General features: G+C 35.4%; 3 protein-coding genes across 7 annotated transcripts; 1 reads left to right on the top strand and 2 right to left on the bottom strand.

Moving 5' to 3' along the window:
• Nucleotides 1-20859: 20859 nt before the first annotated feature.
• LOC121727020 (transmembrane protease serine 11A-like) lies at nt 20860-26132 on the bottom strand. Its single transcript, XM_042114690.1, has 6 exons — nt 25989-26132; nt 25565-25745; nt 23729-23841; nt 22765-22932; nt 21904-22051; nt 20860-21159 (listed from the first exon to the last, which is right to left on the bottom strand). Exons 1-6 carry the CDS (start codon nt 26067-26069, stop codon nt 20954-20956), a joined length of 897 nt encoding a protein of 298 aa, XP_041970624.1. The 5' UTR covers nt 26070-26132; the 3' UTR covers nt 20860-20953.
• Nucleotides 26133-30041: 3909 nt separating this feature from the next.
• On the bottom strand, nt 30042-37095 carry LOC121727135 (phenoloxidase-activating factor 3-like). The gene is made up of 7 exons (XM_042114814.1): nt 36919-37095; nt 36215-36400; nt 35565-35775; nt 34172-34284; nt 32942-33103; nt 30716-30875; nt 30042-30247 (listed from the first exon to the last, which is right to left on the bottom strand). Exons 1-7 carry the CDS (start codon nt 37090-37092, stop codon nt 30042-30044), a joined length of 1212 nt encoding a protein of 403 aa, XP_041970748.1. The 5' UTR covers nt 37093-37095.
• Nucleotides 37096-65138: 28043 nt separating this feature from the next.
• Nucleotides 65139-198871, top strand: LOC121726947. 5 transcript variants are annotated; one of them, XM_042114596.1, is made up of 13 exons: nt 65139-65643; nt 171459-171710; nt 172960-173120; nt 183294-183340; nt 183940-184082; nt 190702-190860; nt 192070-192126; nt 193639-193705; nt 194556-195079; nt 195189-195381; nt 195703-195824; nt 195899-196268; nt 196568-198871. In XM_042114596.1, exons 1-13 carry the CDS (start codon nt 65200-65202, stop codon nt 197020-197022), a joined length of 2994 nt encoding a protein of 997 aa, XP_041970530.1. In that variant the 5' UTR covers nt 65139-65199; the 3' UTR covers nt 197023-198871. The 5 variants fall into 5 exon arrangements, with proteins under 5 accessions (XP_041970530.1, XP_041970528.1, XP_041970531.1 ...); XM_042114594.1 differs by having other exon boundaries at nt 195652-195824; XM_042114597.1 differs by lacking the exon at nt 190702-190860 and having other exon boundaries at nt 195652-195824.
• The last annotated feature ends 89487 nt before the right edge of the window (nt 198872-288358 follow it).

Below are 288358 nucleotides of genomic sequence, written 5' to 3'. Positions count from 1 at the left end.
TATACTGTGATGTTTAACAAAGGGGTTTCGTTCCGATCGACTTGACATTATCAAAGGCATTAGCGCTGCAAGGGGAATCAAGAAATGTATTTGCAATGCAATTTCAACGAAGAAAATGGAAGAATTCATTTTGTGGGAAAGATGAGTAAGTTTATATTGGAGACAATCATGATGCGATTGCGTTGATAAGGTGGCCAATGGCCATACAAGTCACAGAAATAAGTGTAAAATATCATTTAAGGCTGAAAATATAAAAATTGTTGTAAGAATGAATTTATAATAAAAAAAAATATTTATGTTCCTTCTCAAAGAATGTTCCTATGTTTAAAAAAAATCTATATATTTATATAAATATATATATATATATATATATATATATATATATATATATATATATATATATATATATATATATATATATATATATATATATATATATATATATATATATATATATATATATATATATATATATATATATATATATATATATATATATATATATATATATATATATATATATATATATATATATATATATAGTACCTCTTCTATCTTTGTAAAACAAAAAAGAACCAGATTAATGCGCTAGATTTTTCACAAAAAGCCATTAATTAAAAAATACAGATTTTTTTTTTCTTAATTTTTGGTTTTTCTATGTTTAATTCCACGACATTTATAACATATTGCATGTGTAAGCGTAGTCCACCGGTGTCGGGACACATTGTATAATATAAAACTCAAAGGTGACTGACTGACGTGGTGATCTATCAACGCACAGCCCAAACCACTGGACCGATCGGGCTGAAATTTGGCATGCAGGTAGATGATATGACGTAGGCATTCGCTAAGAAAGAATTTTGATCAATTCCACCTCCAAGGGGTTAAAATACGGGATGAAAGTTTGTATATTATAATACTTCTTAACGCGAGCGAAGCCGAGGGCAAAAGCTCGTATATCATAAGAAAGACATATAAAAACTTGTAAATCTTAGACGCAAAAGCTTATATTGGTCGCTCGTGTAAAATCTTGTAAAAGCTTCCGATTTTTAAATCAACAATCTCTTATTTGTTATATTTAACCCTGGGATCGACTTTGCGATTGAGCCGAGTTCAAAGGGCAAAGGGAAGAATCAACGCGAAGGGTGTGCAGTGAAGGAGCCCTACAAAGCGATTTCCCTCCGCATTGGGAACTTAAATTAACAATTTGCCGAGGGATGTAAGGGCAACTATTACATGTGGCAACATTATCTAACTTAATAATTAATATCCGGTAGACTAAGATTTGCTTTGAAGGATATTTAATGATGCTTGGTACCATCAAATAAATTGATTCATAGTCAGATGGCGAACGTTATTTGGTTGGGTTATCTCAATACAATTTTTGTCACCATTGTCAATCAATGAAAATGAAATGAAAAAAAATGTCCGTAAATTATCCATCTTTTGAAAGTACGGATTAATATCAGAATGTTAAACATAAGTAGATAAATACCTTCCCATCAGTAGAGCTGAATATAGCCACTGCTAATATTCGTAATAATAGTATTTTTTAACGAATCCGTGGTATTGTGGTATAGAGCGCGGCTCTTGACTCGGAGGTCGTGGGTTCAAACATGTTATTTCCGAATTTGGTTAGGGCAATGCAGGCTGATCACCTGATTGTCTGACAAGTAAGATGATCCATTCGGCTCCTGATATCTCGCCAGTCGTGTCGGTATTCCGTCCCACTGGGTTATGAGAGTAAAGGAATAGAGAGTGCTCTTGTGTATTGCGCACACACTTGGACACTATAAAATAATTACTCCTGCGTAGCTGGCCAGGTTTCAATGAAAGCGGCCACCGTCACCGAAACCGGTGTGGGAGCTATTATTATAATAGTATTTTAAAAAGATAAAACCGACTTCAAAATTGTACGTAATGGAGAATTAAAATTCCCTATCTCAAAAACTACTGAACCGATTTCTATGAAATTTGCAGTATTCCCTTAATTGAAAAATACCTAGTACAACAAAAAAAAAAGAATCACTTAAATCGGACTTGTAGTTCCGGAGGTATACGAACACAAACATAAAACATATTTGTGTTCGTATATCTCCGGAATTATATATAATTATATTCATACATACACTTTTGAAATTGGGCACATTTGTTCAGACGCTGACATAGACTAACATACACGAAAACTGGACATATTACATGTATACGGGTCGAATTGATAACCTCCTTTTTTGAAGTCGGTTAATTAAAACTTAAAAGGTTCATGTCATCGTATAATTTAACAGTAAGTAAAGTCTAAATTTGAAAAGTCAAAGTATTATGATACCATAGTCATAAAACAATACAAAAAATCATCACTACAATTATAATAGTTCAAAAGACACAAAGGCATTAAGACAATGAAATAAGCTATAATTTTTCCATTTAATATCTATTGTCTCCAAAAATTCACGATAGATTTATGATACTATCCGTACTATCCTTAGACTATGCTGATGTATGTATTTCATTTACATTTTAATATCAAATGTATTACTTAAGGGGGCGACCCACCCAAAAAATCAAACATCGTCCTTCTTCTTCACACTCACGCCCGTCTTTCATAATATGCCAGGTGAAAAAGGACGACGCGGAATCATCGCCAAGTTAGCGGGCAGTTATAGGTATTCTTTTTTTTTAAAGGATATCTATTAAGTTATTAAAAAATATGTAACATAATCCCTGCCTTATCTATAATGTAATTATACTAAAAAGTTTCAAGCTTTATTTTAATGTATTACTCGAATACTAGTAGTTTAACATGTTAATTATAGGTAATCACTGGAAGCGACTTCGCAATTTTTTTATCGAGGAAAATTGTATGCTGTCGTGTTTTTGAGTAACATAGTCACTAGTGTTAGTCCTAAAGTTTGCTGCATATTAATTTAACATTCAGTTTTTCAATAATATTGATATCACAGACGATCATGTAAAGCAATTTGACCTAATACGCGTCCTTAAAATATCGAATTAAAATACGAATTCATATACGTCCTTAAAATCCTATTTTAATACGATATAAATATAAATTTTAATGGCACTGTTCTCGTGCTCACTGATGCTGCTATAAGATATCATATTTTAAGCTCATCCAACGTAAAATTGGATTTTAAAGTACGAGCGGAACAAAATCTAGTGCCTCTATACTCTATACCTTGTGGTATCAAGATTGATAACAATATGAGACCTGAGACGGGTTCTAAGATAGTCTCACAGATAATATACTTCCATTAAATCTTTATTTTATATAATTTTTAGAAGTACTAGATGACACCAGCAAATCCGTTGAAATTCTTTTATCGCGCGAGGACCGTACATTTATCACAATATGTCCTTTTCCGGGACTCAAAGTATATCCATACAAAATTTCAGCAAAATCGGTTCAGCGGCTTAGTCGTGAAGAGGTAACGGACAGACAGACGCACTTATACACTGATACCTCAGTGGCTCAACCAATTGAGCCACAGAGGTATCAGTATTTATTCAGATCGCACGGCGCGGTAGTGAAGTGGCTGTCTCTACGGTTGTCTGCATTGTGATTCACTCAATTAGTACGAGAGTCATGGCGCAGACAAGCGACAGACACGAAGAAACTGTTACATTTCTGCATGCATTTAATTACTATTTATATAAAGGAAAAGGCGACCCTGTGTGAGCCTTTTATCTTGTCTTTGAATGAATTGTCTCCATGCTCATCTGAAGACATTTTTCTAAAAATAATTTATTTTTCACTTGCGGAGTCCCTTTTCAGCCCTAAGGCTCCGCGGAGCGAACTTAAAGAATAGCTAACGTAGTGGAATCGCGGTACTATGTAACGTGGGAGAGCCGTGCTTCGGCACGAATGGGCTGGCTCGACTGGAGAAATACGACGGGCTCACAGAAAACCGGTGTGAAACAGCGCTTGCGCTGTGTTTCGCCGAGTGAATGAGTTTACCGGAGGTCCAATCCCCTACCCTTTTCCCTTCCCTACCCTCCCCTATTACCCTATTCCCTCTTAAAAGGCCGGCAACGCACCTGCAGCTCTTCTGATGCTGCGAGTATCCATGGGCGACGGAAGTTGCTTTCCATCAGATGACCCGCTTGCTCGTTTGCCCCCTTATTACATAAAAAAAAGCTATGCAGCTAGTCGCTCGTCTGCACTCCCTGAGTGTGAAGAGATCAGTAATTGGCGATCCGACACCGTCATAGCACTCTTTCCAATTAAATGTCATATTTATGTTCTTTCTTAGAGCCATACCATACTGGGGTGCCATGGTGACGTGGCCAGTGACGTTAGCATGGCAACGTCTGACGTCTCTACGTGGCGTCTACGCAAAGCGGTGTTTTTCTTAAATTCTATGCAGATTTAAGAAAATACCTTGACAAAATGTTGTTATCTGAGAATATCACTAAAATCAGCGACTAATTGAGTGACAGAGCATCAGAAAAAGGCACAGTGTGGACAAAGCTAAAGACGTGTAGACAACTGGCCACGTCAACAGTCACCGCATGCGGAGCGGTCGACTCTAGCTACGCTGGCTACTTGGAACGTCGCCAGCCGGTCGCCAGGTAAGTTACCCTTTATACATCTCAGACTCTCAGTAGACCTAGTTGGCGACGTCGCTGGCTACGTCGCTATGGCGTCGCGGTGAGGTATGGCCCTTAGAAGATGTTCGGTCCAAGCGTTGTCATGGAAAACTGAAACCACGTTGATTTTCTATAGTACTCTTCCCAATTAAATGTCAACGGCAACGCACCTGCAGCTCTTCTGATGTTGCGAGTGTCCATGGGCGACGGCTGTAGTTGCTTTCCATCAGGTGACACGTTTGCTCGTTTGCCCCCTTATTTTATTGAAAAAAACCCTACGAATTTTATTTTTCCGTCTAACGTAATTATGCAGAATGTTTTTAGCTTTTCCAAAATTATTATGAGCGAAAGATTGAAAAATGGTATCATTTTATTTACTGAAACCGAATGTCGGTACAAAATATTTGATATTTCACGATTTTAATCAGAAGATTACAGGAAAGTCCATATATATTTTAAAATCTGAAAATTCACTTACCTCAAATTTTTACTCGGATACCCTCAAGCCTCCCCTCAAAGTGAACAGCAAAATTAAAGCTATTGAAAGTCTCGAAATCTTTCCATCGATTGAAATAATTCGTACGAATCTATATTATATAATACTAGTTGTCCCGGCAAACTTTGTTTTGCCATATCAAGTATTTCGCCCATATTATTTTATTGAATTAGTGACTATATAAGTATGTCACCATGGCAACGTCCATCGCTATCCCGTCGCACAAACAATGGTCGCCGTCAGTCTCGAGTTGTAATCATTTACTATTATTAACAAATGCACTTATCTATATAAAAATTAGCCAGTAGCCGATTCTCACTGAATATGCATTTAAAATTTGGTAAAAATCAGTAAAGCCGTTTCGGAGGAGTAGGTACGGTAACTAACATTGTGACACGAGAATTTTATATATAAGATATAAAAATTAAATTAATTTTGTTTTATCATACTGATATTATTACAAATGCGAAACAGACAGACAAACTTTCGCATTTGTAATATCACTATGGATATTATGTATACATACATGTTTTCGAAAACAGCGTGAATCAACAAAAATAATTAATATCGCTGAAAGAATCCGTCGCGTCGCATTCTTGTTATCCACAGGATCCCAAAACTCCGAAAATAAAAAGATTTCGGCATTCGCACACGTTCGCCTCGTAATCTCTGCCGCCATTGAACGCCAAAAAACAAGGATCAACGCATTAACGAAATTAAAAATTTCGTACCGTGTAATAAAAACCACATAAGGAAATTATTTAGCTGAATAGTGTTCCCTTTACGTTATATACCTTCTTTTTATTACTGTGAAAAGCATCTATAAAATACACTTTTTTTTAACATAATATCATATTTTGGTATAATAAAAAAAATAAAACCAACTTCAAAATTGTACTTACTTAAAAAACCTTATGACCTATCTCAAAAACTACTAAACCGATTTTGATGAAACTTGCACTAACTCCCTAAGTTTAACAATAATTAGTATAAAAAAAAAAACAATTACTCAAATCGTACTTGTAGTACCGGAGATATGCGAACACAAACGTAAAATTATTACAAACTTTCTATAATTAATAGGTTTTCGACAAATTGAATAAAAATTATATAGCATAAAATAACAACAATAAAATAGCGAGTTACGGCGATTGGTGCTCAATGGTAAGACAATTTCCATAAATCGCTTGCAAGTCTTAACATTGTAGATTTCTTAGCTGCATTTATAGTTCACTACATTGCATTTTTACATGAGGAAAGCAAAAATGCCTTTTATATGAATTTTAAGTCGCTATTATAGGTTTTGTTATTATTTTTTGTTATCCAGGTAAGAAAGTTTGTTGAATAAATAGTCTAGTATAATATATTGTTATTTTAAGAAAAAAAAATCTCCTTAAAACAACTATATATACAGGTAAATGATAATAATGTAATTATTAAAAAGTAACAAAAAAAATCTTAATCAAAAAGACCACCCCGCAGCGTACCATGCTCAAATGTCCCCATCACGCTGGCCGCAATGCCGCGCTGAATGGCCAGTAAGTAAGTAAGTAAATACTTTAAATATCATGTCCCGACTACATATTATTTGAAATATACCATCAAAGCTCTTCCATTGGGTACCCCACACGACACAGATATTTTTTTCACTTTTTTACTTAATGTCCTCTAGAGCACTGTAAAATTGTATCGTGACGTCATGTACCTTTCCAACGATGCCTCAGATGAACATCCATAATACCTAATCGAATATTTGAATTAAATTCATCCAATGATAAGTTGTAAGGAATTCACGGCGTGTTTTTATATTGAAGCCGTAAGACGTAAGTGAATGAAGTGGCTAACCTACATTTTTTAAATATGTACAATTATGCTAAGTACTCACATGCGGTTTTGCTCGATAGTTTCACTCCAAATCGAGTAATAATTACTGTGTGGCTTGCATCAAGCCTACGAGCGGCTCGTTGCCTGCTGAATGTGTGGACGAAATCCCGAGCCGCAGGCTTTGCTCGACGTTATTGCTCGATCGAGCAAAATCCAAAAGTACTTAGCATTACTTATTTTTTCCCTTATGATTTGAACGAACCTTGTTACTTATAATCTGGCTAGCTTTGTATGTGTACATAAAATACACATTAATTGTATTGAAAATTTTCCCGGTCCATTAAGCCTAGTCTATTTATGCAAAAACGAAAAATATCCAAAATGTTACTCAGTCATTTGACACTTCATCCATTTACGTCTTAAATTAAGTTTAGATATTATCAATTATTATTAATTAACTTTACTACAATAATATTAAAGTGATATTAAAATAATTTAAATAAAAAATAAATGGTTCGAGTATATTACTGTATTCAATGTACGTATTTTTGTGCACACAAAATAATATGTAGTCCTACATTATTTTATAAATGAATACAATCTTTAATGAAAGTTCAAGTTAATTATACATATTATTAGCAGGTGTAGGCGCGGGCTATAGCTAGTAGACAAAGGGTATTCTGTAATTCAGTGTACGGCCGAATAAGTAATAGGCCCGAACATTACATATTTATAGAGCGTTGATACGGAAATTGCAGTTTTGTAAAATTCAACAACGACGCGAATGTACTTAGGGGCATGATTCACAGGCGTTAGCGATTCCGTCGTGGTAAACATGATTTTAGGATTCCGTACCCAAGGGTTAGAACGGGAACCCATTACTGCACATCGCCGTCTGACTGCCACCAGGAACTCAAGAATCACGACATTCAAATAGTTGAATTTTCACAATTTATTAAATTGTATTACGGTTACTGTAACTCCCATTTTGCTCGATCAATTTTAAACTGTGATAATGAATATGTTTCGATAAATAAGATCGTAATAATAGCTCGTAGAAGAGCTCGTAATAATAAAATAACAATACGTATCGTATTGTTATTATATTTATATTTAAACATATTGTAATATCTTAATGTACACACCATATTATTGCAAATAAAGATTATGATTATGATTAATGCTTAACTTAACTTAACTTTTGATCTAAACATAAACACTGGCACTTTGCTTGCTTTCGATTATACGAAGTGACGGATTTATCTTCATAAGCCTATGTCTTGGACCAAAACCAAGAAGAGTGCATAAAACTCCAGGGAGAGTGTTAGTAAGTTCGTTTGAATGATTCGACACCTCCCTTGAGGTTTGAACCCTTTCCACCCTCGCGAAGGGGCGTAGTATGAAATCATTTTTAGTTGAAAACTCTTCAAAAGTGGTATTGATTTTATATTGATGGTAGAAACAAAATGGCAGACGGCAGTGATACACATAAATTATTATTTATAATATACTATGTATCACTTCCTTCCACACCGGTTGTGGCGCTGGCCTGTTTCATGAAGCAAGTCCATAATATACGCAGGAGTAATTTAACATTGCTTAAATATCTCTACAGTACACAAGAGCACTCTCTCGTCCTTTTTACCGACTTCCAAAAAGGAGGAGGTAATACGTTCGGCTGTATGTATCTTTTTTTTTTCTCTTTGTATGTTCAACGATAACTCAGCCGTTTGTGATTCGATTTTCAATATTATTTTTGTGTTGTATAGGTTTTAACTCGAATTTGGTACCATGTTCACAAAAGTGGTGATCTGATGATGGGGTCCTGGAGGAATCGAGGGGACTCCTTGAAATTTGTATGGAAACATATAGTGATTTCAATTTTATCTGAAGCATTCGAGGTAAATGCTACCAAAAAGTAAGATTTTGCACCAGGTTATACCCTGGATCCGAAGGTACCCAACAGAACTTTTGAATCCTTATAGATACAGGTTCGGATATTTCGGCGTTACTTAAACAACTGAAAGCATAAGCCAACACATCAATTTAATTGATCATCATCATCACAATTATAATAATTATGCCATGGGTCATCACATTATGACCCAATTATTGATGCTTTTTGTGATATTTTGCATCGAAGCAGATGTTTTTGATGATTATTTCGCTGTTTGTGGACCGATTTTTAAAATTCTTGTGTTGTTGTATAGGATATAATCTTGATTTTGTATAATAATTACGAAAGTGGTGAGCTGATGATGGAATCTATGAGCAATCGAGGGAAATCCTTGAAATTTATCAAAAGACTCATAGTGGTTAAAATGCTGTTTCTAGTAACTTAAACATATTATGTTACGAATAAGAGAAAGTTCATACGAAGGTGTCTCTTGGTCCAAAGGCACTGAACAGAACTCCTGAACCTTTAAAGATATAAGTTTTTAAATTGCAGCATCGCTTAGCTAACTGCAAGCATTTACCACAATTTCGTTTACAGTAACATAATCTGAATAGTTAACATTCGTAGTGGTTATTTACGCATAAAGCCTTATATCTTGTAGATAACTAAAAAGAGTGAAATTATTATTTTTAACAAAAAATTAAAACCGACTTACCAGTCCCAAAAGCTTCAGATATTCTGACATTAATTACTGAACTCACGATAAAGTTAGCTAGTACCGACTTCAAAAAAATGAAGACTGTAGTATGTACAGAAATAGAGGAGATTATTCTGAAAAAGGCACTATCATAGAGTAAGAGTTATTTAATACTTTTTAGTTCATATTATTATTGTTTTTACCTTGGAAGTCGGTTTTAATTTTTTGTTAAAAATAATAATACTTTCGTGAAGTTATATCCTTGTGGGTCAGATGACCGACACGACGTTAGAAATTCATATTTTTTAATTTTCTTACATGATGCCTACCGATTCGGTTGCTAGCCGGGCGAGAAAAACCGTAGTATCACCTTCAGAGGAAAGAGAAGACGTGATGCAGAACTCAAAAGTTTATATTTTATTTTATTTAATAAAAAAAATCTAAATTCAATGAGCTCCAACGAATAAGTTCAAAAATATATATTAAAACATATTTTCGATTAATTCTAATTAATTCTATTCTAATTAATCTTCGGTACCAGATAATTATAATTAAATATTCTCTTTTTTGATAAATTGTCCCTTTTTACAGTAATTAATATTTTTTAATAATAAATCATTACACACAATGAAGATGGCGTGATAAGCTGAAGGCATACCAACCAGGCTGGCCAGCGGTGCGCAGGAGAGAGAAAGATGGGTAGAAGTCTTTGGAGGACTTTTTCCCAGCAGTGGGACAGGCTTATAAATAATAATAATAATAATTATTATTATTATTATAATAATAATATTTATTATTATTATAATAATAATTACTATTATTAGCTAAGGCTGCATGTATGTAACGGAATCTTTGAGCACGATTTTCACCCATCTCCAATATAGGTACGTATTAAGAGCCCAATGATAATGCAATAATTTCTTAAAACTTTTGAATATAAAAAAATAGGCCAAGTGCGAGTTGCACGAAGGGTTCCATACCATTAAAAAGCAAAATTAGGTAAAAATGTGTTTTTTTTTTGGATGGAAGCCCACTTAATTATTTATTTTATTTAAATTTTATTATTAATTATTAAAGTATAAAAATAAAGTATTTTGTGAACATTTCAAGTACCTACCTATTGCCATTATTGATATCGAGCATAAAATAGCAAAAAAATTACGTTTTTTTGTATGGGATAAATATTTAATTTATTTTGTTTTTAGTATTTTTTACTAAAGCGGTAACAGATAATACACAATCTGTGAACATATCATAAATCTAGCTATAGCGGTTCTTGAGATACAGCCTGCTGACAGACAGACGGACAGACAGACATCGAAGTCTTAGTAATAGGGTCCCGTTTTTACCCTTCGGGTACGGAACCCTAAAAAGCGTGTTCTTATAGTCTTTTTAAACTTAAGTATATTTATTTTATCAAGAGCACAGTTTGTGATTGAAGGACTGTGTGTGGAAGTTTGCACGCCCTTATTGGATCCGTTACAATCGCATCGGCTCGTAATTGCCGTGTTCAGGCGACTGGAATAATGACTTTTTGAACCTATTTATAGCCGTATAGTTTACTTTACCTGGTGACTGATTCTCATACCTCGAACCTCGAGGAGATTGAGGTATATTTTCTTTTCTGTAGCTTTATACGTAGGCTGGATTACGCGAGAGAGACAGTGATTAAATATATAAGGTGTGAGGACCGGACTGGACAGAAATTTCCGAAAGATCCGAGTACCAAAATTAGGCCCCAGGACTTGATGATGAATGGTAGGCGAATAAAATCCATATAAATAAATCTTTAATTATTTCGCAAATGTCGTTAAAGTTTCCGGGAAAAGGGTAATGTGGCTGGCCGCTGACGAATGTGATTTTATTTTGCGGTATTTGTGATTTTATTTTAATATCGAGCACACCATTCACCGCCATTCACTCTTCGACTTCTAAAAGCGACTTTTCGATTCCACAAGCGACTGCGAGCGACGAAAATTAAAATAAAATGTCACTTTATGACATAGCTGCTATAGGTTTCATTTTCTACCAACAGTAACTAGGGCACTCGCCCATACAAATAAAAAAAAACCCGGGCAAGTGCGTGTCGGACTCGCGCATGAAGGGTTCCGTACCGATACAGAGCAAAAATAGCCTAAAAATTGTGTTTTTTGTATGGGAATTTTAATATTTAATTTTAAATTTTTATTTTAATATTATTATTCAATATTAAAGAACACATATAACAAAAGAATGTGTGAAAAATTCAACTCTTGCCATTATTGATATAGAGCGAAAAAGGCCGAAAAAATCAGGTTTGTTGTATGGGAGCCCCCGTTAAATACTAATTTTATTTTGTTTTCAGTGTTTGTTGTTATAGCGGCAACAGATATACACAATCTGTGAAAGTTTCAGAAGTCTAGTTGTAGCGGTGTAGATACAGCCTGGAGACAGACAGACGGACAGGCAGAAGGACAGACAGACGGAAAGACAGACGGATAGACAGACGGACAGACAGACGGACAGGCAGACGGACAGACAGACGGAAAGACAGACGGATAGACAGACGGACCGACAGACAGACGGACAGACAGACGGACAGACAGACGGACAGACAGACGGACAGACAGACGGACAGACAGTCGGACAGACAGACGGACAGACAACAAAGTCTTAGTAATAGGGTCCCGGTAAATTTTTACCCTTTGGGTACGGAACCCTAAAAAATGCATTTTTAGCACTGCTACTTTCAGTCTCTACAACAGCTCTATACAAGGGACACAATATACACAACTTAAAGATTTATCAATTTTCATATGTATAAAGGCTTTGGTTGAGAATGCGATCTTTTCATTTTCCATCTCGAGCGCTTAGCCGTAAGCTGCAACACCTCCGAGCAGCTCCAATCAAAGCTTCAGCATCAAGTATTAAAAGCTCGTTCCGCTAATGAATCCTATCAGATCTCGCCTCGTCTCAAGACGAGCTTTCAAAGCTTTTGATAACATGTCAACGCCTTTCCTTTTTAAGTATCGGCCCGTTTTTCAAACGCTACTTAAGGTTAGGAGACTCTCAAATCATAAGTTTTCACTTTCTTGACGTGTCTTGAGTGCCTATTTAATCTATACATCTAAACATATAAATAAAATTGGAGTGTCTGTTTGTAATATTAAAATAACCGCTTTTTACTACATGCATATGAATATTTATACGGTACCAACACCAAAATAATTTTTTTTAGAAATGTCTGTATGTCTGTATGTCTGTCTGTTTGTTCCGGCTAATCTCCGAAATGGCTGGACCGATCTTGACGGGACTTTTATTGGCAGATAGCTGATGTAATAAGGAGTAACTTAGGCTACTTTTTAACCGACTTCCAAAAAGGAAGAGGACATTTTTTTACTTTTTTATTTTTTACCTATGTATTTAACATTTTGTTGACGCGGACGAAGTCGCGGGTAACAGCTAGTATTTAATAAAATGGTTTTTGGTCCTCATCATTAAAAATTGTAAAGTCATCAGCTGAGTGTTTGTTCAATGTGATGATAGGGAAGATGCAATATTTATATATTTGTGTTTATTTTAAAGAACGCTATGTAGAGTAGACCATAAGTATATTAAAAAATTAAAATACTGGAATTTACTGCAAAAATGCGGTTTAAAATTGTCAATTTAAATTTTGGCGCCAAAACGGATCTATAGTCTGTATGACGTCACTACTGTCCTGCCCCGCGTTCCATTTAGCGTTAAAAACGACCAAAACGCTCAAAATAGGAGGCATTTTGAGCATTTTGATCGTTTTTAACGCTAAATGGAACGCGGGGATAGCAGGTGTGACGTCACTGAACGCTGACTGGTGTTTGGAAATCCATTCCGTTTCAAGTTACTTTTAATTCATATTTTTTGTAAAAAAAAAACAATATTTTATAAAATATTAAGCATGCAGTTGTTCTTCTTTTATATTTTTTTTACATTTTAATAGCAAACTTTTCATAAATAATATTATATATTTTGCATGTTCCCAATTACAAGTGATACTTAACGCATACGTAATACAACACTGTGTTAAGTCAAAATAGCAAGTTTTTCAGAATCGGCGAAAACCATTATCCATACTAATATTATAAATGTGAAAGTGTGTCTGTCTACCTGTCTGTCTGTCTGTCTGTGCTACCTCCTCACGCCCAAATAGCTGAACCGATTTTGTAGAAATTTGGTAAGTAGATACTTTGAGTCCCGGGAAAGAGCAGCAATCTTATTTAGTTTATTTAAATTTTACTATCAAGTCTAGCTATAGCGGTTCTTGAGACACAGCCTGGAGACAGACAGACATACAGATAGACATCGAAGTCTTAGTAATAGGGTCCCATTTTTACCCTTTGGGTACGGAACTGTCTGTCTATCTGTCCGTCTGTCTGTCTGTCTAATAAAAAACAGTGATAACTAGAGAGTTAAAATTTTCACAAATTATGTTTTTCTGTTGCCGCCATGCAACAAATACTAAAAATAAAATAAATTAAATAGTTAAGGGGGGCTTCCTCTTAAGGTGCTACCTCACCGGGAGCGTTCGCTTGTAATGTAATGTTACAGAGTCGAGCATAACATCAGTGAGGAAGGAGAGCCGAACATTACAATGCGCACCTCGTAAATGATACAGTGTGTAACATCTTGATACAACTTGTCTGTCATTATGAATCAACTATAGCTATAGAATGCTCAAAGTCGAATCTGTAATGTTACATTACACGTGAATGCTCGTCGGTATTGTAATGTAATGCTCAAATCGAATCTAAAAATGTTTTTTTTTATGAAATAAGGGGGCAAACGAGCAAACGGGTCACCTGACACTCGCAGCATCAGAAGAGCTGTAGGTGCGTTGCCGGCCTTTTAAGAGGGAATAGGGTAATAGGGGAGGGTAGGGATGGGAAGGGAAGGGAAGAGAATAGGGGAGGGTAGGGAAGGGAATAGGGGAGGGTAAGGAAGGGAATAGGGTGGGGGATTGGGCCTCCGGTAAACTCACTCACTCGGCGAAACACAGCGCAAGCGCTGTTTCACGCCGGTTTTCTGTGAGAACATGGTAATTCTTCGGTCGAGCCGGTCCATTCGTGCCGAAGCATGGCTCTCCCACGTATAAATGTTACATGTTACATTACAAGTGAATGGTTGCGGTGAGGGAGCACCATTAGGAGTTAGGTACCTCTCAACTGTAAACTTGTTTTCATTACTCGCAAATTATTGGACCTCTTCCAATATTTTTCGTCTGGCCGCGCCCGGGTGCATGGCCGAGTGTTTTTATCGCCGTCGAAGAGAATATTTTCCGGTTCAATTTCTTATAATGTATCGTAGAGCTATTATTTCAGTTGAAAAGAAGTATTCGAGAGTATAACATTCGTAATAAATAGTTTTAAGTGTTCAGACTTTCCAATACGAAATGTTGCTGAGTGATATTTTCTAGTACGACAATATTCTTTTAAAGTTCTTCAGCATTACTTAAAATTTTTATTGGAGCTACAATATTAAAGGATATTGATTCATATTTCTTTATTTGCTTCATCAAAAGTGGCACATTTTAGTGTTACAGTTATGATACTCTTTCTTGTATCACACTTTTCACTAATAAGTAATAATATAGCATGCAATTAATTCTTATGCACTAATTCTAATTGCTCATAATAGTATGTTTTTTTTTTCTTAACATCGAATACTAACAGTTTAATTTACTTATTTAATAGACCAGACCTCAAAACAGGAAAATAAGAAAACAATCGAACCCTCCCAAAAGGAATAACAGTATAGTAATAGATTAGAGTAACAAATCAACCTGAAAATGGGCCCTAGACATCTACGCAGATGGACGATTTCCGCCAATCTCAATATTTCCGGTGGGGACTTTTTATTGAGGGAAATTCGTTAAAGGTACGACGTCCAGTGCAAAACAGAACTCTATGAATGATGGTGTAATGTGCTGATGGTAATTAGTTATAAAGATAATATTAGCCTATATTCGTCCACTACTGGACATAGGCTTCTCCAAATATTGAATTCTTATAAAATTATTCCAATTAAACTAACTAACGATTAATAATTTACAATTCAAATAAATATACAATGTCAAAATTAAAAACAATAAAAATACAGCACAACATTTAACTACCCTAATATCACAGCTTAAGAATCACAATAACATACTCGAATTTCTCTTATTAGTAGCACACACTATTCTCTTACAAAAAGAGAGAAACAAATCCCTCTTTTTCCCCCCCAGGATGGCAGGCAGATTCTCACCCGTCACCGATGTGCCCAATCTTTGCTCAATATCATATCTATTGCTAGCAAAAATTGGACACTCGAGTAACAGGTGAGGAACCGTCTCCTCAACTCCTGGCTGACACAGGCACGACGGATCCTCCTTCAACTTCCACCGTGTCCAGTCAGAATTTGTGTGGTGTGATGTGTATCTTTTTGACTATCTTGTATTCAGCAGCAGTGCTTGGGAAAAAGAGCTTCGTGACTCCGGCCGTCCCTCCTACTTCATATCTCCTGTCCCATTCCTCAATCGTATCCTCTCTCAAGATACGCTTGACGAATGAAAGTGGACACAGATCGTAGTCAGGTTTCCTTCTCAATCTCAGCGCGGCCACCTTGGCTAGTTCGTCAACCCTCTCATTCCCCCTTAACCCTGCGTGCGCCTTCATCCAAAACAGGGATACCTCCCGCCTCTGCAAGGCAGCTTTTCGGAGGGCCGCCCTTGTTTGCACTGCCAGGGGATGAGGGGAACTAAGGGTGACAGCCTGGAGAGCCGATCTGGAATCGCTAAGGATACCGACCTTCGCCATTCCACTCTTGCAGGCTATACTTATTGCTTTTTGGAGCGCTAGAAGTTCGGCTTGGTAGACGGTGCAATACGGCGACAAAGCAAGCTTGACGGCCTTACTCTCGGCTTCACCCTCCCATACGGAGAGTGCGGCTCCGACTCGACCCTCAATCTTGCTGCCATCCGTATAGATCCTATGGATGTGGCTGCTAACCATATCAGCATACGAGTCCTCATCTACCATCCCGAACCTCAGCTCTACCTGCTCTGCCGGATGTGGGTCCTCAATCGCAGAAGCCATTCGTTCCACCTCCCTGTCCCTCACTGCCGGGTATGACACTCCCTTCTTGATCTCATAAAGTCTCGATGCTTCGAGTATTCTGAGATCAAGACGGAGTATCCCAGCCAACAGCAGCGCAGAGTTCACTGAGACGGTCCGATATGCTTTGCAGATCTTCAGGGCAAAACCCCGTTGAACGGAGTTGAGCCTTTTTTGGACCTGCATCTTTTCCACGCTGGCCGCCGTATAAATAATTTTAACTACTTGGGGGTTAAGCTCCCAACCTACTCTAGCGGCCTTGGCAAGCTGCTTGTAGCGCGTGATTGCCTTTTGGCAAACGCTGCTAACTTGGGCGTTAAACGTCAAGCTTTTGTCAATGATAAGGCCCAGTATCTTTATCTCATTGTAGAACTTGATTTCCACACTCCCCATTCTCAAGCGCGGTGTGTCGTATTTGAGTCGTCTAGTAGACAATAATGAAAAAATAAAAATTAAAAAAAATTAAAAAATGTTTTATTTCTGAGTAAATTTTAATCAAATTTTTTCAGAATGTCTACCCGATGCCTACCACCGGTTCGGGAATTACCCCGGCGAGAAGAACCGGCGTAAGAAACTCGCAACCAAGATATTATATATCATACTAAGATATTGCTACCAGCCTACTACAAATAGGCTTCTTAAAACAATTATCTTATTCCGTTCAGTCCCGTCCGGGCGGTTTCATTTAACAATATACAGAGAATAAGAGTATAAAAAATATTAAAATAAAAAAATATATAGTGATAATTCTGTAGTGTGTGTATAATCCCCTGTATTAACTGTGAAAGTGCAGCGCTGAAAGAGCAACTTTTGTACGTTTGTATGGTAAAATTCATGACGCTCTTGCCCATATGATAAAAAATGTTGCTCTTTCAGGACTGCCACTTTCACAGTGAACTGTACGTAGACATTTCTAACTGCACGATGTATTGCGTATAAAATGCGCTTAGTAGATATAAAAGCGGTATAAGAAGCATTACTTTTATGATAGGCAAGCACAATGAACCGGCACAATGCCGGCCGGGCCACATCCGTCACTAACGGTATACAATGAGAGTCCTAGTCGTTAGTCCTTAGTCGTTAATAATTAATTTGATGACTTCGCTAATGTCGTTGCGGACATCCTTATATTATGGGTGATTTTTAGGATAAAATAAGAACTGAAGAACAATATAAAATATAGAATTTAATCCGCATTTGAGTGCAAAAACATGATTTAATATTATAATTGTATGATCGGATGTAATAATAAATAAAGATGTGAGTGAAAGGGGATTTAAAACATCAGGACGGGATGACGACAAGGTCAAAGCTTAGCTGGTTTTTTAAATAAAATAAAGACACAGCGATAAAATATAAGTATTTCCAAAATTTCAGCTTCATAACTTATGTATTTTTTTTGTTATGAGCCTTCAAAGTTGGATAGTCAAGTTGATTTTTTTATAAAATGCCTTATTTTTTGTATACCATTCGATAAGTTATACAATTTATTAAAAAAAACTTATGAAATTTTCATAAACGCAATATTTAACATAGCTATCGAACAAACTACCTAAGCGTGACGTCACAGTTAGGTAACATTTAACATATATCTTGGAGAGTTTTTAAGCTATCAAGGTCATTTTTCCACCGATATTCCAATTTTTAATGGTCCTTCACTTACCAACAAGAAAAAAAATTTCGTCATGCCCATTATTATTATTCTTTTTTTCCCCTTATAATTTGACCAAACCTTGTAACTTACCTACTTTATCATCTAGCTAATATATCTGGCTACACATAAAATCCATAGTTTTTTGATTTCAAATTATAAGTCCATTTATGCAAGAAAGCGGCAATTTTTACTTACCTTCTTCTTCCACTTACTCAATTTATTATGATTATAGTACAAGGTTTAACAAAATTAAGTTATAACACTTACGGGTGTGTACGTGTTCCTCTTAGAGGGTTCACTGTGAAAGTAGCAGCGCTGAAAGTCCAATTTTTTTATAAATTTTCTATTGGAAAACTCGTGACGCTAGGGTGCTTGCCCATCCCACAATGACGACTTGCCCTTCCTGGACGGAGCCCTTACGGCCGTCATTGGAATGGACCTCTCGCTGCCAGCGATAATTCGGGCAATGCTGAGCAGTGAGATCGCATGGCAGGCAGTAAATGACTTTGCCCAGGATGTCATCACCGCAAAAGAGGAGGCCGAGCGCAGGAGAGAACGGGAGGCGCTCGACCCTTTGAGAAGACGCACGCGACGGAGTGGCCGCGGCGACTTACATTAGCCGGGTACTCGGGGCGGTGGTGTGGGGACACCGCCGCCCATTGCACCGAGTCCTAGAGAGAGAGCCGTGTTGCGCAAGGTGTTCCTGCGCATCGCGGCCCCCGAGTAGCGGGGTGGTGTCGGGTCTGTAGATGATCGCTGGTACAGTTGCGATAGGTTCTATCGTACCTGCAACTCTGCCTTAAGAGATGAGTGGAACAATTCTCCCCAATGGGCATTGTCCAAAAAAAATCACATGTACTTTTTATATTTTTTTTCGTTAAAATAGGGTATTTTAAGAATATAAATTAAATAATTTTGAAATTCATTGGCTAGTTTTTTCTCAATAAATTTTTAAAGTTTCGCTCTGACGTCATCATCGGCCGCCAATTGACCTCTGCATATGTTTTAAATTTCCTTTCAATCTTATTTATAATGGCTGGTTCGTCAAATGCAAGTTCTCATTATGTGAAAGCTGATACGAGAAGCTTACCAAAAGTTCGAAACGTAATGTTGGTCGAATTTATTGCTAATTTAACGCCATTGAAGGTCAAACAAAGGTTAAACGTATTTGTTCAAAAATATAACTAACTAATGGGTATTTTTTTCGTTTATATACAGAAAAACGATCACTGACCTTATTCCTCGAAATGTTTTTGTAATGAGCAAAATTAAAAAAAAATGGACAATCCCCATTTGCTGGAGATGCGTAAACCATTTCCCCATGTAAAGGCTATCACTTAGTTTTAGTACACAGTGCTTTTTGTTACGCCTTACGTCTTTCTCTATAAATCTAATGGTCGAATCTGGCACATATCGGCCGCGGCGCGCCGGTCCGAAATACCAGAGCTGATTTATTGGTCCAGAGCCGGGAAGGTACCGTCACCCACCTGTCTCAGCCTTGCCAACATTACTCACGGGATAGACATAAATCGGGTATTAACATTCCTAGATAAGTTATCGAGTTAAATAAAGTGCTAATACCTTACATTGAACAGATCTCAATTGCGTGAGATGTAATGCAAATCTGTCAAATCCATACACATTTAGAAACAATGAGTTTCTAAAATACTTAGTAACATAGAATATCATTGTTTAGAAATGCTTCTGCGCGTCGTGTTGCGGTCTGAATTAACCCTAAACAGTGTTTAATTTTATACTGTCGCGTTTTAAACAAAAAGTTTTTAATTTATATGTATTTTTTTCAAAAAATGTTGACAATTATTGTTAAATTGAAGTCTTTTTGAACCGACTTCGATTATTTTCAATAGAAACCACAACAATTTATACAAATTCCTGCGAACCTTATGGCTGCCATACACGCTACCTACGGTCTACCGGAGAGATCACATGTGCAGGTATGCCTGTGCAGATGTCAGTCGAAAGAATTGATTTTCGATTTTACGCCTTTTGCGATTTTGCGACCGGCACAAAATCGAAAATCAATTCTTTCGACTGACATCTGCACAGGCATACCTGCACAGGTGATCTCTCCGGTAGCGGTCTACCGGAGATATCACCTGTGCAGCGTGTTTGGCTTACATTAGGGTCAATTCAGACGGCAACGCGACGCGTAGACGCACTAACTAAATTAGTATTGAATTGACAGACTTGCATGACGTCTCTCGCAATTGAAGTCTGTCAAATTTAATTAAGAAAAAAGAGAAAGACAATTAACTTTTACTGAAAAACTATGTTATGGAAATTTTTCTTGACTGTAATAAGTATAAGTGATGACAAAATATTATAACAAGAGATCCCACAATAAGTAGCCAGAAACATTGAAATCACTTCCTCGGCTACAAATTTTAAGAGCATAATGTGACGCTACTGCAGGTCACGTTAACTTGAGCACCATAATCTTTCAATACCTTCAGTTAATGAGTAAGAATTTTAACATATTTTTAACGTCCACATAAAAGATGATATAAATACTAGATAGTGTCCGGTAACTAAAAGTGCAATAATATTAATCGATAATTTACATTTACAAAGCGATTTTATTGATCCTAATTATTCATAACTTTACATTTACAATTTACAAATGTGTAATGACACTAGTCACCTTACGAGATCAATTATTAAAAACGTTGTGGTATATCCAGGGGTAGTGAGGCGCGACGTTTGTGTAAAGTTTCAAGGATTTTAGATCACACTCGCCCTTGCTGTCTCCGCCGCAGTGGGAGAAAATCCCGTGCAGGAACCAAGTGACAGGGTTGTCGTCTTGGGTTACGGGCAAAGCCAGGCCGGTGCCGCCACGAGCGCTGTCGGGACTTGTGCCTGGAAATCAGGTTTAGTTACCTAAGGTGACTGTAAATATACCTACAAAAAAGAGCATTTTGCATTTGTACACAATATGTCAGAAGTGAAATTATTATCCAATGTTGTGACGGCATCATGACGCTAATTTGGTATTATTTCGACCCTTATTTTCCAAACGCGATTGAGATTTCACTTTTAGGGTCAGTTCAGACCGCAACGCGACGGGTAGATGCCATTCTGAATTTGTTACATGAATTTAAAAGATTTGCAAGACATCTCACGCAATTAAATTTTAATTCTTCAATTTTAAAATCTATCAATTTAGAAATGCGTTGCGGAATTTTCCACACGGTGCGTTGCGGCAGCGTTGCGTCGACGCAGCGCTGCCGTTTTACGCATAGCGCTGCGTCATCGGAGCGTTATTACGAAGCAGTCAACGTCAACGTCAACACCCCCTCCCGCTTCGTCTCGGGGGCTGCTGTCCGTCATGTGTGCGTAGCGACGACGCGACTCAGCGCGCCGTATGAACACCTTGGTTATTTGTATGTAAAACAACGCAACGACAACGCTGCGTCGACGCAATGCGCCGTGTGGACTGGCTTCTCCTTCCAGAATCCTTCCAGTCATAACATCTACCTGCATGCCAAATTTCAGCCCGATCTGTCTAGTGGTTTGGGCTGTGCGTTGATAGATCACTATGTCAATCAGTCAGTCAGTCACCCTTGAGTTTTATATAATTATAAAGAAAGATATAACGTTTACCCGAAACATCTCCAGCGCAGAAGTTGAATTCATTCAACCATGATGAGTGACCTGGAACATAGGCGACGCAAGTTTCGTCGCTTTGTACTACACTATACAACGGCTGTAGCCTGTCCGTGGAGGTGCCACTTGAGGCAAAACTCGCGACCTGAAATGTACACAGCATGATGATAGACGCGAATGTTATTTTTTGCTGAACGTCACGTCACGCCTTTTTACACTTTCTCTGACAGGAATTTAATAACATGATTAGTTGATAACATGTAGGTACAAATAAATTATAGTTTAAAAGAAACTAAAAAAAAAAAAACAAATCACTGCATTGTCATTGGTTCTTAATACATATTATATGAAAAGTTTCGAATTAATTAGACTACTGGAGATAGGTAAATATCGTGCTCAAAGGTGCCGTTAAATTATACAGCCCAAGCTAATAAATGTGTCAGATTCATGAGAGATCAGCTATGTCCACACTATGCACTTTCATCTTAAATTTTCATCATCTTCTTTCATTCAACTTTCGTTTTGGCGCATTCAATAATTGTATGCGTCAACGAAAGCAACGCCAACATTGTCATTTTTGTTTAGTTGCAGTGTCTTCTGGGTGGAATATGTGCGACTTATTTGGTCTTAAGAATTTCCAGAAAAAAAAGAACCAGGCGAAAGTTTTGGATACGGTCAGTGTGCATGCGTCACGGGCATGCCTCACGTGCGCTGTTTACGGGACTTTAACGTATGTCCTTCATGAACAACAAATGGCACAGTGTGGACATAGCTAAATATGGTCTCCGCGCGCTACGACGCTACGAACGCGCTACGCACGCTTTTCTTACCTAAGAAAAGCGTGTTTAAAAAACCTACCACAGCTTGCTGTCCATATAAATCTGTTTTATCGTACAATGGTCCCCAAACACAGATTGGCTGGACGTGTTCTGTAAACACTAGCTTGTTGACGAAAAGTAAGGCGAGGTTTGATGTGGCCCTAGACTTCTCAATGTCAAAACCGGGGTGAGTTAGCACTTTCACTACCTGAAAATGAAAAAACAGGGCTGGAATTTCTAAAAGTAAATTAATTGCGAAGCAGTAGATGACGCCCGTAACTCGTGCGAAAATTAGTATATCGCGCGTGAATTGTACATTTTTACAGGACAAAAAGTATTATATGCCCTTTCCCGGGTCACAAAGTATCTCAATACCAAATTTCAGCAAAATCGGCTCAAGGGTTTGGACGTGAAGAGGTAACAAACAGACAGACAGACACTCTTTTGTATTTATAATATTAGTATGAATAATAGAGTAAGAGTCAAAGATATTGACATACTTTTATAAAAGCTGAAAGTTTACGTGTGGCACAGTAGGATGATAACGATCAGATACTATGCAATTTCGGTCGCGGTTACTTTATTTAGGAGGTACCTATCCACTATCCAGCAGGGCTAAGACGGTCACATAGCAATTCCTCTCAATCAATTCACAAAATGAATTGTCAAAACTGTCAAAGTCACGAATGTCAAATTAGTACGAATATAAACCAATTGAATTGGTCAAACTCACGAATGTCAAATTAGTACGAATTAAGATCAATTGAATTGGTCTAAATTTGACATTCGTGAGTTTGACAGTTTTGAGAATTCATTTTGTGAATTGATTGAGAGGAATTGCTTTGCGACCATTTTAGCCCCGCGGTACTACACCATAGCCCACTTACTCGTAGAAATACACAATACACATATAATATAGAATATACTACACCATACATAGTCCAGTTCCTGGTAGAAATACACTTAATATAGAATATGTTACTGCACCATATAAGTCCACTTACTGGTAGAAATTTCCTTCCAATCTCATTGACAGCGTTATAGTTGCTTGTTCCAACTTGTACTGACAATCTGGTGAGGGGAATCCTTGTTTTATTTCTAAAAACACAGTAACCACCTGAAAACATTATAAAAATATGATAAAAAAAACACACACACATAGACTGGTCAAACTTACAACTCCTCTTCTTTCGCCGGAGGTTAATAATAGTAAGAATATTCTATCAGTCCGAAATACTGTTTTTTATCAAAGTTTCAAAAAAGGAGGAGCTAATAATAAATATAATGTGTGTAAAAAAAAAAAACATAATGCATTTTTTTAAGCCGCTAGAGTACTTTACTTGCTGTATGTACTTAAAGTAGAGTTAGGTAATAGAACTGTAGTTTTTCATAATTAAATTCTAACTACATATATAACTACAACTGATAAATGCTTAAGAACAGGAAAATTATTATTTTTAACTACTTAGAAAGCTTAATCATTTTATCTCATTTTCTTCAGAACAGTCTTCCACTTTCCACTGCCGAAAATTTTTAATAGCTCCTTCCCACCAGACCCTTAAAGCGACTTTGAGTGGTCTGGCGACTGATAGTAGGAAACAACCTGTTATCCCGATAAAATTAGACAAAAAAATTAAGCTTCATATTTTATCGAAGGTAAGGTTCAGAACTGGATACATCCTAGACTTAGAGTAACTGCAACCGAAACTCCATTGTCCTTGGTTTGTCCTTACCTCTATGGGAGTCGTAATAGAAAAAACTTTCATAGATAGATTAAAAAAAATAGTCCATGGCGTGATGGACTACAATTATTACAATTAATAATATTATTTCAATTATCCTTGGTGCGAAAAACAATATAAAGAAAGCAAAAAAAGGATATGGGCGCAGAGCCCATAGACGGCCCCAAATTAAATAAATAATAATAAAAAAAATAGGAAAACTTTCAGCTTTTATAGAATGACGAAAGTCTGGCTGTCGCTGGCTCTTGGGTTATAAGATGACCCAGTTTGTTCTAAGGAACCAATTATTATTATAATCTTATATCTTTAAACGAGCAATTCTTGTAAGTACTCTGCTAACATTGCCAGAAGATGCAAAATTAACTTATTAAAACCAAGATCTGATGAGACAGGAAAATATCAAGCTAGTAGTTGCATATTATATAAATAAATGTCTACGCGGGAATTCCAAAAAACTAGTACTTCCTTTATGATAATGACGGCGAATGTTTTACTTGAAAAGTATTACTAGCTGATCCGGCAACATTGTTTTTTTTTTTATTTCTAGTATCAATATAAAAAGTAGATAAAAACCTATTCTCAGGCCTAACGAATGTTTGTATCTACATACAAAATTTAATTAAAATGGTTCAGACTTCTTCGAGGAGTTCGCGCACAAACACTGTGACACGAGAATTTTATAGGTTACATATTAGTTTTTTTTATGAAATAAGGGGACAAACAAGCAAACGGGTCGCCTGATGGAAGGCAATTACCGTCGCCCATGGAGACTCACAACACCAGAAGAGCTGCAGGTGCGTTGCCGGCCTTTTACCCCATTCAGAGACCTTCTCCAATGAATTCTCCACCTTAGACACAAGTTCGTTTTGACTCTCAATGACATGTAGCCGAGAAATATTGGGGGAGCCGGTATATACAGCATCACCTGTACTATCATCCGCATAGCAATGAATGCCGTTGGTCTGTAACATGTCATTGATATGCAGTACGAATAGGGTAGGCGATAGCACACAGCCCTGAGGGACACCAGATAGATTAAGCTAAATAACAAAATTTTCAAAGGAAATAAACTTTTTGGGGATTAACTGTCACACTTACATGTCAGCAAAGCATTAGAGGATATAATTATCGCGTCATATATGTATATGTTTTTATTATTGTTCTGCGAATCTTTCTCCACAACCATCGCAAACCACGGCCAGTCACTGGCTTTGGTGCCAGCCCCACTTGTGATGAGGTCGGAATACAAATTGTTAGGCCGTCGACCACATTGAAAAGTCTGAAATATAAGAAAATGAGTTTTATAGGAAAGCTCCAATGGGTTAATAATATGCATGCAAAGTGTCAGCCCGACCGGATTAAAATTGACAAAGTTTATATACAAACTTTCATTCTTTATTTTAACCCCTTGGGGGTATTAATCAATCAAAATCCTTTCTAAGCGGATGCCTACTGTGGTCAGTCAGTCAGTTAGTCAGTCACCTTTGAGTTTTATATATTTAATAGATTGTATTCTACTCACCTCCTCTTTCTCGCATGAATCGGAATGCGCTGCCACAATGATTAAAATTGAAAAAAATATTTTGATGTATTTTAAACACATTTTTGTTACTATAATTATTAATTATTTATAACAGATAAATAAAAGTGGCGTCGGTCACTCAGGCTGACGATAAGTGACTGCTATGCTTCATACACACTTTAAACTGCTGTTATGTTTTTCTTATCTTCAGCACTGTTTATATTATTATAACCATTAATTTGTACGTATTATTCAGGTTCAGTAGGAATAAAAATATTTACACACCGTTATACATTAAAAGGACTAAGAGAAGTACAAGTTATAGTCTCATTTCGTGACGATACAAAATAAAATGATGCGGATCACCACCAACATCGCTATCAAGTGATGATTGATGTAATTTACATAATGGCATTTGCTTGCAGTTCTTTAAATAACGCCGAAATCCCTAAACTCTATAAGGACTCCGCAGTTCTGGTAAGCACTTTCGGAGCCAGGGTATATCTTGGTGCAAAATCTAACTTTCTAGTAATATTTCGTAAAAATATATTATGTTACCGTTAGAATGCAGAATACGTTAACGTGCACATTATCTAGGTAATCTGCAGATTCCCTGATACCATCAATTGAAATTTTTAAATAAAAAAGTATATAATATAATATTTGTATTTTACCTAGTTAGTTTGCATTCTCTTTCTTCTTAAAAGTCCTAAAAACGTTGACTTAATCTTGTCAAACTAGGACTGTTATTGTTTCGATTGTTTTTTTTTTCTAGTTGATACGATCTGTTAAATTATTTTATTAGAGGAGTAAGTAACATTTTACTTCAAATTTAATAATTAATTCCTTTGTTTATGTCCATGTGGTACTTATTTCTGACAGTTTTTTTATTGATTATTATTGACATATTGTGACATTTAGTAATGGTAATACTTCTACTTCTTTTATCCACCTTTTAGATTAATTAAATGATATTTGCATACTATTAATTTAGTTGAGTGATATGATACTGTATTTTATTATGAAGACCATTTTGTACATTTCACTCTGGCAAATAAATTATTATTATAAAAAATTTGATTAAATAATTCTCTACAGCTAAAGAACATGTTGTATTCAAACTATAACCTGTTTTCTGTAATTTAATAAGAACAGAATAACTTTTTGCACTTTAACTGACTCATCCAGATAATCTGCAGAATACCTTGTTAATCTGCAGTCTAAGTTCTAACTGGTATTCGAAAATTAACGGTAACATACACACAACCAAATATAGAACGTCCTCCTTTTTGGGAGTGAGTTAAAATTATCAAGGGACATCAGATGAATGGATAGACAGACACAAATTGTAAAAGTTTCTTGTTGCTACTACGGAACCCTGAAACATTGAAAGTTATTAAAAATAATAAATCTAGTATCCTCATATTAGTGTTGTTATGTTGGCGTCTTTCATTCAATGCCATATTTTTCTTTCTTATTTAGCAATAAGTATAAAATTTACTTTTTTTGTCACGATGGTTTCTTTTGCCGAGATTGTCAATTAATTGCTAATTTTTTACTGTTTGTTCTTATTTGTTGGTTTATATATTATGCATATGAGTACAATATAATAATCGGTGCTTTTTAGTTTTACCTTAATTTATGTCTTCTTGTCTGTTGTTACTTTTGTTGCTTTTTTGCCTAAGATATGAATTATTAGGTACTTCACTTCAGAACGCAAAATGACACAATATGTTTTCCGTGCAAAAAGGGCTTTAAAGTTCGCGTCTTTATAATATTATGATTAATGATAGATGTTTGACACGACAACTGACAGGAAAGACCTTACGTCCACATAACGCTACCTGGTGGCATGTGGTAAGGAATTGTTATTAACGGTTTTCTGATTTTTTCAAGTTAACCCACGTCATTTTTTTAATAAAAGTAACATGTTATTTTATTAGCATTTAGCATTTTTGTCGATGTGTCCAATATCTATTACTAGTTATATTGCAAATTTCTTATTAAGAAAAAATGCTGTATTTTCCCATTTTGTTTCAATTTGCATCATTAACTTAACATCTCAGTTAGTTGTTATTAAAATTACTTCGGGTTATCACTGTAATTTGTGGATTTCCTTAATAATAATAAATAACTTTCTTATCATGTTGGAATTCCCAAGTAACTGTTTTAATTTAAAATTGAGTCTATTTTTTCCTTATAAGAACAGTAAAAAATATTTTTTTAATATCTCCAGATTGATCGATATTTTGACATATTTTTTATGTGTAATTAAACTACCACCTGCATGATTAACATTAAATTGATGTTTATCATTCAGGTGGTAGTTTAATTACACATAAAACAATTATTATGTAATTTCCAGTAAGTATTTTCTACTCTGTGCTTTTAGTGCCTTATCACACTGGCGATTAGCGAGCGGTTTGAAAGCGACGCGACTGCGCAGCGCACACGCCGCGATTGCGCGGCGTACACGTCGCGACAGCGCATCGTCGTCGCGGCGTGGCGTGGACGCCATTTTGTACACCTACACTCGTCTACACAGATTATTATTATATATATTATTATTATATATTATTATTATTATTATTATTACTATCTCAACTCTTTCATTTTTATTTTTGTATTGTAAATAATTAATACATAAAACTGATTAGCATCTAAACAATAATTGTAAGCCACGTCACAAACGCTAAAACAATCCATGTGTTTTTTTTTTTTTTTTTATCCATAGATTATAGAGTATAGACCCCTGCAGCTGTCAAACATTTTTCTTTTTTTTGTTTAAAGGTACATAGGCAACAACCTTTACTATAAATTATAATATTACACCTATTCGTTTTAGAGATATATAGTATTAGTTTTTTTTTTTTTTTTCTCTTTTTTTTTTCTTTTTGCATATTGTTATATTATTGGTATACTTAGTCATAAGTGTTGTTTACCCTGTCTATTATGTGGTGAAGTCACTCTTTGGCCCTTGCAGAATACCAGTGCAGCGGGCTTGCTTGCTGCGTATAGCTGAGCTGGGGCCAATTTTTGACATCACATAATATATACAAATGTAGCTTAGGGCTTTTCTCTTTATTATTATTTTTTCTTCTGTTTTGTGTATGTTGTGTGTTGACAAAATAAATGTATTCTTATTCTTATTCTTATAATAAGTAGACTGGTCTAGGGAGTGACGTCAGAATCCGTTTTGCTGCTGAGTGTCCAGCTGAGTGCGAGTGCGTGCACGCCGCGCAATCGCAGCGTGTGCGCTGCGCAGTCGCGTCGCTTTTAAATCGAGATGCCATAGCGACGTAGCCAGCGATATCTTGCTCTCAATACTACGTGCGTGAGTCAACGCAGCGACTTGTTGGCGACCGAATGAATGACGGAGCATACAAATAAGTGTAAACAACTGGCAACGTTGCTCGGTAACACAATCAAATCAAATCATTTATTTACAATATGCGGAGCGGTTGACTCTGGCTACGCTGGCCACTTGGCAACGTCGCCAGTCAGTCGCCTGGTGAGCTACCCCTCATACATCTCAATAAGAACTAGTTGGCGACGCCGCTGGCCACGTTGCCGTGGTGATGGCGTCTCGGTGAGGTATGCGCCTAATGGCCCAAGAGCCAGCAACATCGAGACTTTGGACCAGCAACTATGGAGTCCCGTTTGGAAACTCCATAGTTGCTGGTCGTTCTTTAACTTATATAGGGGTCATATACAGAGGAACTTTCAGCTTTTATAAAATGACGAAAATCTGACTGTCACTGGTTCTTACTCAATAATATAAATCACGTGATAATGATTACTGTAAACCTATTTAAATGTATTAAGTATAACAATCAATAAAAATGATCAAGAGACACATGAAATAACAATTATTTTTACACGCGTAAAAAATAGTACAGTGGGAATCGTTCCCTCAAAAAGGTAACCTTTATCCTTCCTCGCGGTCGTCTCTATAGCTGTGTCAAGTCACATAAAATAGATCCAGTGGTTCTTGAGATAGAGTGTTAAAACAAACGAACAAACTCTTCAGGTTTATATTTCTAGGTTAAGATTTTATCCTGCGATATGATGGTGTATCCAGCCATAGTGCGGGGCTACGTCTGTGTATACCACGAAGTATTTGGGATCGCAGAGCTTCTTGCCCTGAGGTATGACGCATTTGGAGAGGATCCCGCGAAGGAACCAGCTGATTCTGTCGTCGATGTGAGTCACTGCCACCGCCAGGCCCCCGCCGCTGTCGCCATTCAGAGGACTCGTGCCTGGGGAATAAAAACCAGCGGGTTATTGGTAGTATACTAAGACGGAAAGAAGGACATCTAAAACTAGAATTTCTAATGAAAGAAGATCTGAGATGAAAACTATCATATTATATTCATTCCCAGAACACAAAAAGAAGGTTCATTGTAAATTGTAATGCCATTCTTCTGGCATGCCTCACGTTCGCTGTTGATTAGCTATGTCCACACTGTGCACTTTCATCTTCAATTTTCGTCATCAACTTTCACATTGGCGCATTCAATAATTGAATACGTTAACGAACGCAACGCCAACATTGTCATTTTTGTTTTTTGGATACGGTCAAAGAGCATGCGTCACGTTCGCTGTAGATTGCGCTATAACGCATGCCCTTGACGAAATTAGAAAAAGGCACAGTGGGGACAAAGCTATTCTCAGTCTTTTGCACTGGCAGTTTAGCCCAATGGCCGACTATTTCATATTACGCTTACCAGAATTACCGTCTCCAGCACAGAAAGTGAACTCATTTAGCAGACTAGAGTAGAGAGTCGGTGCGGTCGCGACGCACACTTTATCGGGCTGCACGATGGTGTACGATGACCTTAATCTGTCCGACATGACATTCTGCTCCGTCAAACCGAAGCCTGCGACCTGAAATAAATATGGTATACTTAAGGTGTAACAAAACTAACTGATTTACTTCAGGGTATCTGAGTACCCTGTATTGGGTTCACATGTCAACCCACCCATCCCCAAGCGGCAGCCGGCTACCGCATAACAATTGAAAATATATTGTGCCTGCGATACCCACGATGGAGGTGCTAAAATTAACGATATTCAATCTTTTTTTTTTTAAGTTTTAGCTTGTATCGCTTTCATCTCTCTCTGGAAAAAAGTATTGACGCTTCGTGTCTACCACCGTGTGAATCAGAACTGAACAAGCAATTTTTAAGGGCGTGCTACATTGCGTAAATTTGGTCTCACGCTAACTTTAAAATTCCAACAACTGAAGAGCCCACAGACTATGGTTGGGTAGAAATAGACAATCGATTTGAATTTGATTGGTTTTCTGGGGCTCAGCTACCAACGTCGATTGAGGAGATAACCATTCAGCTTGAAAAAGGTATCAATTCTTTTTTATATATTTTTTTCATATTATGATCATGTTTTACTATACATGCGGCCTAATAACTTTTCTTTTCATTTCACACTCACAGATGATGATCATGAAGACGGCGACACTGACAGTGAATCAGAGAGAATTTTATTATTTCTTTAATAAATTAATTGAAATAAAAGTTTATTAATTAAAAAAATATGTTACAATAAATTATTCAATACTTAATTAATTTACTCATACCAACATTTTCTCCAATATTAAACTTTATATTTGTTATCAAAACTCTCAAATTAAACATACCGCCAAATAACATAAGAAATGTTATTTCCTCCCGGATGAAAATTTATCAGCGAATTGTTAAAATACTCTAGTAAACAATAAAAAAAATCAGCCAGCTGTAATGTTCGGGCCACACTAACGAGAAACGCCGTTAATTATCGCGTTAATTCTAAAACATGTTATAGCATTATCGCCTTTAATTAATGGCCTGTAAAGGCGAGAGTTTCCAGGGTAGGAAAGGAAATAGGATAGGGGATTGGGCCTCCGGTAAACTCACTCACTCGGTGAAACAGCGCTTGCGCTGTGTTTCGCCGAGTGAGTGAGTTTACCGGAGGCCCCATCTCCTACCCTATTCCCTTTCCTACCCTCCCCTATTCCCTTCCCTTCCCATCCCTACCATCCCCTATTACCCTATTCCCTCTTCAAAGGCCCGCAACGCACCTGCAGCTCTTCTGATGCTGCGAGTGTCCATGGGCGACGGAAGTTGCTTTCCATCAGGTGACCCGTTTGCTCGTTTGCCCCCTTATTTCATAAAAAAAAGCATGGCTCTCCCACGTATAAATATCGCATATAAACGATCACCAGGTAATTTTTTAGCTGAGCGAAAATTATTAAAAATATATATTTTTTTTTCATGTTCAAGGAGCCAGCTGACGTATAATCCACCGTGTTATGGTCAGCTGACTATGTCAGTCAATTTTCAAATGAGAGGAAATGACTGAAAAAATGTTTTTTTCTTCATCTTTGGGACGCTGCCACTGCCCACCCCACCCACGGAGTCGGAGCTAACGGTCGCTTGAGCTTGATCGCTGTAAAGTCGACTCTCGTAGCATACATTTAGTATGCTACGAGTATGCTACGAGGGTCGACTTTACAGCGGTCAAGCTATAGTATTCAAAATATAAATCCCTTATGCATTTTACAAAGTTTCGCTGGGGAAGAAATGATTGGCCAAAAATTTACCTGGCTCTCGGGCCATTAGGACTGTCGTGAATTAATAAGTAAGCGCTGGCTCATTTGCCATGATCACACCTATCTAGGCCGGTATAAATAGTCAGTACCTACTAAAGATGCATCTCGGTCTCAAGACGCGGTTCCGCTCTAAGATTGGTCCAAATTTTGACAGCTAACCAATCACAGAGCCTGAACCGTGTCTTGAGACCGAGATGCATCTTGAGTACTGACTATTTATACCGGCCCTAGAGAAGCTAAACAGTGCTTTCGGATAGTGGCCGTGAGAGCACTATCTCGGCACTGTAATCAATTCAAAACTACATCTAAGTTGAATAAAACACTCAATAAAAAATAAAAAACATACCACTGCCTGCTGCCCGTACAAAATTCTTTTATCGTACAAAGGTCCCCAAACACAGATTGGCTGGACGTATTCTGTAAACACCAGCGTGTTGACGAACAGGATAGCGAGGTCGGATGTAGCTTGTTCTAAAACGTAGCTTGGGTGAATTACTACTCTTTCTACCTGGAAATGGAAAACAAGTTTTACTAGATGACCCGGTGAACTTTTTCATTTCCTTCCTAGTATAAACCGTCCCTGGGCATCCACGAATATTTCAAGACTAAAATTAACCAAATCGTTTTTGACGTTCGCGAGTTTTTGCGAGACTAACAAAATTGAACATTCATTTTCATTTATTTAGGCCAATCAGATTCGAAGATCTATGATGAGATTGTGTTAAGAGTTAAGACATCATGCCTCTTCTTTGAAGAATAAGAGGAGATAGAGATAGAACATGATATTTAAGCTAACTATAATTCTCATACAAGTGCAGGGTCTATGACAAGTTTTTCTGAACTAATTTTTACTGCTGCGTCCTCTGATAATAACTTATAACATTAAGGGACAGGCCCTTCCTGATAAAGTGCCGGATAGGCTATCCACAACTTAACTTGATCTATCTATCAAGTTAAGTTGTGGATAGCCTGTCCGGCTATCCACAACTTAACTTGATTTTTTTCACTTTTGTATGGACAAGGGCCCGAGCGTCACGAGTTTCATTTTTCAGAGCTGCTACTTTCACAGTGAACTGAACTCTCTACAAGGAACACGTACACGTATATATATATATATATGTATATATTTTTTTTATATATATATTCCAATTATTTATTTATATATATATATATATATATATATATATATATATATATATATATATATATATATATATATATATATATATATATATATATATATATGAAGTCAATGAGTGTTTGCTATACCGAGCAAAACTCGGTCTTCCAGGTACTTATACCTAATTAGAAATAACGCCGGAATTTTCACAATAATATTTAAATAATAATACAGTGTGTTTGTGTAAACACCGTTATCCTTGAAACCATCAAATGAGACATGCCGTTTTCATACCCATACGGATGCCCGGATTGGCTATTTGTATGGGTATGAAGACGGATTTTTTTGAGTTCCCAGTATTGTTCTCATAGAAAAAGTTGGTTTCAAGGATAACGGTGTTTACACAAACACACTGTATTATTATCACTTGCTGTTTTTGGTATAATGTCAACTTACTGTTAGAATTTGTCTGCCAATTTCCTTTAAATCCCACAAATTACTTGTCCCAGCTTGAATTATTAATCTGTTGGTAGGGACCGTTTTGTTGCCAGTAAACAAGCAGTGACCAGCTGAAAATCATAAAACCATTAATTTCTATATTCACTCAACTTATAAAATATTATAAGTTGAGTGAATATAGAAATTGATAGGCATCTGCCTAACCTGCCGTTAACCATCTGGAAAACCTAGGTACGTAGTTTGGTTTCTTTATATCGTGTCCAAACCAGCCACAGCCAGGACAGCAGACCACGATAGCCATCGGCTTCACATAACCCGAAGGAACATTGTTTCTAAGTGCGCCATCTGCATATAATTCGTTTTCTCAGATAATACTTTGACTTTGTGGCTTATAGCAATAGTTCGTCATCATCGACCCGCTCTACGCTGGTGTTTGGGTTTATCAGCTTCATGTTGTATCATCAAAGAAATTTATTCATAGGCAGTTGACGGACCTGCGTCATTTGGTTGGATTATGTAAATTCAATGTACAGTTCGACAAGGCTTTAAATGAATATGTCAATGATGTCAATGGGCGCTGCTGGTAAAGGAGAACTGTCAAAAATGATGTTTTTGTATGATAGAAGCCACGCTTTTCTCGCCACGTTCATAAACAGCCTTGTCGAACTGTAAGTCGTGATCTGTAGACTGGGATTGACATAACTCGACTAAACTATGTAGGTCCGTCTCTGAATCATAAAGTTAATATACCTAGCGGAATAGAGCAACAATCTCGAGCTGTCAAACGTAACCGAAATTGGTTTTCATCTGTGTGAAAAATGTGTACGTATACATTTACACAAAGATGATTGAACATGAATTCTATGAGATTTAAATTGTCAACGTGCGGCACGTGCCGACTGGACGTCAAAAAAAGAGTGTTGCTGTCATGTATCACACGTCTCTTTTTACCACGCAGTGATACTGATAGTGACATCTCTCTTGATCAGGCCTTTGTTTCTCTATTCCGCTAGGTATATTAACTTTATGCTCTGAATCAACTTCCGTGCGTATATCTTCAGTTTATTTTGATCCGTTCACTATTTTGCATTCTGATTCCTGTCAAATGAAACTTATGACAACGGTTTTTGAATTTCGTAAATGAACATCAGCCCGTCTAGCATGCGTACAACGAGATCGAGTGTAGTTATATTTTTAATATCGACATAATAATATTATTTATGTATCTCTTTTTCCCTAACATGCGTAAAAACAAACTCTTCAGGTTTATAATATTAGTATAGATTTGTCGAGAGATAGATTTCTCGTTCGTAGACTAGCTTACTCGATAAGATATTATGTCGATGAAGACATTAGAGACACATTCATAATACACTTGGGCCATGCGTACCGGTCAACACCGCGGTGCGGGATACGATGTTGCCGCCGCACTGGTACATCGCGATGCTACTGTTCTGCAGATCACGTATCAGGACCGCCACGTGCCAGGGCCAGTCCCCGGCCTTGGCGTCCGCCCGGACTGTCACGAGCTCGGAATGGTTGAGAGACCGCCTGCCGCATTGAAAGTTACCGGGCTGTCGACTATCCGTCGGAGTGCTGTTCTGTAAATATTTTCAGATATATATTTTCACATTTTTTTAAATTTAGGACATAAGAGGCGTCGCGTCTATGCAGTGCCATCCATTTTTGTCTCATTGGTTTTTACTTTTTAATTACTTAGCTATGTACTAATGATTGCTTTGTAATTTTGTAAATTGTATTGTAATGCAATCGATTTAATAACCCGCGAGCACTCGCGCTATGAGCATTTTGCTCACAGTAAATTTAAAACACGCGCCATTTTGTCAAAATTATGTTTTTTTTATTATTTATTTATTTAAATCAGGCTACGTAGGCTCATACAAATATACCTTAATGTCTAACATACATACATATTAAATTTCGCTCAATAACGGTACGGAACCCTTCATGCGCGAGTCCTACTCGCACTTGGCCGATTTTTTTTAATACGTTCATCATGACGTATTCTTATTTACTAACCTTTTTAATATGTTCACCACATAGTAGAACATTGTTCAACGTAAATTTTGTGACCGTTGGTTTTTCTACAGCGACTGTCGAATTTATTGAAAAATAGAAATGATAACGAGTAGGTAATTTTCCTTTTGGCACCAAAATGTATTCACGCCATCTATTGTTGACAATCATTTTGCTTTGCTGTGAAAACTGAAAATATCCAAGTGTGTGATTACAACGAATTTTAGTTTCAAGAATAACATCTGTCAATGCTATAATAATAAATAATAATATTATGAATGCGAAAATATTTTCACACTCATAATATTCTTATTATTATATAACATAGTATATATAATTATGTATATTATAATATAATACATAGGGAATATTTTGCAAAGGTCGGAGGGCGCTACTAGCACGGATGTCGGATTTTTAATTTTTATCGAATGATTTACTGTATGTAAATCATTTGATCCAAATCCGACATGCTGCACATACAGAATATTGACAGAGATGTTGTCAAACGTAGAACATGACATTTCTGATTTCAACAACAATTAAAATATGTAACAGTTATAAAATATTATCATAATCATTTTGATTACATACTTACTTACTCGTAAACTGTAAAGTAATACTCTAAAACTACAATAAACTCTTCTAGATAATTTTATACCATGTGTGATGTGGCGTATTGAATGTTTAACTCACAAGTAACAACTTACGCCGTAAAATATCAGGGGATCCTTAAAGTTAATTTCGATTTGTGCGTCATTGAGATAAGGATACAGTCCTAAATTAACAGTCCCTTTCCACAGGATGTCCGTAACTTTGTCAAAATAAAGCACACCCAGGTCGCACGGATCGTACCGCAGCTGAGCCTGGCCTTGTAGATACATCGCCTGCACTCTCACGACGAAAAAAAGAAAATATATTCCAAAGTATAACATTGTCGCGTGATTCTCAAACTATAGATATAATACAACTGTAGTATATGCTAACTTTTAACGTGTAATTTTTCATATCTTACTTGTATACGGCGTGTTCAAGTTTCGACTGTTTCGTAAATCGCACTTGGTCAGTTTATAAGTGAAAGTTTTCTGTACTAATTGGTGTCAGTGGGTTTAGTCTTAATCACAAAATAATCAAATGCTAAATTAGTCATGAGAACAAAGAGAATAATGACACACGTTGCGCCGATTACCCAATAAAACAGCTGAATAAATATTTGGTCACATAATATATGTGCATTCATAACAGTAACAATTTAATATTTTGTGAACAAAAATATTGTCATGCCTCTGTTATTCGCTGACCACGAACACATTTTAGATAATAATTGAAGACAATCTGAGTGGATGAACCACTACCTAACATTTAAAAAAAATCCGTTTTTAACGTTGCCGTTAGAAACGGAAAAAATATTACCGCAAGTCTTTGAAATAAAAAAATTGGATTCTATTTATAGCTAGATAATATATTATTATTATGAGCTAGACGCTGAAGTGGGTAGAAAAAATGAGTACTTATTTATGTTAGTAATTTTTACCAAATTGTGTGTTAGCTTGTTTTTTATCTTTTTTGAACAATTCGTTAACGATTTAAATGTAAATACTGCCATTTTTAGCCATAAAACAATGTCGATTTCTTACGGGAATAATAATAACCATAACATTTAAAACGCTTGGGTACTTTTTCGAGCAGCACCTTTTTCCAACGTTTTGGCTACACGGGTGGACTGCAGAGGTGACAGACGTTCAACTCGCTGAAGTTTTTTAAAACTACCACAGAACATTTTTAAGTATTATTTTAATAGTTACAAAATAAATTATAAATTACTAAATGACGCCCGCAACTCCATTGCGTAAAAATTCATTTATCGCGTGGGAACCGTACATTTTTCCGGGATAAAATGTATCCTATGTCCTTTCCCGGGACTCAAAGTATCTCTATGCCCAGGAAAATTTCTTTAGCGGTTTGAGCGTGAAGAAGTAACAGACTGACTGACAGACAGACAGATTTATAATATACTTAAGTATGGATTTATTCTAATTTTGAACCAAAAAAACAATGAGTTCACCCCGTATATTTGACCTTTTAGCTCTTAACACTGATTCTTAAAAGAACTTGACGTGTTATCTTTGTGATCGTTTACAACAAATACTCGTATACAGTATTATCAGAGTAGACAGAATGATAGAGTATTCCGACGTAGAACTGATGTTGAAATTTTTAAATTTGACGTATTATGACGAAAATCGTCGCTTGGGTTGTTAACTTGTTACCTACGAATTTAAAACTATGACATATTCGATGGACGTGTTCCTCTTTGGTCGTATTGTTGTTTGTGTTTTGGCACATGCGATTAAAATTGTCAGAATCCAATTTTGAAATCTTTATTTTAAATATTTAAAAATAAATTATATCAGCCAGCGCGAGGCACATTCCGTTCATAATCCTAGTGAAACCCGACGAATTTGACAGATATTGAAACCTGTCCGTTTCTTTGCAGTCGAACTACTAGTCGTTATGTCTATTGTGGTATTATGTCATCAATAACATAAAAGTTAAATAAATAGCAAATAATTGTATTCATTCTAAAGCAACAAAATAATTATCATTGCAATGTTTGCTTTTAATAAACGACCAGTTTTTAAATCGTTAATCCCTTTGTATCAAACAAAGGAATTTACGATTTAAAACTTTGAAATAAAAAAAAAAAAATAGCTGAAGCGCCACAATATTACAATATCCAAGCAACTCCTACCGCGGAGACCGCTAATGTGTTGGTAAAAATATGGTTCGGTTTCGTATTTAAATAAAATAATACAAGTTTATAGGCCGGTTATGAACGTAGATACTAATTTTGTGGCGCGTGAGGTTATTCCAAGCGCGCGCTGAAAACATTCCTCAGTTACACCGTGGTGTAATGAAGCAATAACGACTTCAAAATTGTTCGTAATTGAAAATTAAAATTCCTCAAATCTCACGTTTAGTTCCGGAGATAATATGCCATCGCAAACATAAAAACATACATACATAATATCATATAATTATGTTACCGTTAGAATGCAGAATACATTATACGATAACGTGCACATTACCTAGGTAATCTGCAGATTTCCTGATACCATCCGTAATCCGTTAAAGTGTGAAACTTTTAAGTAAAAAAAGCTTATATTTGCACTTTATCTAGTTAGTTTGCATTCTCTTCCTTCGTAAAAAATTTGACTTAAGCTTGTCAACCTAAAACTGTTGTTGTTTTTTCGAGTTCATAATATGAAATCATAATATTATGATTTGTTATTTTTTATTAGAGGACTAACATTTTACTTAAAATTTAATAATTTATTCCTGTTTGTGTCCAAAAAATTATATTAAATAATTCTATACAATTAAAAAACGTGTATTATTTAAACAAGAACGTGTTTTATTTAATTTCATGAGAAGTGCAAGTGCAAAAAGTTTATTCTACAACTTTTTGCACTTGCACTTTTGTTAATCTGCAGTCTAACTGGTTTACGCACATTAGAAATTTGGCACATTTCTTCAGACGATAGTATAACATAATATTATATTGTACGAAATCTAGGCCGTTATGGAAATATTGCACAGCACAGTGATGATGATGAACGAATTTGCTAAGAACACTCTAATTGATCACGTCAGTTTTCAAACAAAATATAATTACTTAATCGAAATCGGTCCATCCGTTCGGATGCCACCGCTGCCACAGACACAGTCCACTCCCTCTTTTTGTTGGGAGGTTAGGAATATTAATTTAGTAAGTAATTACAGTCGATGATAATAATAATTATATTAGCACTCTCAGACAAAATAAATTTTAACTAACGCGTATGTCAAAACAATGTTGGCTGGGTCAGCTCGTCTTTAATTGTCACGTAATTAGTAGACGGTGTGATAGAGGCGCCGATAATAAGTTTATTACCCCGCCACTAACGAACGGGCGCGGACGGGACGCAAATTGACAATAAATAACAAATGGCCACACAAAGCTACCCCTTGTCTATAAATCTACCCGCGCCTTTATAATTACAATGTTTCTGATTTATATTGTTGCTTCTCAGTTACGCCAGGCGCTGATTATTTAATCCGTCGCACTTGAGACTGAGCTTGAAAACGGCTAAAAATATCCAATTCAAAATAGCTATAACAAAATCTACTGATCCACTTCAACTTTAAACTTTTTTTGTGTCGAATTACCACTTTGATAACAACTGCATTATATAAATTAAAATTCAATTAATGGTATAATGCGGCTGAAAGTAGCACACTGAATATAAATTTATTCTTCTAATAACACTACAAAACGGTACTTATAATTTTTAAAGATGAATTTGCAATTAATCAAGGCGAGAACTAGTATATCCCATAACCCCATTTACGGAAAAACTATCACGCCTATTGATTTGTGCTTTAACATAGTAATTTTTATTTGCATTATCTAGATGTGTTATCATCAGTGAGTCAAGGTGTGTCGACGCGAGCCCTCACAAAGCTTTAAAACCGTGCGAGTTTTTACGCATAATATTATTGTTCTTCAGGAATTGAAACAATTATGTTCTATCATGAATTGTCAACAACACCAATTAATAGTTGTTAACTTGTAACAGCCGTCTGTTAAAGTGTCTTAAACGATATATTGGGGGCATTACAACGCATCAAGTGAATTGGTCTAAACACTAATCCCCTTGCTAATAAAACATTTACTCAACGGATACACTATACAATGTTTTCTCCTTTTTTTCTACGTTGTAAAATTTGCTCAAAAGAAAAAGATGAATTATTTTACCTATAGCTTATTCATTGTGTATTTTTTTTTTGTTAGTAAATGTTTTGTCGCAGAAGCTAGAAAAGCATAATGGACGGACAACGATAAAGAAGATATTATTAAATTTAACACATTTAAAGAATCTCAACCCTGAAAACAATATTATAATTATGTAAATTATCAAAAGACAACACACAACACCATGTCCGATCCTTTAATGATATGACGATGGCAAATTTAATTGACAAGCTCAATATGTCAATATTTTTTGAGGTTTAAAACAGAGCATTCCAGATTTTGTTTCAAACAAAATATCTGCGTCATCATCATAATATCTTCATAATAAACTAAAATGACAAAAAAAAATCGTAGGCTTCACTACCAGCACAAAATATTATAGTATCAGTCGTTATGCGTCTGTCGCTCCCGCATAATTTCTTTAGTATACAAAGCGAGCCCAGTGGCCCATAAAGTTCTCTGTGCCAAAGAATTGTTTACCTGTTTATTATAATATTCAGGATAACGAGTACGAAATTAAATTGAAGAAAATGTGGAAACTAGAGCGAGTTGCAACTATAAATGAGGTGTTGTGGGTTTCAACGGTAGAGTCGCTAGAGGTAGCGCGAATGGTAAATTAAGGATGGGACAAGTGCAGTGTGACAATAAAGCTCTAAATATTATGTTCTTTTAAAGATATGATTCAATTGATAAGGGCTCCTAATTAAACGTCAACGAGTATATTAAGAGCCCATATGACCCTAACTTGACTACATACTTTCACCTAGATCTCAAAATCTGTAAGGTCTAGAAAACTAATTTTTTGACACAAGTAACTTCAGTTCATAAAGATTAAATGCTCAAGACGAAAACACGATTACTCAAAAAATGCTCAATAGTTTCTTTTTTACAAAAAACCTTGTTTTAGACACATTTTTGCTTGGATCTTCGAAGTTTGCTGTCTTTTCTTTAATATTTTTTAATATCTAAAAAGGTATTGATAAAACCTAAATTTGCTCAAAACACTGTTTTCATAATCATTATAGTTCGTCTTTTATTCAAGTAAAACTAACTCGGCGATGATTCCGCGCCGTCCTTTTTCACCTGGCATATGAAAGACGTGAGTGTGAAGAGAGAAGGACGATGTTTGATTTTTAGAGTCAGGTGAGCTCTTAATTGCGCAAATAATTACATTGACAAAATTTGGTCGATTTAAACTTTTCGTTTACTTAGCAATATTTTGTTTTCATAAAATTAACGTAGGTAATTGATTTTGGTAACATTAATAATTGTGATGGTGATAGTTGTACTGTATCTCATCAATATTTCAACGAAACTTTTTTATCATTTGATTCAGGTTTTTTTTGGCGGTAATTAAAAATCAGCAATGCTTTCAGGAAACATAATAATATTATGCTGAGTGAGAACCAATTTGGTGATATACTTAATTTGGTCGCTTATTTTAAGCAGTATTATTTTTTACCAAATGAATATTTTTCTTTTCTATTCTCAACTCTTTCCAAATTGTTTTACTATATTGCATAGTTGTATACTCATTTATTACTCACGTGATTAAACTTCAGAGGAATATTATGAATACCAGCGATTGATAAAAGTATAACGTCACCCCCAACGTTTCGCGAATGGCATGCTTTGATGTGGTGTGTCTGACTCGGCTTAGTGAGACAAAAATATTTAATTACGATAAAAAAAATAGAAAAAGAAACTAAGATATTAAAAATGTTTTATTCAATTGATCTTATTTAGTATTCATCGACACATAAGTCACATTAAATAATCTACTGGGTTAATAATAATAAATGCATAGTTATTTATATAATATGCTAGCTGTCCCGACAAACGTTTCTTTGCCATATATAAAGTACTTCGCCCGTATTATTTTATTGAAGTGACTAAATAAGTATGTCACCATGGCAACGTCCATCGCTATGCCGTCGCGCAAACAATGGTCGCAGTCAGTCTCGAGTTGTAATAATTTACTATTATTTATTTAACAAATGCACTTATCAACATAAAAAGTACCCAGTAGCAGATTCTCAGATCCACTGAATATGCATATAAAATTTGTTTAAAATCAGTAAAGCCGTTTCGGAGGAGTACGCGGCCTAACATTGTGACACGAGAATTTTATATATAATATATAAGATAAGATTAGTTACCGGTTCATTCATAGTGGATGAACCGGTAACTAACTTTTTTTATTTTTATTTTATTTTATTTGGGACAACAAACAATTGCGTACATGCTTAATACTAACACGACATAAGTAAACAATGAAATTAAGGTAATTACGCAACCAACACCTAACCTAACATTTGACAACATAAGAACAATTACTTATTTTTTCCCTTATAATTTGAACAAACCTTGTAACTTACATGAAGCTAACATATCTATAAAGCTATACATAGGATCCACATTTTTTTATTTCAAATCATCTTCTCGGCCCTTTTTTCCGTTAGGAAATGCTTGATGCATTCCCGACAGCCTGGGGGGCTGCCTGGATATGTGGGACTCCTCGGGTGCTACGGTAAGGAGAATCAACACCCTTGGTTATCCACTAAAACCCCACGGTGCCTCCTCTCTGCGTATCGTTGGGCCGCTGGACCCGCGGCCTGAGGCGAAAACTGCAGCAGCCCAGACAGCGGCATCTGCTCTACCAGCAGAACCATCCGCGCGGCTTCTGCCGCTTTCTCCGGGAGAGCGGTCCGAGGCACCGGACGCTCTTCTACCAGCCCCCGTAGACAAGTGGCAAAGCGCTTACGCTAGCGCTAACGCTAACGCTACAAAATGTATAGATTTGACATTAGTGTTCGCTAGCGAAGCGATGACTTATGTCAAATCGCATACATTTTGTAGCGCTAGAGTTAGCGTTAGCGCTTTGCCACTTGTCTACAGGCTCAGAAGAGTTCGCCCCTAAAGCCTCAACTTATGCAAACACAGCAGTTTTTGAATTGTTACTCGTAACAATTGGAGACGTCATGAGTGGATGAACCATGTGTAAACGTGTAAATTCATTTGTACTCACTTTAATAATATCTTAAGACGATTTATAAATTAACTTTTGTACAAAAGATTTCTGATCTTTTCTTCTCATAAAATCCTAACGAAACTTGCTAATTAAAATGTTAATAGAATCGATGTTATTAATAAAACTGATTATAAAATCCCGCCAAGAAAAGTTGAAAGAGGTAGAAGATAATAGACAATTTCACGAAAGGACAGCTTTTTATACAGTGACACTTTTTAATAAGGTTTTAATAAATTATGCAAATTAAACCTCCCATCGACCGAGATGGTAACCGAGGAGGTAATGTTGCTAATGCTTTTCTTTTTTGCTTTCTGTTTAGAAAAATTCGACTTTATTCATATTTTAAGACTTAAGTGGATAAACCGGGTAACTAACATTTTATAACATATTTTGTTTATTTATCTTGTAACTTACCTACTTCATCATCTGGCTAATATAATATCTTAGCTACACATAATATCCACATTATTTTTGATTTTATATTATTTGCTCGCCTCTATTTATGCAAAAAACTACACTTTTTAAAATGTTACTTACCCTCTTCATCCACTCATGTCTTCAGTTATGTATGATTATTATTAAAATGTTTATTATTCGTAGTTAAAATGTCTTAAAAATGTAAGGCACAAACTAAAAGTCTCAGAAACTTCGATTAGGCCGTACCGTAATAATTATTGTTTGTTATTCGTGTCCATCATTGTAATATAGCACTAATCCATATAATATTTAGCAGACGATTATTATTAAACCGCTTAAAGGCCGTGAACGCACCTGCAGCTCTTCTGATGTTGCGGGTGTCCATGGGCGCGGTAGTTGCTTTCCATCAGGTGACCCGTTTGCTCTTTTACCCCGTACGTACGTTTTAGTCGAACGTTGATGCTTTCATGCGCGAGTCCGACTCGCACTTGGCCGATTTTTTAATAAAATTACATTACATTTCAATTCAAAAATATAATATTTATTATATTTAGGCTGATATGGCCCGCTTGTCTGAAGCTTAGTTCATACCGAGATTTGAAAAAAACGAGTCGTGGGTGACCTAATACAAAACTGAAATTTAAACCGCCGCGGTTCTATTGTAAACCTACCACAGAAATAAATCAAGATCTTGATTTATATCTGTGGAACCTACCTTTACAATATTTTACAAGTACTCAATAAGTCTGGTACAGCTCAGACTCAGAGTCGGCGGTAGGCGATGGCCATGATGATCAACCATCTCCAAATAGTTTAACAATAATTGGATTCATTTGTTCAAATCAAATAGGATATAACCACAATGTTGGCGCAGCGATAGCTCTGACGTATGTTCCGCTAATTTTATGCGCAGTCATGCACCAGTGACAGAGGTTCTGTGGTTTATGCTTTCTCAGTTTAATATGAACTAGACGTTCCCTGCGGCTCTGCCCGCGGAAATAAGGAATTCCGCAGTGCAAAAACACTTTTCCCCAAGTTTCCTATGTCATAATATTATATCCTTCCGTCTTATCTACTTTGTACCGATTACATAATTAGATTTAATCCAATCCGGTGAGTTTTTTTACTATCAAACTTTTCAAAATAATTAATGTAAGCGAGGACTTACATCTTACACTGAGTTTGTACAAAACAATAAGAGTTCCCTGTAAATTTACTTTGTAATCGTATTTATGTGCGAGAAAATAATTTTACTGTCCCCTAAACGTGATACTGGCATGAAAAAGCGGTCTCTATGGCATACAAAATAAGGACCTTTTTGCGTTGCAATGAACCAATTTGAAGATACCCGTGCCGTGCTAAAATTGCGATTGATTTGAAAATAATGACTATCAGTTTAAGAAATGGTGTAATTTAGCGTGGAAGGGCGTCGAAGCGTCTTATTCCTTTTCCTTTGCCATAATGTCATTCAAAAGGGAATCTCAAATATTTTTGGAGGTTATAAAAAATAATGATATTGCCATTTATACTAAAATTTACTGGCACCTTCAAAGTTATTTAACAATTTCATATTGTGAAATTGGTTGTCTTAGAATATATTAAGTATAAAGTATAAATTTATTCTGAGAAACCCAAAATATTTTAAATCCAAAACCTAAAATAATCCTTTTTAAAATACCTTTAAAATTTGAATACAATTTGTAGTGACTAATCTTTACAGCTAGTATTCTTAACTCTGATGCTACACTCGTACGCTAGTCACTACACTGCAAACATTAACCACACCGGTTTCGGTGACGGTCGCCGGTTTCATTGAAACCAGGCCAGTTACGCAGGAGTAATTTTATAGTGCCTAAGTGTGTGCGCAGTACACAAGAGCACTCTCTATTCCTTTACTCTCACAACCCAGTGGGGCGGAAGACCGACACGACTGGCGAGAGATCAGGCGCAGGACCGATTTTTACATGCCCATCCGACGCAGACAATCAGATGATCAGCCTGCATTGTCCTAACCAAACTTGGAAATAACATGTTTCCAACGCGGGAATCGAACCCACGACCTCCGAGTCAAGATAGATAAGAGCACTCTATACCACTAGACCACGGAGGCGTTACTGGAGAGGAGGAGGAGGTGTTACTGCAAACATTGGGAAGCAAGTAAATCATAGATATTTTATCGCGTTGTGAATTTACATAATATTATAATAAAAAAGTTTGTAGTCAGTTGCTAGTCGAGTTGCTAGTCAGCGTCTGCGGGTGACATAAGAAAGTGATAAGAAGGTGAAGGTGAACGACTTGAATAAGGGCGTAAAGTAGAGTCTACCGACTAGAGTGGCGGGACAGCTCCCTCGGCCAAGCCCTCGGTACGTACCTGAGGTATGTACTATATAAACACAATAGTGCACGTTGGGACTTGGACCAATGCACTGGCTTAATGCGTGTGCTTGTATGCCTTGCATGAAGGCGACATAAGCCCTACGGCATTAAAATGCGACCAATGCTTGTCAAGCATTTAACGACGCCGTAAGCTACAGTCACGTCATGACATTACAAAATGCTAACATCACGCGTCACTGCCTCACACCTGGCGCCTAACATGTAAACTTCTCGTGAACTTTCCACGTTTCGCCCCAATTAATACGCCTGATTGAACAATTTAGCCGGTGTGTGAATCATGATTGTTGATGTAAATAATGGCCCACACCGGTTTCGGTAGAGGTGGCTGCTAGTTTTAAAGATTTTTTTAGTAAAAAAATTAGGGAGCAAACGGGTCACCTATGGAAAGCAACCACCGTCACCCATGGATACTCGCAACATCGGAAGAGTTGCAGCCTGCAGGTGCATTGCCGTCCTTTTTAGGGCGCTCTTTTCTTGAAGGTTTGCAGGTTTGGCAAAGGTTTGTAGTGTATCCAGCCCAGTACACAAGAGCACTATCATGACTCACTCTTTACTTATAACTCTTTCTTTACTTATAATTAAGTGGGATTATAGATGACTGACACGACTGGAGAGAGATCAGAACCGACTTTTCACATGACTAGCTAACACTTGACCATTGACCAACCCTGTTAAAGTAGTCATTATATTTTTGACTAATAATAATAATTCATTATTTATGGGAAGAACGATACGGTATCGTAAAAATCTGTACTGGATTAAGTTATTTACAAGTTCCTAATTGGTCTCACGTCATATGCGTGTGTAGCGACCATTTGCAGTAGCAAGCCATATTTATTGCTTCTATTGTAATTCGTAGGTGGTAACTGGTAAATAGTGTCGCTTATTATACTTAAATCTCGTGATCGGCCGAAGATTGATTTAAGCCAAAGAAGTCCTATATTATCACTACAATCTTTAGCCGAAACTAAATGTTTATAATTTAAACTAGCTAATCCGGCACACGTTGTTTTGCCATTATTTTTAGTATCAATATAAAAAAGTATATAAAATATACCTATTCTCAGGCGGTCAGGCCTAAAGAATGATGATACGAACTTCTATTAAAATCAGTTGAGCCGCTTTGGAAGAGTTCACACATTAAACACTGTGACACGAGAATTTTAAATGTTAGTTATATAGATAAATGTACCTTCCTGTATTTTCAATAACAACGTTAGTTGTCGAAGCCGAAGCCAAAGCTCGAATACTACTTATATTCTAACGTGGTGTTAGTGTCTACACACTAGGCCGAAGTTACGCGGCGTAAATTCCGCCTGATTCCGCCTGCAATGTATTTTAAATTATTACCGATGACACTATTCCGTCGCGTTCCGTCCGTATTTTGTATGCGTTTGACATTGCGGACGTAATCATGCGGAATTTACGCCGCGTAACTTCGGCCTAGTGTGTTTAGACACTAACGCTTGTATTGAGTGTGAGTTGTGACAACCGTGTGACATGATACGAGTACGAGGTCAGAAATAATATAGTAGATACAAAATTAACAGTGATATCTGTGATCTGTTTTTAAACTCAACAGCAAAATATTATGTTTTATAAATTAAAGTGTGTCGTCTCTTGTTTTGCCTATTGCGAAATCCTGTCAATGATTAACATTATCAAAATGTGGAGGATATTGGCGATATTGTATGTTGCATAAGCGATGTGAACTGATTTTGAAGTATTAGCAATTCGAACTCATTAAAATAGTTCGGGATTTTCATACTACGTACACATAATACGTGGGAGAGCCATGCTTCGGCACGAATGGGCCGGCTCGACCGGAGAAATACCACGTTCTCACAGTAAACCGGCGTGAAACAGCGCTAGCGCTGTGTTTCGCCGAGTGAGTGAGTTTACCGGAGGCCCAATCCCCTACTTTATTCCCTTCCCTACCCTCCTCTAATTCCTTCCCATCCCTACCCTCCCCTATTACCCTATTTCCTCTTAAAAGGCCGGCAACGCACTTGCAGCTCTTCTGATGCTGTGAGTGTCCATCGACGGAAGTTGCTTACCATCAGGTGACCCGTTTGCTCGTTTGTCCCCTTATTTCATAAAAAAAAACTAAGAGTTACCAAGAGGTTAACCGATGACTCTATATTCTATAATAATTAGTCTGTGTCTTTATAAGAGTTCAATTTTTTTAAGTTCACAAAATACAGTGCGAGCATTTTTCACATGTCTCCTGGACTAGAAAGGTCTATGACCGCTGGTGCCACCGTCAATTATTTTGACTATAGTATTGTAATAGCTAAAGGGAAATCCCACATCCGACTTAATATTGCCTCATTTCTTATCGGTTATTTCAGTGGGACCACACAAGTACTTACCTACTGGGGAGCTCTCAATGAACACTATGCCTTATAAGCACGCATTTGCGTGTCACCAAATTAAGTTTGTCAGTTTCTTGTTCCAGTAACCTTATTGGGCTTATATTCTTAAAGTACTCACGCGATATTAGCCTCTAAGTGGCAGTAATAAGGCTGGAATCGGCCGCCACAATTGTTTTCTTAAGTCGAAAACCCTAATCGCCGACTGTCACGAAACAATTCCAGGTGCGGAATGCTTTTACCAAAACATGGCACCCCTTGATGTCGAGAGTTTACGCATACGTAATATTTACACTCGTAACTCCGAGCCGTTTGATTTTTCAAAGGCAAAGGGCTCACATTTTAAGCTTCATTTTGCAATTCAAATCTGGTTACAAAAAAAAAAAAAGAAAATGCATCTCCGGAAACGCGAGTGTGTTTCAGTAACAATCGAAAGGAAATCTATCTCTATGCAATTTTTTGTACTAGCTAGTTTTATATTATTATTATATCAAAACCACATGAATGCATTGTGTCGATGGCCTATGAATTATGATGGACCAATAAAATCGATGAAGAACTTGCAGAGGACGGATATATTCGGCCATGACAGATTCGCATTCATAGTACCAATTATGGTTATTCTTCATGAAAAAGTCCAAAATGAGCTTTAAAACTCCCAAAACCAATGTTGACTTCGCTAGAGCGAGAAAAACACGCTCGATAGTAACAGTCAAAATTATACTAACGACGCCGTCATAATCTCGAAAATATTCTCCCCCGTTTAAAGGAAAGAACAGTAAAGTTTGATAAAATTCAGGAAAAACGGGTGTATACGTTAGCGATAACAAGCACACTTTTTATCAGTGTCAAAGCGTCGCTTGAATTCCTTTGAAGTGGCGCAATTCTCTCGTACGGCTCTCGTACGGGATACGCATACTTATCATCAAAATATTTCAATGTTTTATAAAATGTTTTCCCCCGGGGCGAAATAAAATCGTGAAAAATTAATATTAAAAAAAACGGGAGATACTTTGTGTTAGATTTTAGAAAATGTTGAATATTTAATATTGTAAGAGCGAATGTATGTTTTTCTGTTTGTATATCTCTGGCAGATTAGATGTGTCATGTGGTATGCAAATTAACCCTTAACCACCTACCAGCGGTCTCTGAGACCGCAACGTATTTTTAAATTCAAATATTTCGATCTGTACGAGTATGCGTCGTACGATAGTGCGCTTCTATATACCTTTTCTACACACACATAAGTACCGCGCTAGCGCTCGGCGAGTGTAGACTTGCGCGCGTTATTTTTAAACGTTTCAATTCAGGTTCACATTTGCTTTGGTTGTGGTTCACTTACGGTTAGGTTCCGCTGCGTCTGAACAAATTTCAGTATCGTGCTAACGTTCCAACCGTAACTCAAACTTAGATGGAACTCGAACGAAGCACAACGTTTGACCTTTAGACAGACATTGCAGCGGACCAATCAGCGCCCTTCTGATTTAATTTTGATTGGCTTAAATATGATAAAATTTTTTCCGATGCGTTAATTGGGCAATTGACAAATTGTTTATTTACATTATGGAGGGTAGATGGCTCCATAATTTACATAAGGATGAATATGACACGAGTGAAGTTGTTATGAAATATGAATGTTACTTGGAGTTTTTAATTTACGTAGGTGAATTCTTAATGTTGTTTTACATACTTAGATATTTTACAAACGCCATCTTAAGTGTTGAATAGTGACTTGTGAGTTGTGACTTGTGACAAAAGTTTTCTGTGGAGCGGAAAACATTTAGGTACCTACGTAAAGAAGTAATGTCAAAATTCAATTAAGTTTTTAACAAAGTCAAATAGTCCGTAGTGTTATTTTCCAATCATTTTTGTCAATTTAACACACCAAAATAATGAAACGTTCCAGAAACGTGCGAGTAGAAGTAGCATTGTATCAACTTTCTGTTTTGCCAGCGTTTGCGCTTGGGCTGAGGTTCGGTAACGTCTCAACTAGCTGTCAAAACGTTAGCGCGATACCGAATCGTACCAAAAGTCTATCAACGTCCGAGTTTCATTTGCGCTTCAGTTGAAAAAAATTAGTGCGATTGCCCTGCAGGGTAAGTAAAAATATTTCGTCAGCGGTCTCTGTGACCGCTTGTAGGTGGTTATGTGATTTTTTTTTTCACCCAAAAGATTTTGTTTGCTTTAGTGAAAAAGGGATAAAACCGATGAAAATATAGAAAGATGGTTGCAACAGGAGATGTCAGACGACGAGGTCATGTCAGATGAAGATTGTAGTGACGTGGAACCTAATTGAGTGGAGATGGATGGATGGATGGAGGAATGTACCAAGCACATCTGATGCGGAAAAACTTAAAATTCCCAAAAACGTTTCACGTGTGATCCAAAAAAGAAACGCAAGATTGCTTACTTATGTATTATGTGCAAAGTGCCAATTTTTTTTGGAGTGTGCGAAAAAAATATGCTGCGACTGCCGCGAAAAATAATGAATATTTGGGAGTTGCAATTTTGTTGAATTTGAAGATTAATGTTTCGTTTTTTTATTTAATTTTATAGTTGGACTCCTTAGCTTATAGAAATAAGTCGAAAGAAGTTGATTTTTTAAGTTCCTCTATCTATCAGATCTCTTAATTTAAGACGAGTAAATTTTTTTGCTAAAACTACTAGTCTCCAAAGATTATAATATATCTCAACATTTTATTATAGTTTATGTTACTTGAAAGTCTGAAATAAAAGTCTAATGCATAAACAATTATTATGCTCGTTTCAATAATATATTGATTCCATAGAACCCGAATTTAAGGTGATTGTTCATGAGCGGTCTCCAGGACCGCACGTAGGTGGTTATGTTACAGAAATAGGTGGTAGGTAGTTAAGGGTTAAAGGCCCTGAAGAAAACATTGGATATTTTATATTATGGGAAGCTCTTGCGTGATTTTGCTGTTTGATAAGAACTAGAAAAGAAGTTTTGGTATAAAATCGAGGATTTGTTTAAATTGTTAATATTGGAGGTAAAAATAATTAACTAAAGTTAAAAAATAGTGTCAGTATTAATAATCACTGCCAATATGTAGTTTACTGTGCAGTGCAGAGTGCTATATTATAATATAAGTCCTACTTTACATTGCACCAACTAAGTTGATTTTATTCTTTTTCTTTTGTTTTGACTCGTCCTCTCCGTGACAGTTGTAGTCAGGAAACCTAACAACTGGCTGAAATTCCTGAGTCCTGACAAATCCTGACATTTAGTAATTCTAAGCTTTTCAAGTCATTATTCATAACTCGTAAGTATTCACTCAAGATTTTACGCTAGAGATAAAATACTAGCCAATAACAACAATACCTAATTGTTTATAATACTAGCTGTCCCGGCTAACGTTTCTTTGCCATATAAAGTATTTCACCCGTATTATATTATTGAAGTGACTAAATAAGTATGTCACCATAGCAACGTCCATCGCTATCTCGTCGCACAAACAATGGTCGCCGTCTGTCTCGAGTTGTAATAATTTACTATTATTTATTCAACAAATGCACTTATCAATATAAAAAGTATCCAGTAGCCGATTCTCAGACCCACTGAATATGCATACGAGTATAAAATTTGGTTTAAATCAGTTAAGGCGTTTCGGAGGAGTACGCGGCCTAACATTGTGACACGAGAATTTTATTTACCTATAAGATTTTGTATTAGTTAAGGACATAATTAAATATTGTGTTACGGGAAAATAATGTGTAACAAAACATGGTGAATAGTGATAATACTTAAGGGTGTGTGTGTATCTTATATTATAGAGTTCACTGTGAAAGTAGCAGCCCTGAAAGAGCGTTTTTGTAATTTGTATAAGCACCAGCGTCATGCATATTTTGCCCATATAAAATTAAAAAAAAAACGTAATGGTAAGCTCTATACAGGGTATATACCCTATATATACTTTACGAACTCTATACAGTGTCACAGTATAGCAATATTGTCATATTGCTATACTGTGACAGTGTATAGAGTTCGTAAAGTATTATCACTTTGTTTTGTTACACCTTGTATATACATTATACAACTCATTCGATTTTCAAGAATGGAGTGTCGAGACAATACTTTGATCATGTTTAAAGGTCTGTCAAGTTCTAGTTTTAGCTATTCATTGTGTATGAAAATGAAACTTTTACTCCGAGACAATTTGCCAGCAAACAAGTTTTCTCAAATGAGAATTAAACATTAAGGCTGGCCGCAAACGTACTTTTTCCTTATTCGATTTCAGAATTCATTTTCCGTACTCGGAATTTCAAGAGATTAGGGCAAACGTGCATTTTTTTCACGCGCATACACGCCGCGCGCCGGCTTGCACTTGAAACGTACGTGCGGTTTTCGTTCCGTACGGAGGAAAACGCACGTGTGCGGCAGTTAATGTATATTCTACTGACTACTAATTCCATGCATTCGGATTTCCGAATACGGAAAACGAATTCGGAAACATGGTTATGCGGCCGGCCTTAAAGTTTGCGTCAAATTAAACAGAGATGGCAAAAAGGCGACCTAATTGTGACCATTACCGTGGAAATTTAAAGGACAGAGGTCAAAACATTATTATTGTGTAGCGTATTTTAATCTCCTTTGAAGTTTTCTACAGAGAAAACTGCTGGAATATAACTCCCTGGCCTATAGATTAGGCCTTAAGAATGCCTACAAGTAATAACTTCAGTTCTTGCGAATTTGTTTTAAATCACGTCATTATTTTCTATTCGATTCGGTAGAAAGCCTTAGGCTTTACTGTTCACGGATGCTGGCAGTCTTTCTTTTTTTTTGCTGAAGGCAGGTCAAGTAGCCCTGATGTCACTGCGACCCTTAAGGATCTATTGTGACTCCTTCGCTTTAGAGTACCATCTCCAACCCAATGCTGCTCATAAATTGAACGATGTGGTGGGGTTGGTGCCACAGTAGCAACCAAGGTGCCTGTTCCTGCTCTGTAGTAGAGCAGGACATTGAAGGATAAGGTGTATATAATAGGTGCCTCATGAGTCATCCTCCTCCTCGCAGAATCTGCAAGTCGTTAAGCTACTAACACCTATTCTGGAGCTTGCAGTGCCCCGTTAGGCTTCTGGTAAGGATTCTTACTTGATTCCTACCCATGGTGAGCACTATTTCTGACAGTTTCTTCTTGAAGCCAGGAATTAGTGCCTTGAAGTGGTCAAGGCCAGGGGTCTCATACTTTCTGCTTAGTTCGCGAACCCATTCCTCGAGCAGCGTGCTGGCAGTCAACGAAACAGCTGATTAAATTGGTGATCTGCAGGACAGGCTCAGCCTAGTGCAGGCGCCAAAGATACACAAATTGTGTAAAGTCAAATAATATCTGTTACATAATATAATATGAGTACAATACAGTTATATACGTACAACTGTATTTGTATAATGTTATGTAACAGATATTATGTTTAAATAAAATATGTCTTTTAAATAAAGACGTTTTCGCCGAGCGGTACAATATTTCTTTCCCTTTTCCGAATTTTTGATCATCTCACTTTTTAACTAAAGTTTATGTGGATAAACTTTATTTAATAGTCACTTAATTAGCCCCTTTGATTGCCCAACATCAAAATTTTATTAACTCTTGGCTAGATATCCTGTCAAAAAGCCTAGAAACTGGGCATAAGTACGAGCAATGTTCAATGCGATACAACAAATCTTCGGAAAAGGAACTATTCCTACAATATTTCGTTTTACGTCCAATTTCCATACGCGGTGAGCGTGAAGAGCTTAATGGAGCACAAGATTGCGCAGTTTCGGAGGCCGGAGAGGTTTTTTAAATTTTCCCTCAGTAGTTCCTTCTTAGGCCAGAAAGTTCAATTTGAATCGCCCCGCTCGCCCCATAAAGTATTTCGGAATCGAATGTTCGATAAAATTTAAAGGAACGTTTCTTTTTTCAGATAGGCTTTACGGAAACTCTCAGGATGTGAATTTGAACAATGCTTTCCGAAATTAATGGAAAAATTCATTTTACCTCCTTTAACTTTTCAAAGTGGCAAAATGTGGTTATTAAATACCTCGATCGTGGGAATCGTAGACACAATAGATTTTCAATTGTTATGCGACAGCCGGGTGCCGCTTGGGGATTGATGGGTACAATGTCCGCAACCCCGCGCGCTAAAATTCGTTTATCACGCGAGAACCGTACATTTTTGCGGGATAAAAAGTATCCTTTGTGCTTTTCCGGGACTCAAAGTATCTCCATACCAAATTTCATCAAAATCGGTTCAGCGGTAAGCGTTGCTTAAAAGCGTGAAGAGGTAACAGCCAGAAAGAGACACTTTCGCATTTATAATATTAGTATTATAAAATATAATACAAGATTCTACAGCCACTCGCTAATTTCCATGAGTTACGCCGTCGTTCGCAGCAAAAACTTCATCACTAACTCGCACTGAAACAATTTATCTCGCTGATTCCCCGAGACGGACAATCGCCTTACATCCGCCGAAATCTGTGCTCAAAGAATGTAGATAAATTCCCGTCGTCTTCCCTCGTGACACTTTCCCGGGTCGCACCCGGAATGACCCGGTGAGGCTTTACAGTAAAAATTCGTCAAAAATTCGCCAATGGTGCGTCAGGTTAATGTGACCGTGTTGTACTGTATTATATGTTTTAAATTGTAATTTTCCATCTTTTTACTAAAAGATGGCCCCGTGCGAGTTTCTTACGCCGGTTCTTCTCGCCGGGTTAGTTCCCGAACCGGTGGCAGGCACCGTAGTATCGACGTTCGGTAAAGTTTTTGTAAAAAAAATATTCCGAATAAAAATATTATTGATTTTGATTTTTTTTATTGATTCACAGCTTTCCATTTTAGGGTTCCGTACCCAAAGGGTAAAAACGGGACCCTATTACTGAGACTTCGATGTCTGTCCGTCTGTCTGTCTGTCTCCAGGCTGTAACTCAATAACCGAAATAGCTAGACTTTTGAAATTTTCACAGATTGTGTATTTTTGTTGCCGCTATAACAACAAATACAAAAAACAAAATAAAATTGATATTTAAGAGGGGCTCCCATACAACTGACGTTATTTTTTGGCCTTTTTTGCTCGTAATCAATAATGGCAACTGCTAGGCCCTTGAAATTTATATAAAGGACTCAGTTATATGTCTACTTTAATAATTAATAATAATATTAAAATAAAATTAAAAATTAAGTTAATTAATATAATTAATCTCATACAAAAAAAAACTAATTTCGGCCTATTTTTCCTCTATAACGGTACGGAACCCTTCGTGCGCGAGTCCGGCTCGCACTTGGTCGATTATTTTATTAAAATAAGGGGGCAAACGAGCAAACGGGTCACCGCAAGCAACTACCGTCGCTTATGGACACTCGCAACATTAGGAGAGCTGCAGCGGTCAACAAGCAAACAGGTCTCCTGATGGAACTACCGTCGCGGTCGCCCATGGACACTCGCAAAATTAGAAGAGCTGTAGGTGCGTGGCCGGCCTTTTAAGAGGGAACACGCTCTTCTTCTTTCATGCTATATTTTTCTGCTCTAACTTAGCTGACAGTTGACACTGTAGTACGCTCTACTAGTGTATTTAGTACTGTTTATATTTATACTGTGCTTTCAGCTTTGCCCATTTAGGTCGATTGGACCTTTAGGTTTTATGCATGTTACCCCGCGCTTAAAAGCTTTTTTCTAGTATGCTCGTTGTCATTCCTATTGTGTGTCGCGATACGCATTGTTTCCCCTAATGAGGCTGCCTGAGTAATTAGAAATCAATGTTTACTACATGTAGGCCGCAACTCCGTCGCGCCAAAATTCGTCTATCGGGTGGAAACCGTATTTCGGGAAACTATTATACAAGGTATATAGTTTATTATTCTATTACACAAAAAGTGAATATACTTTAGGGTGTGTATGTGCGCCTTTACAGGGTTCAGTGTGAAAGTTGCAGCAATGAAATAGCATTTTTTTGTGATTCATATGACCAAGCGCAACAGCGTCATTAATTTTTCCATACAAAATTAAAAAAATAATTTAGCGCACACTTTCACAACGATCTCTATAATATACAGGACCTATACAGTATACACGCTGTAATTTTTGACAGACTATCTTACGCTATACCCCTTAAATGATTTTGCTGAAATTCTTAGTGGAGATACTTTGAATTCCAAGTCCCAGTAAAGGATACTAACTATACAGGGTGTAACAAAACTTAGTAATAATACTTCAGACTTTATACTCTATCTCCACTAAGAATTTCAGCAAAATTATTTAAGCGGTATAGCGTATTAGATAGTCTGTCAAAAAAGTGAGGAAATTAAAAAGTGGCAATGTCGTAGTGTAATCCCTTTCAAATCAGTCTAAGAAAAAAGGGATGACACTACGATGTTGCCACTTTTTAATTTCTTCACTTTTTTGACAGACTCACTAGCACAGTATAGCAATATTAGTCCCTATATTGTGCCAGTAGTGTCGCGATGATATAGTTTAACGTCGTCTGCGGTTACTTCATGTCGTCCGCTGCTAAGTACCAACCGTCACCCTTATTCATTATGCAAAGTGAGTATAGGCTAAAGGTGCCGGCTGACAGGCGACAGCGGACGACGAGCAGCAGACGACATGTCGCGACAACACGTCGTCCGCTGCAACTTCATGTAGCCGGCTTCCAACTTGTACCTCGAGTCCCAATTTCACCAACGTTTGTTAGTGTTATCAGCTTGTTAAAATGTCATGTCTTCTCTTTCATTCATAAGAAAAACAAAAGAGGTAGCGTGATATTAATTCGAGCGTTAATGGTAAAATTGGGGCTTAGGCTTTAAGTTTTTAAACTTTAGGTTAGAAGTAGATGTAGGTAATAATATAACGATTTGTTTGAAATAAATACTTAGGAACAGCTTAGGAGGCACTTTTGTCTGTTCTCTCTCTCTCTTGGGCTGACCGCATTTTCCGTATTCGGTTTCCTAATGTGGAACTTCGATTTGGAATTCCTGAGACTAGGGCAAACGTTCGTTTTCTTGACTCGTGAACGCGCAGGCTTGTATTCAAAACGTACGTGTGCTATTCGTTCCATTAAAAAAAAAAGCGAACGTGTATACCTCAGTTAATGCGTACTCTACAGTCTAGTGATTCTATGCATTTGGACGTCCGAATACGAAAAACGAATGCGTAAATCGAATACGGAAAGCGTGTGTATCCAGCCAGCCTTATGTTTAGCTCTTATGTTTTAATAAAGCCGTCAAAGGACGGTAATAAGATTAATCCTCCTTCACTAGTGACTAGTCTTATCCTTACTTCCTTCCTTACCTTTGACTAAGACCTCACTCACATATTTATACATCGTTCATCCCGAGCCCCGCGCTTAATTTAATGGTTATCTGCGAGAATAATAACACATAATACTCTTCCTAAAATTTACGGAAAATGTTATTTCGAGGAGGTTTCATTACAAAATAAAATAGGACGAGAAAATCACCTGTGCCTGCTGTGATATTTGACTGTTATTTTGAAAATTATGAAAACAGCACCTTAATAGTAAATTCTAATGGTCGACTTTCGACGTTGATGATGATTACTATAAATAAAGATTGAGGGCATTGGTGTCTGCTAAGAGCGACCGCAGACTTACAATTTCAAGTTGGGCAACTAAATCGCATAGTATACAAATAGCTATAGCGACTTATGAGAGCTTGCACATTGCATTGAACTAAATTGTACAAGTAAATAATTGGACACAGATCGTATAAGAACCGCGATTCCTCTCCGATTACCTACAAATTAAAAAGTTGTCCAATTAAATTGTGAAACTACGCAATTTAGTTGTACGATAGTCGACCAACTTGAAATTGTATATCTGCGGTGACTTTAATAGCCTAATATACCATAGTCCATAATATTATAAATGTTATACTTCAAATGTCAAAATATGAGAAAAATACACCGAATCGGGGCCATTCATTTGGCCAAATTTTTGGCCTCAAGGTGCCCTGTTTGTTTATATTAGATGTATGACAACATCATGCTTTTCTTCTATATTATCATCTAGTAAACATTAACCGCGGTACGAATATTTGCATGGTGGTATAGAGCGCATATTGTGTCAGAGCAACATTTATTTTTATGTTAAGGGCGAAGGGCGGCAAAATTTCCGGTGAAAAAATATTGTATACATTTTACAGCTTGTATTGATTAAACATATCAGAGCGTGCGCGGATTTGAAGAACCCTAATATTGCTCCCGACGATCTTCGGGGACCCTAAACAACATTATGTTGTTGTAGGTTCGTAATAAAAATAAAATAAAGCTTGCTATTTCCCGCAAATTCTATAAAGGTATTTATGATGTTAGAAAAAACTTACAGTGAAGCGGTGTAAACGTAAAGAGGCTAGCAGACGCGCTATCGCACAGTATGGAGAGCAAAATTTAAAAATAATACCTATAGGCGGTTTTACACCACGTGAAAAAAACCGAATTATTAAAAACCAGCAAACATGTTTCGCAGCATACACGCAAACTCGGTCAAATTCATAGCAACCCTCCTTAACGAACCTCGACGAAAAAAAACTTTAGCAATAAAACGTATCTCGCAAAAACGTGCGTACAAAATATCGCTTCATTTCCCCTACGCGTCGAGAGAGAGATAACAAGAGGTTTTTCGATAAGAGAGCCTCGAAAGCTTCAAAAGTGTATTAGCCGGCCCTTTCTTCCGGGGGATCCTAAACTTATTTAATCCACCTAACCTTTTCAATGCAAAAATTATTTGGCACCTTCTACATCTGCGGATGAACATTGAATGGGGTTTTAGATTCTTTACCCAGACTTGTTCCAATTTAAAGTAAAAAGATAATGATAATGTAATCAAAGTAATAATTATTACTTTGATTACATTATTACTTTGATTACATGGCGTTATTATTCCAAGTTTTTGTTAGCAGTTTTTCAGTCAATCATTTAAAACGATGAATTGATAACTGATCACATGTATAATATTTTACTTTCAGATAACATTACAATAATTTACTACGAACATAATTCCGTAATTTTATATTCATTAGCGATTGAATACCTTTTTGAGGCTAATAATATATCACACACAATTTGATTTTATAACAATGTGGGTCATATTATTGACCGCACGTCTAATAATTATTAATATAATAAAATGAATATGTGAAAACAATTGGTGCGGAAAATCATAAATTCGCTAATAGATTAAATGTGTGACTAGTTTAACTGTTTAAAATGCATTCCGAGTACGTTTTAATAAATCTATGTGAAATTGTTGATTGAAATGGCATTTATGTTTTTGAATGTAAAATTATTGTATTGATTGGATCATCATCATGATCATGGACCATAATGGAATAGGTAGCAGTAATGTTCCAATTTTAATGATTTTGAAATAATGATAATTGCTTAACTTTGTACAACTAGCGGGCCCGGTGTACCATCGAGGAAATTGATTCCTAGGCAGTTGATGGACCTACGTCATGTTGTCGGCTTATGTCAATTCAAAGTTAGCTGTGAGCGGTCGGATGTACGACCAAATTACTTAGGTCCGCCATCTTCCTAGGAATCAACTTCTCTGATAGTACCTACGTTGTCCCGTAATAGCTATGAAGTTTTAATTGCCGGAGGTAAGGTTACGTTATTTGAAATATTTTTTTCTAAAAATTATGTCTAATTTTCCACGTAATTTTTTAAAGCTTTTATTTTATAAGAACCATGCTCCATCATCAAAACAACTGAAAAGAAAATTAGCGTACATGTATGAAACGGGAAGGACCCATACTTACACACTTAGCGATCAATATTATAGAAATAGAAATCATTTATTATATTATTGAGGGTCAATTTATACGGGATATTATTAAATGCACATCAGAATTATTTTTCAGCACACTACCTTAACTCCGCTAATTAACTGAATGCATACCAGAAAAACTAATGCTGATCAAAAAAAACAATTGATTAACTGAACATGTCCTTCAAAAAACTAAAATACATATTCGTACAACTAAAATATTTTTAACCTAACTTTATTTTCTTTTTGTTTTTCTGTTTTACTGAAAAACATGTTGCGGCCTCCTCATCTATCGCCGCACTCACTCCTTTGCGCTCGCTCTTTAATCTTTAGCGACCACAGATATATCTTGATCTATTTCTGTTTTAGCGACAAAGATTTTTGGTAATTATGATGAGATTTTATCATTCCAAAACTAAATAATTCAAGGTTTCTTGATAAAAATTAAGAAAAATTATCAAAATTTACTACTGTATTATAATTGTATGGGTTAATAAATTTATTAATGATTTTTAAATAATTAATTACAATGTTGGCCCAATACGACTTGATTGGGTTAGGTTAGATGGCTAAGGCGGGAGCGTAGCGCAGCGTAGCTCCCGCCTTAGCCATCGTGGTTATTTTTTGTGAACCACCCAGAAGAAGAAGCCAGTTGTTTTTTCATTTTTTTCTTTAGTAGCTTGTCAACCCCTAGAGTGCAATTCCTAAGCCGGAGGCTTAATTATTTTGCAATATATCGATTAGGAACCCTTTGTGCGCGAATCCGACTCGCTCTTTGCCGATTGTTTATTATTATTGTTTCACTGTGCCAAAGTTTAGTCCATGTTAAGTTAGCACTTGATGATTTTTATGTGTTCTTAATTATATGAACATAACAGATTAAATTGGGTTTAATTTAGAATAAATGATGTTCCTAAAAGTAATTTAGGTGATGTTTTTCCTTTAAAAAGTTGTAGTATGTTTGTTGAACTAAGGAATTGTTAGATATACTATTTTAATAATAGTTATTCGTTCGGTAAAACAGTTTCACAAATAATTTTAAATAGTATGCTGAATTCGCATTATTTAGGGTGCATAATTAGTGTGCAGGTCAGTATTTTTGGTGAAACTTTCAAATATTTTGATCGAGAAAAGGGAATATACAGATATTGATTTAAATACTGGCCAATTTATACTAGCGCAGAGTCGAAGCGCATCAAAGCGAATTATTAAAACTGATTAATTCAACCTTGACTTCAAAGCGTTAACGCACTTTATTACTTCTGAGAATTTAAAAAGGCGCGCGCATCTGCGCGAATTCGCGTGGATGCGCGCAACCAACGCTGATTGGCCTCGCAGAAGTAATGTATGCGTTATGCTCTCGAGTTAAGGTTGAATTTTCTGTGTTCAGTTTTTGGAAATTCGCTTCGCTTCGCTTCGACTCTGCTCTATTACAAATTGACTCTAAAGCTACCGATAGCTAGGTATTATTTTGTAGAATTAATCTATAATATACAGCATATTTATACATTTCCGCGATCCTGCGATCAGTCCGAAGCCGAACTCCAATTGTAACAAAATAACATAAGAATGTAAATTTTACATAAGTAATTTTATTTTACATAAGTAAAACCAACAAATGCAAAAAGTTGAATCGAAAATTAAATGCAAAATATTGAGCAAACTGAAATAGGTTTGAAATGTAGATCTAGGCCGCAACTACATCTAAATAGCGAGTTGGGTTTGGCTTGTTTGCCATTTCTATAACAAGAAATGGAAAATGTATATCGATATCGTTAATCAAACAGGGTACTTAGCCAATATGTGCTCGTTAATTTCGCTTTTTAAATTAAAAATATACGGGAACGAACATAAAGTATCGCTAATGTGACACGTTATTGCGAAGACTTAAACTTAAATCCAATAAATACAATATCATTGATTTTAAATTCTGACAGTTAAATTATCATAGGCATATTGGCTAAAGGCCATTAAATGACAATTAATCTGTAAGTAAACATTTATACTCAAATCTCAAATTGATATGACTGTGAAGATTGACTCAAAAAACATAACATAATATTTTTTTCTTCAGAACTACAAGTAATCATATTCACAAACTTAACTTATTGTTTCAAAGTTAGCGCTAAACCAAATTAATAACAGTTCACAGCTGCCAACAAAACGTGAAAGTTTATATTTAAGCCTACGCTTAAATAAACCTCCCTCAGTTTGAAATGTGATAAAACAGGTTCAAGAAGTTTAATAAGTAACAGTTTCGGAGTTTGCACTACTCCCATCCACAGTTTGTGGGCAATAATTAACTTCGGTGCTAAATATAATTAGTTATACACTACGCTTTGACATTTTAGTGTCTAAACACACTAGGCCGAAGTTCCGCGGTGGATTGCGTCACAAACGTCGTTAAACGCATACAATATATTACGGACGGAACGCGACGGAATAGTGTGTCATCGGTAATTTAAAATACATTGCAGGCGGAATCATGCGGAAATTCCGCCGCGGAACTTCAGCATAGTGTGTTTAGAGTGTTTAGACACTAACGGTGGGTTGCACCATAGGCGTGGTTAAAGTTAAAGTTATGGTCAAAGTTATGGTTATAGTTAAGGCTAACTTTAACTTTAACCTTAACTTTGACCACAGAATTTGACAGATGACAGCTAGTCCGACAAGGTTTTAAATGAACGTGGGCGGGGGCGCTGCTGTCAAAAATTGCGTTTTTGTATGATGACAGATTTAGTTCCTTTTTTCGCCACGTGCATTTAAAGACTTTTTTGTGAAATAAGGTAGCAAACGAGCAAACGGGTTACCTGTTGGAAAGCAACTTCCGTCGGCCATAGACACACGCAACATCAGAAGAGCTGCAGGTGCGTTGCCGGCATTTTAAAAGGGAATAGGATTACAGGGTAGGGGAGGTAAGGAAGGGAAGGGTTCCCTACCCTTCCCTTCCCTTCCTTACCTCCGGCCCTCCGGTAAGTCTTGTCAAGCTCTATGATTATGGTTAAATATGGCGTCCATTTTTGACTTTAACCAAAGTTTTGACATTTTGCATTGTAGTTAAAGTTATAGTTAAAGTAAGTTGGTGCAACCCAGCGTTAAGACATCGACTTTTATGAGCATCCCCGGGTACTTAGGCGCCTTGCATTCGATGATTTCGATAGCAAAGTTAGAAAGCGAAAATTGGTTTTTAAATAATATTATTATGACGGTAAGACCGCCAGTTTGCGCTCTTTGTATTTTTTTTCTTGCATTGCATATAATGTGTGCTGAACTTTATTTACTGCAACAAGAAGATACACATTCAATGAATATTTGACAGGCGATGTTGGGCAGCCTATTCCAATTCTGAATTCGGAATGACTCTTTCAAAAATTAACTAAGTAAGTAAATCGCCTTGTCTTGTTGCAATGTGAACTGATCCTGACTGGATGATAATCAGAAGTTCTCAAATGTTACGTTTCCAACACAAACACCCAGCAGCTATTCGGTGGTTTGCGCTAGTCTTGTCGGTGTTTATGTCAAAGCAATTTAGTCGTTATCTCGGCATGTATACGAAGTTCTGGTGCTTTCATTAATGATGATGTAGTCCGGTGAGTCTAAGCTTAATGGCAAAACTTTAGAAGGGAGCTGGGAAAGTAGCACGAGGCAAATTATGTTTAGTCATCGCAGATTGATGGACGGACTCATCTTGAGCAACGTTTCTGAGCGATAAGGTTAATAAAAATAATAAACTCCTTCGGTTTGTGTTACTAAATTACGGAGGTTCGAGTTCCAATTCCATGATAAGAAAATAATCTTTTTATTTTTTTAATTATTTTTTTAACGTATCCTTTAAAGGTCTTCTTTACAATTCAATGAAAGGTCAATTATTGTAAGGTGACTTCTTACTTCTTAGGGACATCACAACATTAGCTCAAAAAGATAAACAAAATAATATTATCGGACCAAACTTTTAGAGGTGACTTTTAAAGTTGATGCTCCGTTGTCAAAGCATCTATCACGTGACTAGCATTGCGCACCTCTTTGAAATGGAACGATTATGCTACAAAATGTCAAAAAGCAAAAGCACGTAGCCGTAGGGGCGGCGACCGCAGCTTGTTACGGGGCGCGGGGGCGCAGGGGAGCGTGGCCGCCAGTTTCTCGCCGACCGCCGCGCCGCGAGGACGCCTTGTGATGAGCAGCTCGTTTTGACGCGATATGGCCTCGTCCACGAACGGCAACATCGTCGTCGAGTGGTTGCGTTCGCTCCACCTGGCCCAATATTCGGAGAGCTTCATAGACAACGGCTACGATGACTTAGAAATATGTAAACAGGTCGGAGAGCCCGACTTGGACGCTATCGGCGTCTTGAACCCCGCACACCGTCAGAGGCTGCTGCACTCCGTGCGATCGCTGAGAGAGGAGGGTGCAGCGGCCGTGTACTTCACGTTGGAGGAAGCGGCCGCCGCTTCCTGTCGGTGCGAGGAGGAAGTGCGGAAGGAGCAGGCGACTGCGACAGTCGAACCGGCGAAATATGCCGACGAGTACGAGGAGGGGAAGGCCGAGCTGGTGAAGATTCCACGGATACAGTTGAAGAGGTTGCTACGGGAACGCCTAGCACAGGATGGCATCCGTCTCAGTCTCCAGCCCTACTCGACAACGGTCAGTGTTTACTCGTAAATGTGGCAGTGCTTCTTGCGAAACTCGTGATTTGTGTGTGCGAAATTCACAGAGGAATGTGCAGAGTGCGATCACATAAAAATTTACGACGCTGATCCGAGGCATCGCGTAGAGGCACTGCCCGCGCCTTGATTCTTTCGAACGAGTCTGTATGTGGTTCCTTGGCCGCTCCAGGCGGATTTCTCGGACGTGTTGCTATAAAGTTTGTTGCGTGCGTGATTTCCCTGGAGATGAGAAGTTTTGCCCGCCTTTCCTGTCGTGAGAAGATTATAATCGCGTGCCTCCCGGCTTCGAATGGGGTTTTACGATAAATTGCGAAGCTTGTGTTAATTTTGACAGTTACTGTATTTTTAATAACAACAGCAAGAAGGAAAGTACAACATTAAAATGCACCCGTAAATAATAATAAATCTTAAGATATATTAAGTCTTTAAATTAAATTTTACACAATATAAATATTGACTAAGTAAATATTTCTACCGATATTTATAATACTTAATTATAACTTTGATTTCAATTATAAAAGAGGTTTATAATGAAGAGTTTTACCCTAATAACATTAAACTTGATCCACCATTTATAATCTTAGCAATCTCCGAACGTTTACTATCAGATATCTTATCATGTTCTGATAAATAGTGACAAAGTTGAAATGACTCAGTGATTTTGTAACTTATGTATATTTACTAAAATTTTTCTTCACATCTACTATGACAAGAAGAAAAAATATAGACAATCATTATAATGTAAACATATAACAATCATAATCACAGGAAGAACTTGTACAGAAAACAACTAAAAGGAGCATCATCATGATATTACTAATTACACGTGAGAATCACTCGTTGAAGAGCAAGCTTCATGATAATTTTCACATATTTGTATGTTGGAACAATTATAATTCCTATTTGATCAATCTAACACAAAAACTAGCCACTATCAGTGTAGAAGAATCTTTACATTAAAAATAGAAAAGTGCAAACGAGGATTAAAAAAAAAAACCTTTCTTATGTATCTGCCTTCCAAAATGTTTTTATATAACTACAAAACATGTACGTTACGACTTGCGCGTCGCTTCATGCAAAAAGATTCAGATCAAATATGTATGATTAAATAGCGGTCTCCTTGAAATGGTCAATGGGTGTCAGCCTGTCAGGTTTCTCTTGATATCTCAAATTCAAAGTGCCTCTCTGCCTAATTAGGTAATTGGTACAAAGCTGAATTTGATCTTTGTCCATCATCAATCATCATGCATATTAGAATTTAACCTAAACATTACTCCTCTATACACCTTATATTTTCACATTTCATAGTGTCCAAAAACGTATGTTTTCAGTGACCTCACTTATATTCCCCAGATCATTTTTTGACGTTGTATCCGTTTTTTCATTAAGGTGTCAATTATTATTTTTATTATGATTCATTTTATCATCGCGTTATTAAGATGCAGATTTATTTAATGATCTGCAGACTGCACGGGATTCCTTTCAATTATAATAATCAGTTTCTCATTATATTTTCATATCTGTTATAAAGAAAATTATCGGATTTTCGCGGCTTTTTATCGGTTTAAGAGTTACCCTGTTTAAAACATAATAAAGAAATATATTATGTTTTAAATAGGGTAACTCACAAGGGTATAATCACAAGTTTTACATTCTAAAATCCGTTTGTATTTAAATCTTCTATACCTAAGTAACCTAATCATGACCATCAGGCATACATTAAAATAGGGAATATTTTTATATCAGAGATAAAATGAATTAAGTATTAAGAATTTGTAATAAAAAATAAATGAGTTGTACAGTCTGTTGATGGTAGATTTTTGATGAACTGCATCTTTAAGTGGCTGCAAAGTTTGAGAACGAAAGCCAGGTACAGTTTAAGCTCGGGAGAAATCTTAATCTGCAATTCCTTTAGAAGTTTTATTCTGCACTACCTTCCATCAAGACTTAAGTTTAAGCAAACTTAGGATAGTGAAACCCCAACTTTATTTGAAATAGCAATGTTAAACTTGAACCGTAGGTATCAAAAGTTAAAAAATGCCGTAAACTTGAAACAAAAGTTAAATGTTTGGAGAAATCTACGTATTCATATACATAATATAAAAGTTTTGTACATACTCGTATGTGACAATTGATGGAAGCACGGAACCGGTGACAAAACGCAAACAAAACTCGTAAGTAAATCCATATTCAATTCAGGGAAATAAAACAATTATGAAACACTATAAACATCGAGGTATTAATCAAGCGGCTTCGATATCTACCTGGCCACAGTTCCGTAAATCAATAGCTTTATTTTTTTCCAGTAGATCATACGTGAAGCGATTACTGGCGGAATTGTACACAATAGCACTCACAAATTTCATCGGCGGTATCAATATCGCAGTTCCGACTATTAGACCAATATTTATTTCGTGTTGACGTCCATTGTGCGCAGCATCCGCTCAGTGCAATAATTTTTATTAAATGCAGCTTTTTGGGCACAATCGAGCGTAAAAGCTCCGACAAATTGAAATCGGTACATCACAGCTATAAACCATACAAAATTGATATCGGATCTACCTAATTTGTATAATTTGAAGACGCTACTGAAATCATAATATTGGAATACTGAATTGGATTGTGCGCTTAATTTAGAAGGCAGAATATTGAAGCGGACCCCATTTCTCAATTTGCTCTCCGAGAAGTAATTATGGCCAGATCTTTTAAGATAACATCATTAAAATGTAAGGCATGTTTGAAGAAACATCTAATCATGTCATGATCGAAAATATTATGTATAGCAGTATTTGATTATATATTAAGGGTACGTTTTGGGTTACCCTTCATTATCTCCTATTTCCCACTTGTAATAGATCAATGAATTGTTAGGAAATTGTGACCCGATAATGTGTGCGAAAAAACATGTTTTCGGGCCGTTACATCGCTTTGTACTTGGATCGGTACCCCATTATGATGTATCACTTCCTTTAGGTTGCTAATTCTCTATTAGAGGGGTTTGGGTCGGATGTTTCGGATTACGTATATTGACATTAACCCATTCCGATCGTGTTTCAATCTAATTTCTTTTTACATGGACATTAATTTTGTAATTATGTAAATGACGGTGCAAGCAAATTTTTATGAGTAGCTTCATTTTGATAAGATGAACAACATTTTTATTTGCGAAAAATCTCGAAAGTGGTAGCTAACAGAGATAGAAAGGATTACATACTTTGAATTGATGGTCCTAAAATATGGACTGTTTTATTTGTAGGACAATGTTACTCTTAAATTATATAAATATTGTTGTTTTAGGGTTCAGTAGTCAACCAAGTTTTGTTGATTAGATATATTGATTGGTCATTGTTATATAATTTAAGAGTAACATTATCCTACAAATAAAACAGTTCATATTTTAGGACTATCAATTCAAAGTATGAAATCCTTTCTATCTCTGTTAGCTACCACTTTCGAGATTTTTCGCAAATAAAAATGTTGTTCATCTTATCAAAATGAAGCTACTCATAAAAATTTGCTTGCACCGTCATTTACATAATTACAAAATTAATGTGGTAGACTAATTAAAAGTGGTAGACTTTCGAGATTTTTCGCAGATAAAAATGTTGTTCGTCTTATCAAAACGAAGCTACTCACAAAAAATTAGCTTGATAGTAATTAAAAAAATGTTCTAGGTCTCCCGTACTATCTATCTTATCCAAAACATCTGCTAGTAATTAAATTTTATCAGCTGCGATAAAATTTACATTCTGGTTATCATTAATTCTCCTAAACAAATAAACAAGATGTATAAAAAAATAAGACAAATCTCCTTTGCATATTTAATTTAATACTATTAGATATCTAGATAACTCTTTCAAAATATTTAAGCTATCATTAATACAAATAATTTCCTTCTTTACTCATTTAGTAAGTACTAACTACTACCACAGATTACTAAAATATTGTACTATCATATTATGATAGGGTTAATTTTGGTTCTTATAACAAACTAGATGACGCCCGCAACTCAGTTGCGCCAAAATTCGTTTATCGCGGCAGAACCGTACATTTTTTCGGGATAAAAAGTATCCCATGTCCTCCCCCGGGACTCAAAGTATCTCCATACCAAATTTCAGCAATCGCAAGCAAAATCGGTTGAGCGGTATAAGCGTGAAGAGGTAATAGACAGACAGACAGACACACTTTCGCGTTTATAATATTAGTATGGATTACGCGACGGTGCAAATAGAATCAACAAAAGAATGATAATAATATCACTAAATAAATAAACATTGGAACAAAACAATATGAGATAATATCAGAAGAGCTTACGTTTGTATCAAATGAAATAATAATTCTGTTGACTCACTTTTTACAAAATTAAAAGCTTTAACTCATACATCCATCAAGTTTTGTGCTTACACTATTATTTATTTAATTTGAATTAAAGTCATATTTAAAATTCCTTTTATTTGATCCTCATCAGCATCCTCACCATGTTGTCGTATTTTCTAGAATACTATTGTATTACGTTGCTGATATAAAACATGAGTATGTAATAGTTATTGCTTCACCGTGCCAATATAAAACAGGACAGGAGGAAAGTAATCGGAAAAGTAATAAAAAGAACAGCGCGTCTATTGAAAAAACTTTAAACACTTAACAGTATGAAAATTAATTCACCATTGAATAGACAATTTCTAAGTAAAAACCACTTAGAATTGATAGGATAGGAGCCTTATGCAAATAAGATAAACTACTCAAAGGTCAGGTGATGTTTAGCATCCAATTGAATCAGACAAGAGGCTGGTCACGTTGGTACAATTCGTGAGCTACTTTTGTATCTGCTTTTTGTTCAACACGCGAACATGACAAGATAATTGCTATGAATTTCTATCATTACGATACCCATGCATGCAAATTACCCAGATTTGTTTAATGTAATTAGCATTTATCTGTCTGTATCTATCACACAATTGTTACTTCATAATAACGAAACTTTGAAGTCCTTAATGATAGTCAAGAAATAAATCGCTTTAATATTCTGCACCAATTTAAGTATCGATATATACTCAATAGTTATATTTTAAGTAATTCAGAATAACTAAATGGATTTCATTAATTTAATAAAATCCATTTAGCAATACACTGGTAGCTGTAAAATTACAACGAAATTCGCAATACATATTTTTGTATGCGAGCTTTTATGTAACGTTTTGTGAATTTCAATGAACGTTCCATTTATGTTTCTGTTTTAACAGTCGGTTATAGATTAGTTCGACTCCTGTCTACGAGGTCTAATATTAGCCGGGTCGGGTTTTTCTACCTGTTTTATCGCTTTGTTGTTTATGTATGTGTGCGAAGTCACGCAGTGCGGTGCTCTTTGCCGTTCGAATGCTGTTTCGTGTTTTATGTGAGACTCGCAATTTATATTATGAGTGTAGGAAACTATGCATTGAATGTTTTTTTCTAGAGGTCGTACTTTGTTTTTAATATTAACGAGTTGTGTTTGTGCCTTTCCTTTGAATAAAAAGTACAATATCTTTCAAAGACTAATATCTGGGGGCACGGGAGTGCCCCCCGCCAAGATGAGCCAAGCGAACCTACCTTTTCTCGAAATTATGTATATTGTATAAATTATGCTTACGGTTTGTCTAAGTACTATAATCCTCTAATAAAATTCATTACAATAGTGTAGCCATTCATTTAGTTTCTTTTGTTAGAAACTAAACTTTGAAACACAAATATCCTGTATCGAAGTTCGTAATAACTAATAATATTTCCCCAAGTTCAACATCATTGGCAACTAGCGAATTTAAATATTGGATGAGATTCCCGAAGGTTGTAACAACATTGTTTGAATTGGAAGTTTGGCAGGTGCGGGAGTTTGCGCCGAATGTTTGTCTGTTTGTTCGAGCTATACAGACAGGTCTTAAGTCAGCAAACTGTAGTATGCGGCCTCTCCGGAAGATTAGTATCAAATAACTACGAAAACTGTCACTGATTTGTACTATTATTAATAAAATTCTGATAAATTATACTAACTAGAGATCGCCCAATGGTCGAAATTCGACCTTAGTTTCAAGGATATTAGGACTACTACCTATATGTATTTTGTAAAAAATATTGAAACTTTTTTTTTTCAACTCTTGTCTCTGGGACTTAGCTGATCTCAGACTGGCCGTGGAAGCATTGTCTAATAGTATCTTAGATTCAATAAAAAACTATAATCCATTTTCAATTTGTCAACTTGTTGTCAACAGACTTCAACCATAAATAAAAGAGTATAATTCGTATGTATAGGCTTGTCACTCAAAAATCTGTCATTTCTCATGTGTGTGTGTTGTAGTGTGTGTAATATTTTATTTGTTAAAAAAATGTATGATAAAAGCATAATTTCAAAATAATATTAGTTCGATGCACTCCTTCATCATATACGTGGGAGAGCCATGCTTCGGCACGAATGGGCCGGCTAGACCGGATAAATACCACGTTCTCACAGAAAACCGGCGTGAAACAGCGCTTGCGCTGTGTTTCGCCGAGTGAGTGAATTTACCGGAGGCCCAATCCCCTAACCCCTACCCTATTCCCTTCCCTACCCTTAACTATTCCCTTCCCTTCCCTTCCCTACCCTCCTCTATTACCCTATTCCCTCTTAAAAGGCCGGCAACGCACTTGCAGCTCTTCTGATGCTGCGAGTGTCCATGGGCGACGGAAGTTGCTTTCCATCAGGTGACCCGTTTGCTCGTTTGCCCCCTTATTTCATAAAAAAAAAAAAACTATAACTGTGCAAAATTTTTCATTTCATGCATATACCCATTTTTTTCCCATTTCAGTTTTTCCATTTTTCGTAAAAAGGGTTACAAAGTTTTTCGTTCGCGTATTAATATTATGATAATACAATACTAAATACTTTGTTTCTTTGTTTGTTTGGTTAAAGTCGCCAATCTTAGGAACTACTGGCCCAAAAAAATCTTTTAGTGCCGTGCTTTGACTAACGCTGACAAAGGGCCCATTAATTTAAGAAGGCAAAAATCAAACACCAATAAAAATGATATAGCTTTTTTTCTAAATAAATATAATAACATAATAAAAATAAAAATATGTAAGTAATTACATCAAAGTCCGAACTGTTATTATGAACCAAAGTCCGAATTGTTATTACTTAAGAAAACATTTTCGAGTAACTATGACAATAAACATGACTACAATAAAACGGCTAATGGCTACTGTAATAGTAATAATTAGTGAACATTGGAGAAGGTAATTTTGCTAAATTGGGAACAAAACCCTAATTTTAATAGTGCAATCAGCGTTTCAGGCACAAATGGGAACCGACACTTGCAATTCTAAGTAAAAGACAATCAAAACATGTCCATGGAATTCTATTTGAGCGTAATTGTCGACAAAATGTAGATTTCAAGGTACTTAACGGTCATTGTTTCTCCTAATCTGTTATTTGTATTGCTTAACTAAACATTAAATAAACAATATTTATACTAGCTCAGCTGTGGTTCAGATCGTAGTCGCGGGTTTGAGTTATACCGATAGAATATTAAGTTTTGTGTATTATATTTTTTTTTATGAAATAAGGGGGCAAACGAGCAAACGGGTAACCTGATGGAAAGCAACTTCCGTCGCCCATGGACATTCGCAGCATCAGAAGAGGGGCAGGTGCGTTGCCGACCTTTTAAGAGGGAATAGGGTAATAGGGGAGGGTAGGGATGGGAAGGGAAGGGAATAGGGGAGGGTAGGGAAGGGAATAGGGTAGGGGATTGGGCCTCCGGTAAACTCACTCACTCGGCGAAACACAGCGCAAGCGCTGTTTCACGCCGGTTTTCTGAGAGAGCGTGGTATTTCTCCGGTCGAGCCGGCCCATTCGTCCCGAAGCATGGCTCTCCCACGTGTTATTATATATCTAAGCATACCAATTATTACTTTATATCGACTACCTATACACAAGTTATTTTTCTCCGCTTCTCGACAACATTATCTCGTCTAAAATAAGTAAGATATTAATAATTGTCATATTGTGTTTTTGGCGTTTAAATTTTTTTAAGTGTGGTTGTTAAGAAATTAGTAAATAGTATCTAATGTTCTGCGTAGGTTGCAATGTGTACTTATTAATCCGTTTGTTATTTTTATGAGGTCTCTTCGTAGGAAGCACCTTCGGATTCTCAATCGTCTTTGATGTGTATGTATACGCTTACTGAGAAACAAGAGTTTATAACAACAAACCCTAGGGTTGCCACTCGATTACTATTAATTTTATAAAGAGTTTGTTTATCTGCCTGGTAGTTGGTTTAATAAATAATTGCCACGTTGATATTGATAACATCACATAGCAAAAATTTGCTACATTTATATTTAAGCACATTTGTCATTATTATACTTATAAATCAAATGTCGAAGCCCGTATCAGTACGATTTTATTATAATTTCTCTTTTGGGGATATTGACAACAAACAAGTTGTCATAATAGCAGTCAATAATTCAAAAATTTAAATTTCAATATTTTGTTACTTATCACCTCTTATCACTAAAAAATATAGTCTAGGTGTAGGTAACCCTGCGTCGCCTACCGACAAGTAAATTGTTTACTTTGACAGTTATGATTATTATTACCTTCACTTATCTTCCAGGATGCGGTCAACTTTCTCTTGGGATTTTATTTCTTGTTCTCTTCATTGACGCTCATTGCCCATGTACCGTCGAAGAAATTTATTCATATGCAGTTGACGAATCTACTTCATTTTATCGATTTAGTTCAATAACATGTTAGTCGTGATCTGACAGCTGGATTAGATAAAACGCGACTAAATTGCGTAGGTCATCTATCTACTTATGTATTATTATTAACTTTTCTCATAGTACAAACCGATCGGCTTGGAATAATATGTGGTCAACAAAATAATATGCTTACTGGTTTTAATGTGTACTGATAATGTTAATATGTTTACTTAATGATGGAAGGGCCAAATGTTATCACTTTTTTTTTAATAATAAAAACCAGACAATAAACTCACATTAAATTAAAATAGATGCCACTATTACTGCACAACAAAGGTAGGAATACATGAATCGTTAATAATATTAAAACGCTGAATAATTTATAGTTTCTGAAAAACTTCGGAATTCAAAGATCCTGTTTAACTTACATAAATCATGCATAAGAAACTCTGCAAGAGCGATACGATTATGTTATGCTATTAAACATTAACCACACATTAACTATTATATTTTTAACCCATCAATCCCCAAGCGGTCGTCGTATAACAATTGAAAATCTACTGTGTCTGCGATTCCCACGATCTAGGTATTAAACTAAAATATGATCCGGTAAACTGTGTATCACTTTTCTCCTAAAACAAACTTTCCCTGGACTTCCACAAATATTTCAAGACTAAAATTGGCCAAATCGGCTTAAGGCCGTTCCCAATATTTGATCTATCTCTGGTTTTGCCCTACTAGAGATAGGAATAACTCACATTAGACATTAGAGACATATATTTTATGTCAATTGTGAGCTATTCCTATCTCTAGTAGGGCAAAACCAGAGATAGATCAAATATTGGGAACGGCCGTTAGCCTTCTCCAGTTTTAGCGAGACTCACAAAATTTGAATTTCATTTTTATTTATATAATTAATGATATTACTAAAATCAGACACTTTGGTTAGGTTATGCTTTGAACCTTAAAGTCGTCCCAAAATTTGTGGCCTTCATGTTTTATTCATGTGGAATTTACTAGCGAGTCCCGTGACTCCGAAGATTTATTTATAAGAGTTCTCAATCAAACACACAAGGGTCTTCCGAGAAAGTGGGCCTTAAAATAAACTGTGGGGGCCTTTGTTTTGGCTTCCTAGGTGGCGACCGGCAGCTATCCGGTGTTTTGTTAATTAAACAACAAACGCCTTTGATATTGGAAAAATACATTGTTTTTTAAAACTGATTTAAAATGTGATTGTATGCTACTATTCTTGAGCAAATTCTGGAGGTCTTTCGGGATTTGTAAGTTTCGTTTTAGAGTTTATAATATCAAATGAAGAAATCAATATTAATGTGTACTTATACTGTATATATAAACTAAAAAAGACTTAAGTATGCAAAAAAATTAATAAAAAGGTGAAAAAAATATAGATATTATCTTCTAAACAGATGCAACCTTGATCGAACAAAATTGCACTCAAGAGACAGAAAAAGCATAAGGGCCCATAAACGCCTCATAATATTGTAATTTAAAAAAAACATAATAATATGTAAGTATAAAGTGGGGTGAAATGAAAGTTGAAACATTAGATAATATATATACCGGTCCGTATTCACTTTGATCAAACACGCGAAAAATTTTTAAATACCCGAAAACTTTTTATTTTGCCAGCACAGGGGCCGTTGCAAATTGGCAACAATAACGAAATTAATAAACGCTGAAAATTTTTCATTTTCAGCGTTCACACTCCGTGTTAGCTCGTAGTCCAAACATTCAAAGTTTGCTAGATTTGTTGGTTTAATTGATGGTGCAAATTGTGGGCTAATTACGAACGGTTTGACGACAGCAGTTGACGGGAATGTAGGTAAAAATTATATTATATTCTTTCCCTCCGCTTTTTTTCTAAAAAACAAGTCGGTAATAAAAAGACAAAATTAACAAAAAATTCTCACTTGATAATTCAAATTTTTGTTCACAGACTGATGTGAACACAATTACAAAAAACTAGCTATCAGCAAAATCGTGTGAAACTCGTCCATTGTATTTTACGTAATCTACATTGATTAGACTAGTGGAATTCGAAGCTACTTGGAGGTTAACAAAAACGTTTCCTGTGAAGACAAAGAAATGTGTGCCTTAGCCGTGGCTTTAGCTTATCATCATAAAACACGCCTTTTATTATTTTGAATATGAGACAGCTAGGAAAAATAAAAATTATATGCCTCTTAGGGTGGGTTGCACCAACTTACATTTAACTTTAACTACAATGCAAAATGTCAAATCTTTGGTTAAAATAAAAAATGGACGCCATATTTAACCATAACCTTGAGCTCGACAAGGCTTTAAATGCACGTGGCGAAAAAAGGAATCATCATACAAAAACGCCATTTTTGACAGTTCTCCTTTACCAGCAGCGCTTCGCACGTTCATTTAAAGCCTTGTCTGACCAGCTGTCATCTGTCAAATTCTGGGGTCAAAGTTAAGATTAAAGTTTAAGTTAGCCTTAACTATAACCACAACTTTGACCATAACTTTAACTTTAACCACGCCTCTGGTACAACCCACCCTTAATCGGCACAGCTTAATTCAAGCCTGTCTATTTAAAAAAGTTGTAAAGAATAAATGCCATTTCAAATTTTTACACCAGCATTTTTTTAAATAAAGGCCTTTTTTAAATTGAAACAAACCCTTTCTGCGTTACTTTAGCTTAAAGTCGACGTAACACTTAAGTAGAAGGTGAAGATTTTGCTCAAGTTTGCATGAAAACCTCAAGTAGTTCTTACGCCCAAGTGCAAGTATTACGGGATATAAGAGATGCTAAGGTGTCTCATTTTACTCACAAATATTTTAACTACATTATTATTATTCAATTTACAATACTTATTTACATAATATCTCTTTCTTTCACTCCCTAACGCCTCCGTCGTCTAGTGGTATAGAGCGCGGCTCTTGACTCGGAGGTTGTGGGTTCGATTCCCGCGTTGGAAACATGTTATTTCCAAGCTTAGTTAGGACAATGCAGGCTAATCTGATTGTCTGACAAGTAAGATGATCCATGCGTCGGGCATGTAAGAAGTCGGTCCTGCGCCTGATCTCTCGCCGGTCGTGTCGGTCTTCCGTCCCACTGGGTTATTAGAGTAAAGGAATAGAGAGTGCTCTTGTGTACTGCGCACACACTTCGGCACTGTAAAATTACTCCTGCGTAGATGGCCTGGTTTCAATGAAACCGGCCACCGTCACCGAAACCGGTGTGGGAGCTATTATCTTTCTTTCACTGCTACCATAAACGTTTTAACCGTTATGTATTTGTAAAATAAGTTTGCGGCTACGTCTTATAAAAAGACAATGCACTTTAAATACCAATTTTGCAGTAGTTACCTACACCGAAGTCAAATTCAATTGTTATAGCATTTCGCACAAAAAGTCTATTAAAGCCGTAAACAAATATGCGACTAAAACAGCATTGTTTAAACAAAAAACAGATTTCTACGCGACGACCCGTCCGAAAAGTCACGAATTTTTAGCATTTTAACGTTTACGTCACGCCGGGGAATACGGTTAGCAGGCGATTAATCCTGCCCCGCTCCAATTTAGCATTTAAGCGAGCTCACATTTCGTCTCGTAATAAGCGTAAAGCGCATATTATATTCATATTAACTGAATTGGTCCAGGCCACTGTAAAAAATAATGAAGGCCCAATCGATAAATAATGATAGCTTTCCGGTCACAGTCTTCGTACCCTACCTGTTTTAAATTGCCCTCGAATTCCATAAAACTGAGGTTGGCTGCAACGCAGTAATCAGAAGAGGATGATTTTAATGCATTTATAAAAGTATAAGGAACCGTTGGACTGTACGATTTTAATTGAAATTTCAAGAAATTAATTTAATACACGTCAAAAAGATGAAGCGATATTACTTTTAACTATGTCGATATTATGTTATATTAAAGATTTACGGTTTTACTACAAAAGATTTAAACACCTGTTGAACAGTTGATTAAAACAAAATTCAGTACATAATGGTTTCAAAACAACTGTTCAATAGACGTTTAAATCTTTTATGGTACGACCGTTAACGTCTTTATCAATGTAAGTTCAATTGAAATAAGTCGATACATGCTAAGCATTTTTGACTTTATCACTGTTTAAGTTTTTAGTTTCTTGATCAGTGATAAAAGTTAATGGTTAATGGTAGGTTGTGAGTAGTTTTTGTGTGACTACAGGCGCTTCCCGGCGGCCTCACAGCGGGTGCCGGGGTATATACTTGATCCACTAATTTATTACTTACAGTAATGTGTTGCCTCGATTCCAATTTGTTTCCCACTTTTTTTAGGCGCTCCTCAATTAGTTGATGCATCCTTTATATGTTTTTTATGTAAATACTTCCAACACTTGGTGTAACAATTTAAGACGGTGTAATTTAAATAATTAGCACTACAACTTATCGCATTCAGTACTAAATTATTACAAGTACCTACTGAATTTAAGGAAGTAGGAGTATTACAACTTACAATTAGTACCTTAGCTTAAGTCACTTTCAAAAACGTTAATGGTAATTGAATTATTAAAATTAATATTTAAAATAATTAGAATATTAAAACGATATGAAAATAAAATATTCTTTACACCAATTATGTTTAAAAATAAGCACTTAGGTCTTAATTTGTCCGACTCCGATGTTCGTTCCGCCGGCTATCAAAATGAAACTTTCTTCAATTTCCTTTGAATTTGATTAAAGCGAAATTGGAAGAATCTTGATTGGGAAGTTTTGTTGGTTATTGAATTTATAAAATTAAATTGGACCGTTATAATTACAATTAGGTCGTCCGCCAACGAACCACGATTAAGGCGATTGTGCTCGAATTGATGTCCGTACACAAATTACTGGGAAATAAAAGGTTTCGGAGATCTTTGAAGCTGAGTTGTCAAGTATTATTTCGATGTTTTTCAAATGTGTTTATTTAAATTAAAAATCTTATAGTAAACAGTGACATAAAAATCAAATAGATCTTGTAATTAAAAGTTGCTGAAAACAAGCTGCACCAAAATTATACTACAAGAAAGCCGATGGAATTAGGTGAAACTTAAGCAACATTTTATTGGCTAATTTTATGTGCGATCTAACCCATGACATGCCATAAAATCGCTAATAAACCCGGTGAGTCAGAGGATAAAATATAATCTCGTACAGTCGGGAACAAAATAACAGGGACAATGCATTCCGTTACGTTTCGGTCAACAAAAAGGCTTAACACAGCGTAGGTTTTTGTCCACGACCCCCGCTAAATTAAACAGGGTAGATTTCGTCTTTTTATTTTGCGCTCCGTGTAAGCATGGTGAAATGAAAATAGCAGATGCTTTTAGGAAAGTGGCTAACTATGCAGTTTTAAACAAGACGCCGGGTTTTTAACGCTTTAAACGACGTACGTGGGCGGAATTTCTGCGTTTTGAGTTAATATTTTATCGCTTTTTATACGAAATTGCTCTCCACTTGTGTAATACATGATTTTTTAAGTCTCAGTTATGAAGGTAATGTTATATTTTGAATTTGACGTTCAGAGCGAGCTTAATTTAGGTATTCTCAATTATTGAAAGAATAAGAGCCTGTTTTACCACTTCCTGATAAAGTGCCGGATAGGCTATCCACAACTTTTTTGACATATTCTCCAAACTCTATCTGTCAAGTTAAGTGGTGGCCAGCCTATCCATCACTTATCGGGAAGTGGTGAAACAGGCCCTAAGGGTGGTAGTTTATTTGAATAACATGAACATTGTGTCTCGATTTCATATTAACAATTTCGACACCTCTTTTTCCTATTCTCACGATGGTGAGTTTTTAAAATATGAATCATCCCTTTACCTGGATTTTAGAGACGTGTTTCTTGTTGTTTTGTCATTCCTAACACATCTGGGTCTTCATTAGCTACCTCTTTGTCAATTATACATAGTATATTGGTCAATTTCTTCAGTAATTTCCAGTGACCAACAAAGCTTGTTTAGTTTTAAATGTTTGCTTAGTACCTAATAGTTTACATAGAGATTTCGAGATGTATTGTTGTAATGTGTTATTATTTGATCAAGTAATTGCTGATACAAACTTCTGTGTGACTTCAAATATTTGTATGACCACCTATGTATTAACAATTTTATTTTATTTATTTATTTTATTTATTTTATGTACAATTTTCTAAAACTACCTTAAAATATACCAAACATTAATAGAGTACATAGGTGTGCTTATCTCTAGAAGAGATCTCTGCCAGCAGACCTACAAGACATTGTGAAAAATAGAGCATTTGTAGATAGTACACAAAAGAATAATGAAAACTTAATAAAACTAAACATGCACTAAAATCTAATAAGTATACAAGATGAAAGGATGACTAACATAAAGAGAATAATAATTATTGACATTAAATATTATATTAAAGTACATTATACTTACATACATTAAATGTTCACTAAAATATTATATTAATACATACTAATAGAAAAACATACTTACTAATAATAAAATATAATAATATACTATAATATATAATATAGATATAACATTAATAAAAAAACCTACATATACTAATAATAATACAATTAGATGTTCAAAGTTAACATAAAGTGACTCTTCAATCTTGTTTTGAAGGTGCCCACTGTTGGGCTCTGCTGAATGTCTTCAGGCAGAGCATTCCACAACTGGGCAGCTCTAACTGTAAATGAGTTTTCATAAAAAGTTGTGTTGTACCACGGAGTGTCTAATACCTTCCTATGATGGCATGAGCGAGCAGGTCTTTCACTTGGAGCTGTATAAGGGAAGCGCTCAAATAGATACGAGGGACAAGATGAGAGTTTGAGTATTTTAAATAGTAGTATTAAAACATGCATATCTCTCCACAGACGAATAGGAAGCCATTGCAACTTGCTACGAAACTCGGATATATGGTCGAATTTGCGCAATCTATATTTAAATCGAATGCACGAGTTTTGTAGCCGTTCAAGTTTGCTGAGAAGCTCTTCAGTTACATCTAAATAACATACGTCAGCGTAATCTAAAAGAGGAAGAAGTAAAGATTGTGCCAAAAGCACTTTTGCAGGGATGGGAAGAAAATTTTGCAGCCTCTTCAGCGCATGCAATGAGTGGTGAAGTTTCTTGCTTACTTCGTTAATATGTAGTGACCAGGAAAAGTGACAGTCAAAAATTACTCCTAGGTTTTTGGCTTTGTCACTATACTCCAACATGCTGCCACTATATTTTTATCGCTGTACTGTATATACTTATATTTCTATACTGTACTGTATCATAATATTACGTTAAGATATTATTGTCTCCAAAATTCTACGTGTTTCTCGCATATCTATACTTGCACATACTAATCTTATATCTTTAAACGAGCAATTCTTGTATATATATATGATTGGAATCTCGGAATCGGCTCCAACGATTTTCATGAAATTTAGTATATAGGGGTTTCGGGGACGATAAATCGATCTAGCTAGGAATCATTTTTAGAAAATGTCATTTTATTCGTGTTTTATCGAATACCGAGCAAAGCTTGGTCAAATAGGTAGTAGTTATTATTATAGGAGTGTAATAAAAAATAAAGTATAAACAACAGTCAACTAACTTTATGCGTTTCCTCACCTGTGAGTGATGCAGACAAATAAATTATTATTGTACAAGATCTTTTATAAAGTTACGATAGGTATGATGCCATTTATAGCAGAAATCCCTTATTTTAAATATAGATAAAAAATATGCTATTGAGTAAAACCACGGAGCTAATACTAAGCTCCGTGAGTAAAACACACACAGCCAAAAATTCCTTAAAACCTTAGGCTCATATTTGAGTACCACTTATCTATAACCTCAAGGTTAAGGAAACCTCAAGACAATACCCGATAAAGGACTGCGACCTCAAGTGTAATCGTGATCCGGTGAATTCTGGTCGGAGTGACCACCACCTTAAGTGTAATCGGGTAAGGGTTTAATCAACATTCCGCCCAGCATCGCCTGGGGACCGATCTGTCGGCTTTCTTAATTGTTTGCGAACATGATTCTACTGGAAAATTACTAACCCGAGAACTCCGTTGACCCCAATCATCAAAATGATTATCCAGGCATTGTGAAAATACCGTTATCTATCTTATCTTATATCTTTAAACAAGAAATTCTTGTATATAATTGGAATCTCGGAATCGGCTCCAACGATTTTCAAGATATTTAGTACATAGGGGGTTTCGGGGGCGATAAATCGATCTAGCCAGGAATCATGACATTTTATTCGTGTTTTATCGAATACCGAGCAAAGCTCGGTCAAATAGCTAGTACTTATAAATAAAAATCTATTGCCTAGCATTTTAGCAACTTATGCAATTATAATTAGCATACGTCTAGTTGCACGCACACAAACACCATGCCGAAGTCTGCTGAACTGAAACGACGTGACGATGCCCGGCAACGCTGTCCTGATCGGAGTGGGGGATATTAGGTTTTTTTCGTTACGGAATTTCTTGACTCGACCGCCGTGCTGATGTCCCGCTCTAAAAACTATGCTTGTAAATGGATTATAAATATTGCTAGTCTCGTTGTAACTTGTAACTCGAGAACCGACCTACCGATTTGGCTAATTTTAGTTTTTAAATTAATATGTGACGAAGTGCAAAACGCTATTGAAAATAAGGTAGGTACTGCTACTACATCCGTAAAATTCTGAAATAGATGAAAAAATGTGAGTGCGAGTCGAACTCGCGCACGACTATACCGATATACTAGAGCCAAAATTTTTGTTTTGTATGGATATTGGTTGCCCCCCCCCCCCCTAAATTTTAATTTTATTTTATTATTAATTGTGATAGTAGGTACACATATTATTATTATTAAGGTTCGTGGAATTTTCAAGTGCCTGTCTGTTGCCATTATCGATATAGAGCAAAAAAGGGAATAAAATAAATCACGTTTGTTGTATGGGATCCCCCCCTAAATATTAATTTTATTTTGTTTTTATAGTTTGTTGTTATAGCGGCAACATAATATATACACAATCTGTGAAAATTTCAGAGGTCTAGCTATAGCGGTTCTTGAGATAGAGCCTGGAGACAGACAGACAGACGGACAGAAAGGACAAACAACGAAGTCTCAATAATAGGGTCCCGTTTTCCCCTTTCGGTACGGAACCCTAAAAATCAGCTCGAGCAATTAATAAATTATAAATAGACGTTAGGGTCATTTTTGGGTACGGAACACTAAAAATCAGCTCGAGCATTTAATAAATAGATCATAACGATACCGTAAGGAGACAATAACATTACATTGCTTTCAAAATTTTTACTTACCGAAATGTGATTAAAGCCAGCTACAGAGTCCAGACGGTATGTCCTTTAATACAGTAACTGTTGGAGAACAAAACTCATTAGTCCCCGCTTTGTGGGCTCTACCTGCTAGTTGCAGGAGAAGTACCGGCATTACGTCCACAGCTCTACAACAAATAATACTCAGCTCTAAAAGCTATTTTATTACCATTACTAGCGACCCGCCCCGGCTTCGCATTGGGTATAAAATATATAGCCACTGAAAAAGTGATTAAAATCGATAACCTATGATCCTTCCCGTGGTCTACTTCTAATCTGTGCCAAATAACATAAAAATTGCTTCAGTAGTTCGCGAGATAAGCCCTTTCAAATAATTTCCCCCGTTTTTTTCTTCTATTAGTCTTAGCGTGATAAAATATAGCCTAGAGCCTTCCTCAATAAATGGACTATCTGACACTGAAATAATTTTTCAAATCGGACCAGTAGTTCCTGAGATTAGCACGTTCAAGTTAGCCCTTTCAAATAATTTTCCCCGTTTTTTTCACATTTTCCTCTATTTCTTTGCTCCTATTAATCTTAGCGTGATAAAATATAGCCTATAGCCTTCCTCGATAAATGGGCTATCTAACACTGAAAGAATAATCAAAATCCGTTGCGCAGTTTTAAAGAATAAAGGGAACAAATAGGACATGAGGGAAAAAAGCGACTTTGTTTAAACGTCATAACTTTGTAGTCTGTACCTATTGTTTTCATTGATCCTCTGTAACATTCGAATTTAGAACCACCAAAATATTACTTCGTATCTACATCGTAGTAGCGTCTTGGGTATTCCCAACTCGGGAGCCAAAGAAAATCAATAAATTGTCGACGAGCTTCTAACTTTGGGTCCACTTGCCCACTTATTGTCCTTTCGAATATCTAAGTGTTGCTTACAGTGAAGACACATGGGCAATTATATTATAACGTCTTAGTGTAAGTACTCACATACGGTTTTGCTCGATCGAGCAATAACGTATAGTAAAAACCACGGCTCGGGCTTTCGTCCACACATTCAGCATTGCTCGATAGTTTTACTCCAGTTCGCGAGAAGGAAATTAGCTACGAATAATAAAAACTAGTGTCAAAAAATTTGTCAAGCCGGCTCGATTCGAGCCTTCAAACTGGTGCCTTACTCCCGAAACTGATATCGATTTCGATTTTCGATTTCAACGGTTTTTTGTCATTTCTTAGACATATTTTAGATGGCTTAAGTGTCAAAAAACCATTGAAATCGCAAATCGAAATCGATATCAGTTTCGGGAGTAAGGCACCTGGCTCGATGCGAGCCTTCGAGCTGTGAGTTTTGCGGTCCACACGGTGGTTTTTGCTCGATTTCGAGTAAAACTATCGAGCAAAACCGTATGTGAGTCTGAGTACTTAGCATTACACTTGGCTATTAGCCCTCGGTTGGTCGCGTGGGGTCTTTAAAAGCCCGGAGTTTGCAAAAACGCGAAAAAACTTTTATTTTAAATAAGAGGGCAAACGAGCAAACGGGTCACCTGATGGAAAGCAACTTCCGTCGCCCATGTACACTCGCAGCATCAGAAGAGCTGCAGGTGCGTTGCCGGCCTTTTAAGAGGGAATAGGGCAATAAGGGGAGGGTAGGGATGGGAAGGGAAGGGAATAGGGGAGGGTAGGGGATTGGGCCTCCGGTAAACTCACTCACTCGGCGAAACACAGCGCAAGCGCTGTTTCACGCCGGTTTTCTGTGAGAACGTGGTATTTCTCCGGTCGAGCCGGCCCATTCGTGCCGAAGCATGGCTCTCTCACGTATAAATTAATCGTAGCAACTCCTCTCTTTAGGAAGCTTCCTAAAAGGAATTATATTTCAATATAATCGCCACTCGTCTGAGCTCACGTGCATGTGTTGTGTGTTACAGATGCGTTTATTCACGCTGGGGTCTTTAAAGACCCCAGGTGACCAACCGCGTCACCATATTTGATTTGATATTTCCATACAGTTTTCACACCGAAATGGATTTCTTTCGTGATTTTCATTGTATTTTATTAATAAATCAATAAAAATCATCGTGTGTTGGTTCTTATAGTTCTATGTCACTTAGAGGAAGCGTTAGACGCACTTTTCCAAAAATGCATATTTTGCTACCTAGACCGAAATGACGATTATTATTTTTTGGTAATGATGAGAAAGTAATTATTGGCATATTTACCATACGTCTTAAGTGTTAGAACAGGAAAATATATAAAATATAGTAGGTTTTGATGCTGAAAATTTGTCAATTTTTTATTATTCAATAGTTTATATGTTATTTGGACTTAGCTTTTTAAATTGCAGGTTAAGTTATAGGAATTTAAATGTTATTTCAGTTATCTTAATGTTTTACTACAATTTTTAAATAATTTTCATTTTTTTTTCAATTTTCCGACCTTACGGTCTCCAGCTGAAATTTTTTGACTTGTATTTTTAAATTGTGTGTTTAAGTTAATAATCTTCAAAATATTAATAATTTTTTGATTGAATCCGATTATTACTGAATTAAATAATAATAATATAGATAAAAAGGTAAAGAAATATAAAAATTTATGTCATTTTTATGTCATTTAATTTTCGGGCTTTCAAAGACCCCAGGTGACCAACGGCGTTATTTTAAAAGCGCGACCAACCGAGGGTTAGTAACTTTACTATTAGGCAATTTTAAACGTGTTTTCTTTCCTACTTTTAAAAACCCCGAATCAAAATGTGTTTTAAATTGGCACGATAGGTCCCGTTCACCGCAATAATTCTCTCCAAACACTTCATAGCTCAGTAATAATTTATAATTATGAAGTTCGGGATTATTTGTAGTGTCATAAACCGGTGGACTTACAAGTATCACTATAAAGGCGTATCCCGCGGCTCCGAAAACTTCCCCTCTAGGCCTAGGGGATTTTTAATTATACCATTAACTGGCCGGGCTATGGCGTGGCTGACTGATTAACAAGTTTATCGCGAGGTATTTGCCGGTATTAAGGTTGTGTGTACAAACTTGTATAATACGGGGTAGCCTTTTCCACGCCCGCATACGGCGAGCTAAGATAAAATAAATGACTAAAGTTGGGAATATATTTCTTTATAAAAGTAGCTAGTTCATATCTAAACAAGTTTTAAGCCTTTCGAGAGCTTTTTATCATTCGTGATAAGAGTTCCTCCTGGTATCGTTTTAAAAAGGATTTTATTTTTCCATGCTTATGTGGAAGTTCGTTCACCTTACTTATTATAATGAGTTCAGTAAATGCAAAGATATGAGTGACTGATTAATCGAGCACGATTCACGAACAGTTAAACTGGTTTCGAGTGATATGTTTGACTCATATTTATTCTGGATTAAAAAAAAAACTATTTAAAGTAGTCTTAAAAATATTTAAATATTGAACACCAGTTAATAGGCTGTTAATAATAATAAAAAAATTACATAATAATTTCATACTACATAAACTCACATATTGTCTTTCCTCATTTACACGGTTCTTACTTCATAAGATTCCATAACTTTTCATTGCATTCACCAACCATTGCCTCCACAACGCTGCTAGCTCGAGTTGACGATGATGAATTCATTTTCCTTATTAACTCGTGCATAAAAATAACTTTAAAACAATTACTTGAGCACATGCTGACCAGGTGTAACAACACCTGCGCGAAATTTAATACAACTTTATAGGTAAAAAATTGCAACTTTACAAGCAGCAGAGAGATGACTTACGCAAATAATATTAGTTGCATATGGAGATGCATTAAAAACACTTCAAACAAAATAGCGTTCATATAATAATTTTATTATTGGTAGTTTTCATGGTAATGTACCTACAATCTACATCATAATATATTTTTTTATTATTATCAATCTCTTGCTTTGGAAATATTAGAGAGGGGGAAATACACACATTGCCACTTTAAACGTCCAAATTTTCCTCACTTCAATCATCATGATACCCCCTTTATTATTACACTAACTGTCCCGGTGAACTTCGTGTCACTTTAAAACCTTCCCTGGACTTCTACGAATATTTTAAGACTAAAATCAACCCAATCCGTTCAGCCGTTTTCGAGTTTTAGCGCGACTAACACATTTGAAAATCCATTTTTATATATAAGATAAGATAGATAATATTAAACACAAGGTGCATTTTTATTACAAACGTGAAACGACGTAAACATTTAATTCTAAAGAACATTTCATAGCATTCCATAAAACAAACATTTAAAAGAGACTTTTTAATGGCCCTTGATTGCTAAGCTGTCGCGGTAAATTGCCAATCTAACCCAGCACATTTAGTTCTGACTAAATCGAATTAAATGCCATACTAATCCTGCTTCTATTTATTGAGTTCAACCTCAAACGAAGACTTTTTAAGCAAATGCACAGAAACTATTCATTTTATTGTAATTTGTATAATTCGTCTTTAACTTAGAGTCTACTATTAGACGACGCCATTTATGGCGCAAGGACCGTGCATTTTACTGGGATACAAAACTATCCTGTTCTTTCCCGGGACTCAAATCTGTATATATACAAAATTTCATCAAAATCGGTTCAGCGGTTTTAGTGTGAAGAGGTAACAGACAGATACACAGACTTTCGCATTTATTATGGATTTCAGCCTTTTTTCATGACCTTTTTGCTCTCAAGTCTCAACGCGCCTAAAAAATGTTCACTTCATTAGTTTATTTATAACAAAAATACGACAAACTGTAAGTTTGTCGTATACCGGGACCGGGAAGTAATGTAATTCAAAGTTATCTACGAATGTTCCGGACTCGAACTAACAAGCTTTAGATTGTGCTGTCACTGATCACGTCTATCTTAGATTCAGGTTAAGATATAACCTCATTAAATTGTCCATTTTCTACAAATATCGGATTTGGATTTTGTCTGTAAATAACTAGCTAGTTAAAACGCTTTTTTCAGTAAGTACCTTTAATGACTATCGTAAACGTCCTGTGTAGACAGGATCAACAGTAGTAATAATAAAAAACCCTTTTTAATATCTTGCTGTTCATTTAGGAGTATCTAATAGGACCTAATTAGTTTTTTTTGTCTTTCTGTGTGCATTTTTGACCATACTACTATTATAAGTGCATTTGCGTTTGTATCTGTCCTTCAGTAGCGAAATTAAACGGGTAAACACGTTTGGATAGGTATGGAGAATGTGCAAACACCAGGCAAATAAAAATTTTTAGGGTAACGAAATTTACAACATTTTGTTTTTCGATTAAGACGTAAGGATCGTAATAATCGTATGCATTTAGAAAACAAAAATCCAACACTTCTATATCAGAAGCAACAAAAGAGAAAATTCGATGTATCTATCTATAGATAATATAAGTACATTGTACAGATCACAAATTCATTTTGCCATTTTTGGACTTTATTGCAATAATAATAGGATCGAGGTGCAACGTACAAGGAAAAGAAAACTTTCGTTTTCACGCAGTCTAACAGATTCAATATCCCCCGAATGAGGGGTGGGGAATCGTTAATCATCCCTTTGTTGGATTTTTGTTACGGCCTAACTCGTTGCTCGTTTGACCGACATTTTTTTCCTTTGAACTAAAGTGCCGCTCGCTCTTGACGAATTGTTTTTATAGGATAACGACTTCTATTTGACGTTACGATTTACGTTTTGATTTTCGAACGGAATTCAATTTTCGATTTTCTTTTTATTACGATGTTTTAACGTGATTTATTCATCTATACATAATATAAATATCTTAAAATATAATATTACTTCCAGTTGCATGATTATTGTGTCAATTAAATTTAAATTGTAATAAATAATAACCAACGATATTAGCAAACAAGTACTTATGTACTTGTTTGCTAATATCTCATTGAAATTTCAGAACAAGTAACAATAAACAAAAAAAAAACAATAACTCTATAAAAGCAAAAGGATAATAACCGCTTTGAAGTATGAAAACAGAACTAATCAGAATTAGCCGACTATCCCAGTTCGTAGGTTATCTGGCCCAGTCGGTTTACACAGCATTGTCGAGCCGAAATCAACGTCGAACAAATACTACCGCCCCAATACGCCCCCGCACTAAATCTGCCCGAAATACCGCTTCGAGTGACAGGCGACAGCGATTTGTGTGTCCCTATTCTACCAGTTTAATGCATTAAAGGTACGCGCACATTATGATGGCCGGGGCGGGACGCATTTTTCATACAAGTTTTATCATTCAAGGTCATGAAACTTGTATAAAAAATGCGGGCCGCCCTGCTGAGCGTTAATATGCGCGTACCTTAATGCTGGTGCATTTTCACGTTCAATTAAATCCTATCAAATTACAATATTATGGTATTCTTGTTAATTAATGTCAAATCGAAGTTGGTTTGTTCTTTTATTCAAATGTATCTCTATACATTTCATAAAATTTATATAGCTGTAACAAGAATAGACATAATATTATAATATAATATTATACACAATATCACACAATTTATAATATTAGTATGGACGTAGAAATCGCCAGCTCCTCTAACCAAGATCACGCGAAGTCAACATAACTGTGTCAACAGAGTAGAGATAATTCGGATGCTGGATGAGGAATGCTCTCTTATCGGCAGGTTGAAGATCGGTCCCTTTGATGAGCGTATACCGGGTGTTCTATTGACTCACAAAAACACTGTCCAAATTCAATGGATAGTAAATGTTGATTTGTAACAACTCGCTTTCTTCTTACCGAATACGGCGAAGCGTAAGGGCGAATGCTCACATAATATAACAGCTTTAAGTCGGACTATACCTCCACTTAAGACAATCTTAAGAGGCCGGGTACCATTGAAATTCTCATACATACGTGAGTAGTAGTACTTATATACTTAATATAGTAAATTTACTACAAAATATTTAAACATACAAAAATATAATTTACTGTTTATTTATTTTGTAGTAAATTTTTATGCAGGAACCTAGGTAATTACTATTTTAAGCTGAAAAATAACTCAAACATGTTAAATATTTTCGTATGAGAAAATGATTTTGGTATTACGTATGTATGATAATTTCGATGGCATCCGGCCCCTTAAGTTAGAATATTATATAGCTACAGTCTATCTTAAGACAGTAATGTCTCATAATATGGGCTTTAGCCCTAAGGATAATGAATTTACACAAAAAGTTTTTTACATCGTAGCGCCTAATGCCGGCTCTTGATATAGGCGAACGCGTTGGCCAACGCGTCTGCAGACGCGTTGGCCCAATGTGTAGAACGGGCGTTCGCGCGTTGGCCGTAGGTATTTAGACGTTGGCCGACGCGTCTGCGAGCTTGCCGCGCGGGTCGGAAATGTCGGCAAAAGATCAAAGACATTTGTCGCAAGCTTTGCGCTCCATCCACACATAGGCCGCGCGATCAGTTCGCCCGGAGTTATAATTATGATAATTATAATAATATGTAATAATTTTTATATGTAATAATTTAATAAATAATAAGTAGGTAATAAAATAATTACTTATATTATTTTAATAATATAAAATATTATGTAAAAGTGAGTTTATTTCTTTGTTTGTTATGTTTTCTCGCCTTTTATTTATTTATTTCGAGAAATTCTTTAAAAACTTTTTCTTGTCCACATTTACAAAGTAATTATAAGCTGTGAATAAATAAACAGCTGCAGCTGTTAGCGACTAAACATCCATTTTGAATCCGTCCGCACATTGGCGCGATCCAAAGCATACTGAACGACCTTCCTATGTGTGGATTACTCACAAACGCCGTTGCAAGCGCACTGCCAACGCGTCTGCAGACGCGTTGGCCAACGCGTTCGCCTATATCAAGAGCCGGCATAAGCTTTTGTTCGGATTTTAATAAATGAGGAGCCATATCCGTAATTATGGCCAGGGTTACATTGGCTTATTAAACTAGTATTTATGAAGAATAAAGGAATACGATGTGTGATGTGCGTAGTTCGATTTTTTAATTTAAAATAATGGTTATGAGACGGTAGTTATCAGAAAAAAATGGACCTTGTTTTCAGATTTTTCTTCCATATTAGTTTTAATTTTTTGTGTCATCCTACCTCCTGTTAGAGCATATTATGCTTGAATAGCAAATTATAATGCTTAAAAAGCCAATAACCAGGTAGGCTGTTTACATAATATCCGGTTACCCTCCGGTTAAAAAATCTATTCATGATGTTCGGCAAAGCACAAAAGCTTGTTTTGATACGCCTAGAAAAAACTAGAATGTTTTTTAATCTTCTGATATGCTAGAATCAATAGAGACTTTTGTAGTTCTCAACCCTCTGATTTTTTTGGAAGTTGTTTTACAGTATACCACTATAACCCGGGTACTATAACTACGACAGAATATTTTAAATGAAGTAGGAATTGATTTGGGTGCAGTTATTATAATAATAATGAAAGAAGCACATATTTTTAATTAAAATGGGAAAGAAGAAATGTTTTGGAATGCTAATGTCAGTTAAAAAAGTTTCAACGTAGATTTTCTTTAATCTCAGAACAGACAACAAACCAGCAAATGCTTACACTTATTTCCTTTTCTGCTCGAGTTCTGTAGAGAACTTAAAAGTGAATTCAATACGATTTTCTAGCTTAAACTAAACCCATACAAATGTCTAGCTTTACAGGATTTGGGTCAGTATATTTTGGTTGTACATTTATTCCCGAACCGGTGGTAGGCACCATAGTTTCCAGGTTCTTTCGACTTTTAAAAAGCGTATTCATGATACCTACTTTGAATAAAAAGATATTTTATTTATTTATTTATACACACCATCCTGTTGGAGGATTGGGGATGCTCGAAAAGTTTCAGGTAGGCGAAATAGAAAATCACTCTAACAACAGGACGATTTTGTTTGAGTGTTATTCAAATACAGAGCTTGGGCAATAAATGTTGGATGTTTTGTGTAGTGCTTTTATAACGTTTGAACTTTGAACATAATATAGAGATCCTGAATTTAAAAATTCGTCCATAAATAATTTTAAAATCTTTAATTTTAATGTTCATATTGTTTTTTTATGAAAAAACTAAAATATTAAATTCTGATACAACTATTTATAAATTGATTGAATAAACTGCACGGTAATGTGAATATATATTATTATTGCTTTGTTATTATTTTTATTACCTTTATGTATTTCTAAGCATTGTTTCCTAGAATAATATTTTTCTAGTCCTTCCCACGATCAACTTTGTTTGTGCTAGATTTCACATTTAGAATATTATGCACAATATGCACAGTGTAAAATTTTTCTCAAACTATATTATCATCTTAAAATCTTTTTGTTTCCACCAGCTAGGCATAGACGTACCTTATTTTTGCCTTTTACGAAACCCGCTAAAGTTGAACGCCGACACAAAACAAAAGTGTGCGGCGGCAAAGTGTTCCCAATTATGAAATCGGTTTTGCCGGGCATATTGTAAAATGGGTGTTACGAATATTCCGCAGCAGTTTTAAAAAAGTAAATTGATAGGTAAAATCCGAGTCCCGACGTTATTAAAGGTTTTCATCAACATTTTTCCCGAATCGAACGTTACCGTGGGCGATACGAGGATCGGTTTAAAATGTGAGGTAACAAAATTGATACATACAATATTTTAATTTCTTTATGTTGGATGTTTAATTTAATTACTAGCTAGAAAACACGAATAAAATGTCATTTTCTAAAAATCATTCCTAGTTAGATCGATTTATCGCCCCCGAAACCCCCTATAAACTAAATCTCATGAAAATTTTTTTTTTTTTTTATTAACTTCATTTACTTCTCCATTAACTTCTCTCTCTCTTCTCTTCTAAAGGAATGAACTTCTCTGATAGTACATAATCAACAAGCAGCTAGAAATCTAGAATCCTAGCGATGCGTTATGTCAAATTCCATAATTAATTGTAACTAGATGACGCCCGCAACTCCGTTACACCAAAATTCGTTTATCGCGCGGGTTCTGTACATTTTTCCGGGAAATAAGTATTCTATTTCTTATCTATTTCTCGGGACTCCTAGAATCTCCATACTGATTTTCAGCAAAATCGGTTTAGCGGTTTGGGCGTGAAGAGGTAACAGATATACAGACAGAGAGACAGGCACACTACCGCATTACATTACATACTAGACCTATTTGGCTGAGCTTCGCTCGGTATTCGATAAATGGTTCCTCAATCTAAAAATGATTCCTAGCTAGATCGATCGCCCCCGAAACCCCCTATATGTATACTAAATTTCATGAAAATCGTTGGAGCCGATTCCGAGATTCCAATTATATACAGGATGTAACAAAAATAAGTGATAATACTTTAGGGTGTGTATGTGTTCCTTGTAGAGAGTTCACTGTGAAAGTGGCAGCGCTGAAAGACCAAAAATTTTTTTCACTTTTGTATGGGGAAACTCGTGACGCTCGGGCCTTTGCCCATACAAAAGTGAAAAAATTTTTTCGTCTTTCAGCGCTGCTACTTTCACAGTGAACTCTCTACGAGGAACACGTATACACCCTAAAGTATTATCACTTATTTTTGTTACACACTGTATACAAGAATTGCTCGTTTAAAGATATACGACGCAATTGTTTAGTACTGCGAATTATAGCACGGGAACCGTACATTTATCGCTACAAAAGTTATTCTATAGTACTTTCTCAATTCTCAAAGTATTCATACCTTTCAACTAAATCAGTTTGGCACTTACGCATTTATAACACATATTTGATAATAGTATTAGTAGAAAAAACAAGTATCGCTAGATCAATGCCCGATTTTTTATGTCATTCACGTCGAAGGCTCTCACCTAGTCACGACTCACGACTGTAGAAATTGAAAAAGTTATTATCCTATTTTGACAGTTTTTATCACTGTGATTTACACGTTATTACTATCGGTTTTTGATTGTCTACAAATAAAAATAATGCCACAAACAAAACATATTTCAAATCTACGTCGAGTTATGCTTAACAAAATGTAACGTTACTTTGTACCGTTTTGTGTCTTATTGTTTGGGGACGAGGGCACATTTTCCGTTGCGTCACCAAAGGGTGTAAACGCAGGTAGGAAAGATCCTACTCACGCGATACGAATATAAACATGCCATAGAATAGTTGTGCCGCAAACTCCATATTTTCTAATAGACGAACCTCCTTACTAACGCGCTAAAGTTTATGAAATACTGACTAAAGTAAGGACTATAGTTTTATTAGACATATAGAGCCAAGCTGCTTAACTTTGCGACTTAGGGAAATCGCAGACAGCACACTTTTTGTGTGATCGAGAAGTGTGCCGTCTGCGATCTCCCTTATTATGACACTGACTGTATACAGGGTATAATAAAACAAAGTAATAATAATTTAGGGTGTGTACTGTGTATCAGTTCCAACTCCCATCACCCATGTTACAAATTAGAATTCACTGTGAAAGTAGCAGCGCTGATATAGTAACTTTTTTAACTTTTTTAATTTTCATGAGTAAGATAAAATAAACGGTAGTAATGTACCTATAAAAATATACGTGGGTTTTTGAAGCTATTACTATATTAGAAAAATAATTATTGTAAAAAATACCCTCAAAAGTCCTTTACTTTTGAGTAGAAATAAAGTAAACATGTTGTATTTTATATAAAACTAGATATAAAATAAAATTAAATATACGTCTTCTTATAAGCACTTATATATATATATAGGTCTATATAAAATACTCTTTATTTTATATAGACCTATCCACCTACACAGTACACATACTTTAATAGTGTTGAAACTTATGAACGAGTTGCGACTTTACAATTCAATTTTCCAACTTCTTTATTTTAGTTCCAAGCCAAAAGTTTCATTTTGTAACCGAAGTACGTTTATTTGTTCAGTTTGGAGCTTCGATAACTTTTACTGAGAATCGATTGTACAGCCCGTTTATAGTTATTTTACCCCTTGTCTCTACAAGAACGATCCTTATGTGGTGGGAATAAAGGTCTATAAAAAGTAAAATATTTTTAAACGTTCGGTTACTTGAAAACGCACGAAAACAATTGCCATTTGGCACGTACATTGATTGGTTTAGTTGCGATGTAATCGCATTTTAAATGTTTCAACATAATCGGTGCAGGCGAAATTGTTTACAAATCGTACGGAAACAATTGCTCCGTAAGGCTTTCAGGAGTATTTTAATTACCATTTGCTACGTTTTCAGCGTACTTTGAATTTATCATGCTAATGATAGAGTAGAAATACCAAACGGTTTTTAAATGTTTCCTCGTCGTATCATTTGTGGTATACTGTTTAGTGTGAACATTACACCAATTTTTAGGTTGTAATCTAAAAAGTATAATTATATTACCTAAAATATTTATAAACATAATAATAATATTATTATTAAGCCGAGACAAGTAGGTACATAACTAATATTTCAATGTTTGAGTTTTGACACAAATGTGTTTATAATATTGTAGAAAATCCTATGGCTAATATTTTTTCTTTTGTTGCAGGTAAACAATAAGTTCTTTAGCTGAATAAAATTGGCCTACTTACTGCCGAACAAAAAGGCTTTCGAGGAGCAGACGCGTGATAAGTATTTTTTTATTTAGTCAATTACTGCGTTGTTTTTAAATTGCCCCGGTTACTTCGTTTTTTGTTCTTCCCAGATATTGAAGTGGAACGAAGTGGCTCTCGATGTTTCTGAAATAAACCTACTAATACCTTTTATTGTTTGCCTGAAACGTGTTCAAGGACAACCCTTGTTATCTGGCGTTCTCAATTTTTTCTCAAAATTTCCATCAGGATATTTTACATGTTAAATAGTTATACTATTGAATTTTATGATTACAAAATAAATGGATGTCCGTCTTAAAAACATGCTGGTAAGTGCAGGTAACTAGTATTATTATTAAGTACTTATAATAATAGTAGATATATAAAATTTCGATTAGGATCCATACGATATAGCCTGAATTCACTTTGATTAGTGATAAATGCACTGTGCAGGTGATAATTGCAGGTGATTAGTAATCAGGAGAAAGTAAGTGTGGATAGCGACTGATTAGTGCAAGTCCTTTATTTTCTGCTAATCACTTATCACCTGAACTACGCACTAATCAAAGTGAATACAGGCCTTCAGGCACCAGCTATAGTTTCTGAAAGCTTCGCGTGTCACCCAGCTGGAGGGGTGTCGAACATTTGATATGACGTGTGCTCTATATCTCTAACCTTTATTTTTGTATCTATTTACGTATCTTTATTTTTAGTGTCCCTGTTTGTAACGTATCGTTTCGTAGTAGGGGCAGGGGGAGAGCAGGGGTCACGTAAAAGGGTGAAGGCTCGTCACATTGTTTATTCAGCCTCTGCGGGCCTAATGCAGATCGATCGACGGCTAAATGCTAACTCCGACTTTTGTGAATGTATTCCGATTGCCTTTATATCCTCCACTTCGACAGAGTCAATGTTTTCTTACGTCAATGTAAAGGCTGCGCGGCTGGTTACATTTGATTCCGTTATTCGTTTGATGTGAACACGCATTTTAATTTGATGTTCAATTTCAAACATGAAACGATTAAAAAAGATCATAACGTTCGATATTTCGTACAAAAAGTGTTGAAAATTTTTAAAATTCTCCTAGAAAAAACGGTGGGATTACGTTGCGGCGCGGAGCGACGGAATATCAAAATTTTTTTTTTTTTTTTCGACCGCTGTAGAGTTATGTTCGATTCTAAACTATTCGTGGAAAAACTAGAGCCAAATCTGGCGCCATCCGGGCTCGAACAAACAAAAACAAAGTTTGCTTTCAATTTAATTTCCAGCGACAATAAACAACCAATTACAGCCTACCGCAGCACGAGACGTCCCGCGAACTCCGCAGTCTGCTCACTCACAACTTCTGCCTCGGTCAAATAAACGGTCAAACCGCTCTTGAGTTCCACCTATTACGGTTTGAAACTAGGTATTTTACTATAGTACTTAGTAGGTAGACTAGGTAGAGAAAGATGATATTATTGTTAATACATATTTAACCAAATATTAGTCTCTTTACTCTGTCCTATTTAAATTTTGAAACAATATAAAATAGATTACGTCACTCTTACCTCCAAAAGTCGTGAAAAGATGATAGAACATATTTATTGGTTTCAAAACCTTAAAAATCATATTTTTTAAGAACCTTTAAAATTTTTGACTTTTAAATTTTTGCCAAATATTATTTAAAACAAAAATTAATTAAATTTTATATTAATTTGTGTAAAACGAAAAGTAATGTGCGGACGAATGCTTCTGACTGATATTGTGTACAGATTTTAAAGTAATCAGGGATGTAATTTAAAGTTGTTGATTATGTTTTGCTCCGACCTACCTACGGATCATACATATAACAACGGTAGTAACCTTCCGCCCTCATTAATTTAAATTTTCTCAGTCAAATTTCAATAGATTTACTCATTACTGCGCTTAGAGTAAAAATTGTAGATACATATTAATTCCTCGTAGAAAAAAATATTAAATAAACAAACAAACCGTAAGAGGTAAAACTTGCAAATTATGAAAACAAGAAGCTAAAATGTAATTTCACGAAATGTTACCCTATGTTTGTTCAATGAAATATTTGCTATTACGTATGTAAAAATATGAACGTATTCGCGGCGTGTTTGCTTCAGGGTAGCTGCCCTGTGCATAGAATTCCGTGAATACGAACGTTTACATTTCAAATATAGGTTACTTTTGCCTTCGTCGCGCTCTGTGTTTCACTTTTATATCTTGTCTTCTGCTTTATGACCACTGAATAGGAAATGTGCAACCTAATTGTTGTATCCCATGCGAAATGTGTGTTTTTCGACGAAGACGCCTCATTTTTCCCGTATTATATTTTTCTATTTATAGTTCTTCAGAAAGTAGTATGTCAAAGTAAGCGTTAGGAATATCCATACTTCCATACTAATATTATTATAAATGCGAAAGTGTGCCTGTCTGTCTGTCAGTCTGTTACCTCTTCACGCTCAAACCGCTGAACTGATTCTGCTGAAATTTGGCATGAAGATATTTTGAGTCCCGAAAAAAAATATAGGATAGTTAGTTTTTATCCCAGAAAAATGTACGGTTCCCGCGCGATAAACGAATTTTGGCGCAACGAAGTTGCAGGCGTCATTTAGTAATACAGAGTTAATACATAAAAGCGTTAATTATGGCGAGGAATCGAAAGGAGATGAGAGCTTAGTATCTCACCACTGGAGGAAGATAGAAGAGAAACTAATAATAATGTTCCGTATAAATAATAGCCGCGGACAAAAATGATTGATGATTCTTGGTAAATATATCCAATCAGTTTTTCCTTTTCTAGGCATCTCATCTCTATCGGTGAGGTAAGCCAAGAGCTTTTCGTTATAGCTTCTTTATAGAATCGCCGATCAAAATGTATGGAATTGACATAAGATGAGTCGAACGTCAACGTCATAATTATTAACGAACGCTTATGTCAATTTCATACATTTTGATTTTTGGTTAATGGTTAGCGATTCTATAGCGAAGCGATAACAAAAAAGTTCTGGCTAAATGCCAGGTCTTTTAGCCAAGACCTTTTCTTTACTGCTTCTTTATAGTCGTCGATCAAAATGTATGGAATTCACATAAGCGATCGTTAACATGACGTTGGCGTTCGACTAGTATAATGTCAATTCCATACATTTTAATCTGCGATTCTTTAAAGAAGCGACAAAGAAAACGTCTTGGCTACAGGCTCTGTGTTGCTGTAATTTTACTATCATTACTCTGCTCCTCGATAGGGCAATTTATTTATGTCGCAACAATGCAGGCTCAGGCGAAACCGGCCACGTTAAAATTGCAAACAGAAGATAAATAAATCAGATAAGTAAAGAATGTGGATACTACCGTGGAATTCATTCATTTGCATAAAATAATCGTTTATGTTATCATTATCTAATATCTATCACTGTCAAAAGTATCATTGTGCTCGGTGATGAAGATAAGTTTTAATAACCTTTATCGCTGCGATTGAGGTAGCGTAGCGGTAGTAATTTATATAGTAGTCCTTTGTTTGTTAGAATGTCGATTACAATTTCATAGTTTACCTACAACGTATTTGATTACCAATTTTCATTGTTTCCGTTAACGAAACATTTCACTGAATCATATTCAACTCGGCATCATACTTAACATTTCTTCGTGAGGTAGTTTTTGGCTGCAATTATCAAATTAGCAACATTCTGTAGCGGTAACATTTAAGAAAGTTTACTTTGAAATTACTTTTGCATATCATAAAACTCGAGAGGCACTAAAGCGCTCATCAACATAACCTCATGTAAAGTTCCCTTAGATGTGGCGAGGTAATGCAGACAAACTTCACAAACTTGTGTAAGGGGTCTTTAAAAGGTATTCCTAACGTTGAAATATGCCGTTAACCCTTATAATTTCAAACAGCTCGCGTCTTCTAACATTAATAAAACCACCCCTCGGCAACTTTTAATCCCTTTGATCTTATATTGTTCTCTTGACCGTTTTACTCAAATTTGTTTGCAGCTACGGTACCCATGGGTAAAGTATTTTATTCTGATCCGTCAGCGGCGAATATTTCGCTGTTATGATTAAACGTACAGCAATTTGTATTAATATTTAATTGTTTTATGATTATTTAGTATGGACAAGGATTTGGAACAATTTTGTTTCAATTTTATTTTGTCTTTAATCTTTTGAAACACTTTTTTCTCTACCTTACAATGTAGAGGCAAAGTTGAAATGTCACACCATAAACTGATTTAAGAGGCAAACATGAACTTTCTCGTGACTCGTATAAATTGCTTTTGATATTCATTAAATAATAAATAGGGTTCCTTTAATGAAAAAATGAAAAGAAAAGACCATAAATCTGCAACTTTCTTTTCTCATTTAAATCTTCCTGTCTGCATCCGTCTCGGGCTACCTTCGTCAGCACTCCTTTTGAGATTAAGACGTCTAATATATACGTATTCTTTGCGTCCCTCCGCGATAAAGGGGACTTGCGGCACGATAAAGTGCCTTCTCAAAAGACTCCTTCAAAACTCATTCCCCTAACTATTCGTAAGGTGCATATTTTACATTTTCTGATTGAGGCTTTGTCCGAAATGTGTTGACAGAGTTTCATTTACATAAACATTGGGGCTCCAAATATTTTGCGAACTCGTTTCGGCCGTGATTTATTAAGTCTTAAGCTTGACTTTGTCGAGTTTTGGTTTGAGATTTTGAACTTTAGTCAACAGTCGTAAAGCGTATCCCCTCGTCTGTCGTATTATTGAATAAACAATTTTAAAGCTATAACGAACAACAAATACAAACGATCAACGCAAACATAGGTAACCGGTAAGCTTACACCGCGCGGAATCTACTATTTCAGAAACTGTATCCACTCGATCAGATCAGTCGGAAAACAAGAATATTAACGCATTCGATTCTTGCAAACGCTTCAGCTAGAACCCGATACGATAGCCACCTACGTCGAATGCCTTTTTACTTTTATTCGGCTGAGCTCGGACAAAAAAGCAATCTATGAATCGGCCGACGCTAACCACAAATTCTTTTTCCATTAAGCTGAAAAATCTCACCTCTACTATTACGGGACAGGGTTTAAAATGTATTACCGGGTGGGACACGTAGGATGGTATTCGTAATACGATATTGGCGACCATGAAAGGCAGTGTCGATGAGCTTCGTGTATTGGATTACCGACTCTTTGCGGTCTGTGGAGACGCCACGAGTTGCTGTGATGGAGCTTCTCACGCTTCGAAACTCTAGTTTCTATGTATCTGTGTGCGGTCATAATGTATTATGTTGCGAAAATGTATACATTATACATTATACAATGCTACAAGTCTAAGTTAAGGTTGCTCTGCTCGTTACCGGCTTTAAATTTACTACCCAGGTTCCATAAAATGTACAGCCGAAGTGTACTCCCTGGGCTGGGGAATCGAAAAAGTTTTTACAATGAAAACATTATTAATGCAATTTTATGAGAAAAGTTTTATTACGATACTTTCGTTAGCGGAAAAAACTGTATGAAAATAAAAATAAAATATCAAAATCGTTCGGTCTGTGTATAAATATAATACACAGATCGAACAATTTTTATACTATAATTTTAAACCTGTTCAGTCTATAAAGATTGTGCGCACCTAACTCGCGGTCCGGACTGTCTTGAAATTTATTCGTTCCCCAAAGCAGTGCATCACCAAAGAGTTTCCACTGCTGCCCGCGGAGTGGGCGGAACTCACCATTGTGACAAAATAATGTCTCTACACTATAACCTTCTATGAGCGTAAGCGAAAATGCGCCGTATTAAAGGGTATGAAATGGCGAGATTCGCATCCAGATCTAACCAGATGGTACACAGCGATACCGCTGAATAATCAACGCTCAAAACGTCTGGAAAAGGAAGATACGGTAATGTTATATGAATAACAAAACGACAGAGATATATATACCCATTTAATTCTTATTTCTCGCGACCGACAATGGCTTATAAATTATACAGAGGAATTCTATTATATTTTAAATATAGCTGAGGGCTTGTATAATTAGGGCCTTAAGTATTCATTAAATAATTAAAATTAAGCCCCGGCGTATCCTTTTTGTGCTTATCGTAGTTATATTCTCGCAGCAATTTTCCGCTGGTATTGTTCCGAAAAAGTATCTCGTAAACGCTTATCGCTTATTCAGATTTAGGTGAAGCTATACGAAGATATCCATACTAATATTATAAATGCGATAGTGTGTCTGTCTGTCTGTCCATCTGTCCATCTGTCCGTCTGTCTGTCTATCTGTCTGTCTGTCTGTTACCTTTTCACGCTCCAACCGTTGAACCGATTTTGCTGAAATTTTGCATGGAGATACTTTGAGTCCCGGGAAAGGACATAGGATAGTTTTTATCCCGAAAAAATGTACGGTTCCCACGCGATAAACGAATTTTAGCGCAACGAAGTTGCGGGCGTCATCTAGTACTCAGTAAATAGGACCTTATTTTGCATAATTCAAATGAAGGCCTATCTAGTTCTTCAGTTAATAATATAGAAATGTCCGTGATAAAGCGTAATCGATGTAGAATGTTCTCTGATCCAGTCAGTACCTCCAATTTTCCAGGAGAACGGACGAGTGGCGCCCAACGCGGGGCCGACGCGGGACCGGCACGACGCGGTGACGCTCAACCGACTCGCGATTAATTACTTTCGCTAACTCTAGGGTTTCTTTCAGCTGTCGCGCGCGGTTTGTGTTACGAGGCCACGAAGCTTCGCGACAGAGTGCATAAAAAACTTTTGTACAGACGCAAGACGTAGCAGATGGGGAACGACTTAATTGTTTCGTACTCATTGACTGTACACTGTACAGGGACCTAAGAATGATCTAAAATAACTAAAGTTGTACAGCACTACAACTTTAGTTAAAGTTGTAACCATAATTTATTAATTATTATATTGAACACCTTGATACGCACAGCTTAATGATAAACTTAGATATCCATACTAAGTCTGTCTGTCTGTTACCTATTTACGCCCAAACCGCTAAACCAATTTTGCTGAAATTTGGTAAGGAGATACTTTAAGTTCAAGAAAAGGACGCAGGATACTTTTTATCCCGGAAAAATTTACGATTCCCGCGTGATAAATGAATTTTGTGATCGTGATCTCGTATAGAATAAGAATGTATTTTATCAAAAATATTAACACAATAAGGTGGTGCGATGTTAAGCACCTCTAAAATTTTGTCAGATGCATTGCTATTACAACCGAGTACGTTTTATTATCTAGTTCAGTAAATTTCGCGCGAGAACTTTATATTTTCGGGATGAAAAGTACTCTAAGATTTCCTTTCCCGGGATTGAAGTTACCTTCATACCCAGCAAAATCAGTTCAGCGGTTTTGGTGTGTCTGATACCTCAACAGACACACTTTCGCATTTATAATATTAGTATGGATTAGTTAAATCGCTACTATTTTAAAGCGTCGATCTTTGCTAGTCGCCACCCTCATGGCCATCCTACCCAGGTTTTTGCATGCGAAAGTTCTGTACGTGACGAATTGGTTCGCAGGGCGCGCCACTCGATCGCGCTGCGTAATTGTATCGGGTGTAAAGTTTTAACTGTTTCAATGTCGACGAACTAGCGTTTAATTGAAACGGGGAATATGATTTTTTTGTTCACTTCGATGGGGGAGGGAATCGGTGGAGTCATATTTAAAAAAACAATATTTCACAGTCTCCATGCGCTATAATTTTTGGACTATAAAGTTACTTACACCTCGAAACAAATAAATATCTAGACATATCGCCACTTACTACAAGTGTCTTATCTGAAAAACTGGGTTTTTGAGACAACACGCTATTCAAGTAAGAAGGCGAATTATTATGTACTATAATTTATCAAATTATGATCCCAGGATCCAGATATCCTTTCCCATTTCTAATATTGTATTATTTCGGGAGCTGATTGCAATCAAGCCCGCGTTAGATCAGCCTGATTTTCCGTCGTTAGTGAATTATTAAATCAAGGCAGTGTAGTGCCGACGAAGGCAGCGGGTCGGAAACCGCGAGCTGGCAGCATGCCATACACAATACGTGAGTTATCTGACCATATTAGGGTAATGAAATAAATAGTCCTGTCCCGACTGTGCTGTGATAACTTAATTAAAGTAACTAAATGCGTTTGATAAAGTTCCGAGCGAGCTGGGGGTTATGTAACTCACGGTCTATGTACTGGTTGATGCGCCATTTTAAATGTATTTTTTTGGGGATAATTTTTTGTATTGTTTATTTTTATATAGGATTCCTAAATACAGGATTTTATATCTAAAATATGGCCTATACATGCATGATGGATGACTTAAACACTAGAGGTATAAAAACGGTGCCCTGAGTGGCCCTGAGACAAGTTTTGAGTAATTTTCAATCCTCACAGTTTTTTGCTTCAACTTGTAGCAGTTGTACATCATTATTTCCGAACATTCTTGTATGTTGATTTAAGTGAAAATTGAGACATTATTGTAAAACTTTTGAACCGATCATTATACAGAAATAGCAGAATTATAAGTAACCCGCCTGAAGAATGTGGGAACCTGTTGAAACCTAATTGCGACCATTAACAACTTGTAAAACCAGATCTGCCCGGGACGCTCATCGCCAAGTTTTTGCGATGACAGACCGACAGTATGCGACCTTCGTTCATCAGACCTTGACAGCTAAAACTGTCATATTATGCGTGTGAAGTATTTTTACTATTGACGCTGATTCAGGGTAGCCATTTGCGATATATCATTTCGATCGTCGCAAGTGGACGAGATTCATTTATTTCCTTTTTTTCGAAACCAGTGCATACCAGTTTTCAACGGGATCGAGATGATCCATTGCAAACGGGTAGTTAATATATATTATAAAACGTAAAAAAAATGTTTTCACGTTACCTAAAAGAAGTTAACACGTTTGTTACAGGTAAGAACCTCTCTACCTTCCCAATCAGGCGAGAGGGGATTAAATAAAGCTCGTTTCTCGAATAGATGTAAACTGTCAAAGCCCAGAGGAATAGCCCATGGGTACAATAATTGAGTATTAGGTAATGCTTTGAGATGCAAATGCAGGTTGGACTCGTGTATTCGCCTGTACATTACGCTCAGTTACTCACAAGTGTACGGTCATGAACGCCAGTGATACTTGCCAAATTTTCCAAGAATCTGTGAGCCGAATATCTAACATGAGCTGTTTTTGATAGAAAAGTAGATTCAAGTTTCAGTATTCAACCGTTAAGGGCTTAAGGCGGCTTACACGAGGAGGCCAATCGATTCATTTGGACTGATCGCATGCCGACCTGACTTATGCACACACGGGAATGCACAAAATGAGTCCATCGATCGATTGGTATTCACTTAAATGGGGCTAATATTATTATTAACATATTTTAAAAATATCCTTGATATCACATTTAAATGTTTGGTGTATATCTTACGGAGTGTCTATGTAAGCGCTTAACACTGTACTTCGGAATAGTTTGTTAGGAACTTCGTAATTTAAGTTTCAAAAGAACTCAGACGTGTAGACTGTAGTGTAGCGAGCAACCATTTTAAGTAAGATCTGCATTCCAGGGCCGCTCTACTCTCTAGCAATAATAGCACCATACGTACTTTTTGTATCTTTATGCATTTGTAATTTATTTTAAACTAGCGACCCGCCTCGGCTTCGCATCGGGTATAAAATATATAGCCACTGAAAAAATGATTAAAATCGATTCAACAGTTTTGACTTGTATTCATTATTATGAGTACTACCCGTGGCCCTCATTGGTCGGTACCGCCGCAAAAGCTACTTCCCGCAATTTTTAAATCTGTAATATCTTCGAAAATATTCATTTAAATCATATGCTGTAAAGGGCCTTATAGATCTACATTAAATCAACAATGTACTTAAGTTATTTAATTGGATACGGATTAATGCTGTATTTATTAAAATTGCTTCGAAATTTAGCCACTATTTGTCGTAAAAAGAAAAATATGACAAAAAATGTTATTGTGGGATATCCATAAGATATAGACATAATATTATACCACCGCGGAGTTTTCTGTAGACCTTTTTAATGTGTACAACACTTGGTACATTATTTTGATAAATCTCGTAGGGTTCAGCCTGCTTTTGCAATGTAAGCGGAAAAAATGTAATTATTTACGACATCACATTAGAAATCCCAACAATAACAGTATTTCTCCACTATTTAATGAATGTTGTTATACCTATAACCTTCCTTTTAAATCATTCTATCTATTAAAGAAAACCGCATAAAAATCCGATGCGTAGTTTTAAAGATTAAAGGGAACAAAGGGAAATGGACAGGGGACATGAGGGAAAAAAGGCGACTTTGTTTTAAATAATATGTATAAATATAGATATTTCGTTTGAAACTCCTCATTTCTTAAACTAAAAATTTCAGTGATTAAATATTTTCTTTGTATATACTAGATAGCGGAATAATAATATAAATACTTACACAGAAATCTCATTATAACTGTGTACCTATCTGCATTGAATATCAAATCTTAGCGTAAAAGAACAATATATTATTTATAGACATAAAATACATTGACAATAAAAAGAAAGTCCATAATATTATATTATATATCACAGTATTTTCAGTATTTGCTCCATTAATCAGTTTTCACATTCATTTTATTAACCCTCAATATGAAGGTGTTTGTTTTTCTAAATTTGAAATACTTGCACGCTATTGACACATTAAACCCCTGATCAATCAAATCATGAAATCACTTTAGAATCTTCAACGAGGTTGTTGCATTTTGAACTTTGTTAGCAACGAGTAGGGTTGGAAATCGTGACCTTCGATAGTCTACCCTACCCTACAGTCGCTTCTCAAAAATTGACAGCTGGCGTTCGCTTTGATATTTGACGGGCTAATTCATTAGTCGGCTACCACCCGAGGCGACAACCACTCAAGTATCAATTAAATTGCCAATAAACCAATACTTTTTCCACAAAAACGTACCCAACAATTGTGCTTAATGTAGCTTCATAAAAGTATTAATATTTTGTGGTTAGGAACACCGTACATGTAGTAGACTGTATGTTTAAAGTAAACGTACTGGTGTCTAGCTTTTATAAACGATTTATAATACAATTTTGTTGAAGATAACTTCTCAAAATTTATTGTAAGAGATGTAAGAGTTCTTTTATTTTAGAATGTGCACATTACAAAAAAAAAAACTTTTGCTTTGTTCATAATACCAAATTTACCTGTACCAAAGATCATAATATAAATAGCCTTTATAAGCTAGTTCTAATAATTAAATTTTGTGGTAGGTATTTTTATCTTAATTAAGGTTTATCTTAAATAAGTATTTTGCATCATCAAGAAATCTCGTTTTGTTATGGTGGGTACAAAAAACAGCTTACTATTGTTTGCTTAAAAATTTCATAAGCTTAATTGAAAATTTGCAAACACATAAAATCAGCGTTTTCGTATTGTCATAAAAATGTAAATGTTGTTTGGTTTCAATATAAAATTTCATATGTAAAGCGCGGCTTTAGAAATTGATCGGCTATGTAAAGCGAGGTGTTCCTGCATCGAGGACAAAGTACTCACGCATTTCCGATCAAACCTATATTACCTTCCCCCATCTCGATTTTTCATACCTCTTCACTACTTGATTTGCGGGGCACGTAGTCTCGGCCGATGCGAACGAATTTCGACTTTATGTTCTTACGTTACGAGTCAGTCGACGCGTGAAATAATGTTGGAGGGGCACCGCTCTCTGACAACGTTGACAACGTTCCTTTCACCTTATTGGGAATAGTCATAGAGCCTTCTTCGTTAGAGTGTGAACACGGCTTAAACTAGTTTAGTCGCATTCCGAGTAGCTCCATTGAATTAAGGGTCCGCCGGCTAAATTCAGGGTGCATTCCGAACGAGTATTGAAAGTAACGTGCTATTGTACTTTTATTGTTTTCAATTTCGAATTTGCATTGTAAATTCGAGTTTGGTTTCGACTTGGGCGCCATTGATGGGGGATAACTTCTATTAATTAACAGCTTAAGTTTAAAAGGCAGGTGCAAAATACATAATATGTGCATATTATGAGTTTTTCTAGCATAGTATAATATTTTTACTCACTATCCATATTTTGAAGTACATGACATTCAAGCTATATAAATAATAATAAATATATATTAAATATCATGCTGTCGAGTTAAAATGTTAACACATCAAAAGTAAGCCACGCAATCACGTTATTAGTGATATTATTATACTTAATGCAAACAAAATCGAAAACAAAACTAATAGTAAATTAATAATCGTAGAACGACATAACATAAAATTTATTTGTTTCCAAAGGATATAAATCAAAACATTAATTGTCTTAAGTGAAGCCAATAATGAATTTATTGTTATTGCTTTTATAGCTGTCAATTATGAAAATATGAATATCACGATAACTTTCCACAGGCTATTAGCTAGCAATTTTAATTTGTAATAAACTTCAGCTCTTCGAGTAGAATTGCTCTCATTAAATAAAATAAACAATTCACTTTTATTGCTTTCATACAATAACCGCAATTTGCCGCGAACGCTCGTGTGGTCGAAAAATATGTTACCATGGCTACCATTACTATATAAAAGAAGTCGTAGAATGTAAATGATGTCAGTTACACTGGTGAGCACTCAGGATGATAACTTAAACGCAAGTCAAAACATACGTAAATGACAATTTGAGATATTAAAAACCGAAATCAAAAGGTTCACATCAGACGCTTTCGATAAATTATTAAAACGCATTCGCTGAAACGCTGCTTTAATTTTTGTGTATCCCCTCCGGTACGAAATTTTAATGTTGAAAGCATCACACTATTCCACATTATGAGGATGCGTAGGGATCTCCATTATGGCCGCACTCCACTCCCCGAGGGCCTTTCACGACTTCTTTGTGCGACGCAGACAGCCACGTCATAGTAACATTAATTGTCACGACGCAAAACTCTCGTCGCACTTTACAATTCCAACTAAAAAACTCAAGGGTGAAGCCCGAAACTTCGCAACTAATTGCAGGGTTTCCGCGAGTTCGTGAGCTTGGACAAATGAGAGCCCGAAGCGCCCTTGTTTGATTAAATAATTGACAATCAGATGTGTCAATATTATAATTTAGTTCCCTAACTCGCGGAGTTTGTGTAAGTGCGATTTCCGATTCCAACTCGTTTTTCGTGTTTGTAGAACGTATTGTTAATTAACAATGACTTCGTGACTAAATGGTGTGTGCTTTTTCCTGTCTTGTATTCTAAAATATTTTAACCTGCTTCATTAAAAATACTCGATTATGAAATATAGAAGGGTTTTTAGGCGTGTTTCGTGGTTGTGCCTATATTGTGGTAATAAATAAGGGGATCAGAATTCTACGGGATTATATGTCATGTTCCGCGGCCATTTACGTTACGACCACCGATAAAAATAATGAACGCCTTAATTATCGTCTAACAAAACTAAAATAATTAGTGATGTAATAAAAACACTCATTTCCTCAAGTCATTATATTTGGTAAATCCACGTGGGTAAGCTTAGAAAGCCTGGGTATCAAATTTAGTTAAGCTATTTTAATTTAACGTACGAATCTTTAGTTTTCGACTCTACCAACTAATATGCATTCTGTGACTCTACTTAGAGTCACAAAATACATATTTTACAACGACTTAGAGCCACATCGTCAGCCATGTATACAATTATAAAGCTAGAATGTTCTTGTAAAGACCGAACAGGACTATTTTATTTACGTAATATCATTTTTCATAAGCTACAAAAGTATAGAGAGTACAGCTTCTATTTAATGTTGTTATTAATTGTGTAGAATAATTATAGACTCTTAAGCTCTTAAAAGCTTCAAATACATAAATTATAATAGCTAAACTAAAGCAACGTATCAATGAACAGAAATATAGAAAGTGTAAAAGTAGCTAATGTTTATATATTATTTATTAAGTGTACAAATTCTGTGATAATAGCTCTATTTTTTTTTTCTAAAGCTTCTAAAACGTCTTAGCTACTTTAGCTACTTAAAAGCGGTTTATCAGTGAATTTTTGTTAGTTAACTATTTAAGTTATCTTAATTGCTGGCCGCTGTCGGTGTTTTTTTGTGTTCGGTCGATGTACAATAGACAGCAGAGATAAGAGTTAATTGAGAAATTAAACTAAAACATGAAGCAACATTTATAGTTTATTATGTAAGGGTCGAAAGAAATATTGCATAGATACTTACTTAATATAATATTATAAACGCGAATATGTCTGTCTGTCTGTTACCTCTTCACGCCCAAACCGCTGAACCGATTTTGTTGAAATTTAGTATGGAGAATCTTTGAGTCCCGGGAGTGGACATAGGATACTTTTTCTCCCAGGAAAATGTACGGTTCCCTCGTGATAAACTACTGGCCCAACGGAGTTCATCTAGCATTATTATAATTTTATAAATTGTTATAATAAATGTAACAAACAAACAACACTCGTTGTTAAAATAAAAATATAATTTTGGCGGATGTGCTTGTCTGGAAACCTAATTACTGCTATAGGACACGATATGACATTTACTGCATTATAATTATTATTACTGGTAATTGCACATTTTGTATATTATAAATTGTATAAATAATTGCATTTACTCATAAATTAACTACTAACAAATCAATGTCATGACTTATGAGTCATGACCTTTTTACCCAGCTACGGTTAATATCAAAGTTTTGTCGACGATGCTAGCTTTCTATCAGGTGACCAATTTTCCTGTTTGACCCTTATTACATGTAGCATAATAACTCATTTTCTTCAAAATGTCCTTTACGACAATCGAAGTTACCGGTATTGATATAAAAAAGGTATTCGTTTATCTCCTTCACGTCACAAAATAAATGAACGGTAACCTACTGGAATATTTACTGGAATATCGCAGGGTTAACAAGCCACAAAACTTTATAAATAAATCAAAACGTAGTTGGCTTAGCGTGTCAGTGCGGGGCTGTCAAGATTAGCTTTGAGGTGTTCATTACGCGGATAAGGCAACTTCGCGAGCAAACAAATGACCTCACTCCGCTAATTTAGAGCGGATTAAAACCGGACTTTCATTAGAAAAATTCAAATTTCATTCCGATTATAAAATTCGGTTTAAGCATTGAAATTAAACGTACACGATATTAATGAAGCGGTAAAGTTTAAGTGGTTTGAATTCGTCTTTTTTTTAATGAAATAAGGGGCAAACGAGCAAACGGGTCACCTGATGGAAAGCAACTTCCGTGACCCATGGACACTCGCAGCATCAGAAGAGCTGCAGGTGCGTTGCCGGCCTTTTAGAGGGAATAGGGGAGGGTAGGGATGGGAAGGGAATAGGTTAGGAGATTGTGCCTCCGGTAAACTCACTCACTCGGCGAAACACAGCGCAAGCGCTGTTTCACGCCGGTTTTCTGTGAGAACGTGGTATTTCTCCGGTCGAGCCGGCCCATTCGTGCCGAAACATGGCTCTCCCACGTATAAATCTGTTTATCAAAAAAAAATTAGGCATTTGCATCCGTTGTGGATGATTTACACAGTATTTTTAGAGCGAAGTAATGACTCCTCAAATATTGCAGTGCCTGGGACAAGATTAAAATGTCCGTATGGTTGCCCAAGCGTAACTATTTAGTAATCTGTGCCCAAGCACATAATACATTCTGGCCACATGATCGGCCTAGTCCAAACTCCAAAGGCAAGAACTAGTCAATACGTCTGGGGACTGGGACCAACCATGTGCGGGTTTCTTCACGATGTTTTCCTTCACCGTAGAGCGTCCATATTATGTACTTGAGATCAGAAAATGTCTCATTGGTACACACCTCCACCCGGGATCAAAACTGCACTCTCTACGAGTGCGAACCAAGTCTACCGACGCTCTTATGTTTTAAATCAAAGACAATGCTATCAACTGTCAGGGCAAATCTGTTTTTGTTTATCAAATGTGCATTTTCAAAATTCTACCCTCGGGGCGTAGCCCCTGAATTATAAAAACTATCAGGGGGTTAAAATTGGGTAAAACTTATGGGCCAATACTTTTGCTTGTAAGTGAAGCTGCAACGCTTCTTTCTATTACTTTGAAGAATTCACATAGCATAAGAATCTAATTGATTGCATTAAAATTGTTTTAAACTTTTTTTTTCCGAAACACCGATTAAAACTTTTCACTTCACCTTACAAAAACAATTTGTCAGTCAGTCACGTTAATCTTGTTTTTCGAAAACACGTTCTCACCTCCATCGTCCATCACACCGTAATCAACGGTTTCGTTTATTGATATTATACGGCGGTCATATTTCATACATACATGATCGGTTAACATCGCTTTCACAACGACTAACATGACGTGAGCTTCAATATTTTGATTGTTATTTATTTACCAGCAAAGATTCTTAATATTGAGTCTTATCTTAAAATAGATTACCATACTACAATACATGACAATACCATTACAATTTACATGTACATACTACATAGTTCTGCATGTCAGGCCAGGTTCACACGGCACAATCCTGCACGTTTTTTTGGAGTATACGTCATAAGGCGAGGATAAAGCCCAATTTGTTATTCCGCGACTTTTGGTTTACCTAGTTCCAATATAATAACGAAGTTTTAAAAAAATATGAGGTATAAAGCACAATATTTAAAATACCTTATACCATAAACATTTTAATAAAACTTAATACTTTGGCTGTAATTAATTTACAAACTCACCTCCGATAAAAATCTATTTCATCGAAATATAAGTATTAACTAGGATAATTATACATTTTATTTGAATAAATTGTTAGTTTATCTATATTAAAAATTCTTTAACTGAACAATTTTGTTTCTTAATGTTTATTTCCAAAGATATTTAAAAAAAAACATGAAAAATAGAGAAAATCCGCTCGAGTGATTTCAGTTTTATGCTAAGCTAAAATGAATCTTATTGCGATGCGTATACGCTTGGTCTTTGGTTGTGTGCAAAGTTATCGTTTTGGATTGAGATTAATCCCCGCCTTAAGGCGAATAAATAGTGGCGCATACAATGTATAGAACCACTAGATGTTCCACGCGGCTTCGCCCGCGTAATTTAGGAAGTTCACGGAAACCGTACATTTTTCCGCAAAAAATAGCCTATGTTCTTTCACCTGGTCTATTCTTCATGTGTGCCAAATAACATAAAAATTGCTCCAGTAGTTCTAAAGATAATAAGTCATTTCAAATAATTTCCCCCGTTTTTTCAACATTTTCCTTTATTTCTTCGCTCCTATTAGTCTTAGCGTGATAAATTATAGCCTAAAGCCTTTTTTTTCAAATCGGACCAGTAGTTCCTGAGATTAGCGCGTTCGAACAAACAAACTCTTCCGCTTTATAATATTAGAATAGAATAATATAGATTCACACGTCGATTGTACTGCACGATTTGCAGTACAATCGGCGTATGAATGTTAAGACGTGTACAGCAAAAAAACGTGCAGGATTGTGCCGTGTGAACCTACTCTTAGTTTACATTAAAAAAAAGGCTTGAACTCAGGAAGTGCCGGCAAAAGTGGAAATGGAACAGCAGAAAACTTTTTTCTCGCGCGGCAGTCTACGAGTACTCGTACTATAGATTCACACGTCGATTGTACTGCACGATTTGCAGTACAATCGGCGTATGAATGTTAAGACGTGTACAGCAAAAAAAGTGCAGGATTGTGCCGTGTGAACCTACTCTTAGTCTACATTTAAAAAAAAGGCTTGAACTCAGGAAGTGCCGGCAAAAGTGGAAATGGAACAGCAGAAAACTTTTTTCCCGCGCGGCAGTCTACTCTCTATTTATTTTTTTTTGAAAATTCGTAAGACGGGCTTGCGAATTTTGGATTAGATCATTTGTGTTCTGATGTGATATTATTATACATAGTAATATTTTGTACTCATACTAATAAGAGATAATAATATGAAAAATATTGGTTTGTCGGTAAAATTGTATCTCACGTTTAGTATTAATTTTGTTCTGTAAATAAGCTACAGCTCCAAAATAACGATAGTATAATATTATTTTAAGTCTCTGATACTGACCAAATAATATAATTTTCTTAGATATATTCAAGTCTAGTTGCCCTTGGGACACTAATCAAACCAGTTTGTAAACGGACATCCCATACGTTACACGACAAACAAATTTATACATTTATACACATTAATAAATACACTTACGCCTATTTATCTTCTCGGTCATAATGATAAATCAAAATAGTCGTAAGTAATTGATTTTATACGTTTTTATACAGACTTGGTAGCTTAAAGTTCAATGAATGTTTTAAATGAACCAGCTTTTTGCTTTGTAAAGTTATTCTTTTAATACAGGTTTGTTTGAGTACTTTTATTAATCAAAGTAATTTAATTAAAGTGAAAAAGGTTTATTTTTATGGGGATTTCCCGAGCACCACATGTTAATAACATTCCTTTTATGAAAAATGTTGTATGAAAAAATAACATTTTTCGTTTATTTTTTTGTCGAATTTTTAAACATTTTCTTAGGTCCTGGCATTAGTGGATATTAATAGCCGGGCTATTAAACTCCAAAGTCTTTTAAAATACAGCCAAAAGAAAATTAAGCATATTTCTTCCAGCATAAAAGTCAAACCACTGTTTTAAGACAAATTTCAGTATTTTTAAGTTACGACATTTTTATGACGAATAAAAACAAGTGAAGAACGCCGTAAAGAAAAGATTAATAAGTCCATAAAAAACTAAAAGCTTATAAAATGTTACAAAGAGTTTAACTGCAATTTACTTAGCTTGGAGAGGATGAATAATTTTACCAACAAAATATGTCGTATTTGACTGTAATCAATATTAGTATTGTATGATTTATCTATGGTTTTACTAAGTAAGATATGTCCACTTAACTATAGTCTAATCGTTTCAAAAATATTAGTAAAATGTATAAAAAATATCAAAAAACATTCCGTGTTCACATTAATCAAAGTACATAGGTAATATTTTATTCCACAGCAAGTTTACGCATGACTCATTAATATTTAAGGTGTTCCTTACAAGTAGGCTTATTCAAAACTAGACTTTCCGCGCGGCTCTCCCCGCAAGTAAGGAATTTCACGGAAATCGCACATTTTAACGCACGAAAGATTTGCCAGCTTACCGCATTCGTCCTTCCCCGTTCCTACGTTTGCGCCAAAAAATCGGTCCAGAAGTTGTGAGATTAGCGCGTACAAACAAACAAACTCTCCAGCATTATTATTTTACTAGACGACTCCCGCAACTCCGTTGCGCCAAAAATCGTTAATCGCGGCGGAACCGTACATTTTCCCGGGATAAAAAGTATCATAATATTATGTCCTTTCCCGGGGCTCAAAGTATATCCATACCAAATTTCAGCAAAATGGTTCCGCGGTTTGGGCGTGAAGTGGTAACAGACAGACAGACACACTTTCTCATTTATAATATTAGTATGGATTTAGTTCAGATTCGATACAATGGCGATGTCATAATATCATTAGCGGTTAACAGCTGTAACCTAAATAACGTTGATAAACTCCAGTCACCATTTGCCTTATCAGCCCGAGCTATTAACTTGATGAAGTTCACGAAACCATATTTATGTAATCCATAGATATGGCACAATAAAATGGCACAATACAAACTAGTGTTAATAGACATTGTTTATAACAAAAGACTACACCGACTGAAGTTATTCTGATTGACTGACTGAATCAGAAAAACTTCAGGTCCGAGCGTGAGTCGAGTCGGCCGAGACTCTGAGTATGAAGATGATATTAATTGATATTTACAGTAAGTATACTGTAAAACTTACTATACTTACTGCTCAAATTGCTACTACAATTTTTATCATACTTAATATTTCTTCTTATTGAAATGTGACAATGACTGTATAATGTTGAGGGGACTGTCGCTCATCGGTGAGCTTATGGGGCTTGATGGGTTAATAGAAATAAAATAAATATTTAAATAAACAGTTTTACAAAAATCTTCATTTCAACGGATTTCTTTGTTTTTTTGTAAAAAAAGTGTACTTAATTATTGTCAAAAGTTAACAAAAGTTAATTTATATTTGCATTAGCGTAACATATGAATCTAACACATCTAATCCTCAAAACCTGGATACACCGACATGCGAATCTAACGTAATTACGCACAAAAAGACACAGTGCCAGTAATTGGTTTTCTGCCTTCGATGCGCGACAGGAAACGGCCGGTCGACGGCTCATCCATCATGGCGAATAATTTGAGCTGCACCAAGCCGTTTATTTCGAGCAATCATCATCGAGTTACGAGATAGCCTTTGCTAACTCCTCCGCCTCTGTGACATAATATCAAGATACACTCTATTATTTTTCAGTATTTAATATTTCCTTTGTCGTATCCTGAATATGATTAATGATACTAATTATTGCGCAAACAAGTCTATATAATATTATGCTTATGTGGCTTTTACAAAATATATAACGCAAAAAAAAGAATTTGAGTTAAACGCCATTGATAATCATTTTAACTTCATTGGCAATTTTTACTTACAAGCACACATGAATAACTAAATTACATATTGAGCAGCCTTAGCCTGACCATCTAAAGAAATGTTCCTTTCCCCGTTCCCGAGAAGATGGACAAAATACTGACATCTGTTGATGCAGCGTTTTTTCTAAACATCACCAATCGCCTTCGCTTCTGAATTAGACCGCAACATAGCGACCGTCCAATTATACTGAAACGCTGTCCGTCTATAATTTGACTGAGATCATCGTAATTTTGTGTTATTTTAATATTCCGGCGATGTCGCTTCCGTGGATATTTCGAATTTAATGACGACAATTTGTCTCTAATGGTAATTACAAAATAATACGGACACTTTTAATTTACACTGGCCCGTCATTAGCCTGTTACTTCGGGTGAATTTCTCTGCTACTCGAGTTTGCAAGTAATGTTGTTTAATTTACTATAAAACCAATGGCAAATTGACAGTAATAAATTTTATATCTTTAAACGAGCAATTCTTGTGGTCAAATAGCTAGTTATATTATTATAAATGCGAATGTGAAATCTGTTACTTCTTGTGTTCAAACCAGACCGAAAAGAACCCGATTTCGGTGCTTGCTGCATATTGCATATTATTGTGCTGGCATGGAAGTATTTTGAGTCCAGGAAAACTAAATAAGATAGTTTTCATGACGGAAAAAAAAATTGCGGTTACATTTTTTTTTTTCATACTTGTTGAATTATTAAGCTTTTCTAGTTTTATCATGGAGTCACTATCCTAAACACCCATCCGTACATTATCAATCCAAATTAATATTATAAATATGATAGTGTGTCTATCTATTACGTCTTCACGCTGAACCGCTTTGATGAAATTTTGATGTGGTTATGAACTAAGTCCCGTGAAAGGAAATAGGATAATTTTTTCCCGGAAAAAGTACAGTTCCCGCGCGATAAACTTTGCTGCAACGGAATTGCGAGAGTCATCTAGTTCCTAATAACCCTTCGTATTCATTTTTCATTCTCGAATTTAAATATCAAAATATAAAACCATCGATATCCTATAGTATGTACTTTATTTTAATCAACGTCAAGCTCCTCTCAAGCGCCAACAAAACAATTATGAAAATTGTCATTACAAGCGTTTCGATACTTCATTAAACTAAAGTGTTTTTTAAAATAAAATGAATTCCAACGGCCCCATAGGTGATAGCACCAAAATCCGATGCAATTATGGAAATAGCTTAATTAAATACACAGAAATGTTTATCAGGCAGCTGTTATACAAATTCTATGTTATTTTCTGCTTACAAAATTAACTGTTTGTTTTAGTCTTAATATTTTTATTTTATTTCGAAAACTTACAGCTTCTTAAATATAACTATAACTGGATATCTGGATATATCAGTGAGGAATGATGTCACACATTTTTAGCTAACCCAACAATATTTGATACCCTAACTCAACACACTACGATCTCAATTAACAAATAACCATCAAGTCATAGATTTAAAAATTCAGCGTAAATTACGTCAATACAAAATAAAAATTTAGCTCAACTATTTTTATGTCTCAGTAAGTGAAAAACTTTTTTTCAACTTAACCCTTTTCTTCACAAAATTATCAACCCCAGCTCGACGACCGCTGAGGGATGTGAATTATTAAGATGCATGCTTTATCATGATCTACTCGGAGACTCGAGTTCAAAGATTAACATTTAAAGCAGTTTTATGTAAATTGGAAAAATCCAACGATCTCGTCATTTGAATAATAACTCAGAAATCATAGAGCCGCTCCGATCTGTAATGAAATAAAAATATTATTTTTATGATAAATGTCGAACGATCGCTGTAAAAGCTTAATTTTATTACTTAATTTGGATTTAGCTTTTAGAGGAGTCGAATCTGACGTTACATTTTTTGGGGAAGATAAGCCAGGTAAGGTTGACATAGCTGAATTTTTATCAATGTTGTAATAGGAAATTTTAATAATGGACCTTTTTATTACATCTAAGTTTACTACTGGCGTTCTAGCCACTGTGAAAGTGACAGTTAATAAAAATCGATGCATGTTAATAATGGATATGTACATGAAATATTCCTATTTATAATGCGAAACACTTAACCTACGTTCGATTAGTGGTATGAATTTTTAATACAAATACTAATAGCAATATGTAGCTTCCCCCTGTATACGCATATCACGGTTAACAACTGGTAGTACATAATTTATAAGCCAATCAAATATTTGCTATCCCAAAGGCACAGTCCCCTCGATAGTCCGTGCACAAGTAGGCATAATTCTATTGTTTTACATTGAGCACCTACTCATCAGCCGATTGTTTAGTTTTTGTTTCGAAGAACGTAAAGAGACACAATAATTTCAATTGTGCATTAGGGACTCGTTGACTGTAGACAACTGTAATAAAGGGTTATTCAAAATTACCTCAACTGTATCAATTAGCGAGTGTCGACAACGGCAGACGTTCAGTTTGTTACATCTACGAGTACCAACTAATAGTAAATTAAAATGCAATTTTATTGAATTATTTTTGAGACAATTCAATTTATTCTTCACCGCAAAATATTGAATCGAATCTGTCTTCCGCACGTCGGGAAATCTATTCGCTAGACTATCCTTGACTGATTGGTTTCGACCGCTCTCCTTTCGGCGTGTGAAATAACACGTCACTCAAATACAGCCGATAATAAATTCAATTCTATACTCCAAGCGGCGGAGCGGGATTAAACTCGTCCTATTCGTCTTTTGTCCGCATCCCGGATAGTTTTTTTGTTTCGATATGTTAGAACTAGAACTTGTGAGCGATTTTGTCGCTTTGTGTTTATACTATCTATGGTTTGTTTGCTGTATTATTTACTAGAGGCTAATAAAGTTAAAGCTAGAAATATGTTTACGAAGTCATTATATTATTTATAAAGCTTAATTCTTTTTTTAAAGTTTTTTATCCTACTGATTTCTTATTTTCTATATTTATGGCTATAAGTACATAATAACTATATGATTCTAAATTATTTCGGAATCGGAAATCACATATAAATAGAAATTTTTTGAAGCGGCAATAAAAACTTCCTATAAGTATATTTTACAAAAATTAATTGTGAACAAAATTTAGTTATCTACAAAATCTTGTAACGAAAAATTAAATTATCAACTAAAACACGAGAAATAACTGTCAACGTTCTTTCAATTGACATTCTAGAGGCAAAAATCACACCCAGAATAGTAATCCAACCACGCGACATAGATATGCATCAAATTCCTTACAAACACAGAATAAGAAATAGATAGCAGGCGCACAACATTGTAAAAAACATAGAAGAGGCTATCTGGAATAAATTGAAATAATATCACATTGTTGCAAGTAATACTATAAAGGCAACCATTTACCGTAACATTTCCAATATTTAAGACCGCCGCTTTTTATTGCTTTATTTGACGCAAATTGTGTCATTGTTTCGTTATTTACTGCAAGTACATAGTTATAATGTTAAAATGAACTTACGTAAACTTATTTTTAGGGTTCCGTACCCAAAGGGTAAAAACGGGACCCTATTACTGAGACTTTGATGTCTTTCCGTCTGTAACTCAAGAACGGTTATAGCTAGAGAGTTAAAATTTTCATAGTTTATGTATTTCTGTTGCCGCTTTAATAAAAAATATTAAAAACAAAATAAATTGAATATTTAAGGGGGGCTCCCATACAACAAACGTGATTTTTCAAACATTTTTTTGCTCGGTATCAATGATGACAACAGGTAGGCACTTGATCTTTTCACAAAAGCCTTTATTATATTATGTGTACTTTAATAATAATCAATACCAGGGATCGTGGTGAAGGTACTATGCCGCGATTATCACCTGAGTGGGGTATTTTTCAGCTGCGCCCGCATTACACTGCATTGAATAATTTTAAGTACCTGCAACAATTTTTTTGTTGTTTATTTTTTATTTTACGTTTCTTTTAACCCATGTGCTTTATTGTTTTCTTTTTTAAATTTTTATATTACGTTACAAGTACATTTTTTTTGTCTTTTATTTTCTGTTTTTGCTGTCATCTGTTGTAATGTGGTGTAATGTGTATGTGCTTGTTGAATAAATGTCTAACCCCCGGCTTGAGCTACCAACAGCCCACCAACTGAGCCACAGAGGTCGTTATCATAATAATGCTATAATAATACTCAAATACCATATCATTTAACTCTAATTGTTGTGCAAAATATTATATTTATTAACTATATGAGTATAACCATTCTTTGGACCGTACCATAATTAAATTTTGGACTTCATTTGACCAGAATCTCGAAGATGATTGCAATCACTCGCAGGAGATTACACAAACTGACGCTAACTCGTTTGGCCTAGCGAGTAGCGTGCCTATTGAAATTGCATTTTAAAATCAAATATACACTAGAACCTATAGGTACCTAGAGTGTTAGCTGTGTCACTCTCCCATAAAGTTAATATACCTTGCGGAATAGAGAAACAAAGGCCTGAGCAAGCGAGATGTCACTATCACTAACACTGCGTGGTAAAAAGAGACGTGTGATACATGACAGCAGAACTCTTTTTTTGACGTCCAGTCGGCACGTGCTGCACGTTGACAATTTAATCTCATAGAAATCATGTTCAATCATGCTTGTGTAAGTGAATACGTATTTTTACACACAGGTGAAACTAAATTCGGTTTCGTTTGACAGCTCGAGATTATTGCTCTATTCCGCTAGGTATTTGATACGCATTTTATACGTGGGAGAGTCATGCTTCGGCACGAATGGGCCGGCTCGACCGGATAAATACCATGTTCTCACAGAAAACCGGCGTGAAACAGCGCTTGCGCTATGTTTCGCCGAGTGAGTGAGTTTACCGGAGGCCCAATCCCCTACCCTATTCCCTTTCCTACCCTCCCCTATTCCCTTCCCTTCCCTACCCTCCCCTATTACCCTATTCCCTCTTAAAAGGCCGGCAACGGCAGCTCTTCTGATGCTGCGAGTGACCATGGGCGACGGAAGTTGCTTTCCATCAGGTGACCCGTTTGCTCGTTTGCCCCCTTATTTCATAAAAAAAAAAGGTATATTAACTTTATGCACTCTCCCTAGAGATCCTGAAACCTGCCCTGTTTATAGATTAATTAAAGTTTTTATATTTTTGGTATCATATTGGGGTTGTCAAATATATTAACAACAATCTCTACTTATATAGTAAAATAATACAATTTTATTTTGTCAATACCATAATTATGATAAGTATTTCAATTTCTTCATAGAATAATTTTGAAACTTCTTTGTAAAAATTTATTTCCTCTCTCCGGCGTCGAGGCACAAAAAGTTGAGAAGTCGACTCATCTGCATGCATTATCCGTGCCCTCAGTTCCCACGAGAGAAACAATAAATTTAGATATGCTTTGAGAATAGTAAAATAATTTGACGCGAATTTTGCCCAAGTTCTAATTTTATTTTTTCCATTATTGAAAATAAATGTATCAAAGACACTAAATTTTGTAAAAAATAAAATGAAACCTTTTTCGATTTAAAGAATGATAATAAAGACGCAATTATATTTAAACAAGTACTCAATATCAAATAGTAGGGGACTTACAGTTCAAAAATATAATAATAATGATTCATGAGATACTTAAAGATCTATGAATACCCATACAAGATCGATAAATAAGGAATGAGCGGGCTGTTTGAAATCTAGTGGAGGACCATTTCTGGTTCATCTGATACCTCTGACAACTCAATACAGGAGATAAGTCCCATTACAAATATACCCTGACAGAATAAATGACGCCGCACATAAAAATTATTGTAATCCCGATCTAGAACACAAAGGTCCAATCGAACGTAAGAAGATTGTAAAGCGAGCGAATATTGTGTTACTTTACAGGGTACATTTTATTAAACTTATCTTTAAGACTTTGGACACGAGCATAAAATAGAACATTTTACTTTGTTATACTATTTATAGGACTGCGTAGGTTGAGGAATAGCTAACATTGTTATTTTTGTTTATTCTTTGTCCGTTTGTTGATTTTCTGACATTAGGAACTTTTTCATAGTTTCAATTTGTGTTTCCATCTTTTATGAACAAATGTCAAACTTTTAACAGCATAATTAAAAACGTTTAAGGACCGTTAAAGTCACAATTTATTTTCCACAGCCGAGCCTAGTAGTGACTTGCGGCTATAAAATAAGTATTTACTTGTACGAAAAGTTTTTTACTACTCGCGAAGCTGTACGACATCTGCTGAGATCGTTAATGTTACTACCCCTAAATACAGTTTAAGGCTCTTAACCCTCGGTTGGTCACGTGGTGTCTTTAAAAGCCCGGAGTTTGCGAAAACGTAAAAAAACTATATTTAAATTAATCGCAGCAACTCCTCTCTTTAGGTAGCTTCTTAAAAGGAATTATATTTCAATATAATCGCCACTCGTCTGAGCTCACGTGCATGTGTTGTGTGTTACAGATGCGTTTATTCACGCTGGGGTCTTTAAAGACCCCAGGTGACCAACCGCGTCACTATATTTTATATATTTCCATACAGTTTTCACACCGAAATGGATTTCTTTTGTGATTTTCATTATATTTTATTAATAAATCAATAAAAATCATCGTGTGTTGGTTCTTATTGCTTTATGTCACTTAGAAGAAGCTTTAGACGCACTTTTCCAAAAATGCATATTTTGCTACCTAGACCGAAACGATGATTATTCTTTTTTGGTGATGATAAGAAAGTAATTATTGGTATATTTACGATACGTCTTAAGTGTTAGAACTGGAAAGTATAAAAAATATAGTAGGTTTTGATGCTGAAAATTTAGCATTCAATAGTTTATATGTTATTCGGACTTAGCTTTTTAAATTGCAGGCTAAGTTATAGGAAATTTAACTGTTATTTTAGTTATCTACATGTTTTACTACAATCTAAAAATAATTTAGATTTTTTTTTTCAATTTTCCAATCTTACGGTCTCCAGCTAAAATTTTTTGACTTGTATTTTTACATTGTGTGTTTAGGTTAATAATCTTCCAAATATTATTAATTTTTTAATTTAATCTGATTATTATTGAATTAAATAATAATAATATACATAAAATGGTCAAGAAATATATTAATTTATGCAATTTTTATGTCATTTAATTTTCGGGCTTTCAAAGACCCCAGGTGACCAACGGCGTTATTTTAAAAGCGCGACCAACCGAGGGTTAAATTGACGAATATTTTTCTTATTAGAAAAAAAACAATGGCTATCACATTATATTATAATCCACGTAAATTATTAAATAGACAATACACTCATTTAATCTCTAATATTAAGGGTGTAATATAAGACAAAGTATACCTTTTAGAATAATTATTCTGATAATGTAATACATTAATTTCATGTTTAAAAAGTGAGTTATTCATCATTTAACACTTATCTGTTTTTAAAAACACCGTCTCAGGAAAAAAGTTCCAAGCAATTTCCTATCTACGTGCTAGTCATTAAAACAGCACAGCTTTGGTTTTATCTGATTGAGGAGAGCTTTGATCCTCACCCACCGTCCGCGATATCTTTGTTTTGATGTTTTCATTATTTCTTTTAATAAGTTTCATTAAGTTTTATTTGCTTAAAAAGAGGAGTGGCGACGAATAATTATTGTAGCCCATTTTTAGTTATTTATTTTGAATAAGTAACTAAATAATTATTATTTAACTTTTAATTATTATTTTTTCCATTATTTCTCTAGTTTTGAAGTGCCCAATTGTTATACTTTACAAAAAAGTAAAGGTGTAAGTTTTCTATGTGAAAATTGTAACAGCCTACAGATTTTAGAACTGGCCGACAATTATAATTATTATTATCAATTTAAAAAATATAAATCCGTAACCGACAAAATATTTAGTCCTGCTGAAAACATGCAGCATTATCTATTCTGCAGCCTGCCCCAGAAGTTTCCGGAAACTTTGTCACTGAAACTGGGCTATTTACAACTTGGCACAGCCTGCCAAAATTTAGCAACAATTTTTTTCTTTAAATTTTAAATGTTCCAAATTTAAAAGCTTCGAAACATATGACTCGTTTTCTCTTATTTGCACCGCTATGTGCCATCTAAATATTATGATTTGTAGAACTTATAGCTTTTTTATGTATAGAGGATGTTACACGTGCTTTTAAAACAGTATGTTATTTCTTTTAAATATTATTAAACGTCCAACCTTTACCTCCTACGTAACCTGACATTTGAGTATTATAGTTTTTTACCTGTTATAGCTATTTGTCAACAATTTTAAACCTCTTTGGCTATGGTCATAAATACGAGCCGTGCTTAGATTGTATCTCGGACCCATTTCAGATTATGTCCTACGGTGGGTGGCACCATCTAACGTGTTTAATTGGATGACTCTTATTTTATGTTATAAATTGAAGCCTTTATTATTATGACAACTATTTTTATAAAATCTATTCCAAAATAGTAGAAGTGGAGTTTGCGCTCATTCCAGCGGCCGTCGGTAGCTCTAGCAACGTGGCCTACTCGTTTCCATTTGAGCCTCCGTAACATCATTACTGTATCTAATATTCTTTGTGTTTGTGTCTGAAGGCAACGTATTATGTAAATAGAACGCTCAGTAGCTCTCTGAATATTGAGAATGTTATTATAAATATTATTATTTGTGTCTACCGTGTGAAATAGACCTAAGTGATAGAAAAGAGGTATTGTCAATTTATAGACTACTGGAAATATCAATCATAACATAACTAGTAACAGTCATAATTACTTTTCAAGTAATTTGGTCCATTAAGAATATAATATATTAGAAAATCTATATACTGCCATAACCATGACTCATAAAATATCATAATTCATAACTTATAACCGATTTATGACCACAGTTAGTACAGTGGATACACTGGCATAATTTACAGCTCTCGAAGTCGGTAGTAAATTCTAGAACTCTCCTTTGTGCAAAATATAATTCAAGAAAATTACAAGAAAACTAACCAGGAGCAATGGAATTTTGTTATGCAGTTGAACTTTAATGATCAACCCGAAATGTTGCTACAAACTAAAATAGTTACAGTGGTCTAGAATCTAGATGTAGTTCAAACCTAAGAGATAGCTATTTTTGGAGTGACCGTCGTAGTATCGAGTAACTTTGAAGACTACCAATTTTAAAGGCTTATACTATCAAAGAAAATTCTGGTACATGTCAAGTGGCTGCTTTTAAGAAGCAAGAATTGGCTCCATCCAGGCCTCTAAGTAGCTGAGTGACCTTTAAAATATTTTATCTACGGACAGCTAACAGATTTCTCGCAATCGTGATTCGTGATCCCTGAAAATAGATTTCGTTACAAAACATTGTGATACGAAACAGATTTCCAAGCCATCAAATACTCATCTCACTTCATCATAAAACTTATTAACGGATCTATTTCTGTAGCTTATTTTATAACAAAGATTTTATGTGTATCAAGCTTATAAATAAGTAGTTCTTTTCAAAATTAAATGAGAAAGAATTCGTGCATCTAGTTCTCACTGTTCTTCATTCTCATTATTTACTCTTTTTACATATTTATTCACTGTACATAATATATTATGCTTTTATTGCGCACAGATTTTACTTAATTCAATTCAAACTTGTTATTGTTTCAGGTAAGCACAAGTCCTTTAATGTAAGCGGAGTTAATGCGGCTAATGCACTAGTGCAATCTGCTTTTGTATGATCCTTGTGTCGTTGGTGATAAGGATCATTTGGGAGGAAAAATAAGTGTGAACTGTGATTAACGACGGTAAGAAACGCGTTAGACACGTCAATTGCGAAATAATTATAGATGCATTTGCTGGAGACTAAATAAAAGCGGGTAAAAGCCGTGACGGTACTGAACACTGAGTGAGGACTAATGGGTCATTGTTGGTACATTTACAATGTATTATTCATTGGTCTGGAAGGTGAAGGCGATTTCTTGGGATGTCTACTGGTTCTTTATATTTTTATATATATTATGTTTCTTTTATACTTATTTTATGAAGAACCAGTTCATACTTACATCTTTTATAATTTAAAAATTCTAGAAATCGTCATGTCATGCTGCTAATCTAAGAAGAGCACCAAGATTTAACTATTCTTTTTTTTACAAAATATCCAAAATTTTAAATATGCGTAACTCATAATTTTTAATTAGCTATCAAGAAAGTACTCTTAGGAAGGAACATAAGGTCTTCCTACGACAAAGATAAACCATTACGAATCTTACTTGAATACTTGAATTAGTTGAATATTTATAAACCGAACCGTTTTATCATTATACTCTGTCGCGATGATTGTATGAGGAATTCCCCGTCGCTTTGAAGTCACCGCGCTCGGTGGTCCCCCGGTAATGCGGACAGTAATAGGCTTCCGCGCTATTCACATATCCATTACGATTGTACGCATTACTTAATCTTTTTACTCCAATTATGGTCATATTTTTACAGCTATCGGTACAAAAAGTGTTCATATCTTATGTTTTTAGTCATTACGCCTACTCTGAATAAAATATTTGAAGTGTTTGTGTGCAACGTTTTAGAGTATAATTTAAAGTGTATTTTAAATTTGATATTGGTATGTAAAACTTTATGAAAATGCTTATAAAATGTTGGCCAACGTTTGTCGCGTCAAAATTTCTTCATCGCGTAATTAAGTATCATATTTTCTCTGAAATGAAACCACGCGTTAATGTTACCCTATTTTATGCAAAAGCGGTATAAGAGTGATGAAATAACAAACTGATAGACTTTCACATTTGTCAGAATATTATTATTGTCGATCAGTTCATTCTGTATCGATACTGTAATATTCAAGTCAACGACTATCGGAAATTGGTCAGATTAACGATTCAAGGAACTCTGATACGTTTTTACTTGTTACCAATTTATTAAATCGTCCTATTTACTCCATTGTTGGGTTTGCATGTTTTGTCAAAAATATGTTTCCGTAGTCTCCGTTAAACGCCCTATTAGCGTTGGTAAGTTGCCAGCCAAGAGTCCTTGCCAAGATTTTTTAATTTAGTTAAGATTAAGACGCAACTTAGTATAAATCAAAGCCTGCTTGTGATAGTCGTAGGTCGTTTGTAGCCTTCTAAGAATTTTCTAAAGAGGAATTCACACAACAACACGATAACAGTATAAACGGAGTTTCCAATTTTCGGAAAACCATCTGTTGCCTTAAAGCTTTTGCATACACATCCACAATAACCTCTTTTGCTAACTAAATATTATGAAAATTAACTAGATGACGCCTGCAACCTCGTTGCATCAAAACTCGTTCGTCGCGTGGGAACTGTACATTTTTCCGGATTAAAAAGTGTTATTTGTCCTTTCACAAAACTCAAAGTATGTCCATACCAAATTTCAGCAAAATCGGTTCAGTGGTTTGGACGAGAAGAGGTAACAAACAAACAGAAGGACACACTTTCGCATTTAAAACATAAGTATGGATAAGATATCAAAACAATCAATTACATAATCGCTTCACAACAATATGTTCCCAATATAATATTGAAATCACTTCGGATTGATGTTGAGGTATGACAGTAAGCGGATTTCGCGAAGTGACACGTTTACAAGCAGGGACGGTGTTATTCTTGCTGTGACAAGAAGGGAACAGATCAATCATTCGCGATTGATGCTCGTTTCGATAAACAATAGGGAGTTGGCTCAAGTCGATATTTTGCAGAGTATACTATTGTAACTTTGTAGAATTACCTATACTTACTTTGTAGATAAGTACTTTGATTTAGTGTACCCACACTGAAGTTTCACATTTTATGGTAACATCATGAATGAATAAATAAATAAAATAATAAGTTTGTACTGTTGGTATCTATTTTAATGAGCATAATTAACACAAAATAATAGCGCAATCGATTTACAGAAAACGAACGTTGAAATATTAAGCAGAAAACCAAAAACATAAAAAATTATAAACGTAATTAGAACTTTTTAATTAAATCGTGCAATCTGACCGATAATGTTTAAAATTACTACAAAACTTTTAGGTTCTTCTGTTTATGAAACAAAAAAGGCAAAAACTTTGATTAAAAACAAAAATATGAAAATAATTTACAATAATATAATACTCGTATGTATACAGGTTGTGACAAAAATAAGTGATAATACTTTAGGGTGTGTACGTGTTTCTTTTGTAAAAGACCAAAAATTTTTTTCACTTTTGTATGGGCAAACTCGTGACGCTCGGGCCCTTGCCCATCCATACAAAAGTGAAAAAATTTTTTCGTCTTTCTGCGCTGCTACTTTCACTACACACCCTAAAGTATTATCACTTATTTTTATTACACACTGTATACAATTTTCATCGTGATTAATTTTACTTGTAAAAACTATGATAACCTATGACCACCAAAATTATTAGCCGTTGTAAGTACGATCACTTACAAGCAACTTTTATTAATAAAAAAAAAATGTTTACTTTTTAGCATGAGGGTACATCACTATGCTTAATCCCTTTTTTGAAGGGGATATAATCGTTATAATACATTTGTCGCTTCTTATATCGATGGATTGAGAGTATTTGAGAGCAAACAGGTTAGTAAACTCGATACGAGTCAACAAGGTATCACTTACTGAGGCCTTTTCAGACTATTTACATGGTCCCTCAATATTTTAACAATTTGTTGGAATAGGACAGTCATACACATATTTATGTGATTTATGGTGTTGGAACTAGAGGCCGATTCATTCTTATTTTTAACCGCTTGTTTTTTCACCACCCTCAAAACAATTCATTTGAAGAGATAAAAATACAACACTTCATTTCAATTGAGTGGTAAATATATCAAATTTTATTATCTTACAAGCATACGCAATAAATACCATAAGGCACGGCATAAAAAGCGATGTGCATACCGTTGTCAGTGTCCCGTTTATTTTAATGTGCCCGAGAATTAGTCCCACTTAACTACGGTATAAATAAATGCGGTGAAACACAACTTATGATCGCATTATTTATTTTTACTATCGCCCAGACAAATAGAACAGCGTCGATGCTTTGAAGATCATTACTTGTTTATTTCCTGAGTTTGTCGATTATTTTTATCTTGTTTGTGGGATATTTGTTTTGAAATACTTAAATGATTTTAACGTTTTTGTAGATAACGGTTTAATAATTAAACTCCAGTACAAGTTGATAAAGTAAATTTAGAAGTTAGTACCTCAAGTAAACAAAATGTGTAAGCATCATTCATTATTGTTCAATTTTGTTGAATGCTAAATGAACTTTTAAAGAATATAATCAATAAATTTAAAGCTATTAAAGTAAATGACGAAAATGACTACTTGCCGTACTGAATACAAATCGTTAAAAATCGATTTTCCGTCCTGTTATTACGAACACGGAAATATTTTTTCCGAGTATTGGATATTGTAGCCGTTTTGCATAAAACATTGTCAAGTCAATTTCGGTTATTGTTATCTACTGGTATTGATTCGGTTACCATTTTTTAGATGTCTTGGTAGGTATTATAGCCAATAGCTACTAGACATTTGAAAGTAAGTATATTTATTTCTCCCCACACTAGCCTATTACCACCAAATATTAATACGTTATTTTATTTACTAATATCATACATGATGCATCTTATTCTTATGAAAATGGTGTTCTCTTTTTCGATTCGTTGTTTCATATTCGGTTTTCATGACGGTTCAAAGAAGTTTCGATTCAAAAACTTTTTGATAATCGACCACAGCCCCAACCATTAAACCGCGGAAATAATTGGTGAACGTGAGCATGAGACGAAGATAATTGGAACGTGTGAAGAATGCTTTAATTGGTCCAATAAATTTATTCATCGCTCAAGTTTTCGGGACGTTTGAAGATTTATCGCGTACCACTGTATAGGTTTTTATTGTAACGAAATAATGTGTTTTAAAAGTGTATGTGAATGCACGTAAGTATATGATTTTGGTGATACTTGATATATTTTTTCTGCTTGAATAATCTTGATATTTGAACTTTGAGCCTTGGTAGTAGTTAAGTTGGTTAGCGGCTAAAATTTTGTTCACATTATTTAAATATTGTTATACTGCAAGGTTTGCATAATATCTTTTTTACAAGTATCTCTTATCTAAATTAGTACAAAACTACAAGTACTATAATTTTAACAGTACACCCATACTAGTGTTTTGTCAAGTTTAAAATCAAGATACACTACTTACCGTTGTTTCACAGTAGAGAAAAACAATTTCAAGTTGAATAGCGGTATATCCTGAGAAAATACGACTGATTTAAATTAGCTTTAATGAGCAATTTGTTCAGCAATAAGATATTTTGGTATTACTCTCGTAGCGAGCACACATTTTATAGCACATAACATTTAAGGAGCTGCCAAATTGATTGTGGCAACATTAAATTAACAATATATGGCCACAATATTTTTATGATGACAAATGAGTTCTGTTACCGCTCGTACCTAATTATAAGGTTTCGTTCAATGACATGGACGATTATTGATTTAGATTTGAGGTTATCAGCCTAAATACTCGGTGCTGATGAAACTTTTGTCCTCGTCAATATGGTCTGACATTTTTGATGTCTGATTTGATTGATTACTTAATAAATATTTACCTGACCCGATAAGGCTCTTTTTGGTCGCGGTGATTTTTGGAACTAACGTTGCCGCCTTATGAAATATCATTTTGAGGAGCTGTTTCATTTCTAAATACCTACATAATATCCACTTAAGATGATACTAAGTAGATTTCATATTTTAAAATTGACTTTTAACTATTTCGACTTTTCGTTATTCTCGATCTCTTTAAATCTTATCTTATCAAAATATCTTATTGAATATCATAAACTAGATGATGCCCACAACTCCGTTGCGCCAAAACTCGTTTATCGCGGTGGAACCGTACATTTTTCCGGGATAAAAAGTATCCTATGGCCTTTCCCGGGACTCAAACTATTACCATACCGAATTTCAGCAAAATCGGTTCAGCGGTTCGGGCGTGAAGAGGTAACAGACAGACAGCAGACAGACACACTTTCGCATTTATAATATTAAGTATGGATTACACAAGGTAATAGGAACAATATAATTTTTTTTTTAAATTAAATGTAGGTGTAAACCTTAATCGAGTGATTATTTAAAACGAATCGTCTTCATTTCATGTCACCGTAAAAGGTAAAATGTGGGTCATATACAGAATAGGAAAAACTCTCGAACCATTAAAACAACCGCTTTCGATTATCACAGATCAGGGATGCTCGAATAAAAAGACGTCCACAAATCGTGGATATCCGGTCTCAGGTGATATATAATAGAAAAGCTTATTTTCCTGAACGGATTCAGGAGTCGCAGCGTAAGACAGTCGTGACATGTGATTTATGTGTTTTATCTGAGCGGATTTCATCTCAGATAAAACCGTCCCGGCGTAAATCAAATCCGTCGCTGGTTACTTCGTTTATAATGCCATCCATAAATGATAAAAGATTTGATTGAGTGATAGGTACTACGGTGTCTCGCTTTCTAAGTTTTAGCTATAGTGATCCTAAAATCTTTGAGACTAGCTATAATAGGCTCATTATTTTCACTAGCTACAGGATTTTTTAACCTTAAGACTTTCTTTCTTTAACTAGAGCTGAAAAACTACTACCATGCAAAATCCATTTAGAAGATTCATACTTCTTAGATCTGATCTTTTACTTTTATGACATTAGTAAATATGAAAAAGATGAACAACAATTTTATAGACATGGTGAAATACGAAAGAAATGTAGAAGAAAAATAATAATTTTCTACTTTATCCAGTTTATTCCAAGCATGTGGGACCACAGGACACAGCTAGTTTTACCAAAACGATAAACATCTGGCAGCCCGCCAGAACATGTAGAGCATTATTCGGTCATACAATAATCCTCAAATCCTTTTACCTATAGAATTGTATTACATAAATAGACAAGACGACTGAAATTTGTGAGAGGATCTCAAGATTAGTAGTTACAATAGTTGGCCTTTGTTTATCAAGGATTAGGATAAAACATTTTAATTGTTGTATAAAACACTAGTGGCCCGCCCCGGCTTCGCACGGGTGGACATTATAAATCTATTGTGTCTGCGATTCCCATGATTGAGGTAATAATCTAAACATCTATACATCTATCTATACATCTATACATCTATACATACATACATATAAATAAAATTGGAGTGTCTTTTTGTAATATTGAAAGAACCATTTTTACTAAATGCATATGAATGTATATAGGGTACAGACACCAAAACAACATTTTTTACAATTTTTGTCTGTATGTCTGTCCGTCTGTCTGTTTGTTCCGGATAATCTCTGAAATGGCTGGAGCAATTTTGACGGGACTTTTTTAGGCACATAGCTGATGTAGTAAGGAATAATTTAGGCTAATTTTTAACCGACTTCCGAAAAGGAGAAGGATATATTAAGTACTTATTTCATTTTTTTTATAAAAATATGGGATTTTTTTCTCTTTTTTATTATCTTTGTTATCACATTTTGCTGACGCGGACGAAGTCGCGGGCAGCAGCTAGTAATTAATATTTACGTGGACTCTCCGGGCGGCGTATTGCCAAACTGTATACTGACCCAGACCGGGGTTGCTCTGAGTTCGATCGCAGTTTGCCTTTATAGTTGAAGAGCAAACTGTATACCTATTCGGAGCGTGTCTGAATCGAAATACATTTTGCTTTAAAATACTTGAGCAAAATACATACGAGTCCAGACGTCCATACTTTTCGGCGTCTGGTGTAGTATTGGTGGTTGTAATAAAAATCAGCCGAATGCAAAGAAACATTGAAAAAGATTGATGGTTAATGTGGTAGTGGTAGTTGATTAAAGATTACATTTACTTTAATTATGATTATACATGATTACACAAATTTATGTATTAAAGACACTTTATTTTTCAATATCGACCCCTTTCTGTGACCCCTTTAGTAAGAAATGTAGTAAAAGCCAAAATTCGATGTTACAATACAGGCAAAAAACAAAAATAGTAATTATGACATTTTTCTGTTCTTGATTCATTAATTTATTTGTTTGTTGTTGATTGACGGAACCCTTTATTGTTTTCAGTGAACATCGATTACAAATAGGTACAATTTATTGTGTCAGTCAGTACATCTTTCTTATGAAAAATTAATAAATACTGTCATTGGAAACACTTACATTTTTTTTAACAGCCTGTACCTATAATTGTTACAGTTCAAATTTTTCAAAATACTTACTCGTACAACGGGTTTTCTTTCGTTATAACCCAAAATAATTCACAATAGGTATGTTTTAGGGAAAGTTGTTCAGTTTCACGGATAGGTTTTTTTTTTTTTTTTTTGATGCGCAGGGGAAACCCATCATGGGTCCCCCGGGTCGGGTATGTGCCTCAGTTAAGCTGAAGCACCCCGGGGGTATGTGAGACTCTTACTCACTAAAACCACCTGCGGTTGCCTTCAGCCGTATACGGAGGGATGTCCTGGATCTCTCTAACACAGGACTCCCTCCACGACGGATAGGTATAACAACCACACACAACAACATAACAAAAATATACGGGAAATTATTAAACACATTGTATAGGTAGTTACAGATATTCGCATGTCACAGTTTGCTTTACATACAAGCGAGCAAAGTGCATACCTACTCAGATTGGTCTGAGCTCGTATATACTTTGCTCCAATTTTCAATGAGCGCGACGTAGTTCAGTACAGACTATGGGCGTCTGGGTCAGTATACAGTTTGGCAATACGCCTCCGGGCGAGCACACCCGCGCGGCGCGCCTTGACGACGCGCGACGCCCAATTCGCAACGTGCAGCAGAAATCGTAATATTTTAATTTCGCCATAACATTAAAACCAAACGTCCAATTTTAATCATTCAAAGACCAAATATTATCTACATTAGCTGTACTTAGTAATGAAATAATTTATTTTGATAAGAATTAATGTCATGAGTAAAATAAATGCATTTAAATGTAGTCCAAAAACATTTCAATATTTTTTAATAAAAAAATGGTTATTGTGCCTCACTCAACATAGATAGGTATAGTGTGTCGCAGACTTTTTTGTAGATATTTAAAAGATCTACAATTACTTAGAACATTTTATGGTTCTATCTTTTATTATTTTAATTTATATAGTTTAGGCAGCGTACGCGTACGCGTAACATTTCTGGTTGATTTTTTACATCTTGCGTCCGAAAATCACAAATATCTTACGGAACCCTATTTTTTTCCAAAATAAAATTTAGCCTATGTTCAGCAGAATTAATGGAGAATTCCAATGGTAAAAGAATCTTTCAAATCGGTCCACTAGTTTCGGAGCCTATTCAAGACAAACAAACAATCAAATCTTTCCTCTTTATAATAGTAGTGTAGATAATATTATAGTCTTTATAAACAGTGTGGATTTCATGCTTCCTACTCCTATTTTCTTTTGATTAACTTTGTTGCGGGTCCCAAGACAGCTTTAGCATGTCCCTGAGATCATATATATAATATAGATCATATCAAAGGGTTTTCGTGGTTGGATACTGCCGACCCTGGTGATAGGAGATATAGTGTGGTGGGATTGTGCGGTGGGCTAAAGCAATGCTAATGCCCGTTAAAAATGCACAGCGTGGATATAGACATGCGGTAGCGTGTCAAGCCAAGTTCAAGTATACCAGAACTTGCTAGCAGCACCGTATTTAATATTACACGAACCATTTGCCAGCTACTTGTGACCCCCTCATAATTCAAAAGCAATTTGACATAACATGTCAAAGGCTCATATTATAATGATCTTTTTAACACGCTTTTATTATCTTCACGTCTTGTAACTATGTATGTAAGAAAATCTTGGAATCTTAATTTGACTCACTTCCCGGTCTTCGATTAGGATTAAATTCTACATACGGTCTGAGTTCTGATGACAATACATGACTAGCTAATAAAGATCATTACAAATCCAATATGGCGGTCTCCCCAAGATGGCGAACAGGCTATTTAAAATGCACCCCCATGATATATGTATCAAATGAAAGGGTTTGCTGTCAGGAATACGAAAAAAAAGTAGTCACGTGACTTAAATCCAATATGGCGGACATCCAAGATGGCATTTTTAGTGCGTGCCAAAAGCGTGTTTTTTAGTTTTTTAAACCATTATAAATATTGTTAGTAAAGAGGTGACAAAAAATATTATTTATATATTAATACGTGAGCCACAAACTTTGTATCCCTTTTAACGAAAAATGGGGAAACGTAGGTGAATGAAACTTTGCACAGTTATAGTTTATACGGTGAAGGAGTGCATCGAGATGATATAATTTTGAAATTACGCTTTTATCATACATTTTTTAACAAATAAAATGTTACATACACTACAACACACACACTAGGGAAATGAGTGACAAGCCTATACATACGAATTATACTCCTTTATTGGTTGAAGTCTGTTGACAACAATTTGTCAAAATAAAAATGGATTATAGTTTTTTTTTTTTTACTGAATCTTAGATACTGTTAGACAATGCTTACACGGCCAGCTGAGTTCCAGAGACAAGAGTTGAAAAAAATAAGATATACTTAGTCAATATTTTTTTTACAAAATATAGGTATTAGTTCTAATGTCCTTTAAACTAAGGTCGAATTTCGACCATTGGGTGATCACTAGTATGTATTAAAGGGCACCAAGACATACCTATTTTTAAAGGCATTTTTGTGACATACATTGTAATATTTTCATCGTACGTACGTCAAAATGAGTATACGTGTAACAAAGTCGACATTGGGAAGTAGCAGGTCATTAGGGCCACTGATAAGATAAGCAATAATTTCGGCCCTTTGTCCCTATCACGTCAAAATATTTTACGTCCCTGTGATGTTCCGCACAAAAACAGTAATTACTGTGGGAAATGACGTTTACTGCCTTGAGAACGTAAAGCTTTTTGTTTTACTTTGTGTCTTATTGTGCAGATACGACTCGTGAAACTATAGAGATAACTTGTTGCTATTCGCCAGTAAAAGAGACAATACGAGTGCGACAAAGTTAATTCAATAGCTTGCGTTTATTATGGTATAAATTATGATTTGATACAACAAAAATGTACTGTCACAACTTATTCATACGCCTATTATATAGCGGATTTCTATACTAGACAGAAGAAGACTAAATAATCAGCCAAGTGCGAGTCGGACTCGCACACGAAGGGTTCCGTACCATTATAGAGCTAAATTAGGCCAAAATTTGTGTTTTTTATGGGAGGCCCTCTTAATTTTTTATTTAATATTATAATTAAATATTAAAGTAAGTAGACATGAAACTAAGGATTGTGTGAAAAATTCAAGTATTTACCTACCTGTTGCTATTATTGATATAGAATATAGAGCAAAACGTCACAAAAATCACGTTTGTTGTATGGAATATTAAATTTAAATTTTATTTTGTTTTTAGTATTTGCTGTTATAGCAGCAACAGATATACACAATCTGTGAAAATTTCAACTCTCTAGCTGTTACCGTTCTTGAGTTACAGCCTGGAGACATACAGACGGACAGACAACGAAGTCTAGTAAAAGGGTCCCATTTTTACCCTTTGGGTACGGAACCCTAATAAAATAGGTCTGCCATATTCTACCTGCCATCAATTCCATCAATGAGACAAAGAACGTCAACATTGCATCGCCAAAATTAAGCCAGATAAAAAATTCTCTGGCTCAATTTTGGCAAAATGAAATGCACATTAAAAATACGATGCATAAAATAAATAACGTGTACAAATTAATATATTCTCGCCGATTCATCGAATCGCGTCGTAACTTTCTTCCAATAAAGATAAGGAAGTGCTAAAGGGTTTTACTCCGTACATAACCATGATTGTAATTACGCTGCGGTACATCTTCTTACTTAAAAGCTTAATGAAAATAAATAAAGGTTGTATTTATGGGCGCCATAAGTTATGCCGTTGGTAAATTGTATCCCTGTTGCCGCCCGGAGATTTCACGCCCACTTCGTGTTAATTTATGCCAATATTCGTGAAGCGATGTTATCAAATATGGTGCGTTCATTAGGCGTCGTTTAAGACGATTGTGGAAAGATGGATTCAAGTTAACATATCTATTGAACTGAGAACCAATCGAAAGAAATTGTATTAGCAGAGATCTAACTTTGTTTGCTGCTGTGTAGCCACTATTGTACCTACAAAGTAACCCAAATGGGTAAAAAAGAAAAGTGACAAATACAAATACGATGATAATTTTTGTACTGTAAACGGGTCCCAAATTATCCCGTTGTAAAATTTTTAAACTGAGTAAATACCAATCTAGTGTAGCTTGTGTGAATTTTGACGATAGCAAAACGTAAAGTTTATCGCAATTCACGTGTTTGCTCAAACCAGCTCTATCGGCGTTTATTTTTCCACTTTATACGAATACTTTTCATCCTCGCTACGTTTTTGTATGTGTAAAATTCAATAATTACAATACGCGCTTTTCGAAATGCTGTTATACGTGTAAAACTTAAAATATTTATGTCACCAGTAACGCACAATTTTGGCGACCATCTGAGTATGAAACCAACAGTAGTATTTTTTGTTTCTAAATTATTTTACTTTTAGGTTCACTTAAATGTTGATAGTGTCTACTGTCTTACACTAAAGTACTATTGCCGAATAGAGAGAAGGAAAGAGAAGTACCAAAAATTCGTGGCCGCAAGAGGCTAGTTGCGAAAATTTTAAAAATGCCTCCGTGTTCAGTGGCTTATGTACGTTACGTAAACTGTAACAAGTCCCGTAAACGTAAAGTATCCGTCACAGAGGTCACGTACATCGACGCTCAGCCTCAACTGCCCATTTATTGTCCTTTACTACGACGCATTGATCCCTTGACAGGCACGTACGGGGCCGTTTTTCAGTGCGACTTACAAGGGCACTCATTTGTAATTTCATACGGGGCTTTTGCAGTTTTGAATAGAATTTAAAGGTAGTAGAATTTAAATCATATTATTTCTAGTAGTATCTACAGTTGCACATAGATGTCTGGTCTGTCTGTCGTTCAAATTGTTACCTCTATATCGCAACTCAAGCTACTCTTATTAATGTACAGAAAAGAATATTACAGGACCTACACTTCTGACTTCTTATATTATGTAAGTACATGAAAAAAGTCATCTAATATTATATAAAATTCTCGTGTCACAGTTTTCGTTGCCATACTCCTCCGAAACGGCTTGACCGATTTTGATGAAATTTTGTGAGCATATTGAGTAGGTCTGAGAATCGGCCAACATCTATTTTTCATACCAAAAAAAAATATATGGCAAAACAACGTTTGCCGGGACAGCTAGTTTAATATAATATTATGTAACGTCATACTATAGACAGTTTGGACCTTTTTATTATAAACATACAGTTGCACATATTTTATAGTATATACTAACATAATATTTATATTTCCCATTTTTACTATTTGGGTAAGGAAGGGGAAAATTTATCTCTTTTTCATTTTCTTTTTTATCACATTTTGCTGACGCGGTCGAAGTTACGGGCAACAGTTAGTGTTTTAATAAATTTCGTCAAAAATTCAGCCCGTGACAAAACTACAATATGATGTCTTCTTATTTCGCCAAAAAAAAAATTACAACTTATTAAAATTTCCAACCCCAATTGATAAGATGATTTACAGAAAGGATGCACGGACTTCCGCCCTGATTGATATTCTAATACATTTCAATTCCCCCCTCTGTTTACAGACAGGTGGTTAATTAAAATTTAAGCGTTTGACACAAGAAACAACCCGAATCGATTGTCCACGGAGTTCCCGGGATTTTAATTAAAAGGCGACCTGATGCAGTGGATGCGATAAATGCTTACCTCTCTGATTGACAAGCGGAAAATTCGTGTGCGACGTAACGTAAAAGAATGCCACAACGTCTGTCATATTCCGTGTGCATCGCCAACTTTATAATAAACAAAAAATAATTGTGATCTTTGCATCTGAATAACTTATGTAGTATTCTAAGAGGGAAATTTTGAAACTTTGTTATGTCAGACTTTTTTAAATATCCAGTTGCCGAAGCACATACGGCATTCTCGCAAACAGTCGGTTTAGTTTAGTCCAGGCTTCAGAGGAATGAAGTCAATACGACTGATGTACGTAGATGTTTTCCTTCGCCATAGAGCGTATTTGAGATCCGTAGAAGTCTGATAAGTAAACGCCACTGCTGAAGTCAAACCTCTCAAGTTTGAGTCAAAGATCTAGCCATTAGTCCACGGACACTATATAAACTAAATATCTATATATAAAGTTAGTGCCTACATGAGTAATTTCCAAAATACTTCAATTAGGTATTTATATACCATAACTGCCAATACAAATTCTACTACATTCTAGAAGCTAAATAACAATCCGCAAAACTCATTTCCACAAAACAAACATGGTGTCGTTGAGAAAATAAATAATTGGCTTATTAGGGGAACCCCCCGCTGTTGCACCGGACGCTCCTGACAGCCGTGAGGGTTGATGATTCGTCCAAATCCGCCGGTAATAAGAATACACCTTTTGTTTTATTCATTACTTTCTTATATTTTGTATAAATACAAGGGTTATCCTAATACTTCTATGCACTCGTAGGTGTATAAGGATAATCCTTTTTCGTACCTACGAAGATTAGAAGAGGTAGGAAGCAACTTACATTTAAGGCCTGAAAGTAAATTACTAAACGTACAAACACAGAATTGATCATTCTAAGTAACAAAAAGAAGATATAAAAGAGCTTTTTCATTTAACCTAACCCCAGTCGTGTAAACGCGAAAACCAGCAATAATAAAATAACATGAAAGTATTACTTCAATCCTTTATTCGTAAGATTATGTGTCTACCTTCTAGCGGTCGTGTTAAATGACGCGGCAAAAGCAATACGGAGCAATTTGGCAGGGGATTTTATCTCGATCCAGCGTTTCGCCGAGAAAATATCTTGTATGATGTAAGCAGTACACTGATTAATTTTATGCAAAACACGTCGATTTTGCGAAATCTTTGAAATTATGTTAAGCGTCCACAAAGTTTTTTGATGTTTTAAGTGATTTTGATTCTTATCGTAATATTTAAAGAGTTTGGAGAAAAATGTAGCCTGGAGCATTTCTCAAAATTGAAAAATTTATGATTTGTAGGTTACAAGCTATTAATTCTAGTGCTTAAAAGCGATATCTTCTTCTTATATATAAAATTCCCGTGTCACAATGTTAGGCCGCGTACACCTCTGAAACGGCTTTACTGATTTTAACCAAATTTTATATGCATATTCAGTGGGTCTGAGAATCGGCTACTGTGTACTTATTATATTGATAAGTGCATTTGCTAAATAAATAATAGTAAATTATTACAACTTGAGTCTGACGGCGACCATTGTTTGTGCGACGGGATAGCGATGGACGTTGCATGGTGACATACTTATTTAGTCACTTCAGTAAAATAATACGGGCGAAATACTTTATTTAAGTATGGCAAAGAAACGTTTGCCGGGACAGCTAGTATCATATAATTTATTATATTCGTACAATGTATTCCCAAAAACTGCTAACTTAAAGTTACCAGAAATATTTCAATCTTCTTCGATTTGATACCTGAACGGCTGCCAACGATCGAATACTGAGTGTGGCCTGATTTATTAAGAACTTCATCCATTCTATACGTTTAGCTTAACTTGGTGACTAGATTCACGACTGTACTTACAAAACAACTGAAGGAGATTTGGCATGGCTTATACGCTGACTCGTGCGACGCGCTACATCCACTGCCAAGCCACTCTACCGGAAATTCGTAGCAAACTTAAACCTCATAATTTCGTGTGTAGAATTGTGTCAGTCGGGGAGCAATCGCTTATTCTAGAATGCTTATCCCAGCTAAAGATGTCTTTGTAATTAACTTTTGTTGACAGCTGGGCCGTACTTAAATGCGCTACAATACGCGCCTCTAGCGTGAAAACTTTGCAGTAATATAATTATATTAAATTCAAATTATTTTAAATTAATATGAAATTATATAATACATATATTAATTTAAAATTATATAAAAAAATATTATATTATAAAATCGTGGTGATTATCTCAACAACTGAAAGCAATTTTTTATACAAAATTAACTCGTAATCAATAAATAATTCCTTCATGAAGTTATAATGGCATAATACTTGTTTGACTTGCTATCGATTTCATTGTGGGCTATTAAATTGAATAACAACTGTAATTGGAGCCGCCATAACATTTCCTAGACACACCTTTATGAATATCTTATTCAATTTAATTCTTATCCAAACATAATTCTTGAAGCGTTATAATATTTTATCTTACTAGATGACGCCCGCAATGAGGGAACCGTACATTTTTTCGGGATAAAAAGTATCCTTTGTCCTGTCTTTAGACTTAAAGTATTTCCATACAAAAATTAAGCACAAACAAGAAATGACCCCAACATCTGCAGACATGATTTAGCTAAGTATCCACACTAGTATTCACACGACTACATGAATGGAATGGAACAGCCAAGCGCTTGCATGGAAAATGCATAAAAAAGTTTACCAGTAACTAGTCCAAAGTAATCTTTTAAACCACTTTATAAAAAGATATTGAAATAGCCGCTATCGCCTGGAGATATGAGTTTGTCCGTTCAGGGAATTAGTGTGAATATTTTATTCTTTATTGCCTTTCATAATTAATGATTTTTTTTTATTCTAAGCCCGAGCTATTGACATTCTAATAATTAGATTTCGTTTTTTATTGCATATTGGCTTTTTAGTTTTAGAAAGTTATAACCGATAATGTAATGTAACTTTATAAGTTGCTGCCTTCGAAGGTATTTTTAACTTTTAAAAATTTGTTTTATTTAATATCACATTATTATTTTATTTAATATCACATAATTGTTTTTATATCAATGAAACTTAGCATTATTGATTATTACTTAAGCAATATTTGTAATTCCGTAACGAGCAGACTGTTTATTTGTGGTATAAAATCAGCGGTGTAATTACATTAAAGCTGTTATTTATTGCACCCGTGCACGATAAATTACAAGTTCTAATAGAGTCGTCCTACTATTTTATGGAAGTTTGTTCTTGGAGAATACGTGCTGACTCGTACCATGGGGCTTTCTCTGTAACAATATTATGAGGATACACAAGGGGCGAGAGAAATTGAGAATAGGTATTTGAAAATGTATTGCTGCTCACCAATCTCAAGTCTCCCACCGCAGAGCGCGACAGAGACAACACGACAAAAGTTCTAATGAAAGAACAGAAAATCTTCGATTCGTTGTCCGCTGATTCCTTCTCCAAAACTTAACCGATTTAAGTACTTTTTTCAAGCAAGGCTTGAGTTGTGTTCCTATGTTTAATTTTTTTTTTTGTATATTTTAGCCAGTTTTGTTTTCTGGGTGTTTGAACACAGAGGAAAATGTGGCCATTTTTTGGGTTTTTGGACGTTCTTATCTTTTTTAATAATAAAATTATGAAAAAAAAATAAACATAGGGACATGCTAATAGTGGCCATAGATATTTAGGAAAAAAATCATAACTCTACCGGCGTTATCCAGGGAGGAAACAGGGGACAACGTTTGTATGGAAAAACGGCGGTGTGGACTCCTCTTATTAGAAATTATTTCTAACTAGATGACCCGCAGAATTTCGTATCACTTCCTAACGTTAACCTTCCCTGGGCTTCCACGAATATTCCAACACCAAAATTATCAAAATCTGTTCAGTTGTTCTGGCCTATTTCACCACTTTCTGATAAAGTGCCGAATAGGTTATTCACAACTTTTTTGACAGATTCTCCATACTTGATCTGTAAAGTTAATTGGTATCTAGTCTATTCGTCACTTATCAGGAAGTAGTGAAACAGGTCCCAACAAAATTTCAAATTCATTTTTACCGACTTCCAAAAAGGAGGAGGTTATACGTTCGGCTGTATGTATCTTTTTTTTTGTATGTTCAAAGATAGCTCAGCCGTTTGTGATCCGATTTTCAAAATTCTGTTTGTGTTGTATAGGGTTTAACTCAAATTTGAAATTTGTATGGAAACATATAGTGATTTCATTTTTTTCTGAAGCATTCGAGGTAAATGCTACCAAAAAGTTAGATTTCGCACCAGGTTATACCCTGGATCCGAAGGTACCCAACAGAACTTTTGAATCCTTATAGACACAGGTTCGGGGATTTCGGCGTTGTTTAAACAACTGAAAGCATAAGCCAACACATCAATTTATTTGATCATCATCATCAAAATCATAATTATGCCATGGATCATCACATTATGACCCAATTATTGATGATTTTCGTGATATTTTGCATCGAAGCAGATGTTTTTGATGATTATTTCGCTGTTTGTGGACCGATTTTCAAAATTCTTGTGTTGTTGTATAGGATATAATCTTAATTTTTGTTAAATAATTACGAAAGTGGTGAGCTGATGATGGGATCTATGAGCAATCGAGGGAAATCCTTGAAATTTATCAAAAGACTCATAGTGGTTAAAATGTTGTTTCTAGTAACTTAAACATATGTTACAAATAAGAGAAAGTTCATACGAAGGTGTCTCTTGGTCCAAAGGCACTGAACAGAACTCCTAAACCTTTAAAGATAAAAGTTTCTAAATTGCAGCATCGCTTAGATAACTGCAAGCATTTACCACAATTTCGCTTACAGTAACATAATGTGAATAGTTAACATTCGTAATGATTATTTACGCATAAAGCCTTATCTTGTAGATAACTAAAAAGAGTGAAATTATTATTTTTAACAAAAAATTAAAACCGACTTCCAAGGTAAAAACAATAGTAATATGAACTAAAAAGTATTAAATAACTCTTACTCTATAATAGTGCCTTTTTCAGAATTCGTCTAAATCTCAACTATTTCTGTACATACTACAGTCTTCATTACTTTGAAGTCGGTACCAGTCCCAAAAGCTTCAGATATTCTGACATTAACTGAACTCACAATAAAATTAGCTGGTACCGACTTCAAATAATGAAGACTGTAGTATGTACAGAAATAGTTGAGATGTAGACGAATTCTGAAAAAGGCACTATTATAGAGTAAGAGTTATTTAATACTTTTTAGTTCATATTACTATTGTTTTTACCTTGGAAGTCGGTTTTAATTTTTTGTTAAAAATAATAATTATTAATTTAGATTTTTAAACTGTTGAACTTAAGGATCAAACTTTAAAATGGCGCCAAATAACTAAATCTAATTCACAGTCACAAAATAATTTGAATATAGATGGAACGTAACCTAAGGTGATTGATAAATTGGTTACTAGGTACACCAAAACCACTCTAAGTTAGTAACTCTACCTCACCTCACCATTACTCACCTACAAGTTAGTCCACTCCTTCAATTTTGCATCCTTTTAGGGTGTACATTGACGGTACATCCCTCCATTCATTTTTGACATTTCCACTGTCACTATCGTTGCAATGCCTCCGTGGTCTAGTGGTGCAGAGCATGGCTCTTGACTCGGAGGTCGTGGGTTCGATTCCCGCGTTAGAGACATGTGATTTCCAAGTTTGGTTAGGACAATGCAGGCTGATCACCTCATTGTCTGATAAGTAAGGTGATCCATGCGTCGGATGGGCATGTAAAAAGTCGGTCCTGCACCTGATCTCTCGCCAGTCGTGTCGGTCTTCCGTCCCACTGGGTTATGAGAGTAAAGGAATAGAGAGTGCTCTTGTGTACTGCGCACACACTTGGGCACTATAAAATTACTCCTGCGTACCTGGCTTGGTTTAAATGAAACCGGCCACCGTCACCGAAACCGGTGTGGGAGCTATTAATTATATCGTTGCAATAATAATATGAAATCGGTAAAAGGTTTGTTCAGAGGGCCGGGCGCATACAGTTAATAATCCGACCTACACTAATTATAATAATTATAATTAGTGTATATCAGTGAGCTCGGATCCTACTAAAAGCATTATAATGCTTTTAGTAGGATCCGAGATCAAAAATTGCCTCAACATTGTCTTGCTATTTCAAGTTGCAATAAATCTACTATTACCTCATTGTCTTTTAAAAACCAGCCGAACTGCTCAATTATTATGCGTATTAAGTACTTGCAGCTTAAAAGTTAAATATTATATGCAGCCCAAAGACACCCTCATTTACTCAAATGCAAGGTACTAGAAGCCGGTTTTTACACCGCAGACCTTGAGTTATTGATCGGTTTACAGTCTGCAGTAAAAGTTTACTGCTTTAACTGAGTTTCCTTAATAAAACACATAAAAACATTAAAGGTTACCTACACCTACGAATCCATAAATTATTTTATGAAAATTCCTGGCCTTTTTTACGATTCGATTACGTCGAAAGCTCATAGCTACAATACTGAAAAAATGCTTCCAAAAACATCGCGTTCTGATAACTGAAGTTTGATTAGGTTGGTCAATAGCTTTGTCCACACTGTGCCTTTTTCTGTTCGTCAAGGGCATGCGTTATAGCGCAGTCAACAGCGAACGTGAGGCATGCCCGCGACGCATGCCCTCTGACCGTATCCAAAAAACAAAAATGACAATGTGGGCGTTGCGTTCGTTGACGCATTCAATTATTGAATGCGCCAAAACGAAAGTTGAATAAAAGAAGATGACGAAAATAGAAGACGAAAGCGCATAGTGTGGACATAGCTATTGAAGGTTCCATTTCAATTTGCCTTATAACTTCCTCTTTTTTTTTTATTAATCACTATTTAACTTTGTATTGAACTGGGCAATAAATAATCTTAATTAATTTATTGGAACTACTTGTTATGTCATAAAATACATTTAACGGTATAATAACTTTAGTATTTGAATATAAATCTGCTAAAATGATTAATGCGAAAAGTATGTCAATAGTAAAACATTGTGACTGCGCGACAGACAACACAAAACCAACTTGTAAATTGTAAATTAATGTTTACATTTACATAAACACGCGAATTACAATAAAATTGCATTTCATTTGAATACTAAGTATACGAGACGATTTTTGTGAAGTCTAGAGTTTTCGAATTTTAACCCTCGATCACTCGTGCGGTTTTTAGCCCCGCGAGCGCTCGCGGGGTGTTGTGGCCACCCCACATATTCTAAGTGATTTTTTATGCAATATAATATCAGTCAACGAAATTAAACCAACATATTATTATTTTGTCTGGTTTGATGTATGTAAATAAGAAAATTTAAATTGTAAGTATAATCAACTTTATTGCTGTTCTATAAAACATTAAAGTATCAGCCTTTTTTAGTCGTAATATTGGGATCTTTTCTGAAAACAGACAAAAACAAAAACTTCTAGTTTTTTCACATAAATTTTCTCATTCAAAATCGTAAATATAAGGTCTAATTTATTAAATAAAATAAAATTTTCTTATTCTGCCGAACAGGAACTGAAAATTAACTTCATATGTTTTTGGCACATACATTTTTTGCGAAAATTACAGTGACTCAAGGTTATGGTGTCTACTTATACAGCATTGCTTTTTTGATTGTGAAATTCATTCGGTGCTTGATCCAGGAGCATTCAACATCATCTTAAGTGCTTTGTGCAACCCTGGTTGTACATATCTTTTTCAAGGTGGCCCTGAAGCATGCTCAAACACAATGATTCCACAAACTCAGACCTTTTCATGCTAGCTTGCGATTGCGCCATATTCCAATTGTAGATAACATTTTCATTGATGCCAGACGTATACTACTAGGACCCTCAAATCCAGCCTCTTCTACTTTAGACTCTTCAACTGCTGAAGCATCCTGTGCTGACAAAGAATCATGATCAGATTCTTGAATAAAATCTTCATCCTTTCTGGCATTGCTTTCCACTACAGAATTACTTCTTCTAATAATGGCATCAATTATTTCTCTTCCTCTTGTTCCCAACTCATCTAAATACACAAATATCTGAAGAAAAAAAAACGTTATATACGAACAAAAAAAATATGTAAATAAAAAGTTTGTGTTTGTGCTCCATAAATCATTGAATATATTCAAAGAAATAAACCATTATTTATTATTTTTAGTAAATAACGGCACAATAAAGTAATTTACTTTTACTAAAGAATTAAAAAAAAAGTACCTTACTGGTAATGTAACTTCTGAAAAAGTATATCACGAGCACTCGCGGGGTGTCGTGACCACCCCACGCAACTTTCAACTCCTTGTCAAGCTACAAGCACTTGCGCTACACTGTCCCTTCCATCTTGTTTCGACGCGTTTGAAGGTCACTTGAAGGTACCGGGAAGCGCGAATTCGTAACCAGAGAAATTATTATTCATTTTTACGTTCAAAAACGCGTGGGGTGCTGACAGCACCCCGCGCGAGTAATGGCGGCTTAATGTGATGAGATTTTAATTTGCCAGATAAAATTGTGATTTTTACCCCTCCGAAGTGGCTGGACTGATTATGTTACTGTGTGTGCTTAAATCGGGTAGGCATGAAAATCAATCTCTATTCTTCTTTAAAGATTCTTCAATATCTATTTTTCATACAACACCTAAATAAAGTTGGGTTAATTCAGACCGCAACGCGACGAGGCGAGGCGAGGCGCGGCGCGGCATAAATTTGTATGGATTTGACAGATTTCAATCGCGCGAGGCGACATGCCAATCTGTCAATTCAGTACAAATTTGGAAATGCATCTACGCGTCGCGTTGCAGTCTGAATCAACCGGGGTCAATTCAGACTGCAACGCGACGAGGCGAGGCGAGGAGCGACGCGGCATAAATTTGTATGGATTTGACAGATTTCAATCGCGTGAGACGTCTTGCGAATCTGTCAAATCCATATAAATTTAGAAATGCATCGCGTCTACGCGTCGCGTTGCGGTCTGAATCAACCCTTAGCGGACCAACCGGGGCACAATCCTGAATCGCGCTATCGAAGTTTCTGACATCAGCGCGACACATACAACATATATTTTGAAATGATAATTTGCCTCGTCAATACGGAATAATATGCAAAGGCAGCTACTAGCATTTACAGTAAACAATCCGACCAAAATCCGAATATTGACAAAAGTCAATCGTCGAACAAAACTTTTTTTTTACTGTTGGTGCTGGCTCTAGCGTGAAAACATTGCAGTAATATTATTATCTTATTAAAAATTCTAACTTGTTATTGTACAATAATTATAATGATAAGTTTCACAACAAACATCGCTACATGTAATATAAAATAAGATGAACAAGCCCTGCATATGGGGCGGTGCTATACAAAAATTACGGGAAAAACAAAAATAAAATATTTTTCCGCATTATGTACGGAAACGTGGCTTTGTTGGCGATGACGGCTCTTTACAACATTAACGGCTCTTTACGTCGTAAAAACGAAAATGCTGCTTAGTATTTATTTATGTTAGATTTAATATTCTTTCGAATACGTTCTCGCGTTGTCACAGGGCTCTAGTTATGAGAGGATAATTTTGTTTTCTTTTTTGCTTAGATTACATATCCACAGGCTACATCTAATAATAAAAAAGTACACGGACAATCTGAAAAATTTATTCACAGGCGGATAATCTACGTAATTTGGTTGGGCTATATTGTCAATATTTCACGACTAACATTGACTTCATAGTTCGTATTTTTACTAGATTACACCCGCAAGTTTATTGAAACTCTGATGACAAGTATCCTATGTTCTTTTCCGGGATTCAAAGTATCCGTACCGAATTGTAGCAGGATCGGTTCAACGGTTCAATCGTACAGAGGTGACAGACAGATAGGCACACTTCTACGCTTACACTTTATTGTAGTAGTAAAGAAGTATTCATTTTAAGGTAACAACGTAGTACGAAACAATAATACAAAAAAAAATATTTTGATTTTATAAACATCCTGTAAAGTGAAGTAACTTAAAATGGTCGCTAGAGTAATTTGTCAAACAATTTCCCGGCGCTCGCATCTAGATTATTGAGTCGATAGCATGATTGTCCTCTGTAATTGTTACTTACGCCAACTAAATTGCTGTGGCTGCAATGTTCGAAAACGTTTTAATATTTTCTGTACGAGAGATAGTTAGGGTTGATTCAGACCGCAACGCGACGCGTAGTTGCATTTCTAAATACTAGAGATCGCCCAATGGTCGAAATTCGACCTTAGTTTCGACGACATTAGGACTACTACCTATATTTTGTAAAAAATATTGACTTTATCTTTTTTTTTTCAACTCTTGTCTCTGGGACTCAGCTGATCTCAGACTGGCCGTGTAAGCATTGTCTAATAGTATCTTAGATTCATTAAAAAAAAACTAAAATCCATTTTCAATTTGTCAACTTGTTGTCAACAGACTTCAACCATAAATAAAAGAGTATAATTCGTATGTATAGGCTTGTCACTCAAAAATCTGTCATTTCTCATGTGTGTGTGTTGTAGTGTGTGTAATGTTTTATTTGTTAAAAAAATGTATAATAAAATCATAATTTCAAAATAATATTAGTTCGATGCACTCCTTCACCATTTAAACTATAACTGTGCAAAATTCCATGCACCTACGTTTCCCCAATTTTCGTAAAAAGGGTTACAATGTTTTTCGTTCGCGTATTAATATTATGATGTACTGAATTGACAGATTGGCATGTCCCCTCGCGCAATCGTAATCTGTCAAATCCATACAAAATGCCGCGCCGCGCCTCGCCTCACCTCGTCGCGTCGCGGACTGAATTGACCCTTACGCTTACAATGATACAACTAGCTGTGCTCTGCGGTGTTATACGATGTTTATTAAGGAAAATAAATCCCTAATAAACAGCGGTAGCCGGTAAGTGTTTATTCAGGGTATTAAATAACTCCATACCAAATTATAATAAAATCGCTCCAGCTGCTTAGACGTGAAGAAGTTACAAACATAAAAACTCACAAATTGTTGCCTTTATAATAATAGACATAAATGCATGTCTTAAAAAAATATCCACAGCTGAACATATAACCTCCTCGTTTTTTGGAAGTCGGTTAAAAATACAACGGGTTTTACTCCGGGAAAGGGTCAATTCAGACTGACGAGTAGATGCATTTCTAAAGTATGGATTTGATAGATTTGCAGGACGACTCACGCAATTGAAGTCTGTCAATTCAGTACTTTAGAAAAGCATATGCGCGTCGCTTTGCGGTCTGATTTGACCTAAAGCCGGCAGAAAAAAACGAAATATCTGAAGACGTACATTTTCGGTGCGTACGTGTCTGTTCTTGCACCTTACGAATTTTCGATTAGGGTGAACCTAAACGAGCGGAATTTCTGAGTTCTAAGTCGCAGAATTTCGGCTGGCAGAAATTCTGCTGCATTCAGTTTCATACAAAATCCTGTTTGATTCACACAGCGTTTAATTTTGTGAGTCATGATTTGTATGAAAAGATATTTACGCGACCGAAATTCTGCGACTCACGAGTCACGACTCACAAAATTACGCTCGTTTGGCTTCACCCTTAAGTCACGTGTTCTGAGGTTACGTTTATTACCCATCTAAAAAAAACCACAAAGACCATAAAGAAGTTTTCATTTCAAAAGTAACTTTATCAAGTAGCTATAGCTAAGAGCTTTAGCTTTCATAAACTTTGTCGATGCCGATTTTCATATTCTTATGTATGCACCTTTCACGTAAATAGCTTTCTCTATTTCCCGTTAATTAATTAATTCCCGTATATAACATGCAGGTTAGTTCATCTAAACCAGGGGTCCACGAGAGACTAGACGGGAGTCTACGTTAGTCCTGACAAAAAATGGCGGTCCACAATTGTAGGCCATGTAAACTAATTTGGTTAGCAGTAAAAAACTTTTGTGTAGGCTCGATTTCTCATAGAAAGCATAGGCCAGGGATGGCGAACCCTGCCTTATGAACGTGCCACTTTTCTGAATAATCACTAAAGGAATGTCATAGACGTGCTATCAAATTATATCTTTGTAATCCTGGTGCTTCAGGCGGTCCGCAGTATGCACCAACACCTTAAAAGTGGGCCACGAAACAAAGGAGTTTGGGAACCTCTGATCTAAATTCTAATTTATAAGTATATAATCGAATTTATATTTTTCCATGTTCGTAAAAATCTGAAGAGCCAGCCCACTTTCGTACGATGGCATGATGAAACATCTGCAAGTTATCTATTTCTACAAAACTCTGCTACAGCTCACGTCTATATTTAAGTTAACTTTTAAGATAAGATCGCAGACCACGGCTCATCGTTCATCATATTCAAGTGCACATATAAACCATAGAACTTCAAAGTCAAAACTCATGAATATTTTAATTGCATCTCTTTAACTCCAGACTGTATCCGACGGTTATCTGGTTATGAACTCATACGGCGCCATTAAAATACAATGTAATTCAATTCGTAGCGACAAATTAATGGCCGTAAAATGTTCACATAAAATTTTGTCCGTCTGCGTTAGTTCTTAGTAATAAGTATCATTGAGTTTACGCTCATTGTTCGTTTTATAGTCGACGAAAGATTTCATTTTACCGTCCCTTAAACTTAAAATAGCTAGCAACAATGCTACTGCGATGTCGTATGCTCGCTCATTCGCGTAAACTTGAGATTACTGTGTAGTACTTGTGTAATGAGTTCCAAGAGGTGTGTTCTTTTATGAATAATAAAAAGTATTATAGTATTATTTTAATACGCTTTAAATATTATTATAGATGCGAAAGAATATCCATCTGTGTTTTATTTACTCACGTCTTTTTCTATATTAATGGTACTATGGTCGAGAGTCAACGCATTTCCAGTTTTCGAAAATATGTAGGCTGTTTTTAATACGAAAAAATGTATGGTTCCCTCGCAAATAAAATAACTCCGGTCCAACGTCACTGAACAATGAACATACCTAGTAAAAATAATGTAACTTACTCTTAGAGTAAGACTAGTACCTATCTACCGCTAAAGTTATGTGTAAAATCTAATAACCTCCATAATAAATATTGCTCATGCTCATGAAATTATTTTAATAGCATTGTCGTTGGTCTATTAAGTGGTATCATGTTTCGAGAAGCAATAAAAAGGAGCGCTCAATGAAACACAAATAGCTCGGAGTTCCGAGTGATTGCCGGACTTAACCTACTTATTCGGGCGAGTCGATTCCGATTCGATTTCGATTCCCGGCCGAAGTTTGAAGGGTACATGCGTGAGCGTAATCGTAAATATCGCGGCCGTTCGCGTAAATATCGTAATCGGTGCGCGTAAATCTTCGAGCGATCGTAAAATGTTGCCGCATTGTACGTCAAAGTATTGATTGCATTACGTCGCGGTGCGCTGCGACCGCACCACGTCCCGAAATGGGATTCAATTATTCAACCACACGTCATGGCCCTCACAAATCTAAAATAAGTAAATCATGAAAATATGCTGGAAACGTACCATCGAAGAAACTGATTCATAGGCAGTTGAAATACCTACGTCATTTGGCAGAATTATTTCAACTAGAGATCGCCCAATGGTCGAAATTCGAGTTTCAACGAAATTAGGACTACAACCTATATTTTGTAAAAAATATGGACTTTATCATATTTTTTTCAACTCTTGTATTGTCTCTATGGGACTCAGCTGATTTTCAGACTGGCCGTGTAAGCACTGTCTAATAGTATCTAAGATTCAATAAAAAAACTATAATAAATTTTCGATTTGTCAACTTGTTGTCAACAGACTTCAACCATAAATATAACAGTATAATTCGTATGTATAGGCTTGTCACTCAAAAATCTGTCATCTCCTTAGTGTGTGTGTTGTAGTGTGTGTAATGTTTTATTTGTTAAAAAATATATAATAAAAGCATAATTTCAAAATAATATTAGCTCGATGCACTCCTTCACCATAATATGAACTTTAACTGTGCAAAATTTCATGCACCTACGTTTCCCCATTTTTCGTAAAAAGGGTAACAAAGTTTTTCGTTCGCGTATTAATATTATGATTTTTTTCCTCTATTATCTGCTATCGGCTTTCACTAGCCATTATCAGATGGTGTGTTCATTGGTAGTCATTTTTATGAGAGGTGTTCCACTGAACACTCAGCTCTTTCATAACTTTAGAACGATTATTCATTCTCTTTGGTCTAGTATATGCAGACGTTTCAGTCTTATTATGTCGTGATCCCTTAGCAGGTCCCTAGCAAGTTCATTGATGTGATTTTCTAATCTTTTCTTGTATGTTTATATATATTTAGATACCTCTTCGTTCATGGTGGTAATATTTAAATATTCATCTTAGTGTTTGTTATGAACCAAGGTGCATTGGCTATTGTTTTCAGACATTTATTCTGAAAACGTTGTAATATGGCCAGATTACTTTTGCTTGCGGTGCCCCACAGTTGGATACCATATGTCCATATTGGCTTGATGATAGCTTTGTATACAAGAAGTTTATTGTCTAATGTCAGAGGTGATTATCGTCCAATAAGCCAGTACAATTTTCTAAACTCCAGATCTGCCTGTTGCATCTTTGTTTTAATATGTGTAGCCCAGGTTAGTCTTCTATCAATGTGCATCCCTAAGTATTTCACACTATTTTCTGGCCGTGATTTTTCTCCTCGTAGAGTGACTGGTGGACAGTCAGCTTTTCGCAGTGTAAAAGTGATTTGCACAGATTTATTAACACTTGGCTTAATCCTCCACTACTCAAGCCAGTTATCTATTTTGTTTAGGTGTTCCTGCAGTTTTTGTGATGCTATGGTCGAATTTTCATCACTAGCGAGGCAGGCAGTGTCATCAGCTTATGTTGCTGTGACTACATTTCTGCTACTGAGCAAGTCTGCTGTAAAAATAGAATACAGTATTGGGCCGAGGACCGAGCCCTGTGGTACGGAGGCCTTGATATCATACAGTTTTGATACTTCGTCATCAAATTTAACTTGGAATTTTCTGTCTTCAAGATAGGATTTGAATAACATATAGTAAGAGTTAGGTAACTTGTTTTTTATTTTGAATAGGCCTTTGTGCCAGACTCTATCAAAAGCGTGTTGTATATCAAGGAATACAGCAGCACAGTACTCTTTTTTCTCCAAGGACTGTCTTATTTTTCTTACTACACGATGGATTTGCTCTACTGTTGAGTGATGCTGTCTAAACCCAAATTGGTGGTCAGGAATTATATTTTCTTCATACAAAATTGGTTTAAGCCTTCTAAGTAAAAGCTTTTCAAATAGCTTTGAAATAACTGGCAGCAAACTTATTGGTCGATAGGAGCTAGGATCAGTAGGTGATTTTCCTGGCTTAGGTAGCATGGTAATTTGTGATATTTTCCATAATTTTGGAAAGTAATGCAATCTTAATATAGCATTGAAAAGTATTGTTAAGAATACTACTGCTTTTCTTGGTAAATTTTTTAATACTTCACCCGTTATCATGTCAAATCCAGGGGCTTTTCTTCTTCCTAGTCTTTTATTTCGGCTGCAAATTCTTTGGGAGTTACAGATTAGATTGGTAATGACAGCTGTTGGTCACTATTTAATACATTGTTTACTTCTTCCTCAAACTCCATCATAAAGCATTCAGCTTTATCAATTGGTTTCCTTACCCAGTTTCCTGCTTGTGTTTTAAGCGGTGGAACTGATTGTTGTGGTCTTCTAAATTTTTTTGTTATTTTCCACAGGGAATAGTTATCCTGCTTTGTTGCAGAGAGCGAGGATAGCTGTTGCTGAAATATAAAATTCTCATGTTTTTTATCATTTATTTAACCCTGTTCCATTGCCTTTTATGTGCAGACTTTCTATAAAGTTGATATTGTCTTCTGAGTCTCCCTTTTTTCATGATTGTCTCTCGAATCTGAAGTGGTATATTTAATCTCTTATCTGTCGTTTTGACGGTAGGCGTAGAGCGCCATGCAGCTTCTTGTATTTTGTTAGTGATAATGAATGTAGCATTGTCAATGTCTTCTATCGTTTTAAGTCTGATTTTGAGATTTATTTCTGATTCTAAAATTTCACGGAATGCAGTCCAATCTGTTTTTTTATTGCATAATGTTGTATCTTGCTGCCTGTATATGACTGTTGAACTAATATTTTCTATAATTGGGGTATGATCAGATGTTGTATCGTCACAATTTTCTATATCAAAATAACTATTAGATAATTAAAATATTATGATGATTCAATGTAATTTGTGATCTGTCAGCTGGGTTTGACAAAACGCGACCAAATTACGTACAGGTCCGCATCTTCCTACGAATCAACTTCTCTGATGGTACATACTACATAGCAGGGATAGAAATATAGAAAGTTGCTATTTCACTTTCAGCCAAAACGTACGCATAAACTTGAAAGTGGAGAAACCTTGAAAAAAGCGTTTCACCCTCTGCGTAATTTGGGTTTGACGTTTCTGTCTCAACGGTTAAAACAGTAATTATTCGTCTAACGTTACCCCCGGGTATCCCGAAAACGTTATTTACGCCGGCCGTAATCCGAGGGTGTCTACAAAAAATGGTCCGCATCTACATGTCGCTCGCATTCGAGGACGCGACTCATTTCGGGGAAGACAAATTACGGGAGCCGTGGCAGGCGAGCGCGGAAAAAATGCGGCAATTAACTACTTTAGTCACTAATCCCGAAATAACCGACGTTTCGAAATACCATTTTCACTTTCCACGCTCGGGACGTCGTCGGTACCGCATAAAGTGCATCAAAGACTCGTATAGTCTCCGATCATATTTCCTTCGTCATTAAACATCAACAATTGCGTTTCAGTCGGCGGTAACGAATGGATTTCTCGATGCGCGGTACTCGGTAGCCTCTTTGGCCCGAGGCGCTCGTTTTAAACGCGTCGAATTTATAACCGTCGAACCGGTCCTAAGGTAAACTGTAAAAACCAGAGCTCCTCGCGCTCGCAATTCCAATCAGAGATATAAAATAATATAGCAATAAATATAAAATCGTGAGATGCGTGTTCGCTTGGAAATCTTTAAAGTGTTCCGTTTGTTTTAATCGCTGCGAAAGCGTTTTATTCGTGAACGCGAGGAGTTATTTATAATATTTTATAATTAAGGTCCGTCGGAGAAGTAATGGCGTCTAGATAACCGGTGTCGATTAATTATGAAAGCAAAATACCGTGTAACATAATCAGTTATTTATTATTGCTGTGACAGACTGAGTCGTTTGTCACCAGTTTCGCCCACAGAGTCGCATCTCGGGTATTACTCTCTTACTTAGATTAAAATTCACTTTAAGCTTTATGTTCTTCACTTTAAGATTCGTTTTCCCTCTCACCGATCCCATTAACTCCTGCGATGACAGCCGGGATCGGTTATCTAATTCCATCTTTTCTTTCGGACCCACCTATATAATATAACGTTATCGCCTCCTTTTATCTGTGAGCAATTTGTAAATTGTCTCCATCATTTTCTAGATTGAGTCGGACTGAATATAGAGAGATTAAGTTAATTATGATCTACGGAATAATTTGTACTACGCTGTCTTTCATTAGCAAATATAGAGTTTCAAAGCGACAATCGCGATCGACGTGGTCTTGTGCGTGGAATAAAATGCATTACATGCAGTCGGCACTTTCAAAGCTGGTGAAATAAAGGGAGGAATCGAACAACAGCTTTTTGAGGCTTTGCACCATTCAAATTAGCTTAATGCGTCGAGCACAAAGACCGCGATAAGCAAAGACGACCGGAAGCCGTGCGTTCCGTTTTTGATTTCAATTGAATTTCGAAATCGGTCCCCAAATTATCGGCTCCTTCCGCTAATAAAACTAAAAGTGTTTTCCAACTACATTACGAGTCGGACGTTTTCTCGCAAAAAGTAATATACCCGCAACTTTTATTAGATAAGTAATATGTTTCGATACATTTGTTATTTCCTGTTACAATATTCTATTTCAATATAACCTAATGTTATAATGGTAACAAAGGTAATGTACAAAGTAATCAATGTATTCAATATAGGTAACGCAATTTTAGTACTCACTAAACGTGACGTGGAGTGATTTAAGCAGGTAGATTCATTGTAGATGAAATGGGTAACTAACAATTTGAAAACGGCCGCTTTTTAGGGTTCCGTAGCCAAATGGCAAAAAACGGAACCCTTATAGATTCGTCATGTCTGTCTGTCTGTCTGTCTGTCTGTCTGTCTGTCCGTGCGTATGTCACAGCCACTTTTCTCCGAAACTATAAGAGCTATACTATTGAAACTTGGTAAGTAGATGTAGTCTGTGAACCGCTTTAAGATTTTGATACAAAAATGGAAAAATTATTAAATCCCCATAGATACAACTGAAACAAAAAAAAAATTTTTTTCATCCAACCTATGCATGTGGGGTATCTATGGATAGGTCTTCAAAAATCATATTGAGGTTTAAAAAACTTTTCCTAAGTGATAAAATGTGGGTCCCTCCCCCCTCCAATTTCTAAAGTAAGATGTCTAAGTCTGATAAGTCTAAAAAAATATATGATGTGCATTACTACAAAAACTACCAACGAAAATTGGTTCGAACGAGATCTAGCCAGTAGTTTTTTTTTTTTATATACGTCATAAATGGTAAACCTTAATTTAACTTTCATTAAATCACCTGAAATATGAAAATAAATCAAAAATCTCTTAATTTCATAAAAATAAACCTTATTGCTGCTGCGGAACCCTTCATGGGCGAGTCCAACTCGCACTTGGCCGGTTTTTTTTTACATAAATGGAGGCTTTGGTTTGTTCTAATGATAAGGGAAGTAACCTCCTTTTTTGAAGTCGGATAAAATGAGTAATTTCGCTTAAGTTGTTCATCATCCACCCATGTCTTGGAATTATATTTTGTAGTATTGTCTGTTTCCAATAAAATTGCGTCTGTGTTCGCCACTGTTTTGGAAACACTAAGACGAATTGTAGACTACTGTAAGTCGAGTGAATTTCGTATCTTGATTAAGTAATTAACAATGCTGACTAAATTACGTGACTGTTGAATGCGAATATTGGCTTAACTAGATTTAAGTTTAGAACAGAGCGGCGTTTCGAAATAATTAACAGTGACTATTGTTAAATGGTCGCTGTCAAGCATTAGTGTCCTAACCCACAATATTTTTTGTTGTTAAATTTTGAATGCAGTCTTGTTCCAAATCATCTAAAGAACATAACTGCATTCATAACTCAATACGTAATTTTGTGTGGGTTAGTACACGAATACTTAACAGCGTCCAATTTAATATGCCACCGCTATTATTATTGAAGACATTATTACTGCAATATTTTCACGCTAGACGGCAGCACCAGCATATACAGTTGTAACAAAAATAAGTGATAATACTTTAGGGTGTGCACATGTTCCTGTAGAGAGTTCACTGTGAAAATAGCAGCGCTGAAAAACGTATTTTTTTTTTCACTTTCGTATAGCCAAGGGCCCGAGCGTCACGAGTTTCCCCATACAAAAGTGGAAAAAAAAAATTTGGTCTTTCAGCGCTGCTACTTTCACAGTGAACTCTCTACAAGGAACACGTACACACCCTATTATCACTTATTTTTGTTACACCCTCTATACATTATACAGTAAACTAAAAGTTATGTTTGACATTTGACATCGTTTCTGTCAATATTCTTAGTGTAAGTACTCACATACGGTTTTGCTCGATCGAGCAATCGTGTAGAGTAAAAACCACGGCTCGGGCTTTTGTGCACACATTCAGCATTGCTCGATAGTTTTACTCCAGCTGTTCGAAGGAAATTAGCTACGAATAATAAAAACTAGTGTCAAAAAAATTGTCAAGCCGGCTCCATTCGAGCCTTCAAACTGGCTCGATGCAAGCCTTCGAGCTGTGAGTTTTACGGTCCACACGGTTGTTTTTGCTCGATTTCGAGTAAAACTATCGAGCAAAACCGTATGTGAGTACTTAGCATTATACGAATTATGCAAGATTTTGGATTTTGGTCGGATTATTTACTGTATGTGTTAGCTGTTGTACCCTCTGCTCTGATCTTTGCGTAATATTCCCTTCTCCTCCGTGGTCTAGTGGTATAGAGTGCGGCTCTTGACTCGAAGGTCGTGGGTTCGATTCCCACGTTGGAAACATGTTATTTCCAAGTTTAGTTAGGACAATGCAGGCTGAGCACCTGATTGTCTGACAAGTAAGATGATCCATGCGTCGGATGGGCATGTAAAAAGTCGGTCCTGCGCCTGATCTCTCGCCGGTCGTGTCGGTCTGCTGTCCCACTGGGTCATGAGAGTAAAGGAATAGAGAGTGCTCTTGTGTACTGCGCACACACTTGGGCACTATAAAATTACTCCTGCGTAACTGGCCTGTTTTCAATTAAACCGGCCACCGTCATCGGAACCGGTGTGGGAGTTATTATTACGTGTTGTGCAAGATGTTGGATGTTTTCTGATATATAGGATTTCTGTATGTGTTAGTTGCGCCCTCTGTTCTGATCTTTGCCTAAAATTCCCTTCAGAACTATAAATAATATGTCTCGAACATTCTCATTCCTGTAATAAGAATTTTATTGACTCATACCTATTTTAACTAGCTAGTGGAAACGCCAATTCTACTGACATAAAATATGCTAACATACGTCCATACTATTTTATTAAGGTATTTCGATCGCGACGCTAAAATAAAAATGTCATAAAATTCCTTTTTATAAAACCATTTTATTGTTCTCCGAGTATCAAAGGCATTTTGCTTTCCTTCTTTTACGACCGCGCCGGGTAAATTAATGCCGCAAATGAAACACGATGAAACTATTGGTGGTGTTAATAAAACTAGGCCAATAAGATGATACGTATCAAGGGAATTAAGTAATTCAGTGTAATTTTCAAAATTCTGTAAAACTCTGGAACGAACTGTCACCAGCAGTATTTCCGGACCTATACGACCTGCATAGATACCTTCAAGAAGAGAGCGTATCCCCTCTTAAAAGGCCGGCAACGCACCTGCAGCTCTTCTGATGTTGCGGGTGTCCATAGGCGACTGTAGTTGCTTTCCATCAGGTGACCCGTTTGCTCGTTTGCCCCCTTCTTTAATAAATAAAAAAATCTGCGTCAATCAGATTTTCCGGCTTTAAAGTGAGGAATGTAACTTCTGGATAATGCATAGCCAATGGCTATGCATATGCTTTTGTGAAACCCCTAGTGTCAAAACCCTACAATATTTCATTTAGGGCTTTGTTACACCTACCGACTAGGTGGCGAGACCGTGCTCTCGGCCAATCAAATTATCCGAGAGCATCGTCTCGCCAGTCGCCACTGACTCGCCAGTCGCCACTCAACAAGGTGTAATAAGGCCCTTACAAACGTTCTCATGAATAATAACATCAACCAACTGAAAAGTATCAAGCACCATGTTGTGACAGTAAGATAAATAGGAACAAAAAGAGCAAACGAAACATGCCTAGGCTTTTTTATATTGGCTTTCATCGTAGGAATTTGAGAAAAAAGGGTTCCCTAGAGTTCCGGCGTAGACAGTCAGTGACAAATCTTGAAATAGTCAACAGATGTGGCCATCGCACAACACGCGCGCTCGACCGTTGACAGATTAGAGGATACAAATTTAGCCGCTGTTTTATTTGGGTTTTGGGATGAATTATTGTCTTCGCATTCTTCTTTTCTTCATTTGTCTCGTGATTCGTATTGGAATGGACAAATTAGTCTGGATGCGTCGAATAATTTATGTGCCCTAATTAAAGTTTGATTAATGTTAAACAATTTTAATGAGACTTGTTAAATTAATGTTCAAAGGTTAGTGTTGTTGCAGTTTTTTCACATTCATTGTAATAAATTATGTTTGTCATCAGTGATATAATATCTATAATAGTATAGGGTGTAATTATAACAATAGGTATAGCGTATGTTTCTTATAATATAATTATGTCCCTTTATGCTAAGTACTCACATACGGTTTTACTCGATCGGGCAATCACGTAGAGTTAAAACCACGGCTCGAGCTTTCGTCCACACATTCAGCATTACTCCACAGTTTTACTCCAAATTGAGTAAAAAATATCGGGTGGAACGCACAACTCACACGCTTAAGTATGGCTGGAGTAAAGATCAACGGCTCGCGTCGAGTAAGTACGAAGGAAATTAGATTTATTTAATTCCATCGAGCTGGCTCGATGCGAGCCTTCGAGCTTTGCGGTCCACGCAGTAAATTTTACTCGATTTGGAGTAAAACTATCGAGTAAAACCGTATGTGAGTACTTAGCATTACAGAGCTAACTGTGAAAGTAGCGCCGCTGAAAGAATTCCTTTTCTCATTATTGTGTGCCGTATTCATGATGCAATGTTGAGCCATTTCTCATAGTCCATAGAAACAAAAGAGTCAAACGTTTTTCAGCACTGCTACTTACACAGTGATTTCAATACAAGAGACTTTATAGCGGATGTAACAGATCCCAAATAATATTATTATAACTAATTTATATAATATTATAACTGTTAAATATAAGAATATAAGGATATCTTTGAACATTGTATCGTCTGACTTCTTAAGAGGATTCCACACCGCCATTTTTCCCATACAAACGCTGTCCCCTGTTTCCTCCCTGGATAATGCTAGTAGAGTTATAATTTTTTTCCTGAATATCTACGGCCACTAATACAATGTCCCTATGTTTTCCTTTTTTTCATAATTTAATTATTAAATAAGATATGAACGTTCAAAAACCCAAAAAAATGGCCAGATTTTCCACTGTGTTCAAACGTCCAGAAAACAGATTTGGATAGATTATACAAAAAAAGCAAAACATAGGAACACAGCTCAAGCCTTTTTTTAATCTTTAATGAAAAAAGTACTTAAATCGGTTAAGTTTTGGAGAAGGAATCAGGGGACAACGAATCGTTGATTTTCTGGATTTTCTGCAGTTGTCTCTATCGCGTTCTGCGGTATAGGCTTGAGGTAAGGGAGACAGCTATAGATATTACACGTACTTTTTTTTCATTTCTCTAGCTGCTGTGGTATCCTCTTAAGGCAACAAGAAAGAGTAGAGGTTTTTAACCGACTTCCAAAAAACGAGGAGGTTATATATTCGGCTGTGGGTATTTTTCAAATACAGAATATTCTAGATAGTACTGTTTACGACTTCTATGTGTAGCACGCACGTGCTCGACAGTTACTGCCCACGTATGGCGTCCAATAGCTTTTGTTTCTCTGTACTTTATGGACGGAGGATCACTATCAGGACCCCATACTATTTATTTATAAATAGATATACGTCATAGGCGGTGGATCTCACGAGACACACAAAAGCTCATGTTTAGGGTCAATCCAGCAACGCGACGCGTAGATATGCATTTCTAAAGTCTCAACCTTGTTACTTACTTCATCTAGAATCTAGATACACGTCATAAAATCCACATTTTGTTATTTCAAATCATTTTTCCGGTCTTAAAGACTCCGTTTTCCAAAAAAAACTACAGTTTTCAAATTGCTAGTTACCCAATTCATCCTTAAAATGTGCGACTAGTGTCGTTGTGGTACTGGCATAATACATATTATCACAATAATAGGGGAGTTGACAATTTTTTAAAAATAGTTTTAAGCGCTTCAGTTGTTTACAATAATACCTGTAAATTAATATTTTATTCATTATTATGCCCTACTCCCTAGAATGAGTTAAAAATTATTTTAAATACTGGATTCAAAATATGTCACAAAAACGCGGCATTATGGTCACGTGATCACGTGTGACGTAATCGTTCATGAAACAAAACAAGCGTAGACATAGTAAAAGTGAGTAAGTGTTTAACCTAACAACTGTCAATTTTGTTTGACACTGAACGATGACGTCACTGCTCAGATTAGCGTTTTCAATCACGTGACTAGTTAATAAATCCAATTTTTTTCAATGTAAAATAAAATAAATCAGTAATTATTTTTTCGTTATTTGTATTGTTTTAAAGTTTTTATCAATAAATCTATAAAATTTAATAATTATTTTAAGATTTTAAACATACTGTCAACTCCCGGATTGATAATTATGTGGGGTTCAGGTAAATTGTTATCGTCTGTGATATTTCTTTTGTCACAAGAGGTTACATCATGATTCATAATAAAAAATTGAACCTTTTTCTTTTCTAATAATTAATCGGAAGACAATCGAGAGTCGTAAGTATAAGTAACTTTTTGTTGCGGGAAATGTACAGTTCCCGCTAAATTGGAATTTGAGCGTAAGGTCACGGACAACATCTACGAAATAGTCCAAAGCACGACTATGTCACAAAACTTTATAATATAATATATTAAAAGTCATATTATATATAATAATATTAAAAGTCAATTAGTAAACAATATTATTGTAACGGGCGTAACTGAGTTTGTAGTTAACCATAACTATATAAAGTTACCATTTATACGTTTAACTTTCATATCACAATCCAAACAATGATGAACCTACGCGATGGTATCATAAGAACAGATAAAATCAAACTGAGTAAGGCACCTACGCTTCAAAATTCAGGCACCGCTTAAATCAAGTAAGTTCTAGGAAGCAATTCATCATTGTCAATCCTTTTGCTTACTCAATTAAACCTGACAGCTTGGATAATGTTTGTTATACGGTTCATACGCAATTATCTTATGTGGAAGTAAACAGTGATGTATACATTAAGTATAATAACGTCAATATCTAGCCCTATAAGTTAGTTTTTCTATATAAGTTAGTTTTTATACGTGGGAGAGCCATACTTCGGCACGAATGGGCCGGCTCGACCGGAGAAATACCACGTTCTCACAGAAAACCGGCGTGAAACAGCGCTTGCGCTGTGTTTCGCCGAGTGAGTGAGTTTACCGGAGGTCCAATCCCCTACCCCTACCCCTACCTAATATATATATAAGATCCAGTCCACATGGCGCGACGAAACTGAGCGCGGCTGAACATCTTAATAAATATTAAGTATAATATTTCTGTGGTTGGAGAAGATTCTTAGTAGTACATAACGACGGCGGAGGGACTAGTTTTGTGTTGTCGCTATATCCGAATGTCCTTATATCCGAAATAATAATAATTATACGCTGTAAGGTGTTTGCCATTTTCATTAATTTCTTCCACATTAAAATTATTTCGGCCTTTACCAAATAAACAGTAGTTCCAGAAACACTGTTTACTTATTGGAATTTTGCTTTCTAACTAATTAAAAAATGTGACCTCGTTCACGTGCTAAGCAGTCCTGCAAACAAGCTAGGCATATTTTGACCATCTGTGAATGTAAACAATGGATAAGAAAGCTTAATAGCTTTATGAATGAATTGAGTGAGACTCTGTCGCTATACCTATATAAGAGAATGTCGCTATATAAGGGAATTTTAGGAACCTGCTCAATGATGGTTCATAAAAACAAATCGCTATACCCGAAATTGACGTAATATCTGAAGTCGTTATTACCGAAATAATTTCATACGAAAGTATGCTTTAAATTCAAGGGACTATATGTTAGACGTCGCTATAACCAAAAATTCGTTACAACCGAGGTCGTTATTAACGAATCCAAGCTTTATTTGGCTATTTGCAGCGCCTTAAACCAAATATCGTAAAGTCACAAATCTTGGACTGCAATTCTGACACGCTGAAACGCGAGAAATTTTATTATGCGAAGAATACAGAAATCGTCGATATCAAAACCCAATATCAGTCGATCCATTTCATACATATTTTACATTTCCTCTCAACTTTAAGTGCTACGGCGTTTCTCAAATAACGTTTGTGGCCATATTTGTGGCACTAAAATATTGCTAATGTGCTAGAATTTCCATTTCCATTGCGTCGTTGGAATTTATTAGCGTTGGGCATCAAAACAAAAGCGTTTAATGTATTTAAAATTGACCTTTGTGTCGTATTTTTCATCTGCAAATGTTTGTATTGGGCGCTAAAGTAAATACGTTGTGGGCAAGCGAATTCCAATAAAATGCTACAATACATTTTATTGTTATCAATGTTTTGTATAGCGTTTTTTTTTCTCATAACTTTCATGCTTTAAAGTGATATTTTTTGGGTTTTATTGCGTCTTTGTGGGTACTCCCACACTACACGTTTTGTAATAGTTTAATAATAGACATAATATTGTTATTATCTATATTTTGAAAAAAAATTAATTTGCATTTTATTTGTAAGGACTAAGGACACTAGTGTATGTATCTTATCTTATATCTTTAAACGAGCAATTCTTGTATATATAATTGGAATCTCGAAGGCTCCAACGATTTTCATGAAATTTAGTATAATATGGGGGGTTTCGGGGGCGATAAATCGATCTAGCTAGGAATCATTTTTAGAAAATGTAATTTTATTCGTACGAAATGCCTATAACGTATGGTCACTAAGATTAGAAATTAGGCTCTTGTTAGGTTTTTTTAACATATTATTATCACCCATAGTAGAGGTAGGTACATTATTTAACGCTTTATCATATTTCACCTATTTTAATTAGTTATAACACATGTACAAACATTATAATGGTATTATGTTTGCACATAATATAAATAGTGTTGATAAAAACAAACAGAAGCTTTAATATTTTGCTGAAACAGAATATTTTAAAGCTTTATACAATTTATGTTTGAATAATATTATTCAAATAAGTTTTAACACAAACTCCCTCTAATAGTTTGCGAGCAAAGGATTATAAACTATAATATTATCTCATACATATTATGCGAGAGAAATGTCGATTTGATACGAGCGGTTTATTAAAAGGCTCGTGGTTAAACTAGAAACATAGAACAGCTATAAAATACACACTTACTAATTTTTTAATAAAATCTACCTGAAGCAAAAACTAAGTAGTAAAATAAATGACTGATATAGCTATGCGCTAAATTCGGTCTAACAAAGGATCAAAGACAATCACTGAGGTGAAATATGAAAATGACGAAAAGTAAAAGCTTTTGAATTCGCAAAGAAAAGTATCAAAGTTTGCATCGATTGTCCAACTTCGTCCCTTTGTTTTTCTTAAACAGCTGCGCTGTCGTTGGCGTCCGTCGTTTCTGTTCTTCAAACGCGTTGTGGTCTAAATATACCATTTAAATTCAGAAGCGATGTTCCTCCGGCCCCGATGGACTATTTATTGTTTGCTTTTATGACTCTTCTTTGACTTACTTTCAGTTCGAACTCTATTTTCGAGATCGTTTCCAGTCCAGTGTGTCAATGATTCTGCAATATTTATTGCACAATGTTTTCCATTTGCTCTAAATCTCGATTGGAAATATAATAGTAATAAATTATAATGTAAAAGCTTATAGCAGTCGTATACACCTCCGAAAGAAAAGTGTGAGTACCCATAAAACTCGATAGTCTCACATCTCACCGAAACGGCCATCGAACTTCTACTTAAAATGAGTATAAATTGCGAAACTTGAGAATTGTTCGCGTCTCCGTGGTAATTTACTCCGTTTTTCCACAGTTTCATTATAACAAGTTTAATTGAAGACCGCGTCCGGTACATAAATTTTAACTTTCAGCATGCATTTTAATCTACTTATAGTTTGCAATGGTACATTTGCTTCTTAATGACTGTTGTCGTTCAATTGTTTGTTGGTAATTTAAAGATGATTGCTGTTTTCATTTTTGCCAAAACTTTAACTGTTCTAAATAAAATGCAAAATCTGTACGCCAAAGCTTTGCTGTGCTTAAATTGTTCAAGCGTAGCTACAATATCAATGTTACAATACAAGGTACGAGGTAGTTAATTTTGTTACATTATACATACTAACATTGTCTAGAACTGAGAACTGTTGGAAACCGCACGTTGTTTTGGTATCGGTTGCCTAATGACATAGAGGAGTAGTCAATTTGGATTGTCTGAGAAATTGTGGTTTGGTTTCATAGTTGTGAACAATTCTAGGTGTATTTCATTGATGATTTAGAAATGGTGTAAAAACCTATCGAGTTTCCACTCGAATTAACCACAAAGGTTTCAATAGTTCACCTATACAAGGAAAGTGTTTTCCTCAACGTCGTTCGTGCAATGGTAACATAGGAACCGTGCATTTTTTACTGATGGGAACCAGTAATAATAGCCTTTCTCGTGGTCTACTAGAGTAGATATGTGACTATCGAAATGGGTCCAGTCGGTCTCCCTTAAAGACGTGATCTTAAGAATAAGGAATAGTTTTTCCATTGATAGACAGAGCAATGAAATAAATAAAAATTAAAAACATTTAAATATCATCGGCTGTTTTTTATCACTAAAATTAATCTTTCGTCGCAAAAACCAGCAATGGATGCTGGTGTAATTTCCGAGAACGTAACGTGTCGAACATTTTTCTTAGTATTGCCCTTTAAGGAATCTGATAAAGAAATTTATGTGGCGACACCGAGCATGTTGGTTGAAAATCGATGACATTCTTAATTACTAGTGAATCACGAAATGTTATCGAAAGAGTTAATTAATTGCAAAGGGTAATGTTAGTCATCGAAAACTTGTAGGTCATTATTTATTACAAAGTAGTTTATATCGTCTGAATAGTTTTTCTTTTCTATTTGCTTTGTAATTATGATATTATACTCGTAAGCCAACTTTCTTAAATAAAGTTTTGATCTAAAAAAAAGTAATATTTTTATGAACGAAATATTCTAGCTGAACTCAATTTAACTCACTAGCTAGATTGAGTGTATTTATAAAGTAAAAAGTAACTGAAATAACAATTAATTTAACAACATTTCCACATAATATATTATACAATTACATACATCTTAATTATAAACAAAGAAACTGCTTCAATTTCGCTGGATATGATAGCCATTTCACTGCGAGAAACAAGTGAACAACTGAATCGAAATTCCAACTACTATTAACATTCAAGGAGCTAAAATATCTCTTCACCAGACACGAAGAAACAAAACTCAAGACAATGCTTAATACGATTCTATTTTAATTAGACGAAGAATGGAGTCTATTTAACGTGTGAATGACTTGAATAAAATAGCGGTCTTGTGCTCAGCTGCAAAAGGCGCTAAGTTGTATTACGAAACCGAACATACAGGCAGCCAAAGAAAATCTTTAATTTTATTCATAGTTTACTCCGATTAAAATAAAGCTCGAAAACTATTGTTTCATAGTTTCTATCCCACCTCTGATTTGAACTTATAATTGGTGTACGAGCCCACATTTTTTTTAAAATTTTGAATGAAGTTCTAAATGATCTAAAGAATATAACTGCATTTATAACTTAATACGTATTTTTTTTTGTTTAGTACCTATACGAAACAGGAATGCTTAAATGCAGTGCAGCGTCCAATTCTTTTTCTCCAATTATTATTATGTCTTTCAGATCAAAGTTACCGTCTTTGACATACAACACTTTTATTCGACAGAAAGTTAATCAAGTATGAAAGATATAAAGGAAATTTTAAATGAAATTGTTTCCTTTGAAATTCATCCACCGTTATCTTAAGCAGGAGCGAAACAACAAATGAAATGTTAAGTCACATCGAATTACTGAGCTGACAATGCATAATGCGCACGCACAGAAAACGACCGATAAAATCTGAGCATTTGAATCGGTACTATATAGAGATAGCGAATTCAAAATAACGCGGCTGTCCCAACAAAACGGCGACGCCAGCACAATAAGACAATGTTCCGCGTGCCACGTCGCGGCCAGCACAGATTTATACAACATCACCTGCCTCGCTTAAACTATATTTGAATGTTTCATTCATTTGTTCGTTTCGAGCCCGTCAAGCTAAAGATAGAGCTCAGGTTCATATGCAAGAAGTTTTATATCTAACTGACGCCTATATTTGGCGTTTAATTTACCTTTTGCAAATGATAAAATTTACCTTTTGCAGACGTAATTTCGTATAAGCCTTCTACGTGATTGCTCGTGCTTCATCAATTACGCTACTCATTTTTCGTTTGCGTAAAAAACAACGTAATAAATAACAATGCAAGTCATGACTCACGCTTCAAATGATAAATAACTTTCGTACACATTTTCGGTCGAAGAAAACAATTTCGTGTGCTTCAGCACAAATACAATTTATGCGCCCCCATCTTCCTAAACGGCAATTCCTCATTTCGTTTGCGACAAACCTGCACGAGCTCATCTTCATTTTTATTAAACATTTTCCCATAGGAATTGCAAAAGTGACAAACGAAATTGTTAATGCTAAAGGCAATTTTACGAGGGGACAAAACCGTGAGTTGTAATTCAAAGCACGCCCGCAATCCTTTACATCGAGTCAATCAAAGAAACGCAGTTCGGTCCGGAGATAACATTAATGAATTTCATTCACTGGGAATTCACAAAAGCGGCGTCCCGCTAAGGTCGATTCGACCGCGACTCCACGGAAAATATAAATAAACCCCGGTCGCACCGAATCGCGCGGAGTGAGTGCGAAGCGGGCTCGCGACCACTTTCTCATGCAAAAGTCGAACTGTAACTCGAATTCTTAGCTGAAGCACTTGTCGGTTTTACGAGCGTAGAGCGATTTAATCCACTTAAAACCCCGAGCACAAACTCGGAGCCGACAAAGCTCTCAGCCGTTCTCATTTAAAAATGGAAATAAACCTTCGGCCATCTTTGACTCGACGCGCGACCGCCGGCTGAATTCTAAGTGCGCTTCTCCACCGGCCACTAGCTACAGATTCTTTTCGGCTTGATGGATAGCATCCTGTTAGAGCGCGAAGATGTTTCATTTACTTCTATTGTCAGCACCTCGATAGACCCCAGCCATCACGTTGAAAATCCATTCGAAGCCGTTCGAAAATAACATTAAATTACTCGCAATCGTTGGCGTCATTATCTCAACACATTTAATATTCCGACGTAATAAAGCTGTCGGAGTTTCACTTTATCGAAACATCAATCGTCAACCTGCATGAATATAATAACGCCACTAATCTTGAAAGCTTTTCACATATTAAACACGAGCCAACTGTTAGCGAAGATTTACACCTGCTCGCCACCTTTCGAGCATATCCAATCATTTTATTTGCATTAATTCCTAACATTCTAAGCATGGTATGCATTATAATTCCGAGGAGCCAATTTTGATGATGTTTTTGTAAACTGCTCTCAGATTATTATTTATGTATTCATGTTTTATGGGTACCTAATAATTTAATTCGTGAAATGACTGCTAAGGAGAAGATAACAAATTGCACATTAAAGAGCAATTCGGTATAATTAGGCCGCTTCAAAATTTTTCTGTTTTATAAAATACCGCTCCTAAATAATGCTTAATTTTTCTCTACAAAGTTACAGCTATAATTTGGACTCCAGAATTTAATTGCCTCTAAATATCTTCCTTTTTTGGGGTTCAGCGGAAATTGCGTGGAAGGAAGCCACTTCCAGACAAAATAGGTCTCTAGGTGCAAGATAATTACACTTTTTATCACATTCCGGAGGTTGGGGTTTAAATGGGCGAAGTAATTAGCAAAAAGTACCGTTCAAACTTTATACATTCTTCTTACCTTCACGAAATTTAGTCTTATAGTATGTTATAATTAGACTAATGTTAAAAAAGATTTGATTTATTTTGGTGTTACAATTTTGTTTAGTAAATCTTTTGTAGAATATACTTATTATTACTTATTCTTCGGTTGCAAGATTTTTCAGTTCATTACACAGGAGGGTGCAATTTTTTATGGTCCGTCTGAGCCATGCCAATTTGCATCGCTAATTGCAAAATTTTACTATCATTCAATATTAACAATTAGTACATTTCTTATACATCATTATTTTAGGAAGTTAAAAACCAACCTAAAATATTCTAACGTTTTACCATAGAGGAATTAAACAGCCAGAATTGTCATAAACGCCATCTATGGCTTGCTGTCCCCATATATACGTTTTATTTGGAAGTGTAATTAGTCTATTGTATAATAATTGGTCCATGGTTTGACTAAAAAAAAAATTGTCCACAGGACGGTGACCGCGGATATTTGGAGGGGCTCGCGTCACGGTACGCCGATCTGTTCTCGACCCACTATGGCGACGTGCTGGATCACCTGGAAGAGCTAAGGCGGCACGAGTGGGAGGAGATGTCCCCCCGGATGCGGGTGCTGGGGGGTCCGGGCACGCCGCAGACCCCCCCGTCCGCGAGCCCGGGTTCCCTCGCCCTCAACAACCTGACCACGTCACACTCGCAACCTATATACGTGCCTGGAAAATACTCGGTGAGTTAAATATTTTGATTAATTAAAAGTAATACCTAGGGCAGAGCTACTTATCTTTGGCAGGCATCCTATTAGAGGCAGCTTAGAATTTTGTTTAAAAAGGTATGTTAAAATTAATTGCAATAACTAGTATGAACTCTTCTAGTGCCAATAAATATTTGGATGGTGGTTGGTGGATAATTAACTAATAATAGATAGAAAAAACCCCAGAGGCCTCATTAAATTCATCATTCTACATATATTATGTTATAAACATTATGTTATCTGTCAAACAAAATATTATGTAAAGTGCAGATATCCAATTTTGTGAGGATAAGGGACATCGCAGACGGCACACTTTTTGTGTGATCGAGAGAGACTGTATGTGCGCCGCAGACTCGATCACACAAAAAGTGTGCCATCTGCGATCTCCCTAAAAACAGATGACTAAATAAAACACTCTTCATTCGGTCCTCTAAAACTAAGCTGAAATCGATCATAATCCCAGAAGCCATAATAAGCCAACTTTAAAACTCATTACCATAATATCGCGATTATCATAACATTTAAATACTCATTGCTTAATATTGAATTCTCCGAGTTGTAGATAAAATTAATTTCCCTAAGATGTCGTTAATTTGCAGAATTTATTTGTCTTACTTCATTCAAATTAAGATAGGGTTGCTTTCATCATAAATTAAGAAGTTATCGCCGAGTAACAATAATAATGGATTGAATTTATTGTTTTGTTTGTTGATAAATACTAGGACATAGGTACGGTGAAAGTAAGATAGTGAAATGGCGAAATGTACTGGTGAAATCTATTAATAAATGATAGCGGATTTATATACTTCCTGCGTTATTTTATGAGCATACAAAATATTATGATTTAGTTCTCTTAAACGCACTGTTGTCTTAGATTTCTTTCTCTCTCAATTAGTTATCATGTGATCATGTCGATATAATTTTCTTTTTAAATTTAAATTATATTGACATGAAGACAATGTTAAATTTGTAATAAACTAAGATTAAGGTGCAACTATATTGTTTGAGTCTCAAATACAGTTGCACCTTATATCTAAGTAAAGAAAAGAGTAAAGACGTAATGACTACTCAACTATGTAACAAGAATTTGAACTCAATACTTACCTTATAAAGTACAATAATAATAAACATCGTATTTCATTTACATTATAACTATTTATTCCGTTTAAATTCAATCTAACAGTAATTCTGTCTACTCTGCTAACAGTGAGCGCTTTCTCCGCAGCCCTCAAGTTGTCTCACCGACAAGGAGGAGGACGAGATTTACGGTTTCGGATACGGCGTCTTCGGGAAACAGATGTTGCATCGTCAGCAACAACAGAAACAATTGTTGCTGGCCCAGCCCAACCAGCCGCTCATACATAACCAGCAACATAACTATCAGAGGTATGTTTGTTCAGTTTTTCATATTTCACATTGCAAGGATTTGTCAAACAGACTGCAAACATTTGAAGAGTGCTTTTTAATCTAAATGCATTTAAAATAAAATTATTTTAAGACTAAATAGTCACTAATGTTCTTACCTAGTAAAACGGTAAAAAATTAAATGATAAAAGACCCATCCCGAAAACTGCTCTGTTATAAAATTCTCGCATATTTTATGGAGCCAATTAAAATTGATTGAAAGGTACCGATTCATTTGCTAATTAAATTATCTGAATGATAAAGTGATTTGCCTAATCTTCTTTCCATTTCCTTTCATAGCCCAATAAAATGTTACTTTTAAAGCTGGACTATCTACAAACTCTTAAGCAGGTTTACTTATAGATAAGGTTTTACTCTGCATGTTTAGCGCTTAATCTAAATTGAAATCAGCCGTTCGATTGGCGACAGGATTTCTGAACGAAACGTAGAAACTCGGCCGTTTGTGAAATATCCGTATCCGTATACGAAATTACTTTTAGGATAGTGGGAGCCATATATCATTTACGACTACTTAGCGAATGTTTTTAGATATTCCGTCTCTACCTGAGGATTTAAATTTCAAAAAATGTTTTCGGAGAAGGGTTTCTCATTTGAATATTTCTACATGCTTCCGTGTAACTTAATAGTGAGTTGAGGTAAAATGTTGCAGCATAGTTTTAAACCGAATTTTGCTTCAAATGTCTGAGAAATTATAATTCCTTATATTTTGTGTTTCTTGGAGTGTTTAAACACTCTCAAAAATACTTCAAAATGATAATAAAGGCCCAACTTACCCAACCAATTTACCCAAATAAACTACTGATTATTTAAGAGTTACTATGTAAAAACGTATTTAAATTTAACTGTTCTTTCATACATAAATAAATAAATCAATGACAGTCAAGTCGTAATGCCAGATTGAGATCTTCTCTCAGCATCAGGCTAGCTAAATACGTCTTAAACCAGTAAATAATTTATCCACATTCCACGAAACGATATTTCCGCGGTGATTATTTTGCGAGAGACTTAACATCGGTGTAGCCTTTCAGTGCTTTGAGCTAGATAAAATCAATCGTAGGACCTATCTTTAATTTATAGTTCCAAGATATTGAATTGTAGAAACCCGAACGCTGAATTATCGCTAAATATCAGGTATAACTCGCACTGGAGTTTACTGAGGGTTTTCATTTAGTATTTAACGGCTAGGTGCTCTGGTATATCAGATACTAGATTTAGGTCGTGTGAATTTGTTTTGTCGGTTTAGAAATTTCTGAGCTTGATTTTGGGGTAAACTTTTTAGCTAGGTATAGAATTATGCTAGCTAAATAAAGCTATTAATTGCGCTGCCGTATCTATAATATTATAATTATACCAAATAAAATGTAGATTTTTTACTTTGCTGAGGTATCAATTATCATATCAATGATAATGACAACAATAATTAATTATAGCTCATGTCCTTCTAATTTTTTTATGTTTAACTTAACCATTGCTTTACTGTGTTCTATATCCGTAGTGCGTATTTACTCAGAGCACCTGCCACCTAGAGTAGTTATTTATTTTAATTACAGCAAGCAAGTTGTGCTTTGCGACAGTAATAGCACATTAACTTCAATAAACTCTTATGAAACTTAAATCAGCTGCAACGAAGCCAGCTTAAAACTTTGTGTATTTAAATTTCGAGCTGAGATTGAGAAAATTGTTTCATTAGGTTATGTTTATGCGATTGTTTTACTCTGATTGTTGTCATTACCTACTATTTATCTAACATTGTTTAGAAGTAGCTACGGTTTTTTTTTTCCACAATAAATAATGAACCTTATCTTATATCTTTAAACGAGCAATTCTTGTATATAGGGGGTTACGGGGACGATAAATCGATCTAGCTAGAAATCATTTTCAGAAAATGTCTTTTTATTCGTGTTTTATCGATAATCGATAAACTGAAAAATATGACTCTTCCTGACATCTATTGGCAGATAATAATACTATTTTACGAGCAACTAATTGTTTTAACGACCAGCAGATGGCATTATTAAGTAACACGAAGTCAATGAGTGTATGCTATACCGAGCAAAGCTCGGTCATCCAGGTACTATTGCTTATAATTAAGTAATTTTCTTCGATCAACTAAAACGTATTAGGTAATAAAATTCGAACTCCAACATCCACATTCCATCACATCGACGCTGTCGGACACTGCTTTACATTTACATCTACAGCTTAACATTCAACACGTCATAAATTTGTAACAGGTACAGGGCCCTGGGGGCCTATTCTCTTGACTCGAATACCATTTCGAGCGCTTTCTTTACTTGCACGCACACATGCACTATCGTCACTCACGCGCGTGTCAGCATACGATCTTAAAAATCAAAACTCAGATTCAAATATTTTTATTTTGAATTTTACACAAAACCATTTTCTGTACGTCTACGCGTCTACCACCGGTCGTGAACTAGCTTGGCGAGAAGATCCTACGTTAAGGCGGTCTCGTACCAAATAGATGGAAATTTCTCTTTTAAAAAATCAATCACTCCATGACGTTCGATGCATGAGAATGGGGTCCCAGGTAACAGGTATTAGTGGTATCACCCACGCCCCTGGCGAGTATACTCCGGTACCACACTAATTAGCATGGTACAAGTCCCCAACTCGCTAGTACGCCTAATGAATTACCTCGTAAAGTCGATCGCGTGATTTCGTCCATAGTACGGTCTACATGTAAATTGGCATTTAACTTTTTAGAGGTATCATGTTTTGTATCAGCTTTAAGATTAAATTCCTTAAGAGGATTCCACACCGCCATTTTTTCCATACAAACGTTGTCCCCTGTTTCCTCCCTGGATAATGCTAGTAGAGTTATAATTTTTTTCCTGAATATCTACGGCCACTAATACAATGTCCCTATGTTTTCTTTTTTTTCATAATTTAATTATTAAATAAGATATGAACGTTCAAAAACCCAAAAAAATGGCCAGATTTTCCACTGTGTTCAAACGTCCAGAAAACAGATTTGGATAGATTATACAAAAAAAGCAAAACATAGGAACACAGCTCAAGCCTTTTTTTAATCTTTAATGAAAAAAGTACTTAAATCGGTTAGGTTTTGGAGAAGGAATCAGGGGACAACGAATCGTTGATTTTCTGGATTTTCTGCAGTTGTCTCTATCGCGTTCTGCGGTATAGGCTTGAGGTAAGGGAGACAGCTATAGATATTACACGTACTTTTTTTTCATTTCTCTAGCCGCTGTGGTATCCTCTTAACGCCGACGGTAGAAACGAAATTAATTTCGCTGCGAGAATGTAGTATTTATCTGCTTACCAGCTCCAGATTTACTAGCACACGCTAGAATATTGAATTTGTACGAAGCTTGAAAAATACTGAGCTTTTACAAACACCAATTTGTTTTCGATCTTCAACGTTTTACTAGCGTTAAAATTGCGAAACAAGATAATGTTTACTAAATTTTATTATGCTAAAGAAAAATATCATAGCCTATTTTTTGCGGACGAAATTAAAATAAGAATATTAAGATACTGGAATATTATCGTCGAAAAGATAATCCGATACAAGTGTATAAATTTTTATTTCATCAAAAGCACTTAAACCGTCATAATCTGTGGGAAACATCGAGCGTTTTATATTTAAACGTTTTTATCAAACGGCTTTTCATTACTTTATGAAACGGGTATCCTTTTAATATTTTGCAACACGAAAAACATTCAATTAGCATTACGATATGGATCCTGTGCGATATCATAATTATTTTGTAGTCTGACTCTCTTATTTTGTAATAAAATTTTAAGTTCTTTTAATTTAGTTTACCTATAGGATTTCGTATTTTTGTAGAGGTATTTTAATCTACAGGTATTTTCTTTATTCATTTTTCAGACATAATATAACCATAATTATTACAATCTAACGAGACGTGCGGGAAATATTGGAAGTATTACAGTTACTATGTTAGCGCTATAATAGCGCTCGATATAATAGGCTTCCGAGTCTCTCAGACCCTCCTACTAATATCATACAAGCACATTTTGCATGTAGTAATACGTGGGAGAGTCATGCTTCGGCACGAATGGGCCGGCTCGACCGGATAAATACCACGTTCTCACAGAAAACCGGCGTGAAACAGCGCTTGCGCTGTGATTCGCCGAGTGAGTGAGTTTACCGGAGGCCCAATCCCCTTACCCCTACCCTATTCCCTTCCCTACCCTCAACTATTCCCTTCCCTTCCCTTCCCTACCCTCCCCTATTACCCTATTCCCTCTTAAAAGGCCGGCAACGCACTTGCAGCTCTTCTGATGCTGCGAGTGTCCATGGGCGACGGAAGTTGCTTTCCATCAGGTGACCCGTTTGCTCGTTTCATAAAAAAAAAATGTAGCAAAATTTAAACTAGTGCTGGTTTATTTTCGAGTGACATCTGTATCTACGCCCCTATGGCAATCTCGTAAACGTGCCAAAAAAACCTTGTAGGTATCAAATATAACGTTCAAGTGTCAATTGAGACAAAGTTTTCTTAAGAGAAGACAGTGTTTTTACAAGACAAAACGTTTAAGTAGCCAGTAGGCGATAAGTAGGACCGTTTGTTCTACAGTAAATAAATAGTCATATCGGGAGTGTCCGATCTTAACGATGTCTTGGACCGAAGTGGGTGTCAACTGAAGCTTATGCAGTTCACACATACGTTTAGTACATTACCTCAATACGGGAGTCACCTATATGTTGTTGACATAAGGTCCTCTCGGAGGTAGAGTAACTATGAACGCCAGTATCTGCTCGCTATTATACCCAATAGTTTATGTTCACAGGAACTCAATATGCTTTCTGGAGTTATTACTATTGATTATGCTTTGTTGCAGATTTGGCTAAATATAAACAAAATATTATTTTGGACACATGAAAACCAATGCAGTGTATCAATAATAATAACAAACGAACTTCTATTTTGAAATTGAGGAAAGCGAAGAAAGAACGAGTTCGCTAACGAAATTTGGGAAAATAAAATAGCAACTATCAAGTTAGTTAGACTCTATTCGCATGTATAACTTTTTTTAATTCGATGTGGCTCTGTTCTGTGACCATTAATATGCCAAAAAAGACAAGGCAAGTTGTATCTCAATCTTTTGGCTATGTGTAAATATTTTTATTAGTAACTGGTATAGAAATATGGAAACGTTATTCGTTCCTATTCCAATCACCTAAATAAGATTCCGCCGTCGCGCTAATATTTGTTTATCGCGCAGGTACGCATTTTTTGGGATACAATTTTTCCTATGTCCTTTCCAGGGATTCAAAGTACCTCCATATCAAATTTTTGCAAAATAGGTTGAGTGGGGCGTGAAGAAGCTACAGACAGACATACAGACACACTCTCGTATTTATAACATTAGTATGGGTAAACGATAGTTAACACTGCAATATCCAATCAAATCTAAAACAATTGACTGCGCAAACTTCCAGTGAAATCGAATTGTCTTCGTCGCACTAACGCTGACGCGTATTAAGTTCGACGTATCCGAGTCAATTAACACTCGTCTAACTGGCTGAGATAGCGACTTGCAGATATGAGAAATGTGCACTCTAGATAAAGTATTGATCGAGTGAATTTATTATATTAAGTTTGTTTTAAATGAAATGGTTTTGCTAAGTGCGTTACTACTGAAAAGTTTTGCAATGCAAAAAATGATATTTTACCACATTTTCGTCGCTTTACCAAAGCATTATAGAATTGCAGTTGTGTAATGTAAATAATTTACTTATTTTTCGTGAAGGGTGCTCATGATTTTGACAATGTTTGCTCCACCGTAGCGTCTAAAATGGTCCGATTCCTTGAGGGTTGATGATCCATACTTATAAATGCGATAGCATCTGTCTGTCTGTTGCCTCTTCACGCCCAAACCGCTGAACGGATTTTGCTGGGTATGGAGACATTTTGAATCCCGAGAAAAGACATATCCATTTTATCACGGGAATATGTACGATTCCCACGTTGTGGAGTTGTGGGCGTTATCTAGATCGTAATAATGAGGGTCGTATGGCGCTATGTAGCCGTAGAGTCTATCGTGTCAACTGTCGTGTCAAACAGCTGTCATATGTCACGAAATAGCTTTCACATGTCACGATATAGCTGTCATAATATGTCTGCGTGACACGGAATTTGACACGATAGAGTATAGACCTACGAAAAATAAAAACTAAGGAACAGTAACTCCGTCAAAAAACATGCTCCACAATACTTGTCAAAAAACTACCTTAGGTACACATTTCAATACATTTGCAATGTTTAGGTGACCTTGAGCTAGTAGGCTACTAGGCTGACGTTACATAACAGATCAAAAGGAACCAAATTTAAAACGGTAATAGTATGGGAGTTACGATTCCTTAGTATTTATTACTCGTGGCCTATACTCTATCGTGTCAAATTCCGTGTCACGCGGACATATTATGACTGCAACCCTAAGGCTACATAGCGTCATACAACCCTCATTGACGGAGATAGGTGTTAAGATTTAAGAACTAACCGACAATGGAATTACGCTATTACGTAACTGACTACAATGTCTAAATAAGGCAAGCGACACACTGTGCGCTAATGTGTTCCGGACACATTAGTGCACTCAATAAATAGAACTCGAAGGAAATAGGTGCCGGCACGAAATGAGTAATGTCCTCACTAATAATCTACACCGCACTAAATTGTCACTAAAATATGTTTTGTTTCTTTAAAGTGTTAACCATTCATCATTGCAGTTCCTTGTTTAATTTAAATATTCAAATGCTATCGGTCTTACCACAAAAAACGAAACTTCTGTTGAACAGTTGTTTTGAGACCATTTTGTACTGAATTTTTCTCTAATCAACTGTTCAACTGGTGTTTAAATCTTTTGTAGTAAGACCGTATTAGTTATTAGAAAAAAAAACAATGTTCGAAGATCGAACGTAGGGTTTTGTACTCGTACAAAACCAGTTTTGTTTTGTTTTTGTGTTTTTGTTAAAATCATTGTATATTTCATAAACATAAAATAAACACTACTTATTTCTTTTTTTTAAACAATAAGTACATTGCAAGTTTTGAGTATAAAAATAAAACAACAATGCAACTCTTGAATTTTGGCAAGTTGCCAAATATACGGAGCAATTAATGGTTTTAAAGCGTTGATTCAACTATTCAATTCATTACCCTGTCTTGACGCTAGACATACTATCTATTTATATATTCTAAGGAATAGTGCTTAGATTCCAACTAGCCAAAATTCTTATTTAGATTTTTTCATAAAATGTCGTAATGTTTTAAAAGTGGTAACTGACATGGTATATGGGAATATAATATTATTGTTTTCTGTATTATTTTTATAAACATAATATTGTTAGGATAAACTACCCCATCGTTGGCAGTCATTTAAGTATAATTATTGCACCCTAGACCTCTATTTCAAAACAAATAATGTAGTACTTACTTTCAACACGAGTTCCAATAATTTGGTGTTTTACCTCATCAACGGTGAATAACTAGAAATAGTCGCAATTTACTATAAAAAATTCTGCGTTTGGTGCTTGCATACATTCCGTTATCAGTGTGGAACGGTCCTTACTCGGGATTTATCTCGGTGCCTGCATAAATGCGCAATGCTTCGTTACGTTCGTGTTGCTATCTATTTTCTTGTTGTGTTTTGTTCGACGGTTTAAATTGGGACCGGTTATCGTTGCTTGTTTTATATGCTATTAGACAGCGATTTCATTCTCTGCATCATATATCCGTGTTGCTATTTTAGTAACTTTGTAGCAACTTATTTTGAGAATAAAACATTTCTCGATTTTGTGCAGTTCGTAGGTACTAAAGTTTAAATTACTACATTAATGGTACATCGATAGTCAAAAATTTTCAACATTTTCGAATTCAATTACAGCATTATTAACAACCGAGTAATTCAAACCGTCTGCTCAAAAATTACTACTCATTTCGCATAAAATAATCTTCATAAAAACGCAATCGGCACCTGAATGCGTACAGAAATTCCGATTACCCCAAATTGCTCTTACATGTTAGGTAAACTGTGAAGCACTTTTCGTCGATTAAAACACTCTAATTGAATATGGAAATAAAATAAATGTTTAAGTTCCCGGCGCTTTATGTACGTATTAGCACGTCGATTTTCGATGTTATTGCTCACGTAAATTTATATTCGTCCAACTAAATTGGTCCGAAATCAATATTCATTGCGTCGTTGCACGCTTCCGATATGACGGCGGTCCTGTTGATTTATAGTTCATTGTAGACTCGCCTTTACATCCCAACTTTATTGGACGCTAATAGGTCGAAGTTTGATTTTAATAGTTTGCGGTAGACGAGATAGTTTGCATAAAATACTCCCCGCATATTAATACGGATGCTAGGCACACCACTACTTGCATGCGAGTGCATCTAATTTTCTTTACGCTTGGAAACAGACCACCCAAGTCCTGGTATCGCGCTACACTAATCCAGACTGTTTTAGTGCACTTGGCTTGTTTCGCCCCAAATCTTGCATCTCTGGAGGACGCTTCGCAAGTCTTGAGCGGCCACGAACTTTGCTTTAGATAAAGGGTTGTTTTCAGCTACATATTGTATATAGTGGATCTGTGTTTTGCCGTGTATATCGAGTAACAAACCATGATACAAGAGATTATTAGTTTCCATAACATAATATATTATTTACTATTATGTTATCGACTTATTCAAATTGTGTTATTATTATTATTCAAATTGTTATTAATACTTTTTGTTATATCTCGGAATCGGCTCCAACGATTTTAATGAAATTTAGTACACTTATAGGAGGTTTCGGGGGCGATAAATCGATTTAGTTAGGAATCATTATTATTAGAAAATGTCATTTTATTCGTGTTTTATCGAATACCGAGCAAAGCTTCGGTCAAATAGATAGTTATTATTTTAAGTATATATAATGCCAACCATCATCATCAATTATTTGTCGTGTTCCTTGCTAATTAATGTTTTCATAATTAAATACGGATTAAGAGCGCATATTACCCTAACTTGACTACATACTTTAACCTAGATCTCAAAATCTGTAAGGTCTAGAAAACTGATTTTTTGACACAAGTAACTTCAGTTCATGAAGATTAAATGCTCAAGACGAAAACACTCACTCAAAAATTACTCAAAAAATGCTCGATAGTTTCTTTTTTACAAAAAACCTTGTTTAAGACACATTTTTGCTTGGATCTTCAAAGTTTGATGTCTTTTCTTTAATATTTTTTAATATCTAAAAAGGTATTGATTGAACCTAAATTTGCTGAAAACACTTTTTTCATAATCATTATAGTTCGTCTTTTATTCAAGTAAAACTAACTCGGCGATGATTCCGCGCCGTCCTTTTTCACCTGGCATATGAAAGACGGGCGTGAGTGTGAAGAGAGAAGGACGATGATGGATTTTTAGAGTCAGGTGAGCTCTTAAAATCATATCATGTATCCATACCTGCTCATTAAAATTTGTTTATTCATAATTGTTATCGAGAAATGTCATGGACTGATTTAAAATCAATTAATAAAATCGTCAAAATATTAACGACGTTAATAAAATAGATAGGTACAGGAAGAACCATAATCTTGAAATTATAAAATTAAATTACAACCTAATCATTGCAAGAAATGAATTTTCAGCTGCTTGATATGATATTATATATATGCGGATATAATAATATAATAATAACATCATTACCATAAAATACCTTTTTTCCGAGTGTTTTAATTATTTGCGTAAAGTGTGTCGTTGATATTTATGATACCATTTTTAATAATAGGAAACAAATAATGTTCAATAAAAGATGTAAAATTTGAGGAAATGAATTCATAACAATAATTATCAAGTTAGATCTTTCTATGATTATACTAATATTCTCTATTAATTCCTACCAAAGGGAAATCTCACAGCTAAGAATTGCATGGACAAAGTTAATAATGTATTCAAACAGTAGATATTATATTACCTTTCAGATTGTTTAATTTTTTTTAATGTACATTCTTAAGGAAAGAACGCGAATAAAGACGGAAAGCCAATTTTAAATATTAAATTCTTCAACTTGTTTTAAAACTATGCAGACAATATCTTTAGAAGATTTACCATTTGTTCTTTGTTTCAGCTGCCTAAGCCCCAGATCGGCGTATTTCTATGAATTCCCTCCTAGTGGTAAGTAAAAAACATCTTAAACATTTCCCAACCTTTTTATATTTCACTCAACTTTTTGTTTATCACAATTTTCCGTTTTATATGAAGCTAATTTAGAAATTTTGATAATAATATAGTAGATATTATTATTTTACAAAATTCCAATTTTCAAATTCAACAAAAGTCCCATAACAATAATATTATGATCTATTATCACAAGCCTGTTTTAAAAAGGCGGCAGTGCTGGTTCATTGAACTCCACTGTCCCCTACAATTATAAAAAATATGAAGTTGAAGAATGTACTTCTGTTTAAAAGCCATTATCTACTCATTTACAATAATCTCAACATTAAAAGCTCTTTTATCTGGAAGTCATCCATTTGTAACCAGAACTTCAGTTGCTGGCTTTTTAATGACTTCATATTTAAAGATTTCTTATACATTACTCAGCTACTTCAAAGTGATAATAATGAACAACAAAATAATATTGATAAAAAAAATAATAATAATGGGACTCGGTATCGAAGATGAAGTACCATAATATGATAAAACATGAACAATCATCGACTGTTTTAAGCAATCTGATATACACTAAGGTACTTATATAAAAATATTTTTAGATAACTGCCTCGGCACTGCCAAGAAGAAAGTGACCACGTTTTCAAGACTGCTACGCGGACTAAAGTCGCATAGGAAAGAGAAACATGGGTCTTGTTCGCCTAAACACTCTCACAGCCCGAGACAGATCCTACCACCTCAAAGGGTAAGAACTTTATCATATTTATAGAGTATAATAAATATACTTATCATATCAAGCGATGCCATTTTAAGCAAAGACGAAAGAAGATACATTTAACATCATTCATCCAAAAATAACTATTAAAATTGTTAACAACTTCTTGATTAAGTATATAAAATTGTTAACTCTTAAAGAAACTTCCGTTAAACGTTTAAAGGAAGTGACTGAATGAAGACAGTACTAGTTTTTGCATGGACCACCGACATAGTGGAACGTTGGCATGCAATAACAAAACCAAAGGGCCAACGAGACGCAGCCTTTGTAACTTTTGACTGACCGAAGTGTGTGATCGAGCCTCAATTACCAATCCCTTCTGCGAAGAGGCAAAACAATAATTATAATGGTAAACGATACCTTTTTGAGTTTATTAACTGCAGAATGGATTAGCGTAATCGAAGCTTTAGTGCTTGAAATAGATGTAGCAAATAAATGACTAAGACGATATGTTTATCGTTGAAATCAGGATTAATATTTGTATCATTGATACTAATCTAAATGTTTCCTACTATTGTATAAAGGTTTTAAATTTTATGTGATGATTCTTGGGTAAGTGTATAAGTTCATTGAACTTATACACTTATTATTAAATCGATTGCGATTTAATAATAATCGCAACAATATCAACTTAGATATGTAATTTTGAGAAATTGATAGGTATATTGCGGAGCTACGTTAGTCGCGTTATGTAAAATCTTGACATAGCCTGACTAAATAATTTAGGTCCGCCATCAGTCTAAGGGCCTGTTTCACCATTTTCTGATAAAGTGCCTAATAGGCTATTCACAATTTTTTGACAGATTCTCCATACTTTATCTGTCAAGTTAATTGGTGGATAGCCTTATCAGGAAGTGGTGAAACAGGCCCTAAGAATCAATTTGTATTATGGAACACTCTTTTAATCTAGCTACACCTACATACCCATAACGTCTCGGCAAAATACAACGCGATTTCGTGTAACCAAATCTCAGCGTACATTGAAGAATGCCTCCCATTTTTTCATACACCCTCTTCCCCCATCCGCCATTGTGCTCGGCGCGACGCCGGTCTTTCTTTGACATGCACTTGCTGCAATTAGTATGACGCGTCGTGCAATTCATGTGTTTATGCATAGCGTGAGTTACCATTCTCCGAGATAATATGAGACTAGTCTTTATATTGCAAAGCTTTAACTCCTATTGAATGAACATCTCGTGTCGTCATCAGATCTACGACATTAATTTAATTTTTATGACTGAAATTGGAGACGTGACGACGTGACGTGACGTGATGAATGAACACGATAAGTAACAGTTTTTTTACTGTTTTTTATTTTCATAAATAGAGGCTTGAGGGCAAATGAATTTGAAATACAAAAACTGTGCATTGTATGTGCATTCTAATCTATATTAGCCAGGTTAATAATAATATATCTATATTAGCCAGGTGTTAAAGTAGATAAGTTACAAGGCTTTTTCAAATTATAAGGAAAAAAAAAATTAAATATCCGTATGTCACAAATTGTTACTTATCGTGTTCTTTCACTTACGTCTTCTTATGTTTCAAATATTATGTATATATTTTCGACAAAATCACTTCATTTGATACGCATCAAAGTAACAAATGAAGTCATAATTATTATTGTCAAAACAAAATTCATTCCAAATTCAATTTTTTTTCTAAACTTAATCAATTAAATCACCTATACTTGAGAAAAAAAGGTCAGAAGATAATTTGCTCTTAGACTTAACCTAGTCTAGGTTTAATCTAAGTTTAGTCTTAGTCTTAGATTTAGGTAGGTCGTAGCCTTATATTGTACCAAATTAAAGTTATCGTAATAGCTGATAGCTGATGTATCACGTTGCATCCTTCAATATTCGCCTATTTACTGATATTAATATCTGCTACAATTCACAATATTATTTAGATCGTAAAATCCATGTTGCTCCACCAAAGTCAATACTATCAGCGATACTAATACAAATACGATGTTATTACCGAGCATATTACACGTTAAATCCTTAATATCCCGTGTAAGTAGATTTTATGGTCACCCGAGTATACGTATAACTAAAATTATAGTATCCGCTGTTTGAGTACTCAGTTAATATGTAGTTTACAGTGCATTGTTTATGCTAATACTCACATGACAGGGCTTTATTTTGTCTCCACACTCATGTTTTGATAACGGCCAGCTCCACCATTATGCGAGCGCGTTTGTGGTATAGCAAGTGATATTACACTTTAGAACTTACATGGTCTCGATTTGTTTACAGTTTTAATAGGGTACACGTTTTACGGTGCCGTTAAAAACTAAATAGGCTATAATCTGTTAAATACTAAACTTAATCTATCTAAACTTAGTCTATCCGGATCAAGGTACGTAAAGTAGGTAACTTTGTAAGCCTTGATTTAGTATCAAATCTTAAGCTGAATGAAAATGCTTAAATTAAGTGTAGTAAAATAAAATAAAATAAAAATTGTTTTATTTCCGAATAGATTTGTAACAAATACTTTCAGAACGTTGATGCTAATGGTGCCTACCACCGGTTCGGGAATTATCCCGGCGAGAAGAACCGGCGTAAGAAACTCGCACGGGGTCCCACTTTTTACCAAAAAAGTGAGAAAAAAATTAATCTTTTTAAAATATAATTTACAATTGTAACTTAAAATTATACAATGTCAACATCCATACATAATTGTAAGTCATAATATAATAGTGTAGAAGTAGCCTTGCAAGGAGCCATCCTACTCCCAAGATGTGCCATCGTTTATGAACTCATTGACCTTGTAATAAATAGGCTTTGGCACACAAACCTTCTTTGACTACTTTTTTAAATTTATTAATCGAGTATTGTACCTATATAATGAAACGAGCAAAAGCCTAAGATAATTCGCAAGCATACTTCCTGAGCTCGCTTGCTTAGTTTTTTTTTGTGCGATAAATAGTAATAATTACAGAAAATAAAATAAAATAGGGCCTATTTCACAATCTAAGAGTCAGGAAGCTTAATAGGCTTTTGGTGCTTACGTCATATATTTAGTTTTAGAAGTAAAACATGCTTAAAAGCCAAAAACTGATTAGACAAATTTCAAACAATCCTTTGTAATAGGTTAAAGAATGTACGTATTTTTATAAGTTACAAAACTAACGAGACGGCTCAATATCGTAACTAATAGGCATTTTGGCGTCTACAAAATAGTTGTGAATATGCAGGCCTCCATTTTTCCTCGTCCACACATTTATTAATCTCGACGGGGTTGAGAAATGATGGCTGCCAAAGCTAAGTCGGTTCAGTCAAGACGGCGCCCTGAGTTATGGCGTTTGTTGAGAGAAGGGATAAAGACCATTAGGGCGCAGCATAATCCTTATCGGACGACTTGCACTTAGGATTACTTCTGTTGGAACTCGCTTTTTTCGGCTGTCCAGCTGTGATTAGGAGATTAAGAGATTTTGCGCCGTGATGACTCAGGAGCCGACGACGTATTAACGATAATGTACTTTTACGTGAAGGTGGAGGTAGAGAAAGAAATTCGTAGATAATATTATATATGGAGCAGACGTATCTAATAGACAGTAATTTTATTGTTGATAACGTCGAATTACATAAATATACAAATATAAATAATACAAATACAGAAAAACAGTATAGTAATATTAAAATGTTAATGATGAAACAAAATGAAAAAGTGATAAATAAAAGTAAATCTTTGAATGCCCAAATCGAGACAAAGAATATAAATATTTATATCACATAACTGGCGGTCTCTAAAAGTGTGATTGTTGTATCTTGGAACCAGTCTTGGCACCTCGCCGTAATGTCTTGCAGGATATTGTGCTACTATTAAAGCATTATGGCCTTGTAGATCCACGATATCGGCAATAAAACTTTATATTGGCTCAGCGCTGGCTTCGGTGTTTTGTAGGTCATAAATACATATCTATGTTCAATGTTACACCTATAAATATCCTTTAGTCTATCTATAAATTTAAATGCATATTAATTCAAAAGTATCGTATAGTAGAGACTTATACTTTATATCAATAATAATAATAACTTTGTGTAGAGATGAATTGTTTCTCTTTGAATTTTGAACACATACACATTCCTAGTAACGACTACAATATCATTATATTCTTTGACTTCAAAGCTTTTATTAACTAAAACAATAATGATGATGCAAAAGTTAATAATACAGTTACAGAGCAGTCAGAGAACTGTATGTGTCCTGCCTCAGCGCATCTGGACAGAATTAAATTGCATGCAAGTTTAAATAAAGTTATCTAATATGAAACTCGTATTAAAATGCGCCAACTACAAAAGTTATACGCCGCGTATTTATCACGTTTACTGTGGTAATATTTTCAAAGCTATGTTCCTGACATAGATTACTTTCTTTGTGCTACGTGTGAGTCTGGGTTAATGCTTTGAGCGAAATGCTATTTTGTATATGAATTGTTAATTTTATGTGATATAAAAGGAGAAAAAATCACACTATAGATAACGATCACTAAATTAAGCTTGTTTATTTGATCAACAAGTCACTGGTTTGTTATAATTGACGTGAAGTACCTAATTTTATTTAGTCTTTTTTATTTATTTAAGCTATTTTTACTGTCCCTTTATTATATTGACTTGATTGATATTTTAGTATACCACTATTTTGTTATTGTAATATTTTGCATTATGCCACGATTCCCAGACCGAATGGTGCCTGTGTCAGTTTTTGAGCGTTTCAATTATATGCAGCTAAAACGTATCTTCGATCGAGCAATTGGTCGCAATGAATGCAGTATGAATATCCGATACTGGCGATATTGATATTCAGCTGTCAATCTGCACCCAGCCAGAAATTCAATCACAGACCATGTAATTGTCGGAATAAAATAAATTTGCACACGAGCGATAGAACATGCGCCAATTAAGGTGTTTTAAATAATAAAAGTGTTGCAGTTTTCCATAAAATTTAATTATTAAAATTGAAAGCTCCGGTTTTGGTACATAATTAATATCATCATTGCAATAATATTTCGATATGTTCAAACCAAATCAGTTCATTAAAATCCAAGCAGAAAAACTGTTCTTCAAAATTGAAATTGCACCTTAAAATTCCTCTAGGTTTCTTCATAACATTTCGCATTAAACATAATATTCTTGAAAAAATTTCATCATGTTTAATTCACATAAACCACTATCAAAACGTAGCACACAAAGGAAAATCACGAATTCCCTATTAATCATAATCAGTAAAAAGAGGATCTACATCACAATGAGTAACAATTTATCATACACACAAAGCTGCCCCATTAACTTCGCACTTGATAAGGACTGAATACCTCGCGACACTCCGGAACTGTATTTGAAATTTATAGTCCAGTAAAGTCCATACATTGTCTATGTTCAATACCTTTTTCGGCTCCCTCGCTCCACTTTCGTATGCCATTATTCGGTAATCGATGAAAAGAAAATGTATGTCATAGGGACTTGAATACCTCGGTACCTTTTATTTTCTACTCAAGCTACTTTGTAATCTAATCAGCAAACGTCATCATGAACTATAGTAGGACGTTGATAGTATAAATTCTTTTTTTATGTAAGGCTGTGTTTTTTTATACATTTGTTTGTACAAAGAGGCTTAACCAAGGAATAAATTTACTTTTTTGATTTGAAAATCGTTCTAAATTGAACTCAGCTACATTCAGATTTAATACCAAATGTTTGTTCGAATTTTAATAGATCAAAAAGCTAATTTAGAAAGCTTTAATACTTTGAGCTTATTACAAAAGCTTTCTGTATGAACTTTCAATAGGTGAATGCCCGTTCACTTTGCAATAAATGTTATTTTATTTTTATTTTTAGCAACTTTTTGCATATTATCACAAGTCACAACATCGAATCATGGTTCGAACCCTGATAATTTGGCATCGAGTTGGCAGAAAAGTTGTAACTTTGTACTATTTGTTGATAAAGAAATGTCTGCTCCGTTTGATAAATGATTGAAATTTTTCTTTACAAACTTGGGCGATGATTTACCAAACTTATTCAGAGTTGTGACGTTTATGTAACGTTAAGATCTCTGATCTTGGCTGTGTATATTTTTGCATATTTGTGCTATGTCCTGCAGTACATAAAATATTACTTTTGATTCAGAATTTTTATTCGTAAAATATTTCTCGTACCTAATAGGAAATTGGGTCAAAATATTAATTGATGTTTTTGATTGATACTGTACAATAATAGAATGTAAACAAAGTTCATCAATCGATGGGAAGTCAATTTGACTGGTGTTAGCCATTAAACATTCTCTGTTCAATAGGCGGAGCATGTTTAGTGTTTACATTGTACCCTCAATAACGACCGAAATGTAAGCAATCATTTTGATAGTCCGATTTTCATTGGATATTTTTTCTCAGATACTAGTATTGCGTTTAAAAAAGTCGTTGGAAAAGTTGAAAGCCTCAAGTTGTGTGATCCAAGAGCAGGCACCGACATGTAATGACATTAGAAATTTTTAATCTCTACTCGCGACTCCAAAACATTGTATACGCTTAGTCGATATGAAACTGTACACTTTAGTTGTAAGTAATAATAATACTTTCCTTCAGGTGGATACTCCGGACAGCGTACTCCAAAGTGGTTTAGGCCTAGGCCCGGGGCCAGATACGGCTCTGAGGTCCATGGTTGACCCGCGAGACTATGACCGCCTCCGCTTCTTTCAAATGAGTGCCGCCCAACCAAACACCTTCGAAGAGACGATACATAGGGTGAGCCCGTGTTTTCCTGCAATGCAATGTTTTAAGAGACTCATTCAGGGATAAAGGTTTAGGATACATTGCTTCGTTATCATTTCTAATTTCAAATGTCAATGCTTTGGTTATTATCTGTGTAAGTTAAAATGTATTTATTATATTTTAATCAAAAGCTTATTAGCCTTTTGTCGCTTTTGGTTACACAAGATTCCTTATCAACTTATATTTTTAATTTTTACTTCCACAACATTAGGATGTAATAAGTACCTAGGTGGCAGTTGATGCTTTTTTATTGTTCTTCGTATTGTACTTCTAAAAAATATTTACAAAGCATAGCATATTTCATAATACATAATATTATTGATATCTCTTAAAACATTTGCAGGAAAACTACCTGTTACACTCTGGCTGACAAAATGCTAATTCATAACATCATTTATTTCGCTTCAAATATCTTGTAGACTCGCTTCTTATTCATCATTTGTCAACAGAGCGGTAACAGAAATCAAAATTCAAAATTTCTCATTTGCCTTTTTGGTTTATCTACATTTGGTATGCTCAAAGAACAGGAGGTGGTTTCACTACATGTCTAATTATTACGCAAATTATAGCGAATTATATTTTCATTCAATAACTGATAAATTAATTTTGATTTTACCATCACAATAGATTCGTGTTTTGATAAAATCAAAATTTCCATATTTTACGTGCACGATTGATCCTCAGGTAAATCATCTACATATCTATTTCGTAGGCGATGTATTCGTTGCGGTGTGTAATATTTAAAAAAAAACACGAAAATCTGTCAAAAGAAACGCATGCGATTAGGATATGTAGACCTGCCTAAGGATGCCAAATTGACAGTTCATTATAGTTGGGACTTGGGCATCAAATATCGCATTGTTTATCGCGATGGCGCCCCTGGCTACGCATGGATGCACCCTGTCGCATTTGTTTGCACGAACCTGCACGTGACGGAAACGCATGTAGCATGACTGTATGACAAATAATTCGTAATTTGACTAATTAAGCACTGTTTAAGTGTATCAAACACGCCATTTTGAGTCGCAACGAAATTCTCTTTCATTGTTTACTCGTTTCTTGTTCATAGAGAAAAATTACAAATTCTTTAAAATATCACATTAATTAGTCGCATGGTTCTCCATGCACCGTGCAGCGATTTCGCTTTTAGACGTTTGGTTAGTAAATGTATTTTTGTTGCAGTTAAAAGTTCAAGAAGCGATGAAAAAGAAGGACAAAATAGCGCGAGAGCAAGAGGAGGTAATTTATTTCTTTACTCCAATCTTTTATTTGCGAAAGTTCTTGATTTATTTCACCCGCGATAAATTAATAAAAAAAGTTCTGCGAAGTTTATAAATAATTTAATTACACTAAAGTACGCTGCGAAGTACGATGAATTATTTAAAAATACATTTTGAATCCGTTGTTAGCTTTCGTATCCGACTTAATTGCATTTGCTCGAAAATCTCGTCGACCCGTCTGTCGACTTTACGGCCAACTTTCTCAGAGCTTCAGCGTAGGCTTGCAGGCTAAATTATGAGAAATTGTAGACAATTTAATAGAAATTTGAAAGCATGAATGGGTAAGCCTATTATTATGGTATCATGCTACTGCTATTGTTCTAAGCACAAACATAAAGGATTATAGTTTCTGCGGAGGCCTTTTAGGCATGTTAACTATAATAATGGTACTGCTCATATTTTTTTAATAATTAAATATTATGTTGTGGAATCTTCTTTACACTGATTACTTTCTTACTTTGTTATACTTGTAGTACCTCCTTTATCAGCACTTGAAGCTAGAAGGAATACATTTTCAAATAATTCACTTACACACAGCAAACGCACGCAAATAAAATAATCTGATACAGTGGGAGTCGAACCTTAATCTTGCGACTTGGACTTGCAAAGCCGAGCCCCCAGCTAATCGTGCCCTAATCTCGAGCTAAGCCTATTAGAGGCACTTGTATTGCTTCCTTACTAAACTTTGGAAGCCCTTTACAGAGTTAATGGATGCAATATCTGTATGCTTACTTGTATTAGTTGGTAATTATTAATATTATTTTACGTAGGGGCAAATGATAATGTAGTTTCAGTCTTTCATAGAACGATGATACGTAAAAATCTATTTACACGGATAAATCAATCGTTTTAAAATAATGTAAAAACAAAAGAATGAAAATATTCTTATTTATGTAAAAGAACGTGTCTCGTAAAGTACAACTAGTTAATAAAATATGTAAAGAGCTATTGTGAGCTAATGGCTGGGAAATAAAAATGCATAAATTAGTTTAACGTTCAATACTTTTCTACTTAGGGGAAGTGGTCTTTTTATTACAACACCAGAATATTTATCGCCTTTCCGCGACCGAGGCGAGAGATTTTTGCCAAAATCCTGTAACGTTTTTTGCTGTTAATGCATTTAAGTTGTGTACGAAGTATTTGGAATACAAAATCGTGTTACGCTGGAATTATTGCGTCGTGTTCAACACAAGTAACGCCATAAAACGTTTTTATTGGGTTCCTATCTTTGCCAAAATTTATTCGTCGTTCATAACCATCAGCCCGAGCATCCTTTTGAACCCACCATGTCGTTTTAATAACATTAAAGCATATTTTAGATCCACGACGATTGACCATTGACCATGACCAATCTTCTATATTTGCTTAAATTGTTTGTTTCAGATTAATAACATTAAAGCATCTTTTAGATCCACGATGGTTGACTATTGACCAATCTTCTACATTTGCTTAAATACATTGTTTGTTTCAGATTCTAAGGGATTTACGACATGGAGTCATGAATATGGGCAGAGACGGTGTCCGGGGACCATTTATCGGTATGTTTTATGATAGAAGTAATCACAACAACGTACTGCTAATTAGTTACAAAATCGATGTTACATAAGATGCTATTTATTGTGTCTAGTGAATTTTGTTGCTAAACGATCTTTACTCGCTTCATTTACTATAATAACAAATATTTAAACGTCGATAACATCAAATTGGCTCTCGATAATGGAAACATTGATTTCGAGAGTCTTTGTCATAAATTTTTTGATGAAAGAATATTTTTTGTTGTAATTGTTTTGTTTGTGGCTAAACAAGCAGACATTTCGACGATTTTGTTTTATGTGATTGAATTGTGTATTTCGTTTCATTTTTTACTTTCGAAATGTCTGAAATTTCATTTGCAAAGGGGAATATTAAGCATGTTGCTTGCTCGATGTTTAAAACGTTTAATTTATTGGAATACTGTGCGGCATGCTTATTCCAGTACCCGTCGATACACACCGGTCGATATTACGGTCGCTTTCGATGTGCATCATTCATAATCATGTTTTTGTTTTATTTTGAAACTTCATGGACGAGTACAATTTCATTCGCACAGCAGAAGCTGGTCATAAATGAAATCGGTCGTCAGTCCTAGTGGTATCATCGCAATCATGAAGACATACATATAATTTGCGTCAAAGTGCTAAAATGCATGTTGTTTTAAGATATTTTGCATAAAACACGCACGGCTTTCCGATGTTCGTACACAGCTTAGCTGCAGTGTTGTCAGTGAAACCGCCAGTGTTTGGGATGGGATTAACGGTAAACTTTTTTTGCAATTACGCTAGCACGTGTACTTTTTATTTGCACACTTCGAACACAACTACACTAGTCTAATCGAGGGCTCGTTTGCAGACGACACGTACATGTACGACGACGACGCGAGAGGCCTGTCCGGGCGAGGACATTGGTACGATGAACCTCCGTACGAGAGCGACCCCGAAGACTTCCTAATGGGTGGAGGGACACCGGCGGCGTCGTTTCAGAATGGCCGAGTTTGCTTTACCCTAAATCTAAGAAACGAGACTAGAGGTGAAGGCGTTATATCATTACGAAGCGCCGGCGACATAAGCCTAGCGAGGGCCCCTCGGAGAGGATTAATAATTCCACAAAGCGGGCCGTACCCCACTACTGTGATACCCTTACGAACGCCGAGAGATAGGGAAAGCGGAGATTACGCCGCATCTGACATTCAATCGATAGGATCGAGGTTATCGGGCATATCGTTAGAATCCAGCCGATCCGAACGGGATTCCAGAAGAGGCTATCGACAAATGTCGGGTTATCGGATAGGAATAGATCCTTTATCGCCGGCGTCTTCGGATTACGAAGATCAAGAGAGCGAAACAGACTCGCAGCATATAGCCACAGTGCATAAGGTAATTTTGCTGTACCTGCATTTTTTTACGAATAAATTAGCTTACACAAGATTCATCTAGCTTTTGATTTAATAGCCCTTTTCACACCTTAATTTTTATTTCATTTCAGTCCGCGGAAGAATGTGAGGGCGTTTCGAATTTAGCCGGAAAAGTGAGGGGTTTAAGACAAGATGTACAAAGGAAAATTTCAAGATTAAGACAAGAAAGGGGTCCCGACGGTATCGACCGACGTACGAGCGGCGACCAAGCGTTTCCGTGTTCCAATAGTTCTTTTGAAAGTCTTCCCAGCGGCTCAGGCAGTAGTGAGTGGATTTATTAAGTTACTTGTCTGTGTTGATAATATATAAACGTTTGTAAATATGTTTTGTCTTTCTTTTCTGTGTACCATAGCGCCCATAATATAGGTAGATACTCTTGTAATATTAGATTTGAATTTCCTACTAATTCTTCAATGCTTGTAACTTAACAGCGACTCCTTGTATGACGTAACCGCAGGTACTACTCATTTCCTTGTATCGTTGGTCAGACAAGGTGCAATCTAAACCTATAAGTCAGCAAATATTTATGTACAGGCACCCAAGCATTGGTACGCGCTGGTAGTAATCACTCATCTCTCTCGGCAGAAGAAAACATAGAATTAAGTCCGGCCGGGCGGAGCTTACTGGTACCGCAAATGCTGTGTCGGGCGCGGGCACTCATCGATTACACGCCTAATATTTACGAGAAAGACGCCTTGAGATACAAGGTACGTTATTTAATCTACTGTTCCGCCGTTTCTCTCCGCCGCGGAGTCACTAATAATATATCATTTGTCGACAGAAAGGAGACATCATCGAAGTTATCAACATGAATGCATCCGGGATCTGGCGCGGCGTTCTAAATAATAAAGTAGGAAATTTCAAATTCGCGAATGTCGAAGTTTTGTCCGAGAGGGACACTATGAGATCTAGAACGTCTAAATGGTGCAAGAGTCGAGAGAGGCTCTGGGAAACGAGACCGAGGACCGTAGAGGAGTTGTTGAGGAGAATAGATCTGCCGGAATACATGGTCGCTTTCTCGAGAAACGGCTACGAGGACATAGAGTTGTTCAAAGAAATTGAGCCGTCAGATCTAGACTACTTGGGAATCATGACCCCCGATCATCGCACCCGGATATTGGCCGCTGTACAACTGCTGCACCAGCTCGAATGTAAGTTTTTAAAATAATACTACTAATATACATTCAACCCTCTCGTTAAGGCGGAGCGAAGCGTCATAATATGAAGCGGAAATAACTACTCATATTCATGGTCCTTAAAATATATGTTTTGATTTCTTTCTCGAATTTGATCCCTCATTATGCCGCTATAATAAGTGCTGCATAAAACTTTATTGTTTTAATTAAAATGTGAATGGCTCATAAAACTTTACGGTCAAGACAATAATTATAATATTATTTAGTTCATTACGGTAATAATGTTTGCTGTAATACATCGTCTCGCGGTGCAGGTGGCGAAGGAGAAGGAGAAGGCGGGGGCTCCAGCTCGGAGGGCGGTGACTCCCCGTTCGGTCGCCGGCAGTTCCCCCGCGACTCCGGGTGCTATGAGGCCAGCGTGGGCGTCGGCGGGATCAAGGTGCGGACCTCCCCGCTCGTCCACCGAACTGACGAGCCGTCCCACCGACCGCCGGACCCGGCGCCCACCGCGAAACGCTCCATCCGTCGACGGCAGCCCGACGACGCAGAATGCGACAGAATCGAGAGATACCCCGGCACGGTGGTCGAGAAGAGCGTGATCAGGGGGGGAGGTCTGCCGGGCGGCGCTCGCGATGACACCTGCGAGTCGGATCACAAGCTGAATGTGGTGAAGTTCGTGGCGGGCGGAGAGCCGTGCGCCTCCGAGAAGAGCAGCGACTCGGGGGTGAGCAGTTCCTCGTTGAGCTCGGCGCACCCGCATCGTCCCTGAGCTAGGCCCTCCGCGCCCGCGCTCGCATAGACGCTGGCGCGGGCGCGCGCGCACTCTGCGCACACGCCCGCTCACCTCATTGACTCTGAATCTTCTGAAACTCCCGATCTTTAGAAACTATCAAATACTTTCGTCTACTTAATAAACCTCTATAGTACCTCCATGCTCAATCGAAGAAATAAATTCTTTTTTATATCTAAGTTTATATAGCGTTTAAATATTTTAAACGCATAGTAACTGCATTACTCGAAATATTTGACATTATACATCATGTGTACAGTAAAATTTTAATAGCTCCATAAAATTGTTTAGAAACGTAATTTTCAAAATTTTTGTCTGGATCTATCACTTTGTCAGTTCATAAACGAAAAGCGCAGATATAAGCTACTTAACTATCTGAATAGAATTTTTTAACAATGGTTAATTAGGCCTATAGCTTCTTTTGATTGTAATAGTATGGAGTTGACATTGCACAGAAGATACAAAAAATACTTTTCATTGTCATATCTGTCACGGCTTGTAATAGATTCAAGGATTATATCGGTCTAATAGTAAAATGTTATAAAAATATAATATTGCGTTAGTTTTTATTATTCGTAGTATTGCGTAGTTCCTTTCAATGTTATTATTTGTTCTTTGTGTCATGGGTTCATGATTGATCGTAACATTTTCCAATTTGTTAATGATTTTGGTTCTACTTCGAATAATTTAACAGAGACGTATCATAACAGTGTTCGTTACATAATCGCTTAATTAAGTAATTTCTGAAAAGTTTTACAGATCGTAATCAAGACTGAATTAAAGTAATCATTTCACAACTGACCCGACTGGTGCTTATAAGGCTTTTACGTAAATTAAATTTCGATGAATTTATTGTTTATCCCTTTGCAATTGCTTATGTTCTACTGTATTCAATCGAAAATTGTTCAATCGATCTGTTCTTTAGACTTAGGAGTTTGAACAGTTTTTGGACAATATCTACCTAGTGCAAAGATTCTAGATTGTTCTTATACTAGATGTATTGCAGTGTTACTTAAATTTAGCTTTGTATCATTCCGTTCTTTTCTAGCATATCACGGTAAATGACGATGAATACTTTAGTTGCTTTGATAATTTATACTCTGTTCAAGATTCTTATTAATTTATACAATACTTTAATATAGATTGCCGGAGAATCTGCAATTTGAAATAGAATAATACGGTATTAAATATATATTTGCTTGAAATATAATATCGAACAGAGTATAAATAAACTTAGTTATATAAAATGTTATTTTAGGGCAATAAACCAGTAACGTCTGGTGCGTTTAACGCGCGTTTTCGATAGCAATAATTGTATATAATTTAATAGATAGGCTAATTATTGTATGTTAAATTAAATTTGTAATTTTTAAGAGAGCTTTATACGGTATGCCGTATGTAAATAGGTGTGAGATTAAAAATTTCACCTAGATCTTCCTTAAAATTAGGATTGCAATTTTAGCCTCACTCGGTGTACGTCTATTCCGGTTCTTATACGGTCTAATTCAATAATAACAAACGATGTTCTTTCAACATCCAGTTTCTACCTATAACCGATTATGTTGAACCACAGTAATAAGTTAAAAAAACCCATTGTCCTTTTTTTGCGACGACACAACGTTCTTGCGGGCTTTAAAGCAATAAAACAGATTTTAGACGCAATTTCACTTCAACATTGTACGTGATGTCGTGTCACGTACGTCGTGTAGGTGGTCCCGGAATGTCTTCACTTCATTGTACCACCTCTACAATACGGGTTGCCAAAAAGTTGCAATTGCTGTATTGCTGGCTAAGAGTCTGCCTGCACTGCGAATTTTTTCTCGCAATGGGGATTGTCCATTTTTTTTTAATTTTGCTCATTACAAAAATATTTCGAGGAATGAGGTCAGTGATCGTTTTTCTGTATATAAACGAAAAAAATACCCATTAATTACTTATATTTTTGAAAAAATATGTTTAACCTTTGTCTGACCTTCAATGGCGTTAAATTAGCAATAAATTCGACCAACATTACGTTTCGATCTTTTGGTAAGCTTCTCGTATCAGCTTTCACATAATGAGAACTTGCATTTGACGAACCAGCCATTATAAATAAGATTGAAAGGAAAAAACATACTGCAGAGGTCAATTATTGGCCGCCGATGATGACGTCAGAGCGAAACTTTAAAAATTTATTGAGAAAAAACTAGCCAATGAATTTCAAAATTATTTAATTTATATTCTTAAAATACCCTATTTTAACGAAAAAAAAGTACATGTGATTTTTTTTTGGACAATGCCCATTCTGTTACACTTTTAAGAGGATCCGCACTGCCGATGATTAATTATATTATGAACTAGAGATCGCCCAATGGTCGAAATTCGACCTTAAATTTAATTATATTCTTCTTTTAGCTTAAAGTATTGACTATTTCAGATTTAATTTAAAAAAACAATCCATTTATTATAAAATGTACGATAAAAGCATAATTTCAAAATAATATTAGCTCGATGCACTCCTTTTTACATCCATTACACACACTAGAATAGGCACACTGAAGAAGATGACAGATTTTTGAGTGACAAACCTATGCATACGAATTACTGGATACTCTTTTATTTATGGTTGAAGTCTGTTTTTTTTTTTTTTAAATAATTGTTCCCCCTTACATGATAAGGGACAATTTCTACATTTCTTTATTTATTACATGTTCGTATTTTAAGCAGTTGTACATGTTTTATTTACTATTTCTTTTTATACATAACTTTTCCATCCTTGTCACAACTTTGCAATAAGTACTTATATTTAACATTTCTTGACATTTAATTTTACATTCAACTATTATTTTGTTGGTTGGTTGAAGTCTGTTGACAACAAGTTGACAAATTGAAAATGGATTATAGTTTTTTTTATTGAATCTTAGATATACTATTAGACAATGCTTACACGGCCAGTCTGAGATCAGCTGAGTCCCAGAGACGAGAGTTGAAAAAAATATGATAAGGTCAATATTTTTTTACAAATTAAACGTAGTAGTCCTAATGTCGTTGAAACTAAGGTCAAATTTCGACCATTGGACCATCAACTATAAAGTGTGCAAAATTTCATTCACCTACGTTTCCGCAATTTTCGTCATAAGGGATCCAAAGTTTTTCGGTCGCGTATTAATATAATAATAATAAATTCGCGAGAGTAAAAATATATCCTGCGGTGAAAATTCGCAGTGCGGACTTGACCAAATTTTTTATTTTAGACCTTCTACTTGATGACGCCATATTAACGGCCTATTTGTGGCCTAAGGGGATGAGGATTTTCAGGACCAGGAACGCAACTCATAACTGATTTTGTGTAATAGTGCTATCGCTTACCATCAGGTGATGGATCTGCTTCTTTCCTGGTTCATAAAAATCTCCAGAACTGCAATTAGTAACTAGTGTTCCCACTTCCCTACAATAGTTTCAGTGTTAGTAGCGTTAAATTCTTATGAACTCGTAATTTTTGATATTCAGTGTTTCTTGAACGGTTGTTATGTAGTAGTAGATTCGTATCAACGTTCAGTTCCCTAGCTTTTGTATGGCCACAGTCACGGAGTGCCAAGCGAAGTGGACGGACAGGTAGTTCACTCTTGTAAATTTTGTAAAAACACCTTTTGACTAAAATTATGAACTAGTCCGAAATTGTACATAGATAGATGTTTGTTACCTGTATATTGTAGATAGAATATTCTTTTGACAATTATTGTATATTCAATAAAAAACATTTATTAATTATTGTTAAAATTATTTATAAATTACGTTCTAAACGCTCATTAGATAATTCGATTTGTGAGTTATTTTATTTGTACATTTTACAATTTTGTTTTTAATTAATTTAACCATAAATGACAGTAACGTACTTTTTGTAGCCATATTTATATTTTTTTAAACGAATATTACGTGTAAGTTTAAAACTCCACAAATGGATTCTAAATAAATAAATCCGAAAATAAATGTGTGCAAGTTGTTTCATTTTTTACCAAAAACTACCTGCAATACTTAAAATGATATCTAAATACATACTTATAATAATTATTGCGATTCACGAGCCGTCCTTTTATAATGGATGCATCATGCAGCACTCCATGTTCTTCAAATCATAAAGTTGCCAAGATTAAATGGACACCGTTTCTAGAAAACACAGACTGCGAACACGCCCTTTGGACCATCAGTTTCAGATTTGCTTATTTTTGGAAATCACAAAACGAATCAGCTTTCATTTTTAATTATAAGAGTAGGTATATTAAATTTTTCAGTAAGTTATGATGATCATTAAGTTACGCAGACTGTATACCTTATTTAACGTATACAACGTTATAAAAATGAAAGTTTAATTAAAGTTAACTTACACCTTATAATTAAGTAATCAGCTTTTCCTGAGTCTCCGTTTATCAGAATTTCGGTATCCCAATTAAGATATGCACAAAAGTAAGCTCGGGGGCCGTTAAACAAGTTTATTTACACTTTTATGGCTAATTTATACTGTACCCTTTGTAAAGGTGTGTTTACACTAATGAAATTTATTCTACGAAACCACTATGGTGCTGTTAAGGGTGGGTAGTGTTAAATAGTATGAGTATTCTCGTAGGCTGAGCGAAATGTTGCTTTTTTATGTAGATCAGTCTAAACTTATTTGTTTGTCGAGTAATTTACAACTTGTAGAATCAAGTTGTAAATTAATATCAGGCTGTCCGGGAAAATCAATAGGAATTAGTTAATAGAAAATGTGTAGGTATAGAAATTTTCTATTTCGTATAAATTTTCTATATGTTGCGTGATGCAGGTAACTATAGACATAAAAAGTGTGGCCAAAAATTTAAAATTGATCTTAATGTACTTTTAATATTATAAAGCTGATCAGTTTGTTTGTTTGAATGCGCTAATCTTAGGATCTACTAGTCCGATTTGAAAAATTATTTCAGTGTTAGATAGTTCATTTATCGAGGAAGGCTATAAGCTATATAATAATTAATAATATTATATAATACTAATAGAACCGAAGAAACAGGAAAAAATGGAAAACAGGAAAAAATATTTGAAAGTGCTTATTTCACGAACTAATTAATAAATAATATATAATTTGGTGTGTCACAAATAGGTCTCATATTTTGTAGCAACAATAATGACAGTTAAGGACCGACATGAATTACCTACTAAAAGCTTGCTCAAGTAATTCACTGCAGGTCAAAAACCATAAAAGTTGAAATAAACGTGTCTCCTAACAAAAGCAAACATGTCTCCCATATGAAACCCCCATAATGAGTCACGCATTTATTTTACACATATTTGCTTCTTATGGCGGCTCTCGACATAGGCGAACGCGTTGGCCAACGCGTCTGCAGACGCGTTGGCCCAATGTGTAGAACGGGCGTTCGCGCGTTGGCCAACGTCTAAATACCTACGGCCAACGCGCGAACGCCCGTTCTACACATTGGGCCAACGCGTCTGCAGACGCGTTGGCCAACGCGTTCGCCTATGTCGAGAGCCGCCATTACCTTTACATTAAAGCAAAAAGGATACGTAGGAAATCTTCACGCGAAACTCAACCTTCAGATCTTCACAATACGGGACATATCCGCCGGTCGCAAAATGATGAGTTGTCTTCGAGTAATTGTGGCTGCGTTCATTTTTCAATATCTCCGTATATAAATCTTAGTAATTGAAATTCACCATGGAACTCTTGTCGTAAATTTTTTATTAGCGCTGCAGTATCATAAATATAAAACTGGATTTAGGTCCTAAGGTATCAGAAGGTACAGTATATATTTTAGCTCTACGTGTGCACAAGCATGAGCTTTATTTTTAATGATTTGAAGGCTTTTGTAAAGACAAAGCCTTTAGCCTATAGCCTCATTCAATCATTTTTATGGTTAGGGGCGTCCACAAATTACGTGAAGTGTTTATGGGGGGGGAGGGGGTCGAGTCAAATCTCATCTAATCTCACGTTGGGGAGAGGGGGGGGGGGGGTCTCGGCAAATATCACGTAATTTTTTTCTCACCATAATAATACTATTTTGGTTCATTTCATCCAGATTGTACGTATGCTTAAGATTTAATCGTTATACGATTAAGGGTTGAGTCAGACCGCAACGCGACGCGTAGATGCATTTCTAAATTTGTATGGATTTGACAGATTTGCAAATAGTCTCACGAAATTGAAATCTGTCATTTTAGTACAAATTTAGAAATGCATCTACGCGTTGCGTTGCGGTCTGAATTAACCCTAAGATCATTCACAAATTCGTTCTAAAGAAAATCTACTGACTGTCAAACCAAACGTTTACGTAGAAACCCACGTTTTGAAAAATATCACGTGAGTTTGGGAGGGGGAGGGTTGAATAAAATCTCTGGAAATTTCACCAGGGGGTCAAAAAATAAAATAAAAACACCTCACGTAATTTGTGGACGCCCCCTTACAAATAAAAATAAAAATTATTTAATTTAAGACACCGCATAGATACAAAAACAAAGGATTATAAACATCAACGAGCATTAAATTTAACTATTGAAGTCTACACCAATTTTCATACAAATGAAACGGCTGGACAGTACATTAATTGATGATTAAATGATGATTAAACTTCAATTTAATGAAGAGTTTGACAGATAATGACAGTATAATAGCTCCCACACCGGCAGACACCGGTTTCGGTGACGGTGGCCGGTTTAATTGAAACCGGGCCAGGGCCTGTACCACGAAACGGTTTTGAGACTCAAACAATCGGACGAGAATGCCGCGTCCTACTCTAACAAACGTGAAATGACGTTGTTAGAGCAGGACGCGGCATTCACGTCCGATTGTTTGAGTCTCAAAACCGTTTCGTGGTACAGGCCCAGGTACGCAGGAGTAATTTCATAGTGCCCAAGTGTGTGCACAGTACACAAGAGCACTCTCTATTCCTTTTACTCTCATAACCCAGTGGGACGGAATACCGACACGTCTGGCGAGAGATCAGGCGCAGGACCGATTTTATACATGCCCATCCGACGCATGGATCATCTTACTTGTCAGACAATCAGGTGATCAGCTTGCATTATCCTAACCAAACTTGGAAACAATATGTTTCCAACGCGGGAATCGAACCCACGACCTCCGAATCAAGGGCTACGCTCTTAACCACTGGACCACGGAGGCGTGTAAATCTTCATTTAATTGCAGTTAGAAGTAGGTACCTAATTAATGTTGGGCTCTGAGTACGGCAAATAGACCATAAGAACTTTGGCTACTTACTATCCGCAAAATGCATGGTTACCGCGGGATTTAATTCTAGCTTTTATATACCACTAGCTGTCCCGGTGAACTTAGTGTCACTTGAAAACCTTCTCTGGACTTCTACGAATATTTTAAGACTAAAATTAGCCCAATCTGTTCAGTCGTTTTCGAGGCTTAGTGTTACTAACACATTTGTAAATCCATTTTTATATATGGACGCTGTTAAGCATTCGTGTACTAACCCACACAAAAATTACGTATTGTCTATTGAGTTATGAATGCAGTTATGTTCTTTAGATGATTTAGAACAAGACTGCATTCAAAATTTAACAACAAAAAAAATTGTGGGTTAGGACACTAATGCTTAACAGCGACCAATTATATAGATGTGACTTCGGACATGGTATATAAAAGCTAGAATTTGTAGTAAAGGAAGATTCCGAGGAGCACGTACCGTTCGAAGAAGTCAAACTGCAATTCCCCGCGGCGACGACACTCCAACTTCCACAATCTCTGAAACTTATCTCTAAAATTCAAACATTCGAAAATTATTTCGATCCACGAAATCAATGCTTTATATTTTACGATAATTATTTGTATGGCAGTTGAATAGTTCTTCAGAGAAAGAGAGAGCGAAGAGGATTTTCAGTTATTTTAAACTTGGAAGAAAATATTCAAAAATAAACGAGAGTGATTCTTAGGTATTTTTTTTATATTCGGTTGATATAAAGACACCGAGTTGCAATTAAATATAATATTATAGTCCTGCAGTTAAAATGTTATATTATGCAGTAATATTAAGAAGATAAAAATAAAAAGCAATGTCTGGAGTTAACAGAGCCTACCTAATCTATAATTTGAACGGTCTTGTTGGCCTTTGCAAATTTTCATCATTATTTTAACCGTTAAATTACCAGCTCGCTGTAAAAATGATATATTATGTAAATTCGGTACGAATGGGCCGGCTCGACCGGAGAAATACCACGGGCTCACAGAAAACCGGCGTGAAACAGCGCCTGCGCTGTGTTTCGCTCAGTGGGTGAGTTTATCGGAGGCCCAATCCCCTACACTTTTCCCTTCCCCACCCTCCCCTATTTCCTTCCCTACCCTCCCCTATTCCCTTCCCTACTCTCCCCTATTACCCTATTCCCTCTTAAAAGGCCGGCAACGCACCTGCAGCTCTTCTGGTGCTGCGAGTGTCCATGGGGGACGGAAGGTGCTTTCCATCAGGTGACCCGTTTGCTCGTTTGCCCCCTTATTTTATAAAAAAAAATCATATATAAAAATACCTCAGCATTTTTACCTTTCATTATTTCACCTCATCAATGGAAAGGCTCCAAAATCCGCCCGCCCTCACGAGTGGTGAATAAAATTTCGGCTTTCTAAAATAAACGCTAGGATTTTCCCATATTCATACTCAATCAAAGCGAGCGGTATTTCAGATATGGAATTTTTGATTGTTACCCTACTTCTTTGTATGCTCAGCTTAATATTTGCAAAAAACAAACAGCGGGAGTTTCTGGGTCAGGATAATAACGGGTCCTTGCACCGACTGGGAAAATATTTGTGGAGGTCGGGACTCATTGCATTTGTAGACTTTATGGCCAACTCGCTTTTTACATAAAATTCTGAAGCTAATTATGTCAAGAAGCTCGCTGAGCTGATAATAGATTGTAGACTAATTATTAGATGGTAGGCATTATAAGTACCTGGGTTTTCATTAAGGATTCCTGATAGGAATCGACAAACATAATATTATGTTTTATCATATTCTACACTATCATAGTAAAGAGGTAGGTATGTTTATTTGCATCATTGGCTTTAAAAGTTTATGAAAATTGATTTTGATAAAACACAAAATATGTAGAGTAGATCATGGAAATAGGTTATTGCCAAAAAAAATTACATTAATGGTAGGATACTCTTAATTTATAGGACCAACGAAGCTGCGCGCAGCATCTTTCGAGTCATGCATCACTTAAAAAAAGTATATATTAATTTTTTTATTTGTTTATTATGCAAGCAAGCCTGTTAAGTGATTTTTCGTGTATTAATAAGCAAAAACCTGTCTTAAAACCCAAACTCAGATCGATTTTGCTATCAGCGCAAAATCAGAAACGCAACGAACGGTCAGGTTTTTATCTTAAAGTAATTTATTTGCTACATGATTATGTTATTATTGAAATTAAAACAAAACTGAATTCTTGGAATATGCCTTATTCAGGTTTGATTGACAATGTGTATGATGTTGGATTTTCAGCCTTTTATGAAGTAGTCAATAAAAATACTGTTGTGTTGTATCGATGTCAATATTTAATCAAGCTTGTTTTTTTTTTTTTAAGTTACACTTCAAATGGCCACTTACATTGATTCGGTTTAAAGATAGTTGTTGTTGTAGAAATAGACAGCATGTTATTAAACCTCGACTTAGATTTAACCAAAATCTATTTTTTTTTTGCACACAGTAACAATTTTTAGCTAACACGAGTGTAAAAATGTAAAGCAACAATGATAATATTATGTATCTATTTAATAACGTAGTTTGTGTGATTTAGTGCAACATAACCTCAAATTGTAAATAATGCACACCGTAAAAAAGGTCAATTACTTTTAACATAATATTAACATTTTAATGGCGATTGGCGAACGCTGCTATTTAAACTCTCACAGGGCCTTATTTCCTACGATGCAGAGATCATTATTTGAAACTCCGAGGTAGAATAACTCTAAACGGTCTGTACTGACGACGCGGGCGACCGTCCTGTTTACACGAGGAGACGGCCAAGTAATTAACTTTTATATTTTCATGCGACCACCGACATTGTTTTCCACAGATTTTACTATTAACGACCCTTTAGTATTTACGGAGCTGAGGTGAAAAATTGATTAAGCGACATAGGCATGAGCTCAAGGTAAAGTGGGATTTTATGGTGCATACCAGTATCCCGACTAAGGCAATAATCACCACAGAATGGGTACCCGTAGACGGTGGACACCGGCCTCGGAAAAATTGAAATGGAGGCCTTGAGGGAAAATGGAAGCCTTTGCCCAACGAGTCAAATAAAAAAAATATATTATAACCTCCTCCTTTTTGGAAGTGGATTAAAAAAAGACATCAAAGTTTTTAGTTGATGCCCAGTGCCCTCCAAAAATTCATCTTTGTTAAAAATATATTTTTTAATGACTAATTATATTACTTGCAAGATACAACTGTGTTACGTTATAATGAAAGTAATTAAACGATAGATCTAATAAGGCCTTAAAGAGGTGCTTTTAAACTTTTAAACATTTAAATAATATAATAATTACAATTTTCGTAAAGAAAAAAATACTTTACTTTTCGCAAAAGAATCCTTTTATGTTCCACAGCTATTAATTTATCGGATCTTCTGAGTGTTTTAAACTTTAATTTAAGGCAAAGTGTTTCAAAGTGACATTGTTTTCTAAACTTTATTGCTTTGAAACAAAGGAACGCCATATTTTGCTACGAACCCGTTTGTTAAAATCCGATAGGATAAGGGGCCCTCCATAAATTGCGTGATACTGTGTGACGATTTTTGACCCCCTTTCCCGTTATTGTAAGGTATAGTTAATTTGTCATGACGATCTGATCTCATCCCCACCTGATCTCACGTGATATTTAGTATGAAAACAAAATATGTACTAAGAATATTATCTCGAAAATTGCTGGAAAAAACAGCCAATTACTATACTATTGTGGAGTTAAAAGTCAGTCATATTTTTTTTAACGGACGGGCCCACTACACACTCCCACCACTGTATCTTCTGTGTCGCCAGAATTGACAGCGGTTCCTAACCACGAAAACCTTTTGATATGATCTCAGGGAGACCAAGGGACGTTCTAATGCTGCATTGGGACCCGTAACAAAATGACACAGAAGAAAATAGGAGCAGTAGGAAGTATTCCAATTTCCCTCGTCATACAAAGCGGGAGACAGCACAAAGTTGCAATGACCGAAAGTCAAAGAACTAAGGGGAGACACCACGGGAATAAACATTTAAAGTAATTGTAACTACTAATGCTATAGCTAAGTTAATAAGTAATACTGATTTTTTTTCCCAATAATAATTGTTCCAAAGTATGCGTGTCTGTTTTTTGTGTTACAGTGAGTCAGTTAAAAAGTAAAAAAAAAATCTACAAAAATAATTTTGTTAAAAAATTACGTAAGTTCTGACAAACATATACCCCTACATGAGATTTGCCTGGATCCCCTACCTGGACCCCTTATAGTTTATACCTTACGTAAGTTGTGGACGCCCCCTAAAGTATAAAGTTAAACAGTACTTTTACTAAGATGTTAGTACTTGGCAGACAGAAGCATCTAATATAGCACATTCGAGTTCGTGTACCTAAGTTTTATTAGTACTCAAGAGTTCCTTGTTCCCATAAAAGTTTTTACACACTTACATCCACACCAATTAATTAAGTTTAGCCTCTGAGTTTATTATATGATAGATATATATTTTTTAAAGAAACATTGGTAATTTGGTACCTTCTTGATAATGGTTTGGTTGACCGATTAATGGCAAATAGCCTTTTCTAGGGAAAATAAATATCTGCTTAATGCTAATGCATTTAAATTGAATTAAATGTACCTTTAGTCAATTCAAACACTATTCGTTCAAAATGTTACATTTCTAGAAGAAATACTTGAATAATTTTTAACAAATTGTTTCTTTACATGTATATGATAATAATAATAATAAAACATTTATTCATGAACTTTGGACATTACACCACACTACATTACAAGAAAAAAAAAAACACAGAACAGTTAAAATGATGTTGACATGGCAATACAAAACAGTAGTCTAATATGAACTGTAACTAGCCTAACTAAGAATGAACAAAAAATAAAAATAAGAAAAGTAGCAAGTAACAAATATTTCAATTATAACTTAGCAAGCAAGAGTGTAATGGGAAGGTAGGAGTAATGCTCAAGCCATTGAAATGGAGTCCACTCAGGTAAAACGACTATGTATAACCACAGTCCCTGATATTCTGTGGATCCAAAATGTCAGGCGCAAAACAGACCACCCAAGGCTACAGTGTCGCAATTTAAAAATAAATTATGCAAAATGTTTCAGATAATAATAATATAAAAGCATACTTATGTAATATAATAAATAAAATATATAAAAAGAACTAAAATCTTAAATCACATGAATTTGCTCATACCATAACAATAAACAGAAGGCTCTATTAACGTGTGATGATGTAGCGATGAAGACTTATATAAGGTCAAACCTGAAACCGGTGCAGCACCAGTTACGTTTGGAGTAAAAGATCAAACCGGTACTCGATACACACAACAACAATGTAACGCGAACTACGGATGGTTCAGAATTATTATACCTCCAACACAACCTTTATTCTCTCGCCAAAAGAATCATATTTAAAGTGAAATCTGAAATGTACAAATGATATTGGTTTCCTTATTCTCTGTTATTATATTCGATACGCAGTCAATAACTGCAATTGGATCCTAAGCCAAATTGCTTTAAAGAATTTCCACTGAAATCGAACAGCCACGATCTATTTACCAGATTATTACAATATAGTTTATTCTGCTTTTACAATGTTATAAAAATTGGTAGGAATAAAACTCCATTATTGAAATTAAATCCTAAATAATATACCAGTAAATATTATACTGTAGGTACCGTATGAACCACCAAACGGTAAAAAATAGAAAATAGTTATTTATTCGATAGCTCTTTTTCTATCTTTTATGGTTTCAGTTAGGCTAGTCTACACTTATATTCTTTCTTTAATAATAAAGAAAAGAATCAATAAAAGAATATTTATTGATTGCATTGAATACATAGTAGTACAGGTTCCCTAGAACCTGTACTATAATCCTTCTAAAGCACTAAAAGGATTTATTTTGAGTCATAAATTATTATAATATACAAAGTACGTAGAATTGGACTGACCTTCAACGACACTACTTATTTCTTAACCACGAAATCGTTCGATTTCCGCAAAATTTCTTCTTGTGCTAATCGGCTCAAATATTTTGGGAAATTTTATAATATTCATTCGATCGTGTTTAGAAAAAGTTCAACATCTACTCTTTCTTGGCATACTGTAAATATGCTATTCTATTCTGAAAGAGCTTAGTAAACAGCTTAGTTAGCACTCTAGCACAGGTTCGGAAAACTTAAGGACTGTAAGGCGCAAATTAAAGGCATCTAAGGTAATTGCGTAGCTCGCAGGTGGTCTCAAGGAATTTTACTCCGCCGAGTCCCATAATTTCAGCTTAACTCCCAACTCCTGTATCAGCATAATACTGTATATAATATAATCTAATAGTTATTAACAATATACGGAGGACATTATTGTAAGAAATGTCAATTTGTCAGAGTTTAAAATATGTATACAGGTATTAATACTTTATTTTCATTAATTTTATTAATTGAAGGAAACACACAATAAACGAGTATAATTTTAAGCACTATTACAATATTTTTACCGACTTCCAAAAAGGAGGAAGTTATACGTTCGGCTGTATGTATCTTTTTTTTTTTGTATGTTCAACGATAACTCAGGGTTTAACTCGAATTTAGTACCATGTTCACAAAAGTGGTGATCTGATGATGGGATCCTGGAGGAATCGAGGGGACTCCTTGAAATTTGTATGGAAACATAATATAGTGATTTCAATTTTTTCTGAAGCATTCGACGTAAATGCTACCAAAAAGTAAGATTTCGCACCAGGTTTTACCCTGGATCCGAAGGTACCCAACAGAACTTTTGAATCCTTATAGATACAGGTTCGGGGATTTCGGCGTTGTTTAAACAACTGAAAGCATAAGCCAACACATCAATTTATTTGATCATCATCATCAAAATCATATTTATGCCATGAGTCATCACATTATGACCTAATTATTGATGCTTTTCGTGATATTTTGCATCGAAGCAGATGTTTTTGATGATTATTTCGCTGTTTGTGGACCGATTTTCAAAATTCTTGTGTTGTTGTATAGGATATAATCTTGACTTTGTATAATAATTACGAAAGTGGTGAGCCGTTGGGATCTATGAGCAATCGAGGGAAAATTTATCCAAAGGCTCATAGTGGTTAAAATGTTGTTTCTAGTAACTTAAACATATGTACGAATAAGAGAAAGTTCATACGAAGGTGTCTCTTGGTCCAAAGACACCGAACAGAACTCCTGAACCTTAAAAGATAAAAGTTTTTAAATTGCAGCATCGCTTAGATAACTGCAAGCATTTACCACAATTTCGCGTACAGTAACATAATGTGAATAGTTAACATTCGTAGTTAACTATTCACATTATGTTACTGAAGAACTAAAAAGAGTGAAATTATTATTTTTAATAAAAAATTAAAACCGACTTCCAAGGTAAAAACAATAATAATATGAACTAAAAAGTATTAAATAACTTTTACGCTATAATAGTGCCTTTTTCAGAATTCGTCTAAATCTCAACTATTTCTGTACATACTACAGTCTTCATTACTTTGAAGTCGGTACTAGTCCCAAAAGCTTCAGATATTCTGACATTGACTGAACTCACGATAAAATTAGCTGGTACCGACTTCAAATAATGAAGACTGTAGTATGTACAGAAATAGTCAAGATTTAGACGAATTCTGAAAAAGGCACTATTATAGAATAAGAGTTATTTAATACTTTTTAGTTCATATTATTATTGTTTTTCCTTGGAAGTCGGTTTTAATTTTTTGTTAAAAATAATAATTTCACTCTTTTTAGTTCTTCAGTAACATAATGTGAATAGTTAACTACGAATGTTAACTACAATCAGAATCCTAAATACTAACAAAATATGCTTAGTATTAAATGTATAGTTAAGTAAGTATCTTAATTAGTATCTTAAGGGCTTAACTTAATGTATACTTCAGTAAGTATACATTTTTACAGTAAAAAAGTATACTGAAATATCTGAATAAATTAAGTTTAAGTTAACTCCTTTCAATTATAATATAAAATCACAGCTAGTTCTTTCGGATCCTATTCGATGCGAATAAACCTTCCCTTACAAAAAAAATGGCTTGTAGGTGAACTAACAAGTTATTGAGTGTCGAATTCGATACGAAATAATCGGCCAGGTGCGAGTCGCACTCGCGCACGAAGGGTTCCGTACCATTATAGAGCAAAATTAAGCCAAAAATTGCGTTTAAGCAAGTTAAAATACACATTAAACTAAGGACTTTGAGAAAAATTCAAGTACCTACCTGTTGCCATTATTGATATAGAGCAAAAAAAGGCCAAAATATCACGTTTGTTGTATGGGAGACCCCATTAAATATTAATTTGATTTTGTTTTTAGTATTGGTTGTTATAGCGGCAACAGATATACATAATCTGTAAAAATTTCAACTCTCTGGCTATTACCGTTCTTGAGTTACAGCCTGGAGACAGGCAGACAGACGGACAAACAGACTGACAGACAGACTGACAGACATCGAAGTCTCAGTAATAGGGTCCCGTTTTTACCCTTTGGGTACGGAACCCTAAAAAGTGGGTAGTAAATAATATGATTATTTATTTAACTTATCCATTATTCACATTGCGGTTTTTGAGCCCCTTGCAAGTATCGAGTTGCTCTAACGGATGCAAAAGACCTCGTTTGTGGTTTTGTTGCATCCTTCTTATTTGAAAAGAAATCGAATATTCATGACTTATGTTACATACCTCGCAAAACACATAATATACTGGCTGAGCAAAACTTTAAGATCGCTCGCCAAAACTAGAAGGGGCAATATCTAATGACTTGTCTGATCACAGCTGATATTACAATAACTTCTCATTAAAGAGAACTTCAAAGATAATTGTGAAAAATTTAAGAGAAGCTTTACATTTTTTACATGCGACCTTAACAATTCCTACCTATAAACCTAAGATTTCATAGAGAACCCGGAATACATTGAAATAATAAGAGATGATATTGATACCAATTTACGGAAGCAGGATTTTTTTTTTAGATGAATAAGTCATAATATAGTAATGCAGACTAAAATACAAAACCAAAAGATAATGCTAAACCATAAAAAGGAGCAAAAAAACCGAAATTATTACGCACAATTAAAGATTGAAATTAAAAATCAGAAACATCTGTGTCTTACGGAGGAATTACCGCCACAATGTATGGAACGTTAACAATAAACGCTTCTCTTTTTTCACCGGAACAGCGCCGAGTTGTGAAAAAACACAAACAATAAAAGAAGGAAGATACGGGGACGTTTCGCGCCCTAGCCATAAAATTAAATGGAAAAGGGGCGCAAACGCCCCGCCAACTTTCGACCGGGTCAGTACGGTAACGCGCGGACTTATGAAAAATCGCGCAAGTTAAAACGCCTTCTCAGATAACTTGTTAGTTATTGCTTTTTTGTAAGGCTACCTGCAGCGAACCTCCTCGGCTCGGAATTAATGTTCGAAGATTTAAACTCGTAATAACTTCAGTGGCAGTTACTTTGTTCGTAATCTCAAACGTTTGTCAATATTCTGTTTGCATAAACTTCGTTTTGTTGGACGTAAATTAATTCTTGGCGTGTTTTATTGTGCAACATTTTGAACACGTTGTGTCGGTACTTTAAAAAGTGATAAATGATCATAAATAACATTTTTTGCTGAGTATTTCATTTTAATATCTAAAGCCAATGTAACAGAAGAATGCCTTAACAAATATAATTTTCTTCCCGGTCAGTAGATATTTCGTTTGTACTGATTTCGCTAGATATATTGGCTAGCGAATAATCCCAGTTTACGGTTGGGTGACACAATCAAACATTGAAAGGCCAGATCGGAGATCTCGAGAGGATCGATTAACACTACAGGCTGGAGTGTCCGGGACCCTGTCGAGTGACACGGCCACGGATATTAACCACTCCATAGCTAATTGTTCCCAGTTCAATTATCGAACAACTGTCAACAGGGCATTGGAGGCATTGGAGCCGATGACACCGACGTGAAACTAACAGTGATTCTATTTAATTTGTCACAATGTTTGTACGTAATGCAGGTCGCAATGTTGGTACTAAATGGGCCAATAGTCAATACGAGTACGAACTTGCATATCTATGATTGCTCATGGTAGGCTACACAGCTATGTAAGCCTATACAGTATACATCTTTGCAGTCTTTTTTCAGTTGAATGTTCATTCTAATTGATGTTCAATGCTACCTTATGTGAATAATTTTACCAAAGAGGTAAAAAATGGGCGAAAACCCTATAATAAGTGCCTGACAGACGTACGAACTTAAAGTACGCGGGTTTTAAGTTCGCGAACTTACTCGGCTCGCGTCGGTGACACACGAGAATCGCTCACACTGGATTACCATGCCCCTAGGCTCGCGGCTCGCGGCTCTTTGCTGACACACAGGCGATTAAGATCGTTGAGCCATAAGTCCGCGTACTTACTCGCACGTCTGTCACCCCCTATAGACTAATTAACCTTCGATCGGGGATTCTCGGAAATGCTATTGTATTCTATTGTTGTCGCGATCACCGGTGCTCTTTTGGGGCTTGAAGGATTAATTATTTAGTTATCTAACACATTACATTAGTTATCTAACACAAACCAAATGTACCTTAAGACATAATTTTGTGCAACCTCAAATAAAGTAACAAACCAGCTAAAACTATAATATTACAGGATCAAATTCCAAATACTTTACGGATTTAGGTATTAGATGTATTAACTGTTGGGCAAATAGGGGTGCACAGGTTTAAATGCGAGGGTGCGAACTGTCAGTGCCCTTAAGAAAGTTCGTTTGTGAAACTGCAACTGTTTTATTTTTCTACCCAGTGTAGCTATGAATTATATTATGTCATTATCTATACATCTTCTATACTTACATCAATACATATAAATAAAATTGGAGTGTCTGTTTGTAATATTGAAAGAACGGTTTTTTACTACATGCATATGAATGTATATACGCTACATACACCAAAACAGCATTTTTTACAATTTTAGTCTGTATGTCTGTCTGTCTGTTTGTAATAAAACTCGTGTGATTTCCAGTAACGCACTGACTACTTTATTTTTTGCACATGTCAAAGTTTTGACCATAGATAATAATACAGGATAAGTATAGATTATTTTGATACCATAGACATAGCCACAGACTGCTAATACAGATTATAAATTTTACACCCCCACTTATCAAAATAATCCTATGTTCACATTTGTAAAACAAGAAAATTAAATAAACTAACAAACTTCTGACAGCCCTAGCATCTTTGCAAATTTATAATGCTTTACACTACTGAGACTTTTAGTCAAAACATCAGCTGGCATCTCTGCTGAAGGCATATAAGATATTTTGACCAAATCATTAACTATACATTCTCTGACAAAGTGATGCCGAACATCAATATGTTTTGTTCTTCTGTGAAACAAAGGGTTATATGCTAATTTTTGAGAACTTTGGTTATCGCTTAACAAATTTACAGGTACATTATCAATATGACCTCCATTCATTTCAGAAATTAATTTATTTAAATATACAGCCTCTTTACATGCCTCGGAGAGAGCCATGTATTCAGCCTCCGTGCTAGATAATGCTACTGTTGTTTGTTTCCTACACTCATATGAGACCGCACTGCCAGACAATTTAAAAATAAACCCTGTATAAGATTTTCTGTCTATTGAACAAGATGCCCAGTCAGCATCAACATAGCCTAACAATCTACTATCATTTTTTACATATTTTAACCCATACTGTTTAGTTTTACTTAAATATTTTAACACTCTCTTCAGATGTTTCCAGTGAGTCTCATCATAACAATTATTATACTGGCTGAGAAAACTCACTGCAAAACTTATGTCAGGTCTAGTTAAAACACACAAATACATAAGAGCACCTAACAATTGTTGATATGGATATTTCTGACAAATACTTTTAGCCTTATCTAGTTTTAAATTCTTTTCCATAGGAGTATCTGAACTCTTACAATTTACCATATTAAATCTTTTCAAAATTACATCAACAAAATCTTTTTGATCTATAGTAATTGAATCTTGTTTTACAGTCACATTCATACCAAGACAATGCTTTATCTGGCCTAAATTCTTTATACTAAATTTTGCTTTCAATTCACTAATTAGTTTATCACATATTTCTTCACTATTGTAAAAGATAAAAAAATCATCCACAAATATTGCTATATATACTCTGACATTATTATTACACATCATAAATAAACATGGTTCATACTGTGACTTAGTGTAACCTAGTTCTAGCAAACAAACTTCTACTCTTTGATACCAAGCTCTTGCTGATTGTTTTAAGCCATATATAGCTCTTTTTAGTTGTAACACTTTATTTTCAGAATTAGGTATATCGATACCAGAAGTATCAATTAATGTAAGGGACAAAACACTGTTTTTCAGGAGAGCCAAAAAACGATTTTATTTTTTTAAATCTCTCTATAACTTTTTACTGTTGCTTCCAATTTCAATTGTGTTTAGAACAAAGTTTCTTAGAATTTTCTCTTCTTTCATGCTATAAAGTAAATATTTTGGAATACCAAACGGCTTAAAATATAGCATGTCCCTTACATTAAAAAAATATGTTTAGTTGTCCCTTAAGTTACTAATATTTTATGTGTAAAGGGTGAAGCATACCGTAAGCAGCAAAATAAATAGAAAATTATACGAAATTCTATTGTAAAGAACTCTTATAGTATTGCAGTTTAATGTAACTATAGATTTTCTACTAAAATTATAGTATTTTGATACCATCAAAATAGGTTCATTGCATGATTAATGTTAGTTTCAGCTATCACAGATTTAAATGAAATTTAGGGATACAAAAATAAAACGATTTATTGTTAATATTTTTTATTTATTTTCAACGACGGATAAAGAAAAAATGTTTCTGAGACTTAATCAACAGTCTCATTTATTAAGTAATGGAATGAATGTACTGGAAACAAAAGAAAAATGAAAAATATGAATTGACTGAAAAAAATTTAAAAAATAATACAAATGATATGAACATTAATGTAATGTAAGAAGTTATTTCAACCCTTTCAATTTTACCATTAAAATAGTTTAATTTACTTACTAATCGTTATATCATCATAATCTGTCCATTCCTAATTATTATTTATAATTATTCTTGTAATAATATATATATCATTACAAGAATAATTATAAATAATAATTAGGAATGGACAGATTATCTTTAATTTCAGCTCCTTACTACAATATGCCGATTATGTAATAACTTGAAATCAAATTCGTATTTGCTTTACTTTATTTATTTGTGAGATTGTTGCTAAAATACCGAGTACTTACATTAATTAATTGATTCTCCTAATGGTTATCCCTCCGGCGCGGCGCGGCGGCGCGCGCGACTAGCGTAAAGACGTTGCGGGTGTATCGGGGGAGGGGTAAGACAGCGACGCGACGACGTAACGTGTTCGCGGCTCGCGCGCAGTTCAAGATTCAAGATGTTACGTCTACAACTATTGTGGTTTAAGGCAGAGTAGACAGAATGATAGAGTATGCCGACTTAGAACTGATGTTGAAATTTTTCAATTTGACGTATTATGACGAAAATCGTTGCTAGGGTTGTTAAATTGTTACCTACGAATTTAAAACTATGACATATTCGATGGACGTGTTCCTCTTTGGTCGTATTGTTGTTTGTGTTTTGGCACATTCGATTAAAATTGTCAGAATCCAATTTTGAAATCATTATTTTAAATATTTAAAAATAAATTATATCAGCCAGCGCGAGGCACATTCCGTTTATAATCCTAGTGAAACCCGACGAATTTGACAGATATTGAAACCTGTCCGTCTCTTTGCAGTCGAACTACTGGTCGTTATGTCTATTGTGTTTAAGGTAAGGGTGTAAATTATTAAATACTATTACTTACTTTATTTTTCAGAGAAAAAAAAATTTAATTGTCTGTTACATCAATTTTTCTGTCACAAATCGTTTTACTCAGGCCAAAAATTTTTACTGTAAGGGATTTTTTTTAAACGATAGAATTTTTTAAATAATATCATTCGATAGAGCAGAAAATTCTGAATCCAATGATATATATAACTCATTTTCGCCAAAATGTCCCTTACGTTAATTGATACTTCTGGTATCGATATCTGAACATTCTGGTATCTCCATATAAATACATTCATTTAACACACCGTTTAAAAATGCAGTAGGCACATCGAGGTGTAATACATTTAAGTTCTTATCTACACTCAAAGCTAACAATAATCTCAAAGTGGAATACCTGAGAACTGGTGAGTAGGTTTCCTTATAGTCCATACCCTGTTTCTGATTAAACCCCTTCGCCACCAGCCTTGCTCTGTACCGCACTTTGTTTTCACTATTGTATTTTATTTTGAAGACCCACTTGCACTTCACTATAGTTTTATTCACTGGTCTGTCCACTAGTTCCCATGCATCTCTATCACTGAATGACTGCAATTCTTCTCTGATAGCCTGCCGCCACTGTTCCCTATCCGGTCCACTGATAGCATCCTTCAAAGAAATGTTCTCACTTGGCACTTCATTCTCGATGCATAAGTTTGCAAAACCATAGAATTCCGGCTTCCTCCTGAGACGTTTCTCTCTAGCTTCAGTATTGACAACCCCTGTGTCCTCAAGTGAAGTTGAGTCATAGAAACTGTCCTCTGTGTCTGAACTGGACTGCTCCGGAACATAGGTCTCATCTTGTTCGTATTTCTGTTCATCTTCTGAACAGGACTTTTCCAGAGTACTATCTAGCTGCTCATCCCCCACTGAATCCTGTTTTCCTTCACTATTCTCCTGTACTGAAATCTGTGTTGTCATACTGTCATTTTCTTGTTCCATGACGACAACATCTCTTGCTGTTGTAATAGAGTGTGATGCGGGATCATACAGTCTGTACCCTTTAACATTCTCAGCATAACCAACCAAAAATAGTTTCTTTGCTTTCCTGTCCCACTTTAACCTTTTTTCTTTTGGTATATGTGTCATGACTGGGCTGCCATAGACACGAATATGACTGACATCTGGTCTTCTACCTGTCCAAAGTTCAAATGGTGTACGATGTTGAAGACCTGCAGCTGGGGATCTGTTCTTCAAGTACACAGCATTGTGCACTGCCTCTGCCCACAAGAACTTTTCAAATTTTGCATCAAATAAGAGACATTTTGCTTTTTCTACTATTGATCTATTTAAGCGCTCACATAACCCATTCTGTTCTGGACAGTAGGGATTCGTTTTCTGGTGTACTATACCATTAGCTTTCAAAAAATTATCAAATGCATTATTGCAAAATTCTTTGCCATTATCTGTTCTGAGCATTTTGATTTTAGTAGATTTTTGATTTTCTACTAAGCTTTTGTACTGTTGGAAATAAGAGAAAGCTTCATCTTTTGTCTTTAGAAAGTATACATAAGCCATCCTGCTGTAATCGTCCACCAATAGTAGAAAATATCTAGCCTGTCCGAGCGACTTGTTCTCCATAGGCCCGCAGAGGTCAGCGTGAACAATATCCAAAACATTTTTGCTCCGTGATGTACTAACTGGAAAGGGCAATCTTGTTTGCTTTCCCTCACAGCATACTGTACAGTTGTCTCTGCTTATGTCTGCCTTATCTTGGAATGACAAGCCATCCACTGCTCCATCTCTCATGATCTTCAGGTCGTTACTGTTTATGTGGCCAAGCCTTCTGTGCCATGTCCAGCTTGAAGTCACTGCCGTCGCTGCCAAAAGTTTTTCTGACTTCACAATGTTCAATTTATACACACCGTTTGTTAAGTTTGCTTCTCCAATGCATTCATTCCGTTGATTATAAATGTGACAAACATTTTCATTGAAAATAATTCTGTTTCCACTAGATATCATCCTACTAACGGATAGAAGGTTGGTAGTAAGATTTTGTATGCATAACACATTGTTGACATTCACTTTGTATTCCTTATTTTTGACTCGCGTCGTTATCTCAATGTCTCCGGAACATATAACTGGCACGCTTTCTTTATTTGCCACCACAATATCACGAGCTTCGGTGTTGTAAGACACATTCTTCATCATGTTTTTGCTCAATTCAGAAATCATATGAGTACTCGCTCCTGAGTCGACATACCAATCCTTTTCACTGAATTCGCCCGTTAAAAACATCGCGCTAAATGCATTTACTTGTTTATCTTTTTGCATTTCGGGGGATCGGCACTGATTTTTGTAGTGTCCTAACTGCTTGCACTTGTAACAACGAATATTTTTCGCCGGCTTTCCGTCACTTGATTGACCGCCATTTTGGTTTGACACTTGTTGACGTTTCCCGCCGTAATTTGCTTTGTCAGTGTTCGAATAACGTTGATTTTGATGACTACTTCTGGATTTGGAGAAAAATGCTCCTTCTGTTTTTATTTCACTATCTGCACTCATATCGAGCAACTTTGTTTTTATTGCATCTGCACTAATCTTCATCCCAGAGTGCTCAATGGCCATTATCATTGGCGCGAATCTGTCCGACAATCCAGCCAAAAGAAGTGAACCCACCCACTCATCATTGATCTCAAAGCCTGTGCCTTTAAGCTTCTGAGCTGTATCAACTAGCTGGGTCACGTATGCAGTCATTGAATCTGAAGTTTCTAGACGAATCGAGATCAATGTTCTTAGTAAACTTATGCGACGCGTGAACCCTGAATCGTCAAATAATGATTTCAATTTCGCCCACAGACCATGCACCGTACGTTCATTTTTGATATGAACATATAGTGAGGGGTCGATAGTCATCACCATCTTAGCTTTGGCCTTTCGATCATCTTCTTCCTTTAGTTCCGAACTCTTCGCAATATCGATGCCCTCGAGGATAAAAAAATTTTCCACTGCGAAAGCCCAATCATCGTAGTTATCTCTTCCTCTAAGTTTTTGGACATTCAATGAATAATTTCCGGTCATTGTAACTGCACTTAATAAAGACTTTTTCGTTGGAATCGTCTGGGCGACATAACCTAATAAAACTCGTGTGATTTCCAGTAACGCACTGACTACTTTATTTTTTGCACATGTCAAAGTTTTGACCATAGATAATAATACAGGATAAGTATAGATTATTTTGATACCATAGACATAGCCACAGACTGCTAATACAGATTATAAATTTTACAGTTTGTTCCGGCTAATCTCCGAAATGGCTGGAGCGATTTTGACGGGACTTTTTTTTGGCAGATAGCTGATGTAGTAAGGAATAACTTAGGCTACTTTTTATCCGACTTCCGAAAAGGAGGATGATATATTTTACTTTTTTTGTATTTGTTCTCGGCCAACTACGCCATTTGTGGAACGATTTTCAAAATTCTTTTGTTGTATGAAATGTAGCCCGATTTCGGTAACATGATCACAAAAGTGGTGATCTGATGATGCGATCCATGAGAAATCGACGGGACTCCTTGAAATTCATCTAGAAACATATAGTGATATTACGTTTTTCTCAAGGATTTCAAGCTTAACTACCAAAAAATAAGAATTTGCGTCGAAGTATAGGTGTTAAAGTTATACTATCTTTTGTATTTATCTGTTAAGATATTTTTCCAATTTTCATTATTATTAGACAAGAACAAATAAATTATAACTATACAGGGTGTAACAAAAATAAGTGATAATACTTTAGGGTGTGTACGTGTTCCTTGTAGAGAAATCACTGTGAAAGTAGCAGCGCTGAAAGACCAAAATTTTCTTTCAGAGCTGCTACTTTCACAGTGAACTGTCTACAAGGAACACGTACACACTCTAAAGTATTATCACTTATTTTTGTTACACTCTGTATTATCTAAAAGTTATAGTATCGATCGCTTCATTGTTAAGGGGGATAAAATAGAAGTACTCGTAGATGATAAATGCAACCTTATTTTTCTTGGTGAAACCAAAACTTAAGTCTGAGAATAAGAATTCCGTTTTCTTATAAGTTCCCCATAGGGTGAAGTTTAAATAAAGGAAGTAAACAATGCTAATTAAATCGTTGTTCTTAAACCGAGTTTTGAGATATTAAGTAAAGTCGAGTTAACTGAGGGAGCTAATCCAGAAACACGAAGCATGGTCGAATGAATCCTCGAATATTTGTCTCTGTTATTTGAAGCGCAATTTTATAGTTGAAGTTAAAATATTAATGAAATAAAATCGCAATATATATTATTATTCTGATACACATCCATACAAATTTTATATGCACCAGTTCGATGAGTCTATCCGTCTTTATATGTAGTGCATAAGCTACTGAACGGTTTTAGATGAATTTGAGCATATTTTTGCGAAATTGTTTATAGTTCGTGCGCGATAAATAAACTAAAGCGCAACCGAGTTGTACACTAATAAACACAATTTTCGTGCACTTTTTCCGCTATATTAAGAAATTATTAACAAATTGCTAAACAACAACCGAGCACAAATTATAACCGAGTTGTGGTTAGTACCTAGTTTCACGCAATTTTGTGGTTTTAGTTTAGTGATAACGACACAAAAGCCCTTCACTGATAATGTCATCTATACTAATATCCATACTAATATTATAAATGCGAAAGTATGCATGTCTGTCTGTTACCTCTTCACGCCCAAACCACTGAGCCGACTTTGCTAAAAGTACGGAGATGCTTTAACTCCCGGGAACGAACATAGGATACATTTTATCCCGGAAAAATGTTCGGTTCCCGCGCGTTAAACTAATTTTGTCGCAACGGAGTTACAGGCGTCATCTAGTATTTTTTAACTTACTGCTAATTTTCAAATATCGAATACCCACACTTACTACAATGTGTCAGAAAAAGAAATGATAATACATTAGGGTGTGTACGTGTACGTAGGGTGTATCCTTGTAGAGAGTTCACTGTGAAAGTAGCAGCGTTGAAAGACGACATTTTTTTTTCACTTTTGTATGGGCAAGGGCCCGAGCGTCACGAGTTTCCCCATACAAAATTGAAAAAAAATTTTGGTCGTTTAGCGCTGCTACTTTCACAATGAACTCTCTACAAGGAACAAGTACACACCCTAAAGTATTATCACTTATTTTTGTTACACCCTGTATATCCTTAGTTATATCTACTCTGCAAAATCGAAGAAAGCTATGATTAAATAACGATCTTCGCCTTTCCGAAATACAAATGTCAGATTTGAACATTCGATACGTTGATGGCTTTGTTGAATAATTCCGTAGTTCCTCGCTCATATTGAATATTCTATTCTTGTGTTACTCACAGGTGTCTGAACAGCTGTTTAACGCCTTGTGCATTAATTATTTTTGTGATTTTATATCAATAAGTATATCAGCTTCTACTTTCTTTTGTGCAATTATTATAATATAGAATAAAAATATTTGATTTAGTTAATCAATAAAATATTTTAATTAAACTAACAGTAATATTATTAGGGTTTTCCTACAGCGTTAAAGTATACTATACGTAAGTCCAGACACTGTATTGAAACTTTGAAAAATGATTTTTAAATTTTGTTAGTTTCGCTAAAACTTGACTACCGCTGAGCTGATTTGGTTAATTTTAGTCTTGAAATGTTCGTGAAAGTCCAGGAAAGGTTGATATTAGGAAGAAAGCAGTAATAAGTTCAACTGGTCACCTAGAGTGGAATATTTTAAGCACATTGTCTGTTACTTGCAGTCTTATTGAAGCTCATACTGCTCTGAATGAATTGAAATGATGACACAAAAAAAGACATAGGATGGATTTTACCAAAGAAAAATGTACATCCAAAAAAAATGTGCGTAAAATAAGTTCCTTGCACTTGCACCTAGTTAAATTATTTTTTTATGAAACAAGGGGGCAAACGAGCAAACGGGTCACCTGATGAAAAGCAACTTCCGTCGCCCATGGACACTCGCAGCATCAGAAGAGCTGCAGGTGCGTTTCCGGCTTTTTAGAGGGAATAGGGGAATTATAGGGGAGGGTAGGGATGGGAAGGGAAGGGAATAGGGGAGGGTAGGAAGGGAATAAGGTAGGGGATCGGGGCTCCAGTAAACTCACTCACTCGACGAAACACAGCGCAAGCGCTGTTTCACGCCGGTTTTCTGTGAGAGCGTGGTATTTCTCCGGTCGAGCCGACCTATTCGTGCCAAAGCATGGCTCTCCCACGTCTAAAATATACTAAAAATAAACTAAAAGAGCAAAGGTTGGCAGCGGGCGACAAGAACCAACCGCAGACGACGTGTCGTTGCGACACTACTGGTTCGTATGTATTTCTATGAAGTATATTGCCGCAGCTAGCGACAAGAAGCTAGCGACACTTATAGAAATACATAGAAACCAGTAGTTTTGCGACGACACGTCATCTGCTGCAGCCTGCAGCCTGCAATTTTATGTAGCCGGCTTCCAACTTATACTTTTAGATATGTTTTGTTAAAATGTTAGCGGATTCATTGCCCATTTGCTCCGTTAACAATCAAACATGCTCAAGCAAGACATATTCTTTCACGTTTTCTGAAATGACATAAATTATACCCTGCGCAGCTAGCTAGCGACACAATACATAGAAACCAGTAGTGTCGCGACGACACGTCGTCTGCTGCAGCCTGCAACTTTATGTAGCCGGCTTCCAACTTGTACCTTTAGATATTATGTTTTCTTAAAATGTCAGCTGATTCATTGCCACAATCAAACATGCTCAAGCAAGATATATTTTTTTATGAATTTTACTGAAATGACATACGTGAGCCGGTAGGTTGTAAAGTAGCGACACCCGTCGCATTAGCAGAACGGAGTCACGCGAGAGTATTATGTTGCACAACCCCAATTGAATACTTTATTGTTTATCGATAGTTCGATAAGGGAACGTTCACATAGTACGTAAAGTACATAATATGGAGGAGGGGTTTTTTTGTTATGTTAGTTTTTTATACAAGATAATGACATGATTTTATATTTCTCAGCCTTTTTTACGCCATAAATATAATATGAGCTTTTTAAAGATCTTGAAATTGGACGCTTCCTATAATCCATACTAAATGTTATATTAGAGTGGATTATAGAAACAAAAGTTTGTCTGTCTGTCTATCTGTTTTTCTGTTATTTCTTCACGCTTAAACCACTGAAATACTATGCCAGAGACCAGAAAAGACACATTATACACATAATTATTATGGTTAACGAATTTCAACTAATCAAAATGCGGGACACATTTAGTTTTAAGTACATAATATCAATATGAAATAGTGTTGCAATAATATACTTAATATAATTAGTAATATTATGTACTAGAATTTGATTATAACGGTGCATTGAACTGACACGTTCATTTTGTCCGTCACGTTACTCGTTACACGTGACACGCATCGATTCTATTATGAATTTAATAATACTCGACTATTTAACAATGCATGGATTTTAAATTCAGCTTACGTGATGAGTGATTGTTAAAATTAACAATTTATCATACTCAATTAGAAGTTTTGTCGTTTCATGTGGATAATTGTGATTGAATAATATACATTTTATTTATGATAGTTAAATATTCACAGTATTAAATTGATTTTGATAAAGTTGTATATGTAGTAAACAATAATTGCGATAAGACAATAATTACCAGCTTTGTGAGGTGTTTCAGGTTGCTTTAACTTTCAGATTTTTTTTAATAAGTATATATTTCTCTTTATAAAATTCCTTTCAAAGTATTTCAATATATTATTCCTTTAGAGAGAAGTTTATGCACCGACTTCGAAGCAGTTACACTCAGCGATAAGCGTTTAAATAAGTTTTTTCTTTCAAACTTAAGACTTAATTTAAACGGTTTTTCTAGCGCTGCAGTCAATCCATTAATTTGAAATTCTTTTCATATATGAAAAAGAGAATCTAGATTTAACTCTACATTATAAACATCACCATATTAGTTTATCCTTTTATAAGTATTAATGAGTTGAGGGATCCACACAGGGAGCGCATATGGGTAAAAAAAGCCCAACTTTTTTTACCCAAATCTTCGCCTAAGAGGATACACCAGGGGCGAGAGAAATTGAAAATAGGTATTTGAAAATGTATTGCTGTCTCACCAATCTCAAGTCTCCCACCGCAGAGCGCAATAGAGACAACACGACAAAAGTTCTAATAAAAGAACAGAAAATTCTTATCTTTTTAATAATAAAATTATGAAAAAAAGAAAACATAGGGACATGCTAATAGTGGCCATAGATATTCAGGAAAAAAAAATTATTATCCAGGGATGAAACAGGGGACAACGTTTGTATAGAAAAACGGCGGTGTGAACTCCTCTTAATATTATAAAATACGTGTGTCTATCAGTCCGTTACCTATTCATACCTAAACTCTACTTAATACTTACTAGGAGTTTTAGTATATAGAGGTAATAATATACCCACAGATTACTTGCGTCTCGGGAAAAACATAGGATAGCTTTAACGTATAACAAAGTAGTAGAAACATCTAGAATACCCCCTTACATGATAAAACGTATCATTTTGTCTTGATCAAACAATATGGCGAGAGCATTATTGTATAAGCAAGCAAACAACAAGCTTTCAAACAGTAATGAGGGCGTGAGTGCAATTTCTTGTTCCGAGTATGGAGGATCGCATATGACAGTTTCTTGGGTCCGGACGATGAACCCATACCCTGGATTAAAATATTTGTACATTTTTGTGTCAATGCCTTAGGTGGTGTTTTATTTGGTTATTTTCAAACGTGAACAAGATGCTCGCTTGTTGTCGTGGGCTTAGGTTTTGAGATTTACTTTTTTTGGATATAAATGTACCTATAAGACGAATATAAGGTATTGTTCTTTTATATTTGATACACTTTTGTAATTTGCATAAAATTTTAGTGCAATAATGAATCGTAAAGCTTAGCAAGCCAATGACGTATTTTGTCTTGTCTTTGCTGCTAGAGTACATTTAATATGCTTTTCACTTGCATCAAGTTATTCTTGTATTTTCTTATTTAATCTGGGTATTTAGCCGAAACTTTTTCGATTTCGCTTCGTTATAGAATCGCCGATCAAAATGTATGGAAATAACATAAGACGAGTCGAACGTCAACGCTTATGTCAATTCCATACATTTTCATCGGTAATTTTATAATGAAGTGAAAAGGAAAAGATTTTGACTCACCCTTCTTAGCTATGACTCTCGGCACCCTAGACATTACAATATTATTGAAGGTTTTTGTAGTACATAATATGATTTCCGCTGATCCTGCCTATACATAATGGTAATGCGCATTATGTCAATCCATGCTTCCGCACTAATATTTTAAATGCGAAAGTATGTCTGTCTGCCTATCTGTCTGTCTGTCTGCCTGTTACCTCCTCATGCCCAAACTACTGAACCAAAGCTGGGTATGGAGATATTTTGAGTCCCGGAAAAGGACATAATTTTATCGCGCGGGAACCGTACATCTTTCATATCATTTACTTTATAAACCTGTTTGCTCATTTCCAGCCCTCCATCATATACAATGTAAACCTTATACTTGTCGTTATTTTATCAACGAGCCTGTGTTACGTGTGTACGCATTTTTGCCGTGTTTTCTCGGAGATAATATGCCCGTGTAGGATCTTCCTTAGGCCGATACGTCACGTATAAAAATAATGAACATCGTGTGCGTTCCTTCGCAGATATATTACTAAGTCGTAAAAGCCAAGAGGTTTGATGAAAAATCCTCTATGGAATTAATAATATTATTTCAACTAAAAAAACTGTGTATTATAATAAAGTACGAATAAGGGTTAAATCAGACTGCAGCGGCGTAGATGCATTTCTAAATTTGTATGGATTTGACATATTTCAATTGCGTGAAACGTCTAGCAAATCTGTCAAATCCATACAAATTTAGAAATGCATATCTACGAGTCGCGTTGCGGTCTGAATTGACCCTTCCTGTCTACTCTGATCCTGCCACTATTCAATATGATTTTAATTGTTATTTTATAATAATCTAATTTGAGATTCTTAGATTGTAGTTCACCTAGAATCTAGATGGATAATATAAGATCAAGAGACCTATTACAAGAGCCGCAAGTACCGAAGTGACGAATAAAAATGTAAATGACGACTTAATTATTTCAATGACTCCTTTTTGGTTTAGCTTGCTTTTTGACCACCAGCTTGGTGGTTAACCGAAAAAGGGAATTTTCCGGCAAAAGTGGTCGTCCTGTAACGTATGGGGCGGCTTAGTCCGGCCTGACTGATTTATGTCCTGTAGATCCCCAATTTACAGGACACCGAGATCTAGAGATAAGGACTCCTCAATTATACGTGTTACTAATCGATCATTGCTTAATGCTGACAAACACTGTAACAAACGATCCATACTAATATTATAAATGCAAAAGTGTGTCTGTTTGTCTGTCACCTCTTCAACAACGGCGCAACGGAGTTGCAGGCGTCATCTAGTACTAATATTCAGCTGTCTATTACCTCTTCACGCCCAAATTGCTGAACCGATTTTGCTGAAATTTGGTATGGAGATACTTGAAGTCTACGGAAAGGACATAGGATACTTTATCCCGGAAAATGTACGGTTCCCGCGCGATAAACGAATTTTTGCGCAACGGAGTTGGTGTCATCTAATATGATAAGATTTGGTCATAATATTCCCAAAGTAACAAGAGATAATATTATTATCTCTTGTTATTTTGGGAATAATATTATGATTTTCTGCCAATAATATTATTGAGGTTAAAAAATATTTTAATCGACATAGAAGTAGTGTTTGACGGAGAGCGACTTACGGCCATTCCCAATATTTGATCTATCTCTGGTTTTGCCCTACTAGAGATAGGAATAGCTCACAATTGACATAAAATATATGTCTCTAATGTCAATTGTGAGCTATTCCTATCTCTAGTAGGGCAAAACCAGAGATAGATCAAATATTGGGAACGGCCGTTAGTGAAGCGATGATTTTTTATTACGATTATCACTATAGTTTTGCCTCTGGACTTACACCTTGATTGTGATTTGTGATCATAGATTATTGGTTAGAAAGTGACGTTACTACTTAAACTTACTAGATTGTAATGTTCTTAACAAACAAATTATTGTTTGTTAAGAACATTACAATCTAGTAAGCTAGCTCACCGGTGAGCTTATGGGGCTTGATGGTTTAAATCGATATTAATCGATTTAACCCATCAAGCCCCATAAGCTCACCGGTGAGCTAGCTCAATAGAATAACAATAGATTTCCAAGAATCCACGATCGAAGGATTAATAACAACGAGATGACAAGATGTCTTCAACTCCGATGCGCCAATGATCAATATTCGTCTATCGCGCGGGAACTGTACATTTTCCAGGATAAAAAAAATCCTCTGTCCTTCACGAGATTCAAAGTATCCCCATACCAAAATTCAGCAAAATCGGTTTAGAGGTTTATTCGTGAAGAGGTAAAAGACAGACACTCGTTAATATTTGCATGGATACGGATGACTAAAACTTTACTTTTATTAGTAAACTTTTTAGACATCCATACATAATATTATTTTGTATAGACTATAGACTGATTGTCCAGTTTCGCCGAACGATCTTTAAGCTGTACGCCTCCGTAACACGGCTAATATGTAGATGTAACGCGGACAGGGCAGGACTAGGGGCGCATTGTTTATTCAGTTCGAGTCCCGTTAATCCGTATCGACCTGTCTCCGGCGGTGTTAAAAATCAATGACACTAGACGTCTGCCCACTGGCTAGTTGTAATGATATTCTAGAAGGTAAACAAAGAAATGCGTTGAGGAATACTTAGAGAATGAAATGGAGAAAAACTGAAGACTTAAATTTTTACATTACAAAAAGAAGTATATTCGTTTTAATTTACATTGATAACATTAATGTTCAAATATAATCATCAACTTTAATAAGGAAATATTCATATCAAATAAAAGATAATATCCTATATTTTTTTATTTAAATTGCATGGGATTCTAAAATCAATAAACTTTTTGATGCTACGTATAGTCATAATGTTCCAAGTTCACGTTAACCTAACCACGGAAATGAAGAAGTTTATGACTAGTTTTATGATATTATCATCCACTTGATCCAATCAAGTAGCAACCCTTAATAGATAACAGTAATTGTTACGACATAAATTTTATGGCTGGCAGACAGCTCACTTAATGGTGAGTGTTGTAGGCGCCGGCCCGGAAATCAAAGCATGAGAATATCTGTTATATTTTAATCATAGTTAATATTCACGATTAGAATAGTTACTTTAATAAATACCTTTATTATAAATATCATAAATAAAGGCTTTGGTAAAGGTACTGTGATTGCTTTCAAAATATAGTTGCTTATCGACGACGTTTTAGCCCCTACACTGCGACACATCACACAATAGACAACGACCAGTAGTTCGACTGCAAAGAAACGGACAGGTTTCAATATCTGTCAAATTCGTCGGGTTTCACTAGGATTATGAACGGAATGTGCCTCGCGCTGGCTGATATAATTTATTTTTAAATATTTAAAATAAATATTTCAAAATTGGATTCTGACAATTTTAATCACATGTGCCAAAACACAAACAACAATACGACCAAAGAGGAACACGTCCAGCGAATATGTCATAGTTTTAAATTCGTAGGTAACAAGTTAACAACCCTAGCGACGATTTTCGTCATAATACGTCAAATTTAAAAATTTCAACATCAGTTCTATCATTTCAGTCGGCATACTCTATCATTCTGTCTACTCTGTTTGAGGTTGTTTGGGACCATTTTGACGTTATTTTAAGGACACTGACGTAAATAGCATATATTTTTCTTGTGAGTATTTCTGCATAATATTATATTTATTAGTTGGTCAGAATACTATAATATTTTTGTTAATAATAAATTTTAATTATGAAATAAGGGGGCAAACGAGCAAACGGGTTACCTGATGGAAGGCAACTACCGTCGCCCATGGATACTCGGAACATCAGAAGAGCTGCAGGTGCGTTACCGGCCTTTTAAGAGGGAATACGCGCTCTTCTTGAAGGTTTGCAGATCGTATAGGTCCGGAAATACTGCTGGTGACAGTTCGTTCCAGAGTTTCACAGTGCGCGGCAGAAAGTAACGCGAGAAACTCACGGTGGAAGACTGCCACTCATCAAGGTGATGAGGATGGTATATTTTTCGCGTGGGACGATGGCGAAAAGTTGCAGGTGGTAATATTCCGAACAATTCCTCAGAGCCATACGTGGGAGAGCCATACTTCGGCACGAATGGGTCGGCTCGACCGGAGAAATACCACGTTCTCACAGAAAACTGGCGTGAAACAGCGCTAGCGCTGTGTTTCGCCGAGTGATTGAGTTTACCGGAGGCCCAATCCCCTATCCTATTCCCTTCCCTACCCTCCCCTATTACCCTATTCCCTCTTAAAAGGCCAACAACGCACCTGCAGCTCTTCTGATGCTGTGAGTGTCCATGGGCGACGGAAGTTGCTTTCCATCAGGTGACCCGTTTGCTCGTTTGCCCCCTTATTTCATAAAAAAAAAAGTCCCGTGAATCGTGATACAACCGATAGAGGATGCAGAGTGAAGCTACATTTCAGTGTAATTACAAGGAGTCCAAGCTGTTTGAAAGTTTGAAATAGAAAGGTATTTTAATACCTTTCTATTTATACTCGTCAGTCGTATGTAAATAATTATTTTATTTATCTCCAAACCGCAGTATTTTTGGTACATTTTCATTGGAGTTGTCATCGGGGTCGGTTTATGCAGGACTAACCCATGTTATAATAACTATGCAAATCGCTTCGATAACGTCCCCAATAGGGCCCAGTCTAAATTGAATTTGTATCTCTAATTAAAGCCTTTCGTCGCTTTCGATTATACAGAATCCACGAGGGGTGCTTTTTGTTTTTTTATCATACTTTTGCATGTAAATATTACGCCCATGACCCAAATTAAAAGGATTTGTGAAATGTGGACCAGCAATTTAGAATCATCAAATTCTTCGCTTCGCTTCTTCTTCGCTGCTTTCCGAACTGGTGGATGTATAATGTTGTAGGACAGCTCTGAAAAAGTCAATGACACATCAATTTAGAAATATTATAACTTTTCATTTATTTATTTTTTTATTTTTATTAAATTAAAGTACTTATGTTTGCTACTGATGAACTCGTAATCATTATGGTTTTGTTAAATAAAATAATGCTAGTTTTGAAATTAACTCGTAGGCCGTAGCACTCCTACGTGCGTGCTACGAAACAAGTATAGTTAAAAACAATATTTTAAAATTAATAGTACTTGTAATACCTTAATTATTTATCCACTTTCACAAATAATTTTAGATTTATTATAATATTATCATAATCCTTAAAATATGCATCAAACAAGACAACCCTCTTGTTAAATCGCGTTCAAATAAATATGGACGTTAGGAAAAATTGGTTTTGTAAAAATTGATAACACCGGCCGGGCTACGCTCACAAACGGCTGAACTTAGCAAAAATCGAGGAAAACCGTTATTGGTCTATTTTTGTTTTCATATTTTCGATTCGAACGCCAATGTTGACTTTTGATTTTAGATTTAAACTATTTCGACCCGCGGCTTTGAGTTCGAAATTCGAAAGTCCAAAGCGGTTTTCCATGGGTATTTCAGTTTTAGGATTCCGTCGGAATGAAAAAATAAAGCCTTAATATATTCGTAATTTAATTGAGTTAGTTTTCGGTGAGATTTATGTTTATATCAATTACATACAAGTATATACGTTTCAACAATAATTTTTAATAATTTATGTACTTTATTATAACGTTCAGGTTTGACCAGTCAGCTTTAATCTTTCTAAAATAGGATTTTCTTAAATCTATATTGTTGCACTTAATTTTTTAACGTTAAATTTCTTTTTATATTACTATATTAGATAAAAATATAATAACTAGATTATTGAGGGAACGAACTGTTTGTGGGCTTATAGTATTTACTTTATTACGTCTGCACAATGAAGATGGATTTTAGTGTTGCTAGCAATACGCATCATGCTTCCCCTATCCCTAACTTTTGATACACACCGCAGTCAAATAAATCAGTACAATTTATATTGTGGTAATATTACGTGATAATTGAATACATGTGTTCTACGAATAATAAAAACTAAAGCAACGTAACTCCCATACTTCAACCGTTTTGAATTTGGTTCCTTTTCGCACACTAAAATATGACAATAGCCACAAAACACTAACACTCAACTTTACAAAATAAAGCCAATTGTCACTCCTATACAGTGTGTAACAAAAATAAGTGATAATACTTTAGGGTGTGTACGTGTTCCTTGTAGAGAGTTCACTGTGAAAGTAGCAGCGCTAACGACCAACATTTTTTTTCACTTTTGTATGGGGAAACTCGTGACGCTCGGACCCTTGCTCATAATTTCTTTACTGTTACTTATTGTGTCTTCCACTCACGTCTTCAATTGATTTATTAGCTAAGGATTTCTATAAAACTCGTAAATAAATTCACAAGTAGCAAATTTCGTAAATAGCGGTCATTAAGTTCCGCGCATCATTAGAGTAATCAATTTATAAAGGACCTGCAATACGGCTGTGCCTTGTGCATGAGCTAATGCAGACATTTACATGTAATGCGTGAGTGCATGAAGTTCATACCTTACATTTTATAACATTAAAGCATATTATATTAAACAAATAATTTCTTTCCTAATTATTTCAACAAACCTTGTATTACCACCTATTTCTCTGTGGCTCAGTCATGGGTGGGCTGTCGGTAGCTCAAGCCGGGGCTCGCGGGTTCGAATCCCGCCGACGGAACAAACAGTTTTCAAAGTTTCTGGGTCATGGATGTGTTTTAAATATGTGTATTATATAATAAAAATCTTAAATATAATATGTATAATATAAAGTATTAAACATATTTCCGTTATCTGGTACCCGTAACACAAGTCCTTCAGGTACTTAGCACGGGGCCACATTGACGTGGTGTGAAGTGTCCATAGATATTATAGATATTATTATTACTTCATCATCTGGCTATAAGTACATAAAATCCACATTTATTTGATTTAAAATCATTTCCTCGGTCGTAAGTGGATAAAGTTGGTAACAATTATCAAATTGTTACCCACTTTACAATTGAATTAAATCTGCGAAAATAATATTATTATGTTCATGTTCATTCGCCAACCGAGCGAGCCGTGTGTATCGCCAGCGATACGCACATTCCTATGCGATTATACTAATGCCTCTTTGATTAAAATGCATCGCAGTGCTCTTTTTAATATTGAATTTTACACTCAACTCACTCCAGTCGTCCGTTGCAGTACAAATGGATCCTTTTGTACTAATACAGTGATAACATTTTTTGTTTCTTTTTATTTTAAATAAATAATGCTAGAAACATCTATTATGTTGGTTGTGCTATAGTGTGCTATAGTAGGTTTTAGAAGTATATGTTTTTATTTAAGTACCAAAATAAAAAAGTTCCCCCTCTTAGTAATAAAATTATTGACAGATATAATTACACCTACTCTGCAGGTCTTTTGTATCACTTGTGACCTTTCATAGGCGTCAGAGTAACCTTAAAATATTATAGTTAATATTAACTATATTTGACCATTTTGGTTAGTGTACAATTTTACTTGAGGGAGTTCTAATATTTTCTTTCTAATTTATTCACGCCTACTGCGATGGCTCGATCGATCGCAAATGAGTGACCGCTAAGTACAACCAAAACCACTTAACAACATTTGCTTACGTTATCTACTATATTTGCCGTAGATTCCTTAAGTACACATGGACGCCGACTTTTATTTTCACAATCTAAACTGATAATATCGGGGCGGACTGTCTGTTCTGTCGATTCTGTCGATACTGTCTACTGTCGATTACGTAGGATTGACGTGCCGCTGCGATAGCGTTCCGATATTCGACCGGTACAACGTAGACGAAATTACTGTGACGTCACTTCCATATTTGTTTAATTTAGCTAATGTATTCGTAAAGGGAAAACGTTCTTACTGCTTACTGCTATATAAGCATTATATTTTATACCGTATATTGTAGTTTCATAGGCTTGTTATAATGCAGATGAAACTAATTCTTAAAATATCAAGCGCTAGGAGATTGTTTTATACAACCGTAAGATTGTGTGACCGAAGAGATATTCTCATGTTTACTTTAAATTAGTGACTAATTTATATCTTTTTTTCAGACAACTGCTGATTAAAAATGTTATGTTAAGACTTTTTGTGAGGAAAAAAAAAAAAAAAAAAAAAATGAAACAGACAATGTGGACCTAGGATTCAAAAATGTGGATAAGCTTTTGTAAATTCGGTTATTGTACTTGAACTAGCAGCCCTATGTCATCACTCATCAGCCTACGTGCACCTAAATACAGCACCTCATTGTAAATCAAAGCCGCGACAATACCTCGATTTGCATCCACCATGCCAAATGGATCTCCAAACGGAATTGGAATGAAATCTTGTACTCTTTGTCGCCTACGTCAACTGTGGCCATGACGAGTGGCGGTAGCGACAACGCTCTTGCGTTTTTACTTACTTACTGTGAAAGCCAATTGAATGCAGCAATTTTAACAATATGTCTTGTTTTTATACCCAGAAAAAAGTACTGAAAAATTTGATGGTTGGAAAGTTTGATGAGAAGTGTGTACACCATTTATAAGAATGATCTTTCCGAAATACATTAAAATTATCATGGTCAAGAGTCTGTGCGATTTACCAATGACGGCTATCAGATTTTCCATACTCCATCTGTCAAATTAAGTAGTGGATAGCCTTATCAGGAAGCGGTGAAATAGGCCCTTAAAGAATTAATTTAGCTCCTAACAAGCATTTCTTTCAATAGCAAAACTTGCGTTACCGCTACGAGTCACAGTTCGTGGCCACAGTGTAATGCTTATTTACGAACACATATTTAACTTTAAGTGTAGGCTGAAAGTTGCCAGCACAATACAGAGCGCGATAGTAAAAACAATAATTAAGGCTTACTGCACTGTTAAGTTATATGACGCTTTTATTGGAAATAAACATACGTGCAATTAGAAATAACGTTGTTGCAATTTAGTTTCTGTAGCGTTTGTCTATGATAACAAGTTTGAATCTTAAGAGTTATTATTATTATTATAAGCCTAAACTGTTCCACTGCTGGGCAAAGGCCTCCCCGAAAGACTTCCATCTGTCTCTCTCCTGCGCACCGCTGGCCAGCCTGGCTGGTATGCCTCCAGCTCATCACGCCATTTTTTTCTAGGCCGGCCTCGGCGGCAGCGTCCGTCTTCAGGTGCCCACTCTGTTGAGATCCTTGCCCAGCGGTCGGAATGCATACGGCCAACGTGACCCGCCCAATCCCTTTTCAGCTTGGCAGCCTTGACACCTACATCCTTGATACCTGTTTTGGAGCGCAGTGTGGTGTTCCTTATTTTGTCCAGAAGTTTTACTCCTAACATACTGCGCTCCATTGCTCTTTGGCAAACCCCGAGTTGGGACTTTTGTGTATCGGTCAATGACCAAGTTTGTGCACCGTAGGTTAGGACAGGCAGAATACACATGTCGACGAGTCTGCGCTTTAGGGAGATTGGTAAGAGTATTAATTGTTAATAGTAACCAAATCAAAGAGGAGTAGAGAGAAAATACATGACTTAAATATAGAATTCGTGTAATTCTTAAAAATTACGATATTATAGTAAAGCTGCGCTTATAAGCCAAAGTTCTAACCTCTTCATAGATATATAAACCTCTTAATGCAATAAAATAGGGATAAAACAGGAAAAGCAATAAAGTATTCAATAAATCACAAAAAATACTCTTTCAGCGCTGCTGCTTTTAGCTTTTCTATACACACCCTAAATTATGATCACTTTGTTTTGTTACAACCTGTATACCTACTCATTTCTAAACGTTTATAATGCCTATTTACGGGATTACTACACATTGCCGGATAACTGCGAACTTTTTAGCTATGGCAGCACAAAAGATAGCTTATGTTGCCGTAGAATTTAAAATTAAATTATAGAATTACGTGGAAATCGAGGCAGGAGCAAAGGTGAATATAAATCCTCCTGATATATGAGCCCCGGATCGCGAGCGTTGACATTTTTGAGGTTACATTTTTAGGTTTTCACCCCGTTTTCCTGTCTCGATTGTATCTAGTACACCAATACGCGCAATGATGAATAATGTTGCAATGTGATACAACTAGTTAACTACCTTCTTACTAATAAAAAGATTTTGATTTTGTAATTTTTATTGAAGTAAAATATAAAGTATTTAAAAACATGTACCTCATTCCTACATAGTTTTGTCATTATGTGTAGATTTTCTTGATAAGGAAAAATTGTGTTACAATAACGTACGTGCACAGTGCTTTTTTAAGTAATAAAGGAGAGTATATTCTGAAAACGTTACTTGCAAATAGGTAACGTTTTCAGATACTCTAACTAAAAGTTAAAACTAAACTAATAGTTTTTCAAGTTCCATGCTTCTGTGGAAAATATAATAATGTGCTATTAAAGAAATTGATTCATTGGCAGTAGACAGATCATTATAAAGGGAATATACCTAGCGGAATAGAGAAACAAAGGCCTGAGCAAGCGAGATGTCACTATCAGTAACACTACGTGGTAAAAAGAGACGTGTGATACATGATAGCAAAACTCTTTTTTTGACGTCCAGTCGGCTCTTATCGGCACGTTGACAATTTAATCTCATAGAATTCTTGTGTAAACTGTATACGTACACATATTTTTACACACAGATGTAAACCAATTTCGGTTTTGTTTGACAGCTCGAGATTGTTGCTCTATTCCGCTAGGTATAATCTTTATGAGACGGACCTACGTCTATTGCACGGACTATGTCAATTCAATAAGGACGTAATCTGACGGCTGGGTTTAACAAAACGCGACCAAACTACGTAGATCCTCCATCTTCCTATCAATCAACTTCTCTGTAAGTACCATAGAGGAAATTGATTCCTACGCAGTTGACAGACCAACGTCATTTGGTCGGATCATGTCAATTCAATGTTAATTGCGATCTGTCGGCTGGGTTTGACAAAACGCGACCAAACTATCTGTCAAGAAAGTGAAGAAATTAAAAAGTGGCAACATCGTAGTGACATCCCTTTTTTCTTAGATTGACACTACAGGGATGACATACGATGTTGCCACTTTTATATTTCTTCACTTTCTTGACAGGCTATATTCCTCAATCTGCCTAGGAATCAACTTCTCTGATAGTACATACGGTTCCAGACGTATTATAATATTCATTTGTCGACATAGGTGCGATTAAATTTGTATCCTAGTAAAATTGGATAGCACGCAGTCAGAAGACATTAAGGGGGTAGTGTGACCGGCGGAAAATTGAACTCGCCGCGGTATGCTTTATTCATGACATCGGTGTATGCACGCCGTTGTTCCCACCACGATAAGCCAGATATACGCCGGAATCATACACACCATAATACCCCTTAAAACTAGAGCATACAGCCCAAAGTTCCATACCAAGTTTGAACCGCAGTGATGGACTTATGTTGACTTTTACAAATTGTTATTTGAATTTCGAGTGTCAGATGTAATGTGTGGAAACATGCATTTTGGCGGCGTATTGTTAATATTTCATTAATGCGTTATCAACATAAAGAGCGTTTATTATTTTAAAATTAACTGACCGGTTCAATTACTAATTATTAATATTCCAAGAAGTGTTCGCTGAAAAATCGCAGATTGGAATAAAAATAATCGGCCAAGTGCGAGTGGCACTCGCGTTCGAAGGGTTCCATACCATTATAGAACAAAAATAGGTCAAAAATTGTGTTTTTCTGTATGAGAGCCCCTACTTAAATTTTTATTTTATTTTAATATTATTATTAATTATTAAAATAAACATATAAAAGAGGTCTTTGTGAAAATATCATGGCCCTACCTGTTGCTATTATTGATATAGAGCAAAAAAGGCCAAAAAAAAATATTTGTTGTATGGGAGCTCCCCTTAAATTTAGTATTTGTTGTTATAGCGGCAACATAATAATAATTATATACACAATCTGTGAAAATTTTAGTTTAAGTCTAGCTATAGCGGTTCTTGAGGTACAGTCTGGACACAGACAGAAGGACAGACGGACAGACAACGAAGTCTTAGTAATAGGGCCCCGTTTTTACCCTTTGGGTACGGAACCCTAAAAATTGGATATAATATCATTGCCATGAGAGGTTTGGCATGACTTTCGACAGTCAAACAGTGGTCCATATAAATTATAAGGGCCGACACTGTGGCCGACACACATAACTCAAAATGATTCAAAACTCATAACAAAAAGCTAAAGAACTCCGCCAAATTCTGCGTTGTGGTGCCGCAACGCGGTTATGTGTTTCGCCCTTCATCAGCCCTTGCTGATTCACAGGGATACAATCCAGGCCAGTTCTAAAGATGGTGACGGCTACAACCATATCAACACAGTCAAATACAATACTTACGTAATAGACCAACTCGCAACAAAATTAAATCAGAGGCACACAGTACACACACATTAACAAGGCACTACTTGAATTAGAAAAACATTACAACAAACATTGCAAGCGCGTAAAAGTTGTCTCTATGTTTGCGAGTTTTGTCTAAAATATAAAGTTAATATACCTAGCGGAATAGAGCAACAATCTCGAGCTGTCAAACGAAACCGAAATTGGTTTTCATCTGTGTGAAAAATATGTGTACGTATACACTTACACAAGCATGATTGAACATGAATTCTATGAGATTAAATTGTCAACGTGCGGCACGTGCCGACTGGACGTCAAAAAAAGAGTGCTGCTGTCATGTATCACAGGTCTCTTTTTACCACGGAGTGTTACTGATAGTGACATCTCTCTTGCTCAGGCCTTTGTTTCTCTATTTCGCTAGGTATATTAACTTTATGGCCTAAGGGCGTTTCTGCACGACACGGAATTTTACCATCCGGCACGGCGCGGCATCTCGATTTCCTACCTTATTTATATGGCAAACGTGAAAGTTATGAATGCCGGACGGTAAAATTCCGTGGAGTGCACAAACGCCCTAAAGGGGTTTTTTTTAGGAGTTTGGTGCCGTAGTTCAATAAGTATCATAATATTAAAGTGGAATAATAGAAAGGTAGGCGTGAGTAACTCTGCTGTGGCACCAATATGCAGCATTCATGAATAACAGAAGCTCTACTTACTGTAAACTTAAACCATTAAAAGGTTAAGTGAATCCAAATAAATAAATTCGCGTTTACGAGACGCGTACAGAGCGGAGCGGGCGTTTCTACACAATTAATTTTAATTAATTCGAATAGTTCGCGCGTCGTCTGGGCTAATGGCTCGAATGCTCGACGACTATAAATATGTTTATGAGCTTTCAGACGCAGACAGACATACAGAAGATGCATTTCATAAACACAATGTGATATATGGCAGAAACTAGTAATGTTGAACGGGATTATATGAAAATATAACTTTTTTGATGCGACTTTCCGGTAAAGTCGCATCAAAAAAGGATTATTAAATTATGTATGAAATATCAAATATGTATTTGAGTATGAATATGTCAACAATCACGTCATAGTACACGTGGCACATATAACCTCCATGAAGAGAAACCCAAATAATACACATGATGATATTTAACCACTATAAATAGTGGTTAGTGGTTAGTTATGAAATGCAATTTTAACCCTAAAATATAGCAATGGTTTCGCATAAATAGCCGCTTATGTAACCCCCAATATGTTCTGAATCACTTTATTGTTTTTACCAAACGTTAACCTTCCGCTGTTATTAGGGCTGAACATAAAATATTACAAGTTTCTTTACCTTACTGGGTGAAATCGGGTCAAACATTTTTTGCTCTTTGGGTTATTGAAGGATAATGTTATGAATGGGAATAGGGTTGTAAATCTCGGATACATGTTACTTATGCCCAGATTCTGATGTTATTTGACAGGAGTAAAATAGATAAGTCTATTCGCAAGCGATTATTATGATTCAATGAAAAAAGCCTCAAAATCCGATAGTCCTTTTCTTGCTCTATAAAATTTCAGTTTGAACTCATTTGTGTCTAAGTTGATTCCATTAACTTATGGTTGAAAAAACATATTATTATAATTCATCTTCTTTGCTTCATAAAATATCCACCGCCTCAAAATCATTCCGTAAATCATAACACAGACATATAACCGGTTTTCTCTACCATTTCAGCGAGCATGTATAGAATTCTTCCGTAAACAGGGGAATAGCGATTTTTCTGTTAAATTAAATGTCAATTGGTTCGGTCGGCCATCGCGCATGCAGCCCACGTACCACGGCGGGCGAACTCCTAATACGTTGTTCACTGATGGAGTGCCGTCCAACACTTTGTTGAGAGTGAAATAAATTTGTTGTGTAGGGATTAAATGCGATACGCTTCAAAGGAAATCCTAATTTAAAGAATACAAATTGTAATGCTGGAAACATTTTAAAATATGAGTGGTTTCGTTAATCCTTTAAAGGATGCTGACATGACAGGTCGATCCAAAAAAGCGTGTCACTAGAAAGGGGTTAGGCTCACCTTGGGCTTCGTGTGGTATTTTTATTTCATTAGACATTTTGCATTTTTTTGAAGACGTTATACGTCATATCTTACTAAATAGCATCCTAGCCTGTAAAACAATACAATGCTGTGTTCGAAAAAGAAATCTTTGTATTCTAAAATGTGATAGTTTTAATTATTATAAAAGAGTTGTTCTATTCGTTTATAAAAATGTAAGCCAATGACAAACTTATCAAATACAAACAATTAAACGGAACAAAAGAAACCAAGTAAATACCTCTATCAACACACATTTTTACGAACCTAGCAACGAGTAAAAGTGGGAAAGACCCTAAACTTTGATTAGATTTCCACGTCCATATTAACGTAATTTGATTTACGTCCTACGTTAACTATTGTTCCTTTGCTTTACACATCGGACGGAAAAGGAAATAAACTGACACTAAAATTAATCAAGCCATAAAGTAGGCTTATAGTTAATAATTCGTTAGCAGTATTCTAACTTAAGTATTTCTTGTTACATTTAACCGTCAATCTTCGAATTCTAAGCCGATGTTGTGGTTTAGGCTTAATTAGTAACTTGAACTATACAACTCTACTTTCAACTAGCGACCTGCCCTGGGTACGCACGTGTAAGGAACTTTTATTAGTATGGTTTTACAGTTTAATGCATGTATTATACATGTTTTAAGCCTTCCTGTTAAATCGCTGTATCTATTAACGAACCGCATCAAAATCCGTTATGAAGTCTTAATACTTTAGCGTAAAATCTAAGCATAATATTTACATAATTACAGGAACAGACAATAAGCGACTTTGTTTTATATAGTAAGCTTGCTTTGCGTTAAAAATATTATTCGAGAGGCGGAAAAATTGTCTCGTTATATTTTAATCGGCCGGTAAATATGATATTCCGCTCACCACCGAACATCGCTCGTGTCATCGCAGACTTATCGCTTTTAAGCGAACGCTGCGCCTGTCACCGACCGTCCCTCGTGAAGGGCGAGTTTAAAAATGGAATAATCCTTTTTAAATGCTTTTTATTTTGACGTCTGTTAATTGTTTGCTTTTAAAAAAGCGAACCTTTATGACAACTTGGGCTACGTGCTTGTTAATTTTTTGTATTTTTTATCTGTGAGTTAAAGAGTACAGAATATAATAGCCCGGGTACTTAAATCCGACTTGTATTGTGAAAAAAGCATTGGCCTAGATATATAATAACATGTACAGTAAGTTATGCACTTTACAAAATATACTAACAGTTAAGAAGGCTCTTATAAATAGCCGGCTTGCGCCAGATTCATAAATTTAAGCAGAGTAACGTTAAATTAAAAGAAAAAACAAAAACAACTGCACCATAAATATTATTTACAGAAGTTTGTGTGAGAGTACAAGTACCAAGATGGTAGGCGGGTAGTTTTAAATAAAAAACTGTCTAGGCTCAATAAAAACTCTGCTTCTGCATTTAAAGTTGTTCAGCTTCAGTTAAAAGTTTATAACAAGGTATGTAACTTCCTGATTTCATGTGCAACCTTTTATTTTCTTTATAATTTAAACTTCACAACAATCTGTTTCGATGTTTGTTTGCTGGTTTTAATATATGGATTTAATTTTAACTACTCTTACTCAACAAGTAGTTTTAATACAGAATGATTAATTTATAAAGGTGATAAATGTTTTGTTTGTAGATTGGTAAGATAAGATTACCTTCGGAGCTGCTCTATATGATACCAATCACCGTTTCAAGACCAGCGTGAGGGACCAATAACTATGTAAGAAAGAAGCATATTAATATGAGTATATTATATAATATTACAGTAACGAATATAGTCCTACGAGACTTTAACGACTGGCATAAAATGCGTATCTTTTCAATTTATCACTTACATCCAATGCAATAAGCCAGCCAATTAAAACAATGGAAATATGTCGTCGAGCGTTGTATTTAAAAATAGGCTAATAAATCGGATGGGTTTTCAGAGGATTTGCGTAAAGCCAGTTCATAAATAACGGTTAGTGAAGTCGTCAAAAGGGTGCCAGCGCTCCGGGCGAGTGTCATGTGAACCCACCATCAATCTCCAGGCGCGCCGCACGCGTTTTGAGGGACAGGACACGGTCATTGGAAAAGCGGAGAGCGGGGAAGAAAGCAAAATATAAAACTCTAAAATATATAAAAAACAGATCGACCAAAAGTACCTTTTTCATAAAAAAAATTATAAGTTTATGATAAAGTTTGTACTTGATAAAAATCCGAAAAGTGCGAAAACATACACCAAAAGAAACTTAAGCCTCTTCATTCAGATTATAGTACTAAAAAATAAATAAACCCTCTTAACTTCAAATAAAAACAGTACTGACTATTTAAAAATTCAGCCAACCGATACAAATTTTTAAACGCGTAATTTTTCAGGTTTAACATAAAAGGATTTACCGCTCACAATTGCATTTACATCGACTGCTCCGATATCTTTTTATTGTTATCACAATACAGAAGTCGTTTCACGCTTCGCTCGTTTCTTTGTTCGGGTCTAAGGGCTGAAACAGCTTTGTCTCTTCTAGACTTGCAATCCATTACTGTTCGTTCTCAGGAAGTGGGGACCGCGTGATTCTTCTACACCCAGGACTTAGCATATTTACGCAACTGATAAATGCGCACCCTTTTTCCCCGCTATCGTTGTGACGTGAATGAAACTGTTGCATTTTTCTTTAAAGATAACAAAGATAACATAAAAAGCTTTCAAGTTTAAATTATTCTTTGCTTCCATTGTGTGGGATTTTTTTTTCTCTTTTGACGTTTAAAAATCTCCGTTGATGGGAACGTTGATACGTAGATAGACGTGAAGATAGGGGTGATAGGGTAGCGAATAGCGATAAACCTTCCAGATTAAGCTTAAAAATTACAAAATGCAATACAGGCTCATTGTATCTACCGAATTTATACTATATACGAGTGTTATAATAGTATAAATTCGGTAGAGTGAAAGAAATCAAGAGGAAAAATATACATAATATATTTGTACCATCTGTCTATTACGCGAAAATTAACTTTTTTGTGACGACAAAATTGTTTTCCTTGCAAGCGCCTATTGTGAAACATTAATCATTTTCTTATTTTTAATAATGAAACATTCTCGGAACCTCATTTTCTTTTCTTATGGTTCGACAAATACAATAAAGCAGTTTAAAGTAATCGTAGGGGTGTCCTTTATGGGGGCCTTTTCCGAATGGATTTTTTAATGTGCCAATAATGTAGGGAGTTGTTTTGCTAAAGCCACCATTAGTTCGCATAATAACCGCTCGGGGCAGCCCTGGCCCCTGGGGGAATCCCTTTGTCACAGAAAATATCGCTAAGTCCCGCTTCCATACAACGCTATAAAGTTATAGCTTGAAAAAATTACAAAAATATTATTGAGTTGGCTTTTGAAATTGTTATTTTTCCTAAATAAAATATATTAATTGCATAACTATTTAAAGACGCTTGAAACGCTGATAGTATGTATAATTGAAATTGTATCAATTAGCGTTTTAGAAAAAAATAATTAAATACTAATTAGCAATTATAGTATCTAAATAAAAAAAATGAAATTAAATTATTATAATTATACAAGCTTTTATAGTACTGCAATCAAATGCATGGTCTTATACTTATTATACATTTTGGGTATTAAATGTGACATCAACATTTTTGAACTCCAGTGATTAAAAAGCTCGCTCTTTATGTGACACCACCCTTATATCAGCCACTTTATTAAATTATCTTAAAATATAACTCTACTTATTGTCAACTGAATTGGTTATTAGAACGTAATAAACCCTTATTTAAGCGCATTATAATCGAGATCGTAAAAGAGTTCTAAATTATAGCTTTCGGTAATAAGTCGCATAATTTTATTTGTGATAGTGGAATTTTTATCACAGGGGATGAAAATCTCTTTATCGATGAATAAAAATGTTTTTATGATGATTATGGTCTATGCACTTTTTATGTAATAGAAAAGATATGATTTACTCCAATAATTGTATATTTTTGAAAATAATTAATTAAAAAGCCGAAGTCTGCCGAACTGAAACGACGTTAGACGAGTGTTAGGTTTTTTTCGTTACAGAAATTCTTGATTCGGTCGCCTATAGCTTAAAAAATGCGGCCAAGTGCGAGTTGGACTCGACCATGAAGGGTTCCGCAGTAGCGACAAGGTTTATTTTTATGAACTTAAAAGTTTTTTGATGAAAAAAATGCTATTAAAAACCTCAACATGGTTTTTGAAGACCTATCCATAGCTACCCCATACGCATAGGTTAGATGATTTTTTTTTTCTTTCAGTTGTACCTATGGAGACCCCTAAAATTTTTAATAATTTTTCAATTTTTGTATCAAAATCTTAATGCGGTTCACAGACTACATCTACTTACCAAGTTTCAATAGTATAAGCTCTTATAGTTTCGGAGAAAAGTGGCTGTGACATACTGACGGACAGACATGACGAATCTATAAGGGTTCCGTTTTTTTGCTATCTGGCTACGGAACCCTAAAAAGTAGCCACTCGGAAAATTCAAAATATAATCCATCGCTATAACTGGTATGAACTCTAATATAGTTTTGACGGTTCCAGGGTTCAGGAAATGATTGTTCGTAAATGAGCATCTTACTTTTATGGCCGCCCTTAGGATCTTTTTTGATCTAGGACATTAGACGTAATTACAATTTACACGATGATTCCGTCTCATACATACAGCCCAAGCTTATAAAAGCTTATAAAAATTAAACTTTAGGCGAGGCATATTTTGCCTACTGCCTCGTCGCGTCGCGTCTCTTCTACTCGCGTTTTCGACCCTAAGCTTATTTACTTTTATTTTTGCATGCCTATTGTAAACATACATTATTTAGTTTACGGAAGAGTAACAACAGTACAATCAGTAAGCGCGGATTTACTACCGTAATCCGCGAAGACTGGTTTTAATCTCATTACCGTATTAAGGTAGCAATGAGCATTTAGGTTATTCGATGCTGTTCCAAATGAAATAATATATTTTACGAAAATAGCACACCACCTGTGCATTTATTGTATTCGTTTGTACGATGCACTTGCATAATTAAGTACGTCTAATCTTAAGAGGAAACGCTAACACTGTTTTTCCATACAAACGTATTCCCCAATTTACTCCCTGGACAATGCGTCTAGACAAATGATTTTTTTATACAATATTGGGATCTGTTAAAGCTATGCCTCTACGTTCGATTTTTTCTTCTATTAAATTAAAAAATATGACCCTTAAAAAATCGCAAATGCCCCGTACCCCGCTATCTACCGACCATAAAACAAATTTGAAAGATCTTTAAGATAAAATTACGTAGAGGCATAGACTCACTCTTCCTGAAGATATTTATAAAAATAATGATTAGATAGGCTCTATTTTGAAGGAGGAATCAGAGTACTACGTTATCTCGATTAAGGGCTTGTTTACACGTATTAAGTTGATAAGTAGTGAACTAAATTTTAACTTAATTTTAAGTCGTTGATTGCATGTAAACACAAAATTTAGTAGCAAGTTAAGTAAGTACACTAGATGATAATTTGAATTTGGATACTTCTTATCTACTTAATATGTGTGATGTGTGAATCGGCCATTACTGTATATTCTCTATCACAATTCACAATACACGTGCCGGCGCAATGTTGAGGCGTGATGTCAATAGTTTCTTCGTTTAAATTCTACTGCACCCGCGTTCCCTCTTAAGAAAAGCCGACTATGAATGTATTAGCACGTTAGGATAATCATAATTATAGATAACTAGCTGTTGCCCGCGACTTCGTCCGCGTGGACTTCAGTTTATAGCGCGCGATGTCAACAAAATTGGTGTCAAAAGCTTTTATAAAAAAACCCTGGTACCCCTTAAATCAATACAGCTGTGCAGTGTGCAAACAATAAGTACTTCATTTTTGTATGTTAAACTTTATATATTATGCCAAATTTTAAAGCTTATTTAGCCCCCCAATTACACAACTTTACCCATAAACTATTTATCATTGATAGGTTTAGCCCCAATTTCACCAACGTCTGTTAGTGTTAACAGCTTGTTAAAATATCCTGTCTTCTCTTTCATTCATATGAAAAACAAAACAGCTAACGTGATACTAATTCGAGCATTAACTTTAACAGTCGTTGGTGAAATTTGGTGTTAAGGTTACGTCACTGCCTGCACAGATAAAGTACTGAGTTATTTAATACCGTAGAATAGATATAACAATCGAAAAAATCGAGACTTAAATGTAAGATGATACCACCTCTTATAGAAAGACTTTTGAGCAAGCGTCAGCGCGATGTAGAAGACGCACGGCGCCATCTATTATGAATTTTTTGAACAAATTTACGACCCTTACAACCCTTTTTTCCAGTAAAAAAGTAGCCTATGTCCTTTTTCAGGCTTTAGACTATCAGTATACTAAATTTCATTACAATCGGTTCGGTAGTTTGGCGTTTGGCGTGAAAGCGAGACTGACAGACAGACAGAGATACTTTCGCATTCATAATATTAGTACAGATTATGTGCACACTGCACAGCTGTTTTTGGGTATTTTGATTAATTAAGGGCCGCGCTACACCGGAATGGCAGCGGCGAGGCGCGCACTTTCAGCGCTGCCATTCCGGTGTAGCGCGGCCCTAAGAGGGGTACCAATTACCAGGGTTTTAAAAAGTTTTTAAATTTGACACAAATTTTGTTGACACCGCGCGCTATAAACTAAAGTCCACGCGGACGAAGTCGCGGGCAACAGCTAGTTATGAATAAAAACAATAATATATAATAAAGTAGGTATGATTAGTTCTGTTATAATAATGAAGTAAAAAATAAAGCGCCATCTGTTTTCATATATTAGAATTAAAATGTTGATTGCATTGATATATTTTCTGGATGGAATATAGGCCAACACAACACACTCGAACTCCTTAGAAATGCAGTAGGAGTTCTATAAGATAAGATAGATTGATTATTATTATAGCAAGTGATAATATTATTAAACATAATATTCTAACGTATTAAAAACTATAAACAAAAACATAATAAGTATGATTAGTTCTATGTTCCAACGAAGTAAAATAAAAGCGCCATCTGTTGAATCGTATTAGAACTAAAATGTTCATTGCATCGCGTCGATATATTTCTGGATTTTTTATAATATTATACATAAAATATATTTAAGATTTTTGAAATATTATTTTAATACACATCCAAGACCCAGGAACATTGAAAACTTTTTGTTCCGCCTGCGGGACTCGAACCCAGGACCCCCGGGATGAGCGCTGGCCACGCGCAACGCGAAGTAATTTTCATCGATATTTTCATGGAAATAAGATATTTTCCCACATCAAAATGTAGCCTATGTCCTTTCTCAGACTCTAGAATAACTGTGTACAAAATTTCATTGCAATCGGTTCAGTAGTTTTGGCGTGAAAGCGAGACAGACAGACAGACAGACAGACAGACAGACAGACAGAGATACTTTCGCATTTATAATATTAGTATAGATTCGTACCGCATTTATGTCTGATGTTATTAATACATAGGAGGATATTAATACAGTAATACTTACGTAATACAAACTAGTGTTACGCAAGTATTAGATGTTACCGCAACTTATTTTGCTGAAATTCATAAATCACATTTTTCTGCGGTTAAAGTTTTAAACTTGTCAAAAAATTAAAATAGTAGGTTAACTAAGCTGTTGTGTTTTAGGACTCAAAGTTCTCTTATTAATATACTAAATCATAAACACTACGTCAGTGGTTTCAGCGCGGTGTAGAGGTAACATGCAGACATACATACTTTCGCATATAACATCAGTAGGTATGTATGTTATAACATCCGAATGGTTATGAACAAAACAAATAGAGCCCACGTACAACTAATATACGTCTACCCCCGCTACCAAATTGAGGTTCCTACATCGTAGGGGAGCTTTAAGAATTTTCATATTTACAATTGTAATGCTCTTGTGATATCATAAAGAAATGGTTTCTTTTGATCTGTAATTCTTATTCTCTTGTATTGTTTATTTTAGAATCCTATATTATGCGCTGTTCGTAATTTTTTGGGAGATTTTTTTATTGTTTAAAGTATTTACTTAAGGAAAGTACGTATAAATGTAATGTAAGTATTTAAATTATTTATTTAATTGTAGACTTCGTAACATATTCTAATTAAAAAAAAATTAGTACTTAACAATTTTTGCCCGCATACTGGTATTTTTTACAAATTGTTTTGTAAATATTATTTCAGTAGTTCCAAATATAAATTGTTTGATTTTTAGGATTCCGTACCCAAAGGATAAAAATGGGACGCGTCTGTCCATCCGTCCTTCTCCACGCTGTATCTCAATAACCACTAAAGACTTCTGAAAATTTCACAGAGCCCCCAAACAAAAAACACAAATTTAGACTATTTTTGCTTTCTTCGTGCGCAAGTCCAACTCGCACTTGCCGATTTTTCTATTAGCGAAGCCGGCCACTCCACCCACTGACTGAACTGTTACAAGTTCTAAAATTAGCAAAAACTCTGTTACTTTTGTTACAAGTTACGACCGTTTTCTTTAGACTTTTTGAGGTACGACGTTCTTCGATAAATTATAATTCTTTTTAAACTTATAGTTCGGGAGCCCTAGAACAAATTTTTTTGTGATTACTAACAAGCTAATTTTTTGTGAGTAGCTACATTTTGATAAGACGAACAACATTTTTTCCTTTCTATCTCTGTTAGCTACCACTTTCGAGATTTTTCGAAAATAAAAATGTTGTTCGTCTTATCAAAATGAAGCTACTCACAAAAAATTAGCTTGTTAGTAATCACAAAAAAAGTTCTAGGGCTCCCTCGCTATTATATTACTTATAATATCTATTACCTAGTACGCAGCGCGGCGTACTCAAGGTTCGTAGTCTTTGTATACCATACTAGATGACGCCCGCAATTGCGTTGCTCCGAAATTCGTTTATCGCTCGGGAACCGTACATTTTTTCGTGATATCCTATGACCTTTCCCGGGACTCGTATCTCCATACCAAATTTCAGCAAAAGTTCAGAGTTCGATTCAGAGGTTTGAGCGGAAAAGAGGTAACAGACAGACAGACAGATAGACATACTTTCGCATTTATAATATTAGTATGGGTTATGAGTTTTTGAATGTGCCAAACAAAGACAAGCAGAAGAATAGGGTTTAAATATATTATGTGTAACAAATTAATTATACAGTGTGTAACAAAAATAAGTGATAATACTTTAGGGTGTGTATGTGTTCCTTGTAGAGAGTTCACTGTGTAAGTAACAGCTCTGAAAGACGAAAAATTTTTTTCACTTTTGTATGGGCAAGGGCCCGAGCATCACGAGTTTCCCCATACAAAAGTGAAAAAAAAATTTGGTCTTTCAGCGCTGCTACTTTCACAGTGAACTCTCTACAAGGAACACGTACACACCCTGAAGTATTATCACTTATTTTTGTTACACCCTGTATACCTGATGCATATGTACCAAACATATAGTGCAAATCAGACCAATCCTTGTTTTTTCTTTACCATAGGACCCCATGAAAATACTTATATCCATAATAATAATATAAAATATAAATGCGAAAGTGTGTCTGTCTGCCTTTTTATCCCGATAAAATGTACAGTCTCCGCGACTAGGACGAATTTTGGACTATAAATACCAGTCACATCTGTCCTTTCATTCCAAACCAAAGAACTCTTTCTCTCTCTTCCACAACTCCACAAAAAGTCCTATTCCATACCAAAGAAACCCCTCTTTCACAATCATCTCTAGAATTCGTCATTACAATAGAAAATTAATTTGACACGACATTCCGATATATTCGGCGATTGGTGTAGTAGTGCTCACTCATGCTGGGTATAATGATCACCTCCATCAGCTGTTCTCAAAGTGTGATCCTCGGAGCCCTAGGACTTAGGAGCCTCTATCCAAGACATTTTTTTCGCCAAACAAAAGTACCTATAAGATTCATGTTATTTAATTCCATACATTTTTATCGATTCTATAAAAAAAGTCTTGGCTAGGGGAGGGGCAAAGCCTTTTCAGGAGCTCCGTAATAAGAAAACTAGTAATAGTAGAATATCTACTACAGGCGGCATGGAGTCACTTTACAAAATAATGCCACTCAATACTTTTTGTCTTGTCTTTTGTCAGTGACGAATTTTTTTTTTATGAAGTCTTTCAAACAACAAAAAGCAATTTCGTGTCACCATGTTTCAGACATATTTTTTTTCTTTTCGAATGTTCATTAGACAATAAACAGCTAATAATAAAGAAGGCACTAACTCTTTCTTTCATTTTGGGGTTCCCACAAAAATTTCACTTTTTAAAAGGGTTCCGTCACCAAAAAATTTGAGAGCCGCTGACGTACATCGATAGTCCGAACACGTCGCGAGGGAAGACTCACCCTCAAATGCTGCATGACGGTAGGTATTTGTTGACACTTTTGATGAGACCAACTATGTGAAGTTACTGGATGTTGAATTAAAGTTACGGGTCCTATAAACTCAAACTCTTTTTGCAAATGTTCTCTGAAAGTCTATATGATGCCTACCACCGGTTCGGGAACAAGGGCCTAAAATAGATCCTATACAAAGAAATGGGCCTAAAATAGATCCCTGTGGGATACCTAATTCTATTTTGGTTCCTTTGGAACTGTTACCGTTTACTTCAACCCTTTGAGTCCTGTTTATAAGGTAAGAAGTCAAGAGGCTAAGAGCGGAGTCCTTTATGCCATAGTGGCGCAATTTCCTGATCAAAAATCTTTTAAACAGTTAACAGATTTGATAAAGATTCTACTTGACTAATGTCTTATTAAAATATATTAATTCTTAACTTATAACTGTTTACCCAAGGTTTAAACGTAGTTCGTACGTGAAAAAGACAAATAAAGGTAAAGCTCATAATAATACCGTAATCAGTAACATAGATGGAAAAACTTTTACTCCGCTTTATAACGCTACATTTGCAGTTCTTACTTGATTTCCGATTACATTGATAAAAAAAATCATACTACGATATTTTATATTGCTATGCGGATTGCATGTTTTGTCTTCTTTTTTAATGAACTCCTAAAAATAACATTTTAAGTTCCCCGTCCCGTCACAATTAACTATAAGTATTAATACTGTTTCCCCTAAGTATTTCCGCGCTATTTCTTCTCTTATTGCCTGGGGTTGGACCACGCAATTTTATTGGCACCTATTGTATACCAACTTGTACTCCGCGACACTTTCCCTTTATGAATGTTACGGTTTAACTCCCCCCAAATGGAATTGTTGTTGAGAAGTTAAAAGAAGGATGATGTTTTTTGTTATTTTGATGAGATATCCCGCTTTACGAGCGCCAAAATGGTGTTATGGTTGTAAAGCCTGTACACAAATAACAAGATATTATAATTGAGGGAAGGGAAATCTCAAATATCATGTTTAACCGAGTGACTGAAATAGCATTATCGTGTTGTGTGATTAAGCTATTATTTCCTGCAAATCGTATAATTATTATATTATTAGCTGTCCCGGCAAACGTTGTTTTGCCATAAAATGATTTTCCCTGTTTTCCTGCTTTTCACTTGAAGTTTTTTCTATTATTTTTTTCTACAGACCTCACGGTGCCCGAGACCTTTCCAACGAATGCAAAACGGTGGAAATCGGTTCGTACGTTTTGGAGTTACAGCGTCAGGAAGGAAAACCCGACTTATTTTTATATATTAGATGAAGTACAGTAATTATTATTATTGATGAAATAAAGAAGAGTCAAAACGTATCAAAGTTATTTTATTTACACAAAAAATTACGTACGACAACTGTACGTTTGAATCTGCGCAACTACAATAAATTTTAAGCAAAAAACTTTTTGAAAAAAAACTTTTATTTTAACATTAGAAAAAGGAGAAAATAAATTACTCAATATAATATTATTATACAATTTACATGATAATAAAAGCTTGTCGCGGGTTTTGTAAATAAACACGACACGACACTTCACGTGTCACGACGCGACTTAACTTGACTCTATTACTTTTCAATTAACTCAATGGGCCCTTTTATTTGATATCCATATTGCAGAAGTGCTTTAAAAATGACTATTACCCTATCTTGGATGAGCCGCCATATTTGATGTAAAATGAAATGACATTACATTCGTTTCCGAGTTACTCTCAGTGAGCCCTTTCATTTGATACCCATACTGCAGAAGTGCATTAAAAATAACTATTCCCGTATCTTGGATTAAGATAGAGCCGCCATATTGGATGAATAATGACATTACATTCGTTTTCGAGTTACTCTCAATGAGCCCTTTCATTTGATACCCATATTGCAGAAGTACATATTAAAAATAACTATTGCCCTATCATGGTTGAGCCGCCATATTGGATGTAGAATGACATTACATTCGTTTTCGAGTTACTCTCAAAAAGTCCTTTCATTTAATATCCATATTGTAGGACTGCATACCCCGCGTTCCAGATGACGTTAGAAACGCTCACGCTCAAGACCGTAGTTTTTCCCGTTCCACTAGCATGTGAGCGTCAGCGATACAAACCCAAGTGGAACGGATTATGGATCGTTTTGAACGTTTTGAGAAAAGTTTAAAAAGAGAACTATAATTTTTTTATACATAGGTACAATGAACCGAACTTAGATATTATGATCCTTTTCTTCAAGTCATAAATAAAAGTAATTTTATTGTTTATAGTTACATTTATTTTACAAATAAAATACATAATATTATATTTGTTTGGTTTTTAGTATTACATTTTTTTACTTAAGTAATCATATTTTAATATAGTTAAACTTTTATTATATTTGAGTTTTCACATTGAATCATATTTTAATAACAAAACCACATACTTTGAATATTGACTATAATTGTCACAATATACATATAAACGTTAGGTAACAATATCGCATAATGTTTAGTCAAGTACGAATAAATCAACAGGTATAGGAGAGATGAAAATTAGTATTAATAATTATAATATTTTATAAGAAATCATTTGACCTTTCATTTAAAACAATTTATTTTCCAATCAAAATATTTTATTAAATGTTATTTAATTTATTTAAGTAATATAAATATTATTTGTAATGAAATAATAAAAAGTTTTTTTGTCTCTACTCTCTCCTGAAAACTTTCCGAACATGGCTTTCGCGATATAGTTACGTTAAAATAAAAATAAAAAAACTAGAACGCCCACTTTGACCCATCTTCGTCGAGGGTCGTTTTGAGCGAAAATGATGACGTCATGAGTGACGTCATAGCCGCGATAAAAATGACCCCGGTCGCCAAAGGGAACGGCAGAAGGGGACGTTTTGAGCGTTTTGGTCAAAATTAACGTCATCTGGAACGCAGCCATAGAGAATAACTATTTCGCCATCTTGAATTGTCGGCCATATTGGATTTAGAGTGATGCCACATACCATATCATGTATTTTAATCCAAACTGAACGTGTATGCAAAATTTCAGCTCAATCGGTTAAATATATCTGCTTCAAAATTGATTCAGAAGATTTCACCCGAACATACATACTTACATACATACAGAGCAAGTTAAATAAAAGCTTTTAAAAAAAGAAAAACATATCACTTAATAGCTGTTAGAAAAAGTTAAATAAGCACCAAAAAACCCTTTCCTATTAAAATATTCAATATATTAGGACACCATAACGATTAGCTAGAGATTCTTTTAATTTTCCGCCACCGTATTACCATATCGAGCGGGACGAGACGCATTTTTTAATAAGTTTCATGCAAATCATGCCCTAGACTTAATGCCGGTTTGATCATCTACAGAAATTGAAAATGCTCCATACGTCAAGTGAGGTTACTCTTGACGAAGGTCGCTTCACGAGTACCCTACTTATGGATTTTGATATGGACACTGATAAACCTTTCTGAATAAAGTCATTTCGCCACATGTTATCAAGTCGGGGAAATCTTATATTACTTTATTGACATTTTTTAAATTTGGAACGCTTTTTTGCATGTGTGTCACAGTAAAATTATTTGTGTGGGTAATGTAAGTGTTTTTAATTTATATATATATGTATTTTTTAAAGGAATTTAAATGGCAGATACCGTCCCGTTATTTCACATGGACCATCCAGTCCGTCCCCTCTTTGTCTGTGACTTTTATCGAGTTCTATTCAGTAGTTTTAGAGTATAATTGACGCAAAAAATAGCCTAAGATAAGTTTTAATCCTTTTACGAGTAATAGAAACATTGTACTGTGACTTTGATTCTGTTACCGGTTACCTACCTTTCCTCTACACCTGTTTAAGTTTGATATTCACATAATATTACTCGTATTTGGTGCAAATATGTGTCCTGTCAAAATTTCCGTAGGCTCGATTATGTAACGTTATAACGCCACAATAAAATCACATTCGAATCTACAAAACTTTGAGTTGTATTTAACATGAATTTCACAAATTATTTTCCAACTATATGTCACCTACAACTCTGTTGCGCCAAAATTCGTTTATCGCGGGGATCCGTACATTTTCCCGGAATTCAAAGTATCTCCATATCGAACAGGAAAATCAGTTCAGCGGTTTGGGCGTGAAGAGGCAACAGACAGACAGACACTTTGGCATTTATAATATTAGTATGGATTGCCCTCTTTGCCTCTCATTGCTTCTCGACTAAAAGACTATTACGGAGCGGATATCGTCGAGTCGCAGATGTTATCGCGATTCCAATACAGAAGCGGAGTTACGAACGCGATTGATCTTATTGACAGCGATACGCGATAAAGCGAAGAGATAACATCAAAAATTCAATTAACGATATCTTATTACGTCATTTTATTAACTTATTCAAAGGTAAGGTCTACAAACTATCAGAAAAATTAGCGTATAGGCAAATAAATGTGAACCTTATGGAAAAGGTCAGATCAGGTCAGGTTATGTCAATCCCTTCAGAACTGAACGCGACTGACATTGGCTTGACATCACGTTATATATAACGTAAACTGTCCACCAGCCTGCCTAGCATACGCCAACGAGATATCTCACTCTCGAGATAATTAAAAACTACTCGTCTCTTAATGTCAAAATCTCGACATAATTTCGACAAAACTCTATAAAAATGTGTTATTTCTATGATAGATCTACGCGAGAAAAAATGTTTGTCATGCTAGGGTGAACAGAGATAAAGAGACAAACCATCAAACATCGAGAAAACTTGTAGAGTGAGATATCTTGTTGGCGTATGCTAGGCAGGCTGGTGCCATATATAAATTCCTCTGCAGGTACTATATTTTATCAAGATGTTTCCCGCAAAAATAATTAATTCTTATTACTGGAATGTTACTTGCGATCAAATCGACATCGAGGCGAGCGAATAAGGCTGCTGGAAAACATCTTCGAATTAGAACGACTTCGAATGCCTCATAGTCAATAACATTAATCAGCTGTGTCTAGACTAAGTCAACAGTAAAAGCCATCGGTCCAAACACGACCTAAGTCTTAAAGACTCCAAATTACAGTCATTAAATGGATATGCCCATGTAATGGGAATCATCAACGAAGTAAGCTTTTTAATTCTAATTTGTCTCACTTTGCGCGTACAAAAGGTCTCTAAATGAATTTCAATTATGAGACCTATTCAGGGGTCGTAATTACACTTTATGTTTATTTAATTAAATGGTAAATGAGTGATGGAAAAAAGGAATTTGTGAATTTTGATAAAAGTCGTTTAAATGTTTGTCATTTTGCCATCACTTTCTGTGTTTTTGGTTTGGTTTAAATCTCCGTCTAAATATTAGAATAAGAATATAATTAAATTATTAAAATTAAAAGCTTTTTAAATCACACTTGATTATTTTATCTCAAACATTGAAATAACATCAGACCCTTAATTAAAGTAGCCGCCATGTCAAATACCAACAAATTTTTCCTCCTACATATTCCTATATAATTATATAAGTACTATCATCTACATATTTTTTCTTCATATCCTACATATTATTTTTTCTTCAAGCCATCAAAACCATCAAGCACAACTTAGATATTATAAAATTCGGTTGTGTATTACTTCTATATTATGCATATTTTTCTTGTCGGCATAATATATATTTTGGTATTAATTTAATCCTAAAGAACATAAGAAGAGTAACGTTTTAGCTCAGTGGTGAATAGAAAAATGGCTGTGACGTGGAATCATTAGCGAGGCGACCCTCCGACCTGGCCCTCGGGACACGTGATAACGTCCCTCACTGTACAGCGATTCGATGGATTTCATTGGGCCATGAATGAGGTGGTTTAGCGTTTTTATTTGATTTTGTTTTTTTTTTTAATATTAAATAGATTCAATTTGGCTATCATATTGTGATTAATTATAGTGTTATGCAATTTTATTTGTATCTTCTATTAAGGGTATCTACATGATACATGATTAGTAGATTGAATGTGCCGTTTTGGAGTACCTTAGCGTAAATGGCAATATTAGACGTCACACCAATTTTATATATACACTTCATTTCAATCGTTGCATAATTTGCTACAACATTTTGCTAAAGCACCCTATTCTTTAGATACATTTGCCTGTACAAAAGGAAATTTCAGTGTTCAGTTCGCCCTTTCTATGGCCCACAAAGTCTTTACTTTGAACAAATGACACGAATTATGTTGACTAAGTGTGTAAATAATTCAAATGTATAGTATAAAAAATTAATCCAGAAAAATGTTGTTACAAATTAAAATTTCGGAAACAACAAATTTTCATTCGTATGCCGCAGTTACTTCGCTGCTGTCGTAAAAGAATTAACGTTTTAAATGTTCTCTAAATTCTGTTACCCAAAAACATTAACAGAATATTAAAGAGCGGTAAAACGGTGGAACTAGTCTTATCTGGGAGCTGGAAATCCCCTCGTAAAGGGAATACCACTATAAATATGTTGTCATTTTATAAAGTCTCCCCTGTCCTCATCTGTGATAAATGTTACCTGGACAGAGAATATATTTGGGGTGGTTCATTCCATTGTATTTTATATTAATGTCTCTATCTTATCTTCGCAATGGATTATGTGGTGTTCATTGCGATATTATATTCTACAACGAATCTTCTACAACTTCTATCGACCTGTGCAATATACTTATTACTTAGCTAATTATTCATGTGCAGTAATAAAACAAGCAGTTATAGAAAATAGCCGAAATATTATATATTCGGTGACCAGTCCACAGAAAATTAAAGTATTTTACGAAATAACAATTTTATTGCCTAAGGCGTATTATAAATGGTGCTCTTGTTAAATCTTTCAAGATCAAAAGAAAATTATGATTGTAAGACATAAAAGCCTCTTATTTTCAAAAGAAGTAAGATTGATTTTTAAACAATATACTTTTCTAAAGGACTTTTCCAGAGTGAACCTCAGGTGTATCCGTCATTTGGTATTGTCCTCGGGGCTCCTTATCCACAAGTCTAGCTATTCTAGTTTAGTCAGGGTCGACACAATAGGGTTCACTAAAGAAGCAGACACAAAACATTCTCCTAGAAAATGTATATAAAGGTGTTTCCGCACTGGCGACCCTGCAGACGTGACAATATGTCCGTTCATTTTTTCGATCGTCTTCTCTGTCTTTTATGTAGTCTAATCTAAATAAATCTACGAAATTGATTGGTAATCCATTAGGTACTCCGATTATATTGCCAAGAATAGGACATATTATGTGCTTCGGTAAACATACAGAAATTTAAAATCTTGCCTCAGGCACTACAGTATTTGAAGAGTGGTTACTTCGCTCTGAAAATACTTCGCCCTGAAACATCCACAATGATTGCAAAATTTAGTTTGTTAGGTACTTACTAATTCTCTAATGGAGAATTAGTCAGAATCTAATAAACCACAATAGAGACTTTTAATAATAATTACATAACTTTAATTGAACGAAGGGTTAAACAGACAATTTGCGGAGTTTACGTCATTATCTTCTTTACATTAAAGATACGAAATCATTAAATGTCTCTGAGCGCAGCCGAAAGCCTATTAGAGACACAATAGGTTAAGATTGCAGTCCAAGCTTTGACTTTAGAACATGCTTGTTTATAGGTCCTTGCTTAGCAAATAGCTCAATAGCTCCAATGTATCTGGCTAATCGCACAGTGCGCACGGGGCCTAAGCACACACGATTGTTAACTTCTGGTCACACCTCAACCCTCGGGGGACGAGGGGACGAATTGATGGTGGAATAACTTGCATGAGCCCCCTCCTGCAGCGTAAACACTATTTACGACCTGACAATATTATTTATTCCACCTAATTCCTCTGGGATGCAAATGTATTTTGATGACCTTATCATTCCATTCGTGTTGGTAATAAAGGAAAGGCAAGAAAAGCTATTTAAACCAATATATTTTGCTCAATGAACTTTATTTTGTTCAATATATAGTTACAAACAAATACCAGCAAAAAGATCTGAAAGTCAAAGGTAAGGTGGTTCATATTATAACATCTACATACCTTTTGAACAGGTTTATGATGGCTGTACTGTAAAACTAGCATCGTGGTACATAATGTTCTTACACCTCTAGGGTACAGAACTGTTTTCCTCCTAGTTCGGAAGCATCTACTATGCAGTAAAGTGTAAACAACGTAAGCCGGAAAAGTTTTCAAAAACAAAATTTGCATAAAATACCATCAACGCATCTACACGGCGGGCTTAAGCTAGATTGTTTAGAGTAAGGGTGGCCAACTTTTCGACACTTGGGCCAAAATTCGGAAGTAGAATTTTACCCCGGGCCGCACTATCAAATTTTATGTATACTCGTAGTGCGCGCCAGATAAGTCTGCGCACAGTCAAAATCGGATACTAATTTCTCCTATAAGAATTTAGTTAGAGTTACGTTATTTTAAAGTCAGCCCCACTTTAAGTATATAACATAGCATATTATGTTGATTTCAAAAGTAAAAGAAAAGAAGCGTTTGTTTGCTTTTTATAGTAGGTATGATAAGGTAATTTTAGTACTTATTAACTTTTTTTACTTTAAAAAAATGTCCTCGGCTCCGCGGGCCACAAGGTAACGGACGGCGGGCCGCATGTGGCCCGCGGGCCGCGTGTTGGACATCCTTGGTTTAAAGCAAACTTTGTATAATATACTACGAATTTTTCCTCATACTTTTAACCACTAAAATATTGTTTCTGGCAAACACGATACAGGCGAGTCAGCAAAGCCCTAGCACGCGGATATCTAGAATCTAGATGCTGGAACTTTCAGCGCGCATAAACTTTTATTATATCATTTTTCACTTGCTATCATCAGGTATGCGACGAAACAATATTTTATGCTTTCAGCAAGGTTGTTGCCAAGACGTGCCAAGACTCATATTTTAGGAAATTTTGAACCTGTAATAAAGATTGCTTCAACATCTTATATAATTTATAAGTACCTGGATGACCGAGCTTTGGTCGGTATAGCAATAACTTATTGACTTCGTCTTACTTAATAACGCCATCTGCTGTTCGTTAAAACAATTAGTTGCTTACAAAATAATTTTATTATTCGCCAATAGATGTCAGGAAGAGTCATATTTTTTCAGTTTATCGATTATCGATAAAACACGAATAAAAAGACATTTTCTAAAAATGATTCCTAGCTAGATCGATTTATCGCCCCCGAAACCCCCTATACCAAATTTCATGAAAATCGTTGGAGCCGATTCCGAGATTCCGATATATATATATATATATATATATATATATATATATATATATATATATATATATATATATATATATATACAAGAATTGCTCGTTTAAAGATATAAGATAAAAATAAGTCGGGTTTTCCTTCCTGACGCTATAACTCCAGAACGCACAAACCGATTTCCACGGTTTTGTATTCGTTGGAAAGGTCTCGGGCTCCGTGAGGTCTATAAAAAAAATCAGAAAAAACTCCAAGAGAACAGCAGGAAAACAGGGAAAATCATTTTATGGCAATACGTCGTTTGCCGGGACAGCTAGTTTTGTATAAATTTCAGAATTATGACTTTATGAGCCTGTATTAATAATAATAATTTTTCGAGAGAACATTTATAAATGACACGTACTTTAAAAAAATAATTAGACACTGTCTGAATTGATCATTTTGAATAGATCGGCAACCTATTGAATACTTTGCATTGCCTCCTGTATCTTAATTTTTTCATCATAGTGACGTCCAACGTCTCAACCAACTCTACCAAGTTCATCCACTCTCTATATTATGTAACGAAAACTCCCAAGTGAGAAAACTAATGAGTCTTTCCATTCTCCACATCTCTTCGTGGCGCGTGTAGTAGTTTCCCACAGCGGTATAATCCGTCGCCAGCACCCTGTATCGAGCCAATATCACGTCGGTGTTAGCGCCCGCTCAACTCGGGATCTACCTTCTTTCTGTGGGTTATACAGAGTGTAACAAAACTAAGTGATAATGCTTTTTGTTTGCATGTGTCCCTTACATGCAGTTCACTGTGGATGAAGCAGCGCTGAACAAGTATTTTTTATTATTATTGTATGTGGAAATCCATGACGCCGTGGCGCTATATAATATTATGATACTAATGCATTATATAGCGGTCCCAGCGTCATGGATTTCCCCATACAAAAATTAAAAATCATAAATCACAAAAAAAACATTCAGCGCTGCTACTTTCACAGTGAACTCTATATAGGGACATATCACTTTGCTTTGCTACATCCTGTAGTAAAATATACAGATAGCAAACTTGCAGAAATTGTATAATATAATAATACGTAAGCACACATCAAAATATATATATCTTTATTTATATATCGAATCATGAAATTATGTAATTTTCTGACGATTTGAGACACCGATGACGCAAAACCAATTAGGTCACAATATAAGAACTTCATAATAGAGCTCCAGAGCGGATGATGGGATCGTCCTACTTGTGAAACTGTAATTACATGATTAATCACACTTGCCATAAATACTCGTAATTATACTTCCTCTATTTGTTATTGAAATAATATAGAGTGTTCAGATGATACGAAATATTATTTCTTACTTTATTCTATTCTCATCTTGTATATTTATAATATAATAATATAATAATTATTATAGAACATTCTTGAACCCGGTACCCGGATTAAACATAAATTGAAAAATTGTTCCAGCCGTTTAAGAGAATTTTAATCTGTAATAGAAGATAAATATGACGTAAAGAAATAAAATCGGCCAAGTGCGAGTTGGACTCGCGCACGAAGGGTACCATTATAGAGCAAAAATAGGAAAAAAATTGTGTTTTTTGTGCGGGAGCCCCCCTTAATTATTTATTTTATTTTAATTTTATTATTAATTGTTAAAGAATAAATATAGCTGAATATTTTGTGTACATTTAAAGTGTTGTCATCATTGATACCGAGCAAAAAATGTTTTAAAAAAAATCACGTTTGTTGTATGGGTCCTTAATTATTTAATTTTTTTAAATATTTATTGTTATAGCGGCAACAGAAATAGGTACATAATCTGTGAAAATTTTAACACTGTAGCTATTACCGTTCTTGAGTTGGAGACAGACGGACCGACATCGAAGTCTCCGTAATAGGGTCCCGTTTTTACCCTTTGAATACGGTACGAAAAATTTTTCCCTATTTCTTTCTGACTTTTAATTAGCTAGCTCCTTTTTATATCACCTTAATTTTGTTATTATTATATTTCCTATGGTCTTTCTAGGTATTGATGATAATAAACGTTACACTGTACACAAGCCGGCATAAAATGACAAATTAATCTAATAATTATTTTATTTTATTATTGCCACCAATGTCAACGGGGCTAGTGATTAATAACGAAACATAAATTCAAAAGCAAGTCTGATGAATTCATGCATCTCAAGAATTTATCGGCATCCATTCTTCATTTTCAAAGATCTTTTATTTTTTAAATCGAGAATGCGGGTCACATTTTACACATCGATTATTACGAGGTACTTGATTATTTTTTTCGAAAATGCTACTAATTAAAATATTGTGTAGGTACGAACCGAACAGAAAAACTGATTCATAATTAGTAGAATAACGGACTACGTTACTTGCGTAGTCCGCTATTCGCAAATCATAACGCCTCCGTGGTCTAGTGGTATAGAGCGCGGCTCTTGACTCGGGGGTCGTGGGTTCGACTCCCGCGTTGGAAACATGTTATTTCCAAGTTTGGTTAGGACAATGCAGGTTGATCACCTGCATTGTCCTAACCAAACTTGGTCTGACAAGTAAGATGATCCATGCGTTGGACGGGCATGTAAAAAGTCTGTCCTGCGCCTGATCTCTCGCCGGTCGTGTCGGTCTTCCGTCCCACTGGGTTATGAGAGTAAAGGAATAGAGAGTGCTCTTGTGTACTGCGCACACACTTGGGCACTATAAAATTACTCCTGCGTAGCTGGTCTGGTTTCAATGAAACCGGCCACCGTCACCGAAACCAGTGTGGGAGCTATTATTATATACGTTACTTGGTCAGGTTATGTCATTTTGAATTATCCAGCTTATTAATCCTCTCAATCTTTTGTCAATTATTGTAACCGTCTTTCATATCAACAGATTATAATATTTACTATTCACTTAATACAATATTTAATAGCTTTACTATATATTAATAGTATACACCTTCACTCCACAAATCAAATACTGCCGATATACCCGCTTCTTAATACAATATTTAATAGCTTTACTATATATTAATAGTATACACCTTCACTCCACAAATCAAATACTGCCGATATACCCGCTTCCTTTTTTAGAAATTGGTTAAATATTATTTTTAGCTTGGTGATTTTTCAATTCGACAGGTGAATACAACTTGTCAGTTAAAGCTTAATCAGGCTGATATATTTATTTTAAAGCATCAAAGACAAATAAAATACGAGGGACATGGACCTTCGCCATAAATAACCGACGCGGACCGTCAACTGGATTTATTGTATGAACTTGAATGCAGTTTGGCGTTAAAATGGTGCAGTATATACAATGTGTAACAAAACTAAGTGATAATACTTTAGGGTCTGTATGTGTCCCTTGTATAGAGTTCACTGTGAAAGTAGCAGCGCTGAAGGAGCAACTTTTTTAATTTTTGTATGGGCAAATCATAAAAAAATGCTCTATCAGCGCTGCTATACTTACACAATAAACTCTATATAAGACACACATACAAACCTTAAAGAATTATCTGGTCTGTTGGCTCCTGGACTACTGAAACCTTAGGGCTCTTCCATACGAGTTTTTTACGCTCGTTTATATCGATACAAACGCAAGTTGAACGCTCAGCAAGCGGAAGGAGGCCGACACGTTTTAAACTTTACATCTGCAAAAACGCGATGAAAACACGCAGAAGACGAGCGCATTAGAAACGCGCGTCGTCATTACGCAAAAAATACGTAGTGTGGAAAGGCCCTTAGGTTTCGTTGGGCTTATGTACAGATTCTGTGGGTTTTTAATAAGTTTTTTATTTTTATTTAACGCCGTTATTGAATGATTAATGTTTTGTCGTTAGCCAATCAAAAGCCTTATGCACCATCGAAGAAATTTATTCATAGGCAGTTGACGTACCTATGCCATTTGGTCGAGTTATGTCAAATTAATATTAGTTGTGAATTGTGATCTGTCGGCTGAGTTGGACATAAAGCGACCAAATTACGCAGGTCGGCAATCTGCCTATGAATCAACTTCATGTGCATTGCAATACTCTGTGTATTTTTAGTTTTAGAATGAAAATGTCCATGATGTGGTATAAGTACTTAATAAATAAATAAATAAGCGCTAGTGAATAGATAAACTCATGTTGATAAAATGGAATTTTATAATCTTAAAATTATAATTTAATAATGTTAAGATTATTAAATTATAATTTTCTTGTATATTATTAAACTGTAGGTACTGAATAATATTAAATATGATTTAATTTTTTATCCACCCTTGAAGATGTAGTATCATCAAGCAATATAATTACATTTCATGCCCACAATTTCATCAGAGAAATAAGAAATTAATTTAAATGAAGATTTCGGGTCTTCGTAATAATATGATCATAATTTTTTAAAGTTCATATTTCTTAAATAATCCCGTCTAATTTACGTAGGAACAAATTTCTCTGGTAACCCATTCGTAGTATGAATATAAGGTAATTAAGTGATGAGTAAAGAAGAAGGTAAGAGTGTAATAAATACAATGATGTGCAATATTTTTATTACAATGCGTTGTGGGGTATTCGAAGGGTCAGCTTACTTATGGCTCCCTGTGGACCTTCAGGCTGCTCATAACCACTGAAGATGATACAAAATGTATAAGTAGAAGCTTTTTCCCAAATCTATCTTAGGAAGGCGAATATTTTATTTATTTATTTATTTATATCAGGCTACATAGGCTCATACAATATATACCTTAATGACTAACATACATATAAATTATATCCACTTAATAACTACACTTTATCACGAGTTATCGGCGACGTGACGCGCGCTTCATTCCGGAGTCTCCCCCGGAACCTTCGGTAGACCACATCAGTCGGCCACAATTCCTCCGCTTCAAAGGTCGACAGAAGATGCATCGGTACTCTCACCACAAAGAAACTGAAGAAACTGAAGTGAAGAAGAAGAAGTCGTCGACCTCCATGGACCTCGACCAGTGATATCTACTCTGTACTATCAGTGAAGTTGATTCTTAGGCAGATGGCGGACAGGCTAAGTAATTTGGTCGCGTTACGTCAAACTCAACCGACAGCTCATGAATGATATTGAATTTACATAATCCGATCAAATGTCGTAGGTCCGATACTGCCTATGAATCAATTTCATCGATGGTGCATACAATTTCTATTCTATGCAACATAAAATCTGTTCAACAAAAATATAACGGGTTGCACTCCGAAAGTGCCGGTGGAATTGAAAACTAAATAGCAGAAGCAGGAGAGTGACCAATATTACTTTGTTGTATTAGGTCCACTGATGCTCTACTATTACTGCAAACCCGTAAGGCAGCCGGGAAACTATCTTACAAATTTTAAGCCACGCGAATTCAACATTTTTAATCTCTCCCAAAAAGCACAAAACGCCACTACAGAAGTTTTTTATTTCTAAATACAAAATCAAGTTGACACAAATTAAATCGGACGAAATAAAAACGAACAACGTTATACAAAGCGAAGATTGTTACGTATAATGAGATACAATTGGTTGTAATGTTATACAATGACAGCCTTCGTCACCTCACCCGAATCTCCCATTCATTGAATTAGGCGGTGAGCGCTGAATGTGTACCGTACTGAACACTCGCTATAATGTGGTTCCTTCTTAGAAATCCTCTCATAAAGTTATATGTAAGATAAAAGGTTAAAGTAGGTTAATCTATACATATAATAAAATCGTAGGAAAGTCAATTCTGTACATTGAAAATTTTTGAAAAATAATACTTGCGACGTGATCTACAATCGATATAATAAAATAAAATAAAAATAAAATAAAATAAAAAGCCTTATATTTCTTGTAAATTAAAATTACATAATAAATGGTTATTGTTAGTTTGATATTATCCTAGTACAATGAGTTAGTATACAATATTTTTCAAAAATAAGTTGTGAGGATATTAACTTTGGTATTAAATTAATTAATTTACAAAAACCCCCTCTTCAGAGGTGAAGGCCTCCTCCAGACTATTCCATCTGTCTCGATTTTGGGCTACTTTAATGTAATCTGGGCCGGCGATCTTTCTAATTTCGTCGTCCCAGCGTGTAACAGGCCTTCCTATACGTCTCTTGCCTTCAGGTCCTTTCCACGATGTTACTGTTGAGGTCCAGCGCTGGTCGTTTAATCTCGCAACATGTCCAGCCCATTTCCACTTTAGTTGTTTTGCGAAGCGGAGGGCATCTATAACTTTGGTTCGGTCTCTTATAGTAGTATGCCTTATTTTTTGTAGTTTTTTTTATACCTGCCATGCTGCGCTCCATTCCGCGTTGGCAAGTGACAATCATTGCCTTAGCTTTTCTATTGTACTTCCACGTTTGGCACCCATATGTCAAGGATGGCAGTAGGCATGAGTTCATCACTTTAGATTTTATGTTTATAGGCATGTTACTTTTGAATATTTCTTTTAGTTGCCAGTATTTGTTCCAGGTGTTAGCGGCTCGTCTTGCAATTTCCAATTCGTTGTTTTTATTATCGAAACTTATATGTTTGCCGAGGTATATGTATTGTTTGGTGTATTTTAGGCGGGTATTTGTTACCATCACTGCTCTCTCTACACTGTTTGTCATTACCATTGTCTTGGAGAAATTCATTTCAAGCCCTACTTGGATGCTGGCTCTATGTAGAGATTCTATCATGTGTTGTAATTGCGAACATGTTTCGGATAATAAGACAATGTCGTCTGCAAAGCGCAAATGTGTTAGTTGTTTGCCTATTATGTTGATGCCATAATTTTTCCAGTCGATCTGTCTAATAATTGACTCCAGGATAGCTATAAATAATTTTGGAGACAGAGGATCTCCTTGTCTCACGCCTCTTCTAATAGGGAAGCCCGGGCCAAGGGATTCGAGTTTCACTCTACCCGTGCAGTTTTTGTAGAGGCTTTTTAAGACCTCTATGTATTGTATTTGTACTCCTTGGCTTTCGAGGGTCCCCCATATGCTCTCCTGCGAAACCGTGTCGAATGCCTTCTGGTAGTCTATAAAGGCTATATAAAGTGGTCTGCGCATTTCTTCATATTTCTCAATAATTAGTTCAAGTGTGTGGATATGGTCTATGGTTGAAAAACCTTTTCTAAATCCTGCTTGTTCCACAGGTTGGTGAAGTTCTAGGGTTGGCCCAATTCTCGCATTAATAATTATTGAGAAAAGTTTGTATATGGCCGGCAAAAGACTTATTGGTCTGTAGTTTGATATCTCTTTGGGGTCTCCTTTCTTGTAGAGCAGGACTATATTTGACTCGGCCCACTGGGAAGGTATTTCTGCAGTTATTAGGATTTGGTTAAACAAGTTTGCTAGAGGTAGAGCAAGAACTTTAAGACCTGTTATTAAAGCTTCGTTGGTCACGCTATCCGAACCCGGGCTCTTGTCTTTTTTTAATTTGGCTATTGTTTCAGATATTTCCAGTTCATTTATTTCCTTGATCATCTCTTTCCGGACAGTTTGCGTTGGCTCTATGCTTTCTGGGGCTAGGTTACCGCTGTAAAGGTTTTTGTAGAAACTAGTCGCATGCTCTATAATGTCTCTGCGATTGAGTAAGACTTTCCCTGTTGAGTTCAGTCCTTCTATCCATGTTTTTTTTGTTGTTAAGTCTTTGTAGGCTTTTCTATAGCTTCCTGTAAGCTCTATGTATTTTTTAATTGTATTTTGTCTATAGCTGGCGTAGTCTTTTTTGATATATTTGTTTATTAGTTTATAAAGTGCTGTGAGTTCATTTTTTTCGCATCTAGATTTATTTTTCATTCTGTGCAGTGTTCTTCTTCTGTCCATTAACTGTATTGTGCGTGGTGATAATATATCGTGAGTTTTATCAGTGGAGATTGATGCATTAGTTTCTTTTAGGCTTTGGAGAATTGCGCTGATTATGTTATCATATTGTTTTTGAATACAGTAAGTTTCTTGCTCACTGCGTTGGTTTCTTAAATAATAATTAAGACGCTCTCTATATTTTTGAATTTTCTCATGATTGTTTAATGAAATTGTCTTGTTATTGTTGTATTTTGCTCTACTTTTTTTCACATAACTGTATTGTATACACGCCCTGAGTGGTCTGTGGTCGGAAGGATAGTCAATATTGATTACTTCGACGTTTTTAAACATACCTGGGTGATTCGATAGTATATAATCAATCTCGTTTCTGTGTACGCCGTTTGGTGATCGCCATGTCCATCTTCGTTTGGGTTTTTTCTTGTAAAATGTGTTTAATATTGAAAGTTTATTTTCCATGGCAAAGTCGATAAGTTTTTGTCCTCTATCGTTTCTATCGCCATATCCATAACATTTCATGATTAGGTTTTCACCGGGTATTTTGGGATGTCCTATTTTGGCGTTAAAATCTCCCATTATGATATAATGTTTGTGTGATGCATCTATAGCTCTTCTAATAGTGTTGTAGAATAGTGCAATGTCGTCCTCGTTTGCAGCTTCTGTTGGTGCGTAGACCTGTATTATTGATAGCTTGTAATCATTGAACTGGAGGTTTAGTAGGGCCACGCGATCCGTCAAGCCAACGTAGCTTTCCATATTATGTTTTAATTTCTTATTCAAAATGAATCCCACACCGTACATGCCGGGTGTCATTCCTGTGTAACAGAGTATATATTTTTCGTATTCTTCTATGTTATTTCCCAGGCGCCTGACTTCTGACAGCCCTATTATGTCGCATTTTATTGTCTTTATCGCATTTTGTAGCTCTATAAATCGTTCGTTGGTTGAAAGTGTTCTTACGTTGTAGGTGACAATGTAGAGTTCGTGGTTTTGCTCTTTAGACTTTTTATTTGATATATTTTTTGCTTCTGGAGGGTTTTGGTCATAATCCTCCGCGGTGACCAACCGACTTGGAGGATATTGTTTATGTTTCTTTAATATATTTCGTGCATTTTCCTTGTGAGAGGGGGTTGGTAGTTGCTATTCGTTGTGCTTATTGAGATCGTTGTTAGAGAAGCTGTTACCATTTTTAGTACTAAAGAAATTTAGTATTCCAGGTTTTGGGTGGGTTTCGGATACACTTTTTAAACCTGAATGAGTTTTGTTCTTTTTGTTAGCTTGTGTTTTCTGGCTTGTTGGAGTAGGAGTGAGGTTTTCTGGTGAAAGTGTTAGAGCCCTTTTTTTGTTGCTTAAACCGTCTTCGCTCTTCCCATATATTATAAGTTTATCGTATTTTATTGTAGCAGAGTTTCCCTTCTCCTTTTCAAGTTTTAATTGTTCTTGCAACATCTTTCTTTTTTCTATAATATGTTGTGGATAATCTTCCTTGATGTAGTATTCCGTGCCATTTAGAGTTTTTCTTCTTTTTAAAATATCAACTTTTGTTCCTAATTGGGAGAATGTAACTGTGACGGGTCGGGGCTTTTCTCCTTTCTTTCCTATCCTCCTTGCTTCTTGGATATCTCTTTTGTCTAAGTCTGTCGAGAAATAATGATTGAAAAAGTCTATCACATTCTTTTCTAAGTTTGGATATGATTTCTCGGTTTCGGCTAAGCCAAATATGACGATATTCCTTTGCCGCGATTGCTTTTCCAAGTAGTAAAGCCTTTTTTCTTGGTTTTCTAGCTTTTCTTCGAGATGTTCACATTTTTCTTCTAGTTTTTTTATTTTTTCTTCAAAAATGGAACTAATAGACAATCGATATAGAAGCCAAAAATATAGTTTTTAGAATTTTTGTCTGTTTGGCTGTTTGTCTGTATGTATGTCCGGGATAAACTCAGAAAGTACTGGATGGATTTAAAATTTTGCACGGATATTACTTAGCGCGCCCCCCCCCCTATCTATACATATAATAAAATCGTAGGAAAGTCAATTCTGTACATTGAAAATTTTTGAAAAACAATACTTGGGACGTGATCTACTATACTGACGCGGACGAAGTCGCAGGCACCAGCTAGTACTTTATATAATAGTAGTAGGTTAGCACTTTATATAATAAATAAAATATTATCTACACTAATAAAATAAAGAGGTAAACTTTGTTTTTTGTAGGAGGTAATTTCCAAAACTACCAGTCCAATTGCAAAAATTTTAACACCGATAGAAAGCTGGTGTGATCCTGATTGACATTTTATGTATTTTTTTTTTATATCGTTCTAAGAATTCCACGCGGAAGAAGTCGCAGGTGAAAGCTAGTACCTACTCATAATTTATTTTCAGATCTTTTTGAATGCTCATAAATAATAATGCATTTTTCTGATTACCGTTGTGATTCTATAAAGTTTTGATTATTTGTAATTCTTTAGCTTAAACCAAAAGTATTAATCGTAATAACTATTTAGTTGACATTTGCTTATTAATTTATTTAATTTAATTGCGATTTATCGTTTGCCATCTATCGCAACGATGCACGATGTATCGTAACGACTATAATAATTCCCATAGTATAATTACTACTCTGAAGTTTCCCGATTCAATATCGTAGTCACAGTTGCATGTGACGTGGGAGAGCCATGCTTCGGCACGAATGGGCCGGCTCGACCGGAGAAATACCACGTCCTCACAGAAAACCGGCGTGAAACAGCGCTTGCGTTGTGTTTCGCCGAGTGAGTGAGTTTACCGGAAGCCCAATCCCCTACCCTATTCCCTTCCCTACCCTCCACTATTCCCTTCCCTTCCCATCCCTACCCTCCCCTTACCTATTAACCTATTCCCTCTTAAAAGGCCAGCAACGCACCTACAGCTCTTCTGATGCTGCGAGTGTCCATGGGCGACGGAAGTTGCTTTACATCAGGTGACCCGTTTGCTCGTTTGCCCCCTTATTTCATTAAAAAAAATAAATAAAAAAAAAAACATTCGTAGTCATGGGTAGCGCAAAACTGACCATTGTACACTTTGTGCCGACGTTTTTGCACAACAAGGGTAAAAAAAAATGCAAGTCCCGGAGTCGAGGTCAAAGTATAGTTACAGTTTCGGTCCTTTTTCTGCGCCATAGGTTGAAATATTTTATGCTCCACTCCGGTTTGAAATAGAAAAGCTAGTGTCCTCGGTAAAAGAATACACGTCCAGTTACAAAGAACCCGTATTTGAAAAAGGGAAACCTAACCAACGTTTAAATTTTTCGTCGCAGTAGTATTGGCCATTTTCCGATATCACAGTACACGGGGCTATAGGGGCTCCATTGAAAAATGACTTAAAAATAGCTTTAATAATAAACACGTGTAAGAAATCAATACCTATACTTTTTTACCTATTCTTTTAAATCAGTAGCCCGAAAAAAATTGGAAAATAATAATTAAGTAGTGAAATCATAATATTTATACAGTATACACCTCTAATTAACTAATTTATTGCGAATCACAAAGTCAAATTTATTTATATTCTACTCACCTTAAAATTGGTTTATATAAAAACATCACGCATTAAACCGGCTTCGGCTGCTTTATTTTTTTTCATCACTATCCCATTACGTGAATTAACTAAAGCTGTGCAATGTAAATGTTAACTCTTTACTCATAGGACCAACCGCATATAAAATGCAGCCATATATAAGGAGAATGACCCAGTTCGTACTGCAGTAATCAATCAAGCGGCTGTCCAAACTGTGAATACAATTATGAACTTAGGCCGTGTCGTGTGTACCATCATGTTCTGGGCCTAAAGTGATTAATTAGTACACGAGCAATCCAGATAAGCTGGGCCTTAAATAAAATATACAGTAATTATAAGCTTCAATCTTGTTCTTGGTTAGCACTGGTGCTCAAATGTGGTTTAAGTTCCCTTTAAATAGATTAGACATGCATAATACCTGAAATGGACATAAAATAGACTGAAGAATCAGGTATAGAAGGATGCTGGAAAGTAAACGAAATGTCAGGACAATGAAAATTTGCAACATAAGCCAGTCTTATATTCGCATAAATATGAAGATAACAAGATAACCTGTATGATAAATTAATTTCAATTTTGTTAGTTTCGCTAAATCTTGAGAACTACCGAACCGATATGGCTAATTTTAGTCTTGAAATAATTTGTGTAAGTCCAGGGAAGGTTATATTTATATAACTAGCTGTCCCGGTAAACTTCGTGTCACTTTAAAACCTTCCTTGGACTTCTACAAATATTTTAAGACTAAAATCAGCCCAATCCGTTCAGCCGTTTTCGAGTTTTAGCGCGACTAACACATTTGAAAATCCATTTTTATATATAAGATATAACCTTCCCTGAACTTACACAAATTATTTCAATGTACATAATATTATTATATTTGAATGGAAGTGATACAAAGTTCACCGGGGTTATATTGTAATAATATTAATACAGCAAACTTGTATTATTTCAATTATTAAATCTATGTCATAAACACATGCATTCCAAGTCGAATGGTGCCCTGATATTTCAGGACGAGAAAGACATGGATCTAGGGAATGTTATTATTCGACAAATTTACTATTCGAATAATTCGAATATTTTACAAAAGTTTTCGAATAATTCGAATATTATTCGAATAATTCAAAAATTTTGAAAAATGCTGAAAACTCCTTCGAAAAGTAACAAGAAGCTTCCTACAACCATGTACAACCTATTTTGTTAATACTATGAAGTGAGCAATTCTTATTTTTACTTTTATCAACATAAATCTGTGTAAAAAACTTACATAGTTAGTTTTTATTGTTAAACACTTTAAAAATGTATATTTTAAGGTTACAGCTGGGCAATAAAAGAAAGGCTGTAAAGTGTAAATCGTTTTCGATCGTAGCACTTTTTACTTTTCTCATGTGATTATGCTTAGCCTTAACTCTTAACTCTTAAGCAGTTGAGATTTAATAATAATATTATATTCGACGTTATGATATCTATTCCTTAACACTAAGCCAGCTCACCCGTCTCTTTTTATATTTTCGATCTACGTTCACCTAGTTGGCTTCATTTGTGTCAACGTGGTTCGAAATTATAAAAAAGGGCCGCTAGAAAACAAACACCACAACCAAGAAAAAAATTGCAACGAAGCCCTGGGGGAGGGTGAAACAATCCTAAAGCTGGTGACTTTAGTAACTTGAAGTTTGGTAACACCAATAACATGATAATATTAGAGTGATTCTTCAAAAATGATTCTCCGCGTCACTTTCGTGGGAATTTTTTATTTTCGAGTTATCTTTAAATAAATGCAAATACCTTTAAGGTGCTCTAAAGGTAATAAATACGATCTTAAAGGCATGTAAATCGGTCCATAAACTACTGAGATAATCAAATTTGAAATTTCGGTCCCCACGAAAGTTGCGACAAACTCCACAAAAGTTACGATTGAATTTTCTAGGAACAAAATATGGATTGAAATCTTTTTTTCCTTAAAAAATAAAATAAATTATTATTTATTTAATCAGTTTTTATTAAGATCGACGATACTAAAGAGCATGGAGCTTTAATTTGTTGCTTAATCTGTCAAGTAATCGGTCCTGAAATGCTGTGATTTTTTCGAGGTTCAGGTGATTTTATTTGAATTTCGTGAAGTTTAAGTGATTTAGGAGGTCATATAAGGGGGTTTTCAACTAAATATGGAGATTTAGGACTCAAGATCATAATATTTTCTTCGATTCAGTTTGTGGGATATATACGAGGGCTCGCTTCGCTCGCCCTCATCTGAGTATCGTATCGCATTGCATTCGGATTGAGGATGTTATATCAGTTGGTCATGTAAAATACTGATATTCAGGTAAATCCACTAGATTAGAAGCAGATTCGATATTTGGGGAAAAGATCAGAAGGTAGATTGATGTATAAAGCCACATATGTTTTGTTTTTCAAAAAAAGCTTTTAGAGTGAAAAATTCGTTCTGGGTACCAAAACCATAGCTGGAAATACTATACTATAGCCAATTCACATAGGTAAATGGTGTACAAAACAGCCTACGTAGCTTTCGTAGGTCACTAGGTAACTTTCATTGGTGAAAATCCACGAAAATTGTGCCATGATTAAAGTAATAGGTAAATAAACAAACAAAGTACTAGGAAATAATCTCGATCATATACTTTATTCCTTAATTTGATATGAGTGTCATAATTATAAATTATTATTATTCAAAACATGCTCGCAAAAGTTACGTGACTACAGCGACCACATAATTTTTAAGGAATATCTTATCTTATATTTTCTTTGTTTTGAAGCAACGAGGGTTTGAGTCCCCTGTACTGATGCTGGAAAGACACTGAACGTTGGTGCAGCTAAAACGTGTAACCACAAATCGTCGCGTTTGGAACGTCGGAACGGCGTCGCGCTCGTGAAACTAGCAAAATCGTGTGACACAGACGTTATGCCTATTAACTTTTTTTAACTTAAGGTATAACATTATTTTATTTTAGGAATTAGGTAGCCCAGTTAATCTACATTATTTTGATGTATCATACTCTATGCTAATGAATAGAATACAAAAGTTATTAAAGCTTTCCGTAAGCGCGAACAGAGTGTGACACGCGGAGAACACCGATTTTGCCCCCGATTCCGACATTGAATTAACCATTAAACAAAAACTATAAATAATTATTATAGATGTTTTTTATTGAAATCAGATACTTAAATAAATGAGGAATAACGTGTGTTTGGTCCACCACACTTTGAGGGGCCTCGGAGAATTACTCATTAAGGAGCCATCGACATTTTTTGATACTGTACTAACTGTTTCAATTATCAGTCGAGGACTGCTGCAGTAAAGCTATTGAATAGCAAATTTTTATCAACTTGTCGAATCATAGATCACATATCGTGAGCTTTAAGCCAGAAGTTTTTATTTAACTACATATTTTAAAACTCTCAACATTGCAATGCACTTACATCTATTACCTTCTTATAAAACGAGTTTGTTTTATATATGTCGTAGGATGATTTGATAAATCCGTGTTTTCGCGAAATCCCTAGAATTTTCGCGAAAATTCTAGGGATTTCGCAAAAACACGGATTTATCAAATCATCCTACGACATATACACCCTTATGGCGTAATACTGAATGATATTATGACTGAAAGGAGTTTATATCAATCTTCATTTGCATGTCTTTAGGTAAAATAACGTCTAAAACATGGTCAACGGCGATGATGAATGGTCGTATACTCATTTGTTAGACTAAAAACAGATTTGTATATATCATTAAAGATGTAGAATATTCATAAATAATATTATTTTTCTAAAATAAACTTAACTATGTTCTTATTCCATATAAATTTTATGTTTAATAGCATTTTAAACAAAAATAAAAAATATTTTTAGTATTCGAATTATTCGAAAAATAATTTGGCGAATATTCGAATAATAAAATCGTCGAATATTCGAATAAAATGAATATTCGAATATTCGAATAACATACCCTACATGGATCAAAAGGGCATTTTGTAAACAGAAGCTTGTAAACTGCTCATGCGATAATACTCTGCCGTGTAAATAATTTACAAATGACATTTACGACGTCATCATCATAACATCAAAGCTACAGTTTACAACCCCAGGTATTTATTAAGCGAAACGAACCTATTTACGATTCTTGCGACTTGTAATCCGTTCTAAATTGTTTTGCCTCGATATTCCGGTCAAAATGATCTTTATATCATCAGAGTAAGGGTCATGTTAGAGGTACGATAATCCTGAATCGACTGTAACTCACGCACAATCGCTATCCTATACGATTTTATTTCAATAAATCTCTCGAGTCGAGTTATAAAGTTTAGCTTCGATCGAGAATATCGGCTGCTCTACACGCTCCAGCCGAGTCCGAGAAGTATAACAGGACGACCTAATATTCTGAGATGTTAAAGATTATTGCTATTTTGCTATAAAACCTACGTATTGCGTTTCTGTACGTAACTCAATAGAGTTACGTACAGAAATGAAATGAAAAGTCAATTAAATAAATAAATTTAATTGACTGCTATCATGTTTTGTACAGAATCTATAGTGATTAAATTACTTAGTAGATTCAAAACTTTTGAAATCTTATTTTACAGGCTTACAAGTATTTTACGTGTCTTATTAGATTAGTATAGGTCTACCAGGATCTGATGGCAAATTTGGATGGTAGATAAAAAAAATATCCTTGATCATTGGATAAATTTTTATATTGGCATGTTTTACACACATAATCAGCTGCTATAAGGAAAAAAAAAGGATCAAAATGTTTTATTCCAATAACCCCGGTATTGCTAGAGTCAATTTATTTTCTCACGTTTTGTCTGATGCTGGTAGGCTTTTAATTAGCAATACTACAGTATACCCTCCCTTACTTCTACCATTACTTTTGATTTTGACGTCACTTTTTTAATTCACTTGCAAGACAAAGCGTGTATTTAAAGCTTAAGTGAAGAGATAATGTTCCGCGGTCAGGCCATTCTTTACGTTCAATTAACTGACAGACGAATTTAGTCCTTTATTTTCTTTAAATAGAATTTAATTTTGCGAGAAGCGTTTTCTTCGTAAGTTGTATTGTGAATATCACTGTGATATGTAATTGAAACATTACTCAAAGTATGATAAGTTTTATCCTGAAATGGCTGTGATTTAAAAGATTGAGATATGAACTAAGGAATATTGTATCAACAGTATTTGTATTTTTGCTCCATTGCATTAAGTAATTAACTGTAATCCATACTAATATTATAAACTAGATGACGCCCGCAACTCCGTTGCGCCAAAACTCGTTTATCGCGCGGGAACCGTGCATTTTTCTGGGACAAAAAGTATCCTATGTCCTTTCTCGGGACTCAAAGTATCTCCATGCCAAATTTCAGCCAAAACGGTTCAGCGGTTTGGGCGTGAAGAGGTAACAGACAGACAGATAGACAGACAGACACACTTTTGCATTTATAATATTAGTATGGATGTGAAATTGTGCCTTCTGTCTATTACCTCTTCACGCCCGCAACTCCGTTGCACCAAAATTTGTTTATTGCGTGGGAACCGAACATTTTTCCGCGATTAAAAGTAACCTTCGTCCATTTCTGGGACTCAAAGTGTCTCCATATCTTCAGCAGAATAGGTTCAGCGGTTTCAGGCGTGAAGAGGTAAAAGTCATATATAGGTATTATAATATTAGCATGGAATGTGGATGTATTGTTGTTAATCTAACATAATATTCATTACCCATTTTCCAGCAAACCTGTACACAGAATGTATTTAGTAACATTTGTTATGCACAAGCCCCATTAGCGTACGAAAAATTGAGCGTAAGCAGCGTATTTATAGTATCGTAAAGTTTTTACGATCTAAACCGTAATCCTAAGCTTAAATTATTGCGATTGCTGGGGCAACTGAAAATCATAAAATTTCACAAAGGTCAGCATTTCGAAGTTTAGATCTTACAATTGTTTGAGCAATTACTATAAAATTAATACGACTGTAACATATTTTTGAGTCATTAACTTCCGGTTACGACCAATCCAATTTGGTTTGTAAATCGTATATTACTTATTTAGGTTAGTCACACCTAAGATACGAAACATTTAGGTGATGCATGAAAGCTATACAAGGTGTAACAAAACTAAGTAATAATACATTAGGGTGTGTATGTGTTCCTTATAGAGAGTTCACTGTGAAAGTAGCAGCAATGAAAGACCAAGGCAAGCGCTTGAGCGTCACGAGTTTCTCTATACAAAAGTGAAAAAAAAATTGTCTTTCATTGCTGCTACATTCACAGTGAACTCTCTACATGGAACACATACACATAAGTATTATTATCTCTTAGTTTTGTTACAAAATTAGCTGCGAAAAAATAGATGAAGGAGAATGTATCAAGCGAAATATTTCTAGCCCGTCTTTTTATTCAAACATTAGCAGCACTGATTGCTAAGAGTTAGTAAATAGTATTTGCGGTACGTGTTTCCACTCCAACTGGTGGTATTACCGCACTAAGTACAATAGGCGGCCGCTGTATTGTTACTGTCACGGTTTCATACATCACGTTTGACAGGAACACTAGAGCATCTGCCAATACTTGTAATGGCGTCACGCCTGTTACGCTGATCCCGAATAAAGCGGTTTATACCGGAATAAACTAGTATGAGCTGGATACGCAATCTCTGTTTCTTTGGTATGGCCATCACCATTAACCATATATATAATAACTGTGCACTTTTATCTTCAATTTTCGTCATCAACTTTCATATTGGCACATTCAATAATTGAATACGTCAAGGAACGCAACGCCAATATAATCATTTTTGAAGTTTTGGATACGGTCAGAGGGCATGCGTCGCGGACATGCCTCACGTTCGCTGTTTACTGCGCTATAATGCATGCCCTTGACGAACAGAAAAAGGCACAGTGTAGACAAAGCTAATGGAGATATAAGGTGCTTATTAATGATGTGATTTAAAATATGCAGTAATTTAAATACAATTTACGAGCACTTTTTCCACTGCATTCAGTAATTATATTATTATTTTTAATTTTAACGAAATACACGACCTTTTTTTTAATGTTTAACATGAACTTCCTCCAAGAAATAGGTTCTTGGAGGAAGTTCATGTTCAAGCACTATCGATTACATATTACAGCCATTTGTTGTTAAAATAGTTAACCTAGAGAAGCTGTGTAACGTTTAAGATGTTATAAGCAATACTATAATATTCGTATATGAAATCTCACAAAATCAAACGCAAGGCAAACCTGGCTCTGATTGTTTGATACAAAAGCCCACAAATACGGCTAAACGTGACCTTATTGCTAATGGATTTCAAGAATTGGGAAACGATGTGTATGCGAGAAAAATGCGAAAATTTAGTAGCAAGTCAAATACAACATTTTTCATGGGTATTTTATGTTTTGTGTATCTGTTACGAGCAAAGTGATAAATTCGGGCGTTATGAATAATGTGCACGGATTATGTATAATGTTTAGCTCTATTGGGCTAAAATTTAGAGCTAAATTGCCCAATTGTCAAGTAGCAACATAAAAATTACCATGCAATGTGATAGATAATGAAGTTTAGATATTAAATAAGGAACACGCATTACAGGAAAAGGGCCCTTAAATATCAACTGTTGTCAAAAAACTCAGAAAACATATTATATAGCTCTTCTGACAACGTTTCCGTACATCGTCTTTCAAACGCCGAAAGTCAATACAAATTATACGCTGAGGGCTAAATTTCTTTCAATATCACGCTACATTCTCTTTCTCTCCTTTAATCTGTTCAAACGACACATCTCCAACATATTTCCATTTGTCGCTTAACACTTTCTTTAATACGCCAACGCGCTGACACATTTGTATTCCCGGCTTCTTTTCATTAAAGAGTCACTGGTTCTGTCGACGAGTTTTTTATTGGTTCAAATAAACTCTTAATGTCCCTAATAGACGAATTCAAAAGGTTGAGTAAATCAACACAATATAATCGGGAGCTGTGAGTAAATTGTTACGGATTTGAAATAAATTCAAATGAATAAGTTTTGTTTTGGTGCTTGCTACTACTATATTTTCTACTGACCAGACTACTTTTGAACTAATTTTGTATGACGATAGATTAATAATAATTATCCCATAATCAAGCATGAAATTGCCACCCAAAAAGTACATTAAATTCATGGGATACCGCCTATTACGTCCAACTAGCTTTTTATGTAAAAGCTAGTAGATTCTAATGTTTTTTCTTGGTTTTCTTCACCAACTCTACATTAATTGCTAAAGATAATTGTAACTTTGCTAATTTTACGGCAGTGACAATTAAGGGTTAGCTGAAAGAGTAAACTTTTTATGTGATTTGTATGGACAAGCTCCCCAACGCCATGAAAAAGCCATAATGCGGCCACATGCGGCCGCGATAAAAATAGATAAGCTATTGTGTCTGGTTTTTCTACGATCGAGGTAATAATATAAAAGTTTAAAAAAAATACTCTTTCAGCGCTGCTATGCAGTGAAGTCTATACAGGTGACTCGTACACACCCTAAAGTATTATCACTTTATTTTGTTACAGACTGTATAAAGATTAAATCAAGATAATATAGATTTTTACTATCACTTCCAATCAATAATTCACCTACTAGTAGCATCTCGTCTTTTCTTCAATTAAAGTCAGAAGTTGTGTCGAGCCTCCATTGACTTTCTCACGGCCGTCAGCTGTATGGTGAGACTAGTGCCGCTAATTCGCTGTGACGTGGTAATGAAGCTCTCGTTAGCGCCTCCGCCTATTAAGGCCACCGACCACACATGGCCAATATTGCACAACAAACATCAAAATATTGAAGGAGTATTATAAACTGTACTTGTATACGCTATTCTTTTGCGTATTAGTAGCACGGCTGTTAATTTTGAAAATGTTGCAGGTCGGATGGTTGTTTAAACATGGGTAATTTATCATTGCTCCAACATTTTTCGCTATTTTTGCCACTTTATTATGAGTGAGAAACATCGAGGATACAGCTTAGATTTATAAGTTAAGTAAAACGTTAGTCACATTATTATATTTTCCACATGATTTGTGCCATTTCATGAATTTTTCTGCTGTCGCTTTCTGGGTCCTTCTCGACTTTAGACTAACTGCCGGGATAAGTTATTTGAACACTTATTTTACTTAAACTTACTAGAACTTGAAGCTATCACATTCGGGTAGGGTATTTTAGTGACATGATAATCAGCTCTTACTGCTTCGGGATGTAACAATCGGTCATAATCTCTCCGAATTAGTTCATTGTCGCCTCTCATGTCGCACGCCAAAACACAATCAATACGTCATGTAATATGACTTTGAAGGCGTTATTGTCGTGTAATAGGACAGACGATGGACACGCCCGTATGTTGTGCTCCAATATTGACACTCCAATAATATTAAACTACCCGCATCTACCAATTGGTATATTCATATTTTGATAGCATAATCAGTAAACAATTAAATGGTCAGTAAATATGCGCGTGAAATGCAAGGCTCTAGCAAAAATCATTATCCATGAGCAATGACCGGATGTAATTATTAGAACTTGTAGCACACTTACTGCTATAACATCCAAGTAGCACTCGGATCATTATTCGATCGATACGATCTTTTGGAATATGTTATTATATCTATCAACCAATACGGTCGTACGGAACTCTAAAAAGTCGTATCCTAATATGATTTAAAACTAATAATATATATTAAGCATAACAAAAAAATCACTACATACAGCTTATTTACTTGAGTTATACATCAGAATATCTATAAAAACAGTGATGTATGATAATAGCTTCCATAAAAATTGCAGTGAAACCTGCCTAGGTATAACCTATCAATCGCATAGAGCAAATTGCGGCCGTGTTCGTATCAGATGACATATTGGTCCCCGAGCCGCAATTCACGAAAGTATGAAAATGAACTCTCGATGTCCATCAATCATTTTCAAACAAAATTAAACGTCACGCTCTCCTGTCCGCGCTGCACAGAGTGGACACTCACAGAGACAAATTTTTGTGTGAGTAGAGGTGCATGAGATTTATGTCCGATTTATTTGATATTCGTAACTGAAGTACATACTTTTTGTTTATCTTATACAAGATGATGCCCGCAACTCCGTTGCGCCAAAACTCGTTTATCGCGCCGGAACCGTACATTTTTCCAAGATTAAAAGTATCCTATGTCATTTCCCGGGACTCAAAGTATTTCCATGCCAAATTTCAGCTAAATTGGTTCAACGGTTTGGGTGTGAAGAGGTAACAGACAGACAGACAGACAGACAGATACACTTTCGCATTTATAATATTAGTATGGATGCTTACCTTTGAATGTGATATGTATAGTAAATAAAATAATATAAGTTTAGCACAATTATGCGAAAAAAAGCTAAAAAGGGACGAGATTTAAAATAAAATCAAACATGTTCATTTAAAAAAGAATATGGTCATTGGCGTGCGTTTGTGCGTCACTTTTTCCACTAAGTATAGTTTCATTGTCGAATATAGCTCGTATCGTAGTGGAGATAACGGTTCTTCAAAAGAATTTCGCAATTAAAGGAATAAAGTAATTTCAAGATGGCGCATCTTACATTACTCTGTGCTGAGCCGGCCAAGCGTTGCACTCATTAATACAACATTTGCCGGAGACGAAATTCTTTCCTTGCCCGACGTTATTAATACTACATCAGTGTAATTATTTTATCCTCCCCACGACAGGATCAAATTACATTCGCGAATTGTTAGCGAAATATCCTCCAAAATGAAAATTGTGCTGTTTCTAACATTGTGTACCAAACTTGTAAGATGTTTATGAAAAAAAAAATGTAAACAAAAAAGTGAATTGCCGGCTACTTTTAAGAAAAGATCAGAGAAAATACATACCAGTAGAATTATTATAATTAACACACCTTTTTATAAAAAAAAAAAATTACACCATAAATTTAATATACCTAGCGGAATAGGGAAACAAAGGCCTGAGCAAGCGAGATGTCACTATCAGTAACACTACGTGGTAAAAACAGACGTGTGATACATGACAACAGAACTCTTTTTTTGACGTCCAGTCGGCACTTATCGGTACGTTGACAATTTAATCTCATAGAATTCATGTTCAATCATGCTTGTGTAAGTGTATACGTACACATATTTTTACACACAGATGTAAACCAATTTCGGTTTCGTTTGACAGCTCAAGATTGTTGCTCTATTCCGCTAGGTATATTAACTTTATGATTTACACAGTGAAGTGGTCTTTGTCTGGCATATTAGAAACGTCACATGACAAATACATTGGATTTTAAATAGTTATCTGGTTATACTTAGTTATTTTAATACACTACCGAAGAAAGTTAATAATTCTACTCACGTTATAATAGCGTTTCTCAGGATTATTCTCTTTGGGTCTGGGACTGATGGAGGATCGGCTCAGGTCAAGAGGTCTGATTCGACTCAGACATCTCGAAATTCCGTAATATTTAGTTGCTCAACACAGGGTTATTTGGATTTCGTTTTTTGATTCAATAGATGTGTCATGTGAGACGAATCATGTGAGGTGTTACGGGATAGTAATAATATTGGTCATAAGTGACTATTCTTTACAAAGACAAAAATTTAACATAGGCTATCCACCAATTAACTTGACAGATCAAGTATGGAGAATGTGTCAAAAAAGTTGTGAATAGCCTATATTTTGGCACTCTATCAGAAAGTGGTGAAACAGGCCCTTAATCTACAAGAAGTCTATCTAGAATTATTTTTTAATAACACGGAGCTTCAACAACCTTTTATAAAGCTGTTAGAAACCCAATCAAATAATTTGATGGCTTCTATCTATCCCACAATAAATTATTTAACTGTCAACGAACAAACAAAAGTCGGTAAATATTATTGGTACTATAAAGGGCAATTATGTATTTTACCAATATTTGTAGATAAGATAATAATAGAGGGCGCGGCGATATTGGAGTGAAATATTAGCAATATTAAATAGAGGGCATCACAGTTGGACTGATAAGCCGCACGCTCTGTATTTCATCACGACCAAAGATTACGCTGTTTGAATAGAATGTAGAGATGTAACTTCAAACATATAAGGACTATGATCGAACTGCAGCGTTTCTACGCCATACGTTTGATACGGTTAATTTTATCAGGACGAGCGAAGCGAGCCCTAGTATATCGCACAACCTTTATACATTTTGTAGTACACTTTACGGAAAAACTATCACGCGTATTGATTTGTGCTTTGACATAGTAATTTTTATTAATATGTAGTTGTGTTATCATCAGTCAGTCAAGGTGTGACGACGCGAGCCCTCACAAAGCACGACTTTTAGCTAGTATTTAATTATTTTATACAAGACCAGCTAAAAAACGATGTAATTTTACTGGACATTATGCGTTTCATATCATTATATAATATTTTGCTTAAAAAGCACTTTTGCTTACTAAGCAAAGTTGCTTTTGCTAGATTTAAGCCCTTGTGGAAGCACATACATGTAGAGATAAAAAATTGACAGAGATATAATTTTCGAATGGACACGTGTTTTTAATAATGTTTTTACTGCTTATTCATCAAATTTAAGATTAAAGATTTCTTAGCTATTGCGGATTACCATGGACGACACCCGATGGGAATCGTATTCCATATTATGTGATATAACACATTATTGCTCATTTGCCTCCCATTAAAAAAAGTCACGGTCATGCTATCGCGATATTTGACTTTGTCACCTCTGTACCCCCTGTTTAATCATCACCGCCACGTGTCCACGTGCTGGGGGGTGGGAATTGGGACTCGCACGTTTAACTTGTAATAAACAAACGCTATCGACGACATAAGAATCAGTCGCAGTCGGTGACAATGTGTCATATTATATAAGTACATACATTGCTCAATGTTAGTAGCATAAAGTTAATATACCTAGTGGAATAGAGCAACAACCTCGAGTTGTCAAACGTAACCAAAATTAGTTTTCATCTGTGTGAAAAATATGTGTATGTATACACTTACACCAGCATGATTGAACATGAATTCTATGAAATTAAATTGTCAACGTGCGGCACGTGCCGACTGGACGTCAAAAAAAGAGTGCTGCTGTCATGTATCACACGTCTCTTTTTAGCACGCAGTGTTACTGATAGTGACATCTCTCTTGCTCAGGCCTTTGTTTCTCTATTCCGCTAGGTATATTAACTTTATGGTTAGTAGGTACGTTTTGATATTTCAATAAAATGTTTGTGTTCATAATAAAAATGTGTAAAACATTTATTTGCGCATTTATTAATTATTTTTAAACAAAAAATTTAAACCGACTTCCATAGCAAACTGCCTCTAAAAAGTATGAAATAATAATTCTTACTCTATTTAAGTGCCCTTTATAGGATTGGCCTAAGCCTCAACTATATCTTTACTCAATCTTTATCACTTTGAAGTCGGTACCAGCTGACGTAAGTTATAACTTACGTTATAACTTACGTCAGCTATATCTATGTCAAGAATATATATCTATATCTATATCATAGCTATAGCTATGTCAAGAATCGAAAAAATTTAAGGACCTGTTACCGACTTCAAAATTATAAAGATTGAGTAAAGATATAGTTGAGGCTTAGGCCAATCCTATAAAGGGCACTTAAATAGAGTAAGAATTATTATTTCATACTTTTTAGAGGCAGTTTACTATGGAAGTCGGTTTAAATTTTTTGTTTAAAAATAATTCTTTTTCTCTTTTTAGCTATCTTCATTAAGCATATTATTACGTAGTCACTGGTGGATTGTATTTTATATATTACTAGCTGTCCCGGCAAACGTTGTTTTGCCATAAAATGATTTTCCCTATTTTCTTGCTTTTTTCTCAGAGTTTTTCAGATTTTTTTATATAGACCTCACGGAGCCCAAGGCGTTTCCAACGAATGCAAAACCGTGAAAATCGGTTCGTGCGTTCTGGAGTTATAGCGTCACGAAGGAAAGCCCGACTTATTTTTATATAATATGAGACTAGCTGTTTTCCGCAACTTCGTCCGCGTTAGCATAGTATAATAACGGAGATGGATAAATTTGTCCTTTTATGCCCCCAAATAATGCGGGGGGCAAGATTAACACTAACGACATGACAGCATTTACAGAAGGTGGGGGGTTTGGGGGGGCCTAGCCCCTCCAAGTTCAGCCTGGGGCGAAGCGAAGTAATTTAATGACACTCAAAAAGTGAATGTTTAGTTTATGTTAAAATAAAATATTCACTTTTAATTAATAACGTAGTTTGTTCCTCCTAGAAAGGAGAATTAAAATTCAACACTAAATAAAGCCCCCCGCATATTAATCAAATGATACTCGAAATGAAAAAATGTTTAGTTTAGGTTACAATAATTTCGTTTTAATATTCACTTTTAATAAATAACTTAGTAATGTACTGTTGATGATGATGATGATGACGATGATGATGATGAAAGTAATTTGCATTGCAGTATATGCTTCCCGTTTTTAAAACAACGCCGAACCCCCCGAACTTGTATCTACAAGGATTCAAGAGTGTACCAGTGTATACTCTGGTTCCAAAGGTGCTGTACAGAAGTACAGCACTTTGGAACGAGGGTATACACTGGTGCAAAATGTTACTTTTTGGAAGCATATGCTCATAATCCTTCAGAAAAAGTTAAAATCACTAGATGTTTCCATATAAATTTCAAGGAGTCCTCTCGATTCCTCATGGATTTCATCATCAGATCACCACTTTGAGGACCATGGTACCAAATCACGGCTGTATCCTATACAACAACAAAAGAATTTTGAAAATCGGTCTATAAACGGCGGAGATATCTGCGAACAAACATAAAAAAAGAACATATGTACGGTCGAATTGAGTAACCTTCTCCTTTTTGGAAGTCGGTTAAAAAGTGTCACGTTTATACCTAAAGTAAAGTCAGTCACATTCCAATAATATTTTAAAATCCAACATAACTAAGTTAGCATCTTTTATATTCAAACGAAACTTGGGTTAAGGTAGCAAAGTGAGTCTTGACTAATAATATTATTATTATCATGGTCATAAATATACCGGCAATGTATTAGCGGCCATCGATGACAATATCAATGAATGTATCGACGTGCGCGTGCGCTTGACAAATAGCTCGGCCCCATAAATCTCCGGGGACAATATTAGGGGCAAATGGGGCAAAATTAACTCGGCGGTGAGCAGCTGGCCCCACTGAATAGATAGTTCGGTTCCGTGAAATCGCCGATGACGTGTTAACGACAATGACTCTCTATTCATGAAATTAATCTTTATTCTATTACGTGATTTTTAAGGTATTACTTTGATTGATTGAATTTATCACCAATTGTACCTTAAAATAAATGATAATCCAACGGCATAATGGCAGATCTGCTTTCGTTGACTATTCTATGTGGTAATCTGATGTCCCGGACTTAGGTTGAGTTGCACCAGAGGTGTGGTTAAAATTAAAGTTAAGGTTAAAGTTATGGTTATAGTTAAGGCTAAATTTAGCTTTAACTTCAACTTTAACCTTAACTTTGACCGGAGAATTGACTGATGACAG

Source organism: Aricia agestis, chromosome 5 (assembly GCF_905147365.1).
Source record: "Aricia agestis chromosome 5, ilAriAges1.1, whole genome shotgun sequence".
Taxonomy (NCBI): Eukaryota; Metazoa; Arthropoda; class Insecta; order Lepidoptera; family Lycaenidae; genus Aricia; species Aricia agestis.
This window is presented reverse-complemented; position numbering and strand designations above follow the sequence as displayed.

What these genes read in the sequence shown, in the direction of transcription:
- LOC121727020 (XM_042114690.1), bottom strand. Translation starts at nt 26,069, where the DNA reads ATGTGTTTAAAATACATCAAAATATTTTTTTCAATTTTAATCATTGTG. An exon ending in ATTCATGCGAGAAAGAGGAG is followed by an intron (nt 25,746 to 25,988) that starts GTGAGTAGAATA and finishes CTTATATTTCAG; the next exon opens with ACTTTTCAATGTGGTCGACG. An exon ending in CTGCGCTGGAGATGTTTCGG is followed by an intron (nt 21,160 to 21,903) that starts GTAAACGTTATA and finishes CCTGATTTCCAG; the next exon opens with GCACAAGTCCCGACAGCGCT.
- LOC121727135 (XM_042114814.1), bottom strand. Translation starts at nt 37,092, where the DNA reads ATGTATCTACAAGGCCAGGCTCAGCTGCGGTACGATCCGTGCGACCTG. An exon ending in CCGCACCGCGGTGTTGACCG is followed by an intron (nt 34,285 to 35,564) that starts GTACGCATGGCC and finishes TATGATTTTCAG; the next exon opens with CTGGTCACTGCTTGTTTACT. An exon ending in TGTACGGGCAGCAGGCAGTG is followed by an intron (nt 30,876 to 32,941) that starts GTATGTTTTTTA and finishes TATTTATTTCAG; the next exon opens with GTCGCAGGCTTCGGTTTGAC.
- LOC121726947 (XM_042114594.1), top strand. Translation starts at nt 65,200, where the DNA reads ATGGCCTCGTCCACGAACGGCAACATCGTCGTCGAGTGGTTGCGTTCG. An exon ending in CAGCAACATAACTATCAGAG is followed by an intron (nt 173,121 to 183,293) that starts GTATGTTTGTTC and finishes TCTTTGTTTCAG; the next exon opens with CTGCCTAAGCCCCAGATCGG. An exon ending in AAGACGCCTTGAGATACAAG is followed by an intron (nt 195,825 to 195,898) that starts GTACGTTATTTA and finishes ATTTGTCGACAG; the next exon opens with AAAGGAGACATCATCGAAGT.